The sequence below is a fragment of the Ictidomys tridecemlineatus genome, chromosome 12 (assembly GCF_052094955.1).
Source record: "Ictidomys tridecemlineatus isolate mIctTri1 chromosome 12, mIctTri1.hap1, whole genome shotgun sequence".
Taxonomy (NCBI): domain Eukaryota; kingdom Metazoa; phylum Chordata; class Mammalia; order Rodentia; family Sciuridae; genus Ictidomys; species Ictidomys tridecemlineatus.
In genome coordinates, this window is record NC_135488.1 from 66,738,668 (window position 1) to 67,027,025 (window position 288,358).

A 288,358-nucleotide genomic window follows, 5' to 3' on the forward strand; every position below is an offset into this window, starting at 1 on the left:
GTTCCTGTTATCCCTAGTTTTTCAAGTGTTTTGAACATAAAGGGATGCTGTACTTTTTCGAATGCTTTCTCTGCGTCTATTGAGATGATCATATGGTTCTTATCTTTAAGTCTATTGATGTGGTGAATAACATTTATTGATTTCCGTATATTGAACCAGCATTTTTAATATTATCAGCACATTAAAAGTTTCCTGTGAGCACGTATTACTTTTATAATCAAAACAACACTACATCAGAAGGAAAAACAAGACATTCAAAGTTAGTCCTTGACAAAGGGAGATAAGGAAAGAGCAAGGTCCTTGAGGAAGCTTGAAGGATGATTGCAAAGATGGTAGGAAGGGATTTTATAGTCCCTGACAGAAAAGACTAAGGAAAGACGACATGGAAAAAAAATTTGACAGGGATTTCTTTCCCTACAAGCGGACACCAGTTGCCAGTCCCTGGCCTTCCTTTTGCCTGACCCACTTTTCTGACATATCCTCTAAATGTCTTCTATCTCTCTCTCTTTGTTTCTGCTTGTGGATTCTAGAAGCTTCTATTGTGCGCATCATCAAGATTTTCAGACGTTTTCCCTCTACCGGATGAATGACATTTATCTTCCTTATTCTGACATTGAAGGCCTCTGGTCGTCTCCTTCCATGTTTGATCTTTTCCTGGCCTGCCTGTATTGGACACTGTACTCTTTCAGCAATCCGCAGCTGCCACTTGACTGTGTGATCACAGGGGAAACAACTGTCATTTTACAGGGTACTGTGGTGGCTAAGTGGGCATTTGCTAGGTTAGGTGTATGAAATGCATTTTTTTTTACTTACAATATTTTCATTTTATGACTCTGTCATAAGCTGAGGAGCATTTGTACATGAAAGCACACTTTTTCACTGCCAAATGGTGGACAATTAAGGGACAATTGCTCTCTTCAGCCTCGTGCCACCTGTTTCAGGTTGAAAAGCTAGAGGATGAGAAGGGCTGTCAGCAAGGTACACAGAGAGATGCAATGCTTGGTGTTAAGGTTCACACCGTGTCCACAGATGCAACACTTTTGAATTATCCAGAAGGAAGGTTTTCATCTAGAGTCTAGATTTAGGGACTCTGAATCATCCCTGGAAATGTGAAAGTTTCATATATTTGTTTTTGTAAATTTTTTTTTAAAGAAAATGAATCTGTTACTTAGACCCTCAAAACAATGTGTGATGCACACCCCCCACACACAAAAAAAGATTTAAAACTACTGATATAGGGTAATACATCAATTACATTAATAGTCTGGAATTTGAACTTGATTACTACTTTTACATTTTGATTTATTAAAGAAATCTCACAATTTTGATGGTTCTATAGATTGATTCTATTATTTTTTTGAGAGATCAACTTAGCAGAATTGATAAAAATTTAAGGGTGTGTGTGTGTGAGTGTGTGTGTGTGTGTGTGTGTGTTTTCCCTTTACATAAGGCTGATAATTGAACACAGGACTTGGTATATGCTAGGCAAGTCTTCTGCCATTGAGCTATATCTTCAGCCCCAAAGATAACAACTAACCAATTTAACCAACAATTATCTTTATAAGTACCTATCCCACAGAAATATTTAAACACATGTGTACAAAAACATATCTAGAACAATCCATTGTATCCTCATTTATAAATGTGAGAAATGGGAAATAAGCAAAAGATCCATGAATGGAATAATTAATGAAGTAAAGAAGAGTCAAATTTGGTATATTATGTGGCAGATAATAATGAATGAGATTGATCCAATTTGCTATATGTAAAGATATTTAAATAATTCAGTGAAAACAATTTAAAATATGTGTGTTAAAAAGCTTAAAATATATTCGTCCTCATAAATGTGTAGTATGATTCTATTTTTACCTCCAGAATGCATTCATTTATCTATTCTTCATGAAATTGAAAAACAGAACAAAACAAAAGTGCCAACAAAATTTTTACTGGACTTTAATAGATAGATCTTTAAAGAACCAAACAGATTGATGTTTTTTTTTCCTGTAACCTAAATTTGTCATATTTCTGGTGATAACTAAAAGTCATAGACATTTTGACATCAAATTACCAAAGTACATAAAAAGACTTTACCTTTGTAATTTGAGGGCAAGTAATTTTTATAGTCTAGATGGCACATCCTTAGATAACTGCTTCTTTTGTAGATCTTCCTTTGCTAATTAATATGGTATCAAAATACCCCTAAGGGTTGATGAGGATGATATCAAGCATGATGACAATAGCTAGCAATGACTGGACTCTGTATCCTAGCCCTGGTCTAAGGGCTTTACCAGTAGCAACTTATTTGATTCTTGCAACTACTGCCCCGATTTTTATTGCTGTGGTGTAAATGAAGAAACTGAGGGACAGAGAGGATAAATAATTTGTCAGTGCTGTATGGCTCAGAAAAGGCAGTGCTGGGCCTTTTGTGGTCTGGCTCTAGAGTGGGCATATCTCACATTGATAGTCTCCTGGGCCAGACCCAAGTTTCCTGCCTCATCTTTAATTCACCTCCCCGATCTTCCCACCTCCCAGGCACACTGTGACTAAGTCACATGGTGCTCCTCAGCATTTGCCAGTCCCCTCTCTTTCTGAGGAGCACAAGATTTTATGGCATCCTGGAACCTGTAACTTGGAGCTGCCTGAAACACAGAGGACCTGCAGCTGGAGTCTTGCCTACATCATTTCCACATCCTTTCAAGACTCAGATCAAATATTGCCTCCTTCTTACAGCCTCTCTTGCTTTCCTCAAGGGAAAGCATTCCTTCCTCCTGCTCTGTTCCCACATCCCCCTTTGTAACCAATATAGGTACTATGTCCTGTCTTTTATAAAATGTATGTTCATGTCTTTCATCCCCACTAGACTCCCCAGTCTCTGATGACAGGGGTTACTTCTTGCTCTCCCTCTATGGTATTTTGCCATTGTAACATATATTTAAAGTTTATTAGAATTTGCAAAATTTCCAAGAAACATACTTAATATTCAGTTCATTAGAATCATACAGTTAGAAGATTTCTGACCTGAGTTTTATCTCTGTATATGAGGACTTGGAATTCTCATTTTACCAAACAGGTGTATTTGAGAATTATGAGCAAAATGAAGGGTTTTATGCATTGCATGATTGTTTGAATAATAATAATAATAGTAGTAGTCATAATAGTAATAATAATGTTACTACTAATAATAGCAACAATAAATTACATTTATTTACTACTTGCTATGTGCCAGTATTTAAAAATAACTACTTCATTTAATCATTTAATATTTGAGGTTGGCACTATTAAAGTTCCTTTTTATAGGAAAAAAAAAATCTCAGGCTAAAATAGGTTAAACTGCCTAGGCTCATAGAGGTAGTTTGTGTCCAGGCGGGTTGAGACTTGCATACTAGTAGGCCTGATTTCAGAGCCCTCCCAGCTCCTCCTCACCAATCCTGAGTCCCAATTGTGTGCAACAAAGCATCGGAAGCAGCAATCTGTAATGGCACCATCATAGGCTGGTTCTGGAACTTCTGGATCTGGTCCTGGTTCTTCAAGTAATGGTGTGACCTTTGGATTGCCTTTAAACTTCTTTACATCACCTTTGCCCAAATTGCTGTGGCACTGTGAGTTGGTGGGCCAGTCCCTACCCAAAGTCCTCTCCAGTTCCAGTCTCTGATTCTCAGAAGAAGCTGAAGTCTCTTCTTTGACGTTTACCAAACATTACATATGGCACGTGTCAAGAGCTGTGAAAATTTTATTTAATCCACTGTGTTTATTTTCTCCAACATAAAGGTGAAATATTTTTACATTTTCCCAATGCATTTCTCAGTAATAACATAGCCAGTAAAAATATTTTTGTTCCTGTAGAGCAGTGCTATTATATCTTTGCCAAAGAAAAAGCACACTATTATATATTGGTGAAGGGGAAAAAAGCTTCATTTGTTATCAAGAAGGAACTGGTAATATAGCAATTATTATACTGCCCTTTTCCTAATTTGACTTAAATTAGTGACTTTAAGTTTTCAGAGGATATGAAATATACAGTATGTGCACACAAGAGACAAAAATATCTCTTGCTAGTACCTCCGTTTATGACATTAATCTATCTCTCAATGATCTAATATAAAATAAACCATTTGAAAGCAATTTCATTGAAATACTTTCAGAAATGTTAAAATGAAAATATTAATCTTTTTGAAGTGTCTTATTGGATGTGTGTGTGTGTGTGTGTGTGTGTGTGTGTGTGTGTGTGTGAGAGAGAGAGAGAGAGAGAGAGAGATCCCAGGATGATGGGTTGGGGAATTCTGAGCATAACTGTACAGCCAAGGAGATACAAACCAAGAAAAGATGTCAGAGAATCTTTTCCTTCTGACCTTTATTCTTTTCCTTTTTTCTCCCCTCCCAATTTTAATTTTCCCTCCTTATTTTTATTCTCCCTCTTTCTCCCCCTCACCTTCATTCCTTCTTTTCTTCACAAATTCTATGGAAACCCAATGCTAAACAAGGTACTGTTCCAGACAAGGATGTAGAAGACTTCCTCACTGAGTCTGTGAACTAGGTGTTTTCTTGAGAGGTGGTTAGGGTTCCTTGGGGTAGGTCCAAATGATGATAGGATTGAAGTGTCCTCCTTGGTCACTCAGGGGTAATTAGACTGGTGCCTGTTCAATAGGTTCTTCCCCCCATACTTGACTTTTTGTGCGATTATACACCCACATATTAGGCTGCTTTTTCACTCCATTGTACATTCTCCTTAACCACAAATCAAAAAGCCAATACATAATAAAAGAGTGGATTTTAGTCTTTTAAGAACATTGAATTGCATTCCATATATATAATTAACATCATTCCAGAGAATCATAATTGAGGCTGGAAGTTAGGGAAATTTTTCTATCTCTGATACATGGGTAGATTTCATACCCATGCAGTTTCTTTACAATAGGAACAATAGAGTTCTATCACAAATACAGTTAGACTCTTTAATAACTTATCACTTCAAATGAAATTCAGACCTCTAGGGTCCAGCATCATACAGTCTCTACCTACCTCTGTTTTATCTTGTCCTGTATCATATCTTTAAGGGTCCATTCAAATCTTTTAATCTTCTCACACTAAAGCATTGATTTCTTCTGTTGGCATTATACTACAGTCTGTTATGGTTGGATAAGGGGTGACCTCCAAAAGCTCCTGTGTTAATGCAAGAGATAAGATTATTAGATTACGAGAACCATAACCTTATCAGTATATAACCCATTTGGTGGATTAATAATTTGAATGGATTTATTAGGTGATAATTATAGGGAGGTGGGGCATGGGTAGAGGAAGTGAGTCACTGGGTGTGTGCCTTGTGCATTATATATTTTGTCCCTGGCTCTTTGTGCTCAAATACTCTGCTTTCTGGCTGCTGCGAGCAGTGCAAAGCTCCTCCACCATACACTTCCGCCATGATGATCTATCTCACCATGGGTCCAGAGTAAAGGAGTCAGCTGATGTGAACATGGATTGAACCTCTGATACCATGAGCCCCAAATAAACTTTTCCTCCTCTAACCTGCTCTTAGTTTGGTCACAGTGGCATCAAGTCAATGAACACACAGTCTCTACATTGTACATATTTGTTTACTTGTTTACTTTCTTGATTCTTGTACAAAATGTAAGCACCCAGAGAGACTTTGTGTGTTTTGTTTGCTACGATATCCACAGAGACTAGAATAAGTGCTTGATACATATTTGTTAAATACATAAATGAATGAACAAGTGAATGGGCACACTCATTTGAAACATAGAGGAAAACATAACAACCAGTCTTATACAGAATATATAATAAAGTGCAAAGATTATGAGTTTGAGGTGACACAGTTCATTTTAAATCCCAGTTTTGTCACTTATGGACAATGTAACTTTTAGGGACATTACTTCATTTCTCTGTGACTCCATTATTAGAAAATGAACCCAATAACATGTCTACCTAAAATATTTGTTCTGACTATTAAGTGATCTAACACATCTAAAGGACTTTGGTTTGTAAATGTAAAAGAACTAGTCAAGGAGTCCCACCCACATTCAAGAATTTGAAGAATGCCTCATTTCTGTTGAACCTATTTAAAGTGTTTGACATATTGTTTGGCTATAGATAATGAAATGTTTGAATGCCAATACAGGTTAGGACAATGCAGATTGTCCCATTGCTCTTTGCTTTGCTCAGTATGTGACCCTAAGAACTGAGAACCACATTGAGGGCTCAAACCACAGGTCTCCCTCCCATATGGCTTGACTGGGGTTTTCCAAATCCAAGTGGTTCTGTGTGCCTTTACTGAGAGTAACAATTGCAGGCCATTCTTATATGAGTGCTATGTGGAGCTGGCTCTCACCGACAGCATTTTACTAACAGGCAGAGGTAAAAAAAAATAAAGGTGCATAACTATAACTAATGCATGTCCAACTGCCAGCCTCCTCAGCATTGGGGGTTTGCTAGGCAGAAATGACAAGACTCTGACATTTTTTAGACTCCACACTGGAATTTGATTCAGAATCAAGGTTTGTAAGAGGCTGAAAGTGATTCGTCAGTTCATTTTTGCAGATAGATGAACAATCTCTTGTTTCCTTGGAAACTCAGAGCTGAGCATATGTAGCTCAGAATGTGCACCCTCATGTTTTCAATTGAGCAGATTCAGGATGAGTTTCTCCCAAGAGATTCAATATGTTGCCTTAAACAGAAGAACCAAGAAAAAGAGAGAACTGGCGTATTAAATTCAGATATTATGGACATGGTGGCTCTCTCAAGACACAATAATTCCACATAAGAGAGACACTTAAAATCTGGCCTTTGTTGGGTTAACAACAATTTCCTTTATTTTCATAATTTATTATTTTCTGAATTGAAAAGGTAAGTGTATGTCTTGAAATATTCTTTTGTATGCATTTAGAATGCATCCTGCTTACAGTTCTTACTATTTAGGAATCTTACTATCTTTAAAAAACAAAGCTCTAAACATCTTAGTTCTTTATAGTAGCAAGTAGAGAATTGAGATTAGTTCCTTCCCTGGAGTATTTATGACACAGATAAGGTAGGGTTAGCCTTTTTAAAGGACATCTTAAATATAGGATAAATGTTATTTCCTAGGTTGCTCCTATCCTACCTCTGGCTTATGTTTGGGGCTTGGAATTCTGTGGCACTTACACAGCCACCATATAAGGAGATGTGTATGAAAATTTGGGGATATCTAAGCCAGGGCAGGATTGGGAAATTAAGAATTCATGTCATCAAATGATTTTATAAATAGTTATATTGAACCATAGTCAAGCTCATACACTCACACATTGTCTATGACCACTTTCATTTTACAGACAAATAAATAATGATGACAGTGACCATAAGTGAAAAAAAACAAAGTTGAAAAACTTTGCTAAATATTTACTAATTGACCCTTTAAGAAAAGGTATGTAGGTCCCTGATCTGGAGGAAACTTCATTGGCAATAGCTTAAGAAATTAGAAATAGAACAGTTGGCCTTAGCTAGCCTTCTTTTAGCCAGGGATCCGGTATTTCCTGTCAACTGATGGTCATGATGACATCCAGGGACACTGAGAAGCCTTGAAGGACACATTTAAAATGACCACTACTTTCTGCTACTATTACCAACTACTCAGTGTCAGGCACTGCAGAGGGTCCTATACGTACCTTTTAGATTCTTGTGTCCCCCTCATTTAGCAACAGAGCAAATCAACACTAGGACGAGTTCAAGAAATTTTGGCCACACCATTGTTTAATAGGAAGATCAACAGTGAAACACAGGACTAGCCAACTCCCAAAGCTGCGTCTGTCACTTAAAACTAACTTAACTGTGATAAGGCAGAGTGGAAGGACAGAATGGTCTGTTCAATTAGTATTCTGGTTAGTTAAAAAAAAAATGCAGTATACAGATGTATCATTTATAACTTATTAACAGTGAAAATATTGCAAACTGTCAAGTGAGTAACAGGGAACTAAATATTAACATGGCATGGGGGAGAAAGCTAAGTGAGCCAGAGCAAAGGAGCCTGGGATGCCACCAAGCAGTAAGGAGAGTATATGCAGTGGCTAGCTTGTTCCCCTTGGTCTACAATTAGAGACTGAAAGATCACATGAAAGGCATATATCATAGAGGTTTCCGGTTTTTTGTGTGTAAGAAAAAAAATAGTTTTAAGAATATGAATCTGGACAACAGAGACACCTCATGAGTGAGATTTAATCTTTGCTGATTTGGAAGGTCCTTCAAGGCTTCTCAGTGTCCCTGGATGTCATCATGACCATCAGTTGACAGGAAATACTGGATCCCTGGCTAAAAGAAGGCTAGCTAAGGCAAACTGTTCTATTTCTGATTTCTTAAGCTATTGCCAATGAAGTTTCCTTCAGATCAGGGACCCCCCGCATCCCTTTTCTCAAAGGGTCAATTAGTAAATATTTAGCAAAGGTTTTCAACTTTGTTTTTTTGCACTTATGGTCACTGTCATCATTACTTATTTGTCTGCAAGATGAAAGTGGTCATAGACAATGTGTGAGTGTATGAGCTTGACTATGGTTCAATATAACTATTTATAAAATCATTTGATGACACAAATTCTTAATTTCCATACCCTGCCCTGGCTTAGATATCCCCAAATTTTCATACACATCTCCTTATATGGTGGCTATGTAAAGACCTCAAGCCTGTCGATGGTTTATGATTCTTTTTTTTCTTGATATATATCTTAGATAAACCATGAAAACAGAACAAATAGAATAAGTGTACTTGCAAGTGATTTCCAGTGTTAAACAAAATACTCAAAGAAAGTGAAAGAATTCTCATACTTGTCTCTGGGAAGTTAACTAAGACTATCAGTTCAGCTAAAATTATCTCCAAGGATTTATTTGACACATAGCCAATGTTCAGTATGATGACTACGGTCAAACATTATTTGTGAAAGTAACTACAATAAATGTAGATAAAATTGTAATTTTTCCTTTTAGTTATTTAAGTAGTAAGAAGTCCATCAAAACAATGACAAATTTTATGGCTGCCTATACTCCAAGGCATTGATGTTCAAATAATACAGTGCCTGAGCACCTCTGTCTAATTACCTAGGCACTATAGTGACAGATAGTTTAGAAATATGGAAGTAGCTATTGATAAAGCACAGGGAAAATGTGAATATTCTTCACATTTCTGACAGCAAAAATGGACACTGATTTGCAGATTTAAATGGAGAGAGCATGACTTCTTTCAATTGCTTGAAGTTTCCTATGGACGTAGCTCATTTCATGTCCACTGAGTGGGAGTTAGAAACCATACGTTGTTTCTGTGAGACATCTTTCTTACTGCTAATTAAGAATCCTGTAAGCCTTTTTTTTTTTTCCCTTTTAAAGAAAGAAAATCTGTCATCAACTCACAACATAAGGGCAAGTGTTTCATAAAATAGACAAAACTGTGATGGTTATTGATCTGAAATGATTTTAAAAGTGAGTATATTAAGAATATTTAAGAAAAATAAAATTAATTAATGAAATAAAAAATCAGTTAACTCTCATCCCCCATTAAGAAAAAAAATGCTTTAATTGAATGAAAAATAAAGTGGCCAGGTGTTAAGATAGTCACAATTTTGTACTAATAAAGATTCTACTTGATAGAATTTCTCTGGCTAAATGGTTCCACTTGGACACCAGGAAATTGGCAATGACTTTCTTAACCGAGTACATAGGGCCTTCCCTCCTGACATCTTGCCTAGAGAGAGGGTTTATTACTGTGGTTTTCAACTATTCTGTAGCTAACTTGAAAATGTTTGCCTCAAGTACTTAAGTTCATGATTCTGCTTGTATAAAACTCATAGTGTTTGTTTTTGATGAGAGAAAAGCCAAATTCACAGCCTCAGATGGATAAAGCTTTAAATAATACTTTTTATTTCTGTTAATCTCTGAAGTGCAGGAAATTTAAAAACAATGTTATTAAAACACAATTTTCTACTTGAAAAATTTCTATTTGGTTAACAAAGGCTAGTTAACAAAGTAGCAACATAATACATGTAAGAATCACGTATCATGATAAGAAAAAATTTTGAATAAAGTAGCTTATTTTTGGCTTTAAAGAAAAACTCCAACATATTATTGCTTAAATATGAATGCCTTTGCCAACTTTTCCCCTTTATGAACTGTCTCCAGATTACCCACAGATCTTTGGCTACTCTGTCTTCAGAGGTTCAACTTTTCAGTGACTAAAAAGAGTCATAAATATGGCAGTTTACTCTGTAACAAACTACGATTCTTCCTTTTGTTATTTTTACATCAAAAAAAAAAGCGCTAATGTTTGTTAAGCACTTGCTCTGTGTGAGGTACTGTGTTAAATACTTTCCTTGATTTTTTTCTTTCATCTTTATAACAGTATTCTGGAGATTAGACATTATTATTATTTTCATTTTAAAGATGAGTAACTAAAGACTAGTAAAATTGGAATAAAATAGGTTAAGGATACAGAGTTAGTTAATGGAGTAGCCAATATTCCAACCTAGGGTGATTAGATATGAAAATTTCCATTCTAATCTATCTCTTACAATGTATTCCATGAATTTGTGAATTTAGAAATTACCAACTAGAATGAGCTCTTGATATTAATAATATTATATATAACACATATAAGTATTACAAATATATACTATATCATATATATTTGGAATATATTATGTGGAAATTATACATAGGTATATATGTTATCTGTAATATATACCTATATGTGCATTGCATATATATGCCCATATTTATATATATTTCATGTATATATAAACAAAATTCTCCAGCTTATTGCAAATGCACCATAGAATTTACATGGTCACTTACATGTTTTCTGCATTTTTACAAAAGAATCTGCAATGAAAGCCATTAAATAGGATGCAATTTGTAAGCCTTTCATTAAATAATGATTCTCAGCTGGATTTCTGAAAAGGGAATATTAATGCAACCATATGTAACTAGCATTGCAAGAAATTAGCGTTGCTGATTTAGTCTTGAATCAATCATTTTAAGCTATGCATTAGAGTCTTTGCTGATATATTTCTGTCTCAAACAACTTAGCACAAATTGTGGGCTGAATACAGCCATGTTCAGAGTATAATTTGTAAGAAATGCCACTGGTATTTCAAGTTTCTTGGGTTTGTAGGGAATGATCAAATCCATATGCAGTAAGACAAGATGGTGCTATGCAAGATTCAAGGACTAATTACTTATCTCTATTATGTAGGCTTTCAGGCATGAGGTTAAGTGATAAGTCTAGTTTCAGATAACAACCCAGTGATGGATTTTGGGATGTGGGAGCTGGATCGAATTATGGTGTGGGTGTGAATGTAGTGTGTTAAAATCTCCAAAGCCCTAATTGGTTGCCAAGTTTTGAAAATATTATTCTCATTTTTAAGTTTTCTTTGGAACTCTGTTACTGGACCCTGGACCAGTTCTACATTTTTTTCAAGAGTCAAACATCTACAGAGGCTGTTGTCAATTCTCACTTTATTAGTCACAAGAAGCTGTTTTAGTAACCAAGATTAAGTCATCATGTAATGAAAGGGTTTTAGTTAAGAGAGACCATGACAGGAGAGGAAGCATGATTCTAAATAGAACTAGATTTGACCTATTTCCTGGGGAAGAAACCATTCTGTGCCTAGATGGACAGTTTTGTGGCTACTCCAGTGTCCAAAATTTCCACTTAGGACAGAACTCTATGGCACTTAGACCATGATTACTTTGGGGAATTATTTTTCTTAATTTCCTTTTATTCTGTAAGAGCTCTTCTCCTTCACTTTTAATTTGAGTAACCAGTTGTTTTTTTCTTTTTCTTTTTTTTTCCTTTAGAAATGGATTTGGTTAATTGCTGTTTCATAGTGTTTTCCTCTATTTTCTGTATACTAGTTAGAGCCTCAATTATTGTTTAAATTAATAGAACAAGACAGAAGTGGTACTTTGTCTTTCCCATTGACTCATATCAATGAGCACATATCAGATTGACTCATGATCATGTGGCCACATGAATTTGATCTTTTTATTATAAAATTGCCCATTGAACTATCACCTGATGATTTTGGCAATAATGCATGAAGAGTGGCTTTAGTATTAGGGAATACTAAAATTCTGAATGAATGACATCTATTCCAGTTAATGATGGAAGGTGAAGTAGGTCAGAAATCATGAACAAAAAGCCTAGGATACTGGGCAGGGTCAGAACAACAGTCCAGAGCAAATCACAAATGATTCAAAAGGGCAATCCTGTAAGACATTGTCAGCATTTTCATGTATATTTCATAAGTATATTTATTGGTGGTAGGCAATAAAAAAAAATGGTGAAGTGGCCAAAGCCTCAATGTGAAGTAACTAAATCAATATGTTGTTTTTGAGAATAGAATGTGCTTACCTTTCTGCTTCTAAGTATATGTTCTAGTGGTATCCAGACAATTTCAGTCTCATTTAAGCCTCAAGTAGATCTCTAAGGAAAGCAATGAGGTGATTGTTGTATCTTTTAAGGAGACAATTATACATACAATTCTTTCAATGCAAATGTTTAGTCAAAAACCAAACAAACTGGAGAGGCCAAATTATCTTACTGATTTTCAGTATATTTATATCCCATAACAACAGCCACCAATACAGGTGGTTTGAGTGTCTTCAAAAATAAACAACTACCACCAAAAATAAAACAAAGTAAATCAGGTTTAGGATCTGTTTTTCATTCATACTTCTCTGCTTTTCTCAGCTGTGATTACTCATCTCTGCCATAGAAAACAACATGACTTGAGTCATTGTCCCAAGTTTAGTTCATACTAATAACACCCTAGATGCATAGGAGAGAGGTAAAACCATGGCTTCAAATCAATGCCTCAGGGCTGTAGACGTTCATTCTCTTGTAGGATCCCAATAGAGAAAGACTGCTAGACTATAACCCACTTAAGAATTTTTGTTAGCCTGAAAGATCCTTCAAAACAATTCTTACTCATTTTTTTTTCTCCACCATGTTGCCTGACTCAGCACCTTGCCCACAATAATTAAATCAAATAACATTTGGTTTTCATTAAGTGTTTGATTAAAATGAGATACGAGCCTACCAAACTTGTTGCTTTTACTCAAGAAAGGTAGAAATAGTGGCCATGTTTCCTAATACTATCCCCTGCCCCCTTTTCTGTTCAACAGACTATAGGATTTAGAACTTTTTCTCTATTTTCTTCTGGTAGAATAAAAGCATTTTTTTTTCTGTTTTGTTCACTACCTCACCCCAAACCCCTCCACCCAATGCTTAGAATAGTACCCGACACATAATGAATATCTGGCAAATATTTAAGGAACATATGAATAATCAGAGGTTAGCAGTTTACATGACAAATTCAAACATTCTTTAACTTCATATATATATCAAGTATTCTTGAGTTTCCTGCTTTTTATGTACATATATTTTTGATATCTTTAAAGAAAACAACTAAAAGTATTTTATGGGTCCTTGGGAGGTCTATAGAGGTCCCACTCATTGTCTTTCACTTCTTATCCTGGGTCACCATTGTCCCCAAACCTGATTTCCAAGTGGCAATGTTGGTAGTGCTGTGGCCTTGCCACCTCTCACTCCTCTCCAGGTACAGACAGAGCCTTCTCCTCTATTCACCAAGAGTCACATGAAGTTCCCATGGTTTCGCAGCTTTGCTGAAGATTTGAGGTGATCCTGGGAGCAAAATACCAGCCGACTCTAGAGCCCTGCTGGCATGAGGTCCGCAGGCCGCGCCCCATCACAGGTTATCATCCTGCGGTCCTCTCTTTCCTGAGACCTATGTCTCCTGTTATGTTCCCAGGGGCGATATCATTGTCTCCTTTCCCTAATTTTTTATCTTTTCTTGTCTACACACTTACCTCCTTTCCAAAATCAGGCCACAGAATAAATAATTTCAGAGACTGTTAAACTTTGGAGATAATTTTATTTAATTAATATCAGAATAACATCTCTGCCTATCCAAAACATTATTTTTGGATTAAAAATTGTTGGATACTCGCCTTTACTGATACTTTCCTTTCACACTAGGCCCAAGTGTTGTCTTTGAAAGACCAAAGAGCCTGCTAAAGGATATTCTCAAATAAAAACTAGTCATTCCCTGAGTTAATAGATTCTATTACTTTTAGAATGTGCTTATTTTACCTTGGGGTCCGTCTGAGACACTTTTTTTGGAAAACAAGAGATGAGGCTGGGAGAGCAATAAATATAATTCAAGGATGCATTATTGAGTCGGCTACTGGTGTGCGTACTGAGCTCTATCCCACTGGCACTTTCTGAAGACCGGTCAGATATGTTCCAGAATTGTCCCAAAGAAAGGGGAGAGCCTTTATCTACCAGCTTCTTTCACTGAAAATTCTTACACGTATTGTAGGTGGAAGCATGTGTCACAATATCAGTGTCAGAGGACATATGGCTGCATGAGGTATTGCAGGTTATCCCTGTGAACGAATGGCTGCTACAACTATGGTTGAGGTAAAAAGTGGGCTGAGAGCACAGAAAATGTCATCCTGAATTGTTAATCCTAAAATCGAATGCTGGGCAAGGACTCAGAAATCCTGCATTTGCAATCTTATTCTGCACTGTTATTGTCCATCTGATCTTGGAAATCCTTTTATTTCTCTGAGCCCATATTTCTTTAAAAGAAAGTATGCTCCCACATAAATAAATTGGTACAATAATAATAAACTTAAAAATAAAATGAAAATAACAATTTATTTTATTTTTTATTTTTTGAAAATATTTATTTACTTATGTATCATTTAGCTTTAGTTGGACACATTATTTTGTTTTTATGTGGTTCTGAAGATTGAACCAGTGCCTCATGCATGCTAAGCAAGCGTTCTACCACTGAGCCACAATCCCAGCCCCACAATTTATTTTAAATAAAATAAAACAGTGGCAAAATAAATAAGTAAAAATTTTTAAAAAAGGAACCTCAGAGGTTTGTTAATGTTTGGAGATAAAAATTTAACGAAGACATAAGGTAGTAAAATTCAGCCCGATTAACAGGTACCTCAAATAAAGCAGCTATTATCTTAATATATAAATTTAACTTAGAATGTTTGGCTTTTGAGTAAATGCCTGATTTAACTCAAGAAATAATAAATAATTTCTCTGGTAGCAGATGAACAGCCTTCCTTGGAAAAGGATGCTCCTTCTCAGTGTAGGAGATAAATAGTTAAATCTGCATTTTCCTTTTATTTCCAGAGTTATATGAAGTGTAGGTGTTCTATTGCCTGAGGAAGGCCTTGAAAGCATGGGAGCAGATGTGCTATAAACATGGCGGCACGCTTGAGTGTCTAAGGAGTAGAGTAGCACAGTGGAATGTTGGCACCTCAACAAACAAGCAAGTTTGAGTTGTAAAGGAAGGAATATTGAGTAGTGTTGTGATAATGGTTCTTCCAAAAGGGGAAACATCTATCCAGTAAAGCCAACCAACATCTACGGCTGGAGACTTTACCATCTCAGAAAAACATGGTTGTCAACATTCTCTAATGAAGTACTTGTGAAAATTTTAGCAATGGAAGCAAGCGATTAGACTAAAATTTCAAATTGAATTTTAAAAGGTATTGATTCTCCTAGGAAGTAACAGATTCACTGAAATTTTAGAATGTGTCTAAACACATTTAGGTAATAAGCCCATTAAGATACACCCAGGCAAATCTATAGTTGTCTCTTAAAATATCATAAAAGTTCCTAGGCCAAGGTGAGGTGCATCTACCAATGTCAGCACTAAATTTTATCTGGTAAGAAATTTCAGGAAAATAGAAAAGTAGGAAAAAAGAACCACATATACTCTAAGAATTACTGTGTACTAAAATTACTAGGAATTGTTTTAGCTTTGTAATCTAAAATATCACCAATTCAAGACTCCTATAGCCTATGGATGTGAAACAAAAACAAAATAAAACAAGAATCAGCTTTTGTAAATATATTTAAGTTTGCCTGAAATCACATCCTTTGTAAAACAGGAGAGTTGGCACTATTCCTGATGACTGATCATAGCAGGACGCCTGTGGTTCTTTCTTTCAATAGGTAACAACACTGTGATAAAGGCTGGTTCTTTAGGTGATACTGAAAGCAATTGAATTGTTTGAGATTTTCCTGGGCTAGTGCATGTTATTTGTGTAATTCTTTATTGTTTATTTAAGGAGGTCTGTGTTGAGTGAGTGGGCACACATTAGCACTAAATATTTATAAAATATTTGTTAGTTTTCAAGATCCTTTTATATTTGTTAATCCTGTGCTGACATGTCTTGATATTTCAAATTGAAGTGTCTTGTGAGCCTGCATATATGCAACACATGTGCATGTGTGTACATCTCTGGTAGAACACATGCATAGGAAACTCCCAGGACACCATCATTCAGTCGATAGATATTAATTTGGTAGAATCTGGAAAACTTTTTTGTGTCCAATGCTCTTCTTCAACCATAAATGTTTAAAAATGACACTTTACATGATCCATTGCTTTGATTTAGATGTTAGTTCTTTGTTAATTACCCCAATAGAGATGACACAGTCAACTGGGACATTGAGCATCTAAAAGCCATTTGTCAGAAATGCTTATGAGGTGAGTAGGTGGTAAGGGCACTAGTCACCCAGAGGGCAAGGTTAGAGTCGGATGAAGAGTGGTAAATGACACAAAAGAGGGACTGGAAGCACCCAAGAATCACTGACCGTGCTGACCCTCCATATGACTCTAATGAGATATAAGTTCGATACTATGAAACTTTTATTTTTCCTCCTCCCCCAATAGATACTTAGCTCTCGTAGTCATAGAAAAAGAGAGTGCAAATATTATTCTGAGAGGATAATAATTGTATTGGTCAGTTTCAGGTGAACCAATATATTTCTCCTTAACAGGAGTTATAGCTTTATGAAATCAGATGAGAAGCTCCTGTTCATGATGAGTATACGGTAGCTTTGGTGGTCTTTCTATTGGCAGATCCAAATTATAAAACATTTTATTAAAATAATATATACCAAGAAAATTCTATCAGGAACTTGAGTAATTTTCAGCTCTTTGGGACTTCTAACTTTGATGACTAGGCTAGACCTGTAAATACAGGGTTTGGGAGTCTGTGCATGGGTTTTAGGTGAAAACAAGATGGCGGCAGTCTTCTGAATAAGCCCATTGATGGAGGATTCAGGCTCCCTATCTTTAATAGCTGTGGCTTGGGCATATGGTAGTGGGTGGCAATAAAAGTTATTTGAGATGTCACATTATACAAAACAATAACGACTTTTAAAAAGGTGTGAATTGAAATGAAAAGACTGAAACTCTGAAGTTTCAAGACAAGCTAGGCAATATAAATAATCAAAATATCATTTGGCTTCGGCTTGAGTCCTAATTCTAAACAGCTTACACATTTTCAAGTCAGAATTACAGGAAAAACATTGATAGCTAAATAAACAGGGTGAGTACATGATTAATGTTTTAAAATAGTAAACACTTCACATTTGTAGCATTCCTTTAACAGATTGGTCTGGGGAACTTGTTTTCATTCCTACTTTGCAATCTGTGTTTTGTTTATTTATTCTCTTTATGCTGAATTCCTCTCTTTTAATTTACCTTTCGTCTTAATTTACTCTAGGGGGCAAAGTGAAAATGTCTAAAATAAGTGAAAAATCTAAAACAATTAGAAAATTTAAGACTGAGCAATAAGCAACTCTAAGAGCATAACTGCTATTCTTGGTGCGATGAATTGTGGGCAATAAAAAGATACTATTAGTAGCTATTTTCTTTAGGCTTTTAAACACTTCCAAAGCTATATTTTATATCTTATAATGAATAAAATCATCCAGGATAATTGAGAGGCTAAGAAGAAGTGGGATCTTTTTTGCTTATTAGGAATGAAAGGAGAATGAGGTGTTCTGAGCAGAGATTTCCCTTCATAGACTCCCATACTCTTAGCCAAGATGAACACATGTTGTATGATACTATTGGGGAGAGAACAAAATTTGACCACAGTGCTTTGGGAAAAAAAACAAGAAAGACTATATGATTCCAGTGATTTTTACAAATAAAAAGTAAATGATCTTAAAATTATTCAGAGATAATGCTTCAACCAGGTTGGATTTCAGATGTGCTCCAACTTCACTGTGGATATGAATCACTTTTGCATGGAGAGACTAAAAAAGTATAGTGGGAAAAGCCTTGGTGGCCATAACTGGCCTAATAAACAAAAATGCTGAGCACATGAGCACATGTTTTCTAAGATGTTCACTGTTCCATTCTATAGGAGAAGGGATCCGTGATCTTAACAAGTTGTTGGAGATAAGACCCATGTCCTCTCTATTCAAAATAATTTCTTTGGGTGAAATTTTAGATTTCCTCTGTTGGTGGTGGTGGTACTAGATAATATATATATATAAATGTAGATACATCTCACTTAGTGGGAATTGTCTGATGGAAGGAAGGTTCAGGAACACTCATTCTGTGTGACACTCTGCTTCATCCTTTGTTTGGTCGTAAGCCTTTCTGCTACAATATCAGTATACTATTGTGTGTTCATCGTCATTATTTGGGGAGATAACTTAGAACACGTGAGTTCATAATCCAACATTTCATCATTTTCCAATTCAGTACCATGATTTCTGTCTAATTAAAAAAGTCAATTTTATTTTTTTCAGAAAAACAGGTCCACATTGGCCAAAAGACAGAATTAGCTCAAGCCTGTGGCTTTCCAGCAAGAGTGGAACCCAAGAAAGGACACTGGCCTGACAGGTGATTCCTCAGCGGAGAGTGGGATGCACACAGAGGGTGCTTTAGGAATAATTTGGATGAGAAATTGCCAAGAAGATAAATGGCCTGAGATCACTGTGAGTTTGGATTTAGCACCAGCAAAACAGCATTCAGTCTTCTAAGGGTGTGACTGTCCCTTCCTGCGGCCAGATTTGGGTAAACCTGGAGTTTGGCATGAAGCAGAACATATGAAGGAGATTAACACATTTTCTGTTCCTCATCTGAAGGACACTGTGCCCTATATGTGTTTAGAAAACTTGAGAAGCACTCATTATGCGTGAATTCTAAAACACCACATTTAGACAAAATGGGTATTTCATAGAATTGATCTGAAAAGCAGGCTCGCCCTCCCTCTCTTGTAGCATTGATCAAGGATCCATGTTACGTGCATGTTCTGAGGTGCACAAGCATAAGTGTTTCCTGGAGGTGTGTAAAGACCAAGCTTTCAAGAGCAATGCAGAATGGAATGAAATATAATGCTGAAGGAAACCATAAACTATGGACATGTTAAAGTAAAACTAATGTAGAAAAAAAATTTTTCTAGAAAGGTACATTTGGAATGTGAAAGATTTTCAATGTATAGATTTTAATGTGTGTGTGTGTATGTGTGTGTGTGTGTGTATGTGTGTGTGTGTGTGTGTGTGTGTGTGTGTTTAAAGAGGAAAAGATATTTATGTCAAGTTGGGGGAATAATGTGTGATTAAAATATAGAGAGGGCAGGGGATATAACTGAAATAAATTTGATATGTGATTTTGGATCAGATTCTTAAGGAATACAATATTTATTCAATAAGGACTAGGTACCATTCTAAGAGCTTGATTCAATCTCATAACAACTTTAGGAAATTATACAGATGAGGAACTCAAGACACAGAGAGGTTAACCAAAAATGTATGATCACACAGCCAGCAAATGCCCGAGCTGGGACTCATACTCAGGTATGAATCTCCAGTGCCTGTGCTTGATTTGACAAGAAAAGAGAGTTAGGGCTTTGTTCCATGTTCTTTATGTTATTAAGAGTCTTTGACAGGTTTTGAAGAGGCTCATGATCCAATATGGGTGGTAGAAAGATCATTCTGGCAACAGTGATAACTATATTAGAAGTTATCTGACAGAGATTTTAAGCCAAAAGGGGATTTTATTTATTGAAGCCTATTACTATCAAAGCAGTTTGCAGCGGTTTTGGTATATATACTAGATTTCCTGGGTTTCACCTTGGGTAAAAGAGGTCATGTTTAAGAGAATAACCCTCGTTTGACCAACTCTTATCCCAACAGATCTTTTAGTACCTCACATGTTGTCTTTCTGCACTGTCCCAGTCTTTGGTACTTCAGAGATCACTATGGGGGCCTTTAACATATGCTTTGGAGCCATCCAGACATCCACTAGTCTAGTGTGGTGCAATAGAACTGTGGATAACGATGGATCTGTTAGTGAGACTGGGGAACTGAATTTTTAATTTTAATTAAACTTGTTTTAAATAATCTCATATACTTAGTGTTGCAGTATTGACTGATCCAGTACATGTTGGTGTTTCCTGGGCCCTTCTGCTAGTTATCACTTTTCCTACTGGGCGTGTTATGGGAAACACTCTTTCTTTGAGCAAGGTAGCTACCCTACCAATACTGCTTCTGTGGGGGACTGTCACCAACTTTTTCCTGAATTTTCTGCATTTACCAGGAATTGTGTCTACTTCTGATATCTCCTAATAAGAACCAACAAGGAAATGAGGAGGACAGATCTCCAAGTGGCACATATTGTGGCCCTGTATGTTGTAGAAATTTTAGGAAGACAACTGTTTCCATTTTTACTTTTTGTCATACATCTCCCACATAGTGTCATAGAATGAAAAATGTTTCAACCAACTTGAGGGCATGTTTTGGACTCTAGGTATTCTTATCTGATACCAAATTCTCCTAAGGGACAAGACACCCAAATTTGGGCAAGTTACAGTCTTTGCCAAATCAGAATGCCAATTTAGGTACAAATCATGCACCCTGATAAACTCAAGTGACCTCCTTTAGTCCTCATAACAAAGATACTACTCCTAAGAGACTGATGAAGAAATGGAAATCCAGAGTTTAAGTGGAACAAATTAACCCATCTTACAGATGATTGAACCGTAATTCAAATCCATGTCCAAGATTCTCAGGTCCTCCCTCTTCCCATAATAGCAAGCTGTGCTTTTATCGAAAGCTTACTGCCAGAAGAGAAGAGAACATATAATTATGTGAAAGATTTATGTATACAATATATTGGTTTTAAAAATAAGTATGTTTGAAGTGAAGAAAAAAGCACCCATATTTTAGAATCACTAGCAATTTTCAAACAGTGAATTAGTGCACAATTATAAGTCATCTTATTTAAATTAACTACTGTTTGAATTTGGATTCCATGTTTCAAACCAATTTGTCATGCACATGTTATAAGCAAAGTCCTAAAACATACCAAAAACATGTAGTGGGCCACGTTTAGAATGACCACAATCAAGTCATCCCTTAGAAATAGCTAATAGCTAATGCCTAGATTGTACATTTCTTCTACAATGTACACATGACTGAAGACGCTAAATCTTTTGGAACGGCCATGGTATTATTGAAGAGATGTTTTTAGGGTTACTGTTGTGCCTACAACTAAATCACAAACCACTTTTATAAAGCAATGACTTGGAGATCACAGTCAGCAAAATTAAAATAACACTCCTTTTCCACATCAGGGGCCTAATGTCTCAAACACTTCAAAACAATGCCTAATATTTTACAGATATTTGCTTTACTTATAAATAAATTTTCTCCCTGAAGTTAAGAAAGACTGTAGGATCGAGTAGCAAGTTTTTTTTAAACTACTGGACAGAAGGTTGAAATTTCTTTACTGGAAAGAAAAAGAACCCCCTCCTCCTTTAAAACTCTTTTTGTTCTCCAACTAAGCATGCTTTAGTTATTTTATGTAATAATGACCATTCAAGGTTTGAATTTCCACTGCTAAGATGTGGTTAATAGGAGAGGACAATTTGCTGTCTCTTTTCCACCAGGGTATATTATTAATGATCAGCTGATTAGATTATCCATTATTTTGCTCTCTGTGTATTTTGCAGTATTTTGGGTAAGTAATGACTTTCAAATGCTTTGAAAAATAATGGAAAATCCCACAGATGCTTTCTCATCGTGACATCGGTACTCTAGGTAGATGCATTTTTAATTAAAATCCCTGTGGCATTGCATCATTATCTAACCTGGGCACTGCAGTGCTAAGTGGAAGCAAAATCTTTCTACCTAATGAAATCTTATTTAATAAATGATATTACCTTTGGCCAGCCCTTTGGTATAGAAGCCTTTTATTTGACACGAGGACAAAAGGACCCCCTAGTGTCACCTCTGGCGTATTTACTTCTCTCTTTCATGCCCAGCAGGTCTGGTCTTCTGCCCTGGAATATAAGGTCTAAGACAGAATTTACAGAAATCAAACTGCAGTTCCACCATTCCTTGATGTCCTCCCAGGTGAACTCCAGGGCTCCATGCTCATACTTCTAAAGCAAGCAAACTTTAAGCTAATTATGTACTAGCGTATTCTCCCTTGCTGAATTTTGGCAGGTTGCTTCTGTAAATTATGAAAAATAAATGTGAAATATGCAGATGTCTTTTGTTTGAAGCAGATGTTTGGTCTGTCTTGCCAGAATCCAATCAGCTGTTCCCCTGGGGGCCTTCCCCCCACAACATTATCCCAGAGCAGCTCAGAAACATGAAGGGGTGATCAGAATAGCACTCTATAGGACTTAGAGGAAGATTCTGTACTTAGAGGTCTTTGTTAAGGAGAATTAAAAATAGAAATACCCAAGCCACAGGAATCAGATGGTCTCTGGTAAAACACACTGGATGTAGAACGGTTTTTATTCAGGGTGTTTGGTGAAACTGAGAAAGGGTAGGCTTAATTGTGACCATTCTTGCAGGGCAGGGGGCTGCCTTCATCCTGCCATCTTGTTTAAGGCCATTACTGTTTCGAAGATGAAATCTCTCTGTTTATAGATTCACTAGTTCTATACAATGGGGCTCTAGTTTTATCATGAAATATAAGTAAAGATGATTTTATAAGAGTAAAATATTTGCAGAGGTTACATATATATGTATACATATACGTATATATACTGAATACATATATGTATGCGTATACATATACTGAGGAGTTATATCCATGGTTTCATGTGTATATATGTGACCTATGCAAATATGTACATGTACATATATTTATATATACATATGGATACATGTATTTGCATTCTATAACTATATATATGAAACCTACATATATATATCCCATGCAAATATATACAAATATATAAACATATATACATATGTATGTGTATATATACATAATACCACATATTTAAACAAATAACACTATAGGTATTATTAGTAAATATTTTGCATTATCACAGCTGCCAATCAGCTTCTGCTCTCATTCAGTCTCTTATGCAAAAATAGAAACCAGTTGTAGGATCCTGAAGGTTATATGGAGAAGAAAAACTATAGAGCTAGTCCATGTTGACACTGACTGTGATGAGTATCTTAAATGACCCAAAAGGCGGAAAGGACCACTACTTCCAAACTCTGCTGACCACTAGCATGTACCTTTGGGCAAGTATTTAACTGCTCCTAGCTTCCATTTTCTCGTCATAATAATACCTACTGCAGAGAATTTGTTTAGGGAGATAATGTAAGTCAAGTACTTAGACACAGTGTCTAGGCCTGACATATTAAAGAGCAAAAACTCAAACACTGAGAGCTCATTCTATAATTTCTTATTCACTTCCTACCTATTTCCTGATGAGGATTTATGTATGAATGTGTTTACATCTTTATTTATTTACTTTTAGCTAATGCACATCTCTTTATGGCAAGGTGAACACATTTCCCTGCTTCTATTTACAGCAGACACAGGAATCATTCTCCTGTTAACATTATCTGCTTCACTATAAATATCATATATGCTGCTATACAACATTAGCGATGTTCCTTTAGTTTACTCTTTTTGAATAACATTTAATTTCCTTAATTTTCTTTTTTTGTGTCCCCTATCCAACACTGGTTTGCTCTTCTCAATCTATTGCAAGACTCCAAGTTCTTCTTTAACTGTGAAATTTCATAGTTCTTTTTAGGGTCTGATTCATATAATGAATAACATTATACTTAGCTAATATTTATTAACAACCAACTGTGTGCTGGGGACCTGAAACATTGAGTATGAACAAGACAGGCAAGGACCCTTTTAGATTGAATCTTTCCTTTTAGTGGGGTAAGTAACTAGGATGTATCTTAACAATCTCTGTACCTGACACCACCATTTCTGTTTCCAGAATCATGTATTACGGCTTTTGTTTTAGCAACAATATTACAGAGAAGATATACATTTCATTTCCATGCTTTCAGAATTTCTGTTTTTCAGAAACATTATTACTTATGCATAAAACCAGTATAATTGGTTAAAAGTGGAAGCTTTGGTAAAACTGTGGATTTTAATTTTTTTCCTGATACCAAGTAAAATCAATCTGATATTTTGGCAATACATAGACACAAGTTTACTAAACATTATTTTTCAAAGTACTTTGTACCTACACTAAAAAAAAATCTATGTTCTAATTTTATTCATAAGCCACCTGAGAGAAAGAATGAGAGGAGAATGAGAAAAAAATAAAAGAAGTAAAAGGATAGGGCCTTTAGTCTCAGTGATTTTAACATGAAACTAATAATATAAAATCTGCATACTGAAAATAATAATGACTGACGATGTTAAAATAACCTTTTTACACAATTCATCTAACACCTATGTTCATTAAAAACAGATGGGTAATAGTGTTCATCTTGTGTAGACTATGGGATTAAACAAAAGAGTCATGCAAAAATTTTACAAACCCAGGGGAAATGTTCAATTATTGGGTGACATATTGCCAACTTTACGAATCACGTAGGTCGCTTTTCTTATTCCTTTTTGACATAAAAGAAACTGAGTCTCAGACAAATTGAACACTGTATCCAAACCCATACTAATTCAGAACTGTAGAGTTAAAATGTGAGCCTGGGTCTCCTGACTCCAACTTGAATGTTTTTCCCCAATGTGGTCCCTCTTGAACCCTCAAACGACTTATGAATAATTAAGAAGCTACATAAGAATAAGACCATAGTAATATAGACTTGATATGTAAGTATTTGAGAAATACAAAGGAGACGAGCACAGTGAATCAGGAAGCCTTCATAGGAGGGGCTGTAAAGTTTAAAGGAGATGGGAATTGATCAATAATCTATATATTATATTATATACATACTATCTGCACTGTCATCTTCCTAGTTCTCTTCAGTTTTAACTTACTCTCTAATTTAGGTTTGTTTATAATTCAAATTTATTTTTCCAACAATAAAGGGATTGGCCATGTCTTCCAGCATTTATTCTCTCAATAGGACCCATTCTCATGTCCTGAGGAGGTGTGTCCCTGGCTAAGGAGCAGCCTCACATGAATCAGCAGTCGGGGCACAGGTGATAGCAGTGGCTGACAATTTACCCACCTGCCATTTAGGGAATTTCCAAATAGTAATCCGGAACTGAAAGAAACGATGAGCCATGACCAACCCCTTGAGAAATTCAAATTTCAATTTCTTGACTATTCTTTTACTGCAATTTTTTTTTGCCCCAAAATAGAAAGTTCTCAAATAGACACATAAGATCAATAACAACAATCATATAATAATTCTTTGTAGATCTACATCTGGAGCTAAAGGGAATATATTTTAAAGGCATCACTAACACATTTATCTAGCTTTAACTGCCTCATCAGAGAATATTATTTTTAAAAAAGAAGCCTCATAAAGATGTATGAATATATAGACCTATGATTATTCCAAAAAAAATTGTACAAATCAAAATAAATTTGCCAGAGCAATTTAAAATAATTAACCTTTGACAAACCTCCCTCTCTGGTAATGGAATAGTAACTATATGAATAAAAGATAAGTCATGACATTCAATGAATTACAATATTCATCCCATAAATTACTTGATATAATAGCTCTATAGTCTTCATTTTTATAACACTAAAATGTCCCAAACACTAAAGAACCCATTCATTTCCAGGGTATGGTTTGCAGATAGGTTGGGTAATTTCTTTTGCTTTCTTCAGATATCCTTCAATTAACTCTTTAGTCTTATTTTCCTCCCAAAATATACCCCGTGTCAGTCTTTCAACCTATTCTGCATTGCCTGCACCTGGTAGAATTGCTTGCGCTCACTGCTTGAGCAGCTCATGCAAAATATTAACCTTATCTGCATGCTGGGCGGGGTGGCTTTGGGTAACATTACCTTCTGCCTGTTTATCACATTCAAGAATCCAGTGGCCATGTCACTTTTGTAGACTACGTGTCCATTGGACAGACTGCTGCTTTTTCTGCTTCTGTCTCCACTTCCCTGAGATAAAAGAACAGCAATAATCTGCTTTCCAGGGTAAACTGAAGCCATCTTTGATCACCTAAAGATGAGCAGAGACCACAGATTGAGGGTGAGGGGGACAGTACTTCGTAAGGATAATGAGGAGGTATTCTTGGGCATATTCAAACCTCAGGATGGCTGGACAGAGGCAACATGTCCAGAGATTTGGGGATCCAAAATGTGTTGCAATTTTAAACAATGGAAATCTACAGCAAGAGGATGTCTGCCGAGAAATGATGCCCTCCCAGCTGCCCATTTTACCCACCTAGGGATGACCAGTTGGCTTATTTTAACTCTTCCAAGTCATTTAGTGGAGTCAAGTGAACAGAATGAACCGTGAAAGTAGCACTAGTATTCAGTTCCATGTGGATACCTCCTCAATGTCTTTCTACATAATTTACATCACAGCTGAACCTGTCTGTACCAATATATCATTTAAAACTTCATCATCCTTGAACTCATAATCCTGGTCTGGATTCAGTTATACCATAATAAAAAAATATTTATTGAGCACTTGCTATGTATCAGGTATTTTGTCATGTCCTACAATTTTTTTTTTCTCCACAACTCATAAGTTAAGTTCTATAATATTTTGCATAAGGAAATCAAAGCAGGGACTGTCTGTGCTTTGCTTAATGGTGCACTTTTAACTAGTATGCTCTGCTTCTCCAGAAGATCATGCCCTCTGGCTACCCAAACTCAGAACTTCTTCACACAAAGGGTTACTTTGTTCCCTGAGGTCAGTGTTCCCAAGGAGAGTTGCAGCTGTAGTGGATGGCTGTCACTGCTCCAAACTGGGGCTCTTTTAGTGCTCCTTTAGTCCCAAAGCCACAGGAGCAGGTGGGTGCGGCTCCTGCTAATTCCAGACCTCTGACTTGGTCTTGAAGCTACAAAACTATTCATGAACAATCATACACAGAGCATGTTGAGGTGTCATCTTCAGACAAGGTACCCATTTGAACACCAAATTCCCTCTGTTTCTCTTTGTGTGTGTGTGTGTGTGTGTGTGTGTGTGTGTGTGTAAGTTTAGATATATGAAAAGATCTGTGTAAATAAAAAAGATACCTAATTTGCAGCCAAAATTATTTCTCCTTACTTTGAGGAGTTTAATAGTATCCAGTTAGTTGGATATGGAGGAAATCCAGAGTGATTTTTTTTTCCTTCTCTGCATCCTCCTTTCCTTCCTCTTCTTCCTGCTCCTTGAGTCATTTTTCTGAGACTGGAAATAGGACTTCTTGGATGCATGGTGCACATAGAGATGACAATGGAGGACATAGACATCCATAAAGGGACCCCCTCCATATCACTTATTAATGATTTCCAATCTTAGTATCCCTTGGAAAAAGTTCTTCGAGCATTCCTGAAAGAAATGCTATCCTTGCCTGGTTCTTTCTTTCCGATTGGAGACCAGAGAAATTAAGAACTTTGCCCAGTTTTGCGCAACAAGCAAGTAGCTGTCTATTTTTCCATCTCTTAGCTCGGTATTCATTCAACACATATTATCGTATATCCACATGCCATGAGCTGAGCATATTTTTTTTTTACCTCAAATTTAGATTTTAGGAAAGAAAAAAAATACATCTCAAAATACTAAAAGTGTATTTCCTTTCCATCCATTATGCATTTGTCCTTTCCCCTAGATTCTTAAGTTTATTTCCTTTTTAGTTATCTATAAGGTGTTGCACTAGCCCTGAAGTAGAAAGAATATTTCAGCCTGCAATGATAAGAAAGTGATTGCTTAATGCAAGATGCCCCCCAAACTTTCATAAGAAATTTCTACTTTACATTTCCTTTTTGTTCATGGTTGAATAAGGCCAAAATGAAATTCCTTCTCAGGTGGCTCTGGATCTATTTTATTGAGGCCCACAGTAAGAAATAAATTCTATATCACACACACACACACACGTGTATATGTGTATACACACACACTCAAATAACTGTGGATACAAATAACTGAAGCATGCAAAGTTTCATGAAATAATACTCATAGGATATAATAAAGAAACAAATCATATCAAATATGATTTTATCAACATTTAAATACTACATACAAGCTATGTTACCCTGTCTATTCTACTGTATCTCATGTTTCTTAAAAAAAAAAAAAAAAACTAAACAAAGCTCAAAGAAGCTTAACAAAGAAACTTGGGCGAATATTTTAATTTTCCACTTAATTTTGCTTGTAAAAGTACAGATGGGTCAGGTGGCCAGTGGGTTTTGTCTGGCTTAGCTCTTGATCTTGTATTGAGTGATTAGCCATTCAAATGCTAAAGGTCCAATAGGAAATCCACCCTAATTTCTTTTTCACCTTCAGATTTCCTGAAATCTAATGAGGGGGTAGATCTGCATGAATTTCATGATTCCTTCCGGCTTCAAAGGTTTGTGATTCTGTAATGTTTTTTATTGTATACCTGGGAACTTATGAAAACAAAATCTCCTCAAATGTGTTCTTTGCATAAGCTAAAAATTTCTAGAACCACAAATGTATTTGTATTCCTCTTAAAGTTTCTCTAAAATGTTGACAGATGTGAAAGTGAGCATTATCGAATGCTTAGTTTTACATTTGCATTCAGATCTGTTGTTTCAGTGGGGGCATTTTTATAAAATAAAAATGTGTTACTGCTGTTCTTGTAATTCTCCTGGTTCTGCAGCGGATTTAATTAGCTTAAGCACTGTATTCTTATGTGCACTTTGGTTTGGGGAAGCTTAGCCATTGTTGGGTTTAGGGCATCCCAGGGAGAGACAAGTCCAGTTTTCTATTGTGATAGTATTCTTGACTATAGTGTCTCTGTTTGTGTGAGGAAATTGCAGAGGCATCAATGCCAACACCAATGCATATTATGCACATTCTGCAAAGGCACAGGGGTGGCATTTCGGCTAAGTTTAGTAAAAGTAATCTGGGTAACCGCCTGAAATAAAACCACTTTTTTTTTTTATTGGTTATGGGGCTCCATTGCCAAAAAGGTGAATTGTTTTTATATTTTTCCCCACATAAAGCTGGGAGAACAGTTGAGCCCTTGCATTTGTAAAGCAAGTGAATCCACTGGGGGAGAACATTCAGAGACATGGAGCTCATATGGATTTGATATAGAGTTCAGCAATCAGCGAGGGCTTAGAAATCCTTTATCCTCTTAGTCCAAAAGCAACGGAACTCAAGTTATTGGGAAATTTATTTTATATAGGACAAAGCCAACATGTTTATTTACAGTGAGAAAATACAACTGCCATATGTTCTGTATTTTTTATATGAGCATGACCTGTATGTACCCTAGCATTGGCAGCCAACAGAGAAGTCAAATCATAACCAGCAGTCTGCTGGGTGCATTCTGAATTCCAGAAAAGGACACAGGTGAATAGGTCATGTCAATGGCCAAGGTGATCTATGTGCCCATCTCCAAAAAGGGAATTGGACTTCTTGTAGCCCACTGGTTAAGACCTCCTTTCCTTCTAGAGAGCAATTGGATGGGAGGAATATTATCTGCCTTTCAGTGCTGCTTAGAAGGACAGAGATGATAAACACCTTGCAGTTTCTGGCACCTTATGAAAAGATTTACAAAACAGTGGTCACCATAACCTTTATGACTGGACATTTTGTGTCTAAGTGACCATTTTACTTCTAACTGCCATAATAGTAACTATAGAAATTTGGAAAATTCAGAAAAGCACAGAAAAGAAAGATAAAACAATAGCTATAATTTTACTCTACTTACCATGTTCACCTTATGGTACATAGTCTCCACATTGTAACCCAGTTTGGAGTTCAATTCTCTAGGATGGAAGGACAGAATTTGTTTTATGCCAGCGAGAGCAACTCTGTAGTTGGCCTTTCCATGGGGCCTGACCTAGTTGATCTGCCTTACCTTCAGTTTTTTTTTTTTCATAATTCAATTCTACCTTTCCCCCCATCTAAAGCTTTGCTTTGCTAAGGAAAAGAAATAATAAGAAGTAAATCTCTAGAGTGTATCTTCAAGTCCCACTAAACCATGTAAGTAAGCAGTAGGCCAGTAATAACCTATGGGGGAAAACCTGGTATTGTGTGCAATATAATTCCTGGATTTCAGGCCTGTAGAATTAGGATAGAGGTGGGGAAGGAGTTGTGGGGAGGGTGGGTAGAGGTGGGGAATGGAAAAAAGAGGACAAGGGATGTGTTTAGCTTTCATTTGCAAGCGTGATACCCGCTGCTTTGTTTATGGATTTGATGCTATTCATACAGTCTTTGCAATATTAATTTTTAATTTATGATGCTCATTAGGAGACACTTAAAACAGAACAATTATCATTTATCTTGATATATTATTTACTAGGACTGACTGTCATGGTTAGGGGCCCATGATTAGTGAGAGGGGGATGGAGAAGAGTTTCTAAAAGGTGCTGGGGTAAAAGCATAAGGGCTTAGGAAGTGGTTGTCAGAACCTAAAGCCCAAAGTTCTGATGTGGAAGCGAAAGCCACACAATCCCTAATCAAGACTCAGGAGGCCCCTCCAAGACAAGCCTGGAATAGTACTTAATGAACCTGCAGGATCATATTAATGAGACTCTCTGTTAGGCCACCAGCTCATCAATTATTCATCCAGCTGCATTCCTGATACTTTGCTATCTTCCTCCTCTTTTTGCGTTGGTGTGATTACTTTTTTAACCCTCCATTTCCTTACCTGGAGTGTAAACAAAGCCTTCTGTTCTTTAGTTCCCTTTTCTTCTGCTCAAACACCATGCCTTCTCAATGCTCAACCAGGGTATCAGTTTTGCTTTTTGTTTTTTGTGGGTTTTTTTTTTTTTTTTGATACTGGGAATTGAACCTGGGTCCTTGCACAAGCAAAGCAGAGGCTCTACCCCTGAGTTATATCCCCAACCCCTCCCAACCAGGATATCAAACATGATAATGGAAGTCTGTTGCAAGGAAAGACTAACTTGTGAGAGTATCAGAGAATTAGGACAGCTTTGCTTCCTTAAGACTCTGAGCCTGTCTTTACATTGGGCTTACCACCTATGTTGTAATTATCTATTTATTAATGAATCTCTCCTATTAGACTCTGAATTCTTAGAGAATATCTTGTATGGTATAAGAGATATTCACAAACTGAGTGAGTAAATGAATGAATGAGTATCCAGTCCTGCCTAATATTCAGTCCTGTCTGTCTACAGTCAAGAAAATGATGAAGTGGAGGCCTGAAAGTTGCCTGCATGTTTCAAAGGAAATGAACAAAATAGAAAGTTGCATTTACAATGTGGATCACATAGGTGAACATGAATCTGTGGGTCTGATGTGAAATACCCGAGTCTGCGTGGTATGCAGTTCTACATGTGCTTAACATTTTTTAAGAATAAATTAAGATCAGGCATACCACATACCACAATCAATTTTAGTTGTAGGAACAAAAAATGTGTTTATTCAATTTAGACGCAGATTTCTTTTTTTTTATTAGTTGCTCAAGACAATACAATGATCTTGACATATCATATATTAGATTCAAATGGGATATGAATTCTTATTTTTCCACGTGTATAGATTGCAAGATCACATTGGTTATACAGCTACGTTTATAGATGCAGATTTCAATAAACTTTCAGAAGGAAGACTTGCAAGCTCAAGAGTGAGGAAGCCTTGGACCTATGCTGAGCCTTATTGCTTAGTTTAGTCAAAGTAAACAAGAAAACTCAAAGAAACCAGTTTCCCACCTTTAGGAAGGGAAGTGCCAGGGGCTGTGACACTGACCAAGGTCATGACCTTAGATAGACAGTAAAGATAATACCCCCCCCCCCCCCCCCCCCGCAAGGACCAGAAGTGGATTTTGTTTGTCCTGGGAAGACTGACTGATGGATCTAGAGGTGGACATACTTGAAAGGCAAAATGACAAGATGAGGGAAAAGTAGAGAAGGTTGTGAGGAAATATTTAGAAATTTGATCCCCTAGTGATATTTCCAACCTATTATGACCATTCAGATACTAGACAAAGAGAGCTTGAACCTTAATTCTCCAAGAAAATAGAAAGACATGAGAAAGACATGGGTATCATCTTTGGTAAGGTAAACTGCAAAGTCAACAGTGAGTAGAGACTTTTGCTTCACAGATTCTCATGTATGAAACCATAACCAGTCACAATTCTATGGAGTCGCCTATAGAGGACTACTGTCTGGAAGTTCTCTCTGTAGACCTTCTGGATAGCTCTTATGCTGAGTCATGTTACAGGTATGCAAAGCTATTGCTCTCCTGATTCCAGGGCCCGTGGCTGGCCTGAGATGCTTGGAGCCCTTAGACAAGTTGTTGTAGACCAAGAGAAGACTCATCCATTCATCCTATATCATGGATTCTTAAAGGCACATTAATTTTTCTCTTAATATCCATGAAATTAGAAAATGCTTTCTCACCAATATTTTACAATCACTTTTCGCCAGGTGGCAATGATAATAGTTGTTATTGCATGCACACGACTAAACTTGGTCACAGTTGTACTTACTTTCCTAATTTTAGTTGAGCAAGGCGTAATGTTATACTGCTTGAATTGGGGTTGAGTTGAAGTGTCTTCAAGAAAATACATTATGATTCAGCATTAAAACAAACCAATAGTGTGTACCCCAAAAGTCAGAGAAACAGAGAAGTAGATATAAATGTGATATTGATGAAGCAAAATATGTCACAGGAGGCGAGGAAGGAAGAAGCAGTGGGGTCTGAGTCCAGCTCTGCCTTTCTCACGGGAGCAACAGGAAGCCCTCAGAGGCTTAGGGTCAATAGCTTCCTTCTTTATTTCCTGTAATGTCTATGATATGCATTTTCTACTGATCACGTGTGATTCAACAGGATACAACATCTTATATTTTGGGGGGATATAACTGGAGGCTGGCTTTCAATTACCACTGACCTCTTTATCAAAGCAGTGTGAGTCACTCTGAAAAGACAACTTTAAGAGAAAAATCAGAAAATTTTAGAGAGAAAGGGTCTTGAGATGACTGAGTTCAATGCTTTCATTTTACAAATGAGTAAACTAAAACCCAAAGAAATGCAATGGCACCTGGGGTCTCACGGCTTTCTTGTGCCAATACATAGGCCTTCCGTCCCTTAGGGTCCTGCTGTTGTTGTACACATAGGCATACTTTCATATAAGAAATGTAAGACATTTTGTGTATTTTGGTTATGTATAAAAATTTGTCAGATTCAATTCTTCTCCTAGATCTCTGTGCTACCAGCAGTGATGGATATTGATTGAGATTTTGTCAATAGTTATGGTCTTAATTCTGGGTTTAAGAGCATATTCCTTCATCTCCGAAGTTTTGACCTTGGTGATTTTTTTTCCTCTTCCTGCTTTTGTCTTATTTTTAGTTTGCCAGTGAAAAATGCAAAACAGAAAAAACGTTGAAATCTCTCTTTGGTTTTAAAAATGCATCAGCAGGATTTTAACCAGAAGGATAGAGACAGGAAAGGGAGGTAGGAAAAGTTATTTTCTCTCCTCTCTGCTCTACTCCCTCCAATGGAATTGACAGAATGTTTTAGAAGCCTATTAAAGCAATAAATACATTCTGGATGGAATGGTCTACCTTATCAATTCTAGAGTATGACATTTAAGGGCTTATGAACAAAGATCTGAGAGGACTTGCCAGTATATCTTACTATACAACAAAATGAGGCTAACTCTAACTTTTGGTTTTTTTCAGCAGCAGCAGACAAGTTTTTAAAACCAAAACTGAAAAGACTATATTTACAGCATATGATGTAAGGTGTGTGTTTGTGTGTAAATGTATATTATACAATACATATGCATACACACATAGGATATATCTATCTATCCACTTAATGCATGATGTAGATTAAAATCTCAGAAGAACCTTTATTGTCCAGTATTATTATTATTTTTTTTTGCAAAAGCCTGAGTTAAGCATCTCCGTTTTCTACATAAATTCTTTAACATTTCCTTGAATAGCTGTTCACAAAATTAATTTTACCCTGGTTGTATAAATTTATCTAGAGTAAGTGTTGAATGTTTTTGATTTAAATAAAAAGGATAATGAAGGGCTGGGATGATAGCTCAGTGGAACAGTGCTTGCCTAACATGTATGAGGCCCTGGGTTTGACCCTCAGCACTACATAAAAATAAATAAATTAAATAAAGGTATTGGGTCCATCTACAACTAAAAATATATTTTAAAAATATAATGAAAATAAAAAAGAACTTAAGAAGGAAGGAGGAAAAACAAAGAAAGAAAAAAGAAGAAACTGTTCCTTTAAATCAAATAAACGGGTCAAGATGTAATCATCTAAGGGCCTTTCAAAACTGCATCTGAAAGCCAGTTACCTAGAAAGATGACACATGATGGATATTGAAAACCACAGACTGGGTCACTACAAAAAAATATGTGTAATACAAACCTGCCTATTGATAATCTATCAAGAGATGTTATCAGAGTCAACAATCAATTCTATAAAAGTGATAATGTGAACACTTTCATTCAAAGTAGAAATGCCTGATTTTACTTGGCTCTGTTTATAATCATTTTATAACATAAAAAAGATTTGGTATATATTTTTCTTGAAAATTTTTGGGAAAATAAATTCAAAGCACATGAGAAGCAGTGCTGGGCTGTGGAGTGAGACCAAAAGCAGAAGTGAGAAATTTTAGCAATTAATCCCTAATTTACAGGGTAAAATTTATAGAACCACCCTGAGGTCGGCAGTCCCGGGTCCCTAAATCTGAGAGGGCTGGGACTAAGATCATTGTGATCATTATTTCTGGCTTTAACTTTCTATGGTTCATTTACTTATATGGCATAAAACCAGTCCGGAACCTTTAACATGAATAAAGGTAAAAAGTAGCCATTAAGTTCAAAGAATATATTTTTATCAAAAAAAAAAATAAAGAAAATTTTTTTTCATTGAAAACCCTTTTTCTTGCTTCACTCACCAGCACATATACTTGCTAAGAAATCAAATTTGTCAACTCTTATTTTCAGTCACTAGCAGGGCATCATATTTTCCAAATGCCATTTGTGATCAAGGCCCTCAATACAGTGACACATCCAAGTTGAATGTCCACTTAGGTTTTCTCCTGTTAGCCCTGTGTCTTAGTCATTTAAGGAACAATGCTTTTGTGTAACAGTATTACTCCTTTCTCCTGATTTTTCTCTTTTGAAATTCAGTTTCCTGGGCAGCTTCTAAAGGGAATATTTAATCATGAGATATACCACAAAAGAAGGCACCATTGCTACTTTTAATATTAGCCTCTTTTAATCTGGGTAAGGTCATCTAACTTTTCTGATTTTTACCTAGGGAGAACTTTCTCCTTATTTTTAACATCTATCCTTTTGTCTGGTTGGTCAGTAATTCACTTTGTCCCTTTTTTCATTTATTTCCCTGTCTCCTGGTTGTAGCATCTTCTCCCCGGAGTCTCAGGTTAGAAGTTTTCCCTTTTGTGAAACCATGACAGGTGCCTAATTGAATGATGAATGTCCCTTTATTACTCTGTAATTGAACTGCCAGCTTTTTGATTGGTTTGTAGAGATGCTGCCCCCCCTCATCAGGCACAGCAGGGGGCTTGATAGTTGGCAGTCTGGTCCTACACTCCATCTGTCTAATCCCATCTAGCCCCCACTTGCTTTTTTGGGGGGTGGTACAGAGGTAGGGAATGAGGGGGAGGGAAGTCATAATAAATTATGCTAATTCGATGTGGCTCTGACAATGAGAAGATCGTATTGTTCCGTGTATCTTGGGGGTAAACGCTTCAAGACATTTTGTCGTCATGGGTGCCTAGTCTGACAGGCCCAGGATGAAGATTAATGGGCCTCACCTGAGTGACAGAACAGGGGATTGTGGGGAAGAGAGGGTCATTCATCATACTCTGACAGGTGTCATTCAATCCGACAGCAGCTCCACCGTCACCCAGCTAGCAGTTCCATTTTTCTGCCAGTTAAGCAAGGAGTTTAATAACATCCCCAGAATTAAAACTCATTCTTTGTAGCAGGTCTGACAGCTGAAAATAAGAAAATCAATTCTTCACATGTTATAGCACAGTTAACTGACTGGGGCTTTGACTCTAATTTAGTCTTTGGGCTGCATTTCAAGCAAAGAGCTTTTTGTAAGACATCATCTATTAAAATTTACCCATAGTGCTAACTTTGGTGGAGTTATTATTGTGGGTGCCTTAAAGTCTCAGGCTTCCAGACCCAGTGCTGAAACACATCCCTGCAGTAGCAGGGTGTCTCCGACTTTATCCCTATTAACAGTGTTTACTGCTTCTCTCTTCATTAATATTGATCCCCTCCCCAACTACCAGGAACAATAAGACAGGCACTAATTTGAAGCATTTGGTATCATTAAACTGTTTGGATTTCAGGTTTCAGAGATGCAGGAAGGTAGAGAAAATGATGCAGAGATTAAGAAGAGGAGTTAAACTTTAGTGCTTCAGGTTGACCTGATGAATGATGACACTCTAGGTGGGTAGATGTGGTAGATTGCAAAACTTGGCTCTGGATTCCTTTCATCCCTTTTCTCCTCTGATGGAGAGCCCGAGTGTGTGTGTGTGTGTGTGTGTGTGTGTGTGTGTGTGTGTGTGTGTATTTTTACCCTCAATGAATCTGTGCCATGCCATGGATGCCTATTGTTAGTTTTAACCAATACAAAATGGCAGAAGAGGTGCTATAACTTTAAAGACTGGGGCTTAAGAGATTTATACTTTTTGTTTGTACCTCTTATGGAACCTAAACATCATGTGAAAATGCATCCCACCATACTGTGAGGAAGCCCAAGCTAACTATATGAGGAGAGGCGTCAGACATGAGAGAGAAGCATTCTTGGATCTTCCAGTCCATTTCAGCTGTTAGCTGAATTTAGCCAACTGGAAGCTTTCTTGCACATTTTAATCCCAGCTGGTAGCATATGCAACAGAAGAACTGCCCTGCTGAGCATTGCCCAAATTACTGGAGCACAGATGTGTGAGCAAATAAATAGGTTGAAATTCAAAGTTGTATAGAAATGGATAATGGATAAGGGTGGCACACTACAGGAGAGCTAGATTCAGCTGTTGTCCTGTAACAAACACAGAGGTAGAATTATTTGTTTGGGGGGACAGCTTTGTTCCCCCTTGAAAATTTCCCTGGCTTTAGAAGCTCTTCTTTCTCTTGTGTCCTCCACCTAGAGCTTCTTTCTTGTGTATATGGTAAAATAGCTTTTCAGTACATTTTCTTGGTTGAGAGAAACTTTGTCGTTGGTTGTAGAATAATTGTCACGTTATTTCTGTACCCCTCGATTCTATCATTTCCATTTTATGTATCTAGGATCAAAGAAAACATTCTTGAAAAATGGAAATGCAAAAATTGGAGTAGTTAAGACATGATATAATATTGACCATGGTGAAAAGGTTGTTAAATTTATACGCTAATTAAAACAGGCAGATAGATTACTACTGATCAACTTCACAGGGTGCCATAATATACACAGTACATACAATTATTTTCTTGTGAATTGCTTCATTTGAATCTCAACGGTAATCAGATTAGCTAAAGACTTTGGTAAAATAATATAATGAGGCATCAAAAGCAAAAATTATCCCATCCCTGCTGCCTTTAAGGGAGGCAGATCATAACCACAGCCCTTTAGATTTCTGAGTAATACTCCTGAAAAGAATGTAGACAAATATGTGAATTGAGAAGCAGCTATTTTTTTTAAAGGGAAATCCTCTAAAGGCCCATGTTACAAGCACACAGAGGTCATATAATAACAAGTTAGGATTTTCCAAATCCACACGTCATGGGTTCTTATGACAGCTGAAGAACATCTGAAGCTGGAGAAAAAGAGACACGAGACAAGGACAAGAGTACTTTGAGGAAGGTCTTCAGCTCACAGTAAATTCCAGGGTATGAAACAAAAGGGAAGATAACCATGTGATTTTTCTTATAATTTATATAGCAGAATTCTTACTATCTAAAAGAACATCCTTCAAAAACAAACATCTAAAAATTCAGAGTCTGGGCTGAACACAGTGTCATTGAAACTAGTAAGTGCCATTTGCCTAAAGAGTCTTATAAAGTGGCCGGTCACTGTGGCTGGTTACTGTAGCTGTGATGTTGACTCAGCTGCCTCTTTTAGAATTCCTGCTGTTCTTAATTTCAAAGAGGCCCCAGGCCTACATACCCATTAGAGTCAATGTCTCCTGACCCCCAAACACTTGCACTATAACCTGGTGATCTGATCATATCTCCTTAGCATCTGCCATGACTCTTTTCCTGACTTAGGTTTTGCAACTTGGTTTCCACACAGTTATCATGAAGAAGACCTTCCTGATATCTTGCCCTTGGAATAGGTGGTGAAATTTCCGAGGAAAACATGTCTGTCTTTCCACAGAGCTTGAACACCAAGGATCAATTACTGAAATGAATAATCTACTTCCAGTCATCTTTCAGCAGCTGGATGATCAGTTTATTTTAAAGGATCTGGAGTGATGCTTCAGCAAAGAGCCCACTATATTAATTAATAGTTCATAAGCTAGGAGAGAGGCTGGTACAAAGCAGGTGCTCAAGAAATGGTTATCAATAAATATTAATGAGCCAACTCATAAGTATCAGCTGCTTGCTGACTACAGCATTTAGGACTTTACATAATATGGAAAAGGTACATTCACTGACTTCTAAAAACATCATTGAGACCAGGTGATTCTAATCCACTGCACTGAATTGATGGATTTCTTTGAATCTAACCAAGAACCAGATTTTACCATCCAAATTCTGTTTTTAATTTTTTTGAGGTATACTTTTTAAATTATTTTTATTGGTGCATTACAGTTTTATATAATAATGTGATACATTCACATATGCACACTGCCCAATTTAGTCTGTTTCATTCCTTCATACTCCTCCTTTCCCTCCCTTACACTCTCCACAAAACCCTTCCTTTAGTCTATGGGTAGAATTTTTGATTAAGAGTCAGAAAAGGCCAGAAATAACCCATGCTTATGTGGTCAATTGATCTTCAACAAGACTACCAAGAATATACACTGGAGAAAGGATAGTCTTTTTCAATAAATGTTAGAAAAATTGGATACTCATGTGATAGTAAAAGCAAGTGTGACTCCATTTTGTTTTGTGACTCCATTCTATAAAATAACCATGCTAAGGAGAAGGGTCATGACTGGGGCAAGATGTTCTTTTCCTTTTGCTATAGAAACTTAAGAACACGGAACTACCTAATGGGGCATTGCTTGTGAAACTAGGGTAACAGGGCTCTGTTTCTGAAACTGGGGTGATTGGACTAATTGTGATTGGTTAGGCTTCCCTCCTCTTGACTGCACTGTCCCGCTTCTGTAACCTGGCTTGCTTGCATTGGCTAGACCCCGAACATTCCTTTTGTGGTTTTCAGGCTTATAAGGAGCGCCCTGCAATTGTTCCCGGCTGATCAGGGGAACAGCTTGATGTTCTGGTCAGTGGTCACCGGTGTCTTCAATTTTAAGGCTTGATTCGATTATACATGAGTGGTCTGGAAGTCAGTTTATGAAACCCTGGGTCAAATCTTTAACTATAACACTCAGAAGCAAAAAAAAAAAAAAAAAAAAAAAAAAAAAGAAAGAAAGAAAGAAATTGAACTCTTGTCTCACATCATATACAAAATATCAATTCAAGATGGATTAAAGACTTAAACATAAGATCTAAAACCAGAAAATGTCAAGAGGATACAGGAAAAAAATTTTTTTCTTGACATAGGCCTTGGCAATGCTTTCTCGGATATGACACCAAAAGCACAGATAACAAAAGCAAAAGCAAAATTAGACATGAAACTGAAACATGTCTGGATAGCAAGGGAAGCAGAAAGATGAAAAGGCAACCTACAGAAGGGGAGAAAATTTCTACAAGCCACAGATCCCACAACGGGTTCCTCTCCACAGTATATAAGGATCCTATAACTCACTGGCCAAAAATAGTAATAACAACCCAATTGAAAATGGACAAAATAACTGAATAGATATTTCTCCACAGAAGACATAGGAATGGCCAACAGGGAAATAAAAAGGTACTCAACATCACTAATCATCAGAAAATACCAATCAAAACCACAGGGAGGTATCACCTATGCCAGTTAGGATGGTTATTCTCATAAAGACAAATAGATAACAAGTATTGGTGAGGATTTGGGAAAAAAGGGGAACTTTTGTGTGCTGTGGGTGGGAACATACATTGGTATGGCCATTATGGAAAATAGTACAGAAGTTCCTAGAAAGAAATTTAAAATTGGGCTAGCAGATGATCTAACAATCCCACTTCTGAATGTATATACCAAAGAATTCATATCAGGATCTTGCAAAGATATCTACATTACCAGGTTCATTTCAGTGTTATTCACAATACACAAGACACGAAAACAATCTAAAAGTTCATCAGCAGGTGAATGGGTAAAGAAAATGTGCTGTGTATGGAGTATTATTTAGCCTTAAGAAAGGAGATGTTGCAATTTATGACAAAATGATGAACCTGGAGTACATTAAGCTAAATGGAATAAGTCAGACATAAAAGGAAAAATACTCTATAATCTCATTTATACAGGAATCTAAAATTGTCAAATTTGTTGAAGCAGAGATGGTATTTACTTTAAGTGCTGGAGGAAGGGAAAAAAACAGCAAGGTATTGGTCAAAGAATACACATTTCAGGTATGCAAAATGAAGAAGGTCTAGAGAGTAACTATATAACACAGTACCTATCATAATAATAATACTATAGGATTCTTAAAAGTTTACTAATAGAATATATCTTGTATTGATGACAAAATAGTAATAATTATAATACTTAAAGAAGAAGGCAGGACAAAACTTTTCAGGTGATGGTTATGTACATGGCATTAATTATGGTTATGATTTCATGTATACAAGTTTATCTTTAAACTCATAAAATGTATGTTTTAAATATACACAGCTTTTGGTACACTCATCATATCTCAATAAAGTGGTTTACAAAATGCTTGTAACATATGAAAAGACTATTTAAAAGAACTGCAAGACTAAAAATATAGTATTTAATGATGTATTTATCAATGTAAAAATAAAAATACACTCAAATACATTCTGAAAAAATAAAAATAATCAGAAGATATAGATTTAGGCTCTGTGGCTTGGGAGGTAACTTTGTGCAAGTCACTTCTGCTCTCTACCCACCAATTTTCTTATTTACAAAATTGAACTCATAATCTCACCTTCCTTCCTACCCAGCACTGCTTTTATAAGGATCAACTTGCATGACGGATATTAAAACAACTAGCCTGAGTTTTGGTGATTCCTATACCCACCACTATCGCCATCTTGCTGCCTAACAGACCATTTGAAATATAAAATATTTTTGTGGATATGACCATAATTCCAAATAACACAGTTTTTAAAAAAATCTTTTAAGGCAATCCTTTAGGATCTTCTGAAATGTATAGGCAATTATATCAAACATTGTTTTCTCCCTGGTTCCAATAATCCTTCGGCATAAGCATTTATTCCATATCTCTCTATATGGACCCAGTTTTTCTCAATAGCAGAACTACAATGCATCCTTGGGTTTTGTAAATGATTCAGCACACTGTCTATAGAAAAAGGATCTGTAGCAAGGAAGTCATCATTTCTTAGGAGTAGAAGATGAAGAATAAGGGAATTGAAGATGAATGAAAAGGGGGGACGGGAGAAAAAGAGCAAACACTTATCAGAGATGAAAGTACTTGCAGGCAGGACTCATGAAGTCTGATCAATTGGGCAGAACTCAAACCTGGGAATGATAAATATGAATGCTGAAACCACAAGTGCTCTGGTGGCCTTCTTTCTTCTGGGTGGAGGAGGACAAATGAGCCACCCATCACAGAGATCCAATCGGGATGACAGCAGCGGCTTGACAGTGCCTACTCTGTAGTATGACATGTAGTTTCCACCTAGGGAGGTGTCAGGGGGGCAGCATGCCAGTGCGCGGGTCTGATGTCAAAGGGGTGGATTCCGTCCGACTTACAGCTGCACCAAAGGCTGACTTTGGCAGCAATTCCCGGGCTATAATTTTATAAACAGTCTTTTCTTTCCAGACTTCCAGTATGAATTTAGACCTCAGCACAGATTCTCTCTCACATCTTTATTTTGTGTCATCACATTCTAATCCGATGACAAACAGTTGGTCTGAGATTTCAGTATATTACTATATTAGTGCAATTTATGTCCTGCGTGGAAGCTGATGATGTGTAAAGACCATACTGTGGGTTCGTCTGGATTCTAATCCAGCACCTAAACGGAGAGTGTTGCTCTGCTGATCACGACGGCACTTTATTATGAAATCAAATGGCTAGTTTGTGACACTGGCTCACCAGAAGGCACTGGCAGCAGTATTAATCACATTTCCCCCAAACTGGGCCAAAGCTCTGCAATTCACCTTGGAATGATCATCATCACCATTTATCATCCACTTGTGTCATGGCTGCTGGATAAGGTGTACTAGAAACAGAATTTTAAAATTTATAATCAGTCTTAAAAATAGCAAGATGTTACCATGGAGTGGACCCAGTGGAGGAAGGTACATGACAACCACCTCGGTGTCTCAGAAGGCTGCCAGTGGCCAGCCAAGGAGGCAGGGGCTTGACTCCCCCTGCTCAGAGAGGGAGGTGGTGCTGGATGTGTGGTGAGGTATAGTGGATGTGGTGACTGGTTTGCCAACCAGTCAGTGAAGTGCATCCTCATTCCAAATCTCCCTCAGATATTTATTTTAAAAGAAATCTGCACAACTTGAAAACCGTGCACCCTCTTGCATACCCCAGAAGGAGACCTGAAATAGATGGGCTCAAGAAGAATAGAAAGTATATCAATTTCCATTTTCATCAGCCCACGCCTGCTCATTTTCAGAGAGGACAAATCACGCAGAAAGCAATGCCAAATTACTCATGAATTAATGATAATTTCACTGAAGAGACAACTGATGTCTCATGATGTTCTGCTCAAGAGTATGTGTGCAGAGAGTAGTTTAGACCTGAACTGGATCACGTAATGCACGGGGTCTACAGCCTCACTCTTGGCTTCCTGGTTGGGGCTGTGCATAATAAGAAAGACGTTCTCTTGCAGGCAGCCTTAACAATGGTGTGCCTCCGCAACGCTCCATGGGTATTCGTCCTGCCTCCTTGTGGCTGGTCCTTCAATCCTTGTTGAGATAAAAGAGATCCTGTGGTACTGCATGGTGTAAATTCTCAGCTAATTCAACTCTTTGCACAGTAGTCTCTGGTAATTATTTTTGCAAGGTCAACCGGTATTTTTCAGGCCATGTTCATTCATTGGAGGGCTGAGTATTATGGGGTTGGAGAGGGACTATTTATTTACTTTGTGGAACTATCTCAAAACTTAAAAAGAAGCGGAGTAAATGATTAGACCTTTGGTTATGAGACCCACCTCATTTTTTTTCCTGATGTGTAAAAGGCAGATATTGAGTTACTGGGGATTCTTTTCCTCCAATGCTCCTTATCATCTTTAGGGATATGATGTCAGTGGATTACTGTCAGCAGAGGTATGTGATAAAAGTACATTTTCTACAAGTGTATATCAACTTTCTTTGAGCTTAGCTTTATAAATTTTCCCCACTGGAAATACAGGAGCCATATAGAGAAATTTGAATTTCCTAGTAGCCACACCAAAAAAGTAAAAAGAAACAATGCAAAAAATTTTAATAAAACATTTTATTAGACCCAGTGTATCTAAAATATCATTTTCAGCCCATAATTTAAAAATAATAACTAACAGTATATATAACATTCTCTCATTTATAACATGTCTTAGAAATTCACGTGTACAACACATCTCAATTTGAAATAGCCACATATGCTCAATAATATGTGGCTAATGGCTACATTAAAGGGAACAGATCTAGACCAAATAGGATTACCCTGTTTTCAAAATGTGTTTGTTATAACAGTATACCTCTGTAAGATTTTATAACATACAATATTAGATGATTATTCTTCCTTTATAATAGCATGACAGAAACTGGTACTAAAGAAGAAAAAGATATTTACAACTGTGAGATACAGTTTTTTATTATTTCTCTCAAAATCATATTATTTTCAACTAAACAAAGTCACATGGTAAGTAAGCTCTGGATCAAAATTCAGAAATATTATCTCTAAAATGTGAACAAAGTTGACAATTGCTAAGTGTCTGGGTCATGGTTTGGTTCCACTTATTCTTCCTAGTAAAAAATTGTGTTCCAAATTTGTATTCACTCTGGTAAGAAATGGTTGTCATATCAAGTTGGCTAGTTAATCAGAGTTTAAAATCTAGGTTAAACTTCTGCACAGCAAAGGAAAAAATTAAGAGTATGAAGATAGGACCTATAGAATGAGAGATATTTGACACCTGCTTCTCACAATATCTAGAATATATAATTTAAAAAAATACCCCCAAAGCATTACATAATTAATAAATGGGCAAAAGTACTAAGGAGACACTTCTAAAAAGATGTGCAACATCCCTGGGAATCAGGAAAATACAAATCAAAACTACACTAAAATATCACCTCACTCCAGAAAGAATGGACATTATCAGGTGTACAAATAATAAGTGTTGGTGAAAAGGTACACTCATACATTGTTGGTGTATTTCTAGAGATTGTACTAATTTGGACTTCAAATTAGTACAATCTCTAGAAAGCATTAGACAGATTTCTTAAAAAAACTAGAAATGGAACCACCAAATGATCTGGCTGTCCCACTCCTTGGTATGTATCCAAAAAATCTAAAATCAGCATAATATAGGTATGCAGCCATATCAATGTTGATAGCAGCACAATTCACAATAGCCAAGCTATGGAACCAGACTAAATGTCCATCAACAGATGAATGGATAAAGAAAATGTGGTATATATACACAGTGTTGTACTACTTAGCCATAAAGAATAATGAATTATATTATTTGCTGATAAAAGGAAGAACTGAAGACTATCACGCTAAGTGAAATAAACCAGACCCAGAAGTCAAGAGTCACATGTTTTCTTGCATAGGTGCAAGCTAGATTAAAATGAGGGAAGGAATACATGAAAAAGAGAAAAAAGAAAACAAAAGTGTGTGTGTCAGGGGGAGAATCCCATAAAAATAAAAGAGAGATCAGAGGAGTAGAGAAAGAGGATTGAAGAGGGAGGAGCGGGGAGGAGGGACAAGAAAGAGGAAGAACAGTGAAATGAATCTCTCTAAAGTGTTGTATGCACATACATAAATACACTGCAGTGAATTTCATCTTTATGTATATCCATAGGGGACTAATTTCTCCAAGAATTTTAAGTAAATAGAAGAAAGATCAACATAATAGAGGAAAGGGAATGGTACATACTGGTACCTGAATTGGAGCAAATTATATTCATGCTTGTATAATTATATCAAAATGAACCCCAATGTTAATTATATCTATAATGAACTAATAAAAAATACCTAGGCCAAAAAAGAGAACAAGAAATTATATTTAATTCTTGTATTTATAAGATGAGAGGTTGGACTAGAATCAAGGATCAGTAAACATTTATTTAGGCAGAATAAATATTTTAGGTTTTGTGGGCCACACACTGTGCTCTGAGACTCAACGGTGCTGTATCAGGAAAGCAGCCATAGAAAATATACAAATGGGTGGGTGTGGCCAGATATGGCCAAATGGCAGTTTTTTGATGATCCTGGGACAAGGACAATAGGCCTGTGCCACTTGTACACCTCCTAACCCACATGAGCCCATTGCCCCCAGGACTCCCACTGAGCTTAAGCCCAGCCTCACTTTTCTCTGCAGGATAATGCTCCAGGCACCCACTACACATCATTTAGATTTGATATATTGTTATGGTTTGGATGTGAGGTGTCCCCGAAAAGCTCACTTGTGAGATAATGCGAGAGGATTCAGAGGGGAAATGAATGGGTTGTGAGAGCCTTAATCCCATCAGTGAATTAATCACCTGATGGGATTAATTGAGTGGTAATTAAAGGCAGGTGGGGAACTGGGGGCGTAGTTTTGGGGTATATATTTGTATATGGCAAGTGGTGTCTCTCTGTTGCCTGATCATCCATCATCATGTGAGCTGCTTCTCTCTGCCACACTCCTCCACCATGGTGTTCAGCCTCACCTCCAGCCCTGAGGAATGGGGCCGGCCTTCTATGAACTAAGACCTCTGAAACCGTGAGCCCTCAAATAAACTTTTCTTCCTCTACAGTTGTTCTGGTCAGATTCTTTTAGTCATGGCAGCATAAAAGCTAACTAAAACACATATGGTTGGAATTTTTTTTTTTTTGCCATTTCTAGATGATTTCTAGAATGTGAGAAATTCTCATTTGTATTACAGATAGGTACTTAAATATTTTGAAATGAAGGAGAGAGTACTATAAAAATATTTTTTGAGTTTTAATTTGAGGGGGAAGGAAGTTTAAAGAATTGTATAAACAGGTATAAAACCCGTTTGCTGAATGTAAAGCAGTTTTGTTCATTTCAAAAATCCAAGCTTTCTAGATATTGTAAAGCTGTTGAATATGAATATAATTATTCATATTTCAGAGTGTTTCTTTTTTAAATTTTTATTTATTTATTTATTTTTGTACAGGGATTAAACCCAGGGGTGCTTCACAACTGAGCCACATCTCCATTCCCCCCATTAATTTTTTTTTTTTTTCATTTTGAGACATGGTCTCGCTAAGTTGCTGAGTCTGGCCTTGAACTTGCAATCCTCCTGCTTTAGACTCCCAAACCAATAGGATTACAGGTGTGTTTTTATTTTGAGGTGAGAGTTTTGTTATAGTTTATAAAAGATATTTTCCTACTTAGATTTACAAATAAATTTGATTCCCCAGTAGTTTTGATTCTTGGTTTTCGAAAGTTCCTGATCTTTAAGTTAAATGTGATATTTTTCAGCAGGAAGAATGTCTTTTTCTTTTTAACTTTTGGCAAATTCTATCCAATGTTTAAAAATCCAGAAATAAAAGATGTGATAATGTAAAAACATGGGGAAGCTGTGGCAAAAGAATCAAAACTCTCTTGCAAAATAAACATATTTTCATAGTTAAAAAAATGTATTGTGTGCTGGGCACAGTGGTATACACCTATAATCCATCCCAGTGAGTTGGGAGGCCGAAGCAGGAGGATCACAGGTTCAAAGCCACCCTCACAACTTAGCAAGGCCCTGTCTTAAAATAAAATAAAACAAAATAAAAAGGACTAGGGTGTAGCTCAGTGGGTTCAATCCCCAGTATGTATGTATGTACATATGTGTGTATATGTATGTGTGTGTGTGTGTGTGTGTGTGTGTGTGTGTGTGTGTGTGTATATATATATATATATATATATATTCTGAGAAAAAAGGTCTGCTACCTGAATTTATCCTGGGATGGGCTACAGGCTATCTACTGACTTCACAATCAATCTGTTTTTAGCAGAAAGATGAAATCTCCTTACCACCATTGGACTTTTAATTTCAAGAATAGGAGTAGTGAATCCGTGGAATAGGAGGCGGTTCCATGGACAGGTCTAGTCTCCTTTCTAACAGAGGCAACAGTCATTGTAACCAAGGGAAGGAATTTTGGTGATTTTAAGGGGCACTTTGTTTTTGTTTTTTTTTAAATTTTAATATTTATTTTTTAGTTATCGGCAGACACAACATCTTTGTTTTGTATGTGGTGCTGGGAATCGAACCCAGGCCGCACACATGCCAGGCAAGCGCGCTACCGCTTGAGCCACATCCCCAGCCCCTTAAGGGGCACTTTGAATTATAGGAGGATGGTAATAGGTAGGATGGGATATTTGGGAGGTAAGAAAGAGTAAGAAAAACAGATGTGAATATTTTAGAAAACACTGGAGGTAACCACTCTGTTATTAGAAAAAGAAAAGTTTGTGTTGCTTCTGTTTTTTATGAAGACTTTTTGGGACCCTGGTTTTCCACTGGAAATTTGTAATTCCAAGACAGAGTTTATGAACAAATTATTAGCACAGTTTTTGTATTAATATCCTTGCTCTGCACATACTTTATACTCTGAATCATGCCTATGGCATAATTAATAAAGATAAGATTATTTTTCAGTTGCAATGAATAGGTAGGTTTTGCTGTCTTATTCCATTCTAAGAATGGCTTCTTGGGATTCAAATCACTGGGTAGAAAGCAATGTTAACAACTATAGTAATAATAAAACAAGATTATTGCAGGATCCTAGAAAGTTAAAGAAGAATGGGAGAGATCATCTTATGTAAGTGCAAGATTTTACAGATAAAGAAATGGTAATAAGAACTGTGGAATGACCTGATCAAGGTTGTTTAGCTAGTGGTAGTTGAGATTAAAACCTGAACCTTGCTGGGTGTGTTGATGCATGCCTGTAATCCCAGCAACTCGGGAGGCTGAGACAGGAGAATGACAAGTTTAAGGCCAGCCTCAGCAACTAAATGAGACTCTGCCTCAAAATAAAATAAAATGGCTGAGGATGTGGCTCAGTGGTTAACAGCCCCTGGATTTGATCCCCAGCACCAAACAAACAAAAACCTGAATCTCCACATCTAGTGCACTCTCTACAATCATCATTGGCATTTTTTTTCCTTCTCTTTGTCAGAAAACTGGATTCTCACTGTGATCATTCAATGGAACCTTCTGTGTGCTAAGTGCTATGCCAGGTTCTCTCACATAAATTATCTTGTTTAATCTTTCTGAATACATATAGGAACCTCTGCTTTACTATCCCCATTTTACACTTAGAGAAATGGAATTACAGAGAGAGAAAGCTCCAGGTGACATGGTCAGCAAGCAGCAGGGCCAGAATTACAATCCAGGTCTCTTTATTACAAATCCAGTGCTTATAATTACTACATTGGATTTGATATCAAAAGTTTCAAAAATTATTTTAAAAATATTTAGCTAATGCTTGAACTAATTCACTCACTAGTGAACTTACAGGTGGAAAATTAGAATAGCAGTTGCTTTAGTGACTTGAAACCAGCTGCTTGAATTGTTGTCATTTGTGTGCCCATTCCTTATAGTTGTTGAGTTGTTGTTGCAATGTTATCTTCCTAAGGAGGAGCAATGAGTGAGGAATAAACAAAGTCAAGATGTGGCAAGCATGTGTGGGAAGTGCAGTGGTGCATTCCTGTAATCCCAGTGGCTAGAGAGGCTGAGGCAGGAGGACTGCAAGTTCAAAGCCAGCCTCAGCAATTTAGTGAGGCACCAAGCAACTCAGAGAGACCAGTCTCTAAATAAAATATTAAAAGGGCTGGGGATGTAGCTTATTCTGAGTTTTCCTCACTTTCAGCCAAGTGGTTAGTTGGCTTAGCAGGGACCCCATATCATCCTCCTTGAGGTTGATACCCAGGGTTAAGCATCCCTGGCTTCAATCCCTAGTACCAAACAACAACAACAAAAAGATATGGCCAGCAGGGATGGCATTTCTCTTTAGGTTTATGGGGGATAGAAAAGACCTACAGGGCAAATAATAGGACAATAGGACTCCCTCTTCTTTATAAACTAGGAGATTATGCTTCAAATAAGCTTGGTTGGGGCTAAATTCAAAAATAGTAAAGTCATGTAAATACAGACAGCCTTAGGGATTGAACTCAGGGCCACTCGGTCATTGAGCCACATCCCTGGTCCTATTTTGTATTTCATTTAGAGACAAGGTCTCACTGAGTTACTTAGTGCCTCACGTTTGCTGAGGCTGGCTTTGAACTCATGATCCTTCTACCTCAGCCTCCCAAACAGCTAGGATTACAGACAGCCTTAGTTCTTGATCCTGATATGCTGTTTGGTTATAGACAGTTTGTTTTCATTGTATATATATGAATATAGGCTGATGATTTTCCTTAGTAATGTTAAGTCCTCTGTACTTCTGGTCTGCCCTCTAGCAGGCTGTCAGAGATCCTATGGTTTAGAGAAAAATTCTAGAGTCAGAAAAATAATCAGTATAAAGGTTCCTTAAAAGATGAGTCTTGGAACCACCATGTGACCCAGCTACACAACTCCTCAGTATTTATCCTAAAGAATTAAAGTCAGCATGCTACAGTGATCCATGCATACCCATGTTTATAACAGCACAATTCACAATAGCCAAACTATGGAACCAGTCTAGGTGTCCATCAATGAATGAACAAATGAAAAAATGTGGTATATATATATATATATATATATATACACTGGAAGTTTTTTCAGCCACAGGGAAAAAAATGAAATTATGTCATCTGCAGGAAAATGGATATAACTAGAGACCATTATGTAAAGTGAAGCCAAACTCAGAAGGTCAAGGGTCATATGTTTTCTCTTATTTGTAGAAGTTAGAGAGGAAAAAATAAAATAAAGGTGGGGGAATCTCTTGAAAATCAAAAGGACATCAGTAAAATAGAGGAAAGGGAATTGGATAGGGGCAAGGGAGGGAGAATATTGGCCACATTATATTGTTATATTGTATGCATGAATGAATGGGTAACGACAAACCCTACCATTATGTACAACTATAATGCAGCAATAGAACATGTGGGAAAATAATAAAATATATATATATATATATATATATATATATATATTTTTTTTTTTTTTTTTTTTTTAAGTAAGGACATGCTGTGGAGACTTGTAGTGGGCACAACCAATGTCCATGGAAGTGGTCCCCAGAGCTACAGCTGAAGTTTCAGATGAGTCAAGGGAATGTAGCATTTGCCACAGCCCATCTCCTACCAGTTGGCGGGGACACTTGTACCTTGTATTGTGACCCATCCATCCCTGACTCTTCAGAAGATCTTAAGACAGATTAACTATAGCTCCCTCCCTGCAGCTGGTTCCAGGCTTATTAATGATATTCATTATCTCCCTCCTCCTCTTCTTCATTCTGGGTCTTCCTCACTTTCAGCCAAGTGGGTAGTTGGCTTAGCAGGGGCCCCCTATCATCCTCCTTGAGTGATCTAGCCCTTGTTTGCCTTATCTTTATCAGTTGTGACCACTGTCTTTTCTCTGTTCCATGAGAGCACCAAAGTGCTCCACGTGTCTATCAAGCCCCACATAGACCCCTTGCCATCCACCTTGTGAAAAATCAACCTCAGCATCTTATGGTGAATCTGGTGAATTGCCCTTGCCCAGGTAACTCCTTTCACTCCCTGATGATTCACTGGCATGAGAAGCCCAACAGGACCAAGCAATGATCAATGTGCTTTAGGTTCAGAGGACCCTTAGGGTGCTTGTCCCCTGTATAAAACTTTGCCCATACTTTCTACTGCCCCCTCCACCCCTGTTCCGACCCAGAACCTCTAACATCAGAGACTCAAGTGGTGGTGGTGGTGGTGGAACACATATTCAGTAGTCAGGTAGGGAGATGGCAGGCCTGTGTACACTAGCTATTTGGAGGCAAAGGGGGTTTATTGTTTGCATACACTACGCTCTAAAGAGCGTAGCACCCTGACCCTGAAGATGGTAAACTTGGAGCTGACACCTTGAACACTTGTTGAAGAAGGTCTGGAAGTTAACTAGGTAAAGAGGAGTGGGAACAATGGCCCAGGTGAGTGAAAACATGCGCATGAGTGAACATCCTTGTCTCAGGAATGAAAGAAGGACTTCTGGTTTTGAGTGGACTTTAAGGGCATAGGACCTGAGAGATGGATGGAGAGAGAGAGAAAGCCAACTACTAAAGGGCCCTGTGGGTCAAATGAAGGAGTTTTTATTTTAAGTGCAATAGGAAGTGATGCGAGCCCGGTGTGTACGTGGGGGCTTGGGTGTGTGAAGTAGCAGGTAGCAAAAAAGATAATCAGCTTTGTACATCAACTTCCCAAAGACTTCTGGGCTGCCAGATGGAAAAGACATCAGAAGGCACCAGAGAAATTAAGGAAGTAGACCTGTCAGAAGACCACTGAGTGGTCCAGGTGGGAGATGATGGTAGCTTGGCTCAGACAAAGCCCTCCATAAATCATGGGCCCTACTATTATTGCTGATTCATAAGTAGAGAACAGGCTTGTGTTGATGGGGAATCACAAGCTTCTTTGGGATTTATGTGGTCTCTTTGATCTTTTGGGAGAGAAAGAAGTGAAGGCATAGAATGTGCACACCAATGGTGCATCATGGCAGGCTGAGCAAGCACTTCTGCTCATTCTTAAACCATAACTTTACTAAACTGGTGCTGTCCATAGATGAATGAGGTATAACTACAATAAATAATTGGGATCAAGATGTTGGAGTTATTTGAGTGGAAACAGGAGAGTTAGTATAAAGGCTTTCCTCTTCAATCTTTTCTTTGGGTTTCAGAGATTACAGTGCCAGTTCTCTTTGGACCTTTTATTTAGACTATGGATGATGACTCTCTAGATACCTCAAACAATAACACCAATTATTCTGCAAGTTTTTTATTGAAATTCAGTGGATAAATATAAAATATAGATCTTAGACTAGGATCTGCAATTAATTTTTTTCTTTCTGAATCAGGAGAAATGTACTACCATTCTTTATCCTTGGGAATGAGTCAAAACTGCACTTGTTCAATTTATTCAACTCCAAGTGGTTCTCAGTAGTGTTATCTCAACTTGGAGATAGAAAGTCACTGTAACTTCACCTCCTTCCACTTTATCTGATGTGCTTAAACTTGGCCACTTAAGTAATCATTTTCTTTCTACATGAGTATAATAGCCATTTTTTAGAGCTCATGGCAAATACAGACATCTTTTTCAGGAAGAATGGAAATTGGGGAGAATAAGTCACTTGCCCATAATGTAGTTTATGGATAATATTAGTTTTTTGAAATGTGATATATTTAGAGTTGAGACTCTAAGAAGCATACTATGCTCAATAGAGAGCGTAAGATTAGGGTCAGGAATACTGCCTCTTAACTCTCACTAGCTGTATCAACCTCTCCAGTCACAAGATCTCAGGCTTACAGCATGCTCAACTAAAGAAATGAAGGTAAAAGAATCCTTTGTTGTTGGGAGCCAGCGACCGCACCCTGAAAATGGCGCTGGCTTCCTGCTTCTGATGACTCAGCGGTTAGAGTTGTTAGAAGTAAACAACTCCTTGTAAGGCTGTGGGGCTGGGCTCTAGCCTGCTTCCGCTGCGCTGTACCAATTAGACTCTTCCACGTAGTGCTGGTTCATTGGCAAGGCTGGGTACTTAAGCTAGGGCAGACCGACCACGTGTGCGCGCACTTTCTTCTCTTGTTCCTGTTTTCTCAACATGATTCAAAGGCCCTGAGTAAACTGCTGAAAGAAGAATCCTGTGTCGTGTCTTCCTTGCCGGCGAGGGGTCGCGACACTTTGTTGTATTGATGAAGATGTTAATGAAGAAATTGTTATTATTGTGAAGTTATTATATTATTATATACATCACCTACTCCTTTCCCTGAAGGACAGATTTTCTCAGAAGGATTTTTTTTTTTTTTTTGCATTGGGGATTGAACCCAGACGTGCTCTACCATTGAGCCACATACCGCAACCCTTTGAATTTTTTATTTTGAGCTAAGTTGCTTTTGGCCTCACTAAAGCTGGCCTAGAACTTGTGATTTCCCGTGCCTCAGTATCCTGAGTTGCTGGGATTACAGTCATGCACCCCAATGCCTGGCTCTTAGAAATTTAAATATTCAAATAAATGTATATTTCAAAGGGCACAGTAACGATGAGACATATTTATCTCAGACCTGCCATAAGATCAACAGATATACATGTAGTTCTTTATTTGTACAATCTAATCAGGAAATCGTGAGAAATAAATATGTACCAGATTCCTCAACACTAAAAATTTATTAAAATGGAGCAAACTTTTTTTTTCTAATATAGACTATAAATAATTGCCCTTTGGAGTGAGTTTGTTGAGTGCTAAGATACTCACTTTTTATGTTAGGGGGGAAATTCTGTCATGATACAATAGCATTTCCACCTTCTTAGTTCTTCCAACATAGCTCATATTTTCATTTCAGTTTGTGATTCTGAGAAGCAATAATCCTATTACTCAGGGAAGCAGGTTTTTAGAACTGTTTCATATTCTCTCTCTCCTTAGAGACATCCTCCTTTAGTCTCAAGAAACTCTGTCTCTGAGCTTTCTTCTCTTGGCCAAGGGTATAAATCAAAAAGCCAGTTCAATTTGGAATTTAGGCCTTTGCCTTAGTTGTAAGAAACAGTCTGGATTATTTATAACCACAGGGTGTCCAGGTTTTCATCAGCACAGACGGATGGGTGTTTTAGAGCATTCACCTTTAAGATATCCAGAATACAAGCTGTTGATCCTCTGTGGATTGTAAATTTCTAGAGTTGGGCTTCGTGGTTCTTGTCTGCGAGGCGAATTTTATGATCACCATTACATTAGCTTCTCTGAAGTGTTAGGAAGCTGGGCGCCTCCTTCCTATTAGGAAGCCTTGCCTTGACTTTCATACCAATAAAGTTGTTCTTAGACTAGAGTTCATCCTAATAAGCATCTTGAGAATTGCACCTGAACTAAGAAATATTTCCCCCTCTGTCGGCTTTAAGCCTCAGAATCTCAAGCAGCCTACATGCTTTGAATCTAAGACAAGGCTTTCGGCCTAACAGCTCCCCCCTCCCCCTTCTTTATCACCTTCCATCAAGCAGCAAAGCCTCCAGGTGGATTAGGCTGAGTGTGTAAGAAGCTTACAAGGTAGCAGATGTCAAGCCTCAGTAAAGGTCATTCTATTAGGACTATTCTCTTTCTGGACACAGATTTCCTCCTGGACTAGTTAATCGAATGGAGAAGGAGGACTTGGTATTCTGCCACAGACCTTTGGAATGTGTAAGAGGGAGGATCCTGTGTGACAGATGTGCACATGGTCTAAGAATCTAGGCTTCAAAGGGGCAGCATGTGAAAGGACATTGGAATACAAATGAGAAAATGCAACTTGAGGAATCTTTCCAAGTAAGATACACCAAGGATTACTGGAATGTGAGCCTGTTATGGTTTCTGGAATAAAGACTCTTTCTTATGCAAAAAAATACACATTTCTTCATCAAAAAAAAAAAATAAAAAAAGTAAGTCAGAGGTTCACATTATGGTTGCCTTTGAGAAGAAGGATTTAGGGAAGTTCTCTATCCTTCCTAAAGCTCTTGCTTGGTTGAATACAGCACAGGAAGTTGCTGAAGGGATGCAGAGCAGATGTGCTAGAATGGAGGAAAAAAATCACCCTTAATAAACTATTCTTGAGAGCCAAGATCTACATTGTGGTGGCAAACTGCACAATGGTAGAATTGTTTCAGGGATTAAAAAAAAAAAAAAAAAAAAGCTCCATGTAGAATATTGCCTTGAGGTTCTGGCTGAGTCCAGTTGAATGACTTTGGCCAAGGTGTGGCTATTGATGCTTCTTCACTCACTTGGTGGGCTATGGGAGTAATGTGATGAATCCAGGCATTTACCTTATTCTCCATTAACAAGTTCCAAGGTCATATCAATGTGTGTTGGGGGTGGGGGTGAGGCAGGGTGTATTTCTCAAGGAGCTTCAGTTATTTATATTTTAGAATCTGGTTGCATAGCACTCTGTTCTCCTGGCTCCAACTTCTCCAAGAAGTCTGGTCTTCTAGAAGACAATCCAAATTAATGTCAACTACAAATGGATTCTCCATAAAAGCATTTGACTGATTCATTGCCTAGATCTGAATACTCAGGGCCAAATTTCCAGTCTTCTGCTAAATAACTTCTTTTGGAAAATGCCAGGAAGGAGGAAGATATCATAAGCCTTATGTTCAAGTATTTCCTTCCACACATCTGAGTCATGGGTCAAGGGTTTAACCAATTTCCTTTCTAAGATATATTTTTTTCCCTAGGCTCCAATCTAAAAACAATGTAATGCCAGATGGGTGGCGAAGCAGGGAAGTGATTAGGAATTTATTTGTATTATTAAAATGTTGAATATGATCTTCGTGCCAGGGATTGACCTTTATTTTTTTCTGAATAGAAATTTGGTTATTTCTGAGGGCAGGCACAAGAATGTCTTTCTGTGGCAACACAAAACTCATCACAATCTGGTGAGCTCTTGGAGTGTCTTGCTTAAAAGGGTTCTTGTCACTGGGAGTACTTGTTGGAGCCAAGCCAATTCCCTGGGGAAGGCTGGTGTCTGCTACTTGCCGAGCTGGCTGTCAGGTTGGTCCTGTGTGTTTGTAATTAACCATGATGTCTGGATGTTGATAGAGTGAGTCTGGCCAATGGTTCCCCTCCAAAGAGGGGTTTCCTGGCTAGCTCTCCTGTGGCAGAAATGCCAAGTTGGGAGTTGCCTGGAGACTTCAGAGATGCAGATTCATTTGGCTGAGCTCCGGTTGTGAAGCCAAGTGCCGAGAAAACAGATCAGAGACCAAACCTGAATTGTAATCAGTGGGCTTCTCCAACCATTTGGCTTCTCTGCTTTCCAATGTTATGTTTAATGTTTTAGAGCATATTTAGTAAACATGTCACTAGCAATTGCCCGTCTTTAGTCCCTCCCTACTTGTTCCTTAATGGTTTTCCCTGTTTCTTCAGGTCACGGTGGAAGGCTGGTTTTATGTATATGAATGTGTGTGCCTGTGTCTCAGGCTAGACAGATTGGAAATTTGTTTATACTAGATCTATGGCTTGTTTATAGCATCTACTCCTTAAAAACCAGGTAAGTAATATAAACTCACTTTATTCATGAGATTTGGCTGATCTTAAAGTCCACATTAATTGCCAAAACTGAGTTTGAATTTATAGACTGATGCAAAGTATACTGTTTTTTCCTGAATTTAGTTCAAAGAATGACATTCTCTTCTTTCTGTAGGATACAGCAACACTTTGCCAGTTGGAGAAGTGAATGTTTTCCTGCCATCCATTGAAGCTGCACAACGACTGCTCTCGCCAGAAGCCAAGAAGATGTTGGTACCATTCTCCTGGATCTAGAGAACTGTATACCTCAACATGAGCTTTAGATTTAAACTTCAGATTCTAGGTGCATCACAGTCATTAATTCCACAAGTGTTTATTAAGCATCTGCTTTATATCAAGTTCTATGCAAGGCTCAGATTCCTCCTTCCTTCCTTTAAGGAGCTTAAGATTGGAAGAACAAACAAATCATTAAGACGGAGGCAATAAGGAATGAATAAAGAATCCTAGCAATAAAGAATCAAATCCAAGGAAGGATAGATAGGGAGAACCATTAAACCCAAGTCAGAAAATATTCCTGGGAAAGGTGGCACTTGAACAAGTAGTTGTCTTTTGAATTGATACTACTCCAAGTTTAGTTTGTGGACTAGTGGCTTCTACAGATTGCTACTGGTTTGATAGAAGACAAAAGTTATGAGTTTGGAAACATTTATAGTAATTTGGAAAAGTTTGAGCATGTGATTTTGAAAATATATTAATCCATAACAAATTGAAATTAAAATCTGGAAAAAATGAACTTATGTAATAAATAGTCTAAGTTACCTAGCACTGACTAGGTAACAAGTGTAAACAAGGATCTCAGACTAAGAGAACAGCCTAGATATGGTGAGATTAATAATAGACCTCCCCCAAAGATGTTCAAATACTAGCTCTTAAAATAATAAATGTTATCTTATATGGAAAAAAGATGGGAAAGTTTTTTTTTTTTTATTCAGGTGTGGCTAACAAATCTTGAAATTCTGTCTCTTACTCAGTTCTCTGTATTCCTGGTAAAAATAGAAATTCTGATAATTTCTCATAAATACTTGGATGATAATTTATAAAGGAAAGAGTTTGGGATCCAAGGTGAATAGAAAAAGGACTTATTTGGGTAAAATGTAAGAAATGGATGGAACCAAAGAACCAGAAGAAATCTAGCATGGTGTAGTAGATTGAAAAAATGTCATGAATTCTTCACATTAATAAGGAAAGTCTGTTTCTTTGCCCTTTACATCCAAGTGGCCTAGGGATTTGCTTTGAACAACTAAATGTGTTAGAAATATAACTTAGTACTGAACTAGGTATTCAGAGGCTTTACAGCTTCTGCTACCATCCGCTACCACATGTAAAAAGGTGGGTTAGCCTCCTGGACCATGAGACTTGCAGAGATAGGCACCAGCCCTGGGTTGTTCCATCCATTCATCTGAACCTCTAGATATGTGAGTGAGCACAGTGAAGAACAGTCCAGCCCAGGTCAGTCCAGAAGAACCACCTGGCTGAACCCAACCCTGCTTGATTATGCACAGAAACATAAGGTAAGTAAGTGGTTATTGTATTAAGACTCTAAAGATGGTGGTTTGTTACAGAGCACATGCTGATTGATCCAGAGACAAATCAAAATGCAGAATGAAAGCTAGTGAAGTTAGTTTCACCCTAGGCTGAACAGAGATGGGTTTTAAGGTGACAGGGAGGATTAGAACTCAATATTAGAAAAGGCCTTCTTCTTGTAGATTGTGGCATGTCAGAAAACCAACAGAGACAGCAAGAGGAATTAACATGGAATATCATTTAGGTCTCTGGCTATAGAGCAGGGGCTGCTACCTGATTCACATGGAGCTGAAAACCAAGGTTTGTTGTCTTTAGAGGCAGAATCAACAGTCAACTTGCTGAATGTGCAGTTCAACCCCACTTAATAAAAAACTGACATTAACTTTTATTGAAATTTGCAAGCAGCCCTGAAAAGAGAAAAACAGTTGAGAAACTCATCTTTTGAGTTTGATAACTAATTGAACTTGTGCTTTTTGCCTCCTTATGCCTTGCTTGGTCATCTTTATGCATGCCTTGCACAAGTGTGGCCTTTATACCTCCCACATGTTGGGCACAAGGCTATAAAATGGACATTTAGTGATGAGTGGGGCAGACACACACCTCACAGACTTAACAGTTTATTAGGGAAGACAACCAGACAAGCAACAATCCAGCTCTGAAGCTTAGGCATATGTGCTGTCTTCAGTCCTATCCAGCATACCTTTCTGCCTCTGTGATGCCTGCCATCGTGTAAAACTAGCCTCTGTCAAGCCCTTGGCATCTTTACTTTTCAGCATGATACGTAGATTGCTTCATGATAGTCTGAAATCAGCTGTTGGAAATCCTGCGTCACTGAATTATTGATGTGGATCATGACTGAAGCAAGGAGTGTGGAGTCTGAAGGTTTGAAGAAAGAAGTAACACATATGCTGGAGGTTTTTATGGGCTTCCAGGTGAGCCCATTCATGCCAGCCTAGAGTGTACATTTTTAACTTCTGCTATAAAACATCTGATGCCTAGAGATCACAAATCAGATATATTGCATTCAACGTGAAGAACATCTCATAATTTACCACTGTAAATCAATCAGTGCATTCCTAGAAATATTGGGACTGAAACAAGAGTTGAGTGAGAATAGAAATATCTCTGGAGATTTAGTTGGCTTAAAGGTATTTTCTCAAAATGTTGAATCCCAGGGGCTAGAAACCTCTATCAGGGATATATCCTTGAAAGATGTTTTCCCAAGTGAAGGAAAAATGGCTACCAGAAAGTTGTTTATTACTTAGTAAAGAAACCAGTTAGGCCCCAGAGGATGGTCAGTTCTCAATCACTTGGGGGCCAATTATTCCAAATCTGTACCGCATACAGGCCTCTTTGATCCCCCATGTCCATTTCTCCACATATTAGCACTGCCATCCAAGGGAAAGTTGAGTAAGGCAGAGGGCATGTAACTTAGATCAGTTATAAACTAGCAACACGCTAGCTAAGGTGGTTCTTCCAATGACTTTGTAAAAGAGTGGCTTAGAGATCACCAATGACCCAATATGGTGACTTTTTCTGCATGTGAATTTGTATTTACTCCATCATCCTTGTTCATATTTACCACAGTAGGTAATCAAGAGTGGGCAACTAGAACAGTTTTCCTTTTCTTTCATTATTTTTGTTTCTTTTAATTTTTAGCATAATGTTCCTCCTTTTGTTACCCACAAATTCCCAGCAAGTTCCAGCAGAAAAACTATGGGACTGGTGGCTGGGAAACAGACTTCTGCTCTTGGCTCAGAGATCATCTAACCTCTTGATTTACTTCTCTAAGATAATGGACTCAAAAGAATACCTTGCAGTCCTTGTGTGGTGGAGGAGGAGGTTATACTGATTGACAGAGGGGGGAGGTAAAAAAGTTAAAAGCACTGTGTAAATGTGAGATGATGTGTTAAATCCGAACCTCCTGATATTATATTCTTTAGAAACCACATCCGCACTAGTTCTCCATTTGGACCCAGGGGTGAGGCATTGAGGTTGTGGAAGGGGGGCTGGGGGCGCATCCCTTTCATCACAGAAAATCTTCCTTTGTGTTTTAGTGTCAAGTCTCAGCAGCTTGCCCTTCTTTGGTTGGCAGCTGTCCAACCAAAAGCTGAGAAATCCTGATTGACTTCATTTCCTAATTCACAGGCCTAGTGTTAAACTTTGGAATTATAAGATTATTTCTTCTAAGTCAAAAGATTCAGTGAACACACAACAATTTCATGGTCTGAAATCTCAAAACAGTTTCATTAACTACCACCTCAATTCCAAAAATCACACCATCATTTTCCTTAGTTAAAGGACATTAGAATTTTTAGTTTTTACATTCCCTTAAAATCATTTACCTTGTTGAGGAAACCCTATAGATTCTAAACCTTGCTCTGTTCTTTAAACTACAAGGGAACACACACACACACAGACACACATACACACACACATACACACACACACATACACACACACACACACACAAATTCACACATGGAAGGCAGGAAATGCTCCGTTGTCAACAAAATAAAATAAAACAACAAAACAGAACTGATCATGTCAACCTACTACGTTCAGAAAATAAACAAAGAACACATTTCTTCATGACTCTAAATATAGTATACTGTGCTTTTTGAAAACATGTGGAGAATGTTGACAAAGAGGCCAGAGGTTTTCCCTGAAGAGGTCAGGCAGTGTAAGGGAAAACTCTTTGACCCAGGGCCAGGAGATATGGGCTACACACTTGTGTTCATAGGAAGCCACTGAAATCTCTGAACCTCAGTAAACAAGGGGCCAAGTTTAGTAACAGTTATGAAATTCCTTTCAACTTTAGTTTTGAATTTTTATACCAAGAGCAATTCCAGTGTACTGCCATCTTTGGGTTTCTCTATATTGCTCAGGGTCTAGGATGACTTCTTCCTTCCTCCCTCCCTCCTTCCCTCCTTTCCTCCTTCCCTCCCTCCCTCCTTCTTTCTCTCCCTCCCTCCTTCCCTCCTTCTCTCCCTTCATCCATCTATCCATCCCTTCCTTCCTTCCTTCCTTCCTTCCTTCCTTCCTTCCCTCCTTCCTTCCTTCCTTCCTTCCTTCCTTCCCTCTTTCCTTCCTTCCTTCCTATCATTTCCTACAATGTGTCTGCAGCACTGCTAGGAGGCTGGTTGAGCAACAATGAAGACAGATGAGGTCCCTGAACCTCATGCGGCTTGTAGTAGTGAACCCAGGCAATAAACAACGGCTCCACTAAATTCAGGAAAGTCTCTGCCACTATGGCTCCTGTTGTCTTTCAAATCTGAAGAAGATTGACTGTGTAAGGAAAGGCCAAGGCAGACCTGCCTTGCATTTTAACCTCTCATTTGTGTTGTCTGACAGAAGAGAGTTTAAGTTTAGAGGCAGGAGCCTGGAAGGCAAAGGGTAGGGCATGATCTAATGGGTACCTGTCATCCAATTCTTCCGTCTCATGGTCTCTTTTATAATCTCTATTAGAGGGGCAGATTGGGAGATCAGGTGTCCTGACCCGGTCACATGGAAATAGGAGCCACATTTCCTGCTTGTCAGAGGAGTGCACCAACCACTCCCTCGCCTCCCTACCACCACCCGGTTCTCTGTGGTTCCAGGTGATGAACCAGAGACACTGCATGTGTTTTCAACAGCTGCAGAGTATGACAGATTTCTCCTGAAAAGAGGCTTTGTCTCCTTTGTCAGTGCTTGAAAGAGGGTGAAGATAAGATGATTCTGAACATGCTTTGGAGAATTCTTCCGAAAAATGGATCTGAAACTTGTGATGATCTTGGGCCAAATAAAATGAACTCAGATTCTTCAAGTCAGACACTATCCAGCACCTCCAGGAGACATTACCTCTCTGCCTGTCCTGCTGAGAGGAGTCAGCATTATACAGCTTCCCTTGTTACACCTAGGAAGGGATAGTCCTAAATATCAAATGGCAGCTTATGTTCCTCATTTCATAATCCAGCCAGACATGTTCGTGAAGGAAGAGACTTCTGGAAGATTGCACACATTTGCAAACCTCAGTTTAGCACAGCTGAGCACAGTACTTGGCACATAATGCACATGAAGTAAACTGGAGGGATTGATAGATACAGAGGTTGCAGAGATTTTTCTGTTTTATTTTATGTCACAAAGAAAAGGACATAAGTGTGTTGGAAATAAATGCCATTAGACTTTATTTATTTATTGTTTTTAGTAGAAACTACATAGTTATTTCATTTTAGTTACTAGTCATGAACTCACACCTCCAAATACCATTGCTTTCTCTTCTCATGATAAACCAAATTTGTCATGGGTGTTTTGATTGTTAGACAATGGGAGTTTTCCCATTATCAAGATTCTTCTGGAGATTCTGTGAAATTTCTTTGAGAGAATCCTTGGAGATTCTCTGCCTCTTTGGTCCAACACCTAATGAGACAGTTGGGAAGAGTCAACCAAGTAATTCCTAAAAATAAACTTAGCACACAATTCTGGTCTAAGAGAAAAAAATGGGAACTGTTAGCAACTGGGAGACTGCCTCAGTTCTCAAGAGAACAGTATTACGCTTTCTCATCTGATTTTTTTCCCCCTTAAGTCATAAAGCACTCCCGTAGGCAAACATGGTCATATCCATTTTATAATTGAGGCCATTTTGGCTTAGAGGGCTTTAGTCCTAACCTTTAGTGCTCAATGGTTGGGTGCTAGATTTAGAATCAAGTATTTCTAATTTCAAAGCCCCAATTTTTTTTTTTTTGGACTACTGAAAATAGTAGAAAAAAACTGAGAATAAGAAAGTAGGTCACATTGGAAAGGGAAGGCTCATAAGATAAAACTGGCTTATTAGCATTTGCTTAGGGCAAACCTCATAATAAACAACAATATAGGCAAATATCTTTGTCTTAGTGTTCTCGGGTGGCTATCACAAAATACCAGAAATAGTGAATAAACAATGGACACTTATTTTCTCACAGTTCTGGAGTCTAGGAGTTACAGACTGGGTGCCAGCCTGGTTATTTTTTGGTGAGCCCTGCCTTCCTAGTTTGAAGGCACTGGATCCTGATATCTGTGCTTGTAAGAATGACCCTATCTTATTGGGATCCAACCCCATGACCTAATTTAAACTTAATTACATGGTATGGCCCCTGTTTCCCAGTATAGTACATTGTGGGGTTAGAGCTTCAATATCTAAATTTGGGGAAACACAATTTAGTCTATAACTTCGCTTTTCTCTGAATCCACACTTTTTTTTTTTTTTTTAAATCTCTACCTTATTTTGTATTCCCAGTTCTTAGTATGGGCCCCGTTATAAAACTCAAGGGCTGATTTTGGATGAAATGATAAATGAATGAATGCATAGAAGCAACTGGTCTTCCCAAGAAGCTATGAAAATTAATGCTAAATTATAACAGGATTGAAAAAAAATTCATCAATTTAATTTTTAAAAGAATTTCTAATGGATAACTTGCAAGATATTTACTTTCAATCTAAAACATAAGATATTTATTTTTAATCTAAAACAGAATTTCTCAACAGTGACATTATTGACTTAATTCTTTTTCTTGTGGAGGCTACAGAGTTCATTATAGGATGTATAGCAGTGTCCTTGACCTCTACTCACTAGATGCCAGAAATGCCTATACTCCCTTATTCCCAACCTTAACCTCAATCATGACAGTTAAAATGATCTCAACTCATTGCTTGATATCCCTGGGCAGATGGGGGTAGGTGACCAATTCATTTGAAAAAAACTGATGTAGATTCTGGATTCTAGACCTTAGAGTATTGTGGATTTTAGAAAGACTTCTGATTTTAAAATAGAATCTGCTTAAATCTCATTGACATGCATGACACCTTGATTCTTCTCTCATTTCCCAACCTGTGATCCCTTTCTTAACTGAAACTGATCTCTCATCTCAGTTGTGCCTCTTGTGTGCGCATACACCTCTGTACTCCCACCTCCTTTGACCAGTTTTCTTTCTGCTGTTCCTGTGTGGATCATTCATGGTCCTAGGAACTGTCCGCTCTGAACTCCTGCTCCCAGTTAGATAAAGGTCAACTGAGTAAGCAACAACTGTAGCATCTTAGATAAGCCTCTGCTGCCAAGGTATGCTCACTAATTTCAGCAGAGCAGTAGGGACCTGCCCTTTGCTTCTCATCTTTCTAGTGAATTCCACTCCCAGATCTGATCACATAAAATGAAGCTCATCTATAACTTTACCTAAAAAAAATGAAAACTTGCTGGTGTGATTGCTCGTTAATCTCCATCCCCTGTTTGCAGGCTTCCCTTTATGGGCCATTGAGAAAGCCCATTCCCCTATCCAAGGCACCCTTGGCCTTCTTTCTCTTTGCCCTTTGCACTGTAGCCCACTCCCTAATTTTTCTCACCTTTGTCTGCCTCTTCATTCTCTCCCATTCTACTTGGCTTATTCCTTCCTGAACACTTGCTTAAGTTTTCTCCACCTTAAAATCAGAAGCAAAAATCTTTTCCCCCTAACCCAGTGGTTCTCAATTAGGGAAGGTTTTTTACAAACTTCTGGACATGTGACAGCATCTGGAGACATTTTTGGAAGTCACAACTAAGGAAATGGATGCTATTGGCATCTTATGGGTAGAAGTCAAGAGTGATTCAAAGCATCCTAAATTCACAGGTCATCCTTCCCCAACTCCAACAAAGACTTTACATTCTCCAGATATCGACAATTCTTGAGGTTGAGAGTATACAAAATTATCATTTCCTGGTGATACTACATCACTTCTGCTCTTATACTTTTTAACTTCTTGGGAGAACTGTGCATGCCTGCAGCCCTGCTTGCTCACAACCCGCTCACACTCTTCTTGCTCCACTGGAGTCTAACTCTCTCATATGTCACCAAACCATAAATCAAGCAACCCTGGTCAGACTTCAGTTCCCCCCCGGCCCTTCTGAGGTCTCTGATATAGGTTTCTTCCCTGGACCCAGGAAAGCAGGGAAGGATCAAGGGATCACTGTGCCAATGAATTTGAAGTCGCTTCTCTTATGTTGAAATGGGAAGACTTCTAAAAGCCATAGTAGTCAATGGTCTAGAATCTAGATCCGTAGTTCATAAGTGAACCCCCACCACTTCTACCTGAGACTGTTTGGCAATGTATAGAGAAAAATTTTATTTTCATGATTGGAGCTGGGGGTACTGCTGGCATCTAGTGGGTAGGCCAGGGGTGCTACTGAACATCTTGCAATTTCCTTTCTTCTCTTGCTTCCTTCCTTGGCTTGCCCTGTCTTCATCTTCCTCCCATCTGACGAACCTGTTTCTATAAATTCTGCTGTCTCCTTTGCCGCCTCCTTTGTCTTACTTATCCTGCTGGTTTGCAAAGTCACCAAAGACATTTTTATCTTCCCAGACACCTGTCATATTTTGCAGGGTACCTTGCATAGGGAATAGCCCAATAAATATTTATTTGCTGAAATTATTATTGAACAATTATATATATAAAAATAAATAAAATAAAATAAAAATAAAAATAAAATAAAATAAACTGCCCTCAAATCTCATGAAAATCCTTGAGCAAAATTTGGAGCTTTACCTATCATAGGAGATATATACAGCTTCTGTGCATTCTTATGCAATGGTAAGACGGGCCTATGGAAAATAATGAGGGGACAGAGTCAGAATTTGAGTTTAGTTGCTGAAACATCAACTAAGGAGCTGAGTGACCTCAGTAAATCCTACATCTTTCTTAAACATGTAAAACAGAGGGGAATACAGCAGACATACTTCACAATTATTTCCAATTCTAGAATTCTATGATCCCAAGCAGGAAATTCATAAAATTGAATCCCTAGTACAATATTTTTAATTTAGCAAATTTTTTTTGTGTGAAATGACCTTCTAAAGTTGTCCTAATAAATGAAAGTGTATTTACTTGTTTACAAGTCAAATATATGGTGTGTAAACATGCCTTTGAAAAATAAAATACACTCAATAAGCATGTTTGTACATATATAAGAAATATGTGAGCATGTATGTATATGTGTGTATGCATGTATGTGCATTTTAAAATTTCTATCATATAAATCTGACAAAATTAGGCTTTTTAACTAGATCAAGTGTTTCAGTGGAGTTCTAAGTGAGTTAAAAGAAGTTAATCATAAAAACACAAATTCAGCCTCAACAATTGTGGCATAGATAATTACAATGTAATAAGAGGGAATTTAAAAAACAATCAGAAATTATGTGTTTCCCCCCCCCGCCATCAAGCACATGTTAAATGAACCAATAAGCCTTGAAGCCATGTATACCTGATGATTATTTTATGTTATCTTGTGTTTTAAAAATGGTTCCAAAAAAAACTAGATTTACAGCAGTGCAGAAGCCCACATTGTTGCAATGCTGTCTTCAATTCAGCCATTTCATATTGAAATTTCACACACAATAATTGGCTGACCTTCACAGCTATGGCAGAAACTAATTAAAGCTGTAAGACTGCGTTAGCAATGCTTTTGTGTAAAATGTGAAGTTTGGTGATAATGAAATATGGGGTGCAGATGTTATTGTCTTAGATAGACTGTGCCCTTGGTTCACACTAATGAAGAACAGCAATTATTAAACAAAAAGTATTTTTTACCCATTAATTATTTTGTGTTGTGATAGTAAGAATAAAAACACAGTGGCATCTCTTCTAGTAGCTTCTACCCAAAGTAATTTTATGGGAACTTTACCAGCTGATTTCTATATCATTAGACATCCAGTTTTCACTTTCTTTCCCTACCAATCTTAGACCTTTGGGAGCCTCAAGCAAGGACCTGGATGGGTTCAGAGAGCAAAGGGTAAAGGGCAAGCTCAAACTGGTCACCCATAAAGATTTTTAGACAGCTGGAGGATTAAATAAATGAAGCTTTTTGGAAATAACTTCACACACCAAACAAAGATGTCAGTGGAAATATGATGCCCTCCACACTGTTGGTGCATTATAGACAAAGGTCACTGCTGCTATTGAAGTGCAAGTAGAGAAATAAAGCAGACCTGAGCTCTGTTTCTAGGTCGTTAGGAGTCTGGGTTTCTATTAATAGGTCAGTGTGGCTTGGAGGATTTCCACTGGGTCAAATATAACAAATCACAGATTTGCAATAATAGAAGGAAAAGACTAAAATAAAGAAAAGGCACACTGTCTCATCAAGTCTTAACTTTTCATGGACTAGTGATCTAGTCTGCTTCTCTTTCTTCTTCTCCTTGCTGACTTTAGTTTTTTTACTTTACATTCCTTCCTTAAGTTGGGATCCCTTGGTTCTTATTAACAGGAAAGAGTAGGAGGGATGTGAGTTAAACTCAAAGTGGCCCATTGCCCTACCTGGAGAAGTGGCTAGAGATGATTAAATGTAATAACATGCTGGCATGATTTCCTCTAACATCCATGTCCTCTATTATGAGCACACACATGGGTACCACCTTGGGCATTCCATTAAGGCACTAAGAGGTGCCAGCTATGAAAACCCAGCAATGATGAGGCTGGGAAGTGGCTAGGTAGTGGGTAGAAGGACATCAGCCTCATCACGTCATCTTGGCCGAGGCAAGGAAACAACACGGTTAGTGCCGCAGGAGGAAGAGCTTAAATGATCATGAAAATAATACATACAGGAGGAAGAAAAACTGCAGCCATGAGAACAGAGACTTTCACCACAGGTTGGGCTCCATTTTCTTGATGGTTCTGCCATTGGTCAGCACATTTTGTTTAGAGGTAACAATATTCAGTGGAATAAACTTGAGAAGTAATGAATATAGCCAGTGAATGGGCACCATGACTGTTGGGGGCTATGTGACCCTTCATCTTGGATAAAGGATAAGAACTTCTTCACTCCTGTGGAGGAGGCCTACATATTGCTGATTGGAAACACAGATTTATTATATTGTTATAACAGTGTTCAATGGTATGCAGATGGCTGCATTTAGAAGCTGAGTAGACAGAGAGTGGACTTTGTCTGTTCTTGAATTATTGTTTCTCAACTCTACATCTACTGCTCATCACTCTGCCTTTGAAAATGGGACATCTCTCCCTAGCGAGCTACATAACGTTAAACCTTTTCAGTAGAGGGCACTGGAGAGACACAGGAAGAAAAAAAAGAGCTTTTCTTCCTGATTGTGCTGTGCTTTATGCTTGTTCCTATAGTGGTAGGTGTCAGGAGCTCCAGAGATACCGATGGCACTCAGCACCAGCAAATATCACCAATATCACCTTCATGTGTGGCTCCTCCAAGCAATCTACAGGGCAGCTTCAAAGAGAGTTCCACAGTTGTGGCAAACTTGTCCCACTTCTAGCAAGCCGTGATCACACAGGCACCAGAGGAGACTGAATGTCAGCCCTTGAAGGAGCAGGAGTTTCTTTGGGTCTTTTGCTTCAACCCTAGTGGCAGTGGCCACTCCCCATGTCTGCCATGTGCATAATCTCACCCCCTGGTAGGTAAGAGTTACCTATTCCTCCTAGGTGACTCTCTCTTGTCATTAATAATCCTTTCCATTAAGCTTTCCCAATTCAAATTGCTGTTGGGTTTCTTTCTTCAGATTGGAATCTGACTGACTCAATAACTCTCTCAACTTTTTTTTTTTTTTTGGTGGTTCAAAACATTACACAGCTCTTGACATATCATATTTCATACATTAGATTCAAGTGGGTTATGAACTCTCGTTTTTACCCCAAATGCAGATTGCAGAATCACCTCGGTTACACATCCACATTTTTACATAATGCCATATTAGTAACTGTTGTATTCTGCTACCTTTCCTATCCTCTACTATCCTCCCTCCCCTCCCCTCCCATCTTCTCTCTCTACCCCACCTACTGTAATTCATTTCTCTCCTTGTTTATTTTCCCATTCCCCTCACAATCTCTTATATGTAATTTTGTATAACAATGAGGGTCTCCCTCCATTTCCATGCAATTTCCCTTTTGTCTCCCTTTCCCTCCCACCTCATGTCTCTGTTTAATGTTAATCTTTTTCTCCTGCTCTTCCTCTCTGCTCTATTCTTAGTTGCTCTCATTATATCAAAGAAGACATTTGGCATTTGTTTTTTAGGGATTGGCTAGCTTCACTTAGCATAATCTGCACCATCTCTAGCAGTCAGAGAAATGCAAATCAAAACCACCCTAAGATACCATCTCACTCCAGTAAGATTGGCAGCCATTCTGAAGTCAAAAAACAACAAGTTCTGGCAAGGATGTGGAGAAAAGGGTACTCTTGTACCTTGCTGGTGGGACTGCAAATTGGTGCAGCCAATTTGGAAAGCAGTATGGAGATTCCTGGGAAAGCTGGGAATGGAACCACCATTTGACCCAGCTATTGCCCTTCTCGGACTATTCCCTGAAGACCTTAAAAGAGTGCACTACAGGGATACTGCCACATAGATGTTCATAGCAGCACAATTCACAATAGCTAGACTGTGGAACCAACCCAGATGTCCTTCAATAGATGAATGGATAAAAAAAAATGTGGCATTTATACACCATGGAGTATTATGCAGCACTAAAAAATGATAAAATCGTGGAATTTGCAGGGAAATGGATGACACTAGAACTCTCTCAACTTTAATACAACTTGTGAAAGAAGTTTTTATTTCATGGCTGATTGAGTTAAATATAAAAAGTGTGCTGGATGAGAAACTATTTGTAATAATAGAAGAGTAAATAACAATGGATGCAAATGTCAACTTTCAGAAAAAAGTAGCTATGAATTACAAAAGATGTCAATCCTGTGCATTCTTTGGTATAACAAAAGCCAAAATGTACCCAAACTCTTAATTTGACCATATGCCAAATAAAGAAGTAAATTAGAAAAAAAATCTGTAATGCAGATAATGCAAAAAGGTATTGAGGTGGACACATTGTCCTGAGTCAAAATTATGGACTATGCACTTAGAGATTAAAAAGGAGCCTCTAAGGTTAAATCTTTTGTGCCAACACATGAAATATCTGTGTTAGAATAGGCCTGGTTTACAGCATCGAGGAAATATTAGATTGTCTCCCTCTTAGGACTGATTCTGCCTCTATCACCCTTTATCCAGAATACATCTCCAATTCATTTATTTGATTCAGACTCCATAGCATCACTAAATTGTATAGACACAAGATCCCATACGATGCCCTATCTTTACAGCATAATCATCATTTTCCTCAGTCAATGTACCATTACAGACAATATGATCAATAATGGAGTGGATGCAGTTAAATAGAGCAGTAAAAAGACCTAGCTGGGCACATTAATGAGAGGAAAGGCAGAGCAATGGTAGCCTGCCCTTCCCCAAGGAGAGAAATTGCCCCCAAGGATATCAAACCATTTTTTCTCCTCTGGCTGCTTGGCATGGAGACCCACTGATGCCAGGAGTGGAGCATTTTGATGGTAGATCAGGCCCATGGGAATGGAATGTGGGAATAGCAATTTGGGCAGGACAGAAAGGGTAATAACTTGTTCAGTGAGAAATAAGTGAGTTATAATGTTCCTGACCAGGTGTCTTGTCTGATGCAGTGACGCTAGCAATGCCCCCTTGGCTTAGAAAAAAATAATGTCAAACTTCTTTTCAAGCCAGAGCCCTGGGGACAACTAAAACTGGGTTGCTGCAAAGAACTGCTTTTTATCCATAGGCTGAGCAAAGTGCTGCGAATAAAACATCAGATGATCTTTGGGGTGGTGTCTTTCACACTAGCCTGGCTTCTGAGGGATAGCTCTTTGATATCTGCATGTTTCTAGCAAAATTTTAATGTCCCGTCCTGTTTGTGGTGAAATTTTGTTTGCCCCCAGGAAGAAACAAGTGTCACTTTGTGTCTAAGAAAGAGAATGACAGTGATAGTCAAGTTGCTTCTTGTGACTATCTCTGGGCTACTCACGGAGGGCAGTTTGCAATCCTCTTACCTGCTACCTTTCAGAGCATGAGTAAATTGCTACCTGCTTGACGAATGCTGTCAAATGTCTTTCTGGGCATCTCACCAAATAAGTCGTTTCTAAACTAGGGATGACTTGGGGCTGGGTGCTGCCCATGATTAGGGTCTGGGATGGGAGATAGGTATCAGAATCTTGATCCCAGATGGTTTTGATATAAATACTCTTAGAGATTACCTGGTAGCCAGTACCTTTATTGACATAGATTTTTCAAGGACCAAGGTGGATCTATGTGATAAAAGCTGAAAAAAGAAAATGTGATACTCTTTGGAGATTACCACATGCTAGAAGGAGGCCTGGACATTTGGAGAGGTTTGTTAAGCTAACAGAAATATAGGTGAAAGTGTTTAAATTGGATGAGGTTTGGGCAGCAGAGTTTTGTTACCTGGAACAATATGTGCTGAGGGCCATTACCAAGTAGGAATGACTTGCCAAGCGTACCCCATGCTGCTTAGAGGACATTCGATGGGACATTGCATGCATGCTTTAATAAGGTGACCTTGCTCAAGGACCAAGGCGGATCCGGATTTAGAGCTGATCAGGTTTGAGGAAGTAACCGGCTCCTTGAGTTTAAGGTGTTGCCAGTTTAAGATAATGGGTTTTAGGGAAGTTGGCGGTTGAAGATTATTGCTGGGATTAGGGTGTTCCTGCTGCTTGTTAATACATGTATGTTTGGATATATCTCAAGCTAAATGGAATTTCTAAGCAAAATCAACCCCCCAAAAGTGGTCAAAACCTGAGATTTGTATTTCTTTTATTCAAAGTAGTCATCATTCGTATGATATACCTTCAAGAGTTTTCAAGGGGTAAAAAGGAGAAAATACCAAACATTAAATGGGCACATTATTCATGAAAATTGTTGTGATTTTAGGAATTTAAAAAAAATGTTAGAAAAAGAAATAAAACCCCTAACTCACGAAACTTATAGCTGAAGAAAATGCAAGCCATCATATGGTGGTTGTTTCTGTTCTTAAACAATGAATCATAGAAAAGACTCAGGTATTTTGGGTACAAAGTCATGTCTTTAATGAAGTTCAAGAAATCCTATAAAATAAATAAACACCAATAAATACATTCAATTTAAAAGAAAATTATCCAGAAAATTACTTGAAATATACATCAAAAGAAGGTCTTATTTTGACCTTATGTATCTTCATTGGAGATGGACCATTCTCCGGGCAAATTTGCAGGGCCTGTAGATGCACTTAAAGGAGCTTGTGAATAAAAGATGAAGAAATCTCTTAGGGGGAACAAAAAGAGAAGAATCATAAGAAGGAAGATCACTAAGGCACAAAAACTCTTTCCAATGGCACTAGGCTTGGGAAAGAAAGATGGCTTCCAGTCCAGCCCAAATGGAGAGGGGATCATGAGTAAATTGAAACAAGCAAAAATAAAGTCAGAGGATCTGCCTTTTTTTTCCTCCACAAATCTATAAAAATGTAGCCAATGTAAGACAGTGTAACACCACAGGACTAGAAAACATGACAAATTCAAAGCACATTTCAAGTTTAATTTTCTGGTTTCAAGCAACAGTAGACAAACCTGCAGCTCAAAGCAAGAAAAATTTGGGAAGGAACTTCTGTGCCATTGGTATCCCAGGCAGCAGCAACAATAAGGACACTCTTAGAGGGCACTAGTGACCTCGTGCTGGCACCACAGAGGCATTGGGACACTCCTGGCAGAGGCTCAGCAGACATCACACGCCATTCAAAGCAGCTAGCTGAGGAGACATTTTTGGAGAACTCAAACTGGAAAGATGATAGTTCATTTCTTGTGTTGATTAGGTGAAGGGATGCTAGAGAGATGGTAAAACAGTTCTGAGTGTGTCTGTGAAGCTGAATCTGGACAAGATTAGCATCTCAAGCAGTCGACTGAATAAAGAAGGTGCCCTCACCAATGTGATCAGGTACCATCCAAACCAGTGAGAGCCTAAGTATAACAAAAGGACAAGGGAAGGGCGCGTTGTGAGTTCTCTCTCTCTTTGGACTTGAGCTGGAACCTCCATCTCCTGAACCCAGACCTTGTTCTAGCTCTTGGGCTTTCAGACTTTGAAATTTACATCAGTGCGCAGGACCTCAATCCTTGGGACTCAGACTGGTCCTCAGTACTTTCTTTCCTGGATCTCCAGTTTTCAAATGGCAGATCATAGGATTTCTCAGCCTGCATAATTACTTGAGCAAATGCCCATAATAAATCTCCATATATAGGTAGGTGTATGTGTGAGTATGGCCAGGTCTCTATTTACATATAGATCTACATATCTCTATGTACATATCTATATCTATCTATAGAGAGACTGAGCGTGTGTGTACATGTGTGTGCGCACATTACTGGTTGTTTCTGTGGAGAATCCTGACTAATACACAGGAAATTGCTGGATGTCACTTTATAACCAAGAGTTTGTCCTACACCATCAGAAGACTTCCCCAAGTTGTATGTGTGTGTACGAATATGTGTGTGTAAGCTGGGAGTAGGAAACAGAGATGGAGCAGGAACATAACTTTAATAAGTTATGTTCATTACTACATTTTACTTTGGGATGTGGACAGAACTCGCATATCAGATTTTAGTTTTATTAGATTGATTTAGTAAGGAAAATCTAGGTTATACTTCAAAGAGTATAAGAACACATTGCATTTTCTAAGTAAACTTTCATTTAACAACTTACATGAAGTAATTTCATCTAATCAGTGCTCTATGTGTTAAAGAAATCATATAGAATATAATAAATTATTCAGCTATTAAATAAGATTATTTTATTCTGAGTATTGTAGAAATATATTATTTTCCTATTGTCTCTGTGTATTATTAATCAAGCAAATTAAGGTAGTCAAGTGATTGTGAATAGAATGTGGTAATTTATTATACACAGGAATATTAAAAATTATAGAATTAAACTATGTGATAACTGTGTTTCTGGAGTCAAACATACAGATGTTTATATCTTGAAGACTAAGTATTCAAATAGTTTTCTTCTTAGTGGGTTTTTTGATAGCTATTTTTGTTATGATTCAAAAGATGTTTCAATAAAGTGGTTAAACAATTTGAAAAAATCATGGACACACATATTCATACTTTTCTTTTTTTCCCTTTAAATGAGATGCAACATTAACAAGTTCACATCATGATAGATATGAACAAGCATCTTACATCTCAACCCGGGTCCCCTATTTCCCTTCTCTCTGGTATTTACAGTAATTTTAAAACACATTGTCAATCAAGTTCAAAGAAGTATTAACAAGTCAATGTGTTTATTTTATGGAGGCTACTTTTTATTTAGAATCCTAAATGATATTTAAAGGGAAACAAAAAAGCTTGCTAAAAATTTCAACATGGACAGCAGCTCATACTTTTCTAACACATTCATCAATGAACTCCAGGTTGACCTCACCTGGTCTTTTTATCCTTGAAATGACTGACAACTACATGTTGTGTAGAACATGGGCTCACCAGGAAAGATTTTTAAAAAGTTTAAAAAGACATATTTGTTCCTTGGATTTCCATTGTTGCAACAAACACCTGAGATGAATCAACTTACAAAGAGCAAGAGTTTGCTTTGGATTGCAGTTCTAGAGGTTTCAGTCCATGAATGACTGCTCCTGTTGTTTGGGCCTGAAGTGGTGGAGTACATCACAGTGAGAATGGATGGCGCTCTCGCTCTCTCTCTCTCTCTCTCTTTCTCCTGTAGGTAGAGAAGACTCATTCACCCTCATGGCAAGGAAACAAAATAGGAAGAGGACGAGATCATAGTCCCACAACCCCTTTTGAGGACATGTCCCCGGTGCCTTATACCACTAGGCCCCACCTCTTAAATGTTCTATCACCTCCCAAAAGCCACATGCTGGGGACCAAGTCTGAAACACATAGGTCTTTGTGGGACACTTATCCAAACCATAGGGACATGTCTATTTTTTCTTAACAGTTTTAATTTTTTTTTTTTTTTAGAGCTAACGTGTGTTTTCCCATGCCTTACAATATAACATTCTTTTGGCCCACAAATGAATCAGTAAAGATAGAATTGATATGTGTAGTAAAGTCACACTGAAAAACAATGCTTCTGTCCCCCACTGGCTAACATAGACATAAAAAGAAGTATCTTATGTGAATTGAAGAGGTATGAGAAATAGTGTTTATTAAGCAAAAAGGTTATACTTACAATGTTTCATAAAAATTGTACATAATACAAAAACTATAGAATTGCTATTCAAAGAATTGGACATTTTTTCATGAAAGGAAATATGTGAGGAGCTATTTCTATAAAAATTATTTGGAAGAAATTTTTTTCAACGTCTTTAGATTATGGTACCAAAGGATCAAAATAGGCTCTCTCTCTCTCCCTCTCTCTCTCTCTCTCTCTCCCCCTCTCTCTCTCTCTCTCTCTCTCTCTCTCTCTCTCTCTCCCTCCTATTAATTTTTTTTATTAGAATGCCAATGTGTTGGCCTTCAACATCCCAGAGTGCAATCCATACATTTTGGTCCTTGCTTGAGAAGCAACTGGAGAGAGGCAAAGTCTTGAACATTTAAGAAATGAGGCTTGGACAATTTCTTCTTTTCTTTGAATTAGAAAACAGAAGTTATGCCTCTCAACTATTCTTGCTTTAACCCTGTCTCGCTACGAAGACTAGGGTGTTCTGCCTCGGTCTGCCAGGGGTGCTTCAACCTTGTCAGTGGGGACTTTCACTGAGTTGACAACATTGAATCTGAAGGTCTCATTAGAACCATTAACTCCACTGAGAAATAGGCACAGTGCAATCCATTCTTAGAAATTTCCTCATTAAACAGAACTTTAAAAGTTTGAAAATGTTGCCGAATTTACCTTACTTCTGAATATTTTAGTTATGTTGCTAAAATTGGGAGTTGACAAAGTAACAGCTAAAAAATCTCAGGTCATAGTGGAAGATCTCAGGGCTGCTGGTGTGTGGAAATATTTTTTAGAATATTAGCTTCAATCTTTGTGAGTTTTTGTGAGTCTCTCTAAGCATACACATGAAGGTTAGTGCCTATGCGTTCATCCGTGTGGAGAAGGCTTTCAGTGATGTGACCATGTTTGTACATGGAACAGCTTATAATCTTGCATGAACCCTATTCTCAGAGCTCCTGACCGGCTGATGGCCTCCATTAGCTTAACTAGCTCAAACACTTAATAGCTGAAATTCACAGGCCTTCTTTCCTTAACCAAACTGACAGTGTGAGAATCAAGTAAGAGTATCTTCAGAAAGCTCCACTGTGAAGCTGAATTTTGGTAATTGACACCAATAACATTGAAGCCTTAAATCACTCATATTTTTATAGTGGATAAGCTAGTCTGCTTGTAAATATGTTCAAGAATAGCATGTAGGTGGCAGAAGAATTATGCTACAACTTTAACAGCTAATAAATCTTTATTTAACCAGGGGACCTCTGAAATTTAATTAGGCATATGAAAGCAGAGATCATTCTGAGGGTAAAAAATACGTCAATTCTCACAAGAGAAGAAGCCGGCTTTGTAGAGAAAATTCTAGTTAAAATTTACTCTTCTGTTACATTGTCAACAGAAAAGCTTTCTGGTAGAAGAGCAAATATCTAACTTAAAAAAATGAAATAACGGAGGCCATCAGGAGTCATTCCTGGCACACCTTAAAAGGGAGGGGGGGGGAAGGCCCATTTGTCAGCTTTGTGAGCATTATTTAGCTAATTCAGGTCAATGCCTCTCCTTTCTTTTCCTCTCTTCCTCCTTCCTGGGTCGTGCAGAGTTAGTCAAGGACCTAGGGCAGATGCTTGTGTATGTAAGAAGTAGATAGAGCAGTCAACTCCTAACTGAAGAATTTTCAATTCAGTGCTTCCCCACCACTCCCAAATTAAAAAAACAAAACAAAACAAAACAAAAAAAAACGGTTTCTTCTGCTCACATCACAAAGCATGACTACATTAAAGCAATACCACTCCTTCCATGATTTATAATTTATATTCTAAATTACAATTGGCTCTTGAGCTCTATAGGTTGCAGACGCCTCCATTGCTAAATGTGCTCCTTAAAATGCAAAGACCACTGGGATTGATTGCATTCTAATTCCAAATGCTCTGATGTAAGTTAATGTCTTCCTTTGCTTCCCTTCTTAAGAGAAGGGAACTGAGACCCTATACAACTATTACCTGACAATCAGCTTTAAACATCAGCTGCATTCTTTTACAATTGATTTTCTTCTTTCACAAGGATAGGATTTGGTGGGCACTGAACTAAGATATTAAGGCACAGCGTTAGTCTCCTGGAACTTGATCTTGTTCAGGAGATGAGACAAATACTTGAAGCATGAAGTAACATTGCAGTTGTATAAGGTGTAGCCCAAGGCAAAATATACACACAAACCGAACCAAAGTACTAGGACAAGTAACTCTGGTTTTTGTTCCCTGGGCCAGCCCTAGTGCTTGAACCAATAAAGCTGGAGTTTTACTTATTTGTGTTGTTTTTTGTTTTGCTTCTCTCAGGACTCCTTCAGCTCTTAACAGGATGGTATAGTTGAGCAAAATCAGTTTAGAAAAGTAAACTCTGTTTTTAATCAATGCTGCTGAGATGTGCAAAAGAATCAGAATGTACACCATAGAAGCAAAACTACATTATGATAGGACATCTTAATGTTTTTGCTAACACTTGATACATCCTGAAGATGTTCTGTCCTTTGCATAGTATTTCCTCCAAATAACTTACTTTTATGCTAAGAGGGTAACTTTGGCGTCTCACTTCAAAAGTCAACAAGCATCATAAATAATATATTGAGAATTAAGCTTATATTAACCCAGTTAAGTTGTCCTTTCATTTGATTAAATGCCGTTCAGGCCTTTGTGTGCACTTTGCTTCATGCTATTTCAAGTCATATGCAGTCATTTAAAAAAAAATAAGTACATACTCTCTTTTGTGAAAGATTTTAGATCTGGCTTTAAATGACTACATAATACAATTTAATGAAAATAGAGCTATGATGTAAGGAGAAATACAATTATTTATCTTTTCCTAGATTCTGGAAGCAGGTAATTCTGTACTATGTACTCTTGGCAAGGACTCAGGGACCTTGTGACTGTGTCTCCAAGATAGCATTGAATGGATTGGAATCAGGTACCTGGCTCAGGCTAGCTGCTATGAGCTCTACAGATGAACTTGGGAGAGTCTCTGGAATATAGACTCTTCAGTGTCTATACTGGATATCTGAACCAAATAGCTTCTAAGCTTCCTTTCAGCTTTGGAATTCTATGATCTAGACCAACTCCATCAAAAGGCTACCAATAATGTTTAATATGAATTTGAGTCTTATTTCCATTAATGTGAGAAATTGCAAATTTTGTACCAATAAAAATGGTTTTGACATTCATATACTGAAATGGAATAAATCATGCCACACCTAATTGGCTTAATGCAGCCACCATATCACATGCTTGCAATCATGTGAGTCAAGAATTTGGACAGAGCTCAAAGGAGTCTGGTTATTTCTGCTCTATGTGGAGTTAGCAAAACCTAGAGTGACTCAGGGCTGTCCACATGACCTCTCTCTCAACCTCCAGGGTCTTTCTCCCCATGTGGCCTCTTTGTCCAATGGGATCTGTTGGACTTCTTAGCATGGCAGTGGGCCTCCAAGAGCAAAAGCATGCCTGGGTATGGAAGTCCCAGAAAGTCATTTCTGCTATACTCTAATTGGTCAGAGCAAGTTAGGAGGCTAGCCCAAATTCAAGGGATGGGGAAATAGATTCCACCATCTCTTGATGGGAAGAACAGAAAAATCACATTGTAAGTGAAAAGGACCCAGGAAGGCTTGATTTACTGGGGGCCATTCTAAAGTATCAACCATATCTCAGATAAGGCCTGGAATCCAGGAGGCACTTGGTGAATATCTAGTGCCCTTCATGTTGTGGACATTCTTAGAGAAGCAGTTCATCTTGACTCTGAATTGCAGAAAATAAGAATATTGCGCTTTCCCAAATTTCATACATTCATTGACAGGGCGAAGAATTTGTACAATTTTTTTTTCCTGACTGAGAGTTCTCTATTCTTTCTAATATAAATAGCTGTTGGTATATTGGAAAGAAAATCAAATACGGAAGTTATTTTAGAAAACTGCACTTCTTGGTTTATGAACCAAATGTTGGTAGTAAACACTGAAAAAAATGTGATATTCTTGTTTTTTAATATTTTGGTTTTAGTTGTAGTTAGACGCAATACCTATATTTTATTTATTTATTTATTTATTTATTTATTTATTTATTTATATATTATGTGGTGCTGAGGATCGAACCCAGCACCTTGCACATGCCAGACAAGTGCCACCACCCCAGCCCCGGTGACATTTTTGACTGTTTCTCAGGTACCTCCTCCAAAACATAGCTATATCTGGGACAACTTTGCAACTGAGCTCTAGGTGTGTATTTATTAGTGAAGATATTTTAGAAACACATCCAAACTTTTAAGGAGCTTCAGTTTCCTGTAAGAAGTTTGCAGAGAAAAGCGAGGACTCTGGAGTTGAGCTGGGAGTGATCTAGAAGCTGTGTGCCTATCAACATCTCCTCAATTCAATCTCTTTTAATTTTTTTCCTCCTTCAAATTCAGTAGGAAAACAATGACCACTTTGAGGAAAAATGCAGAAGGAAGTAAAAGAAAAAAAATCAGCACTGTTTGAAATATAGAATACTCATTACACTTAAAGCCATTATAACATATTTATATAACACATAATGTAAGGAACTCTTTATGTAAAAATATCATAGAAATATTCTTTGCATTGTTATTATTGTCATTATTTTGATTGAGTCCCTTCTTGAACTCTGAATTCTATTTGAACCTGAAACAATAATAAAAACTGTGGGCTATTTGATAATCCCCATGAATATGACGGAAAAGTTTTCATGAAATCCCCGCAGACTGAACCCATTGAATTCAGAATAGTTCTCATACCAGTAGAAAGAAGCAGATGTCCCAAACCAAACACACTTGGTTTAATATACTTTTACGTTGGCTTTAATGGACAGATGTTTTGACTATGACATGGCAAGACAAGGATTTGAAATGGTGGATTGGAAAGATTTTGTTCATAAAAGTAATTGCTCTTACATTACAAAGTGCAGGATTTACATGTGGAAAAGGTCAGCCTGTTGCGGCATCTCATGATGGATCATGTTACCATGAGCCATGGAATTCCCTAGAAATGAGCAACTTACTTCTGAGGGGGGCCCTTTTAATAGGCATCACACAGAGAATGGCAGGGAATGGGATCCTCAAATCTAGAGTCATTCTAGTTATGTAGTTAATCCTTGATTATACAGTTTCAGGATTATCTTGACTTCTTTTTTTTCCCATCAGGATTTGGCTTCTGTCTATATTATTTTATGAGCTAATAGCAATTCCCACATACCAAACACTAGAGCTTTACAAATATAAATAACCTATTTTATCCCCCTAAGAACTCCTAAGAACAGGTGAGGAAATGATGCACAGAAAAGTTATATAATTTGTTCAAGTCATGCTGCGAATCAATGGCACAGGTGGAAAAGCCCAGTCTAGCTTCAGAATCCATGTCCTCAGCTGTTAGACTCCACTCTTTTATTATTCAATAGTGGAAGAAGTTACATCTAGCTACTTGTGTAGTCTAGAAATTTCTTCAATGGGGAGATGTAAGTGAACCTATTGTTGCAGGGCCTTAATTGCTACCTCCTAACCTATCTAGAAATCAGCTAGCCCGAATCTTATTCCCAAATTTGGAAGTCAAAAAGGCCTTCCAGTGTATGAAATACTCAGAAAGTCTTTAGATGAATTTCATGTACTTGCCCTTTGGGCTCTATTTCAGACCTTCCTAATATTTATTAGAACATCTAAAAGAGATGAGAAAGAAACAGGGCGAACATTTGGAAAATATAAGCATATTTATACTACTACATAGCACAACAGAAAGTGCATAAAATGCTCTGAATTATAAAAAAAGCTAATATTCACCATCCTTTATTTAGAAGGCAGAAAAAATACATGATATATGCTAAAAGGACTTTTTTTTAAAAGTGTTTAAATCATTAGACTTTTGTTGCTCTGTAGACACAGTTTTTATTATGAGAGATGTTATTTGTGGAATACCCTATTCTCAGCCAGGCTAGTAGAAGAGGCATCGCTGTGGAAAGAACATGGGGTGAGTTGGAGACACTCCCCCACTAACTCGCTGATAAGTGATCTGGCCAGAACATTTATCCTCTCTGTGCCTCAGACTGCTTATATGCCTCACTCCGGGAGTTATTGTGAGGATTAAATGAAATAATGTATGTGAAAGTGCCTAGTACATAGTGCATTCTCAATAAATATTTATTAAAGAAAAGTAGCCTTGCATTCCAATGTCAAAGATAAATTATTTTTGAATTATGACTTGGATATTTTTTGTGCAATTATACACATGTAAGACTATGGATACAGGAACGGAAGTGATCGTCTTGGGATTCTTTAATAATTATACTCCCCTTCCTTTTGACTTTTTTTGTCTTTCACCCACTTTGAAGAATATAACTATTTAAAGACAGAATCCTTGGCAGAAATAAACCTTCTTTTTGATAAAACCCAGATGCACAGGGAAAGATACGTTTCCTGTAGAGATTCCTGCAGGCATGAAATGTCCTGGGAATTCTTCACCACAGGACCAGGCTGGCTTGCTCTTAGTAAGCGGAGCAGGAGAGTGGATCTTTGTTAACCTGGGTACCCCTGACAAGGTGTGTACCTGAGAGTGACGGAGGAATGATCAAGCCAGTTCTTAGCCTCTTCCCAGCATAACCCCAGGACTCACACAGTGACGAACCATGTTTTGTTGTCCAAAGCAATTTTTAACACATCAAGTGCTGAGGCAGGAGGGCAGGGAGGATTTGGGGGTAACAAATCCTGAAAATGACCTGAAAATGTTTTTTAAAAAATTAAAATATGAGTATCTCCCTTCTTCAACCAAAATTTTAGGTCTTTACTCAGGGGTGGAGGCAGGGACATGGATATCTTTTAATATCTTTCCTGGAGATTCTGATACCCATCCTCCTTTCCTCTCCCCAACCCTGAGAACTGCTAATCTAGTATATTAATCCCACCTGTGTGTGATTTGCCCTTACCCCTTAGCCAGTATAACCTCTGGGGCACAATGAGCTATGGCTGAGTGCTGGCTGCCCCCTTCAGGCAGGGCTAACACCTTTGACAGCTCCTTCATGGACTGTAGCATCAATCTTTATACACTAGACCTCCCCACTCATTTATGTAATTGAGTCTGCATGGCCTTTCACCTTCACACCTAGGCAAAAAGGGATCCAGTCTTAGTGCTAGTCTTTGTGAATTATGTTAGTCAGCCATGACAAAGGAACCTGATAGGAACAACTTAGAAGAAGACAAGCTAATTTGGAGCTCATGGTTTCAGAGGTTCAGCCCACCATCAGCCCATTACGTTGCTCTGGGTCTAAGGAGAGGTGAAACATCATGGTGGCAGAGAGAGGCTAAGGAGTACTGCTCCACTCACCACCGTGGCCAGGAACCAGACAGTGAAAGGGGAAGGGCCTTAGGGAATATGAACCTTCCAGTGTAGGAGGACCCACTTCCTCCAGCTATGCCCCACCGGCCTATAGTTACCATTCCAATGGATGTATTAGGTTACAGTTCTCATCATCTAACCATCTTACCTCTGAACATTCCTGCATTATCACAGGAGTTTCTGAAGGACACCTCATATCCAGATCTTAACAGGGTTCCATCCTGGTTCTTATTTAGTCATGCCTCTCTTCACAGGGTGAGGAGTCCTTGGGGACAAGTAAAACTTCCTGTCAAGGAGTCACCTACTTTTTTTTAACTCATTGATTTCCAAACTTTAATGGGCTTAGGAAATACCTAGGGATCTTGCTAAAATGAAGATTCTAATTCACTAGATCCAGAATGAGTCTGCACATCTGTATTTTTTAAAATAATGTGCCTGGTGATGTGGACTGTGCTTTGAATAGCATGCATCCACATTAGGCTCCAGGTGTCTGGCTCCTGGATGTTCCTGAGCAAATGATCCCCAGTCTGCATGGCCTCTTTTCTGGGTCTTTCCTTCTGAAGATAGACTGTGATGCCAGCGCACACTCCTACCCTAGGAGCTGACCAAAAGGGTGCTCAGCTTAAATGGGTGAAGGCTTTGGGATGGGGAAGAGACCTGGAGCCAGAAAGGAAACAGGGATCATGTGGTTATGACACTGGATTGGGATCAGAGACCATGAAGAGTTACTTCTCCCCACCTTACCATATTGGGATTCAGCATTTCAAGTAGTCCAAAGCTTCTAAATTCAAAGCTGCCCTTTTCAGGTTGTTAATTTATGTATGGGAATAGAATGCATTTTCCTATAAAAGTTTGTTTAGCTCGATTATATGTGTATATTAAATATAAGGACATACAATGTATGGGCTTCCATTTCTGGCTGCAGGCCCCATAATTGTTAGGAGTGCTTCTGTTGGAAGGTGCCTGACTTTGATCCTTCCTCTATACCATTCTGAGTATAAATTTCACAGGAAAAAGGATGATGGGAAGTTATTACTCTTAACTTGGACAGTTCTTCTGTGACACATATACTTCTGTCTAATGTGATTTGAATTCACTTGCTTTTTCTGGACCTCTCTGGTGCAAGCCAGGATCTATTAGCACCATTAATATCTGTGTTGGACTCTCTAAGACTGAATTCTCTAGGATATGGAGTAGTCACCAATTCTTTTGGTTAACAATGTTTGCAAATGTGCCTACAGGGTTGCATGACAATGAACCCCACCCAGCTCAAAAGAGAAGGCTGTCTGGTGTTGCTTTTTGACCTGTTTTTGTTCTCTTTCATAAGCTATGATCTTATCCTGTTACAGTAGTATGATTTTACAAGTCCAGGGTTGGGAGTCAAATCTCAGTCCCACCAATTATAAGCTGTGAGATTCTAACTTTTCCAAACCTCTATTTTTTATACCTCTAAAATGGAAATAATAATTTCTACCTCATGGGTCCATAAAGAGGATTAAAGGATAATATACATATAAGAACATTTAGAATGGCATCTGATCCAGAGTGACCACTTAAATATGACCATTCAAATAATGCTATTATTAGTTCACTCAGATTTTATCTTCTTTTTGAGGTTGTCTAAATGTTCTACCATTGATTTCACTCTTCTCTGAAGTCCTTCATCTTTATAATAATTATTTTACTATTTTTTTATTTATATCCATTATTATTAGTCAAATACGGTTCCCCCCCCCCCCCCGATCATATTAAAATGCATTTTAGGTCAAGGTCAATATCTTACTTTGTATCCTCCAGAACTCAGTGTACAATAGTGGACACAAGGAAGACACTCAAATCTCTCTTGGGTGATCATCCACTGTAAAGGAATATTTAAGAACAAACTGAGCTGATCTCAGGAAGATTCAAGAAAAAATGGAAAGTGGAAAGGATTCAGAAAAGGAGTTGAAGTCATGAGACTGCACTGGTTGGAGAAGGGAAATGGCTCAATTCGCTGAGCAGGAATAGAGATTAAAGTATTGAGTCTCACCTGGCAGAATTTGGTGGAAAGGCCTATACACTTTTCCAGCCTAGTCAGGGGGGCCAGGGTTACTGGAGTTCACCTTCAGAAAGAGCCCTGTGCCCCAGGGATAGGCTTATCTCTTTGTTTTGTGTCTGCCCTCCCCTCCTGACCTTGGTGAACTATCTGAACAAGAATATTATAAAGTCACAACAGATGACAGGAATTGACACAGGGCTCATCAAAGGGAAAGGCAAAAAAAAAAAACAGTATGAGAGTTCAAGATTTTGAAAAGGTGTTAATTTGTATACTGCAGCCTCACTCCTCTGACCACTCTACTAGCTAATCAGAAAGTCAAATCTCAAATTAATCCTTTCCTTCACTGTCTACCTCCTCTCGTATTTGCTGAAAGCATCTAGGGGAGCCCACTTCAGTTGAAAACAGTGTGGGGCTAGGACTTGGGAAGGAACCAGCCACAGATTTTGCAAAATCCTAATTTGTTTACCCCCTGCCGACAGACAGCAATGTTTATGTTTATCTCTGAGGTTTTGGCCCCATGTGGAGTTCAAGTGCTCCAACAGTTCTGACACTTTCACACACCAAGGCAAGGTTAGAAGTCTGTTTGTCCTTTATTAATTTGTTGGGGGAATATATTTGGGTTTGCACTTCACGCCAGTAAATGCAAGAAGGGATGCCGTTGTGACATTGTTTCCTTACCCTCGCTCTCCATGTAAACAGAAGTTGTCTATCTGGCAGCCTGGCGGCTATATATAAAGACCCTGTTTACTCAATCTGAATGTCCATTTCATTTCTGCTTGGTCCGCAAAATAAATGAAATGAAAAAGTGTGTCCGACTTAGAATTGTGTGAGTCTGAAAAAGACATTTGGGTCACTGAGTAACTAAAAGCACCCTCTGTTTACATGTTTCCGCAGTTTCTGTCACCGCAGCTGTGTTACAGCTTATAACAACTAATCCCTTTTTATTTATATTTTACTTTATTTTATTTTGTATTAAAGGCACTTTTAAGCCATGTCTTCCAAATGTGTCTGAGGTTTCATAACTGTCTTAATAGTGTATACACATTACAGTTACGGCAGTGAATTTCCTCCAAATCTGGGTTTTGTTAAGAGTGACTTTGAGAATAGTTTGGAGGACAATTAAAATGTGCTAATCTGTATTTGAAAACTTGATCCGGTGAAAAATCAGTTTCCCATCCATTTATATTTGCCCAAGTTTCCTACAGCATATAACTGGGTTTCCCGGGGAGATGCACAAAGGAGGTTTGTGGAGGAGAAGGCTTGAGGAAGCCCTGGGCAGCTAAGGTGCCTTTTAGGCCCTGGGGTGGAAAGCTTCTTAAGGGAACCTGTGTTCTGCCTCGGGAGAAAGGGACGCACTGAAGAGTAGGAAATGGGGCTTGAGCAAGCTCACTTCATGCTCAACAAAGCCTAACATCATTTTAGTGTACAACTTGAGTTATGTGTGTGCTTTTAATAAACCGATCCTTACAAAAAAAAAATAAATAGATTTGTTCTGCTTAAACTGGCATACAAAGGGCTTGGAGGGGGGGAAAAAAAGAATCTCTAACACCTCTTGGGGGATTTGGAAGGTAACTTCACACTCCAGCTTCAAGTCAGGAAGCTGTGATAGCACTTTGACAGGAAGTAAGTGGATTCTGTCCCAGACCTTGGGAGGAGCCTGGAGCGCAGTGGTGCAGGTCTGAAGGCCAGGAGCTTCCCGCCCAGCAGGGGGTAGCCAAGCGCTGGTAACTGGAAAGGAATTCAACACTCAGATCCTCCCTCCCGCCAGCAGCACAGCTCTGAGATTCTAGAAGTAGAGTTTAGATTTCCCTCACCAACGCTTAGATTATTTGCTCCAGAAGGAGCCGCTCACCTGGGGCCTTCGCCTGAGAGCTGGAACCTACCTTCTTCGTGATGCGTCCTTTGGAAAGGGATCCAAGAAAGAGGGGAAGAAATGTGCATTTACCTGTCCAAGGCTGGGAAGGAAAATGGGTGGGTCGGAGGCCAGCCAGGTTTTACTTTCCCTTCTCTTTCTTTTTCCTCTCTCTCTCTCTCTCTCTCTCTGTGGGCAGAGGCCAGGTTCCCTGGGGAAGGATGCACAGAGAGTCAGCTCCAGCTTGCTGCCCTGGTGTGTGTGTGTGTGTGTGTGTGTGTGTGTGTGTGTGTGTGTGTGATGTTTGGCCATGAGGGAGCCTAGAGACAGAGCCCCCACAATCTCCCCTGCGAGAACCTAGGAGGCTGCAGGTGAGCCCCAGGACAGGTGACTAGAAGGTGAGGCCCTGGCAGAGGAGACTTAAGGGTGACTTCTGGGTTGCTGGGGGAGAAGGAAATGCCAAGCCAAGAATTCTCCTGGAGGAAGCAGAACGGAGGTGAGCCTGGGACAGGTCACTGTAGAAAAAAATGCTTTAAAGGAAGTCCCTGCTCCACACTGTCTGCTGCAACGGGAGCTTGAGCCTGTGTCACTGCCCTGTCCACCCAGAATGTTCAGGCCCCAGGTTTCACCACGGCTTCACCTTGTTGCTTTCTATTTAGGCCTTTCTCGGTGGATGCTGCTTTTCTTTGTTCTGCTTTCTTTCTCCCAGTGCAGTGAACCCTTACATTATGGGTTTCTGTTGTAGTTCTAACCTCTAATACACAACCATTACATCTTATCTCGTCTTCTAAATTACTCTAAAATCCAATTATAAAACCCTCTCTCCTTCAGGAGCACACAACTTGCCACATTACTGAAATGCTGGGCCGCTCTTTTGTTTTTCTAAATTAATAATAACTACCATTTTCCGTCTGCTCTTACCATGGGACTCTGTTCTATCACCACACAAGCTTTCCCAAATGCATATTATGATTCTTTTTTTGTATCTTTCTTTGGGCTGCGAAAAGAGCTAAGGATGATTTTCCAAATATTCATAAACGATCTGTCAGTTGGTATCAGAACGTTTGAAATTCTACCATCCTTAAAGAAGAAAAGCGTTTTCAAGTCAGTTGAAATGAAATTTAAATCTGTTAAAATTTCCCCATGGCTTTGCTTTGTCGATGTAGAAGGAAACCCACCAGTTTTAAGGTTTTTAAAATGTTCGAGTGGATTTTTTTTTGTCTGTTAGTTATAATTTCTGTGGATTAAAAACTCCCAGTCCTACGGAGATTTTAAAAACACAAATGAGTTTTAATCTGACACTCATTGTGAGTTTCTTTGAATCGAAAGGAGGGAAGAGTTCAACTTCTATAAACTATAGAAATATTTCAGTAAAAATGAACATGCCAAAAATCACTTTAGGGAAAACTTCAAAACTACTGAACACATCCACACACACTTTTTTTTCTAGCAGAGATATTAGAGATGTTAATAATAGAAAGTCGATTTTAGGAAAATATGGTAAATTCAAATCTGTTTTAGAAAAAGAAAGCTGACGTTTGTCAGTGTTTTAGAATCACAGGCATGAAGTTGAACTGCGATTGCTTTTTTTTTTTTTTAACTTCCAAATTCCTTTAGTCTTGTGGAAAAGTATATTTAACATCCTAAGGCATCTGATTATGTAGTTACCAAAATGTGCTTGAAAGGCAATTATTTAAAATCTGGATTCAGTTAATGATCCACTCTCCTTTTATATTCACGAACTTGTGTGTTCAGCGGAGTTCTTCATTGTAAAGTTCGTATTTCTGAGCTTATTCTCAAGCTTTGGCTGTTTAGGCTAAATATGTTACCAAATGTTGAGAAGATTGGAAAGGTTTGAAAGTACACATTAAGTTTCAAACAAGAACTTAAATAATAACATCTCTCTTTAGGTATTTTGTATATTTATTATGCCCGAAGTTAAATCTTTATCTCTGTAAATATTAAAACATCTAAAGCCAGGTTTTCTTTAATAAATCAGCTCTGCTGAAGAGTTTTCAGAGGCCAAAGAGGAGGCCAAAGGAGAAGATGGATAGCATGTACTTGGAATGTATAGGCTAAGTGAGATGAACCAGAGGACACACTGATCCCAACATAATGTAATCAGCCCATAATTTAAGATATAGAGGAATCTAATTGTTATCATGAGCAACAACTCAGGGAAATGGAGATCAGGAGAAAGGAAATCACAAATTATATAAAAAACAAAAATTGTAGTTTCTCATTCTTATAGAAATTATATATTACAGTAATTACATATTGCTATAATCATACCTGTGCAAATATAGACTGCATGCTGTATATTCTTTTTAGTTGTATTAAACAAATACACTCTATAATCTTAATTTAATTATGATGGAAGCATAATAACATTATTTAATAAATGTTCCTACATTTCCTTTCCTCCTTCTCTTTTTTCCTCTTTTTAACTCTTTCTTCCCATTTTGTTGGTTTGTTTTTCACTTTTCAATGAAAATTAGAATACATGGCCAGAGTTATTATTGTTCTCAGCTTGATGGTCACTGTTAGTTTTGTTGGATAGAATCTTTCTTAACTTATACATTACTTCAAAGTGGAAATGTTTTAAGAATTGACACAATCCGCTTTGCTTAGAAATATTTATGCCCAAGCATTCTATCAATGTGTTCTTTGAGGTTCTCTTATCTTTTCATGCCTAAATTTTAATTAGTTTCTAACAAATAAGGCAGCCTTTTACCATTTTGATAAAGCAGATTCAAATCCACGTAAGTCAAATATACGGGTGGTCTTTGCAGAATTGATTTTTCTTTTTTCTAGAGTACACAGTGCATTTTCTACCATGTGTGAGTATTGCATAGCAAACTTCAAAAGAAACATTTTAAATTGATATTGATTTTGCATATTATATGGGGCTCCATTTTTTTAAAGAAAGTATTAAGATTTTTTTCGACTCATTGGCAGATGAACAGATGGACTATGTGATCTCTAAATTCTTTAAAATAATCTGTTACTTAAACTATTAAACAAATCACAAGTGACTGTATAATACATGACATTTAAGAAAGAGTATCTTGAAGATAAACCACAATTTCCTAATTTATAGGTCACCCAAGCAGGTCTTTAAGGCTTTCTGTCGATTTGGAGATAGACCAGGTCTTGGGCCACAAGAGCACCATTTAGGGTGCTGTAGAAATATAATAAATTACTCTTTAGTGCCCTAGAGCCCTGGAAGAGTCCACATAGCTTCCAGGAACACTAAACACCTGGTGAGTAACTCAGACAGGAGGATGGCCTGATTGAATGTGTCACAAGCATGTCTCAATTGTGATTTTAAAGAGCAAAATGAGACAGTGTTATCAGGGCCTCTCTTCTCTTCTCCTCCACGTTTCCAGGGGACTGAGCCCCTCCCTGCAATGCTGAAGCACTGGAGATTATTATGGTCTTAAAAGCAAAAGCCTGTAATTTAAAGTCATAACACCACCTTTAAAATGGAGATTGAAATACAGTAATATAAAATACATAAGGCATCAAGATGTAGCAAATGTCTCCTCCCATTAGATTTCTATATTTACAAGGGGGCAGTAATATGAAGTTTATTTTCCATATTGATTGTGTAGCTTCTCCATTTAAAATCGAGCAAGTACCATGAGACCCAAATGCTTTTTAATGCCTACTAAAGAAAACTTCCTTGTCCTAAATGATAAGTTGAAATAAAATAAAAGTTAAAAGCTTAGAAAAGAAGGCTCCAACTTTTTAAGATATCAAATATTACTTAGAAAACAGTATCTTGATCAGCTGGATATAAATGAACATATGGATTGTATTTACCCTAATACACCAATAGTTTACCATGACATTAAAAGAAAAAAAAAAAAACATATTAAGTACAGAAAGACTCCCCATAGCCACATACTTGACTTTGAAAACAAAGGAGCTCAAGACATTCAGCAAACTCAAAGCGTCCTTTTCCTCACCTTTAAAAAATATGTATTTTTAAATATATATATTACATATATATATTTTTTAAATATAAATATATTTTTTAAATATATATATTTATACATATATAAATCATGTTTATATATGTATTTTGTTTGACATTTCAAAGCTTTTTCATGATCCTATCCTATGTATTGATTTGGAAACACCAGTTTTAAATATTGAACAATGGTGAAATAAAAATTTTTAATTAGTCAACTATGAGAGTAAAAAATACTATATGGAAAATGATTCTACTTTTACAATGAAGGAAATATCATAGGGCCTTTGAATTGGTAGGGGAGGAGGGGATATCCTTGCAACAGTGCCTATTGGAAATTACTAGAAATAAATCTTTTTTTTTTCTTGAAATAAAGTTCAAGGTAACATTTAAGTGAATAATTATTTACCATTTTGTTAAATGCTGGTGTGGATGGCCGGCATCATCTATTAGTACTAATGCTTTTTCTGCTTAGAATGGCTCATTAGTTTCTTTGTAGGCTGCACTGGTTTTAAGATTCAAATTCAAAATCTCCTCTGATTTTGCTGTTCCGTTTCTGGCAGCCGGCCAGCAGCAGATATGCATAATATTTCACTGTTAGACCTTGCAAACATTATATCCTGCTGTGCTAAAGAAAACATTGTGTTTCTTACCACATGAAAATAATCCATCACTTTTCAATCAGCACACAAAAAAAGCTCTACCTGTTTTTTCCATCAGACTCAAGAAAAATTAATGGCCCCAATGTGAAAGGTGGACCCTCCATCCATGATCCATTAAAGTACAAACTAATCAAAATATATCTAGCATCTGATTTGCTAAGCAAGATGGAACAAAAGAGGTGTGATGAAAAAAATAGATCCTTCTAAGACCCATACAACCTTATTCTATCAGTATTAACCTTATTTATTTTAAATGTGGGAGGACATAAATAAAAGATCATGAAATGAATCCATTGAATTCAATCAATTCAAGTAGATGCTATTTATCTAAAAGAGATGGCTAAAGAAACCTACTGTGGAGTGGAGGAAAATTTTTAAGTGGACATGTTTTTAAAAATAAAGATAGCGATCCCTGGTACCAAAAATAAATAAATAAATAAAGAGAGGTTATGAATTCCTCCAGTGGGTCACAAGATAATATATTAAAATCAAAGTTTTCTTTGAGAGTAAAAATACCAGTATTTTGTCAACTTGTTCAGGCCTTTAAAAATAATTTCAGCCTTTTGCAATGCTGATGTCATAACTGATTTTGAGTGAGACACAAAAGCTCTACGCTTTTTGCAGCAATATCTAATCAGAAAGATTAGTAGTCACTTTATAGGAAACCCCGTTAAAAAATCCATTTGACAACTTTTTAATATTTCCATTGGAGTTGCTTATATTTCTTTGTTATCCTTGGATTTGGGGAGCTTTTTCAATCTCTGTCTCTCTCCTCTCCCCACTTACTCTGTTTTGGCATGATTGGCTCTTTTCATTTATTGCACTTAATAAAAGTACAGTAATAAAAATGTAGAACATAGAATGTAGTGCTAATACTAAGAAGGTATACTGGTAGCTGATTTTTTCACAGGATGTAGGATTATGTTTTAGAACTTCATGTTTAGAACAAGACATTGTGTTTGTTTGTTTGTTTGTTTGTTTTTTAAGAGAGAGAGAGAACTTTTTAATATTTATTTTTCAGTTTTCGGTCGACACACCATCTTTATTTTTTTAAATTTTTATGTGGTGCTGAGGATCGGACCCAGCGCCCCACACATGCCAGGTGAGCACGTTACAGCTTGAGCCACACCCCAGCCCCATGACACTGTGTTTTGAACTGGTATTCCAGTTTCTTTTTTCTTTTTTCCATCTCCAATTCATGTTGCAGAATACCTAAAGCTGGGCTCCCTAAAGCATATTATATTGGCTTCTCAATCACAGAGTTTCCATTTTGTTGATGTGCATTGAAAGAGAGAATAGTTTTAGAGTTGGAAAGTTCAAAGAAATTCACTGTTTTGAATGAGAAAACTGAAGCTCAGAGATTTTAGGTGACTTATCCAAGGCCACTTAGCTTGGAATGATAGTTGAATCATCAGGAGCCCCTGTGCAGTTCTTTCTCCACTAGTCCAGTGGTTCTTTCCTACAGTAGTACTTCTAAAACTGTAATCTTCATGCAAATGACATGGAGATCTTGTGAAAATGTAGATGTTGATTCAGTAGGTCCTGACAAGTCCACATTTCTAACAAAGTTCTAGGGCATACTGATGTTGGCTTTTATAAAACATAATTGAAGAATTCTGTCAAATGGTCAGATTGTTTTTAAGGTCCTTTGAAGTCTGACCCTGTCTTCTGCTGGACTGTATGTACACTCGAATCTGATTCCTTAGATTATTCACTCACTCACTGAGTATGCTTTGAGTGTCCTGATTTTGTCTTCTTTATGTATTCATTTACTGGGCCTCTTTTCACTTCCTTGCAATTGAATATCTACTCTTTCATTTTCATTTTCTTTTTTCAGGAGCAAACTTAATTCCCAACTTCTTCACAAAGACTTTCTTGTGATCAAATATAAAATGAGCTTTTCTTCTTCTGATTTTGTCCATCACTCCTTAGGAGCTTAGTAGGTTGATAACTACTTACGAAACAGAGTAACAAAACAAATGCATAACTGAATAAAATGGCAACATTAAGTTATAGGAGAGAAAAACTAAAATTTCTTTTCTTTTGTTTTAATAAAAAATGTTTTTTTGAGTTGTAGATGTACATAATACCTTTATTTTATTTATTTATTTTTATGCAGTGCTGAGGATTGAACCCAGGGCCTCACACTTGCTAGGCAAGAGCTCTACCACTGAGCCACAACCCCAGCCCAGAAACTGAAATTTCTGAATTCTGTGGAAAACCTGTGGAATTAATAAAGAGATTTTTCTCTTTTTCTTTTTACTAAATATTATGCAGAAAATAATTCTGAGCCAATTACAGAAAAGGAAGCTTAGTAATTTGTAGACTGTTCTAAGTCAAGGGTCATAAAACTTATTCATAAAGTCCTAGGTAGTCAATGTTAGAGCCCAGGACCATACAGTGGGTCTCGTTGAAGTGGTGGTGAAATTCATGTTAGGACAAGCATTTAGAAAGTTTCTTCCATTCTGGGACCAAGTATTGGTTAAAGGGAATACAGCCAAAACTGTAACTGTCGGAGGATTATGCTTCTAGAAAAATCTCAAGGAAAAGTATTACAAGCAACACTAGTAGCTGTGAGATCAGTCTCTAAAAGAAATAGTGGAGAGATTCAACCAGTTTGTTTGAAAGATGGAGATAAAGTTCTCCCAGAGTATGTAGGCACCAAAGTAGTTCTAGAAGACAAGCATTATTTTTTATTTAGAGATAGTGACATTCTTGGAAAGTATGTAGACTGAAATAAATCACTGTTGAAACAGCATTGTATGAAGCTGCCCATTCCAGTGAAGTTCTGAAATCTTTCATTGTGTAAATAATTTCCATGTCTCTCCTTTATAATAAACTGATGATAATCTAAACTAATGACATTCGTTGTCTCTAAAGTTTAGCTTCTCTGTATTTGTATAAACATTTCCAAATAAAATATGAAAAAGATAAAAAATATTACAGCAATTGTAGACCATATGATTTGCATAGCAATTAACCATGTCTATCACTGTAGCAGGAAAGGAGCCATTGGCAGTATGTGAAAAAATGTATACGGCAGTGTTCAATATTACCTCATTTACAAAAAGAGGCAGCTGCCAGATTTGGCCTGCCTATAGTAATTTATCAGTTGGTATAATAGATCGTACCCTAATATATTCTGAACAAAGAGAGGAATTATCGAATCCACAGTTGTTAATTGTAGCTTAATGAACTCTGAGGAACTGGGCTAGGCCAGGCCAGGGAAGAGAAAAATTGGGCAAAGCAAGGAATCTAACTAACTTTTTCATAAAATTACCATTTATGGAAAACTTCCAAATCATATGTCACTCATATCCAATCTCAATTTTCAAAATGCTGCTACCTAGCTACAAAGGTGTGGCCTGTGGGTCATATCATCGGCAGTATCCTGATTGTTAGAAATGCATCAACTCTGTCCTCAGCTTTGCAGAGTTAACATTAGCAGAGTCCACACTTCAACAACATCTTCAATTGATGCATTTTATAGTGTGAGATTTCTGAAAGTGGTATGTCAATCATCTGCATCAAAATTATATCAGGGCTGGTAACAATGTGAATTTTGGGCCAATCTAAGATTGATTTCATCAGTGCCACTGGAGATGAGACCACAGATTTTAGAAATGTAGATCTATACTGGAACTTGAATACTATCTATCAGGACCCAGATTTCTCCATTCTGTGTCTTTTATCAGGATCTCCCAGCTTCACTTTTCTTCATCTTTTTCATTTCATTTATTTGTTAATCTCTTAACAGTTTTCTTTCCTCAGCTCTGAGTTTGCTTTTTTTAACATTAAGGTGGCATTCAATTTTTGTTCATTTTTGGTGAGCATTAACATATAAAATGACATGACAGCTATTTTATTATCTTCTCAGATGGTACAAAAGTACCTCTGTGGAGGATACTGAGTGTGGGAGAAAATTTGGATAAGTCATTTGAAGTACCGAGGATTGCAAAGGCAAGTTTAAATAATAGGGTGATTGCAATGCTTTCTGAGGATTGGGACATCTATTAACTATGTGGCTTTTTAAAATTTTATTTTATTGCTTAGAATAAACAAGTTAGAATAAGCAATTCACAGAGTGAATTGCTCTGTAAATTTGCATAATTTTTTTTTCTATTTTTTTCCCACATATTCCTGGCTCTGTAGAAAAAAAAGTAATCTGAGTTTTATTAAGGGGACAGAATTTTGGAGGGAAAAAAGTGTCACATGATTGTGAAATGTGTAATATAAAGTATCCTCTTTGATACCTCTACAACTCTTCAGCAAAACACCCAGTGCTTACTAGGATTCTTTCTTCTTTTTTTATGGCTTCAGTTTTTTAAAAAAATTGTTCTAAGTAGTTATACATGATAGTAGAATGCATTTTGACATATTGTATACAAATGAAGCATAACTTTTCATTCCTTTGGCGGCACTTGGTGCTGAGTCACATCAGTAGTATAATCATGCATGCATATAGGGTAATAATGTCTGTTTCGTTCTACCTATTTGTTTGAGGTAAGGAACAGAGTGGAAGAGAACCAAAGGGGTGCACAAAGGTGACCTGTGGTGGATGTGCTAGACAAAATGTTTAGAGAATGAGACAAGAGTTGACATCAAGGTGACATCAGTCTCTGGTGAGGTTTTACGGCTTCCCCAGCACTTCTGCTCTTAATTTGCACATTTTAAGACACATTTTGCTTCGAAATCATCTATTCCTGGTCTTGTTCTCAGAGATTGTCATTCATTTGGACTGGAGTGAGACTGGACGTGAACATTTTTTTTTTCAAGATCCAAATGAGCGTAAACATGTGCAGCCAAGATTGAGAACTAAAGTGGAAAATCTAACCTAATCCAGACAAGGTACACTGTGACTAGGAAAGTGAAAAAGTATAAACAGATGCAAATTCTTTCACTCTTTTTTCTTTCTACCTCCCTTCCTCCTCTTTCTTCTCTTTAGCCCTCTCTCTCCCTCCCTCTCTCTTTCTTTCATCACTAAGTTGATTTTAAACTATTGTCCTTATATAAGCACTCAGTAAATGTGTTGAGTTCCTAACAAGGAGAGAATAACATTAAACTAATCAATCAGTGCAGATTTGTCTGATTTATTATAATCTCCTTGCTTCTTGATTATTAAAGAATAGTCATGGATAATATAAATTTAGTAGTAATGTATTATAAATATATGTGCATCTGATTTGACAGTTATATGAATATATATCAGTCTGCATTGTGTTTAATTGGCTTTTCTTTTCCAAGGTAGTAAATTTCTCAGAAACCATTATTTTTTTTTTTAAGGAGCATTTTTACTATGGTCCAAATTTTAGGGCTTGGGATATTTTTCAAAAAAAAATAGTACATTAAAAATGTAGACGTATTGCTAGTGAATATTCTTAAACTTCTCTCTAATATTTCATATCTCTGCATCATAAAGTTGCAGAAAATTTTGAAGGTCAGGTAAGGTTGATGGGTCAGAGATAGCTTGTGTGAAGGAAGGACTCACTGTTAATAAAGGATTCAGTAATGACATAATTCTGGGGTATCAGCATCAAGTCAGAAAAAAACTGTATATAGGAATGACTAACTCTGCTAAGTCAAAATGTTAGGCTGAAAGTAATAGACAGGATATCACAGTTGTATTCTACAGACAGCGCTCTTCTCATAGTCCCTTCTAAAGTAGGAGAGGAAATTAGAAAGATAACCAAAGTTCTTAATTTATCACAATCTTACCAGTCTGGTTATTTGAAAGATTCTGAGCAACCAAGAGTTTACTACAAGCATATTTACACAGTTGCATTTTTATTCAGACAGTTATTCATTAGAGAAAAGTCTTTTACATATAGTTATTTACATCTCCATGAAGGCATTGGTTTTGTGAGTCTATCTTTATACATAACAATAGATAGCCTTAAGTTAAAAATGTGTATTTATATGTTTATATATACATGTATATGTATGTATATGCTCACCAGAGATTAATGTACTATGTTGTAACCATTTCAGACCAAAATCCATCCCAACCAGTCCCTTTAGCACAGATGAAATGCTCAAAAAATTTCAGGTAAGTGATTTATTTGTCTAACAACTTCATTGAAGTATAGTTGACATTCATAAAACATATATTTATATATATATATTATTAGTTTAGGCATATGTCCATGCTCATGAAAGCATCATTGCAATTAATATAAGAACCATATCTATCATTCCCAAATTTCCTCATGTTCCTTTTGATCTCTTTTGCACCTCACTTCTTGGCAGTAACCACTGCTTTGTTTTCTGTTAGTAGAGATCACAGTTGTTTTATCTGGTTTCTATCACTGAGCATAATTAGTTTGAGATTCATCTTTGTTATTTCATGTATCAAGAGTTTATTCTTTTTTCTTGCTGATTAGCATTCCATTGGTTCAACACACAATGGTTTAATTCAATCACTTCTTGAAAGATGTTTTGGTTCCAATTTTTGATGATCACAAATAATATTTGTATGCAAGTCTTTTTTAAAAAAAACTTTTAATTTGTTTTAATAAGTTATACATTGTTGAGGGCCACAGCTGAGTTGGGATGAGGCATGGCATTTTTGCCAGAAGTAGTGGTTGAGAGGTGACGCCAGCGAGCCTTTAAGATGATGACTTTTGAGTTCTTGCAGAGTTCCCGTTGAGTTCCGGTTGAGCTCTCGTGGAGATTCCTGAAGAGTTCGCATTGGTTGGGGAAGTGCCGGAGGAGGGATTTTCTGGTTGGTGGTTCCTGGAGGAGCCACGTGGCGTTCAGGAGAGTTCCCTGGGAGCATAAGTGGAGTGTGCTGGTGGAGTTCAGAAATAAAGTTTGTTCCTGCTTGAGTGGCTCATGATTTGTGCCCAGCCAGACTGCGGCAATACATGACAGTAGAATGCATTTATGCACTTTGATATATCATACATAGATGGGGTATAATTTCTCATTTTTCTGATTCTACATGTTGTAATATGCAAGTCTTTGCATGGACATTGCTTTCATTCCTGTTTAATACTGTGGAATGGAACATTGCATTGCATGGTAGTTGCATATTTGACGTTTTAGAACTTGCAACCCTGTTTTCCAAAGATGTTGGAATGTTTTACATTGGTAAAATGTAATGTGCTACTAGTACTGTTAGTAAATTGCCTTTCTTTCACATCCTCAGTAACACTTCACATGGGTCAGTTTCTTTGTTTTTGTTTTTCAGTTTCTTTTTGTTGTTGTTGTTTATGTGGTAGGCAAGTGTTCTACCATTGAATCACATCTCCAGCCCCTCGTCAGTATTTTTAATGTTAGCCATTCAAATAGGCATGTATTTACATTCCAGGGAAACTTCAGGAGAGCAATTTTAAAGAATTCCTAGCTAGGGATGTGGGAGAAAAGAAAATGCATTCCTTTTTGTGTTTTCCTTTTTATTTTTTTCTCTCTCTCCTGTCCTAGATATTTCAGGTCCTGAATCTACTCCAAAACTTTTCTCTGCTCAGCCATGGTGGAAAGAGTTCATTCACCTTTCCCCTTTGACTCTTGCAGACAATCGTGTGCCTTTAAAGGATCTAACAGCAAGAATTAGGAGTGCCCTGGAGGCAAGGTAAAATTTGGCCCATGTAATCAATCATATCTGCTTCACTGAACTGTAATGACCCTGAATACAGAAGACATCTTCAGTGGGACAGACTCACTGCCATGAAGTCCTTAACATTTTGTGGGTTAGAAAGCAGTTTTTACATTTAGATTCTGCCTTATTTAGTCATAGTCTACTCTTCTCCTCTTAGGCATAGGTGAGTTTATTGGTGTGTAGTTATGATAGTAGATCAAAATATAAATGTCAGTAGATCAGAAGATGAGCTGGCCTCTGATTCTTCAAGTTAAAGAACAGAATCAATTGCACAGTACCCAACATCACAATAGCCACTTACAAACAGTAGATAGTTTTAGTTGCCCTGGATTTCATCAAGATTGATTCCTCCCAAACCAAGTAACGTCAAAGACTTGGAGGTAGATATATGACCTCGAGGAACAATTTTCAGGAGACACAAAGTAAAACAATTTTCTAGTGTTAGCACTAGGGTAAAAAGCTATAATGTTGTCACGACTCACCAAATTATAATAGAAGCCAATAAAACTATTACAAATCCCAAGCACATGACAGCTTAGTAGGGGAAGTCATTTTATCATTGAGCTTTCTGGTTTCTGTTTTTATTGAAGTTCAGTTACATACCTTGTATTTTATGGAACCATGGAGAGGTGATATTAAGCCTGTAAAATCTAGGAACTTCTTTGCACACACTTCCCATACTTTCATATATCATAAAAGAGAAATTGAGGGAAAAAATCGGTAGTCAACGTCTACCTTTTAGAAAATGCTTCCTAAATTAGAATATCCATGTGATATAGTGAACATCATAACCTCTAAAAGGACACTTGAGTATCTACTCTTGACCAAGATGATGGTCTTCTCTTGATGATGGTGATGATGAAGTTGATGATGATGAAGTTGATGATAATACCACTAATGATAATGGCAGCTAACATTCTCAGGGTGCTTACTCTGGGCCAGCTCTCTGCTAAGTGCTTTGCATGCATTGTCTCATTTAATCTTTGCAAGGCCCTGTCAGGTTGGTCCTATTATTATCTCCCTTTTAAAAGGAAGTTTAGTGAAATAAATTACATAGACTGTATGCCACTTTGTAAGCTCTCTCCATTCTAGTCTTGTCTCTCTGTTGCTACAAAAAAAATTGAGACTTAGCTCTAATAATTATTATTAGCAGAGAAACTGGAGGACAGACAACGTGCAATTTGGTTGGAGGAAGAGCTTGATAGCTCTCAACCTGGATAACAATCAGTTAATGGATGTAGATATCAAGAATAGGGGAGAAAGCTCTTCAAGCAGCAGATCATTATGCAGCAGCTCAGCATGTTTATTAATCATTGTGCACAATTAAAATGCCATTTCATCCCTCTAATTAAAACAAGTAGTTCCCTGAGGCTAGCACCTGAACTAATGAAGCCTGGTTGCCTAAGGATCTCACTCAGGGAAGGGAATTAAACAATGGAGGAAGCAGTGTGTTTACCAAGTTGCCCAGACAACGTCAAACTGTATATGACATCATGAGCGAGTGCACCAGTTGACACTCTGATTTTAAAGAGCCAGGGATGCTTCTGGTTTTTAGCAACGGTTGGTCTTAAACACGAACATCATTCCACTTCTTTTTGGGTTTCATCTTTTGTGCTTACACGTTTTACAATTAATTGGGAAGTTTCTCCCTCCTTGGTATGTGAAATGGGTGTCTTGATGTTCGGAGGGAAGGCATACCAGGGATGGCATGTTGGCCTCTAGGAGGCTTCATGGGTTTCTGAAACTGGATGATTCTATAAGTAAAATGATACAGATAGGTTGAGAAGGTACAGTTTAAAACAGGGGAAAGAGAAATTTGCTGAATGAAAGAAAACGTAGGATACAGTCCCAGCATTACACCTGAACTGAATGACCCTGAATAAGACTCTTAGTTTCTTTATTGTAAATTAGGAGGACTGAACAAGTTAATTATCAAGTTTTTCTCTAATTTTAAAAATTCTATGGTTTGGGAGGAATTTGTGATGAACAAAAAAGTTCCAAGAGTTTTCATTTTATCCCAATTCCCCTATAATTTTGGCTGACTTAAGTCTTGCTTATTTTTCCTTTATAATTCCTGTTCAGTTTACTACCATATCTTTAGTGTCTAACATGATATGAGGTGATAGCAGCTACTCTGTTAAATATATGCCTAAAACAAAAAGCACGTTGAATCCACAGATTTCAGTAATTCACAAGTTTCAGTGCTCTGCTCCAAATATTTGATACAACAAAGGAAAAAAAAGCCCTACTGTTACATCCTGTATCATTCATCCGGGGAATGGCAAACCTGAGAGTTCTGGGAGTGACCTTCATTCAGTGGGTCCATCAATCCAGTTTTCTACAATGCTGGGCTTGAAAGCTGTGGTCCCACATCACCTCCACTAGTACCAGGCAAGAAGCCATGGCTCATCCTTCCTGTCTTCTACCTGTTACTTCCTTGTTTCTCATAATTTGCTGGCATCACAGATAAATAGCTAGGCCAAGAAATTTGACGGATTTAGGAAGATTGGATCTTAATCTATGTTTTATGGGTCACAGAGTCTCATGAGAATCTGATAGAGTTTAAAGAATCTTCATTGGAAATTCATTGACACCATGTTGCGAATAACTGTGAGATGTCACAGACCCTGAAAGCTCATCTATGGAGCTCAGATTAAAAGAACCCTTACTTTAAAAGATCATGTGAGAACTTCCAGTGTCCTTTAGATGGCCTATGTCTAGTGACCTTTTGCTTCCCTCTAGCAAGTGAAGAAAGATGGGCTTCTAACCTAAGAGCAGGTCTTTTTGGAAGAGGCAGAATCAGTACCAATGTGCATGCCAGTGGAAAAGTATTGTGTGTGTGTGATGTGGCTGGCAGGCTCCAGAATCTGATGTCATGATTTCAGTTATTACCTCTCCTCCCTGATTCATTCATAAGCAGGTTTTGTACTCCATGTCTTTATTTTAAACAAAGTGAAAATAGGACCATGGTGTTGGGGGGGGGTGGTGACAGTAGAAAATAGGCAAATTATAGGAAAACATTAGAGGGCTTTAATTATCCATCCTAATCTCAGGGCTCAAAGTCTGTTGGTAACTGGAGATTGCAAATACTGGTCATAGACTCTAAGAATCTAAGAATTTATTTATTTTTTCTGTTTTGGGGCAATTAGTCACATATCAGACCCACATTCTTCTTTCCAAACTCAAGCTCAGATTCTCTTGTACATCGTAGAAGGAAATATAACTTGGTCAATAAGACATCCAGAAACTAGCAGATATCAGCCAATAACTCAGATTAAGTGGCATGATAATTGGGTTTCCTAAGCATTTTTTTTGGTATTAAAACAAGTTAATCAACCATAAAACACAAACTCATCAGAATCCAAGGTCTTATTCAATTAACTTTTGGCCTCAAACACTTAAGTATTTTTTTTTTCTTTCTTTCAAATCATTCTGTCATATTTTGCCAAGAAAGAAAGGATTGTCTGGAGCGGGAAATTCCAAAGATAGAATGAGAGCCAATTCTTTTAAACTGCATTATTTTACCCATAATTATTATTTTTAGTAAAAAAATGAAAACAAAAGTTTTCTTTTTTGCTCAGAAGGGAGTTGAAATCTTGAACTTACAAATTAAAGGAGAGGGACTGGCATTTTAGAGCTTTTTGTTTGAAGTGACCCTTAGATTCTTACATCATATTTACTCTACAACAATGGATAAACTAGAAGTTTGGGAGGCAAAATAACCATTAATATAATACCATCAACACATGATTTTGTGTCTAGCTGCTTTATTTTAAATTGATTTACAGCTTCTTAATATATATTTTCTTGGTATTAAGGTCATAGATTTACAGTTAAACTAGGCATCTAGGCAAGTGTAAACCTTTACTAGTCCTCAAATTACAACTAAGTTTCCTGGCTCTGAGCCTTTGGAAACAAGGTATGTGCCTTGTTTGTGGAAGAGTTAAAATAAAAGAAGTGCCTTTTTCTTTCTTCTCTTTCTTTTTCTTTATATCAGATGAAACTGGGTTAAAATTCCATATGTCAAGGGCTTGGAATGTTGCTCAGTAGTAAAGTGCTTGCCTATCATATACCAGGCCATGGGTTCAATACTCACTACTGAAAAAAAAAAAATCCCATGTATTGCATATTTAACTATGTGACTCTGGGTAAGTTATTTAATCTATGAGTGACAGTTTCCAGCTGTAAAATGATGAGAAAAATTTTCCTCAATGAAATTTCTTGGTATGGAAAGCCTATAAAAAGTCAGTTATTCCTCTGTTCCCTGAATCCTCTCTGTATTTGTATTGTCACTGTAAATTAAGGGGTAGCAGCAAAGATGTAGAAACTCTCTGGAGGTAGAAGTTAAGAGATCAAGAAAGACCGTGGGTCTGAATTGTGATAGGCAAGGTAAGTTGTCAAGACATAAGTCATAGGCTTCAAGATGTGATATTGGACCACAAATCAAAAACACAGACAATTCAGGGCTTATAATCAGGGTTGGCAAAGAGAAATCCAGAGGGTTGAATATGATTATTTATGTATTAACATAATCTTGCCAGCCAGAGAGAAGATAACAGTCAAATCCATTCATTTATTTACTTAAAAGTGTATATAAAGAACCTGCACTGCTTCTAGCATTAGAGTAGCTCATGGTCTGACTAGGAGGTCGATAACACACACACACACACACACACACACACACACACACACACACACATGCATTAGTTATAATACACTATGGTAATTGCTAGTGATATTAACAAAGTCTTCTGAGAACAGAGAAGAAAGAGAAAAAATTAATATTGGAGAAACTGAGCTAGCTTTCTGGCTCATTACATGTTTATGGAATGAAAGTAACATTTAATCTAGGTGTTAAAGGATCAGTAGAATTTTGCCAAAGGTGCAGGATAAGAAATTTACAGTTTGAGGGAAATAGAATTGTATATGGTTTGAAATTATAAAGGTTTGATGAATAAAAGGAAAGATGCAAAATTCAACAGAGAAAAGAAGTTTGAACAGAGTGCAAGGAGGGCCCAGATGGGGAAATGGGAGCAGTCCAAGGTTTATTGAAGTGTTGAACCACGTGACAGCTTTGGTTTTTAAGGAAAATAACTCTAATATTATATTGAGAATTAATTAGACTAAGAACAGTCAAGTCAGAGAAATACAAGTTAGCTTATTGATATAAAAATGGCATTAATACTTTTTTGAGGTGTGAGGAAGAATAGTTATATGAAGCATATACATTTACAAATATCTCGAACTTTGCAGCAATTCTATTTTATAGAGTATTCTTACATTCTGTATTTCCCTAAGTCACTCTATAAAATAAATATTGTTAGTAGTATTTTTCACATTTTATAGATGAAGAGAGTGAAATTTAGAGAAAAATAAAAGGCTTATCTGTCTTCCAGTTACTAAATAAAATGCTGGGTTTAACTCAGTTGATCTCCAAAATCATTGTGTTTTTCTACCATACGGAGGCTCAGAAGTCAATTGAATTTCCAGCTGAGCATGGAAATTATATTGTACCAAAAGAAGCTGCAAAAATCCACCATTCTGAGTTATCACTCTTGGGTAGTTAGTTCCCTCCCACCCTGCCTCTGGACTTAGCCATATCATTTCCTTTGGTCATGGAGACAATAATAAGCATGACTCAATGAGAGACTTGAAAAGTATTTGTGTTGACCTTTTCTTGTTGCTCTTTAGAACCCAGAAACTGCCAAGTAAAAAATCCTTGGCTTGCCTGCTGTATCTCAAGATATATGTGTCCAAATATTCCCTATTGCTCCAGCTGATTTCACATCAGCCTTAAGACCTGTGAGTAAAGTTATCCTAGATCAGCCAGCCCTAGCCAAGGCAACTCAACCCAGAAGAATCACCAAAGTGACTCAGATCTTTTTCTTTTGCTGAATGCCTTTAAGTTTTGCAGTTAGTATATAGCAAATATCAATCCAGTACAAGGTCTTTCTGCAAATAACCTTTGTATGTACAGATATCTGGGCAAAGTAACAAAAACAAATGTGTTAGAAATATGCAAGCCCCCCTCACCCCCGTCCCCGGCCAGTTTGAGAAGTGACTTTCAAACTTGGTCATATGAATAACATGGGAATTTTTGAAAAAACTCAGATTCTTCAAATCATCTCATTCCAACTAATTTATATTTCTGGGGCAAAAGTCGAGAAAGTTGCAGTTTTAGGAAGCTCCCCATGATTCTTATATTCATTAAAATTTGAATTGAACTAGGATATTAGTTTCTTTTCTCAAATATTCTGACCCAGATATCTTCTATCACTTTTGACAAGTTACCTGGAAACTAACTTTTAAACCACTGTAAAAAAAAAAAAAAAAAAAAAAAAAAAAAACAATAATTGCTGAAAGTTTTTTTTTGTTGTTAACATAGGGTCATTCTGAGATGTCTATGGATTTATAGCAGAAGGAGACACCAAAACTTAAAAAAAAAGAAAAAGAAAAGGAAGTGATTAAACATTGGATATTACTGAAAATTGACGAAAGGATATATATTAAATGTTTGCTTTTGTGCTGAAATTATATTGCTAGTGACAAAAAGAAGTCAAATGGGAAATAAATCAAAAGGAAACAGTAGGTATGAATGCTGTGCAAGATGGGAGAGGTAAACTTAATCACTGGGGAATGTAGAAACTTCCAGAGCCCAGCGTAGACAGAGAAACAGAGGGGAGAAGGATCAACAAGAAAAATAGAATAGACTTGCTAAGGCATGACCCCAACCTAATTTAAGATTAATACTGCAGCAGTCTCGAGTTTCTTTGGTGGATTTATACAGTAACATAGAGACAGCATGATTCATGAGGCATAAAAGAACACTACAATGCCTAATGCCCTGATATCTCCCAACCAACGGAAAGGGGAGCTGAGAGCCAACTCTCAGTGAATGAGTGGGTCCGGTTACACTGGGAGCTCAATTAAGAGAAAATCAACCGACTCATTATTATACACAAGGACATTCATTCTTCTGAGTGAGGAGAATGATTACAACTTGAATAGGAAGGCCACAAACCACTAATCAGGGTATCTCAGGTTTGACCTATTCAAGTATATTCCAAATTACCCAATTAGCTGGATTGCCAATAAGTTCCTTGTAGCAGTTATATTGGCACTGATGATACCATAATCAGTTGTCTTAATCAAGCCTTTGAAAACAAAAATGATGTGCTGAATATACTCATAACAAGGACGGGGAGATTAGAGCCACCAGGTCACTGCTCTTGGGTTGCTCAACATTCTGCTCTGGTAACTGTTCTCAGAGGCCTGTGTGTTTTATTTGGTCTGGTTTTGTATTGCTCCCTCGGCCTCTCCTCTGGCTAAACTCCTATTTCCTAGTCCCCCAGCCTGTCTTGAGCGAGTACCATTGCAACCTGGGTGACCTGTAATGCAGTTATTTTCCTGGTTCTGAATCCACTGGCCCTTTACATCCACATCTTAGTACCCTGGATTCTTAGCCCTTTTGTTTGCTGCTCACTAGGTTGGGCCGGGTCTGTAATCCCTAAAATGCAGATGATAGACAATGGGGGTCCCCTTCCCCTACCTTTCTAGGTCTTCCCGATGACAGAGTATTTTGTCTTTGTAGGGCAGCAATAGTTTGAGAGCAGGGACGGTTCATTCTCGTAGTTTCAGAATACATGCCTGGCAAACAGTACACACAATTGGGCCTTTGTATCTATAGGTTTCACATCCATGGAATCAACCGACCCAACCTCAGAAAAAATAGGAAAGACAATTTGCATTTGTTCTGAACATGTACAGAGTTATTTTTGTCACTATTCCTAGCCAATAACATTTATTTACATAGCATTACATTGTATTAGGTATTATAAGTAATTTAGAGATGATCTGATATGTGCAGGGGTTATATGCAATTACTATGCCATCTTACCTAAGGAACTTGCACATCTGCAGATTTTGATATCCATGGAGGGTTCTGGACCTGATCTCTTATGGCTATGTTCGTTGTCCTCAGAGCCTAGAATGATGTCCGAAATGGTATTTAAAGTTAAGAAATATTTTTTGAACGCATGAATGACTATGAATAGTATATGTGTTTTTTTCCTTTTGGTAAAAATTATGTAAGGGACTGATTCCATATTTGAATCAAGAACAGGGTAAAAATAAAGAAAAAAGCTACAAACTGCAGAGCAGAGGACAAGAATTCAACATTCATTGGAACCTCAGAAACCTTAACATTATAAGCCTCCTAAAAGTCAAATTGACCTTGGGAGAAAGTCACTGGCCTTTCTAGTGCATACAGAGTGGACTTTTGAATCAATCTTGTCAAGAGGTTATGGCATAAGGACACTGAAATTAGACCACGGGTTAATTGAAGTAACAATGAGTAATTGTCATAACAAAGTACAATATTGTAGGAACAAAATTGCCAAATGATTGAGCAAGTGGAAGAAAGATTCAAAGAGAAGGCTGGCCTTTTAAAGCATTATTGGCAAATGTACATGGAAAAGTTCATGAAAGAGTCTCAGTCTTAGTTTGGGCTCCCCTAGAAACAGACATTTAGATAAGCATGCAAGTGGTATTGGTTTCTTTGGAAGGTAGTCCCAGGAAACACTGTCAGGAAAGAGAAGAGACTCAGGGAGATTGAAGCCATTGAGGTGAGATATCAAGTCAGATATCCACCAGCAACTTGAGGTCAGGCCCTCTGGAAAGTTCTAGGTGACAATGGGAGACACTCCCCAGACTTTTCAACTAAAGTATGGAGACACTAAGTCATTTATCCACCAAATCCCTGCTGTTGGCTAAGGATCTTCTTCTAGGGACATTAACTCCTCCCTTGCCTTACAGGTAGGTCAAGAATGCTTTCTGGACAGAAAAGATCCCTGGGCAAAGCATCACATGGCCTGCTACAGCTTTTAATTCAAATGCACTAAAACTAAAACCAATTTGGCACCAGGATTCCTTGATTTTGTTTTTGCCTTTTCAACCACTTCTCTTTCCTCAGCTCTCAACCTGGGTTCTATAATAACAAAGGATAGTCAAGGAGAACTTGTCCCTTTTGCTCTTGCTCAACTAAGACTGAAGTAGAGTTGTGTTACTTTCACAGAGCTTAGCAAGTGGATTTCATGTGTTTATCCAACAGGTAAAGTTTCCATGTAAATAACCTCACTGATGCCCCCTACCCCAGCCCTCCTTTCTCCCTGTACCTGCATAGAAGAATCAACACTTCCCTAGACCCTTGGGTGTCCTCTGACATTTCTGAAATTGCTTCCATATCCAGGACTTTAATTTCTCTGCTCAACTTTCTGGAAACAATGTCCTTACAGTGTGAAGTACTTAAGGACAAAATCTGATTTTTTTTTAAATACCAATTTTGTATCCTTCACTCTCTTTGGCATTGCACCTGTGACACAAAAGACGGTTAAAAAAATGTTGGGTGGATGGATAAGTAAGTAACGAATGAGTGAAAAAGTAAGTGAAAGATGGGTCTTTGTCCCCTATAGTATTCTGGTGACTAATTTGGGGGTCAGTTTACTTCACCATCATGAACCTGATTCATCGTTTCAGGTTATTCAGTTTCTCTCTCCAAAACCCTTCTAGTATGTTACTGCTCAGAATGCTGGCTTTTGCAGAACTATGTCGCAGATCCTAACTTTTACTCTTCATCTCACCTCTCAGGTGCACTCAGTTCTTTGTTTGCTTTTCCTTCCTAACCATATGCAGGTCCATGCAAGGAGAAAAGATATTCATTAATAATAGGCTCCAGTCAACTACAACTATTACCTTTTTGAGGGATATTTTTATTTAAGAAGATGATACCATAATTAATATAAAATATACTATTACTGAGTTCTTGAAGTGTTCAGGATGTTTGTTTTAGGGCTGGACCCCCTACTAATTTGACTATAGTATCACTTGCTCTTCTCTCTTGTGCACAGAAATTGGGCACAAGGATTTGGTTTTCCTGCCCCATCAACTGATACTACATCCTATTCCACTATAACCTAGCTTATCTTCTAACAAGAAACAGGACTTAAATTTTCAAATTCAGTGATGATGCCTATGGACTAAATCTTAAATACTTCTGCATATGTGGTAATCCTGCCACAGAACAGTGTATTACCATGAAAGTCAATGACCCATGGAATAATCCCTAAAGAAAGGAAGGTGGGTAAAGTACTGATGGAGTGAGATCCTAACCAAGAGTACCACCATATGATCGTCATAGAGTAGTCCCAGAATGAGTTCAGATGATAAAAAATGATATAAATATATGAAAAGAAAAGGGATGAGAAAAAAGTAAGACTGCTCACGGGGAGGCTGAGGCAGGATGATTGCAGGTTTGAAGCCAGTCTCAGCAACTTAGCGAGTTCCTAAGTAATTCAGTGAGGTCCTGTCTTGAAATGAAAAGTAAAAATTGCTGGGGATGTGGCTCAGTGTGACGCAGCTATGGACAATAACTATACAGATTAAGTCTCACAGGAAGGAGAACTTGAATTGTGGTTGAAGATAGAATAGAAGGGGTGCAGGGTTCTGGGAAGAGAAAAGTTACAAAGTTCATAAGGAAAAAGGTTTCCCTAAAAAGGTGCCAGTGATCTCTCTTGATTTTGGTGAAGCATGCAAGTTCTCTTACAAAACCTTCCTGCAAAATTAATTTATGGGTTTAGATATGAGTACTATCAGTCATATTAAAACCAAGCTTGTAATGATAAATGGAACAGGGCAGCAGTAAATGGCAGTAGATCATGGGGGGAAGTGAACTTTTTTTTTGTGGTGAACTTAGGGACCTCGTGCTCTGTCTGGTCACAACATCTTCATTAATAATTTGCAAGAGGGAATAAATAATGTGCTCATGAAATTTATACTTACAAATTAAAAAACAAAGCCCGTTGAAGTCTAAGAAATTAATGTAAAGAAACCTTTATCAGAAATTGAATTAGGAAATAAAAGAAAAGTTAAGTGGAAAGGGAAAAGATGTATGCATATATTTATATTATTTGTGGTTATATTTATGTATAAATCTCTCTCTCTCTCTCTCTCTCTCTCTCTATATATATATATATATATATATATATATATATATACATCTCTCTCTCTTTCTCTCGCTGTATATACTTACATATCACCGTATACAAAGATATTCCTTTAGAAGAAAATCTGGAAAGCAACATAGGTAGCAATATTGGAAGATCTTTTATAAGAGCATGTGACAAGAACTGGCTGGTGTGGCCACACAGAGCAACAACATAGCCATTAACAGGGATCTTGGGAAGTTTAATTTTTCCCTGTTCTAACCCTTCCAGACATTCATCTCTACTGAACATGCATGGAAACACGCAGACTCTCGTGTGTGTACACATACACACAGGTACACACATGCATACACTTCTTGCAAGAAAAGAACAATTAGATTTTTTAAAAGGTTGAGCATATTCTAATCAAATTCAATACAATTTACTGCTACTGTCAGAAAAAAATTATTTTTGCATGCACGCTAGATGTTGTCTTTGGAAGTATAATGTAGGGAATTTGATTCAAGAGAGAACAGGCCCAAATTAAATTTTCCAAATGAACTAAATGCTATAAACTATACTACATTTTCATGAATCTCCCCCTTTTATATGGGTCAATATTTTTCAAACATTTCGGTCTCAAGACTGATTTACACTCTTAAAATGATCAAGTACCCCAAAGAGCTTTGATTTATGTGGACTATAATTATCAATATTTACCACATTGGAAATTCAAACCAAGAATTTTAAACCAGTTACTATTTTACATTCAATGAACAGAAGATAATAGCGTAGTAAATTTTATGAAAAAATAACTATTTTTTTCAAACACAATAATTAGTGGAAAAATCTCCCTGTTTTACACTTTTGCAAATCCCTTTCATGTTTGGTGTAAGACAACTGTATTCTCATATTAGTTTCTGCATTCATTCTACTGGATATGACAAGCTGATTGAACTATATGAAGGAAATAAAGCTTCACACTGTAGTTGCATAGCAAAAGACAACGTTGATGATCATCTAAAGGATTCTTAGGGACCCTGGGACCGAGGGTCGTCATACCAAATTTAGACCACCCTATAATAGGGCAAGGTTTAATTGCATCACTCAAAACTATACATGCTGAGATTAATCCTTTTATTTAGTAAATAAATATACATTTTTATATAAATATATATTTTTATAACTCATTGCACAGGAATAATTTTTAATAATATGGAAAAGTCTGAGTGTTTGGGTTATGCAGTGAGGCACTAACAACAGTTTCAGCTCTAACATCTATATTTCATGAGGTCAGATTGAAGAGTATATTTAAAAATGAGATATAAGAAGAAAAAGCTCTTGGGTTTATCAGCTTACCAGCTTATATGAAGTTGACTATATTTTACAAATCCACTTTCATCATTACCAAAAGAAACTCAAACAAACCCTTTTCAATGCTTAAGGCCTGATTTTTGTTAACATGAATATGGAGACTGCAAAACTTGAAGGTCACTTGGGATTATCTCTGGAACATGAACCACCAATACTAGGAAATGGAGTTATATTACTGAAGGAAGTCCAAAGGCGGACAATAACTCTATTCTGTAGATTAATAAACCCAGAGAAATACTTTAAAATTGTTCCAAGTCAGATCATTGGGTTGCCTTTCAGACTGAATTGGCCAATCGGCTTGGCAAATATTTTTACTGCCCTGATCAGTAGTTTGAATGACTTGACAAATAGTTGTTTTGGCATTCTCTGCAATATCATCAAATGATCTCACATACTATTCTGCTTATGTAACTATTTTGCTTGCTCAGATTTCTTCAAAGGCCTCTCTTTGTGGTATGCTCCAAAGATCACATAGGGGGGATCAATCTTTCCAATCTTTCCTTTCTCTCTCTCTCTTTCTCCCTTGCTCTCTTCCTTTCCCTCCTCCCTCCCCCTGCTTCTCTAGGTCTCCCTCTCTCTTTCATATGGAAATACAGTGGCACCCAAGGCCACTGAGTTACAAGTTGGGGGAAAACAGGTTCTGAGAATATGCATCTTAAATTTTCTGCCAGTCTCCAAATGTGCTTCATTTTCTCATCTCTCTTTGCTTTTGACATTGCTGCTTTCTAGGAGTGTTTTTTGAGCTTTTGGCTAAATCCTATTCCATTTTCCATAGTGAGGTCAATATCACCTTTCTTGCAATGCTTTCCTGACTTACTCAAGAACTATGCCTTCCTATGTATTGTACATTGCTCCCATCAAATACATTATATGATTTATCTCATCACAGTGTTAAGTGTCCGTTTACCTGACTGCAGCTCTGCTGCACTATTAATTTCTTGGTAGCACAAGCTATATGTTTTACCCATATATCCAAACACGTACCACAGTGAATATGAAATATGACATATGCTAAATATTTTATTTTGAAAATGAACAAATAATTGATATTACTTCTGGGTATAAAACTTAACTTTGAAGACCCACATTTGGTGGCAATCCCATTTTGGGAAAAAAAAATGTCTTCCAATAAGGCTTTATGTTTTATTCTAATACAGGAGTAATAACATAAATGATAAAGAGCAGTGGTTTTCCTAGACAAGATGTGAAAGGGAAAATTTATCTTTTTCATTTTAAAAAGTGTTAACATCGGAATGGAAAGCTTATGTTTCAGCCAGCTTTTTTTTACCACGGTGACCAAAAGACCCAACAAGAACAATTTTAGAGGAGGAAAAGTTTATTTGATGCTCATAGTTTCAGTTCACAGATGGCTGACTCCATTGCTCTGTGCCTGAGGTGTGGTAGAACTTCCTGGTGAAAGAGTGTGTGGAAGGAAAGTGGCAGAGCACATGGCCACAGCAGAGATAGAGAGAAAGTATAGACCAGAACAAAATATATACTCCAAAGGCATGCCCCAAGGACCCATCTCCTCCAACCGCACCCATCTGTCTCTATCAGGTGATAAATGTGCTGATTAGGTTAAGTCTTTCATGACCCAATCATTTTACCTCTAAGCTTCCTTTGCATTGTCTCACACATGAGCTTTAGGGAGAAATGTCACATGACAGCTTAGCTGACCTAGAATCCTTCCTTATGCTCCAGGTAATACTGTGAAGGGCAAGTTGGTTAGGACCTTTGAAATTTCATAACAGAACTGGGTCACCTTTCGACTACTCTTTCTGTTTAGGTGGTAGCTTGTGATTCAGTAAAATTAAGGGAACAGTTGGAATTATACATGGAGAAATAAAGCACTGTTAGCAAGTCAGGAATTCTTAGACCTGTGGCCAAGCATTGTCCTTTTTATTCACATTTAGTTTCTATAACATTGTCAATAGATGGGCCAAACCCCCTTATCACAGGGGTCCAAACTGTCATATACTCTAACTCCAGGGCTACTTGTGGGAGTGGGCTCCACTCTCCTGAGGGATTTGCTATTATTGTTTTGTAAATTCAAGCACCCAGCCATCACAGAAAAATCATTCCTGGTTACTCCTAATGAGGAGAATAAAAACATTATACATAAACATTGTATATTAAGATTTTCCAAATCAATTAGACTGATTATGGCTTTTAAAATACATAGTTCTATAATTATTTGGATATTAAAAGAATCAGCATATATAATAAAATGTAAATTGTGGTTCAAATAAATATTGTGACATTATTTAAAGCCAAACCTTATTGGTAATGAATATCCTGATGCTTATTAAGCAAAATATATTTATAAAATATTCTATTTCCTAATACCCTCACACTGAAGCTAAATCAAACTTATCTTTTAAATTTTATCAGAAAAGTTAACAAACATAATAAGGGGGGAGACTCCTAAATAATGCTAACATTTTTGCAGTTCAGATTGTATTGGTGAAGGCTCTCTATTAATTCTTTCAATAAAAACAATACAGTAATAAAATGTTTAGAATATACAAAGGAGTAACAATGGATAATGTTTATTATGGACTTAACATGGTGCTCAGCACTAAAGAGTGATAGGGAAGGCATTGGAAAGATAGCGCATCATGTTTAAAGTCCAGGAGTTTCGATAAAATAAGGTATACCATGTGAGAAAATAAATGAAATCTACTCTCAAACCACATGGATATAATTATTTCTTTAGCTGCTGCTTCCATATGATAATCAGGATAGGACCCATGTCTAATTTCTATACCATCCTTTTTTTAAATTAGCTGCTTACCTGTCACCATTGATGACTTTTGTCTGTTCTGAGCAGATTATTTTCAAAATCAACTGAGACAGTTAAAAATTTTTTTCAACTCTTTGCTTTTCCTGTCTGGTGCTGTGAAGACAAACCTAATCTGATCTTGACTTCACCTCTTTGCTCCTAGCTGCCACTTCTTTGATCCTTCAGCCCTCCTAGCACCACCCGATCTGCTGCAACTACCACAGCAACACAACCAATTGGATCATAATGCATTATTTAGTTGCAGGCAATTTTTGAATAACGAAACATAAACAAATATGAAATGAACTGAGTCTCTTCTTGGTGGTGATTAAACTTAGCTGTCAGGGATTTCCTACACAGTAACCACAGTGCTAGAAAATAAAGTACAAGAGTAGAACATAAATATCAAAAAATTACTTAATGAACACTGTGAAGAAGCTGAGACATCAGCTGAATCAGGAGAAAGCACTGCTGATTGCAAATCATTAGACTGCTACTCAGCTGAGCAAATGATTATATAAGCCATAACTCACAACAGGGAGTACCTGCAACCTCCCAACTCCATGTGAAGTGAAGGTGCAGAGGTTTCAGAGGTGCATGTATCTCCTGATGAATGTCCCCCATGGTTAGACAAGGCACATCCACGTGGGCTCTGTGCGTGCACTTACGTGTATGTTTTGTATGTATTTATAAATGTTACACTTAGCCCTTCATTAAAAGAACCGTTTCATGGCTCATTTAAAGCAAAGTTGAATATTGTTACTTAAACATTTTTAAATCGTTGACAGCAGAGTTTGCTTTCATAGTTGATATTTAATTTTAATTTAAAAAGTGAGCCTGAACTTCACACTTAAGAATTCAGTAGCTAGACACTAAAAGAATCGCTAACCTGAACAAATCAGTATGAGAGGAAGGAGGTCTTCTTTTTATTTTAAATATGAAAATTCTGATTCTGTTGGTGCTTTGCCCCATGTTATGACTCTCCTATCAGAGGGAGTTTCTTTGTAGGGAAAGAGTACGTACATCCTATGCTGCTCACAAGTGCTGAGTAGAAGGGAAAGAAACCTAGGAATCCAAGAATGTGCATTTCTCATCTAAATCTGCAGTTTACAAGTAAGCATGATATAAGTGTGTATCCTGTATTGCCCTGGCACCTTAGTGGAACCCCATAACCCCAGATTCCAGGACACTTTTAATTCTTCAGGCATATATGATCCTAAAGTTAGTACCAACGGGTAATGTCTTCAATATGAGAAGAGTTATCAGTGGGTCAAATATATAATTGCATATATGATGGTAATTAAAATAAACACATTCTCAAAAGGCAATTTAAAACCCCTTCTTCTAAGAAAAAGAACTATTACTAAAAAAAGTAAATACCAGCTATGCTGGTGACTGTTGGGCAGGTGGGATATGTATTATCTGTGCCTTTTGGAATCGGACACACCTGGTGAAGTAGAAATGGGAACTTGGAAAAGGCCAAGTAGAAATTTTTGGAAGTGCCAAACAAAGCCATATCTTTACACAATTTTTTTTTTTTTTTTTTGGTCAGAGAGAGAAAACAAGAGCAGGTGCTTCAGTGTTGGCCACACACAGAACCTTTGCCTGGGAGAAAATCATGATAGGCAGATACTGACAGGATCTTTATTTTCCCTACAGTCTATGTTGAATGAGTGTTCATTATATGCTAGGCACCATGTTTAATACGTATGAGAAGTATCTCATTTAATCTAAACAAAAAACATGATGTAGGTACATACTATTATTTATTTTTCTTCTTAGGCAAAGAAATGAATCTAGCAACTTGGCAGATCTGGGTGCTTTGTATATAACAGTTTTGATCACAATATCCTCAAATAAGCAACACCATCTCCCAGAGTCACGTGGGTTGTAGTCTCTCAGAGGCAGATGTAGGAGACCAAGATTTTATCCCTTGGTGAATGTAAGGCATGGTCCTACACTCAGCCCCCACTTTTTCCTTCGTTAAGCCTATAGCCACTCTGTTATTATTTCCAACACATGCCACATTCCCCCATCCCATTTAGTTAATGTTATTAGTTTTATAATGAGTTCACAATACAGGTGGCATGAGCAAGGAATCTCTGCACACTTACTTGTCACTGGGCAAAGGACTGAGAGGATGGAATAAAGATGACAGAGAGTTCTGGGAAGATCCTTCAGAAGAAAAGAAACTAGAATAGTGTAAAAAGGAAGATTTGCTGCCTGCAAAACAGGAGCAAGAAGGATAGATCAAGAACCAAGAAGATGTTCCTAAATAAGTGGAGCAGATAGGCGGCCTGTCAAAAGGAGGAGCACTACGTTCTCACTAGAGTCAAAGAGTGTAGATCTGTCTGATAATCTACATGGCACATGTTAATTTAAGATACTTATTACTGAAGTTATTTTGGTGATATTGGTCTCTTCTCTTTCCTTGAGATAGGGTAATACACCTTTTAAACCAATTTAGAAATACAAAGTGATCACTTGTTCATGGATTAGAAGAATTAATATTGTTGCACTGGGTGTGGTGGTGCAAGCCTATAATCCCAGTGATTTGGGAGGCTGAGGCAGGAGGATCACAAGTTCAAGACCAGCCTCAGCAACTCCGTAAAACCCTGCTTCAAAATGAAAACATAAAAAGGGCTGGGATGTGACTCAGTGGCAATGTGTCCCTGGGTTCAATGCCAGTACCAAAGAAAAACAAAAACAAAACAAAACAAGAAAACAAAGAATTAATGTTGTTAAGATCCATAATACCAAAAGGAATATAGGGATTCAACATAATCCCCACCAAAACTCCAACAGCATTTACAAAAATAGAGAAAACAATCCTAAAATTCATGTGGAGCCACAGAAAATCATGCATAGCCCAAGTAATACTGAGAAAGATGAAAGCAGTTGGAAGCATCACACTTCCTGATTTATAATTTCATTGCTGAAGCTGTAGTAGTCTACACAGTATGGTACTAGCATAAAAGCAGACACATCTCTTCTGGAGCAGAATAAAGAGACCAGAAATAAATCCAAACACTTATGGTCAACTAAATTTTGACAAGGCATCAATAAAAATACTGGGGAAATGATAGTCTCCTCAATAAATGGAGCTGAGAATAGTGAATTTCAAATTTCACACTGCAAAAAAAAAATGGATTTGGACCCTTATATTTCATCATGCAAAAAAACAGTTAACTCAAAATGGGTAAAAGACTTAAATTTAAGACCTGAAACTATAAGACTCCTAGAGGAGAAAATAGTGGGAAAATTCTTTGATGTTGAGTTTGGCAATGAGGTTTTTTTTTGGGGGGTGGGGTGGGGTGGGGGAGGGCGTGTCACACCAAACCATTAAGCTTATAATAGCAAAATGAAATAGGAATACTTCAAATTAAACAGCTTCTGCACAATAAAGGAAACAATTAACAAAAATACAACCTATAGCATAGGAGAAAATATTTGCAAAACACATATCTGATAAAGGGGTAAATATCTAAAATGAATAAAGAACTCTTACAACTTAATAGCAGTCAGACAATTTGATTTTCAAAATGAGCAAAGGACCTTTTAGACATTTCTCCAAAGAAGACATAAAAAATGGCCACCAGTATAAATACTCAACATCATTGAGTATCAAGAAAAGGCAAGTTAAAATCACTTTAACATACCACTTCATACATCTTAAAATGACAATTATAAGAAAGATAAGAGGTAGCAAATGTTGGTGAGGGTATGGAGGAAAGGGAGCCCTAGTACATTCTTGGTGAGACTGTAGATTGGTGCAGTCATTATGGAAAACAGTGTGGAGGTTCCTAGAGAGATTAAATAAGGAACTAACATATAAGTGAGTGATCTCTTTTCTAGGCATATGCCCAAAGAAGATGAATTCACTACCTCATGAAGATGTATGCATTCCCACATTCCTATGACATTATTCACAATAGTTAAGTTATGGAAACAATCTCAGTGTCTGTTGGTGAACAAATGGATAAAGAAAATGTGGTGTATATACAATAGAATATAATGCAACCTTAGAAAAGAAAGTGATCTTACCATTTGCCACAACATGGATAAATCTGGAAGGTATTATGCTAAGTTAAATAGATCAGACATAGAATGAAATATACGCATGATATCACTTATATGTGGAATCTAAAAAAAAAAGACAGATCATTATACAGAAATAGAGAATAAAGCATTAGTTCCCAGAACAGAGAGGGGGAAAAGAAAGAGAGAAACACAGGTCAAAAGATACAAAATAGATGTATAGAATAAACGACTCTACAGATCCATTGTAAAACATGAGGACTGTAGTTAATAGAATTATATTGTATTAAGGAGTTTTGTTAAATAAATAGAATTTAACACAGGCGATAAGTAAATATATGAAACAACAGATATGTTAATTTGCTCCACTATAGAAAGCACTTCACTATTCATCTGCACCTTATACCATGTAGACTTCAAATATACACAGTAAAATTTATTTTAAAAAGACAAACCAATTTGAATTAATTATACACATATCATATTTCCACAGAACAGATAATAAATAACACAATGCTCTGAGATTGCATATGTCAATATAACCTATATTTTAAGCAGACAGAAAAATATGGACTTGTCATGTTCTTGAAGAGGGAGGTATTATACTGCTGAATCTACCTGTGGTTGAACCAGCCTGCACTGTGAACCCAAGTTCCTCAGTGGGATTGAGACCCACCAGCTCACAGTGGAGTTGGCTTGATAATGCACCTTTGATTGGCTTCCTTCCCCTTCTCACTTCCCCACTCCACCACTGGTGTTTCCTGTGATCACTCCAAAATAAACAACTTACCCTCAAATTCTCATTCCTGGATCTGCTTCTGCAGAAACCAAACCACAACAACCTTAGAAATATGTCCTTGAAATATGTCAGCGAGTAAGTGCATGGAAGAGCCCTGGGTGTGAAGGAGGGAGGAAATCTTCCTGGAGGGGAATCACCATGAAGGTTCAGTGGGAGGCCACAGCAGCAGGAGTATCTGGGGAAATTGCAGAGAAATGGATAGAAAATAAGGGGAGGGGTTTTAAGATTGTTTTAAAAAAAAGATTGAAAGAGACTTCAGTTTGCTTAAACATTGAAAGAAAAAATATGATAGGAGAGTTTGAAAATGCAGGTTAAGAGGATGAATGGCCAGTGGAATAATGTTCCCAAGAGAATGAGACATAATTGGATCCAGATCCCAAGTGCTGGGATGAACTTAGAAGGAGGTTGATAGGTTTGCTCATGGAAAATAGGAAGTTCCTATCTGATATTCTGGATAATTCTCTGTTTTGGCATAAGAGAATAAATTGACATCCCCCATCATTTTATTGTAACACTTGACAAAAGAAAGAATATTGGCTTGCCTGAAAAAAAAATTCAATTTTTTCTCTTGTTAAACTACTCTGTCATTTTAAATAAAAAATGAATAGACATGGAAATTGAGGAGTTTTTTTCTATTTAATATGAAGGTAAGCTCTTTTCCTCAAATGGAATTAAAATAGGGGTCCCCAATCAAAGGCTTCTAAAGGGAGAAATAATCTACTGATTGTCATAGATTTCATGTTCTACTTAGTGTAGATTTTAATGTGGATCATATTGAACAATATTAATTTCAACAATTTGCTAGAAGCCTTAAATATTATGTTTGAAGCTCATTTTTTTTCCATCTGAAAAGTGACATCTAGTGTACATAATCACAATGCTTTTACAATCATAATTGAATTCTACACCTATGGTCAATAGTGGAATTAAAATCACATTGAATATGCAATGACTTTTTATCTATTTATTCTACCATTTTTTTCTCAACCATCCAACTTACTGTGTCCACACCATATTCCTGTCTCTTAAGCCTACAACATAGGCTTGGTCTTCGTTGAGCAAAACAATGGCAGGGCTAATTAAACTCTGATCCATTAGGCATGGTCCATTAGCTTCCATGTCATGGTGCTAGGGTTAATATAATTAATATGATCCTGGATGAGAAAGTATATTGAAAATGAAATTTTGAATGTTATTTAAAACACAATTTAAAAGTTGTTATGAACATTAGAAATATGTTTCCATATATGGTTAGAGAAATCTGACCTTTGATCCAAAATCTTACTAGGCCATAGTGAAATAGAGATAAGAAGAAAAAAGTGTGATCCTGGTCTCTAGCTAGAAGATACTCATGATTAACTCCAAATATTCTTCCTACAATAAGAGCATGGACCTAAATTACTCTGTTACAACTACTATGACATTTTAAAGATTCAAAATCCGTAAATATATATATATATATATGGAAACTCTTCTTGAAATAGTTCGAAATTCCACATAGAAATTGATTTTTTTAAAAAATAAAATGACTGAACATTGAAATAACTGAAATACAAAAACAATTCTATTTTGGAAGAAATTTTTTTTTTCTCGTGTGTGTGTGTGTGTGTGTGTGTGTGTGTGTGTGTGTGTGTTAGAGAGAGAAGGGGGGAGGAGAGAAGGAGAGAGAGAGAGAGAGAGAGAAGAGAGAGAGAGAGAGAGAGAGAGAGAGAGAGAGAGAGAGAGAGAGAGAGAGAGAGAGAGAATAACCATTGCTGGCCTCTATCTTCTGTCAAATGGTATTGGGTACATTCTTTGCTCTGTTAACCACCCCTGTCCCACTCCACAAGATCATGAAAACAAAGGGGAGGGAGTAGGTGAGAGAGGATATGATTTCTTTGAACTGTATAAAAATGCTGGTACAAAATTAACATTTAAAACTCTTATGGCTGAATTTAATCTTTTATTCACCTCATTCACTAAAGAAATCTATCTCTAAATGGCTCATATTACAGAGCATGATGAGTCTGGTTACCTATCCTAGATTCTGGATTTGTTAGAAAGAGTACTTCACCATGATGATAGATGAAGAAATGTACTCCTATAGTCTGCAGGGAGTCAAGTGCCAACAATTTAAGACCTTTGGTGATACAGAACTCACTTCATATTTTAAACAATCACAACCTGTATTTATCTACCTATGTTTTCAGGACTTAGGCAGCTTATTATATTATAAATCAAGATTTTCAAATTACAAACTGAACTGAAATAAGGAATGAATTAGAGTATTTTCCTCCATCTCCCCTTGATCAATAAAAACAGTGCTTTCAAAGGATTGAGAGTTCTCAAGAAAACAGAGCCTTTGGTCACCTTTAGAGTTTTCAATCATGAGCACAATCTGTGGGGATGTATCTAAATTCTAGGCAAGGGCAGCACCTGGAATCAGGCTTTAATAAATAGAGAAAGGTGCAAACTATATATTTTGATGGACTTCCTCATTTGAAATATCTTGTCAGTATCTTTTTCAAAATTTTGTACAGTAGCAACTATTAAAATAATATTTCCCCTATTTTAGGCATTTAATGACTCTCTTTATAATTTCTGCCCATAATTATCTGTACTATACCTATATCATTATTTGCTTATTTTTTCTTCAAATAAATTCACTCTTTAACTTAAATTTGTGGGAGGGAAATTTTGTATCATAACCATAAATAAAAGCAATATTCAACAACCTTAAAAAGAAGGTACTCAAGAAAAAGAATATCAATGTTATTGAATATCAATGTTATTAATTCCACTAGGTTATGTTTGTATTTAAGGGTCAGTCATAAAAAATGGATATTCAGATGGGCAGAGATGCCTTTAGACACACTCCTATGAAACTGATGCTTTCTCCTTGAGAAGTCGAAGGGCTGACAGGCACTTCTACCATTAATGTTTTACATTATTTAGTGTAGAGAGCAATCCTACCAGTGATAGACTCTCCCACACTGTGGAAACACTGCAATAAAGCAACATTGTATTGCTGTATCCATTGACACTCTTCTCACACATGCACCACAATTTGATGAGACCCCAAAATGTTATTGTTTCTTTCATGCAATATATCAGTGATAGTTGGTTTCAAATGAATGCTATACTAAATTGTATTTGAGACAGGCATGGTGGTGCACAGTTACAATCCCAGTGACTTGGGAGCTGGAGGCAGGAGGATCATGAGTTTGAGGAAAGCCTCTGCCATTTAGTGAGAGTCTCAGCAATTAGTGAGACCCTGTTTCAAAATAAAAATAAATAAATAAATAAAAGGACCGGAGATGGTGCTAAGTGGTCAAGCACCCCTGAGTCCAATCCCCAGTAGTGAAAATAAAAGGGGGGGAGGGGTTGTATTTAAGTAATATTTAATATTTGAGTAATTCTAACAGCTTCATATGGATCTATTCATCATTAAGTTATGTTTTTACTAACTGATCTTCATCTTCTCTTAATTATTTCTTTGCATAATTTTCAGATTTAATAAGCTATATATGTGGACATAAAATTTTCTATTTAAATGATATTGGTTACATCAAAGATATAGAAGACTTTTCACATGCTGTAAAAAAAGATTCCCGCATAGGATATTCACTGTATTATTGTTTCACATTTTCTGTAGTTTTGAGAATTTTCATAATAAAATATTGGGGTGGGGGACTTATACTGCAGGACAACCAAGACCATGTCCCTTTTAATTTACACTCAAGTTAATGGTTAAAAGAAAATGTAATACACTGTGGCTAACTAAGACTATTACTAGATTTTCTTCGTATAGGTTGCGGGCTCTTAGAGCCTTATTTTAAGAGAGGTCACGATACCCCAAGTAAGGTCACAAATTCATTGAGGAACTGACAGGTACTGATAAATGACTGTGTTTTGTCCACTTCCTCCCTCAAGCTAGAAGCAACTTTCAGTATTGAACCTTCCTTTTTCATCTATGATCTGCTACATTTTTATTTTAACAAAAGGCTCCTGAACTGTCGAATTGGGAAGGTACAAGAGGTTTTATTCAGATTTGAGCTATGGTATTAGCAACTCTTTCCATTCATTCTGTCTCAATTTTTATTGTTATCACCTTGCAAAGAAATATATTAATCTTTCTGTAATTACTTGCTAAATATCTACCTAATTTCCAGGGGGTAAGGTGCTCCCAAGCATTTATATGTCTCTGTGTATGTGGGGATACTTAAAAAAAATTTAGTGATTTTTTCCACTTGCTTCCTGTGAGATATAGAATGTTATAATATGCAGCAAGCAGTTCTCTGAATACAGAGTAAGACATACGACAGTTCTACGGTATGAATAGTCCTCATTATATTTCAACGAATAATAGTGACTCTTCCAATAAAAATTAATGATTTTAATGAAGAATCACGGAAACTTGCTGTTACTACAGAAAGATGGATACATAGATTGATATCCATGGTAACATCCTCTGAAATATGACTGCATTAGGTCTTTCCTCTTCTGGATTGATATGCAAGCTATAATAAAGCTTTTACTGTTATCCAATATCAGCAATGACATTAGCAATATAATTTGAATTGTTTGGTGGAGAAGAAGCCAAAACAAAGATTATAGGATATTGTTTTTTTGATCTCAAGTTTTAAGGTCTTAACTCTAACTCAGTTACATTAAGATTTGTAGAGGAAGAAAAGAAACTGGATACAGGAAAAGAAGCAGAATATGTGAAACAGACCCATGCAATTTTCCTCTCACCAAAGCTTTTCAAAAAATGAAACCTCAATTAATTATTTCAATGGCATAAGCACAAATATTCTACGGTAAACATTTTAATTCTTGTTCTAAAATGTCCTGTTCATACAGGAAGGCCATGTAGCATCTCTTAAAATTCATTTCATATTTTCTTCATTGCAATGATTAATTACAGTTGCTATGGTTTTAAAATAAATCACGGTGCCTCTCTTTCTAATACCCAGTATCTTAAATCAGCATTGCACCGTGTATATAACTAGAGATTGCAGATGTTTTCTGGGGTAAGCATATCATTTCTTGGGTAGGCAATTACTGCTAGTTGACCTCTAGTGTAAAAGTATCCATTGTCCACCTGGCACATGGGTGGTGCCATGTCTTAATCTTTAAACTTCCATGGAATCAGTTTAACCCACAAGGGTACTGGGATGTTTGAACTTCAGCTGACATCCTTGAGGATGGATGATTTCAAGGAAGAGTGAGCATGGCCATCTCAGAACACATTGGATTTGTCCTTGCCAAAGCCATTTGCTTCCAGAAATGTTATCTTTAATTGAGGAAGCCCAGACCACGTGATCTATGGGTCATCTACCTGAACATGTTAAATTGGTTTGCCCCAGTTATTTTTTTACCCCCCAGATGGTCTAGACTAGTCTACGTAAATAACTTGATACCTATTAAGTCAGAGACTTTGAAGCAAATTGAAAACAATACAGCTTACCATGTACACTGCTAAATGCTCTTGGTAGCTTTTGACATTCTTAACACCTACTTGGGGACAATGTTGTCATATATTCTAGAATTGTTTACAGTCTTTTGTCATGCAACCTGGTGGTTATCAAATGATATAAAAATAAAAGGTATGGAGAAAATTCATAAAAGTGTAGAGAAAATGTGGGGGTGTTGGAAAGGTTAAAAAGTATTCCCACAAATTCTAGACTCAGAGAACTGAAAGGGATAGGATAGAAATAATAATGACTGACATTTTGTCTTTTTATCCAACCAACAAACATTTATTAAGCTTCTACTGTATGCCAGATGCTGATGGTAATGAGGTAGAGAAGGCACCGTCCATGTGTAAAGCACTACCAGGCCAAGAAGAAGCCTTATGCACACAAGGACACCATTAGAGCTATTGAAAGGGGCTTTGGAAGCAGAGAGGAGAGGAAGTCCAAATTTCCGAGAGGACTGGAAGATACTCCTTCTTTTCTGAAGGCTTTTTATTTCCTTCTTATAATCACCTGTAAATGGCACTTGTGTATACTTAGTTCTGTGTGACTCTAAGTGGTGGATGATGGCCTTGGCTAGGAGTTTGTCATTTCCTTGTAAAGGAAGGTAAAATTTATTCCTTATCATGAGAGGATTCACATTAAGCCATATGCATTCAACATTTTAAGTACCTCATTCTCAACCAAGAATGTGTCAAGGATAAAATCACTCATATTCCCTCTGTTTAACAAGCTGCTTATTTAGAGTTAGACCAGTTCTCTTTAATCTTGGTTGCACATTATCTCTGAGGTTGTATAACTTTGGGGTGGGGGAAATACTGCTTGGTTTCTATACCAGAGAGTCTGATTTAATTGTGTCTGTGATGGTCTTGGAGGGAATCAGGAATAAGATTTTTTTTTTTTTTTTTGGTACTGGGTATTGAACCTAGGGACCCTTAGCCACTGAGCCACATCCTCAGACCTTCCAATTATTTATTTTGAGACAGGGTCTGGCTAAGTTGCTTAGAGACTTGCTAAATTGCTGAGGCTGCCTTTGAACTTGCAATAATCTTGCCTCAGCCTCCTGAGTCACTGGGATTACAGGTGTGCTACACCACACATGGTACGGTTCAGTATTTTTAAATAGTTCCCCAGTTGATTTTGTTCTGATAAGAATTGAAAGTCTTTGTGTTGCGGTAGTGGCCCATTGGCAATCCGCTGGATTTTAGTTATATAAATCTTTACACTTTCAAGTACTACATTAACAGGATTCATTATGTACTTCCCAAGCTTCACACCAGCTTGAATTTACCTCCTCTGCTTTTTCTGGAGCCTGGAAGATGTGGCATTCTCCCTCAGTTTTTTCTCTATTCCCTTGAAGAAGTGCTCTAGCCTATCCAGCATCATAGTTGACGTCTCTTATTTGGGGGCAAGTTTCCTCTTCTGGTTTTAAGAGGCCCTTTTGCTGTGAACTATCTTCAATTTTCTCTTCTTGAGTTTTGAAAATAGTGTCATTTTCATCATAACATATCTTTTTAGGTGACATGTGTAAAACAGCAGAAAAACGGCACAAACTTTTGCCTTTCTACCACCACAGCAGGCAGTACTATTTTATGGTGCATGTTTTTCAATGCATGCAATGTTTCTCAATCTCTTTTCTATCTTAATAAAATGTATTAACATTGTATTGTAAGCTTAGAATCTTATAGTATCAAAATACTTGTTGTTATTGATATTTTGCCTAAACAATTTTGAGGAATCTCAACATTTACAGATAATCGTGAGAAATCATAATTTTAAATATTTGCTTTGTCTTCCAGCGAATATGTGAAATATGCAATGCTTTTTAAAAATATAGTCTCCTATTTGGGATATTAAGGTTGGTGTCATTTTTTAAAAATTTTCAACAAGTCCACAGTTGGATTTTGTCTTTTTATGCCAGCTTAGAATCTTGGGAGTCTAAATCACTCACAAAAGTTCAGTATTTTGTCAATTTAATTGTCTTCCATATCATTTCATGATTTTGTCCTCTTTAAAAAAAAACATCTCTTTTCCAGCTTTCTTTTCCTTCTTTCCTGTCCTTGGCCATCCATAATGGCAGTGAGAATGCTGATAAGCTCCTACTCAGGCTGGATTCACCCACTCCTGCAGCTCTCCTTTATTCCAGGAAATATTGGCAATGCTGTGCTTGGCTCTCTTAGTCTCTTTTTCTGGCCACTTGCTATTTTGGAACAGAATTTCATCCAGTACAGTCTTTATCTTGCAGATATTCTTGGAAGTTCCTACTATGTGTATATATCAAGGTCTCTAGTGTTTACTGCTAATATAGGTTTTGCTTTTTAAACCTGTCATGTCAGTCATGAGAAGTAGTCATGCACGGAAATTCCAGACTCACATATGAATGAGGTCTACTCAGCCTCCAGCATTTACTTGAATTATGTCTTCATGCAATAATTTTACTCCCTTTGTTTTCTCACCTATAATAAGAAATAGCATTATCATCAGGGTGAAGCTAGATTAGTAGTTGTAAGGTATGCATCACAATGTCTGACATGAGAAAGCTAAGAAATGTTAGCTTCTTTTGGATGAAGATGATGAGGATGAGAATTCCAGTGAAGATTCAAGTTACCTTTAAACCCTGGATCATGTCATGAGGGATGAATATAATGCAATCTGACTCTTTTATTGGAAGCATATTGTTTTTTAATCCAAGAAAACATAGGTAAATTACAAAAGCAAATAATAAATTATTGAAGCAGGCCTTTTTGTTGTTTAATTTGGGTCAGTCTCTACTTATAAAGTTTTTATTATTTACTACTTAAACATTTTACTTATTTATTAGTAAAATATGTTTCTATCATGTAACCCCAGAACTTATGGTCCTGCTATAGACTGACTGTATCTTCCCAAATTTATATGTTGAAGTTCTAACCTGACCTTCAACACCTGAGAATGAAACTGTATTTGGAGATAAGGATTTAAAAAAAGTAACCATGGGTAAATGAGAGTTTTGAGGCAGCCCCTAATCCAATAGGACTGGTATTTTTAGAAAAGGAGAACATTAGGACACAGACATACATAGAAGAAGGACCAGGAGAATTCACCAGAAGATGGTCATCTACAAGTCAAGGAGAGAAGGCCAATCCTATTGACACCTCTAAACTGCAGGCAAATTAATTTCTGTTGTTGAAGCTACACAGTCTGTGGGGTTTTGTAACACAGTCCTAGAGAACTAACAGAGATAATATAAAATATTTGCACTCTTTTGAGTTTAAAAATTTGTCAGCCTGGCTTTTAAAAATCTCACCATCTTCATCATCATCACATTTTATTTTACCAACACATCTTTAGTTCTTGTATTTTGCAGAAATTTTTTTGGGGGGAAAGAAGCTGCAAACTTGGAAAGAAAACTTATCTCACTCTGAATATTAGTTTTTTTTTGGAAAACAATAACAACAACAACAACCTTTTTCTAATTTTTGTTTTCTACCCTCATCTTCCTGTACTGTTTTTAAAATATGTGTATGCTTAAAAGTTTATCCCAACATTTTCATGGAGAGTTTACCTGTTAATGTAAGCTTAGAGAAGGTTCCCAGAAATATTTGTATGAACAGATTCCTTTTTCTTCCTAGTCTCTTCTAAGAGTTTTTTTTTTTCCCTCTCTGGAATCTATAGTTATCCTATATCTATTTGCTTGTCTGAGTGAATACTTCAAACCAGAGGGTAGGTTGAGCTTGTAGTTACACAAGGTCAAAATAGCCAATCAAGAATTATATCAGAGGTTGAGAGTTCTAACAATCACAAAGTTGAATTTTTGTATTTTGCTCAAACTTAATTAGCAGCCTCTGAAAGATAAATTAGACTTATTTGCTTATTTACCCATATTTTCTCCTTAACAAAGAAAAGGAAAAAGAAAATTAGTCTTTTCTTATTACAAGCAAGATCTTTGAGGAGATATTTTAAAATAACATACTACAGTAGCTATCCGGAATCCAGAACATATGGAGGGTCTGTTGTGCTTTTTGCTGGTTGAAAGATGTGCCAAATATGAGAGGTTATTGTCTTGGAAAGAAAAACGCGTGGCTATTACATGGTCATGCGTCTCCCCTTTTTGTCTGAATAATTGTCAGTGACTAGAAAGCAGGAAGAAGTATTCTTGAGACATTCATGCTTAACAATTTTCCCCTTGGAATCAGCAAATAGAGGAAAGCATTAAATTAACTTAAATATTTCATATTGTAAGATGTTTTCCAAGAAATGTGTTTGGAAGTATAGAATAATTAGACCAGATGTTATCTCAAGAGCCAATTTTGTCCATCATCCAAGGTTTTAGGAAACATACCCAGACCATTCTAGACAAATTCTTATCTACACGACATAAAAGAATATCACACTTATTTCATGACTGTTCCTACATAAATTTCCATTTCATGGTCTATATTTGAATTTGTGGGGGGCATTAAGAAACATTAAATTACTGGAGTCTTAATAATGTTAGGGAAAAAAATAACATTTAGGAACAGTTAGTCCTGTGATTTTTCTAGTTTAGAGGTTTCATTCTCTGAATATGGTATACGTATTTTATTTTCCTCCTCCTGTCTCCCAATCCCAAGATATTTATTCTTCATTTATTTTATGGAATGACCATACAATTTTTGAACACGCTAACATCCAAATTTCAACTACAGTTTCTTATCAATATCATACATCCTTCCCCACCAATTTTATTTTTGCTACCCTAGGCTCCTCGGTTGGTCTGAACTTTTATCTTATCAAGATTTAACATGCTGGACAACTTCTTTATCAGTGTGAAGCTTACTGGTTTCTGGGATGCTATCACTACTATGTTCACTAGATGTCTTTCCTATAATGTCAATTAAGTCAACAAATTCAGTCATAGTCATTTCCTGGAGGAGAAAGGCAATTAAACTGTGTAAGTCCAAAGCTGGTAATGACTTCACAATTATAGAGCAACCACAGACCACGGTGTTCCATATAAATGATCACAGCAGACCAACATGACCTTTCCAATGGGAGCCCGCACTTAAAAGCTGCATAATAAAAGTTTGCAACCAACGATGTCAGTTGAACACATGTTTCTTGACACTGGGATTTTCTTTGTTAAATATACCAGCAAGGCTCCTCTTCAGTCCAGCAGGATGAAGGATTTTAATTCCCACCACATATTGATTCGTTCAATTTCATACTTGAATAGTCCTAATTTATCAAATGTGTAGAGTTCTAGATGTTTAGTTTATGTGATTTCTGTCATAGTTGAATTCTTTTTTGGCTTTCTGATGGGGTATCCCACTAAAATCTGTTCCTATGTTCCAGCTCTGCCACAGGATGCTCTATATGCAATAGCTTTGGATGGTTTAGATTTAATCAAGAGGAAGATGAAAGTGGGTGTCCATTTCTTTCAACTGCTCACCATCCATCTTTGTCAACGTGTGGCTACTCAGGACACAGCATTAATGATAGCTGTCAAAATAATAGTCTGCAGGTTAGAGGTCAAGAAAAATATGTAAAAGACTTCAGGGTGAACCAGATGATAAAGTAGCTCATTTAGTCATTGAAATGCTACACTTGCATAGCCTTGGTGGGATCAGGGGTGAGTGGAAACAAGAAGAATAAATGGGGACATCTCCAAGTAGTTTACTCTTGTTAAAAGGGGTGGTGGGGGGTGGAGAAAAATAGATGATAATAGCATTGCCAAACAAGCGCAGTAGAGGCAATTTTCCTCATTATAGTGCTGACCCAGCAATGCATGTAGAGTGGTCCTGCTATTGGCATGAAAGCTTTTACTTTCAAATAATATTAACCCTTCTTAGTAATGTATGTCTTCATTAAGATAATTCCTGGAAGTGCTGCCTATGTCAGCGATTTCACATTTTCATTGGTGTTTATAAGTCATTTGTGAAAGAAGCTAGTGAGGGTCTTAGCACAGGGTCCAAAATGAGTTATTTCATCTGATGAATGCTTTTTCAAAGAATCTAAGAAAAAACACACAATGTATTGTTTTGTTAGGTTGGGATTCAGTACCACACTAGACATGAGAGGAAAGTAGGGGTAGATCATTTTGGTCCCCCCAAAATGCTCTGGGAGGATAAAAATCATGTCACATGATCTATATAAAAAAGTATCATTGGACTTTCCGTGAATGCACAAAACCCTGGGTTTGATCCCGAGCAACACCACCAAAAAAAAAAAAAAAAAAAAAGTATTATTGGGTTTTAAATATTAGTTCAGGCTGCAATAACAGAAATATAGTCTTGTGGCTTAAACAATAAGCATTCATTTATCACAGTTCTGGAGTACAGAAAGTTCAAGAACAAGGCACAGGGATTTGGTGTTAGGTGAGAGCCAGCTTCCTTCACTTCTAACTGTATCTTCATGTGGCCTAGAAGCATCATTTGTTTTCTGTTTCTTTTAGTAAGGACTAATCTCATTCATAAGGACTCTACTATTATGACTCAATTACCCCCAAAGGCTCGACCTCTAAATACTATTACATTGAAGATTAGAGTTCAACATATGATGGCTGGACATGGTAATGCACGCCTGTAATCCCACCTACTTGAGAGGCTGAGACAGGAGGATCACAAGTTCAAAGCCAGCCTCAGCAAAGGTGAGGCACTGAGCAACTCAGTGAGATCCTGTCTCTAAATAAAACCCCAAAATGGGTGGGGGATGTGGCTCAGTGGTCAAGTGCCTCTGATTTTACTCCCCAGTTTAAAAAACTACAACAACAAAAAGAATTTAGCCTATGAATTTTGAGTGATATATTTAATCTCTTTTTATTAGTTCTTTTTAGTTATGTATGACAATAGAATTCATTTTGATATAATTATAAAAGAAATAAGGGGAGGGGAAATAAAGATTTAGTAGATTACACATTCAATCTTTGGCAGTCATAAATTGTCATTTATAACCCTTGAACTCATTTTTGAGTATAATTAATTATAACACATTTTTATTTATAGTAGAATTGAACTTCCATATCACAGGTCTGCTTGAACAGCTTCAGTCAAATACATATTAGAAATATTTTTTAAAAATTGCTTCTGTATTGTCAACATTTAGACTTTTTGTATATTATTCCCTAAACAATACAATATAACAATTGTTTATTACATGTAATAAGTTTTGTAAGTAATCTACAGATAATTTCAAATATATTATAAATAAATATAAAAAAGATACACATAGGTTATATGCACATACTGTGTGTCCATTTTATAAAAGGGACTTGAACATCTATGGATTCTGGTATCTATCAGAGGTCCTAGAACCTATCTTCTTTGGATACTAAGAGACAACTATAAATTAAGGTAGTAGAGCAATTGCTTCTAGTCATTACACCATGTAAGATTAATTGAAATCTTATTTTAACATCTGAAAAATACTGAGCCGATGTCATTTTTAAATCAATTCACAATTCTATAGTATTGCAAGGGCTTAAGAAGGAAACTTTGAAGTTCTCCAAAGTAAAATCATAGTTCATTTATTGTCATTTGAAAATTTGCTTTTGAAAGAGATCTGTGCTATACAATGTGAGTCCTAAGCATGTTTTCCTGATTTCTTTAGGTGAAGATGTGAAATGTGGTCACTCTCTGAGAATTTATAGTTCACTGAAATAGCAGGCACATCATGAACCAAGCCAAAGAGAAAAATGAATATAACTTGATAAATATGAGTTTCCATGTCCTCTACAACAGGGATCTGTGCATCTGCAGCTCTGTGGACAACATCTAGGTCCTCATTTTACTTGGCTCTGGTTAGAAAGTCAGAGGCATAAAACTTTCCCAAGGGCAAATTTATAGAGAACAGATTCATGCTATTTATAATTTTTATTACAGTTTCTTTATATCTTTACTATCTTACCTAGATGATGTGTTATATGTTCAAGTGTATTTTAAGATACTTGTTTGTTATTTTCAAACTTCCATGCCAAATATATTAGCAAACCTTTCTTTACAATTCATATTATGAGATTATATGAAAATAAAAATATATCAATTGTTTAATTGTTTTACGTGAGTATGATGTCTACTGCAAACCAATGTATTTTTCAACTTCATGACAAAATTTCTTGACTTTTAGAAGTTGTCCTGATGATGTGGTTAGACTCTATTATTGTCCTATGAGTCTTCCTTTAACATTCCTTTGTCCAAGGGTTTATATGTTGCCACTAATCTCTAGGACTTATTGCCAAGGACATCAGAATCTTTGGGAACTTCATTGGCCCTTAATTTCATAATGCTCACTAAAAAATACACAAAAACTTTTTCTTTATTGTAAAAAAATAGTCAACAAAATCAAAGAAACAGATCACAACCAATAAAAAATAATTTTTAAGACTATACTATGTGTCTATTTCTAGGAAAATCTTAGTAGTACAGTTTATATTACATAGGTGGGAACAGTTTAGTAGTAGTTTTATTATTTTTGAAATCTAAATAAAGTGAACAATATAGTTATGAAACACATTCAACCATAGTTTTGAAAATCAATTAATAGTAACATTGAATTCTCCCTTTTCCTTTTCATTCTTTATTAAAATGTAGAGTATTATAGCATCTTACAGCACCAGAATTCCAAACTGTGTATGGGAGGGGAATCTACATTCTCTTAAGAGGGGGCAAGAAACAACTTAAGTGGGTATGATTATGCCATTTTAAAAATGAATAAGGCTGGGGATGTGGCTCAAGCAGTAGCGCGTTCGCCTGGCATGCATGCGGCCTGGGTTCGATCCTCAGCACCACATACAAATAAAGATGTTGTGTCTGCTGATAACTAAAAAATAAATATTAAAAAATTCTCTCTCTATCTCTCTCTCTCAAAAATAAATAAATAAAAATGAATACTATAATAATGTACTAAGTATAAAAACAATACCAGATATCACCAAAGAAAATAATAATATAAATTAATCTAGGGCCTAAGTGAAAAATTTGAACACTAATGAAAATAAAAACCCGTTTCCATTTTTTAAGACATAGAGCAATAATTTGGACAGACTATTCCCTTGAAATGTAATGATGGGGGATGAAATTTTAGTGGAATAGGATTGGATAAAAGAATGATAGAGTGGGGAATGATTTAGAAATGTTTGAAAAATCAGAGTTAGTAATGAATTGCAGTTAGTAGTAAAAGTCATCTGACTATTCCTCAATCATTTATTCTGTAAGAAGATACAAAACTCCTATTATATTTCTGACTTTTAAGGATTTGTAGAAAACTCCTCCATCTTTATAATTAATGGGATCCCAAATATTTCTGCAATCTTTATCAAGAGAAAAAAGAAGAAAGATAATAATAATAATAATAATAATAATAATAATAATAATAATAATAATAAAAAGCTTGAAGTTAATGAAGGTATTAAAGATACACTTTCAAACAAGTTATAGCCTCCCTGGATTCAAGTTTTTTCCCTTGTAAAATGAAACTGAGCCAGCTGACCTTTACTAGGAATTTGAGCCGTGTTTGTTAACTGTGCATGAGCTGGATTTGCTGGCAGACTGTTATCCTCGCTGAAACTAGCCGGTCCTCCACTTTGTCCACCAAATGTCATCTTCACATGACCACAGCTCCTTGAAGCTGTAAGGAGAGCCACAGTCTCAAACCTTAGGCCAACATGCAGAAACCAGAGAAATGAGAGGATGAACACAATGCATGTCTTTTTTTTTTTTTTCCCACCTACACTGTGGTTTTAAAGGATGTTACACCAATGAACATTTGTTGAATACAGACCATGTGCTTAGGAACATGGGTGATATGGAAAAGCAGATGTCATCCACAGGCCTCAAGAATGAGATAGAGACTAAATAAGCAGCCACATCAAACATCCTCTCTCCTACTTCAAATCTGCCTACTTGACTTGGAAATAGAAAGAACTTGACCTGATTTCCTCCTTTTCAAGCCTTCCCAAAATGTGATCTGCTTCAGCTCAGGACTCACAAACAATCAAACGATGGTACTGGAAGGAAAAATAGAAATATTTTACAGAAGCCAGGGAGAGGAACTCATTTGATTAGGGGCACGATACCTTGAACTAAGTTACCTTCCTCTTCTAAATGCTTTATCAAACAACAGAACTTGGACCTGTCCTAAATTGTCCAAGGGACTCGAGGTTTCCAGCAGTTTTCTCTTTCATCTAAAAAGCTCCTGGGAGACGCCGTGAATCTTTGTTGACACCTATCAGGATGAGAAGGAAGCAGACACTTCCTTTTCTGACTTCGTATTAGAGAAAGTCACAGAATCACAATCCACAAAATACAAAGATGACTATTTGTTATAAATGACCCTGCTAACGCTAGATTATGTTTGAGAAGTAACAGACTTACTGAAGGACTCTAGATCTTCTTAACCAAGATAAGAGTTCTTTTTTTTTTTTAATATTTATTTTTTTTAGTTCTTGGCCGACACAACATCTTTGTTGGTACGTGGTGCTGAGGATCGAACCTGGGCCGCACGCATGCCAGGTGAGCGCGCTACCGCTTGAGTCACATCCCCAGCCCAAGATAAGAGTTCTTATAAAATTTGACTATTTTTTTTTACTGTAGAAATGCTGTATCAAATAGACAAAATCATAGAGTCTTTTGGGGGGGTCCCAGGTAGACAAAAAATTTTTTAAAGAACTAAATTTTGTGCTATGAATGAAGATCCCGAAAATCTTCACCCTGTGACTATATGTCCAGATATCTGTAGTTCTTTCTTATAATTATGTTTTGTTTGTCTTTTAGTCCGTATTTCTTCAGTGGACCTCAGGGATAAGTCCTTTATATCTTTTAGTTGGGACTTTCTCCTTACTCTATGTAAAACAGATATATGATTTCAGGGACACAGAGAGAATTAGCACAGTGCAGTTTTAAAGGATGCTACACCAGTGAACATTTGTTGAATACAGACCAGGTGCCTAGGGACATGGGTGATGTGGAAAAGCAGATGTCATCCACAGGCCTCAAGAATGAGATAGAGTCTAAATAAGCAGCCACATCAAACATCCTCTCTCCAACTTCCAATCTGCCCACTTGACTTAGAAGGACAAAGAATTTGAATGGATTTCTTCCTTTCCAATCCCTCCCTAATGTGATCTATTTCAGCTCATGACTCACAAACCATTAAACAATAGTATTGGGAGAAAAAAATAGAAATATTTTACAGAAGCCTGGGACAGACACTCATTTGATTAGGATCACAGAGCTGGTTTCTGGCAAAATCACTATTAAAGCTCAGATCTCATTTTTAGTTCAATCTTCGTTACTTGTACTCAGCCTCTCCAATATTAGGCAAGTTCCAGAAAATTCAGTAATTCCTAATAATTTGAATCAAGCTCCATCTTAGAGCTCTTTAGGGTTGCTAAATAATTTGAATCAAGCTCCATCTTAGAGTTTTTTAGGGTTGCTGCAAATAAGTACTTAACTTAAAAGCAGAGTTGTCATACATTACAGTTTTGGAGACTGGCAGTCTAAAATCAAAATGGTAGCAGGGCCAGCTCCCTCCAAAAACTCCAAATGAAGGCTTCCATGAATGTTCCTGAGGGGTGGCTGGCAGTTCTTGGTGTTACTTTTCGTGTAGCTGCATCACTCCAGTTTCTGCCTCTGCTGCCATTTGCCCTTCTTCTAGGTATCTGTCTTAGCATCATCTACCATTTTATGAGGATGTTACCTCCATACTCTAGCATAACCTCATCTGAACTAATTATTTCTGCCTTCACCCTATTTCCAGTTAAGGTCACATTCAGAGTTATAAAGGACCAGGAATTCAACAGTTTATATTTTTGCATTGGGGTGGTTTATGCATTTCAGTTCATTACCTACCCCATGGTCTGTAGCTGAAGGTCATAGACACCTGAGAGAGACCAGTATAGTGAGCTGTTCCTGGTATCCCTCATCTGTTTCCCAGGGTTCTCTCTGACATTCACCTCCTGTTAACTCTAAAAGGGGGTACTTTGCAACCAAGAAAATAGGAGAGGTACTCATTGCATTTCCCCAGTCTCTCTTCCTAAAGCACCTTAGAGTTGCTAGGTAAGGAAACCATGTTTCCTGCCTCTCCTGTGGCCTTTGCCCATGTCTTCCTCTTTCTCTGTCATAAAAATGCAAACCTCGCTGGTCTGGCCTGGCCTGGTTCACAGCTGTTATTTGCTGACCAGGCACAGAGAGAGAGAGCATCATGATGGCTGATGGAAACTTTCTCCTCAGCATCCACGGTGCAGGTCTCTAATTTGTTTAGCTAAACTGCATTAGTCATACAGAAAGTTTTATTATCAGAGTCAAATACAGGAAGCTGGAGCGGACATGCTGTATTTTAAAAAATTAAAGCATTTTTAAAAATAAGCTTGGCATATTGATTAGCTAATTTTCTAAACAAGAGGCTCATTCCTTTTAATCCTTGGCATTACTGTAAATTCTATTTCCGCCTATGGGTCATAGTGTTCAAAATGAGATTTAAACAAACCGCACACACAGTACACATATATTTCACATTAGGTTTTGTTTCAAGATCACCTTTGTTAAGATACCACTGAATCAGACGAGAGAAGTCTGACCCTGGGTTTCTATAGAAACTTGCTACTGTAAATTGGGAAGAACAAACTGTAATTCTTTGCAGGAGCTGGGACTAAAATTCTGAATTCACATACACGATTTTTGTATTTGGTGTAAAGCAAGCAACTGTGGACAATTATACTGTCATTTTGTGGAGATCACTTCATTTGACCTGTTTTTTATTTCTTCTGGTGTTTCACAGAGGGGTGGGCTCTCGAACACTTTCTTTTTCCTCTTTTCTACTTGTTGATGTTGCATGTTTGTTTATAACAAATGGAGAAACACAGGACCCTTTTCAAGGATTCCATCAATGCTACTGATTATTATTGTGTGAGACATACTACTAGTGGGCTAGATTCTGTTAGGTGAGAGAGTTTGGTCATGACAACACATTATGTTTTATAAGAGACTATTACTCAGACCTGCAGGATATAGATTATAGAAAGCCCTTCTAGTGCATTACCATATGGTGAGCCCACTTGAAATCTTTCATTCCAAGCAAACTTGTTTGAATAGAGGCCTCATCATGAGAATCACTATTATTGTTTTCAGTGTCTAACATGGTGCTCATGTTGTGAGTCTCTATTATTAATAATCTATTGCCTTATAGGGAAGAGTAAGCAGACAACCTCTTCTTACCCTACACTTAAAAACAGAATTTCTTATTCTGGGTTCAGCATTAAGCCATCCCCAGGAGACTTCTTCATTGATTAGAGCTTCTAATATCATAACAACAGATGGAAAGTCTATGATTTGAAAATTTTCAGATAAACTCTCTTACAGATGAATGTTTTAGGTTCTGTGGATTCCATTTTTGCTAAACAGGAAGGAATTAACTTGAAAGAAAATGGTAGAAAGGTTTATGCATTTTTCTCCTAAAGTTTAACTAAAGTAATTAAATCAGGAAACTAATCACTTTATGTTTGCTCCTGGAGTTTATTTGGGATAAGCAATTTATTTAGCAGATTTTACATTGCCAAGTCAATTTTTTATGACATTTGCAAATGGATCAGACAGTGTAACATTACCTCCTTCTCCTTGGAAAAAGAAAAAAAAAAGAAGTAGCACCAAAAATAAATGTCCCAGGCACAGCTCTCACATCATTCAAATGACCAAATTCAATGTTTGAAGCCAATCTAAACGGCTTTACCCATCCCCACTACTACCCCCCCACACTGGAAATAACCCCCCTGTAAGATGTCTTCATGATGAATGAGCTAATGTTTATGAAGCACTTAGAGATCCTTGAGCAAGACACTATCTAATTACAAAGTATAGTTCTCATTATTAAATGGAAGCTATTTTCCCTATGTTTTTAGTTATCCCTGCCATTTCCATTCCATCCCCTCCTGATGGTTTCCATTGCAAAGTAAAATCAGCTTCTTAAAAATAAGGGCGGTGGGGGTGTGTGTGTGAGAGAGAGAGCTTAATAATTTTAAGTCACAGTGCATTGCACATGCCCAGAAAAGCCTAGATCACTTCCAAATTCAAGGACTAATAAAAATTGGAAGCACTCCAGTAATTTTAAATTGCTTTGCACATTGAAGAGTGATTTAAAATCATTGAAGTGATTCAATTTTTTTTATATATGCACTTCAATTTAGAAGTGAGTCAGACAGACAGCATCATAACGTAGAATAGAAGTTCAAGACATTGAATTAATGTTTAAAAAGTTAGGAATTAGACTAAAACATAACTGGAGGAACCAAGATCAAACAATCACCAGAGTGGATTGGGCCATTAAGTTGAAGGACCACAGTGAATTTCTGGACTCATTTTTCAAGGCCTGCCCTCACCTTGTCCATGCATATCTCCTTTACTTTCAACCCAACAGTATTTACAGTCTTTGTTGCTAATTAATAAATGCATTAGATGTTCATTTTAACACTACTCAGGATTATTTTTCAATATTGTTAATTATTTCTGCACGATCATTTTCATGTGGGTCAGTCTTTACATAGAAACAGAACACGAATCACAAATATAATCAACATATATAATGATATGTAATGTAAATTTATCTAGAGCTACAGAAAAAAGAAAAATAATGTGAAGTTAATTTTAGTAATATAATTTATCTAACCTCATAGATCCAAACTATTATTCTTCAATTACTATGCCGAGATATTTCACATTATTTTTCTTTGTACTGAAGCCTTTAAAATATGGTTTGTGTTTTACATATACAGAACATGTAAATTGGAATTGCTGTACTTCAAGTACTTAATATCCACATAAGGCTAGCAGCTACCATAATGGTCAGTGTGGCTGAAGAATTTAAACATTTTGAAGGTATGAACTGTGTTTTCTACTTCCCAATAACAGATTTACTTAGAGTTTGCATTTTTTTTATTGTTTTTACCTTCTCATTTAATTTTGTGATGATCATAGTCAATAATGTAGGTTTATTAGCATAAAAAACAAAACAAAGTGAAACCAAACAGCCCAGTGATCATTCTTCAGGCCACATGCAGTTTGACAACACATATTCTACCTGAGCTGCATATAGAATTGAAATGGAAAGCTGACATATGGAGTTTCCTGAAGGCCTAAGGCTGACTTTCAACGTCTCTGCATTTATGCATAAAATTCAAATATGGCCATGGGAAAAGTCCTCTCTATTAACCATGAAGGAAGGAAGAAAAAGAAAGCACAAGAATATTTTTTTTTTGGTGGTCAAATTGAGAAAGAGTTTATTCACAGTTACCAAAAAGAAGGAGCATCATTTTCCTAATAACAACCCTGATCAATGATTGGCTTCTAGCTCGAGTCAGCTGGAAAAGGCATTCTATGCTCTGGGGACAGATTTTTCAGAGCCTCCCAGGCCAGAACATGAGGATATGAGTAAATGTAAAAAAGATGGCACCACACAGTGGATGCATTGTCGGGAAAGCAAATTATTTTACATGACTCAGAGCAAAGAAAGGATGTATAAGGCCACCAATGACAGCTTGATGGATAGAGATGGATGGCCAAAGAGAAACCCTCACTTAAAATTCTTCCTTTGAACATTCCTCCACTGAAGGATTCCATGGAACGACACTGCGTTTTTCTTTCCTTTTTTCAATCTTTTAATTATTTGCTTGATTCTAAAAGCAATGTGTTTTTTATTTTGAAAGTAATGAAAGAGGGAATAATATAAGATGACCTTTTTTCTCTCCACCCACAGAAAATCATTATTAGTACTTTGACTTATTTCCTTCTCGTCTTTTCTTTCATGGATTTGTACCAATTTAGATTATATTGTGATTTCTTATTTTATATTTTGATGTGAATATTTTCCTACCTCACTGACAACCTCTTAGATCACAACTTAATTTGTCACTCCCGAAGCAAGTTTTTCCACCATAACTGATGGATGCTGTGATGAACGTTTTTTTTTTGTTGTTGTTGTTGTTGTTTTAGGTGAAGCCTTTCTGTGACATTTTTAATTGTTTTATTAAAATGGATTACAAAACAAATTACTGGGTCAGAAAATATGGACTTTTGTAAGGATTTTGAAGTTACCTTGCCAAGGTATCTTCAAAAAAGGCAATTTTTGTCCCTTCTGACAGGCATTTCCACCACATTTGACACATAATGCAAAACAAGATAATCTTGACTCTTGTATGTCTACTTTTGTTCCAGAACCATTGTTTGTACCGCTGTCATGTGGTTGGATTGATAGTAGTCTACAAGTCTATAAGCTGTTGTTATCAACCTGGTGCAACCCACTGAAGCCTCCCATTAGTACCCAATTAACCAATTTGAACCAATTTGTAATTAAATAGATCCCCCTCCCAAAGAAAAAAGAAAGAAAACAGAGAGTCTTTGAAAATATTTTTCTAACATTGAAATTAATTATTGCTTTAATTTCATCAGATAGATTATTAACAAAATAGTTTGGAAAAAGATTTCCTTCCCATACATTATAAGAAAGAACAGTTTGACATTCCTCAGTCCTTTTTTCCTGGCAAACGAATCCTCTTTTAAGATTTGCAATAACCTATATTTATTGAGAATTTCCAGATAATCTCCCAAATATTTGCATTTTGGATACTGCCTTATCATCCTCACAATAACTCTGTGGGGAAGTCATCATTGTCAACCCTGTTTTGCTCTTTTTACAGATCTGAGCTTTCAATAGGCGAGATACCTTGCATTGCTATCCAAAAGCAGACTCCAGATTCAAACTCAGAATCCAGAATGTCCTCTTTTGAAAATCACTTGTTCTTAACTACTACCACTCTGCAGCCTTAAATGCAAACCTCTTTTATGAAAAATTTCCAATCAACTTTACTCTTTTTCTTTATATCTTCTCTGTACAATATGATTCCTGGTTTTGTCTTTGCATCTCTAAACCTTCATTTCACTTACCTGTTTACTGTCAGCTACTTGAATGCAGATCGATGCCTGCCCATCCTCATATCTAACAGAGCCAACCATTGCATAGATGCTTAAGAAACAGTTACTGAATAAATAGAAGAGTCTTAAAATGACATTTTGCAATATTGTTCTTCTAAAGGTATAAAAATTTTCTAGAGTACCGTGATCTTGTTCTGATGCACATGACATAAAATAATGAACTGAAGAAGAGAAATTGAATTGTTAAGTATGGTGAGAACTTTTGGCTACTAAAATGATATTTAGGTTACTCTGATGAGAAATAACTTACTTAGAGGTCATGCAAAACTCCATAGTTTCAATTGTATTATTATGATTTTTTTCCCAAAAGTGTAGCTCATTAAGTGTCAACCCACACAAACTAAAACAAACAAACAAAGAAGCAAACAAGACCTGAGGTTTGCACAGTCTTTGCATGTTGAAGATGCCTAGGACTCACAGCTTTATGTAGCAATTCAAGGGGACAAATACATCGAAGTATTGCAATCTATCACATTAAGAAAAATGATGACTCCTCAGGCAGTTGGGATAAAATGTTTAAAAACTAAGCAGCAAGGAAACCATTTAATGACTCTTCTGTGTGTGTATGACTTCTGTGTGGTATTTTTAACAAAGATGGATGGTGTTCTTTGTAGAGAATAGAAGTTGTGTGAAACCCCAAATGCTGAGGTTAAGACCCAAGGATGATAAAATGTTTTCCTCATAGAACGTCTCTGCACTTAAAAAATGATTTTAGCCACAATGGCTGAGAAACAAGCTCCCAGGTATTTTATATATAGAGAAACTAGTCTGGAGACCTCTGCTTTCTATGATTATTTATATAGATGCACAGGTAATGCATATCGCTTTACTGATAATGAAGAACATCGTTGCATCATTGCTTTGAGGCTTTAACAGGTCTGTCATAAGAGAACTCAAGCAAGATCAGGACCTTCTGTTGTGATTGGGTAGAACTGACCTTATAGAAAAGGCCTCGGAGGACCCTAATACCTTTTTGGCAAGTAACTGTGGCACAATTAAGATTAAAATGAAGTGACAGTGCAGGTGATAGGAGGCAGCATCACTGAGAATCACAGATGCTAAGAAAAGCATAAGTACTAAAAAGCATGCACTGGGGCTGGGCCATCATCCAAGCACGCTGGGTGGTGCTGGGTACTCATTTTCAGGGGCTCTAACCATCTTATAGCACTGAACTAAACAGAGGGCATCTGGAATTACCCATGGTAGCATACTCTAGGAACTTGAATTAATGCAGACAGCAATTTCTCAAACTGTTTACACTTGGAAAGTGTAGCTCTGGCTTCCCTAAATAAATTGATAGTATAAAGCTATGTCATAACATAGATTAAGATATTATGTAGGTCCATGATATTTATTTCTCCATATATAAATAAAGAAACTCCTATTTTGGAACCTCTGAAGGAAGATAGGATTGTGCCTTTGCAAGATTCATGTATTACCTCTGATATATCAGCTTACCTGTGGGCATGGAGTCTGTGGGTCTTGAGTCATCCAGGGAATGTCTAGTCCTTGAGTGTTAGATCACCTAGTTGCTATGGAACTTTGTTTCCAAGAGGCTACATAGGATAACTGGGTTGGAGATTTTTTTGCTGTGCTCAGTGGCATGCATTGGACTTGAATAGGGTGATAAAGTGGTCAGTCAGAAAGAGCCCAAATCATTGCTGACCAAGTCTTGGTTTAGGTTTCAGGAGGTCGGTCATTTCACAAGATCGGTCATTTCACACTCTACTATTAAGTGTACAGTAAAAAGCAAGGAGATATTCTGTACTATTCATAGGTAATTTTTCTGTTCATATTTAATTGATTTCCCTAATGTCTTACAATGACTGTGGTTAGGTTTATGATCAGAAAAAAATCATGAAGTCATATGAGTTTTAAGTTTCCCTTTTAGCTTACATTTTCTAACTTTTGTTAGTGCATTATAGTTATACAAAATAGTGGGTTCATTTTAACATATTCATACATGCGTGGAATTTAATTTGCTCCATTTCTGGCCCCAGAGTTTCCTCTTGTCCTTCCCTCCTTTCTCTTCCTATTCCTCTACTTCTCTGCTCTCCCTTCTATTATTTATTATTTTTTAAAAATTTGTGCTTTATAAATATATATTAAGATGGAATTCACTGTAGTGTATTCATATACGCACATAACATAATTTTGTCAAATTCAGTCTGCTTTTCCTCCCCTTTTCCCAGCTCTTTTCTCTATCCACATGTTTCTTCCTCTATTTCACTTATCTTCCCTGAGTTTTCAGTGATCCATTCCCTTTTTTCCTCTTACTTTCCTGTAGCTTCCACATGCAAGAAAAAACATTCAACCCTTGACTTATGAGTCTGAATTATTTCACCCAACATGATTTTTTTTCCAGTTTCATCCATATATCAGTAAATGCCATAAATTTATTCTTCTTTATGTCTGAGTAAAACTCCATTTTATGTATCTACCACGTTTTGTTTGTTCATTCATCTGCTGATGGGCCCTTCCTTGGGCTGGTTCCACAACTTGGCTATTGTGAATTGTGTGTCTGTATCACTATAGTATGCTGATTTTATATCTTTTGGATAAATACCAAGGAATGGCATAGCTGGGTCATATGGTTGTTCTATTTCTAGTACTTTGTGAAATCTCCATACTGCTCTCTAGAGTGATTGTGCTATTTAGCTTAGATTTTTAAACAGAAATTGATTCTCATCTGGGTGACACAAGCATGAAGTATCCAAAATAGCAAAACTCATAGACACATAGATAAAATGGTGGTTTGTCAGTGTTCAGGAGAGTTGGAAATGAAGAGTTACTATTCGGTAGGTATAAAGTTTTCGTCATGAAAGATGAATAACTTCTAGAGATCTGATGTACAACAGTGAGTCTATAATTAATATACTATATTGCAAAATTATATTGAAAGGATAGACTTCATGTTAAATTGTAATATAAATATACAAACAAACTGAAGCAAGGGCCCTCCAGTGGCAATTAACTGAAGAAGAAGTTTTGGAAATTTGGGACAATTCCCATAAAACTTCTCAAGATACTCCAAGAAACCAAGGACAGACATGGATCAGTGTTCATGAAAAATTTATCTGCCTAAGTCAGGAGTTGTACCTCTTGCTATAATCCAGACTTTTTCCTAAAAGAATCAATACTTTGTAAACATATTAAAAATATTGTGAACTAGCTTGGAGTGGACAGAATTTGGTAGAATAATGTGATGTGCCATTTAATGCAGAAAGTTGAAAGAAAGAGGAAGGAAGGAGGGAAGGAAGGAGGGAAGGAAGAAAGGAAGGAAGGAAGGAAGGAAGGAAGGAAGGGAGGAAGGAAGGAAGGAAGGAAGGAAGGAAGACAGACAATGGTATGCTTAGTACCACATTGTTCAGTAATAATGTTAGGGTCATGATCCACAATCTCCTACTAGCAGTAAAGAGATACACTTTGTGAGCTGAAAAGCAGTTAGACAGCAAATGGAAAGTTAGTCCTTGAACCCTTTTGAAGAAAGTTCAGGCAGGTGTTGAGGTAAACCAAAGAGCCACACTCAGGGATAAAAACATGGAAATATGGGTTCTTTCCAGGTACACCTAAGCAAATTCTGTGTGCATAGGTTTATCACTGAGGTTCCTTCATGCATAACAACTTTTGTCCAGTGGCGTCTGCCCTGTCTCACAGTACTGCCTAGCTTTCAACACTTGCATTCACACATGTTCCAGGATCACCAAGTTAAAGAACTTTGCATGAGGTTACCATGAACACAGCCATGTTCCAAACATGTCCTCCTGTGTACGTTAAACATTGTTGCATATATTTTTTTTTCTGGGTAGTGCTTCCCAGCTTAAATTTGTTTTTTTTTGTTTTGTTTTTTTAAATTGTTGGTTGTTCAAAACATTACATAGTTCTTGATATATCATATTTCACACTTTGATTCAAGTGGGTTATGAACTCCCATTTTTACCCCGTATACAGATTGCAGAATCACATCAGTTACACTTCCATTGATTTATATATTGCCATACTAGTGTCTGTTGTATTCTGCTGCCTTTCCTATTCTCTACTATCCCCCTCCCCTCCCTTCCCCTCCCCTCTTCTCTCTCTACCCCCTCTACTGTAATTCATTTCTCCCCCTTGTATTATTTTTCCATTTCCCCTCACTTCCTCTTGTATGTAATTTTGTATAACCCTGAGGATCTCCTTCCATTTCCATGCAATTTCCCTTCTCTCTCCCTTTCCCTCCCACCTCTCATCCCTGTTTAATGTTAATCTTCTTCTCATGCTCTTCGTCCCTACTCTGTTCTTAGTTACTCTCCTTATATCAAAGAAGACATTTGGCATTTGTTTTTTAGGGATTGGCTAGCTTTAGTTAGCATAATCTGCTCTAATGCCATCCATTTCCCTCCAAATTCTATGATTTTGTCATTTTTTAATGCAGAGTAATACTCCATTGTGTATAAATGCCACATTTTTTTTTTATCCATTCGTCTATTGAAGGGCATCTAGGTTGGTTCCACAGTCTTGCTATTGTGAATTGTGCTGCTATGAACATCGATGTAGCAGTGTCCCTGTAGTATGCTCTTTTTAGGTCTTTAGGGAATAGACCAAGAAGGGGAATAGCTGGGTCAAATGGTAGTTCCATTCCGAGCTTTCCAAGAAATCTCCATACTGCTTTCCAAACTGGCTGCACCAATTTGCAGTCCCACCAACAATGAACAAGTGTACCTTTTTCCCCACATCCTCGCCAGCACTTGTTGTTGTTTGACTTCATAATGGCTGCCAATCTTACTGGAGTGAGATGGTATCTTAGGGTGGTTTTGATTTGCATTTTTTTGACTGCTAGAGATGGTGAGCAATTTTTCATGTACTTGTTGATTGATTGTATGTCCTCCTCTGAGAAGTGTCTGTTCAGGTCCTTGGCCCATTTGTTGATTGGGTTATTTGTTATCTTATTGTCTAATTTTTTGAGTTCTTTGTATACTCTGGATATTAGGGCTCTATCTGAAGTGTGAGGAGTAAAGATTTGTTCCCAGGATGTAGGCTCCCTATTTACCTCTCTTATTGTTTCTTTTGCTGAGAAAAAAACATTTTAGTTTGAGTAAGTCCCATTTGTTGATTCTAGTTATTAACTCTTGTGCTATGGGTGTCCTATTGAGGAATTTGGAGCCCGACCCCACAGTATGTAGATCATAGCCAACTTTTTCTTCTATCAGACACCGTGTATCTGATTTGATATCAAGCTCCTTGATCCATTTTGAGTTAACTTTTGTGCATGGTGAGAGAAAGGGATTCAGTTTCATTTTGTTGCATATGGATTTCCAGTTTTCCCAGCACCATTTGTTGAAGATGCTATCCTTCCTCCATTGCATGCTTTTAGCCCCTTTATCAAATATAAGATAGTTGTAGTTTTGTGGATTGGTTTCTGTGTCCTCTATTCTGTACCATTGGTCCACCCGCCTGTTTTGGTACTGTAAGGGTCTGGTGAAGCATTGAAGGAAGAGACCACACAAGAGACTGGCTTCATGCAATTGGCAAAAGGGATTTATTGATTCAGCATGCTGAGGTTCCAGGCTCACTCAGGAAGATAGAGCAGCCCAGAGCCCAGAGCAGAGGTCAAGCAGAGCTTAAGTACACTTTTTGGGGAGGGCAGAGGGCTTTGCATACATCAGAACAAATCATCATGAAGCACGGGAAAATTGAACAACAACTCTGAGACATGATTTGTACATTCATTGGTGGAAACAGGCTGGGCAGGGGTGATTGGTCACTTCTAAGCGGGGTACACATTCAAACTGATTGGTTTTAGGGCCTAAAGGACTACGTGACATACTACACAGAATCCCAGGTTATTAAACAACTAGTGGAAACAGTGAAAATATTTACTGGGCAGTTCCAGTATCGTCCTAACAGCTACAGGGATTACAGGTTCTGGGGGTAGCAGAGGAATTTTAACAATACCTTGTCTTTCACTTTTTAACCCAGGCCTTGCAGTTTGGAAACTTTACAATGCCTAGTCTTTTACACTTTAACTCAGACTTTGCAGCTTAGAATCAGCTTAGAAATTTTACCCTTACAGTACCAGTACCATGCTGTTTTTGTTACTATGTTGCATATTTCTTGTTGCTTTCAAAGTTCCTAAGGATTTGATGATAACTTTGCTTCATTTATATCACATTACAAAATAATTGTTTCTGAAATAGTACCATAATTATTGGCATCCATAGTAGTCACTTTAAGTGAAATTGTTTGGGATTTTCCAAAATGGCAGCCATTGGGATGCCATATAAGACTTCTTAGCAACTTTAGAATGCTATACATTATTAAAAATAGAATTCCATTTTATCCATCTTTGCATCATTTCAACAGGAACAAATCTGTTTCTCTTCAAGATTCCACCAACCAATACTTGGGCTTACCTGCTACACAACTTGCTAACATACCTCTCATTCCAGGCTTATTATTAATTCAGTCTGTGCATGAATTTGATTAGCATTCACAATAAGGTTAATTTTCCTTAGAATTAGAGATTGTTAATGAACCCTAAAATTCTCATCTAAATCCTTTATTTCACAGACATCCTATTGAATTGGCAGGTATTGTGATTCTAAGTGGGCTGTTACAAAAACATTACCTCTTTGGTAAGGAAAATTTAGAACCAATTACCTTAAAATACCTTTAACTGGAACTTTATTAATATGAATTATAATTAACTATATTTGCAACTCATCTATATGGATAAGCAATCGCTATTCATTTTCTCAACATATTTATTAAAGGTTTTATTGTGTGTTTTGTTCTAGACTATAAAATCAGGAATTTTTATGAAGAAATAATTTTGGTGTATGTCCTAGTATACTGAACAACTTTATATTTTCTCTCTCTTCTTTCTCTCTGAGTGAAGATATAAATTAATTTGTTTTCAAAAAATAATTCCAGCAGCAATGTTGCAATGAGATGTGAGTTCTTTGAATTAATAACAACAGCACAATTAACAAGTATTCTCAAGTATTCTTTCCCCCCTCTTTTATTGATGCAGTGGGTTCATTGTTATATATTAATGCACACACACACACACACACACACACACACAGACACACACACAGTATTCTTAATGGCAAAAGTTTTCATTTGGGGTTAATCACAATTTTACTTAGTTTGTTTTCAGAGAACCTAAAGAAATTTAAGAGCTAACTGCGGTGATTAAGGAAATAAAAGAGATGAACTGGAGCAAGTGGATGTTAAGGTAAGCTACTCATGCCTTACCTTCTTTCTTCCAGAGACACAGATTTTGTTACAGTTTTGAAAATATGCCACTTATTATCCAGTCCAAGAATCATTTATCATATTAGGTTTCTCAGAGCTGGGTTGCCTTTGTATGAAAAAATTCCCACTGCTCCCTATATTTGAGACAAACATTTCTTGAGATTGAAGTCTTAAAGTTCAAGACATAAATAAATGAACTATCTTTCAGACATTCACGGAGACTGTGCCATGTGTTAATTCCTATTTAACAGCTCAGTTATTTCTTTTTGAGTATTCAGTCTTGCTAATTGAGCATTTGATCATCTATGGCTTGCATATAATATATATTTATCACCACCACCCTCTATACAATAAATAACTGCCCAAGTCTAATCAATTTGACGAAGGTCAAGTTCACAAAGTGATTTGCTATTAAAGATCCTAAAGTTTTAGACATGTTTGCCAGGCAGAAGAGAATATAAAACTTTACAAGCACTACACATTTTATGGAATTTGACAGAATAAACTCATCTCATGACTGTATATCAAAGTGTGCTTGTTTTTTCCTGGGTTTAAATCACATCAACTTTCACTACTTGAGATTGGAACTGTATTCCTTGTTCAATCTGAGAGTCTATTTTAAAAAATATAAAGGGTGGAGGGAGATAAAAAGCTTTTTTCCCAAATAAGAAAAGGAAGTTTTAAATTTACCTTATTGGATTGTACTCTTCTTTTATGTTTAACTGTTACTAGCATTTCTCCTTCTTGTGGTTGCTGATTATTCTTATCAGATGCATAGATTTATGCTTAGGATTTTTGCAGAGTGAAAAATGAGTAAAGGATTTATTTACCTCCAAATAATAATTCTATTTGGGTTGAAAAATTCATTATATTCATGCTAATTTTACCTAAGCCCAAGCTTTTCACATTTCCTGTAGATCTAGTATTGATTTCTTTTCATTGGTGGAAGGCGGAGAATGATGGAATAAAATTTCTTCAAATAGGAAATACAAGTCTTATTAATACCATCTTCCTTGAGGAAATATGAAAACATTGCACAAAGCAATGGGTTTTAGACTATAAAATCAGAAATTTTGCAAATTGGGTCAAAAAAGTATATCTCATTCCAAAAAGAAGCACTTCAGTTTGGAAAGAAGGATGATTATGCAAAAATTGACATGAAGCTTCTTTCAAAGTGTTTGATTATTAGGACAAAGGAGAATAGTATTAGAAGGGTCAGTGGAAAAGCAAGGGAGTAAGAATGTTCACTCTTCATATCAAATGCCACATTTAAAATGACATCTTAGAGGATCCAGTGAAACCAATTCAAGTTGACAGTGTTGGGTTAAGAAAACAGGGGATTCCTGAAACTTTATGTCCTATACACATTCTCCTAAGTAACATATGAGATAAATAGGATTACAAATAGAATCACACACTTTCACCTTCAGCATTACTACTGGGAACTGAGAATATTATAAACTTTGCATTACTTATAATTAGAGAAATGCATACCAAATTCCAATGGTGCTTCTTTTGCCTTTGCAAGTCGTGGGAAGAAAGAGAAGGAAGAAAGGGGATCTTTGGTGACACGATTGGACAAAATAGAGGAGACCAATATTATAGATGAAGTTCAGACAAAGATCACTTGCATAAAGAGAAAGAGTAAAATAATGAGCACAGGTAGCCTGAATGGCCACCTGCATCATTTACAGAAAAGGTACTTGAAAAGGGGATGAGCGAAGGGACAAAGTCTTGAAGAAATTTTGCTTTGGGGAGGATACTGTCATAAAAGATCTGACTCTTGGAGATATGGCAGTCAAAGCAAGAAGTGAAGCAGGAGAAAAATTCAAGGATACTGATAAAGAGATGCAGGACTTTAAGCTACAATTCACAATACACATGTGAGAGTTATGAATGTCTTTGAATCAAACAAAAATAGAAACACTGAGAATAGGTTACTTGAATAATACCTCTAGGGCAAAACAGGTCAAGTGGATGAAAACATACTTACGGAAATGGCAGAACTAAACAATATAATCAATAAGATAGACTTTTGGAAATACATCAAGTGTCACTCCCTTGAAAACAGAGACTATGTTCTGGCCAAATGCATTTAGAATATTCACAGCAGTTAATCCTATCACACGTTGCTCAGATAATTTCATGAGCAACAAAATATAAATATTTAAGGCAAAATTCCCTGATTTAATGAGAGAAAATTTAAAATAAGAGAATCCCTTTTACTTGGAGGTTTTTTGAAAACCCATGTAATCTTAGGTGAATGGAAGGATGGATTCAGAAATAATTTAAATATAGAAGCAGAAATTAGAGTGTTTCCAAAAAATAGTGATATGAGTCCATGTGATCTACTTAAAGTGGCAATCAAAAAAAATTTGTAGTTTTAAACTCCTATAACAATATAAATTTTTAAAAAATTAATTTAATTTCCAAGAAAAACAAAGTAAACAAAAAGAAGCACAAACAATCAATAAAGGTAAAAACAGAAATTGATATAGTAGAACATAGTAAAAACGGTATAGCAATCCAATAACGTCCTCTTTAAAAAAAAATTAAACCACACATCTAAACCACTCTTTAATCAAGAAATGCAGGGAGAAAGCACAAAATACAAAGTAAGAAATGACAAAGAACATTGTAAAGATTTCTTAAAAGCATAAGAAATTACATTCCTCATGCAAGAAATTTGAAAATCTAGATGAAATATATAGGTTTCCAAGGAGAATTTATCAAAATTAACTCATAGGGAGTTTTTTGTAAGTGTGAAATTAACAGGAAACTACTCCACTAAAAAGGACTATAGCCAAATATCTTGTAGTTTTTCTAAGCCCTTACCACTTCAAATGCTATATAAAATGCCTCAAGTACAAAAAAAAGGTTAATTCTATTCATGAATCTAGTGTAATGTTGATTCATAGACCTAATGTCAATAGAAAACATTTGCAAACCATCATCGCTTATAAACATTGATACAAAGATACTAGATGAAATATTAGCAAACATAAAATTTACCAAAAAAAATTAGACCACACCAACTACGTATTATTTGTATCAGAAATACAAATAAGAAAAATAGGAAATCTCTTTCTTTTAGTAAGCCTTATAATTTTAGTAAGACTAAATAGAGAAATTATTTGATTGTCTTTTTGGATGCTGAAAATGGCTCACAAATTTCAATTCCAATTTTTATTCTAAAAAATCCCCTCAAAAGTAAAATAATAGATGGTTACCTTATAAAATTATATGCTTCAGTGGTAAATGTAGCATATCCTTGAATAGGAAGGCAGGAGAAGAAGTTCCATTAAGATAATCTCTAGAATACATAAATCCCTCAAAACATTTAACACCAAAAAAAAAAAAAAAAAAAAACCAACAACAAACAACCCAATTAATAAATGGGCTAAGGAGCTGAACAGATACTTCTCAGAGGAAGATATATGTTTGACCAACAAATATATAAAAATATGTTCAACATCTCTAATAATTAGAGAAATGTGTATCAAAACTACTCTAAGATTTCATCTCATGCCAGTCAGAATGGCAGTTATCAAGAATACAGACAACAATAAATATTGGCGAGGATGTGGGGGAAAAGGCACATTTATACATTGCTGGGGGACAGCAAATTGGTGCAACCACTCTGGAAAGCAGTATGGAGATTCCTTGGAAAACTGGGAATGGAACCACCATTTGACTCATCTATCCCACTTCTCGGTCTATACCCAAAGGACTAAAAATCAGTATACTATAGTAACACAGCCACATCAATGTTCATAGCAGCTCAATTCATAATAGCTAAACTGTGGAAGCAACATAGATGCCCTTCAATAGATGAATGGATAAAGTGACTATTGTATATATACACAGTGGAATATTACTCAGCAATAAAAGAGATTAAAATTGTGACATTTGCAGGTAAATAGATGGAGTTGGAGAATATCATGCTAAGTGAAGTAAGCCAATCCCCAAAACCAAAGGCCAAATGTTCTTTCTGATAAGTGGATGCTAGTCCATAATGGGGAAGGGGGAGGAATGGAAAAAATGGAGGAACTTTGATTGAGCAAAGGGGAGGGAAGGTAGGGAAGGTAAATGGGGGCAGGAAAGATGGTGGAATGAGATGGATATCATTACCCTAGGTACATGTATGACTGCACATATGGTGTGATGCTACATCCTGTACAAAAATAGGAATGTAAATTTGTGCTGCAATTGTGTACAATGAATCAAAATGCATTCTGCTGTCATATATACCTAATTAAAATAAATTAAGTAATTAAAATAAAGATCAGGATTGAGCCAATATGTCTACTGTCTCTACTATGTTTAATCTTGCCCTAAAGGTGTCAGCCATTGCAATTAGACAAGAGGGGAAAAAATGGCAAATTTAACTTGGTGAAGAAGAAATGAAACAGTCTTTATTTGCAGATGAAATGACCGTATACTTGCTGGAAACCCCCGAAAAATGATCTTAAATAATAAAATAATACATCGCTCTAGAATTGACATAAAAATCATTAATCTTTGCATAGACCACAATAATCAGTAGGAAATGTAACAGAAGAAGAACTTATTATATGACCAACAACAACAATAAAAATGCTGATGTATGAACTTCATGAAATGATGTGAAAGACATGAAAGTCATTATAAAACACACCTAAAAGACAAAAGATGTACACTTGAACAAAAGGAAATGAGGTCTTGACATCAATAAAACGTTATTTTCTTCCAATTTATAAATTTAATGTGTTCCCAATACAAAAACATTTTTATTGAAAGCTAAAAAAAGAATGATGCTAAATTTCCTCTGAAAAAGTGGTCATCATAAAGTAGCAAAGAAAACACTGAAAATGAAAAGCTTCTGAGAGGAGAGGGTTAATACTAGTCCTGCCAATTATCAAAATGTCCTGCAAAGCCCTTATATTTAAAGTAATGTGGCTCTGGAACATGAATAGATGGACAGATCAATGGAATAGAAGGGAATGTCCTGAGATAAATCCAGGCACACATGATAATTGATTATACAATAAAAATTATCAAACAAGGGACAAAATTGGACTTTTTGATAAATGATGTTGGGATAACTAGATAGCCATTGGATATAGAATTTAAAAATTAACCCAAATGTAAAATCATACAAAATATAAACATCCAAGTGGATCAGATACTTATGTATAAATACAAAATTGTACAAAAGTAGAATAAAGCATTGGAAAGTGCGTTTGTAACCTAAGTTTAGAAAAAAGTTTTAACTATCATTAAAATGATAGAAGCAATAAAAGATTAACATATTTTATTAATAAATATAATTAAGACTTTTTCATGCATTTGTTTACAGACAAATGGCAAATTCAGAAAAAGCATTCATAAGCTATATCTTAGCTAAAGGAGTATTATTTGAACATGCAAAGAACTTTTTAAAATGTAGGAAAAGAGACTAAATTCAAAATGAACAAAACACCTAAACAGATAATTTTTATGTTAAAATGACCCTCAAATCTGTTAAAAGATGCCCAACTTCATTCCTAAATAAAATACAAATTTAGGGGCTGGGGATGTGGCTCAAGCGGTAGCGCGCTCGCCTGACATGCGTGCGGCCCGGGTTCGATCCTCAGCACCACATACAAACAAAGATGTTGTGTCCGCCGAAAACTAGAAAATAAATATTAAAAATTCTCTCTCTCTCTCTCTCTCTCTCTGCCAGGGACCAAAAGGGAGTTCTCCTTCAAAGAATAGCCTGACAGTGCCAGGGACCAAAAGGGAGTTCTCCTTCAAAGAATAGCCTGACAGTTACAAGAAACAGCCCCCTAGGAGACATCTCGCCTGGGAGACACCCTGCAGCCATCCATCTCCCTGAGACATCCTGCGCTATCTCGCCTTGTGAAGACTTCTAGCAACTGCCGATAAGAGAGCTCCCCCCATCCCCAGCCCATAAATACCCCTGTGTGAACAATAAAAGTTTGCAGCTTGATCAGAACTTTTGTCTTGCTGTCACCCTTCGTGTCTCTTGTCCCTTCATTCCTCCCCATCTAGGTTCGCTGCCCACGTTGATGTGTCCTGCCGGTCGGGGCATTTGGCGCCCAGTGTGGGGCTCGAGCCTTTGACTGAGGGGGAACGCCGTCCTCCGGGAAGACTTGGCCAAGCGGGAGCGTGAGATCGCCTCGGAGACACGACCGAGAGACAGATCCGGGAGGAGAGCGAGGACGACACGAGGTGAGTGGCACACCATGGGACAAGCAGTTTCGTCACATGAGTTGTTTTTGTCAGGCCTCAAGGAGGCCCTCAAGACACGGGGGGCGCGTGTTAAGAAAAAGGACTTAAAATTATTCTTTTCATACGTAGGAGAATTGTGTCCGTGGTTTCCCCTTGAAGGGACCATTGATGGTAAAAGATGGCTCAGAGTAGGAGACTGTTTAAAAGATTATTATGAATCCTTTGGCCCAGAAAAGGTGCCTATTCCCACCTTTTCTTACTGGAACTTAATTAATGAACTTCTTAAAAGTTCACCCTTTGACAACGGTACCTTAAAACTTGTCAGGATTGGGGAAGAGGCTATGCAAAAGACCTCTCGTCCCCCCTCGGCATGCCCTTCAGTTAATATAGACATAGACCCTTCTCAGTCTCCCCAGGACTCGGGGAACCTTCCTGGTCCCGCTCAAAACCCCGCCCTAATAAATAAGGCTCCAACGGTTACCAACCGCCTTTATCCAGTTTTAAATCCTGGAGACACATTGACCCCTGGGGAGGAGGCTACCTTGGAGAAGGAAGCAGTTCGCTACCATTCAGAAGACCCGCCACCTCTCGGGACCCTGCCACAGCCTATGGGACTTACACATCCCCCTCCCTCATATATCCCTCCTGCCTTTTGTGCTCCGGCCCTTCAGGGGCCAACTGCCCCCTCAGACATTTTTTCTCCACTTCCCCTGCCTGATCTGGCTCCCTTGCGAGAGTCCCTCCAACATAGACGGGAACAGATCCAACTTTTAAAAGAATTAAGATCCCTTGTCTCTGAGCTCAGCTCATTAGCCTTAGGCACAAAGTCAACCCGAGCTGGCCCAAGGCGATCCGATACAAAGGCTAAGCCGCGCCCTCGGCCTGTTCTCACCTTCCCAGTCACCCGCAGTCAGACAGATAAGCCCGCCCAGGCTGAGGACAAAGAGGAGAAAGCGGAGGAAACAGATCTAGAGGAAGAAGCCGAGGAAACGGATCAAGGGGATGAAGCGGGGGGAGGGCAAGAGGAAGATCAGGACTCAGAGGATGAGGAGTTCACCCCTAGGCAGGAAGGAACCCAGAGTGCTTACAAAAAACTAAGCCTGCGCTTTCTTGAAAAACTTAAAAAGGCTTGTGCTCACTATGGACCCACTGCGCCCTACACATTGGCTTTACTAGAGAGTCACGGCGCACAATGGCTTACTCCTAATGACTGGAAATTTTTAGCCCGAGCTACCCTCAGTGCCGGAGACTTCCTGTTATGGAATGCAGATTTCAAAGAGCACTGTCGGGAAACTGCTCAAAAAAATTTAACAAAGGCCTCCTCTAAATCCTGGACTTATGTTAAGCTAGTGGGCAATGCGCCCTTTGACACTAACCCTAAACAGGCGCGTTTCCCTGCTGGACTTTTGGCGCAGATTCAGACGGCTGGCTTACAGGCTTGGAGACGCCTCCCTCAAAAGGGCTCGGCTACCACTTCCCTGGCAAAAATCCGACAAGGGCCTGACGAGCCTTATAGCGACTTTGTTGCCCGGCTTAACCTAGCCGCGGAGCGCCTGCTTGGACCAAGCGAAAGCGAAAGCCCCTTTGTAAAACATCTTGCCTTTGAAAACGCCAACCCGGCATGTCAGGATGTTCTTCGACCACATAAGGACAAAGGGGAACTTTCTGACTTTATTAGACTCTGTGCCGGGGTGGGTGCAGCCCATGCCATGGGTCTGGCCATAGGTGCTGCCTTTAACAAGGCCTTTCGCAATCCTGGCTCACGTACTTGCTTTACTTGTAAACAGCCTGGCCATTTTGCACGCGAGTGTCCGACAGGCAAGCAAAGCCTAGGGATGGTGTCTCCTCAAACCGGGGCTAAACCGCCCCCAGCCACCCCTTGCCCTAGATGTGGTAAAGGTCGTCACTGGGCCAGTGAGTGTAGATCTAAGACAAATGCCCTTGGACAGCCTACTTCTTCCCGCTTCCCGGGAAACTCCCTGCGGGGCCGGCCCCTGGCCCCGACCTCCCCCAGGACAAACCTAGGGGCAATAAGGTTTGTTCCCTCCCAAACTCCCAACCTACCTCAAAATCCTTCTCCACGATTGCCTCCCTCCAACGAGCCACCCCAGGCAGCGCAGGATTGGACCTCTGTGCCACCACCGATACAATATTAGACTCCATGCAAGGGCCCCAGATAATACCCACTGGAATTATGGGTCCCCCTCCATCTCATACGTGTGCCCTTATTCTTGGAAGGGCCTCTACTACCTTACAAGGTGTTCAGGTCTTCCCTGGCATTATTGATAATGATTTCACTGGAGAAATAAAAATACTGGCCACAGCTATTAATGGAGTTGCAGCCATCCCAACAGGAACAAGACTCGCACAATTAATACTCCTTCCCTTAGATTCAGGAGGCACTTCCACCGCCCAAACCCTACCTCGGGGCACTGCCTCCCTGGGCTCCTCTGATGCGTATTGGGTTCAGCCCATTTCTCACGATAGACCCACCCTTACCCTACTTATTGAAGGAAAGGACTTCCAAGGAATCCTAGATACTGGGGCTGATGCCACAATTATCTCTCAAAAATACTGGCCATCAGGCTGGCCCCTCACCCCATCCTTGACTGACCTTAAAGGGATAGGACAGTCAAAAAATCCTCTGGTCAGCTCTAGGGCTCTTAGCTGGACTGATAAAGAGGGTAATAAGGGAACTGTCACTCCTTTTGTCATTCCTGACCTCCCCGTTAACCTATGGGGCAGAGATATTTTGAGTCAAATGGAAGTTATTCTTGCCAGTCCCAATTCCATAGTGACTCATCAAATGCTTCGTATGAATTTTGTTCCTGGTACAGGCCTTGGGAGACTGAGACAAGGACTGGTTGAGCCCATGCAACCCATACAAAAAACAGATACAAATGGACTTGGGTATTCGGATTTTTAGTGTCGGTCCCTGACCCTCCTGTACCCCATGCAGATAAGATTATTTGGGAGACTCAGACTCCTGTGTGGGTGGATCAGTGGCCCCTTACCCAAGAAAAATTGGAGGCTGCCTCCATGTTAGTGCAGGAACAGCTGGCAGCCGGCCATGTAGAGCCCTCAACCTCACCATGGAATACTCCTATTTTTGTTATCAAGAAAAAATCAGGCAAGTGGCGCCTTTTACAAGATTTACGTGCCGTTAATAAAGTTATGCGCCCAATGGGAGCACTACAGCCAGGCATTCCCACACCAGTGGCTATTCCCAAAAACTATTGTAAAATGGTTATTGACTTAAAAGATTGCTTTTTTACCATTCCTTTACATCCTGAGGATAGACCCTATTTTGCCTTTAGTCTCCCTCGCATTAATTTTCAGGGCCCTATGCAGAGGTTTCAATGGAAGGTTCTCCCCCAAGGTATGGCTAACAGCCCTAGTCTTTGCCAAAAATATGTGGCTCAAGCAGTAGACCCTGTAAGAGAGCGATGGCCACAAACTTATATTTTACATTATATGGATGATTTGTTAATTGCTGCACCTAATAACCATGACCTTAATAATTGTTACTTGGACCTTTACAAAGCCCTCACTACCTTGGGACTACAGATAGCTCCTGATAAGGTTCAAACACAAGACCCTTATACCTATTTGGGCCTTAAACTTCAAGATAATCAGATCCAAATTCCTAAAATACAACTACGTGTGGACCAACTTCACACCCTTAATGATTTTCAAAAATTACTGGGGGATATTCAATGGCTAAGACCATATTTAAAATTACCCACTTGTGTACTTCTGCCCCTTAATGATATTTTGAGAGGTGATTCCCACCCCTCCTCCCCTCGAAAGCTTACTCCTGAGGCACGACAGGCATTAAACCAAGTCACAGAAGCCATTGCCCAACAGTTTGTTACACAAATTTCCTATAACCTGCCTCTGGTTCTGGTTATTTTACATACTCCTCATACACCCACAGGAATATTTTGGCAGCGGAATCCACATTTTAAAAATAAAGGCTGCCCCTTGCTTTGGGTCCATTTACCCACCACATCCTCCAAGGTTATTACTGTTTATCCTGCTCAGGTAGCTTCTATTATTATCAAAGGTCGTTTGCTTTCTCGACAACATTTTGGCAAAGACCCTGATAATATTTTAATTCCATATACTAAGGACCAAACCCAATTTTTACTACAGACAGGGGATGAATGGGGTATTGCCCTATCAGGCTTTTTGGGAACAATTGATAACCACCTCCCCAATGACCCCCTTTTACATTTTGCCCAATTACATCCATTTATTTTTCCCAAAATTACTCAAAAGGCTCCCATTCCCCAAGCCCTTACTGTCTTTACAGACGGCTCCAGTAACGGCCGTGCGGTCTTTGTTGTCAATAATCAGCCTACCATCTTTGATACTGTCTATCAGTCAGCACAGCTTGTGGAATTGTTTGCCATAACACAAGTTTTTATAACATTTTTCGATAAGCCTGTTAATATTTATACAGACAGTGCCTACATTGCTCATTCTGTGCCCCTGCTGGAAATTTCACCTGCCATTAAGGCTTCTTCCAATGCGGCCTTTCTGTTTCACCAGCTTCAGCAGCTAATTCAGGCCAGACAACACCCATTTTTCTTAGGACACATCAGGGCACACTCTGATCTTCCCGGCCCTCTAACACAAGGCAATGCCCAGGCTGATGCAGCAACTCGTTCCATCTTTCCAATTTTTGTTGGCTCCGTTCAAAAGGCCACGGAGTTACACAATCTTCACCATTTAAATTCCCAGAGCCTTCGATTACTTTGTAAAATTACCAGGCAGCAGGCACGAGAAATAGTAAAAGCATGTCCTGCTTGCGCTGTCTCCCTCCCCATTCAACACTTGGGAGTTAATCCCCGAGGATTGCTACCTAATCAGGTTTGGCAAATGGATGTCACTCATTTTCCTGAATTTGGAAAAACCAAATATATACACGTTTCTATAGATACCTTCAGTGGCTTTATTTTCGCATCACCACATTCCGGAGAAGCTACCAAAGATGTCCTTTCCCATCTTGTTTCAGCCTTTTCCATAATGGGTAAACCAATTCATATTAAAACAGATAATGGTCCTGCATATACCAGTGCCAAGTTTAAACAGTTTTGTGCCACCTTGCAAATTTGTCATACTACTGGAATTCCATACAACCCTCAGGGCCAAGGCATTGTGGAACGTGCCCATCTTACCTTAAAGACTTGGCTAACCCGCCTTAAGGCTTCCGCCCTTATATTTACCACTCCCAGGGATCGCCTTAACCATGCATTATTTGCCCTTAATTTTCTTACCCTAGACAGTGAAGGCCATTCGGCCGCAGACAGACACTGGCATCCCTCGTCCAGTTCTGTTCGTCCCCCTGTTATGTGGCGCGATCCCCTTACAAACAAATGGAAAGGCCCAGATCCTGTCCTCATCTGGGGACGAGGCTCAGCTTGTGTTTTGGACCAAGAGCAAGCAGCCCCAAGATGGTTACCAGAACGCCTGGTTAAACAGGTTCATGACTTACCTCCACCCAGGGATGGAGACCCTCCCCCTGAGGACAAATTTTCCTCTTTTTCAGATGCAGCCAATAATCTGTGTGAGGATCCTGCTTAAGGCACTTCTGTTGAACAGGTTTGTACACGGAGGCCTTGGCCCTCCACCTTCCAACATCAGGAAGTACCTTTTTGGCCCCCCCTGTGAATGCAGGGGAGGATTTTGGACTCAGGCTCCCACTAGTTGGACCCAGACTGCTGACTGCATGACTAAGGTGGCTTACCTCCGTGCTGAGGTTGACCATAAACTCGGAGGATTTCATAAGCCTGAATGGGTATGTGTTAACAAGCCAAAGATTATTCCCCCCAGTACAAGTAAAGCTCTCCAAAATTGTTCTGCAACTTGTACGCATACCCAGGCGATGCATGTCTCTTGTTATGTGTCAGCCTCAATTTGTGTTAACAAGCAGGGAGAACAATTTTTTGAAGCCACCCTAACCAAAACTCATGCAGCAAGGGGGACCACTATTCATTATACTCCCGTTCTCTTTGACCGGGGAGGAGAAGGCATATACACCAAGTTACAGTCAGCTGGATGCCAAGGCACTGTTGGTAAACCCTCCTGCTGGCCCATTAAGGCCCCTACAGGGGTCTCTGATGGTGGAGGACCCACTGATGCTGTCAAGCATCTTCAGATAATCAAACTTTTGAAACCACAAATCCCTGAGCTCACATATCATCCCTTAGTGCTGCCTAAATCCCAGCTCCCAGATTTAGATACCAATACATTAGATATTTTGGGAACTACCTTCTCCTTGCTTAATAATTCCAACCCCACCCTTGCTGGTGATTGCTGGCTCTGCATGACAACAGGGGCAGTCATGCCTATGGCGGTTCCTATAAATTCTATCATAGACAATTATAATACATGCCAACCCGGATTTCCTTTTAAAGTACAGCCTATAGGCACATTTACATTATGTCTTTTAGGTGCGATGCAAAATAATACCTATGATATTGATGTTGGAGTTACTTCCTTTGGAAATTGCTCAACAGTAAAAAATTATTCCTCACCCACCCCATCTCTTTGTCCCCCCAATGGCACAGTTTTTATGTGTGGAGGAAACTCAGCCTTCCCCAGGCTTCCAGCGAATTGGACCGGTGGCTGTGTTCTTGCCTTATTACTCCCTGATATAACTATTGTCCCAGGAGATGAACCTCTACCCATTCCTAGCCTAGACACCTTAGTTAAAAGACATAGAAGGGCAATACAGGCCTTACCACTCCTTGCCACCCTTGGAATTACAGCTGCTGTGGGCACAGGTACAGCTGGCTTAGGCACAGCTATACACTCTTACCGTCGTCTATCTCAGCAACTTATAGATGATGTACAAACTCTATCAGGAACCATTAAAGATATACAGGACCAAATAGACTCCCTGGCAGAAGTTGTCCTTCAAAACAGACGAGGCTTAGATTTGCTGACAGCTAACCAGGGAGGTGTTTGCTTGGCCTTAGGGGAACGATGCTGCTTTTATGCCAATAAATCAGGCATAGTACGGACTAAAATTAAGCAGCTTCAAGAAGATCTAGAAAAGAGACGAAGGGAACTATTTGAAAATCCCCTCTGGACTGGGCTTAATGGATTTTTACCCTACCTTCTTCCACTATTAGGCCCTTTGTTGGGTTTACTTTTAATAATGTCCATAGGACCCTGCATTATAAACAGGCTGGTTCAATTTATTAAAGAACAGATTAATATTTTAGCCTCTAAGCCCATACAGGTTCACTATCATCGTCTGGAGATGGAAGACCGCGCTGCCAACATTTAAAAGGATGCTATACCCTTCTCACAGGTTTATTTCTTAAGTTTACATCCCCACAGATCCTCCTTTCTTAAAAGTGTCCTTTTACCTGAACACAAACAAGACCAAACCAAAAAGTAAATTGTATGATATTTACTAATTACTGGCCAGTCATTTTGACTCTTGTTTTTTCCTTAGATTCTGTATTTTTTGAGCTCATGGACAAGTTAATGCTTTCTGATCAGTTCTATTTTTGATGAACTGTGGAGTTTTTAAACATTGCAATGAAAAAAAAAAAAAAAAAAAAAAAAAACTACAAGGCCTTGTGTATGTGTTACACTCATGTTATGTGTTGTATGTCCTATGTCTGTGTGTGTGTATGTCCATATATTATGCAGTTATATGACAATTGGCAGATATACAAAGAGCGCTCAGAAAAAAAAAAAAAAAAAAAAAAAAAGGGGATCCAAATATCTTTGATTCACGTGATTCAAATGGTTCAATTTAAACTGGGTAAACAGATAGAAGTAAAGATGTCTTTAAAATTAAGCTTATAAGTTTTTCTAGGTTTTCAATAATAAAATGTTGATGTCTATAAAATAATTGCTTAAATTCAGAAATTTACAAGTATTATTTCAAAATGTGGAAAAAAAAAAAAAGTCTATATGATTAAGTTAACAAAAGGGTTTAAGCAAGTGATGAAAAAGGTCTGTGTAAATTGGTTATATGTATAAGTTTTTAAAATTATACAACTATGGTTAAATAACAACTGTTATTTCTTCAATATTGTAATGTTATTTCTTTAAGAGCTAAACTTGGTCAATATAAAATCATCAATGTAATTATGGTGCTATTAATTCATATCTTCCAGGTATAGAAGTCTGTAAGGTAGAAGCTTCAAAAGAGCATTATATCAAGCTGGTGTTCTGAAGTTATATGGTAATTTTAGGCTTAACAAAAAAAAAAAAAAAAAAAAAAAAAAATCTTGGAGATTTATTTATATCATTTGTGTTCTCTAACTGGATTTGTTATCAATAAGATATGTAAAGTTCCATGTTACTTTACACTGAGATACAATTTAAATGTATTTTCTAGTTAATGGGAGCCTAATCTGTGTGAAGGTTTTATTGTACAACACAAAAGTACTTTGCTACTTAAAAAAAAAAAAAAAAAAAAAAAAAATAGGGGGGGGTAGAAAGTTTTCAGCCTTTAGTTCATGTTGTAGATGTGATGTGTTAGCTAATGTTCATGTAAACTTGAGCAACAATTTATGAAAGCTTTGTAAAATGATCAGCTTCAGAACTATAGTACTTAAGATTTATAAAGAGCCCTGCCTTGCCTGAGATAAGGCTGTATGTCCCGTCTCACTACATGTGAGAGTAACTATGAAAGAAGCAGACCAGATTTCAGTACATTTAAAAGTTGTGTCCAAAAGTTGGTTCTTGTCACGATTACCAGGATCTCAAACAGGGGATTATAATATATAACTCTGCCAGAATTCAAGGTAGCTATTACATAAACTAAATATGCTTTTACCCTAGTTAATTTTAGTTTGTAGTTTGCTTATAGGTGGTCTAAGGATTGCTTGTTGCTGTTCTACAGAGATACTGATTTAAGAACACACAACCTGGGCTAATTTAAGATAAGGAGTTATCACCTACAGGATAGAGAGACATTAAAGCCCAGTACTATTAATATAAGGCTGTTAAAACTTATTTGCTGGATGTTTAAGATTAAGTTCTAAAATTAAAGTTAAATTAAAAGGGCCAAGAAAACCAATATTTGGCTCTTGCCCTCAGAGTCAGTCTGAGTCAGGGAATAAGGGACTTCTCCAAAGGGCTCTGCAACCCTAGGCCACATAACCTCCTGAACAGGGAGATTAATGAGACCAGTGGAGGACAGAAAGCCAATCAGTGCATTTGCTGTGAAGAGGAGGGTTATCAGAAAAGGGAGACATCCCTGATGCTTCCAAGGGAAGCCACATGGTCAAGCAAGGCCTGGACCCATCCTAGCGCAAATGGCACTAGCAGAACTGAGAAGCTGCTGTGAAGTTCCCAAGGATTTCCAGAGTAACTCAGCTGACTTAACAATAGGTAGAAACAAAAATCAGTTTGACTTGCTTCATCTTAAACACTTAGCAAAGACAGTCAAAGCCTAAACACTGCTATTCCTGGGCATTTTAAATGATAATAATAGTTAAATGTAACTTCCAAAAATAAGTAAACTGGAAGCTGCAAAAGAGATTCTCAGACAAGAATACCTGATAACTATCAAAAGGGATTGCCAGAATAGTTTTTAGTTTAAGGCCTTTATTTCTAACCTACACAGGTAGGCTTAATGTTTGCTAGTATGGTTATCCAGCCTTAAGTAACAGAATTAAAGATTTCTCTATTAGACATAGGCCGGTAAGGTATGGTCATATATTTTATATAAGTAAGGGGGAGATGCCAGGGACCAAAAGGGAGTTCTCCTTCAAAGAATAGCCTGACAGTGCCAGGGACCAAAAGGGAGTTCTCCTTCAAAGAATAGCCTGACAGTTACAAGAAACAGCCCCCTAGGAGACATCTCGCCTGGGAGACACCCTGCAGCCATCCATCTCCCTGAGACATCCTGCGCTATCTCGCCTTGTGAAGACTTCTAGCAACTGCCGATAAGAGAGCTCCCCCCATCCCCAGCCCATAAATACCCCTGTGTGAACAATAAAAGTTTGCAGCTTGATCAGAACTTTTGTCTTGCTGTCACCCTTCGTGTCTCTTGTCCCTTCATTCCTCCCCATCTAGGTTCGCTGCCCACGTTGATGTGTCCTGCCGGTCGGGGCATCTCTCTCTCTCTCTCTCCTCTCTCACTCTCTCTTTAAAAAATAAAATAAAATAAAATACAAATTTAAGTACACTGAATACTATTACACTTAACTTTACATCCAAAGATACTTAATACTATTTCTGCCTGGTTAGATAAAATTTTAAAAGTCTGGTAATATACTCTTGGCAAAGTTGTTGGAAAACAGGCATTCTCATTCATTTGTGGTGGCAACTTAAAGTGTGACCACCTTAGGAAGGGGAACAATAGCAAATAAAGCTACCAAATGTATTAGGGTCAGAAATCCCACAGGTTGCAATTTAGCCTGAGGACACACCTCTAACAAGCATTATTTATAATAACAATTTACTGGCAATTACTAAGTTGTCCAAATAAAGAAGGAAGAACATATATTAAATATTAATATACTAATATTTAACATATATTTAATATATAAACATATATAAATATTGAAAGAACATATGGATTGAATAGACATCTAATGGAGTATGCTAACTAACTCCAAAAAAAGAATAAGGAAGATATCTATGACCTGTTAGAGATGATTTCTAATACATAGTGCTAAGGGGAGAAAAACCAAGTACAAAGGAGAATGTACCACACACTATCCTTTATTTAAGAAAGGAAAAATAAGAAAAAAATACCTATTTTGTAAGAAAAAACTAAAGAAAGAATAAATCAAACTTTGAAACTGATTTTTTTAAGTGTATTTGTTTTAAAGAGAGAGAGAATTTTTTTAATATTTATTTTTTAGTTTTCAGCAGACACAACATCTTTGTTTGTATGTGGTGCTGAGGATCGAACCCCAGCCGCACGCATGCCAGGCGAGCGTGCTATCGCTTGAGTCACATCCCCAGACCTGAAATTGATTTCTTATAGGAGAAAGTTCAGGGTGGAGTTGACAGAGGAGGCCATCATTTTTTCTAAGTGTAGCTTTTCGAATATTTTTGATATTTGGAATCACATAATTATTCTGAATACTCAAAAGTAAAATAAAAAAAAATTATGGGGAGAAAAAAACCTCCAAACTAAACTGAAAGAGAAGTGAAAGAATTCAATTTATTTCAAACAAAATAATTACATTTAAGGGAAAAAAACGGTGAGTGATGAATGTACTTATTTTACTACATACCCTTAGATCTTTAGTCTGTAAACAAAAAGAAAAGAGAAATTTTTTTAAAAAGGAAAACTTTAGATAAATATTGCATTCTTTGTATGGGAATGTTTGTTACAGTGGTACCCTAACTAAGGAATAAAAATTAGTATCATTAACAAAGGACATAACCCACCTTGTAAAATAACCTAAGATGGAAATGACTACTGACCCCTGTTAATTTCTCTAGATTAGACTATGATGCTTACATATTCCCATATCCTTGCCCTTGCTTCATCCCCTCTTGAGATATCAGATTAATGGAAAATAAGCCCCTGTTTATTCTGTTATCTAGAATGGGTACCCATGTTCACTTCCCCTCAGGGACTTTATGATCCAGCAACATCAGCATACCACATGCCAGATAATATAGAAAATTGTAGGAGAAGCTATTATTGAAAATGAAGATCCAAATGAAGCCACCTTTTACTAATCGTACCGTTAGGACACCAGTCATAAGACCTGAGGCTGAGTTTACTAAGATTTTATTTAGGGGGTTTATAAAGGATGGCATGGACATTAAGGCTTCTTCCTCTGGAAATGATATTTTTTTCTTTCACTTTCTCCTTGGGAACTATTAGCAAGTTGAGACAGCAGTCCACACCCAAAGACGGTTAGGTTCATTTCTTAACTGCTGTTATATCATGTAGCTAGTTTCCTTAGAAACTTTTTACATTTCTCCTCATATATTAACTTGAAAATTGTAAAATGAGTGTGATGTCACTGATCTTAAAGTTATAAAAATTGCTTCTAAGTATTCCTTCTTTGAATTTCTCTGTAAAATACATATTCTAACTTTTGGCCCTTTTTCCAGTAGACAATTACATCGCATTGTTTTATGAATCAATAGATAAGTGTACAGTTGAGTAACAAAAATGTACCATATCTTCAAGGGAAAACATCAGATATAAAATAAACTTTCAGTCACCTTATATCAGAGAAAATACTCAGCATTTACTTTTTTGGGATTGGCTAACTTCACTTAACATTATCTTTTCCAATGCCATCCATTTACCTGCAAATGCCATGATTTTATTATATTTTATTGCTGAGTAATATTCTATTATGTATATATGCCACTTTTTTATCCATTCATCTACTGAAGGGCATCTAGATTGGTCCTACAGTTTAGTTATTGTAAATTGTGCTTCTATAAACATTGATGTGGCTGTGTCCCTGTAGTATGCTGTTTTTAAGTCCTTTGGGTATAGACCAAGGAGAAGGATAGCTGGGCCAAATGGTGGTTCTATTCCTAGTTTTCCAAGGAATCTCCATACTGCTTTCCATATTGGCTGCACCAATTTGCAGTCCCACCAGCAATGTATGAGTGTGCCTTTTCCCCCCACATCCTCGCCAACACTTACTGTTGTTTGTCTTCATAATAGATCCCATTCTGACAGGAGTGAGGTGATATCTTAGGGTAGTTTTGATTTGAATTTCTCTATTTGCTAGAGATGGTGAACATTTTTTCACATATTTGTTGATTGATTGTATAACCTCTTCTGAGAAGTGTCTGTTCAGGTCCTTGGCCCATTTATTGACTGGAAATCCTTATTCTATAAAATACAGAGTGTTTTCTGTTATACTGTACACTATGACTTAGATGAGGCTTACCTTTAGATTGGATTATCCTGTGGGCCTTCCTTATGATAGGAAATCTAGCCCAGAGAGGATACGTTTTTGATAAAGGTTAGTTGCCATTACTATGAGTGAATATAATTAGAATTTTTAAATTGCCAGATAAAATTGTATTTGTCATGTACAATCTTATTTTTTAAGTAAATATGCATTGTAGAATGTTTAAATCTATATAAATAGCATATACACCTCTCATAATTTTGTAGTGAAAACTCTTTTAACATGTACTGTTAACTTTTTTCATGAATAAAATGTATAGTCTTTAAAAAAGAATAACCTGAGTTGGAAGCATTGCTTATGCATTATTGTGGCCAAAATGCTCAATCTGAACTTAATAAGGAAATAGCAGAAAAACCAAATCATGAGAATTTTATTACACAATCAGCCTGTATTTTTTCAATGATGTTGAAAGCATGAAAGAAAAAGAATGTCTGATGAACTGTTCCAGATTACAGGATACTAAGGAGGTCCTGAGGAAAAGTTGCTATAAAGATGTTATTGGACAATTGAAGAAACTGAAATGTACTGTAGGTGGTATCCCAGCATTATATCAATATTGTGCTCTGAATGTGAACATGACCCTGTATCTTTTCCTCCTTTTTGTACTCCTTCCCATCAAATGCAGTTGCACTCAATTCACCTATCAGTTATGGTGACGTTTTCCTTTGTGAATTTCCATGTGCATAACGTTGTAAAACAATTTGGAAGGCATTTTTGAAAAATTATATTCGTAGGGATTCCCCCACTTACAATTTTTGAAGTTAAGAGTTATTCTCTTAGAATATTTAGTAAAGTTATCAAAAGAAAAATCATTAATGATTTAAAGAAGGAAAAGAGTTTAAGTGCTTTGAGATTTGGGGAATAAAGGATCAAAGTCCTTCAGAAAAAAAATAAAAATAAAAATAAAAAAAGAAGAAGAAGAGAAAAAGACTAGCTACGGTTGATTTATTGATAAATCTGCTGCATTCCCAAAATAGAAAAATTTCATTTGAATTCCCTAAATTTTCCTTCCAACAAGTGATCACCCTTGTAGAGAATGAAAAACAATTTGCTGATTGATATTCAGTCTCATTCAGTAGATAAATCAATAAAGCCTGAGTAGCTTGTTGGCACAAACTTGCATGACCTTATTTTCACTGAAATGTATCAAGATTTTCCCTGGCATTTAAAAAGAAAGACTTTTAAGTTGTCAACCAAAAAATCTATACAAACAAGTGAATAATTGAATTATTCACCTTTTATAAATGTAATGGTAGAAATTGGGGGTGGGGAATAAAAGAGGGAAAGAAATAGATTAGGCTTTTTCAGGGAGTCATTCAAAGTGGCAGAAGATTATGATTGAGGAAAAAAATGAAAAAACAAAAAACACCACAGCACTATGTGAAGATTTAACAATGCCTCTTCCAGATCAGACCTCTGGCTAATTGTGGATATAAGTTTGGGATACATGGGGCACTTTCCTGTGAGCTCCGTTATCGTCAAATCAGGCCTTTTCCCTGGTGTTCCCTGCCCAGGGCCTCCAGAGCAGTACATCTGTCAGGAATCATGGTATATAGAACAGCAATGTTTTGTTTTGTTTTCTCTCCTATTCATTTCAACTGGCAGTCAGTTATTATTAGAATGAAAAATTAAGCCATTAAGCCTGTAGAAACCTCACTGGCTCTTTCAAATTTATGGAGTTAATACAGCAAAATTATCTTTTATAGCTGATAAAGACAGTTGCATGAATGTAGGCTGCCAGCCTGTTCTTAACGCAGGAAGAAACAAAATGGCAGCCTTGTTGGGATGGACCTTGCTGGCTTAGCCAACAAATGAACAGAAATGCCTTAAATGATGGTATTCTAGTCTGAGAGAGAATTTTATTTTTATTAGTCTTCCTGTAGGAAGGAAACAAAACCCATGCCTCCAAGTTTTCTAAAAATAACGCTCTGCACTCCTTAAGTAGCATTGTTATTTATAGTGCTGCCATTTTTCTGTTATTTAGTGAATGTTTCAATTAACATTTCTGCGATAAAAATATGCATGTAGCAATTACAGCTTTTCAGAAACCAATGAATTGCAACCAGAGCTACTTCCTATTTATAAACCACTCTTCTAATATCTTTAGGAGCTGCTCATCTCTTGAAAAAGATTTGAATCATAAAAAATGCAAAGCACAATAAGTACTGATGTGGTGCTTTTCATTCCAAGAGCTTTATAGTGATAACTCTTTCAAGCCACCTCTGTAAAGGTCACATTGATGACAGCACCCACTAGACCAGAACCGTAATGCATCCCTGGGGTGGGGTAGGGGCGGGGCAGGTCTCCAGGGCAGGCCTGACTGAACCAGCACATTTACGCCTGGGTGTTATTCAAACCAATTTTTTGAATCTTTTCTTACGGCATGGAATAATAACCCCAATGCCAACCAGAGTAATATTTTAATCCCATCATAACAAGTTAGGTTAAGAGTGTCACAGATTCTTCTCAAATCTATATGTGTCTATGTATACATTTATATTTAAACAATATCTATGTGCTGATTCTTACTATTTGCTGTGTTTGTGGGGGTTTCTGGATTTTTTGTTTCCTTCTGAGGTTCTGTAAGAATGTTTTTATTGCAACACAGCTTCCCTTGCTCGTCAGAAACTTGTTTAGCTTTTGGAGAGGGATCTATGTATGTTCTGACTTTATCAAGGTGGTATAGATTGACTACACTTTTTGACTTTACCACTGATGTTAGAATTAAAGGGTAAAATACATTGATGTGATTACTAAGACCCAGTCTGAACCTGGTCTAACTGGTCAATCCCTTCTTAAAGAAGAAATAGGTTTGGCTAAGTAAGAATAAGGTTCTTCAAGTGCAGGGCATGGGGAAGGAGAGAGAGTTATTTTTTGCTTTGTTTTGTTGCTTTTTTCTTCTTGAAATGTTATTTTACTAGGGAAAAAGAAGCAGATTCACCAGAGTTAGTGACTGTGAGAAGGCTTTTTATTAAAAATAAAAATAGGCACTGGTTATTAAGGCTCTTATCATGATCCATTGTTTATATTCCAGCACATTACTTCATCTTATTATTTCATAGCCATTTCATAGATGAGGACACTGAGACCCTCATTAAATGACTTACATGATGCCATACAGACAGTAAGTGAATCAGATTTGGATGTAAGAAGTATGGCTCCAAAGACCTCATCTGTAAACACTATGTGAAATTTCAATTCCACCACCAAAGAAGATGCCCAAAGGAGCTCACAGTTGGGTGACCAGTTGACAGTCTAAGGTCCACAGAGGACAATGGCCTGGGATCTGAGAAGAATGCTAACCTCATAGGCTCCACCTGGTTCTTCCCATTCCCCCTCAGTCTCCTCCATCCATTTCCTGCAGGGTCAGGCCCTGCAGGACTAAAGGAGCTGTTCTGTGGTGAGTCATGTTATGCCTCAGATTTGTAACACCTTTCTTTTCTGAGAGACTAATCTGATTCAACACTTTATTCAAATTAATTTCACCACTGCATAATTTCAACTCTTCATGAGCTTGTAAACTTTATAGTGAATGGTAAAATGCTAAGGCCAATAAACAAAAAGGTGATAATGTCAAAGACATTTTTCTCATCAGAAATCATATATATTTTTTATTTTTATCTTTTATTGGTTTTATTTTATTTTTTTAAAATTCACGACAGCGGTGGAATACATTACAATTCTTATTGCACATACAGAGTACAATTTTTCGTATCTCTGTATATGAAGTATGTTCACACCAATTTATGTTTTTATACATGTACTTTGGGTTTTTTTTGCATTACAATTCTTAATACACATATATACCACGATTTTTTATATCTCTGTTTGTATATAAGGTATATTGACACCCAATTCAAGTCTTCATACTTTGTATTGTAATGATGACCATCACATTCCACCATCCTTGCTAATTCCCTGCCCCCTCCTTTTCCCTCCCACCCTCTTCTCTATCTAGAATTAATCTAATAGAAATCATATATTTTATGATTAATTTTTTGAAATTGTAAAGACCTGTGGTAATCGCCTTATAAAATGTTTACAATCTAAGGTTGCAAAGATGATTGATTTTTTAAATTAATTACATATTTTCTTTTAATGGTTAAGTCACTTTCTAGATACTTGACTTTAGGTCAATTATTTAACTTTTTTAAGCCTCAGTTGCATCATCTGTAAAAAGGGGATGATGAAAAGTTGGATGTAACTTTCTGCAAACCTCTGAGACAAGTGAAGTGTTAAGTAAATATTAATTTTTTTCCCTTATGTAAACCTCAACTGAATACATTAGTATAGATAGAACATAGGCAAGAGAGAAGAAAAATATTAAATCTAATTATACATTCTCAGTGTTTGTGTATTATTTTTATATACAGGGTAAACACTAGCATTGCTGAAAAGAGTAATTCTTAAAATTTGGCCTGAACATTCCATTCCATGATGGATTGGCTTATGTTGAAAAGGAAGTCTCCAGTCTAGTCTGGGAAGACATTATTGAATAAATAGAAATTGGGGGATTATTTAAATGACCTTCTAGAATTTTTATTCAGGTAGAAAATTCCAAGTAAGAGTTGCAATTTTGGCTTTAAGATTTTGATATTTAGAAAAACTGGCATATCATTGCACTTAAACATGTCATTATTTTATTTTAAATGAAATGTGGTTTGATTCAAGGTAACAGTTTTTTTCAATGAGTATCGACTGGTATAAATGAGAATGAGATGTTTCAATGAAATATATACATAAAACGAAAGCAGCATCTTCACACTGTGCTTGCCATGAATAATGGAAACAAATAATAGTGATCTGTTTATGTTTTAATAAAACTAGAAACAGTTAAGGTGAAAAGAGATACAACTATATTTAATTAACATTCTCTGCACTCCTGAAAGATTCTTATCCTAAAAAAAAAAACATGAAAACAATATATAATATAAAGAAGACATGGTTTCTACTAAACAACACACACACACACACTCACACACACACACACACACACACAAAATACAACACTCCCCCATAAAATGAAAATTAGGTCAATCACCAAAAACAACAGCAACAAAAAATCAACAACTCAAATGCATAGAAAAATGGGTTGAAAGAAACAAACAATTTAAACAACAAGGGACATATTGTACAAGATGGAACCACCATATAACACAGCTAAGATGTAAAATCAGCATACTAGAGGAGATAGCCATATCACTGTTGTGGTTTACAGGGGCACAATTCAAAATAACCAACCATGGAATCAGACTAGATGGTAGACAACAGACAAATGGATAAAGAAAATGTGGTATGTTTGCACAGTGGAGTGTTACTCAACCATAAAGAAGAATGAAATCATTGACATTTGCTGGTAAATGAATGGAACAGGAGAACATTATGCTAAGTGAAACGAGCCAGACTTAGAAAGTCCAGGATCAAATGTTTTCCTCATATGTGAAGGCTAAATCAAAATAAGAAAAAAGATGGGGAAATTATTAATTGAAAATAGAAGAGAAATAGTGGAGTGGAGGAAGAGAATTCAGGGGGAAGAAGGAGGGATGGGAAAAGAGAGGAATGGTGGATGAATCTGACCTAATTTTCCTACATACATATATTGTATTAATATACCAAAGTGACTTTCACTTTTATGTATATCCATTATGCACTAATAAAAATACAATACAAATAAGTAGAGGAAAGATCAGTAAAGTAGATGAAAGGAAATAGGATAGGATAAGGTAAAGTAATGGGGACTAAAGTGGAACAAACTATATTCCATGCTTGTATAAGATGAACCCCATGCTATGATGAACATGTCAAGATGAACCCCAATATTATGTATATTTATTATGAGCTAATAAAAAATAAATTTAAAAATGGTTAGGTTTTCAGAAAATTGCAATTATCTGATTTGGGTTTGAAAGCCAAATAAATTTAATTTAATAAATTTGACAAATTTTGATTATTTAGGTGCTTCTAGGACCTGCTGTGATCAAATTTTCTACTTATCAACTTTGGTTTTTACTTATTATGTATATGTTCATAAGTATATATCTATATGTTTTTGCAATATATACATCTGCATGTGAGCCAGTGTAAGCAGGGCTATTGTTTCAGTCTGTATATTCATATTATCCAGGTGAACAATGATCTTTGCTAATACCAGCATCAACAGAAAGTGATTTTAAAAGGGGTTAACTTGAGAAAATACAGCATTTACAGGGAAATTTTAACATGGCCCTTTGCAGGGTGGAAATGTGTGGCTTTGTTTCCATGCAGACTGTACTGAGAGATTCCATATTGTCAGCTACACTCGCGAATGCTTTGGAAGTTTTGTCCAAGTTTCATAAATCTTGTCATATATCAAGTTATTCTAAATATGGCCAAAGTAAATAATCTGTAGCCAGAAACGTGAAAGATCGCTTGTGCCCTAATTGTAGCACAAAGTTCTCTCTCAGCCAATGCCATGACTCTCCTTTCATTAATCAGTCTTTTGGTGAGTAATATCTACTGAGGTTAGAAGTAGTTTTCTCTGAACGAATTTCAGAATATAAACTAGTCTAGAATTAGGGGATTTAATTGTTTTGGTGACAGTTAAAATAACCCTCATGTGGCTTTTTCTCTTTAATGATTGCAATATTGAGAAGCAAGAGAAATCTAAGAAACTTCTAAGTGGAATGTCAATCTCAGGAATTTGGGAATGCTCATAAATCCTCTTGGCTCCTGTTACCCCTGGCTAAACATGATTTCAGTTTCATGTTCTGGTTTGATGTTCTCCCCCACCCTCCATTTCCAGCTATTAATCTCATTGTGCTTCTCTGTCTTGACACTAAACTACTCAAAATTTAACAAAACACCACCCAGACTCTAGAAACATGCATTCTTTGTATTTTTGTGTGAAAGCAACTTTTATCTAGACATTTCCTTTACAAGCATATAAACTTGAGCTAGAATTATGACCTTCTGTTGGATTGCTTTAGGGGCTCTGATGCTCTGTCATGCTATAGAACTTCCACCCACACACTGGTTTGGCATTTCAATAGCACCTCCTTCTCATGCCTGCAGTATAATAGTGTTACTACATTCCAGGTAGGACACTTGCACACTTGCATTTTCTTTTATTTTGGTACCAGGGATTGAACCTCAGAGGCACTCTACTACTGAGCCATATCTCTAGCCCTATTTTGTATTTTATTTAGAGACAGGGTCTCACTGAATTGCTCAGTACCTCACTTTTGCTGAGGCTGGCTTTGAACTTGCAATCCTTCTGCCTCAGCCTCCCAGGCCACTGGGATTATAGGTGTGTGCCACCTTGCCCGGCTTTGCAGTTGTTCTGATGGTAGTCTCCTCCTCTTAACCCTATTCAGGAAATTAGTCTGGGTCTAGTGCCTGTGTCCCCTTCTTGCTACTTCCTATTTCTTGAATTCCCATGAAAAGCTTGTTTGTTCCACATGGCCTATCTTACTTTGTTTAAAAAAGAAACTCAGAGGGGATGTGGGTGTAGGAATGCTAGTAGAATGAATTGGACATTATTACCCTTGGTGTATATATGATTACATGACAGTGTAACTCTACATCGTGTACAACCAGAAGAATGAGAAGTTATACTCCTTCTATGTCTGATGTGTCAAAATGCATTCTACTGTCATGCATGACTAATTAGAACAAATTAAAAAAAAATTTAAAAAGAAACTCAGTTAAGTGATAATATACAGAATAAATAAGACTAAGTGTGTTCTGTCCTGCTGTGGGCAAAAAATGAAACAAAACAAGAAACAGACCTGAGATTCTGTCTACATTCATTCATTCCACAAATATATGCTGAGTCTCTGCAATGATGGCCAAGACAGAGTCCACCTTCTTTCTCCTAAATCTTATGTTTTAGTGGAGAATGACATGTACTAAACACTTGTGCAAATAGCATAATACTGTGGAGACAGTAAAACCTAGTGTGGCCATAAAGAGGAAGAGTTTGGAGAGCAGAAGTTGGACAGAATGTGAGAATGCAACTTTTGAGTTGAATGATAAGAAGAGTTGTCTGAGGGTATGGGGACGCTTCAGCCAGAAGAAGGAGCCAGTGCAGAGATTGGGTCTCCAGAAAACCTTTAAAAATCCATGTGGCTGATGCACCATGAACATAAACTGTCTGGAGTAGTCAGTGTGGTGTTTTTCTTTTGTGTCTTTGGTACAAGGAATTGAACCCAGGGGCACTTATCCACTGAACCGCATTACAGCTCATTTTATATTTTATTTAGAAGCAGGGTCTCTCTAAGTTGCTGAAGCTTCTTTTGAACTTGTCATCCTCCTGCCTCAGCCTCTGAGCTGATGGGATCATAGGCATTTGTCACTGCATCTAGTTGGGGTTCTTATTAGTCAGGATCTTTGACAGGAAACTGCAGATACATCGGTTGTTTTTTTTTTTTTAAAATATAAAGCTAGCTTTATTAACTATGTCAAGTACAAATATAATGAAACCAGTCGTAAATGACACATACAAATTTACCTAGAAATCAATGTAGAACAAATAAAATCATTGGTCAGTAATTTGAAATATAATTTGCATCCCACCATCAATTGGGATCTTAACTAGAATAAGATATATCCCATGCTTATATAGCAAAACGGATTCTGCATTTTAAGGAGCCACCTGGACCCCTGGATCTCTAACTTTAATTTTAGAGTGGCGGAGGCCCAGCTGAGCCGGCACATATATTGGATTTCTCTGATTGCTTCCCCTGCCTCTTACATGTGAACTGATCATCAAGAAAGCTAAAATAAAAACTGATCTTCTCCAAGACAGAGTCCGTGAGTTGTAAATGAGTGGCTCGTTGAACTCTTATAGAAAATGACCAATAAACAGCTAGAAGAAAGAGAGCTGGTTTCCTTTGTCCGTTTTTCCTCCCACCATTTCGATCCCATCCCCAGCTCTGCCCTCTGATAATTTGTCTTTTGGTCACCATTTTCCTTCCCACACAATGCCACTCTTCATTTTCAAGTAGTTTTACGGATACAAAATGGTTGAGTCAATAAAATTAATTTTACTTGTTTCTTTTAGCGTTCTTGACAATCATAGGTTTGTAGATTACCCCTAATGATTCAACTTTAGATAAAATATTGTGATTTTTCATTTAAAACTATTATCATCATTGCTTTTATGGGGGGGGGCCTCCAAAGTGTCTGACCCTGGGCTACATGGAGAGAGGTGAGTGCACTGTGATCCAGTCCTCATGGCTCCCACAGAGTAGGAGATAGCAAAAGGAAGCTTCTGTGGAATCCTAGGGCAGTCAAAAGTGAAGGGCAAGGTGAGTTGGCAAGAAGACGTTAGAGGGTAGCAGGTGTGTGGGCTCGAGCTATGTTTCCAATGCTGGCTCACGGCCATGGTGCACTTTCATGTTCAATCTCACAGTGTAAGATTCTGGGAGGAAGACACTGGGTTCCTATGTATTTACCTTAAATCCTAGTCACTCACATAATTGGTGCTCCAGCCTTCTTGAATGAACCCTTGGCTGTGATTACTCAATCATGATTTTCAACACAACCAATAACAGTACTTTACAATGTCGTAGTCCTTCAACCAGGAGATTGGCTCCGGGTGATGACGCAAATACATGTTGCAAGTTTTATTATCTTTGCTTTCTGACTCAACAGTCAAGGACAGGTGAGGAAAGATCCCTCAAGATTTAGTTGATGTTTATGATGGGCAACGGAAACACAGATGCTGGAAAAACGAAAAGGCAATTATAGACAAGGTTTCTACAGGCCCAAAGTGGAAAAAAAAGCCAGGAACTTATTCAAATCCTTCTCACTTGATACTTGTCTTTACCTGAGGGGTTCACTTCAAGATGGGAAGGTTTCATCTGATTAGTGCAGACTGTATTCATAGTCTCTAAATAGCAAGTATTAATACTTTTGAAGGAGTGGAATAGAGACAATGATATCAGTGCTTTCGGGTCTCATACTTCACTAATTCTCTGTGTCTCTGCCTGCCTGCCTGCCTGTCTGTCTCTCTCTCTCTCTCTCTTTGTCTGTCTCTCACAAACACATTTTTAAAGTTTTTCCCAAAATATAGTATCTCATTCAGTAACAGCTAATCTAAGTAGTGAATGATACGACTTGTTATTGTGTGTAAATACAACCTTGGAAAATAAATAACATGACATGACATTTGTAGAAAAATGTATTAGTAAAATGTGCTTTTACCCCTGAAATCTAGTTATAAGAATGTGCTTCAAAGTGGAAGAATTGGGAGTGTAAGGCGTAAATTTAATTATAAGAATATTTATAGAAACACTATTAGCATTAAGAGAAAAAATGGAAATCAAATATCCAGTTAAGGGGGATTGGTTGATAAATTCACTTAACTTCACATAGTGCAAAACTGCACAATTGTAGTAATTTACCATGGAATGATATTCATGATATCTTTTTTAAAGATAAATAAGTGACCTGGAAGAAATATGTATAGGTTGAACCATATGAAATTATTTTTGTAGGTCAAAAATGGTTTCATATCAGTAATTGATTATCAAACTAAATGTATCATCCCACTTTTATAAGTAATAAAAAATAAAACAACTTTGTGATTATATGTGGAAGATAGTTTCTAAAGTTTGCAATGGTTGTCTTCAAGATAAGAGGTTTAGTAGATTTAGTAATTAATGGTTATTAGTACTACCATTGCATTCTTATTTTATTCTTCCACATTTTTAGACTCTTTTTAAGAAGAGGGATGTATTTTTATAATAAAACAAGATAAAATACACTTTATTTAAAAAAAAAGAATTCAATGCCAATAATTCATGTGTTCTTTTCTTCAGTGATGAAAGCTCCTTCTGCTATTGTCCTTCATTCAGTTTTGACTCGTTTTTGTTGTTGTTGTTTGTTTTGTTTGTTTTCACTATAGTGAAAGAGCATCTCCCTTCTTGTAGACACTCATAGCCAGCAAAATGTCAGTAAAGAAGAGCACCTGGTCTGATACACAGCGAACTGACCAGAACCTTCAACGAACCAGAATATTCTCTGCCCCCAACCAAAGATGTCTATCAATTTGACGCACACACACACACACACACACACACACACACACACACACACACACACTTACATATACACACATTCACAGACATCAATCAAGTTCATATTTTTAAATAGCTGCTTGTTGGTATAGTACACAAAAGTGTTAGACGTGTTAAGAATAATAGTCTGAGGACAGAGACAACTAATTCATTTTCCAAATTGGTGCAGACCAGGGCTCAGTGCCATGTGTCATGGCACTCCTTGCTCTCATCTTTTCTTCAGGCTAGTTCCATGACTTGAACACTGTGAGGCTTGGAAATCTTGGCAGAATCTCATTCCAGCCCCATTCATACGCTGTGGGGTTGTGGAAACCCAGACTCCAATTCACTCAACACCTCCGGCACCTATTATTACCTTCCTGAGACCATTTGCTCTCTGCAAGCACTGTAGACACCAAAACAAATTTAGCCCAATATCCTCTTTAATGTCACATACTATTACAACTGATAAATATAAAATGATGATCACAACTATGATCTAAAGAAAGTGCAAGACTTTCTATCAACAAAGAATAATTAGATTATTTTACTTGACTCTTCTTCCTATCAAAATAATAAATTCATATTAGAGAAAACTTTTTAAAACAAAACATGAACCAAGAAGTTGTTGTTGTTTTTTGCTATATTTTAAATGACAATTATCATTCAATCTCATAAGCCCATTGTTTGGGTCTTGTATAAATATACCAGCAGAAACCAATTATTTCACACACAAAAAATCTTTTCCCATCTAGCATTTCATAATCAAGTTGTCTTTAAGATATATTCCCATTGAACTTTGTTTTCCTCAAATCCCATGTGACATCTCTCTTTCTATTCCAGTTCCTCTCAAGCTTATATATAGATATATAATCCCATGTGACATTTCTATCTTTCTATTCCAGTTCCTCTCAAGCTTATATATATGTATAAAATCACCTGTGAAGTCTGTTGCACATGAGGTTAAGTGGCTTCATGTCTTGTGACTGTGATCCAGTAGATCTTGGAAGGAATTAAAGAACCAGAATTCTTATCACATGTCTCAGAGATTCAGATGCATCATCAAATTCAGAAAACAATGCTTACAGTCTTTTCTCTACCAAATTGTTATTTCTTCCATCTTTCATTCTTCCTTCACCAAACACCCAACTTTTCTGCATCCTTTAAAACTCCAGATAGCTCTCTATTCCTCAAGATTAAATGCTTCACCATTTTATTTTGAAGGACAATTGCAAGATCATTTTCAGTTATCTGTGAGTTTGAGGACAAGGGGCTTAGGTTACTATTCCAAAAATCTTAAAACACATGTCCTTTCCCAAGAGAATAACTCACCTTCACCTGTGAAGTTAAAACTTCTTTTAACAAAAATACTATATTTTTTATCATCCAGAAATAGATCAAGAGATGAAAAGGTACTATCAGATATCTAAACTCTTGCTTTAAGACTTTTTTAATGCATTTCAGATTATAATGGCTGTGGCAGTTTCTACCATTAAAGCAACCACTTGATGAAGAATGTTGTCCTATGGGTAAAAAAGGTTGGAAATGGAATCTACCTGCTTCCACCTCCAAGCCAAAGAATCGTCTCTATGTTCAAGCTGAGCTACAGACTTCCCTGTTTCCCAGGATTCAGAGATCCCTGGCCCAGCTGTTGTATGCGTCTCAAACACAAAACATCTGGAGAGACGATATGAATAGTTCATCTTTCCGTATTTATGTTTGAAGCCTGAAGCAATGTTTATGGAATGAGGAATTTGTTTAAGTGAATGTCCGAACATTATGAATTTCTTGTCACACTTTATCTGGCTTCAAAATTGATGTAGTGAACCATAATCTCTATACACATGCTCACATGCATAGATATACACGTGATACACAGCCACATTGCCATGTAGTCCATATATACATGTGTAGGCATTAAGAGAGATTGCTACATTTCTGTATGTACTTAGGGGAATCTTTGAACAATTAGGGTGACTACATTTATCTTTTAAAGTCAAAGCAGGCTGGAAGGATAGATTATAACATGAAAGTAATATTTATCACAAAATCATAGTTATTAAGAATCATGTATTCTATGAGTAGAATATAAAATTTTAAATTAAAGTCCATCTCTGAATAATTTTCCTTTATAAAAGATCAATGCCCTCATAATTATATTACTCAAAATGATTTTGAAAGACAGCCCACCATTTTTTTTCAACTTTAAAAACATAGTAAAAGAAGCTCTGTGCAAAAGAGTTTGGGATAAATATAAATGAAAATCTAAAGATGTATTTTCATGTTACTAGAGAATGGAGGGCCAATCGCTTTGATCTCATTATCATTTGACCTTTCTCAATCTAACTTACTAAAGACAACTAAAAGTTTTCTGCCAACCTTATTCTTAGCCTCTGAATAATTCATAATCATTTGTTCACAGAAATAAAATGATATTTGGACTGTATCCCGACTAAAGTTTGGAACATCGGGGTTCCAAAGCTCCAGTGTGTTTGATTCTCTGTGATCTTTGATGCATACACCCTGTTTAAACTTAGGGAGGACCCAGAAGTTCAGAATTGACTAACAGTGGGAAACCCTGAGCCAGTAAAGAGCCTACTCACGTGGCACAAGAGTTGTCTATGAAGGGCAAAGTCTTTAGCTCTCAAAAGTATCTAGCCCTGTTGATTTCAAGTGTATTCACATTTCTTTTCATCAGATTTTAAAGTATAATTGAAGTAGTGTTAAGATAAAAGCTTCTTGAAGCTTTGATTTATTAAAAAATTAAATTATTAAGCTCACTACGCCTAAGTCTTCATAAAAATTTACTTCAATATTTCACATGAAATTGCAAGCTCCAATAACCAACTCTTTTCATGACTTCTATTTATGTGTTTTTATTGACCTGTTTAAATTAACATACGTTTCTATTTGTGTATGCATGTGTGCACACATTTTGTGAGTTCAAAAATTCATTACTTTCATGAATGTTAGTTATATTAATCTAATTGAAATAAAGTGAGAAAAACTCCATTTTGGTTTTCCATTAAATTTTAAAACAATTTTTAGTACTAATTACTGAATGTTTATGGATTAATTTATTCCAGGTTTGTGTGTTTTGTTTCAGTGATCCTTGCTACCTACAATGTGCATATGTTGTATAAATAATAGGTAGAAAAAATTAACTATATTTTATAAAAATGATTACATCTTACAAGTCTGATTTTGTTCCAAAAAAATCCACATTCAGGTAATAATGATGTGTTTTAATGGCTTTCTTAATTCCCTCAAGTAACAAAAGTTTGCCTGGATAACTAAAGTGAAAATACTTTAACAAATATTTTACCTATATGCACTTAGCTGACTTTTGCCATTTTTAGATACACTGTATTATTACATATGTATTTCTATCCCCAAATTAATGACACTTTTTTAAACTAGCCCTTAAACATTTTGTGCAAATAGGAAACAAAGTTTTCATCATTTTGTAGTTTTTCACATTGCTTTGTATACTACCTTACACAGGGTTCACTAAAGGAATATCTGTTAAACTCTCCCAACTAAAGCTGGAAATATCAATCAAGGCTTTTATAGACTACAACAAGTGTTCAGTAGATGGTATAATACATCAAAAAGATGAAATATTCACTGCAGAATATCTGCTTCCAATAATGGTGAGCTAATCACAAATTTCATGAAGAATAATCAAAATGCTGAAAAAATGTACTAAAAACATCTAATTGAAAACATTAGAAAAAATACAAAGGCAGGGTGGACTTGCTAATATCCAAAAGGATATTGATTCCTAAATTTTTGTGTGTATGCCTGAAAAGGAAAACTGATGGAAATATTCTCTTTTGGGATCTGATACAGTAACAAAGGTTGGATTTACCTATCCATCTGGACCAATTAAAAAAAAAAAAGGCAAAATGCATTGCCCATTGATTTCAAGACACTGGATTTCAGGCAAAAAGGCGAGAAAGAATTATCTCTACAAAGAGTACCATCCTGTTTCTACCTAATAAATCCTAGATTTAAATTCTAAAGTACCAAATCATTTATAAGTATCTTAACAGTGCCTCAGAACAAAACTCAAGAATATTCATAAATGTTCAAAAATATCTAACAAGGTAATATTTACAATGACTGGTATCCAATCAAAAATTACGAGGCATGAAAATAAACAGAAATATATAACCCTAAATACATGCTTACATTAGAACAGAAGAAAGATTTAAAATCAACAGCTTCAGCTTCCACATTAGGAAAAAAAATAGAAAAAGAAGATCAAACTAAGCAGAAAATAGGAACAGGAAATAATAGAGGTCAGAGAAGAAGTCAATGAAGAAGAAAAAAGTAAAAACAGTTGGGAAAAAAAATCAATGAAGCCCAAAGATTGCTTGTTGAGAACATCAATAAAATTGATAAACTTGTAGCCAGACTGATAGGAAAAAGGAAAGAAGTTATAAATTAACAATGTCTTGGAGAGGGAGACATCACTACAGATTTTACAGGTGTTGAAAGGGTAATAAGAACTGCTTTGAACAGTTTTATGCCCCAGATTTGAAATTGAAAAATTAATGCAACAAGTAAAACTTCTCTAAGAAGAAATAAATTGCTTTAGTAGCTTATATCATTAAAGAAATTAAATTTTTAATTAAAAACCCAAAGAACTTTCCAATTCCAGATGGTTTCATTTGTAAATTCTAAAAATGAAAATTTAAATTTAAATTTTAAAATTAAAATTAAATTAAAATTTAAGGAGTATAGGATATCAATATTTAAGGAAAATGATGCCAAATGTTTTTCATTTTTTCTAGGAAATTGAAAAGAAGGAGATGTCTTTCAACTACTTTTATGAGGTATGCATTACCCTGATATCACAAGTGTAAAGTATACTACAAGAAAAAAATATATTATTTATGAAAAGAGATGCAAATATTCTAAACAAAATTGTAGCAAATCAAACCCACTAATTATATGTGTGTAATACATATGACCAAATGTGGTTTATTCTAGGAGTAAAGTTCTACTGCACATTAAAAAAATCTGTTGATATGATTCACCATATTCACCAACTGGTTACTGGGTGGGACATAAGATAGTATTTTTGAAAAGCAGCTACTTTTAAATTGGATGGAGTTCAATTTATAAATTTGCTTTTTATAAATTCCAATGTTTTTGTTGTAGCATATCTTAAAAATTTTGCCTAAGATCAATATACTTTAGTTATTTTTCAAAACTTTATAGTTTTAACTTTTATATTTATAAATATAAATCTACACTCCATATTGAGTTCAAATTTTACAGTATTAGGAAAGAGTTGTGATTAATTTTTCTTGCAATTGTCTATTCAATTGCTCTATCACAACTTGTTGATGAGACTTTTATTGATCTGCTCCAGAGATTTTTCAATATATCTGTGACTCTCTTCCTGAATTCTGTTGTGTCTCACTCTTCTGTCTACCTGGAGCCCTACCTCAGTTACTAGAAGCTAATTCTATAAATCTGTAAAATAAGACTCTTTTATTCTTTTCAACATTTCTTTGGCTATCTTGTCTTTCATATGAATTTCAGAGTTTACTTTTTAATTTTGTCTTTCAAAAACAAGTTAATATTTTGATTTTGATTATTGTAGATAAATTTGAGTTAGCTGACATCATCACAATATTGAATCTTTCTAATTATGAAGTAGGTGTATCTTTACATTTATTTAGGTCTTATTTCATTTCCTCAGCAATATTTTTTTTTGTTTTCAATGTTCAAGTGTATCACATCGTTTTTTCTGATTAATGCTTAAGTATTTCATCTTTTTTGCTTTTATAAGTGGTATTGTTTTAAATTTCGGTTTCTTATTGTTTGTTGCCAGTGCATAGAAATACAAGTGATTTTTGTTTATTGATCTTAGATTATGCAACATGGTTAAATTATTTTTTTTCTGTTAATCTTTTCTTTAAAAAAATTTATCAAATTTTCTATTTAAATGTTGCTTGCAAAAAGTTAAACTTCTTCCTTTGAAATAATGATGTATTTAATTTTTTTTCTTGTCTTTTCACACTACCTACAACCTCCAGTACAACATCTAACATAAGAGGTGAGAGCAGATACCCTTGACTTGTTCCTAATTAGAGGAAAAGTATTCAGTCTTTTACCACTACATATGATGCTACCCACAGAGTTGTTTTTTTTTATAGTGCCTTTATCAGTTTGAGGAAATTCTCATCTATTGCTTTTCTTGAGAGTTTTTATTATAAAATGTTGGATTTTGTCAAATGCCTCTTCTGCGTCTATTGAGATAATGTGGTTTTTATCTTTTTTGTTTTATTTGTTTGTTCTAATCTGGTGAATTATAGTAACTATATTTTGAATAATTAACCAAACTCTCATTCCTACAATAAACTCTATTTAGTCATGTTTTCCAGTTCTTAAAAAGCTAACCAAGCACCATATAATCTAGCCACTCCACTTAGGTATTTAGCTGAGTGAAACAAATTATACAAATTATATTTCCAACAATAGACTTGAACCTAGGATATATTAAAAAGTGACAAGATTTAACAATAAGAAAACAAACACCACTAAAAAAAAAGAAAGAAAGAAAATACTTAAATAGATCACTTCATTGAAGAAAATAGAGACAGTAATATGAAATTATCCTTAATCATTAGGACAACTCAAATTAAAATCACAGTAAGATAATGCTACACACCATTCGAATAATGAAAAGGAAAGACCCGTACTCCAACTGCTGATGAGCATGTGAGGCCATGGAAAATTCCACACATCCCTGATGGGAATATAAAATGTATAGGAACTATGGAAAAAGTCTGGAAACTTTTTTAGAAAGTTAAACATACATTTATCACATTACCCAGAATTTCTGCTTTTAGTTGTTGACTCAGAATAAAAAATAACTTATGTCCCCCCACTCCTCCTTTAAACACACACACACACACAGACACACACACACACAGACACACACACACACACACAGAGACACACACATACACATCCCTAAACTGTTAGCTGTAATTCACAATAACTGGAAACAACTCAGATGTCTTTCAACTGGTAAATAGATAAAAGCAATGTGGTATATCTAGACAATGGAATAATAACTATTTAATAAAAAAGGAACAAATGTTGATTGACATAATACTATTGTTGAATCTCAAATTCATGTTGCTCAGTGAAAGGAGAACCCAAACTTTATATTTATAATTTCATATATATGCTATTCTGAAAAGAGCAAGTCTATTAGAAAAGCACAGAGCAGTGATTGTTAGTAGTTGGATATTATAGGAGATATTGATTACAGTAGAGAAGCTGGAAGAAATTTTGGAGGTGATAGAACTATGTTATATCATTGTGGAGGTGGATAAACCTTATGCATTTATCAAACTTATAGAACTGTCAAAACATTTTCCAAAGAGCTGTGCCATTTTACATTATCACCAGTAGTGTAGGAGGATTCCAATTTCTTCACATCCTCCTCAATATTTGTTATCTGATTTCTTGACTGTAGCCATCCTAATAGGTGTGATGTGATATTACAGGTGGTTTTGATGTTACATTTTCCTAATGACTAACATTGCTGAGAATCTTTTTCATGTGCCTTTTGTCCAATTGTACATCTGAGCTATGTGCTTTTGAGTGACTAATAAAGCTTTCTCCTTCCCTATCAATGTACTGTATCAACTCCTTTTCTGACATTAAAGATATAGTGAGAAAGAATAAAGTATTCATTCTGATGATCACACTCTTCTAGAGAGTTATTGGAAAACATTTCAAGATAAAAGGATTTATGGGGTGGGGCAGTGGGAGGGCTATACATAAAAACAAAAGTCACACCAAGCATGGAGAAAGGCATTAAGTGAGAGCACAGAGGATAGAGGAATCAATAGCCTCAGCATTCAAATTTTGTTATATTAAGATACAAATTGGAGTGGTTCAATAAATTAGGAAGGACTTATGTTATTACAAATACTTTATTTAAATGCTGACCATTCCTCTTTGGGATAGTATTTACTTACTTTATCAGTATATGTAGAACACTTGGGGACCTCAATTTTCATTGAAGTCTGAATAGAATTATTATGCAGACAGAAGTTCACAGAAGTGTGCCTAATTTTGGCTAAAAGCTTATTTGCACATCATGCATTTTCTAATAACATCTTCTTTGGAAAGTAGAGTTTTCCTCAAGGCAGTATTTGAAAACTGTATCTTCAGCTTTTATTAGAGAGGAAAAAATCAATAAGCCATTTGAATCTTTTAGTATTTTCAGTCTTCCCAAAGCAGCTGAAAAGATGAAAGAAAAATCAAACAACACTCGAAAGGGTTATATTCAAATTATTTTTTCTCTTCAATGTAACTATAATATCCAAGTCATGCAGGGAGAAGTTCTAGTAAGAAATGATTCTATGTGTGCAGGCAATTCACCTTCCATAAGAAACAAATAATTCTTCTGGAATATGAATTTCAACTTTTTCAAAGAAACTGTAACTAAAAAAGGCTTAAAGTTTACATTTTGTATTTGTATTTATGTCTCATGAATTAATATTCTTACATAAAAGAGAAAATGAATGTAGAAGATTGCTAAAGTCTATTGTAAATCAGTAGCTATATTCCCAGGACCATATCACCAATGCCTACTCACATTTAGATTAGGATGAATATGCCTTAAAGAGCTTCACAAGGGCTTATAGGTATTTTTCTGGTTGAAAATGTTAATGTTTCTTGGTGTGAATTTCAGGCAGGCATTAGAATCAGGGTCCCTCTTGATTCCTCCATATTTCAAATAAGTTTACCTTGTGTTGTTACATTAGTCTTTCATTATCACAGGTATCTCATGGAAATCAATCAACATCTAAAAACTTGAGGATGTTGATAAAATTATATATTGCATTAATAACATTACACTTATTCCAGTCTGATGTTAATTAAAAAGTTTACCTTTTTTCCCCCAGCAGACAATGATCTTAGAGTAATTTAGTTTCAAACCTCTGGTACTGTGATTATGCATTTTTATATATTTCTGTTGCTAGCTTCGTATTTGTATTTATGTCTAAGCATATCAGAAGATATTAATACTATTTGTGAGATCAAAATTTATTTAGATGTTCACACACATTGACTATTTTACCTTGTCTTCATTTGTTCCTATATAATCTGTTTATCTCTAGAACAATTTTTCTTTTACTGAAGAACACCTTTTGGAATTTTCTTTATTACATTTCACCAATAATCAACTCATTCAATCATTTTTATATGTATTTCATCTTCATTATTGAAGACAATTGCAAATGTACTTATTTTTTTCTCTTAACACATTTAATATTTTGCTATTGTCATCTGACTTCAATTGCTATTGTTAAACTGTCAGCTGTCTATCAGCTGATATATGTTTGTGGGTATATTTCCACCCTTGATTGCTTTTAATATTTTCTCTTTGCTGGTTTTCTGCTCTTTTACTATAATGCCTTTTTTTTCTCTGCAAATTTCTATGTCTTCCTTGAGGTACACTAAGATTCTTGAACTTATGAATTGATATTTTAAAATTGGCTCTGGATTTGGAAATTTTCCAATGATAATCATTTCAATAGTCTTCTCTTTTATTATGGAATGCCAATCATATGAATATGTGACCTCCACATGTACTTTCTATATTTATATCTGAACTTCTGTATTTTCCTTTTGTTCTTGTGTCTCTTTTTAATATTTTCTTTTTATCTATTTGGTATGTGGCAGTTTCTAATCTATTTGGATTTTTTAGATTAAAATTTTGTATTAGCTTTTTTTCAAATATACTATATCATTAAAAAACATATATTCTAGTTTCTGCCTAAACACTATTCAATACTGGCTTTCATTTTAACCCAATAGGCATATTAATTTCTTAGTTTGTATCTAATAATTCCAAGTTTGGTAGTTGCTTTTAGAATCTTTCTCCTTCCTTTTTTGTATTTGTTTTTCTATATTATCTTTTTATATACTTGTAATCTTTGAATTGTTCTGGTACTTGTGATTTAACTATATGCAGACTAATCTGAAGACTGATATGATGCTATTTTCTTGTCATAATGACTTTCTATAGTTCTTCCAAGATCCTTAAGAGTTCTAAATAGCCAGAATATATTTAACCCAAGTTCACTACTAAGTGAAAACCAGAAGAAGAGCTAAAGAAATATAAAACTTAACTTATTCTTGTCTAGGTATTGGTCCAAATTTGAGAAAGATTTATCAGGTCCTCATTCAAGACAGGACTTATTCTGTGATTAAAAAAATAGGTTTGATGATATTAAAATAACAGACCAACCTCTAGCTGCCTTTTGGAACTGGAAAAATTACTGCTTCAGACTTATATTTCCATATTCTCATCCTTTCCATTCCATATCTCTGGTAATTACCTCATATCTTATTAGAGCTCTCAAACATTTAAAATAATGTTTTATTTTCACTTTTGCCCTTAAATAATTTCATTCAGAATTTTTAGATTTTTTTCTATAAGAGAACTGGCATGAATGTCCTAGTTCATCTTATTTTTTTTTTTAGTATTGGAAGTCCAGGAATGGATGTTTATGTCCTAAAGTTTTAATTGTAATCACAACAATTATTTAATTAGAGCTTGATGTATATGCCAGATCCTGAGCTACAATGTACTTATGCAATTGATTTTATCTAAACCTCATAACAGTCTCCTGGGAAAGATTTTGTTATATTAATTTTATGATGAAAAAACTTATGTTTAGATAGTTAAGGTGATGTGGCCAAGGTTACATGGCTTATAAGAGGCAGAACCAGATTAAGGTTTAAATATACCTGCACAAAAATATATAAGCTTCTCTATTTATTCTGATCCTTACCCTTAAAGGGGAGGTCTATATTGATGCCATTTAAAAATTGTTTTATATATGTTTCTTTGATTCAATAACTACTTTAGAAGTGGTCAATTTTTATTTAATTTGAGGTAAAATCAAAATATATTAATATGTTATATTGACTGTATAATTTCATCTGATATTTTGTAACATAATAGAGGTTCTTATAGGTTTTAAGTGAATCTATCTTATGACACTTTAGCATATTTTAGTGGCACATAGGTTACTGGTATACAACAATTGGTGAAATCTGTGATTCATAACACCACTTATGTAACTTTAACATTAGGCAAACTGGATGAATAGATCATCTCACATTTCAGAGCATATCTGAATATCAAGAATTCAGTTAGTTGTTAATTAAAATTATAAGAATTACAAGTAAAACCCAAGATTTATTTTTGGCAGAGGAACACTTAATTTCCAGCTAGAGATAGGTAAAAAAAATAAATAGATAAAAATTGTTAAAGTGACTTGAAAAGAGTATGATAGTTTTGGGCTAGGATTGTGGCTCAGTGGCAGAGTGCTTGCCTTGCCCATATGAGGCATTGGGCTCAATCCTCAGCACCACATAAAAATAAATAAATAGAATAAAGTTATTGTGTACATCTATAACTAAAAAAAACCCCAAAATCAATAAAAATAGAGTGTGATAGTTTCTTAATGTAAATGTGTTCTTTTCCAGAAATCCCAACTCAACCATTCTCCATTGGCTCTACAATGGGGAGATTCTATTCTAGTCTTTTTTTAGTTATTTATGTTTTCAACACATGCCTCTATTATGGTCAAAGCTAAAGTATTAGACATCAATAACTTCTATTTCACCTCATCTCTCTTTCCTTGCTGTGGTGTGTCCTCTTGTTTTATAGTCACTTATTTTACAGTCATTATCTTTTTTCCTTTCTTTATTTGATTAAAAGATAAAGAGTTGGGCATTCATATTAATAAGAGCTAAACCATTAGTACTCAACCATTCTCTCAGTTCAAATAATTGTGGAGTCATACTAAAATCGACTTAAAAACATCCATATCCTTATTTCCTTCTACTTTTTCCTTTCCCTCTTTTCTTCCTTCCATCCTCTCTTTCTCATTTCTCCCTCCCTTGCTTGAAATTCTACTAGGAAGGATCCAGAGAGATGGGAAGGCCGTGTGGTGATGGCCAGGGTGCACACGTAGAAGCCATATGAGCAAGTGAATATTCAGTGTAATCAGAACTTTGCTACAGGCAGGGACTTGCATACATAAGTAACCATATCAAGAATACTAGGAATCATTATTTTATTCTCAAAGGGGAGAATTACAAATATGAAAATATGATATATTTAACCATTAAGAAAGATTAAGAGCATACACACACCAGTAGCAATAAGCATGCTTATCATCAGCTATTAGTTTCTATTTACCATTATTCACTAAAGAAATCAGGGCTCCTTGGAAAAATGGCTGATTCCAAGGCTTAGATGGGGAAAAACAAAAATAGACTGAAAAAAACCACTTTTATGCCAGAAAGTAAAGAAGTATTTAAAATAATTGAATCATATCAAGAGAACACAGATTTTAGTTTGAAGGTGTTCTCATTGGACACACCTGGGAAGATGTTAGTGTGAACATACACATTTTAAGTAATAAATAATAATTTCTAAAATAAAGCTTGAATCTACATATTTATAACCACAAACGTGATTAAACAGCTCTGCTTTACAATTAAAAGGTCAACTGTTAAGCATCCATAGTATTATCTCAATTTAACAGCTAAGAATACTGAAGCTAAGTGAGACTTGGGGAAGTTAAATAACTTCCCATTGTCACAGACCTTGTAAGTGGTACATATTCAGGCCATCAACACAAATCTGACTAAGTCTACAGTCCAAGTTCTTGACCAGGACATTTAGTTTCCTGTTTCTGATCTTAGGATTCTGAAACCAATTCTAGACCTTCTGACTTGATTACTGGCTTTCTATGAAGCTTTGGGTATCAGTTACAATAACATAACAGAATGATCAGGTCAGAAGCTCTCACTATGAACTAAATCCCTTTTACTTTACCCAAAGCCTTCCTTAGGCTTCCATTCTTTGTACCGCCTTCCCCATTCTGACAGAAAGGTTGTGAATGAACATTATACTTGCAAAATTTTCCTAGTTTCAATTTTGTTTGGGGGGTATTGGAATTGCTGTTGATGTGATTTTGTTTTAAAGAGCTCAGCTAAACAAAACTTTCTTTTAGGAGGACCTAGTTAACAGAAAGCAAGTCCACGTGCTCCCCTCCCTTGGCTCTGAAAGAGCCGAACCAGCCAGCAACTCCGAGGACAGAACATATTTTGCAACAGACCCTAAGCCAGCTGCCAACCAAATTCAACCTCTCCCTATGTCTCCCATGTTAGAACTTTCCTTTCTAATTACAGTAAAAGGTTTGCAGGCACAGAAAAATCCAAAATAAAATCAGACTTGTTCAAAACAGGTTCACTCTTGAAATAAGGCCAATTAGATGTAGTCTGGTTTATAATACCATTTGACTGACTGGCTAGCTAAGACTTGGCTCCCAGACAGCACAACAGCACTAAGATTTAAGTCTTTTAGTTTGACCACACAACCCTTACAACCAAGAGGTGACATACAGCCACATGTCCCTCTTCATGCCACAACTCAGCCATACCCTGCATTTTGGGTCCTGAGTTGCTGAAATTCTAAGCCAAATATGTGAGAGAATTAGTCATGGTCTTTGTTTTTCTTTGACTTCATATGTCTAAAGTAAATCTATAAATGTTTGTAATCGTAATTATGGGTTTTGCTGCTTAACACTAATGATGCAGTATTTTGTGCCTACTTCCATAACATTACAAGGTAGATTTATCCAAAAAACATCAGCGTTGGATTAAGAATATGTGAAATGTTGGGGCATTTAGGAATCTACTGACTTCTTCTTGAAAAGAAGCAAATGTTATTATTTACAATAAGGACCAAAATAACTATAATTCAAATGTCAACCAAATGTAATGCTTCTGCAGTGAGTGCGTCCTATTTAAATATAAGCATAAATTAGAGTGTAGAAATTTTATGGGGTAATTAGAAATCTTTGGCCTTCAATCTGGACCTGAATACTAGAACATAGCTACCTGAAATAAGTATAACTTGTAAATAAAATTAATATACTATTTTCAATCCTGGTGGTTGGGTTGGAGCGCTCTTGACTGAGATGACAATTCTTATTTGATTTTACCCTTGAATTTTGCTTCTAGAAATGTATCATGAAGGTATATTATTTTATATATAAGACTGATTTGTACTACATCATTATAAACAAAAAGTAAAAACAACTGAAAACTCTATTAATAAGGGATTACCAGTTAAATTAATTAAGGCAGATTCAAATGATATAAAACAATTCAAATTGAATTAGTTAATTTGTGTGCCCTGAAACAGAAAGATTTTCTAGGTATAAAATTGAATTTATTTGTCATTTGTGTGAAAAATACATAAAACACAAAATAACATTATATAGTTATATGTTGGCAGAATGCCATAAAAAAAAAAACCTGGTACATATGATACCCCTGGGAAGGGGAAATGGGAAATGGACATCACTATTTAGAATTTTTGGAATTATATGTCATTTGCCTGTTTTACCTATTTATAAATATAGTTTTTTAAATTACTGATCTTGAGATGAAACAGTAAGTCAGTTGTGGCCTACATGTCATAGAAGCCATCATTCATGCTATTAATTACCTCAGTTGTTTTGTACTGAGAATATTTTATCATTGCTTTAAATTTATTTTAAAAATTCTACATTATAATCCACTCACCTCAATGCACATATAGAGGCTGGTGATGAAAGTGATATTGAAGACTAACAGGGAAGCTTGAACACTAATTTAAATATTGCTAGTGAAGAATCATATAATTCTTTTTAAATATTTGCTATCATGAGAAAAATATATGTCAGTGTAATTTTTATGTGTTTATTTCTTCTAAATTTAGCTTGAATAATTTTGTACATCTCTTGGAAGCCTACAGAAATAGGCAATGCTTCCTATGGGTCACTCCACATCTACTTTGAGACATTTTGGCCAAGTGGATGCAAATCCCTGGACTCTTACACACTCTCTGATTTTCTGTACATTCTCTAGTTCTCTCTTTAAGTAGACATTGTTTTGTCCAATTAATTGCTGTGAATCCATTCCCCTTCTTGCATTTTCCTAGCAGTTCCTGGACTCATCCTATTCTTTGACTTATACCCATTGTTTCCTTGCCATCTCAGAAGTAGAGAATAGGCCTTAATATCATCATTATGTTAAGTCTTCAGAAAGCTAGAGTACACTAACACAATGAATAAAATGAAAGGTGTCATTGAGAGCTATGTTACAGAAACAGACCAAGATGGTGCTGACCAGGAGAAAAAATGAACGTGTAGAGAAAAGAAATTGTGAAGTACACACACACTCACAGGACACACTAAAAAGGACTTTCACTGAATTGTGTCTGTTTAGCTGATAACTGTTTATCTTCAAAGATGATACTTTATTTGTATCATCTTCTGTTTTAACTCCTCTAGAAGTCCCCAAACTCACTCTCGTTTCCTAATAGAAAACCCCAGGAGAATGTGAATTCAAATCAGCTTCCTTTTATTCAATCTTTTCCTAAATTTCTACATTAAATTGAACTATATCAAATACGTACAAGAATTGCTGCTCTGTAAATGGCTCAGATTTCCTATAAAGATATCCTCTTTTTCAATGATACTGTAGTGCCCAAGATAAAAAATCTTTATTAAGTAAATGATTTAATGTAAATGTGTAAATAATAATTCTTCTAAATATTATGTAATATTTGTCTTCACTGAGATTCAGTATTTGTATCCTATTTCCAATGCCAAAAAATTGTAGGAAAAATTTAGGAACTATTTTTTTAAGCCTAGAGTTTCCTAATATCTCAATATTTGATACCTTCTTTAAAAAAGCATAAACATTTGTCTGATGGTCTTCATATTTTAATTTTTGACCTCATCTTTTTATTTATTTTTTCATAAAAGTGGAATTGATTGAGATATATTCATACACATAGATGACAAAGTTTGGTTAAATTTGCTCTGCTCTTCCTTCCCTCTCATCTCCCCTTTTTCATGAATTGACTTCATTATTTTATGGAGAAACTTGAAGTGGTCCTGTGAAGGTAACAAGTAATATTAGCATTTTTCACAATGGGATGGTTAAAGTCAGTGTAAATAAGGACTAGAACCTGCCGCTGATTCCTAGACCCAGTTGTCCACTGTCACATCTATATCCACCTGTTTGTTTCCCAGAAATTCTGACTCCACAGTGTTTACTCTGAACCAGCTCCTCTTCCTGTCCCCTCCTTCACTAGAACTGCATTCATCTTGTTATTTAGGCCAGAAACTCTTGTCTCACTTCTTATTCTTTCCTTTCTTCCATGCTAAATCCAATAAATTATCTGTCTTATTAGAAAACCTGTAACATATACATCTGTAACACAGACACACACACACCTGTGTGTTTTCTGTATGAGATACTTCTGATCAAACCATCAGTTCTCTGCCTAATTAACCATTAATTGCTCCCTTAGATTCTGGTCTTTTTCCCCTCTAAATAACTCTCTACACTGGAAACAATGATCTCTCTGTGTCTATCTCTGTTTCTATCTTTAAATTCATGCTTGTACAAAAACAAAACAGTGGCTTTTCTACATTGGAAATCTAACCGTTTAATTCCACCACTTAAAATCTCCAATACCACACATTAACTTCAAGAGCTAAGCAAAATTCTTGTGGGTCTAACTAAGGACGTCTGCATACAGACGCCTACTTATATCTCCAGCCTCATGTTTACCCCCTCTGAGTTCCAAACACATGTATTTAATGATTTCAAATTTCTCTAAACACTTCAAACACCCTCTCTGCCTCCTGCCCCTGCATGTAGAATTATCCTGCTGAACTGTCTACTACCTAATGTTGAGGTCTAAGCTCAGATTTTACATCTCCCAGAAGGCTCTGTCAGATCTTCTCTAGCCCCTCATCTCTGCCAAGACTGGGTCAATGGGTCAATGTCCCATCTGTAGGCTTATATAACCACTTACTTGCACCTGTGTCATATGAAGTATATCTGTATTATAACTTTCCTTTTCATATTATTAGTCCCTCAGTGAATAATCAAAAACTTGAACATTGACACTATCCCAGAACCCACTGAATTCTTAGCACATAGCAGCTACTTGATAAGTACTTATTGAATGATAGAGTGAGTGAATGAATGAACCTCCAATGACTCACAATGTCAAGTTGAAATCAATATCCCAACATAAGCCCGCATCGCACTCAAGGACCTGAATGCCCTTGGAAATAGGAAACCCATAAGAACAACAAACTTCTCATTGATTGCTATTATGATAGACACCTGAAAGAGGAAAATTCGTGTTCACTACTGCAAAAGAGTTTGCAGAGAGCAAAATCCAGAGACCCTTAAGCCTCATGTTGGGATCTTTCCCAATATTTCTGGAAGTGCAAGGCCACAGGTCCACGTGCAGTGAAGAGAAGGCAGTTAGTGGGTCTCCCTGTCAGAAGGACTGTTTTCAACAAAGTCAAGAAAGGATAAATGGGCATTTCTCTCCCTCCCCCCCTTTCGTTCCTTCATTCATTCCTTCCCTCCTTCTGTCCGTCCATCCATCACCATTCAAACAAGCACGTAAACATTGACACACACTTACAAATTACTACCTGCAACCTCTAGGTACAGAAGACTAAGACAACCACAAAACAGGCAGTCTTTCCTAGATATCTAAGGTATGCTTTCAGTTGTATGAAATATGAATCACCCGGTGTCTGTCCATTGAGTACTCAGGTAAGTTTAATTTTTGCAGTGTTATTTTTGGGCCTCAAGTTAAAATGATGAACTTAGCCAAAGACAAAAAGGATTTATAATGCAGATCCTCAACTCCTTCTCTTGATGTAAAATTAGAAAGATGCTCCTAGGCTCAGAAAGCTTTTGAGCATCTATCCATTTCATTTGGCAACAAGAAAAAGAAAAAGATGGAAAAGGAAGAATGGCAACGATGGTATAAATTATTTGGTCTTCAGGGCTGATTCACCCCTAAAGAGAAAAGGAATTAGCCTCAGGCAAGGCTGACTGGGTAAACATCAAGTTTATTGACACTGCTCATTGGAGGAAGGACTGGGAAGGACAGGGGCAGTGCGTCTGGCTCCTCGTTTTCCTGGGGCAGCTACATCCCCTAAATGTGGCACTGATAATAAGATGATATACTGTCAGACAATGATGTGTGTGGCTTTCCTCTCCTCCCCCCCAGCTATTAAAGCTGTATTCAGTGGGAGACACATAGTAATTTGTTGAAAATCACGATTTGCTAAGAAACTCTCACAAAACCCCAAGCGCCCATTATATTAACAGAAGTGACAAGAAAATAAATGTTTTTGACAAGGGAGTGTTCCTATCTGGGCAAGATGGTTGCAAAGTCGATGATTATTCGGGGAATCAAACTTATTTAAACACACTGTCTCTGATACTTAATAAATGTTATAGTGTGGCTTTTTGTGGCTAATAAAACTTGGTTTACATTCCACCTCGTGCCTACTCTGCTTCGCCTCCCTGGGCTCACTTAAAGTGCATTAAGAAGCAGCAAGCAAGATCAGGACGATTGGCTGCAAAACTTAAATAATTCATTTATGCACCACTGCTTTCAGACTGTGTTTTTACAAATGCTGTAATGAGACAAGCTGCGAAATGTTTTACATGGGGGAAAAAGCAACAAAGTCACTGTAAGAAAACCCCCTTTCCATGCCTTATTTCCTCAAGGTTCAGGACAAGAACAACAAGGACAGCACTTCAGGACGTCAATATCTTCTGTAGAAACATCTGTGCTATTTATTCCTGCACCTAAGCCATCAACTAGCTACCATTTATGTGTTTCCGTTAACTAAAATTAAAGCCACTTTATTTCCCGAGTTAATTTAGAAATTTGATACAAATATAATCCAATTCCCTAAAGCATATGTCGGGGAAAAAAGAGTTCATAAAATTATTTTAAAGTTTATCTGAATAAATAACTGGGCAAAAATACCCAATAAATACTGTAAAATTTTACAATGGCATACCCTGGAAACTGTGAGATTAAAAAGCATATTATAAATCAAGAATATTTAAGAGGGCTTTACTCACAATAGTGAAGAAATCAGTATGTCGAGAAACAGGTGAAGAACATTTATATATTCAAATATGCAATAAATGCAGCACTCGCAATCCAGTGAGAAAAGAAGGTTTTATTAAAAAAAAAAAAAGTTCAGCCTAATACATGGTTACTTATTTGAAAAACAAATTGCATTCACCAATTTAGCAAATAAAATTCCAAACAGGTAATGACATATATGTTACAAGTAAAATCGTGAAAGATCAACAAAAGATAAAAGTGAACATTTATGTGATTCTTTGAGGGGAGAGGATCATTCTAAGCATAACAACCAAGAGATAAACCACAAATAAAGGGATTACTAGATTTTAGTACCAGGAAATATAAAAATGGACATCTATCTGTACATAAAAACAATAAAATTGAAAAGGTAGATTAATAATTCAGAAAAGATAATCCTAAATTATAGGGCAAAGGGTTAATATTCTGTGAAAGCTTTCAGAATCAAAATGGGAGTCACTTTGTCAAGTTCTAACCAAAATCATAAATAAATAAAGCCCAAAGTTTGCAAAAGTAGGTATATGCCTGATAAGAAGAACCATTCATACAAGACTCTATCAGAATCACAAACTCGACACAAAAAAGTAACTTCTGCAAGACATCTTCCCAACAGCTGCTTGTGAAATTTTGGACTATCAATATCTTTGTTGCTGATCTTTGTAGCCACAGATTGTTGTTTCAAAATATCCTGAGTAATTCACTTCATTTCACCTTTAAAGTTTTCCCCTTGCCTCAGCTTCTTGAATATCCTCACAATTTATGATGGCACATATATTTCTACTGCAATGTTCTGCTGTTCCCAAGAAAATATCATTATTTTTTGGAGATTTGCTCTCTGATGCCACTGACAATACCTATTACATAGATTTCTTATATCCCTAAAACAAATCCATTTTTTAAAAAAATAGGTAAAAGGATATGATGAGATGAGACAAAAACTGTGAGATACATAAAATAGCAAAACATGCTTTGTTTTTGTTCATTTGTGTGGTTTTGCTTACCATGATAACAAGGATTTTTTTTAAAAAAGTAGTAGTTGATAACACTGTTGAAAATATGGGGAAAAGCCAGCCTTGAAAGTGTTAGTTCGTTCTGGTTTTTTTTTTTCCTTAAGGGAATATTCTCACATGGTGATGTGCTTCAGAATATTTTAAAAAGTATCTTTCAAACCAGAAATTGCTCTTCTAGGAATTTGTGTAAGGAAGCAATCAGAGAAATTTACAAGGATGTATGTAATAAAAAAGTTTATCACAAAGTTATTCAGAAGACTGAAACCTTAAGGAAAATAAACTTTTCTCAAAGCAGTTTATTTACATAATATGAAACTGTGTAGCTAGTAATAATTTCTAGAAGAAATACTTGTTAACACAAGGAAATGTGCATATGTGTGACTGAGTCACATCTAATTCATACAGACATAAAAAGGATGAAAGTAAAATGAAGTGAAAGTCATGCTAGGGAATAACTAACCAAAACAAATCTGATACAGTCATGTTAAGGTTGGACAAATTAGTTTATTATGGGAAAGTATCACTAGAGGTTTAACAACAACAACAACAACAAAGTCACTACCTCTTGATAACATCCAAGTTACCCAGGAAGCTAAAACAATAAAACAGTTCTCAATTAGTATGTCCTTACCAACAGAACTTCAAAACAGACAAAAGAAAGATCAATAAAAGAAGGAGAATTTAAAACTCAATTACCTAGTAAGAAGTTGATAGCACATTTCTGACAGAATGAGGTTTATCAAGGAGAGAAAAAATATATGAAATATACAGAATATTTCAAAAATATCATTATCAAGCTTAATCTAATAATAGACATAAGTAGAGAATTATATGAGTTCCAAGCACACTGGGACATTTAAGAAAATGAACCACTTTATTGACTTTAAAGCAAGTCTGATTACTTTTAAAGGACAAGATCTAACAGAAAGCATATCCTCTACAGATAGTGTACTTCAGTTATTATTAATTTTTTAAAAATCACTTTGAGATAACTATCCATTTGTAACCTAAGAAAAATACCTTTATATAGTTCACAAGTAAAAGGAAAATTACCGTGGGAATTCATAGTACTTGTAACAGAATGAGAAAATGCAATATATCAAAGCCAATAGAATGCAGTTAAACAACATATAAAGAGGTTTACAGGGAAAGGTATGACCTTAAATGCTTGATTGAATTAAGAAGGAAGAGAACTTGTGGAAAATGGGAGTTAATCATCCAACTTTAAAAGTTAGAAACCCCAATGAATAGACTGAAAGGAGGTAAAGAAGTGACAAAAATACAATGAATTAAGCTAAAAAAGTAGAAATGAAAAAACTAAAAAAAAAGTTATGACAAGAGTGAAAGAAATTAATAGTTTTCTTAAATATGATCAACCTCAGGACAAACTTAACAAAGATGTAATAGAAATCTCACAAGAGAAAGAATGTTAGAAAAAAACGTCATGTCAGTAAGTTTTTAAATTTAGTGAATGTGAAAAAAGTTGAGGAAAAATACCAACTGTCAAGAAAAAAGTCAACTTAAATGCTGTAATTATTAAAAGATTTTATTCAATAGCTAAAAGTAATCCAATGAGGAAAACAATGGATCTATCTTTTTTTTGAACAATGGGGAATATTTGCATAAATTATTTCAGAAAACAGAAAATGAGGAAATGTTCTCAATTGTTTTTACAATTACAGACTAACTTCACTCATGAGGATAGATGTAAAAATTCTAAAAAACATCAGCAATTGTAATTTAGGAACGTGTAAGAGTAACCAAATTGGCTTAGCTCAGTTATGATGAAAGGTAGATTTAAAATAAAATATGTCAACAGTCTAACTTAGTATATTACAGATTAAAGGAGAAAAGCTATATAATCAACTTAATATGAAGAAAGAATAGAGTTTGATAAAATTGAACATTTTTTTTCAAAAAATTGTCTTGATGAACTAAAAACAGAAGGATTTTTCTTTATCTTTATGAAGGGCAATATATGGAAAAGAAAATTCACAGCAAACTTTTTATGCTGAAAAATGTAAAACAATGTTTTAAGAAAATAAGAAACATAACAAAGATGTTTGCTAATACCACCCTTGTTTAGCTTAAGTTATAATTTTCACCAGTAAAATGAGACAAGAAAAAGAAAAATTACAATAACAAAGAAAGAAATAAAACTATTATCATTTGTAGATAACAAGGCAACATATTAAATCCCCAAAGAATTTATAGTAAAACTACTAAAGTTAATAGAATATATCAAGATTGCCAAGTCTAAAATAAATATATAAGATTCATTTGTATTTTTGTATGTTAACCATATACTTTAACAAAAAAAAATGTATGACATATACGACTATAACAGACAAAAATCTAGGAATAAATTATTTAAAGATGTGCTAGACTTTTGTGAAAAATTCATGAAATTTTATTGAAAGACAAGAAAACTTGAATAAAGATGGAGAAATACCACATTCATTGACAGAGTCAATTTCATAAATGTATCAGTTCTTCCCAAATTCACAGAGAGTTGGTATAATATTTATCAAAATTGGAGTGGCTGTGTGTACATCTGTTTGTGTATGATTTGATAAGATAATGCTAGAGCAAAGTGTTCAGAACAGCCAAGTAATAATCACTGAGTAAAATAAGTCAGGGTGTTGCAGTGAGGAAGAACTTAAATTACCAAGTGTCAAGACTTATGTAAAAGAGTATAGTGACAGTGACAGTTTAATTTCTTTTTTTAATTTTTTTTAAATTCTAATTTGTTATGTATGACAGCAGAATGTATTACAATTCATATTACACATATAGAGTCCAATTTTTTTTATATCTCTGGCTGTATACAGAGTATCTTCACACCATTTGTGTCTTCCTATATATACTGTGGATAATGATGTCCATCTTATTCCACCATCATACTGACAGTTTAATTTCTATAACAACTTGACATATGATAGAAGATGAGTGAAGAATGAAAGGGTTGGTCAGGAATGGTGAGGCAACAATTCCTTCCAAATACGTAACAAAAAACTGGACTCTTAATTCATACAAGATATAAGAACAATACAAATGTATTGAGGACATAAAAGTAAAGGGTGAAATTTAAAACTAAGAGGAAACATACAGGAAAATATCCATATCATCTTAGAGTGAGGAAAGACAAGACAAAAAAAGGCTATTTTATGTGTTTATTTATTTATTTGGTATTGGGGATTGAACCCAGTGGTGTTTAACCACTGAGCTACATCCCCAGACCTTTTTTTTTTTTTTATATTTCTTCGTAGAGACAGGTTCTCACTAATTTACAGAGGCTGACTTTGAACTTGTGATCCTTCTCCAGTCTTGTGAGCTGCTGGGATTACAGGCACGTGCCACTGTGCCAAGCCAAGCCTAATTTGAGAAAAAGAGTTTTGAGACTCTGTCCCCAAAAAGTAAGACTTCTGCTCCCTGCAACTGCTCAAATCTGTAAGAAGAAATGAGCCCCAAGAAGAAGAAGATATTTACTATTATGTAATTGTCAAAGAGTTATTGGTTAGGATGTATGACGAGTTTTTTTTTTTTTTAAGGAGAAAGGACAGAGGAGGGAGAAGAGAAGGAAAAGGAGTAAGGAAAGGGAAAGGGGAGGGAGAATAAGAGGAAGAAATAAAAGGAGAGGAGGAGGAGCCGAAGGAGAAGGAAAGGGAGAGAGGAAGGAGAGAAACATGCTCAAAAGTCACAAATAGGCTTTCCCTGAAAAAATGAACCCAATAAATAAAGATTACTTGATCTCCTTTTTAATCAGAAAAAAAATAATATACTAGATTAATATTTTGCACCTATTGGATCAGCCAACAAGTAAAAATTCAATTGAACTGTTGGTGAGAATATGAAACTGCAGGAGGACCTCCCCAACACTATTGGGAGGAATGAAATTGGAACAGCCATTTGGGAAAACTGCATCGTAAAGTTAATGATACACATACCCTACGTTCAAACAATTCCCCATCTACGCTCATAAATTACTGGAGGTGCACAGTGCCTATCAGGAGGCACATAACATAACAAACGTAGTATCATCCTTCCTCATGACAAGTTGAAAATGACTCATATGTCCAACAGTAGGAAAATAGATTCTGTGGTACTCATAGTGAGCACCACGCTGGGTCACTTGTCCTCTGGCCTCTGTCCCCCATCCACTGAAGGTCTGCCCTGGAAATGTAAGCCTTCTATTCACTATACTGGGCTGTGCTCCTGCCTTGGCCAAGCATGTGGCATCTTACGGCTGAGGTAGAGTATTACCTTTTCTGTGGAAAAGAAAAGAAGTGGAAGCTAGAGGGAAAAAACAGGAAGTTAAAAAGGGATACCAGTAGAAGAAGTAGAAGGAGACCCTTAGAATAGAGAAAGGGGGTGGGGCAAGGAGGAAAGGAGGGTGGGAGAAGAACTGGGAAAGGAGATTGATCAAATAATATTTTTATGTCTATGTGAATATGCCACAATGAAGCCCACGAGTCTCTATTATTAATATGCAACAAAAAAAAGGGGGAAAGAAAATGACTGAGGTAGAAAGACAAGTGGTACATTCTGGAAGGGGCTATTGTCCAGGGAGTTGGTGTATATGTAACAATCTACAGCAGCTTCAGCTGAAGTCAGAATTGGACCTAGGGAATGTGATGCTGGATCTCGAAATGTGCATGGTACACTCTTTCTAAAGAATTTGAACTTTTCTTTAGGTGTCAGTAGGTTTTATTGATAAGTTTAATGATTAAAGGTCTGTTTTAACTAGCTGGGTAGATACCCACAACATTTGGTAAGAAATAATCAAAGGAAATAAGGGAAATAGATATGGAGTCTAATTTGTTGCACTGTGATTTCCGATTTCTTTGAGACATCATGAAGCTTCAGATGTTCATTTAGAAGCTGAAATAAATTTTCCTGTTTACAACTTAGAGGAACGCCCAGACCAAGAGAACAAACAGGGGCAGCTGAAACTGTGGGAGAAGAGGAGATTATTCAGGAAAATGTGGAAGAGAAACCAACAAAGGAGATGGGAAGAAATGATAAGGTAGAAAAATAATGGGTTTGAACCCAAAACTGGGAGCAAAGACATTCATATAAAGACGAGTTGACAGCATGAAATGCCAAGGAGATGCTATGATATTGGGGATGGAAAATAATGAATTATTTTATATTTGAGGAGTAATGGGTGACTTTGTTAACAATAATTTCAGAAGAAGCCATGGGATAAAAGCCAGCAGGGCCAGAATGAAGTGTAAGTGAATTAGGAGAGCGGTTGCCATAGTTGCATTGAGGCTAGGAGGTGAATTAGGAGGGTCTCAATGGATTAAGAAGATGTGAATCAAGGCTGCAGCCAGGATCATGGGAGAGTACAGCTTGTCAAGTTCTCAGATAGGAACTAAAGGATTTGGTGAGTGACTAGTTGGAGAGCATGAGCCTACAGGGGCCAAGAAGAGAAACAGGTTGAAGACATCTTGAAGGGTTCTGTTTAACTGGAGCAATTGCAGGATAGATGAGACATTAAGCAAAGTCTTAAAATACATGAAGTAGAACAATTTGGGAAAAACATGGATTTCATTTTGGACATAGGGTATATGAAATGGATGATATGTGATGTTCTCGTAGAAATAACTAGAAGGCTCAAGGATTTATGATCTTAAACTTATCTGTATGAGAAAGAGAGAAAGAGAAATGAAAATACAGATTGGCAATTTATATGGAAAGATAAAGTTACATGACTAAAATAGTATATTAGGCTTTACACACAGGGAAATTCTTAGAGCTCACCCAGAAGGAACTAGGGGACAGAGACTGAAGAGTCCAGGTGTGAACATGATGGTAAAAGAGACAAGGAAGGAGTTTGAATGCAAAAACAAAGAACCCAATTCTTTACCAGAGAGATGCTTCTGTTCTTGAATGTGAAGGGCTCTGTCTTCTTTCAAACCAGGATGGAAAGATATGCAAGGAAAGTAGAAAAACTCTGCCTTAAACTTCCTCCCAAAGCCATAGCTATAAATGAACTGTGAGATAGGGCAGACTTCACTTTGTAAACAAGAAACAGTTCTCAGACAAAAACCACTTGCATTTGGCTCTGAAATCAAAATTTGTGGAGTTAGATAAATTGCATTCTCTGTTGTTTTTCTAATGCAGGGTATCTGGCTTTCTCTGCTTTTCTATGTTGCTTCTGATGAGGACATTACAGTACACGTCTTTCGTGCTCCCCCCATTTATGCTGTCTTTCTTGAGCTCTTGGGTGACTTTGATAACAATAATTTCAGGAGAGGATGTGGGATAAAAGCCAGCAGGGCCAGAATGAAGTGTAAGTGAATTAGGAGAGCAGTTGTCGTAGTTGCATTGAGGCTAGGAGGTGAACTAGGAGGGTATCAATGAATTAAGAAGATGTGAATCAAAGCTGTTTTTCAGTTTTCCTCTGTTCTTGAAAACAGATGCAAATATGAGTTCTTGAATAGAGGATATGTACATCGGAAGCAGGCGTTGGATACATTTTGATGGAGATTGTATTAGTCAGCTCAAGTTGCTATAACAAAACACCATAGACTGGGTATCTTAACAAAACTCAATTTTCTCAGAGGAGGCTGGGAAGTGCAAGATCAAGGTCAGTTTCTGGTGAGGATTTTCTTCCTGGTTTGCAGATGATTGTCTTCTTGCTGAACCTTCGCATGTCCTTTATTCTGTGGCACTGGGGAAGAGATCCAGAGAAAGAGATAGAGACACAGAGACAAACTTTCTGAAGTCTCTTCTTACAAGGAAACTAATTGAATCTATCTGATCAAGGAATCGACTTCTGTCCTCCTTTCATTTAAATTACTTTAAAGCCCAGTCTTCAACTGAGTCACATTGAATATAGGACTTTATCATATGAATTTAGCAGGATGGAAAGATATGCAAGAAAAGTAGAAAAAATTCTACCTTAAAATTTTTCATATAGATCCCAAAGTTATAGCTATGATATTGCTATAAATGAACTTTGAGATAAGCAGATTTCACTTTAAAACAAGAGTTCTTGCTTTTATCTCATTTGCTGAGATAACTTGAGGCAGGATAACCCAGCACCTCATGGTTGTGAATCTTGAGTACCTATATTAACTTTTAAAAGGACTCCAGAGAGTCTCACAGGGAACTTTGGCTGCTAGTGACTTCTTTCTTTCTTTGAGAAAAATGGTTCTTTGTAAACTCTTCAAAATTACAATAATTTCTCATTTTTTTCCAGTTACTGTGAATAAACATTCATTATTTATCAATGTAAATAATTAATTCATGCTCTAAGCTTGTGTAGGGATGAATATCTCTCAATCACAGAGAATCCTAAATAACAACATGCAACATTTGTAAACAATATTTACACAGAAAGGGTGTAAAAACATCAAATTAAAATCAGTTGAAAATTGTTCATGTCAGCGTATGAAGTATTTTCTGAATTGGCTTTGGAGCTTATGTCTTAGCCCCAGAGAAGATTCTAGAAAATCATATAACTCCCTGGACCATATGTTGTGAGGGAAAATGGAGGTCATTGGGCTGTGATGGGAAGTTCAAATAGGAAGGTTGATGTTGGCCATGGCAATGACCCTGGCCTTGGCTCCTCAATTTTTCCCCAAGGCTGTTTTTCAGCATTTGTGGCTTACTGCAAGAAGGGGGAAGACTCCAAAAGCTGAAAGACTGAAAGATGCAAGTGATTATAAAACAGTACTGGAAGAGAATTCTCTTCACCTCCTGAAACAGCTGTAGGAGCAGACCCAAGGAGATTACTAGTGTTCTTGAGGTCATAGTAGAAAAATAGGAATGTAGCCATAGATACTGGCATCAGCCCGTGGTGAAGGTCAAAAGCCAAGAGAGGGAAACCAAGGAAGCAGCTAAGGGAGGAATGCAGAGGTCCTTGGTAGTACCTGGGGGAAGTGCCAGGATCCCTTGGAAAGGAAGAGAAGAACTAATATGGCTGGAGACCTCACCCTTTCACCAGGGGACCGTAAACCTTAGACTGGGGCTCACAGTTCCAACTTCCTTTCTTAGGATGGTGAGGGCATTCAGCTGGTTGGGTCTCTCCTGCATCCAGTTGCAACATTGTGCTAGTTCTAGAGCATAGGCTTCAAGGAAGCAGGCTACATTAGTGGAATAGTCTGCTGAGTCCCAAGAGTGCATCCTACAGACACAGCACCAAGATTTCAGAAAATAACCTTGAGATGGCCTGAGTTAGTTGGTGGTGGGTAGACTGCAGCTGTGGAGAGCCAAGGTTATGCTTTACCAGCTGGAGCATGAGAAGGTGGTACTATTCATACAAGTGCAGTGGTCTTACACAAGTCACTCATGCACACATGTGTGCACATGTATTCACGAGAATAAAGGTTTGTTCTTTCTTTAACTGAATCACCCACCTGCCCACTCCTTTCTCCTAGCACACATGTAAGCTGTGGATTTGGACTTTTTATTCTTTCAAGCTTGAATTTTACTTTCCTGTTAACCTTACTTCACTTGAATATAAATGTTGGGATAAGGAGAAATACGTATATACAATGGAGAAGGATCAAGGAAAGAAGAGGTGGAGTCACAGTATAATGCACCCCAGACCCAATTCTTCCCACCACCCTTTTCACCTCCATGGAAGAATATGCAGATGCAGATAAAACATTGGATAAACCTTGCAAGTTAGAATTCCATTTGGTTCTCAGTGTGGGAAAATATTCAAGGTTAACCCCAATGGGTTTTTCCTGAGCAAGAGAAAGAAAATACAATAGAAAATAAACATATAGACATGTCTCAGTTCGCTAGTCTAAAAATGGTTATGACGGGAGCCCAGCCTGAAAGCTCCATCAGCTGCTTCACCTCAACTTTTTGCCCTTTTCCCAACATGCACATATTTATAACCTGGGTTTCCCAAACAGATTACTCTGTATTTCCGCCATCTGGTTTATGGATTTTTTTTTTTTTAATGTGCTACAGGCTGCCAAACGGTAAAGCTAGTAGGGTTCTTGTTTAAGGGAAAGCAACTCTGGCAGAGTGTTGTAAAATAACAGCACATTAGCTACTTGGAAGCGGTAGCGCTGCTCCACAGACTTCAAGAATGCTGGAAGACTTTGAGAAAGGCTAAATGTGAAGGATGCAACCAGACTGCTCCGTTAAGTTCAGGCAGAAAATTGAAATGTTGCCATTCATAAGTATGGGAGAATTCCACCCTTGCTCAAAAAAAAAAAAAAAAAAAAAAAGAGGAAAAGTTGAAGCATTGTATTAATTTTGACTTCTTTTTTTATAAGTCTCCTCCATAGAAAAATGGCATGATTTCATCCGTGCAGAGAGGTGACTATTGTGCCTTAGCTCCTTCCATTTCTATAAGCAAAGGAAATCAAGGCAGTGCTACAGCAGGCATTGCTCATTCAGTGGAAGAAAGGGCCATTAATGTTTGTGTCCCAGCAACATTGCTAAGTGAATCCTGCTCCACTGTTCAGCTCCATTATAAATGTCAGAGAAACGTTCGACAGGAGCTGCCAGTCAGAATGTTGAGAATGTCCTCAAGACACGTCTTAAAAGAAACACGTCTGTCTGTTAAAAAAAAAATCATAATTCAAGATATGATTAAAAGCATTCTACAGTCAAATCATAAAACAAGGAACAGAAAGACAGGAGGTAGAAAATTTGGGCAGTGTTCCTATCTACCTCACCCTGATTCACACATTTCAACTAATGCAACTTGTAATGGTCAGAATTCTTGACTAGGATGTTTTAGTTTGTTCTAATCAGCTTCTGGTTATTTCATGTGATTTTCATTTGATATTCTAGGTAATTTGAGGGATGAGGATGAGGTAGAATATTCTTTTTCTAGCTTTTTACATTAATCTCTCCAGGTGTCTTTATCTATATCCTTATGCTGATGGATTAAAGAGAACAGTGTATAAAGCAATCATCAAGGTGTGCATTTCCTACTTTGCTGGAGAGTTCTGCTCTGTTGTTGGCAGAAACAGGGTTCATTTAGCAATTAGCTTTGAATCATTCACTGAGACATATATTGTACATTTTGTGACTGCTCTGTTCAAAGATTTAGCTGTATCTGTTTTATTTAGGGCTGTTACATATTAATATGTGTTGGGTTTAGACATTTTTTGAATACTCAGATGGATTCATTCATTCACTCATCTCTTCATTCATCTGTTTCTTAACACAAATATCAGATATAAAATCTCTGCCCTAAAGATATTCATAGTGCTAGGGAAATTTCTGAGTGTTTCTAAAATGTTGAACACAGTACACATAGTCTCTCATTTACTCCCCACTTCTTAGACTATAGGAATTATTTTTGAAGGGATACTGGGGATTGAACTCAGGGGCACTCACCCGCTGAGTCACATCCCCAGCTCTATTTTGTATTTTATTTAGAGACAGGGTTTCAGTGAGTTGTTGATTACCTCACTTTTGCTGAGGCTGGCTTTGAACTTTCAATCCTCCTACCTCAGCCTCCTGAGTCACTGGGATTACGGGCATGTGCTACCGTGCCTGGCCTAACTATAGGAATTTTTATCTTCACTTTACAAATGCAGAAATTGAGATTCAGAGATGTGATTTTCCCCATTGTGATACTGGTGTTAAGTGACAGCCTGATTTGAACTCAGTTTTCTCTGATGTAAAAATCCATGCCATTTCCACTGCTACATCAAGCTTACTCCTAGAAATATTGAGAATATGGTAATAAAATGATGATGATAGAACAGGGTTCCTAAATTTCACAACCTTAAGAGTGTGCTCTTCTCAGCATACTCTTAATTTGTTAACTCCATAAGATAGAAATCTGGGAAGCCTCTGTTCCATAAAGGAGAGGACTTGTACTATTTAAAAGAAATTTCCAACAGTTAGCAACCCTTTGACAACATCTTTACTGACAGTTGGAGATTGTGCTGACATTAGTTTTATGGTATGAAATCTACCGTCATGGGATCCATCATGTCACTGCCATCTGCACAAATTTGGAGAGCAAAGTGAAGATGAGAGGGAGATGGCCAAATTAAACTCTCTGCTAGTGGCCAGTCATGGTGCAGGTGAGGTGTGCAGAGAATGAAACATTTTAAAGGATTCTCCTTATCCTCCTTTCCTCAGGCTAGATCAGTGGAAGCCCCCCATTCACTAGAAAGAAATTTAGCAGGCAAAAAAACAAAAGGAAGAGAGGAGATAGAGTTGTAAGTGGACAAATATGATAGGAAAACTGATGGAAAATGTTTTCTATTCACTCAGAAAAGGTGGTATAGAAGGAAGCTCTCAACCATTATTGTCTAGAATATTATTGCATATTTATTCAATGAACCTAAAATCTTGCATGGGAGTAATTTTCTCCCTAACATGAATGACATAGGCAAAAAAATTACATAAAATACAGAGGAATTCCAGTGAGTTAATGTGGTAAACCAGCATGGCTTCCAGGGTGATTGGAAGCAGTATTCAAATACAGTTCCATGATGTCCTGACATCAACACTTTGGGCCTATAATTTATTCTGGTTTAGTCCTCAATGGAGTCCCTTGGTGAGTAGTTCAAATTCCTGGTTGGGCCTGTAATAACAGGGTAAAATCTTTTCTTTAAAAGATTTATTAATTATTAATAAATAAATTATTAATCTTTTCTGAAAAACTTTTTCACTCACTTTCAGACATGGAACCTAAATTGGACCTCCATCATATTGAGGAAGCGTAAAGTGATTTAAGCAGAGAATTTGTGAGAATTTTTTAAAACAGAAAATTAGTAAACATTCCACATATGCTTGCAGAGAGAAAGTGATAGAAATTATTTTTTAGGCATAGTCCATAAAAAGCTCCCTCAAATGCTACTTCAAACACTTCTGGGTGATTAGGAGAGAAAAGGCCACAAAGACTTTGGGTAACTTGTGTTGAAGATGCCGTCTCCATCTGCCCAGCATCTCAGGTGGAGAAACACCACCCCCATCAACAAGGGACATTACCTCTGTTATGTGAACAAGAAATAATATCCTGCTGTGTTTCAGAAGTTCAATGTTTCAAGTGATATTTATTTCAACAACCGTACTTCTAAGCTGCTAAAGACAATTTTATGTTAAATTTTGGGAAAAAGAGCTTATATAGGAAAATACCCATGTAATATACAAATACATCTGATATATAAAATAAACAATTAAAAGCTAAAACTCCTAGTCTAATAGCCTTTAACATTTTTTTTTTAAATTGTGTCTGGACTTGTTTAAAGGAAGCCTAGCAAGAGAGGAGAGGGATGGGTGCATATACTTCCCTAGATTCCCATAGCACCACAATTCCATGTTCCCATGACAGTTGGGGCCATTGCATGAATTGTTTTGATTTCTGAAAGAGAACTGGAAGATTTATGCCTTTCCTGTTGGGGGAAATTCTCCTGATTTATGACTGCCATATTTGTAGGTATAAATCATACTGAAGTATATTAAATATTTTGTTTTTTAATTTTGGTTGAGCGTGGTGCTGGTCATCCAAATTAATGACTGTTCGCTGGTGGCATAAATTCTGACAGGCATTTGTAGTCGGTGTGCACTATTTGAATGGTAGGAGCAGATTGATGGTTTCTGTGTCCCATGCGAGAGGCAGGCAGTCCAGCAACTGCTTGGTGCACTCACTCTACGACCATAAACTTGAGTTGTTATGATTGTTGGTAACAGTTGTACTTTAAGTCATGAAGAAGAGTTATTTTAAAATGATGATCCATGTTGTTCCCTAATCACTATTTTTAAAGGCCTTAAAGCTTCTACAGTGTCATTGTTAGACCAACGCATGCCCACGTAACTGATGGAAGTGCTTCATGCCACATTAATAACTATCTGCATAACCACTCTAGTAAATTCATTTATTATTTGAATATCTTTGTTGTCATATAGATAAAAATAATTGTTTACTTTCCTTTCTGAAAAATATTACTCCAAGGTTGCCATTATATATATATATATAAATAATTTTATTTCAAATGCGCAAGAAACCTTTTGTAGTCAATCATTTTAAATTAAAATACTTTTCATTGATCAGCAGATTATACTTTGCTCACTAGAAAATGTTAAGTACCAGAAGTGTGGGAAAGAGAGAAGAGGTATGTGATATGGTTTCTGCAGTCTTATGAGAAACATGATAAAATATGTTTTAACATTTCATCATTTTAACATGATGAAGAAACATTTAAAAACAGAAGCAACATTTTATATTAGATTTACTCAAGAGGACCTCAGGTTGAATTATGTTCTTAACACTTTCTACCTGTTTAATATGGAGTATGTCACTTAGCCCATGGAAGTTCACTTTTCTCTTATTAAAAATAATTCTGACACGACTCCCCTGCCAAGACTGTGTGTCAGGTGAAGGAAGTGATCATCTGGCATGATATCAACAGCTGTTCTGGGAGAACTAGAAAATGGCTCCCAGTTACCACTCAACTGAATCAGCAGTGGGCAAGAGTACTTCCTGGAAAGGAAAGACCTAAGAGGCAGCAGGTTATCAAGGAAAAAAATCGCAAGCAACCAGAGATCAAGATTCTTAACTCTCAAGAGTGAGGACCACACAGGCCTCAGTAGAATTATGAAATCTCCAAGAGGATTCTCTAGTACATTCTGTGACTGCTGGAAGTTGCCATGGTTTGGATCTAGAATGTTCCCCCAAGGCACCAAAGGCTTGACCCTCAGTCACTGTCACTATTAGGAGGTAGTGGAACCTTTAGGAGGTAGGGCCTAGTGTAAGGAGATCAATACAAAGTCACATCCTTGAAGGCTATATTGGGACCCCAGGCCTCCTCTTCTCTCTTTGCTTCCTGACCATCATGAGGTGAGCAACTTTCTCTGCCTTATGTTCCCTGACATGTTGTGCTGCCTTACCACAAGCCAGAAGCAATGAAGCCAATCAACCATGGACTGAAACTTCCAAAACCATGAGCCAAAATAAATTTTGTTAATTTGTTTATAAGTGAATTTATCTCAAGTATTTTCTAGAGTAATAAAAAGCTAACACAGAAGCGATGGCCCAAGAACAAGAGAAATATTCAGCTCAAATTTATTAAGAGAACACTATGGCCCCTCTGCCCTTTGTGGCTAGTTCTGACGAATTGAGTTATAGGATTGCGAGGCTTTAATAATGTATTTATTATTAACTGATTTACTTGTTTATTGTCTCTCTCCCTTACTAAAATGTAAACTTTGTGAGAACAGGAACTTTTGTTTTTTCATTAATAAATTTCTAGTGCTGAGATTTAGAACAGTAGAGTCACTTGATATAAATTAGAATAAATTACATAAATTATTGCATACCCACCATGGGCAAATCATAGTGTTTGGTCCTGAGACACCATCAAAGATGATGGTGTCAAGGGCCCCTGTCAAGAGATGGGCTGTTTTGATTCTATTAGATGCTTTTTCTCCTGATTTAGGGATGGGCTGAATTAAGGGAATTTGGGCCAATAAAATATGAGTCATTCTTCTAGCAGTTTTGAGAAAGAAAATTCTGGGCCCTTAAGAGAAACCCAGAGTGGGAGAGAGAAGGTGGCAGAGTGACGTTAGGCAGTGACTCCCAATACCTTCAAAGCCCAGAAAGGAGGCAGAGAAGGAACAGCTGACCACAGAGCTGGGTGACAGAATCTATGTTCTAAGACTCAATATTGGACAGTCTGAGACTTGGACAGAATTGAAGTTTGGTTACTGGAGCAAGAAAAAAAAAAAAAGAAAAGAGTTTCTTAATACTGAATATGGATGAGGGTGGGGTGAGGGGGAAAGGGCAACAGAGAGAGAAAGAGGTAAAGCACAAAAGCTCACTACCTGAGCAACCGCTGGAAAGAAAGGCAGATCAAATTAAAATGTGGCAGGAGCAGCAGGGTCAGCAGAGAAGATCAAGCAGTTTAGCCAAAATTTTGGACTGAAAGCCATGCTGGCTATGGCAGCAATCTTGTGGAGTCCTGAGACCTCATAAATGATTCCCGTGAGGCGCAGTGACAGAGTTGTCTCTGTTCTGAGCATGGGCAGGGAATGATGCCCAATGTTCACAACCTCAGAGAGTGAAGTTCAAACCCAGGTAGACTGGCTGAATCTCTTTCCTTGTTGCAGGGACGGTGCCCCAGTGATTGGTCAAGGGGGACACTTGGGCACCACAGATCACCCATGAGAGCCTACAACCATAGGTCCTTGGCTTGTACACAGCCACCAAGTTCTGTGCCATTTTGAAGAGGGCCCTGTGGAGGGACGTTGGTATATGGTGATACACTGTAGTCACAGCAATGGCTCTAGGCCCTGCATCCTGGGCTCCTGCAAATGGAAACAAAAAGAAAGCATAGGTATCTACCTTCACAGCAGGAAAAGTAGACTTTAAGCCAAAATTAATTAAGAGATGAAGAAGGTCCCTTCATACTGGTCAAGAGAAGCATCCAACAATAAGATATAATGATTGTAAATATTTATGCCCCACCTAATGGCTTCTGTGAACATAAAACAAATGCTTATTAATATAAAAAGTCAAGTAGATCACAATATGATAATACTGGGTGATTTCAACCCACCTTTCTCACCATTAGATAGGTTATTCAGAAATGAACTAAATAGTCTTTAGAACTAAAAAAAAATATTATTAGTAAAATGAAACTAAAAGACAGCCATAGAATATTTCATTCACCAACAACAGAAGTCATTTTCTTCTCAGTGGCTCAAGGAATCATCTCTAAAATAGACCATATTTTAAGACACATACCAAGTTTTAACAAATACAAAAGAGTTAATTCTTTGCATTCTCTAAGATCCTAATGAAATAAAAGTAGAAATCAATAACAAGATAAAAAGAAATATTTTTTAATACCTGGAGATTAAATAGTATATTTTTGAATGGGAAATGGAACATAGAAAAAAATGAGGAAAAAAAATATATATATATATTTGGTACCAGGTATTGAACCCAGGGATGCTTGGCCCTATCTCTAGCCTTTTTTAAAAAAATATTTTATTTAGAGATAGGGTCTCACTGAGTTACTTAGGGCCTTGCTAAGTTGCTAAGCCTGGCTTTGAACTCATGATCCTTCTGCCTCAGCTTTCCAAACTACTGAGATTATAGGTATGTGACACTCCACTTCCTGGGAATATAAAATTCTTAGAAATCAGAATAGGGATATGACATATTAAAACTTCTGAGACAGTATGAACACAATTCTAAGAGGAAAGTTCATAGCATTGAATGACAATATTAGAAAAAATAGAAAGAACAACTCCCGCCCCAAAATTTAATGTTATACCTCAAGGCTCTAGAAAGAGAAGAAAAAACTCATTCCCAAACCAGTAGAAGACAGGAAATAATTTAGATAAGAGCCAAAACTAATAAAATTGGAAATTTAAAAAAATTCAAAAGATAAAACAGGGACAAAATTGGTAAACTCTTAGCCAAACTAACCAAAAGAAAAATAATATATTATATATTCTGGATATTAATTCCCTTTCTGGGGTGCAAGTGGCAAAACTTCTTTCACTCTTTAAGCTTCTCTTTACTTTCTTGTTCCCTTTGCTGTGCAAAGCTTTTTAATTTGATGCTGTTCTACTCAATGATTATTGATTTTATTTCTTGTTTTTCAGGAGTCTTGTTAAGGAAGTCTGCACCTGTGCTATTGCACTGGGTAGTTGGACCTACATTTCTTCTAGCAGTTGCAGAGTTTCTGGTCTAATTCTTAAGTCTTTGGTTTACTTTGAGTTAACTTGTGCAGAGCGAAAGACAGGGATCAAGTTTCATTCGTTTATATATGGATATTCAATTTTTCTGGCACCATTTGTGAAATGTCTATCTTTTCTTCAGTGTATATTTTTGGCACCTTTGTTGAATATCTGATGACTTTATTTGTGCGGCTTTGTCTCTGTGTTTTCTATTCTATTCCATTGCTCTGCATGTGTGTCTTGCTGCCTTTGTTCTAGCAGCACTGTAGGACACTTTGAGGTCCAGTATTGTGATATCTCCAGCATTGCTCTTCTTGCTTGGTAAGCTTTGGCTAGTCTGGGTCTTTTCTTCTTCCAAATGAAGTGTAGAGCTATTTTTTTCTAATTCTGTGAAGAATGTAATTGGAATTTTGATGGGGATCACACTGAAACTGTATAATGCTTTTGCTAGTATGACCAGTTTGATAATATTAACTCTGCTTATCCAAGAGCCTGGGTAGTCTTTGCATCTTCTAAGGGCTTCTCCAATTTCTTTCTTCAACATTCTGTAGTTTCATTGTAGAGGTTTTTCACAATCTTGCTTAGATTTATTCCTAATTCTTTTGTGTTGTTGTTGTTATTGTGAATGGGAAAGTTTTTCTAATTTCATTTTCAGCAGATTCATTCTTGAATATAGTAAAGTGAATGATTTTTGTATGTTTATCTTGTATCTTGCTACTTTGCTAAATTTGTTATCAATTCCACAACTCTTCTGGTGGATATTTTGTAATGGTCTTCTAAATATAGGATCATGTCATTGGCAAAAAGAGATAATTTAACTTCTTACTTTTCTATTTGTATCCATTTAATTTCTTCTTCTTGCCTGATTGCCCTGGGTATACTTTCAAGGACTATGTTGAATAGGAGTGGTAAGAGTGGGCACTCTTGTCTGGTTACTGTTTCAGTTTTTCTCCATTTATATGATGGTTTGTCATACATATCTTTCCAATGTTAACATAAATACATTCTTTCTCTAGAATCTCAAGTTTTAAACATGAATGGGTGTTGGACTTTATCAAATGCCTTTTTTGCATTTGAGATAACTATGTGATTCTTGCACTTACTTTATTTGTGTAGCGAATTGCATTTATTTATTTAGCATTGCTGAATCAATGACCTTGTATCCCTGGCATGAAACCCACTTGATTATCATGTACCAATGTGTTTTTATTTAGAATTTTTGCACTTATGTTCTTCAGGGATATTGATTTGAAGTTTCCTTGAGGTCTCACTATCTGGTTTTGATATCAGGGTGTTACTGTCTTCATATTATGGAGTGTCCCATTCTTTTCTATTTCTTGGAATTTAATTTGAGGAGATCTGACATTAGCTTTCCTTTAAAGGTCTGATAGAATTTGGCTGAGAACTCATCTGGTCTGGGCTTTTCTTTGTTGGAAGGCTTTTAATAGTTGCTTCTATTCCATTGCTTGATATTGATTTGTTTAAGTATTGTTTTAGTTAGCTATGTCACTGCTATGACTCAAAGACCCAACCAGCACAACTCTATGGGAGGAAAAGTTTATTTGAGGGCTCACGGTTTCAGTGGTCTTAGTCCATGGAAGGCTGCCTCCATTCCTCAGGGCTCCAGGAGGGGTCGAACATCATGGCAGGAGAGGGTAGCAGAGGGAAGCAGCTCACATCATGGTGATCAGAAAGCAGAGAGACTCCACTTGCCAGATACAAATATATACCCAAAGCCATGCCCTAATTCCCATCTCCTTCATCCACACCTTACCATTTCAGTTACCACTCAGCTAATCCCTATCATATGATTAAATCACTGATTGGGTTAAGACTCTTATAACCCAGTCATTTCTTGGGAATAAATTGGTAAAAATTATATTCCATGCTTATTATATGAAAATGAAACCCAATATGATGTATAACTATAATGCACTAATTTAAAAAAAAAGAAAAATGTAGAAAAGTGTCTCAGTCTGTCTGTTTGTCTGTCTCTCTCCTTTACCCCATCTTAACCTTCAGTGGCAGTGTTCATCTTGAGATCACCAGTCAAAATCAGAACAAGTAGCGAACACAGTTGAGGGAATAGAAGAGAAAAGGAGGCAGAAGTCATGTCCTTCAATGGGTTTCCAGTTATGTGGGCCCTTGGAAGACCCTACTGTTTACACTACTAGCGGCTGGTTTGTGTTCTGCCGTCAAAGCATCACACCTCCTAAAATTCCTCCCAGAGAGTTGAATAAAAAGTGTATATGGTCACAAGTTTCTACTGAAGCAGGCATTATCTTTAGTGATTCCTATTGGTGCACACCTGCAATTCTAGCTACTCAGAGGCTGAGGCAGGAGGATTACAAGATCAAGGTCAGTTACTCAAACTCAGTGAGACCTTATATCAAAGAAAAAAATAAAAAAGGGCTTTGGGTGTCACACAGTTGTAGAATGCCCCTCGGTCTAATTCCCAGTAACGAGGAACAAAATAAGGAGGCACTATACAGTGCTTCCCCGCACAGAGGAAGACAGAACAAAACCCGGGTTGATCGGATGAAGAAAAAAACCCAAAACTACATCTTTCTGTTTCTGTTATGAAAGCTAAGTAAAAACCAATATATAGAAAAGAAACTTGAAATGTCATATCAACTCAAAGTGAATCAAAGACCTGGAATCACAAAACCTAGGGTAAACACTACAACATACAGATTCAGATGACTTCCTTTAATAAGACTCCTAAAGCTCAAGAAATGACACCAAGAATAAATAAGTGGGATGTCATCAAACTAAAAACCTTCTGTATAGCAAAGGAAACAAGAGAGAGCCTACAGAATGGGAGAAAATCTTTGCCAACTACTTTCCCAACAGGAGATTAATGTTCAGAATTCATAAGGAACACCAAAAAATAAATAAGCAACCCAATAAATAATAGGCAGATGAACTAAACAGACGTTTTTCAAAGAAGAAATACAAATGCCAGCAAATGTATGAAAAAAAATGTTCAACATCCATAGGAATCAGGAAAATGCAAATCAAAACTACACTGAGATTTCATCTCACTTTAGGTAAAATGTCAGTCATCAAGAATACAAATAACAATAAATGCTGGCAAGGAAGTGAGGGAAAGGTACTTTTGCTTTGTTGGAGGGACTGCAAAAGAGTACAACAAATATGCAAATCAGTATGGAGATTACTCAAAAGACTAGGAATGGAACCACCATATGACCTAGCCATCCCACTCTTTGTTACTTATCCAAAAGAATTAAAATCAACACACTCTGGTAATACACGCATACAGATATTTATAGCAGTACAACTAATAATAGCTGAGTTATGGAACCATTCTAGATGCTCAGTGATAGATTAATAGATATAGCTCTGTATCTATCTTCACATGCACTCACATATATAATATATATGTAAACACACACACCACATAATGGAATTTTATACAACCATACAAAATGAAATTATGTCATTTGCTAGTTAAAAAAAAATAGATGGAACTAGGGAATATCATCTAAGTGAAATAAGCCAGATTCTGAAAGTCAAATGTCAAATGTTTTTTCTAACATATGAATCTAGAGAGAAAAAAAGAAATAAGAAAAAAAAAGAATCTCATGAAAATAGAAGAGAGACCAGTAGAGCAGAGAAAGGGGATAGAGAAGAAGAGAGAGTGGAGGACAATGGGAAGTACTGGGGAATGAAAGCTACCAAATTCTGCCATGCCCATGTATGAATATACCACAACGAATCCCAATCTTATGGGTAATTATAATGCACTATTATAAAACGTAAATGGAGAAAGAGGTCCAGGAGGAGGGAGGAGAGGTAGGAAAAGAGAGGTTTTGGAGAATAAGATTGATCATATTAGTAATTTGCATGTATGAATATGGCACAATGAATCCCATATTATGTAAAAGTATAATGCACCAATAAAAGTCATAAAAACCAAATCTTTTGTATAGAAAAGGAAATTTCAATGTCTTATACCCTGTGAGATTCTAAGTAAACTTGTGCACATGAGAGCATGGATATTTTTACAGACGCCCATGTATTAATTTTATACTTAAGAGGTATTGTGATGGTTAGTGAAATAAGCTGTCTTGAGCATCTAGCCACATGCCCTTGGTTTTCTTGATTTATGGTCTATGTCATGGCTCTTCCACGCACAGGTAGAAAGGGGCTCAAGAAGATGACATTAAAATGAATCACATCTGGTTCTATTTATAAGCATAGCTCAAACATTTATGAGGAGGGAATTTAAACTATTGGCTGTTGGAAAGTATGTAATATTTAAATAATATACATGCCACTCCCACCTCCTACCCTCACCCAGCACTCTCTAGATGAATTTCCTGTTTATCATCTTGGTAGCATTTCTTTTCATAAGATACTATTTATTTTAGTTATTATTATTAGGTCTCCCTACTAACTTGCAAGCTCCATAAAGGCAAGAACTTTGATTGTCTGGTTCCCTGCTAAACTTCAGAACGCAGGAAAGTGTTTGATATACAGTCGCTACACAAAAATGGATGGATTTTTTATTTGTACAAGTGTAAAACGATCAAGAACTTTTATAAGCCCAGTTTGAAAATTCAAAGCTTAAAAAAGGCATCTTCTCTAGTGTCTTCTTTTAGCAGTTCAACAATTTTTGTATGTGTTTGTGCTGTTGAGGATTGAACCCAGGATCTTGAGCACGCTAAGCGAATGCTGTACCACTGAGCCGCATCCTTTAACAATTAATTTTTAAGCATAAGACTTCTTTTAAAACTTGGACTCACTCTGAAAACATATCTCAGTCAGGGAAGAGTATATTTTAAAATATGTAGATTCATCCAACAGTAAGCCAAAAGAGAATGCAGAGACGTTTGGGGGAGTATTGACTTATACATCTTAAAATTATAAAGACATATTGTTTTTATATGCACTTGTAACTATAAATGAGCCATCCTACATTGAAGGTAGGTCACATATAATTAGTTTTGAAAGCAATGCGATAAAAAAGTAGTCAATGTTTTCACACTTTTTCCTGAGAGAAATACAAAACAGAAATGTTCGATTTTCAGTCTGAAGAGCCAGTACCGGAGAGTTTGCACTAGTTTTTTTTGGTTTTGTTTTGTTTTGTTTTGTTTTCCCGGCTTCTCTGGATGAACCCCTCTTTATTTGGGAAGGTTTTTTTTCCCTTGTTGGGCTACAGCCACTTCTTTGGTTTCCTACTTCTCTGATTTCCCCTACCAGATCCTTTTCCTCTTAAGTGAGAAGAGGCTGTGGTCCAGTGGTCTGCAGAAAATCAGCAGGTGTTGAACAAGGGCAGCATCCACAGATTCCTCCAGCCCATTAGTTTCCTGAGAAAGCCAAGTATCCAGTTTCCTTCAATAAATCCTATCGCTCCTTGCTCCAGGAGATGCTCCTATGTAAAACTCACTGCCTCAGGTCTCACAATCAAAGGGGACCTGTTAAAGAGCCATGGAAGGGCTTTCCCAAGAGGTGGCTGGAGTGCCATCTTGCCTCCCAGAAGCAGGTAGTCAACCCAGAGGGTTATTCCCTGAAGGTCAGGATTTTATATTATGAATCTTCTAGCAGATGTGATAAGCAGTAAATTGCAGATCTATCACATTTTTCCTTCTGGAATGTGTGTGTGTGTGTGTGTGTGTGTGTGTGTGTGTGTGTGTGTGTAATCAGTAGAATGCTGCTTCTCTGTGATTTATGGCCCACTTTTGACCATCTCTTATCAGGTTCCCACAAGCCCTTTTCTGATGCAACTCATGTCTGAATGACAATAGACAAACCAGTGCCATTATACACCAAAATCTCCCTCTGCATTCTAGACACCAAGATTACATCTGGGGTATTGATTTATTGCTGCCTCCCCCCCCCACCACCCCACCACCACAGGGACCAGTTTGTTCTGCCTGAACAAGACCGACTCTTAGTAAACAGAGCCAACAACTCTATATGAACTTGTTAAAGAAATCATCATCGGCTTCCACCTTTCTAACAATCTGGGCATACATAAAGAACTATGTGTGCTTAAATAGGTAGACTGTTTATTTGTCTCTGCTTGTCTCTTCTTTCAGTATGTAAAATAAGATAAAACAGGCCTTGGGAGGAGGAAGGGAATCTGCAGTTTCTCAGATGTTGAAACACAATGTGGTGCTTTTTATGAACCACACTGAAATGATTACAAATCTCTGCTTTGGTGTGTATTTCTGAAACACCTACTGTATCTGTAGCAATGAGGTTTTATGACAGCTTTAACAGTTTCTGCAAAATTTATATGTTCTACCAGTAGATCATTTTGGGGAGCGATATAAATTTTACAGCACATCAGAGTTTTATATCACCTACAAACGCCTGATGTAGGATTCGCATTAAGTAGGCCCCACATCCACTCACAGTTTCCTATTCTTCAGGGTATTTATGTTTGCCAGGCAAAAGGGCCCTTCACCACTTTTCTCTTTACAAATGATCATTCCTCCTCCCTCGTTACCTTTCAGTTTAACATCATTCGGTCTGACTATTTGTCTACCGGAGATCAGCCACGCACGCGTCAATTTACATAGCACACAATCTGCACAGTCCCACTCTCTAACTCCCACATGTGGGGAGGGTGGTCTTTCTGGAGTCACCAAGAACCTGAGTGAGCTAAATGAAAATCAAAAAAAGGGATTTTTTTTTTAATGGATGGATCTTGTTTTCTGAACTCTCAATTGGTTTCTGTGGTCTGAAAAAATGTCCCTGAAACAAAATGCTCAAAAATAAAACTAACTGCCTTAAGACATGGGGGCAAGGCTTTGCTAAGTTTGTGGGAAAATTCTGGGAACCTGATTACAAAGAGTTAAATACACTGAAATTAGGAACAGAATAGGCTAATTCAGAGTCAAGGGTGTAGCGGACTCTTCCTTCCTTGAGGATCTGATCAGAAAGCTATTTTTTTGAGGCAAAAGATAACGAATGCTGGCAAAGATTTGAAGAAAGGAAAGCTCATACTCCATTGGTGATAATGTAGACAGAAAATAGTAGGAGGGTCAACAGAAAGCAAAAAGAAAGAAAGAAAAAGCCCACCATATTACAGATATAAACTCAGCTATAGATACAAACTCAAAAGAATCCAGATATGGAATCGAACTAAGTGTTCATCGGTAGATGAATGGAAAATGAAAATATATGATGTTTACATACCATGGAATATTTCTCAGCCATAAAAACAAATGAAATCCTGTCATTTGTGATAATATGGCAGAACCTGGTAGACATAATATTCACTAAAAATAAGAGAAAATTAAGTATTGAAAGACAGACATGGCATTATTTCATTCACATGTGAAGTCTAAAAAAGCAGATCTTAGAAGTGAAAAACAGAATAGTGGTTATTAGAGATTGGGAAGCAGGATGGGGTGGTGGTGGTTCATGGGTATAAAATCATAGCTGCAAAGCAGAAATAAGTTCCTGCATACTACTACATAGAATGATGATTATAGTTATATACACACATTTATTATGTATATATACATGTGTCTTATGTATATATAGATATATGATATCTATATATACTGATATATATTTCAAAATAGCTAAAAAAGTATATTTTGGATGCTTTTATCACAAAGAGGTAATAAATGTTTGAAATATATCTTCAATTGATCATTATACAGTACATGCATCAAAACATCACACTGTACCCCATAAATTTCTACAGTTATCATATGTAAATAAAATATTTCAAAGTCACATTTTGAAAACTGTGTGTCACCTCTGTTCACTGTTAGGAACCTGTGGCTTTAAAATTCTGATAAGCTCTATTATTGGTGCCTGAATATAGGAAGTTTGCATGGAGATATTTAGTCATAATGGATAGAAAAAAAAGTGGGCAGAGAAACATAATGATTATCTGTATTTTATTGGTTTCACTGGGACCATAGTTACTTTCACTCCCATCTCAAAAAAATATCCTGTTGAATCCATTTGGTTTGAGTAGGACTTGGTCTAGAATCTCAACCCAAGGCAGAAAACATCTGACTGATATCTAACCAAGCAGACCCCTGTGTCTATGGAACCGTGATCTATGGGAATATGATAGCCTCAGGGCTGCCCCTGGCCATCCTAGTACCATAAAGGGAAAGCCAATCTAAGACTAAAACCAAACAGAACCCAGAAATTGAGACAATGTCTAAGATAGCCACTGAACTTCTTAATGCAGCTGCACCTAATGTCTATTCCACCTTTTAGTCCATTCACACAAGCATCCAATACATTCTGTCTTCTGACTTGGGCCAGTGCAGAAGAAAGGGAGATAACCACACATAAGGAGTCAATTCAGATAAAGCACATTATACTTTGGGTACCTCATGGCCCATTGATATGGAATGAGTGTGTACGTGTGTGTATGTGTACATGTGTGTTGTTTTGGCATATTATATAGAAAATTCTAAAAGGTCATAAACCATTTGATGGTAGTTTCAAGCTCTTATATGTCAAGATTTTCTTTGAATTCAGTAATAATAGCTAATGTTTATCAAACACTCTCTAGGTTTCCAGTCTTGTGCTACGGACATGTATTCCATTTATTCCAGTCAATCCCAATGATGTGGATAGCATTATTATGATTTCTTGTTCATATATGGGGAATTTGAAGCTCAGAGGTTAAGTAACTTGCTCAAGGTAATACAATTAGTAGGCAGTTCAGCTGGGATTTAAACACACATCAGCAATAACCTCTATACTATCTTCTCTCACATGCAGTTTCTTGTATGCAGTAGGCTGGATAAGTAGAGCATCCATTGATTGGCTGTAATCATGCATGAAACTGCAGGACTGGAAACTCCCTCTGCTAATGCAGAACTCATCCAGATTGCCATCCATGTTCTGTTTCTCTTCTATTTTCCATCTGATAGGAAACCTCTGAGTAGGCCTACTACCAACTATTAGATTCAAAACTACAGTGGAAACTCAATTATCCAAACAAATCAGGGCTCAAAGGTGTTCAGGCATGCAGTGGGTTTGACTAATACAGTTTGAAGATTTAAAAAAATGAAATGGAACAATGAGAGAAATTTCAGCATGTCAGGGCATAAAAGGTAAAGGAAATTGGCTTTAGGGAGTCATTTGAATAATGGGACTGTTCAAATAAAGGATGTTCAGATTACTAAATTTGCACTGCACTTAATCTACCATAGACAGAGCTGGACTCTAGAGCATTGAGAGAGTAGGTACCCTCTCTCAAAATTCAGCTCAGTTATGCGCCCCTCTCCAGTTCTGTCCATCATTAGAAAGGCTTGATTTTTTTTTTGGTCACTTTCCAGATGAATAAAGCTCCTGAGTTATTCTTTCTGCCATATACTAAGTTAAATAAAATTCCTCATACCTGGTCTCTTCCAGGTTGGGATCACATTGCTACTTTCCTTCAACCAAACTCCTAGGAATTGGAAGAATACATTGATTTGCGTTCTAAGTTCCCTTTCTATATTTTAGCATCTTATCAGGTGATACACCTGAAAAAATCTTGGTCTAACCCAGATCTATCTCAGGATAGTGAAGGAGAATAGAGAGAGGGTGACTCTGGCTTTTTCAATGTCAAAATCTGGGATTTATTTATCCCTGCCAAGCCCTGTCCCACTTCTGAGGCATGGTGTCTGACATACTTGAGGGTAACAGAGGAGGGAATTTGATCAGTCCTCAGCTGAGGACCATATGGAGTCTTCTAACAAAATCATTTGTCAGGGTGGGATGTCTGGTTGTATTGCAAATATTCCACTGCGAAATATGAACACAGTCATGCACCTCATCGTAGTCAATGACAGACTCCATATACAATGACAGTCATATAAGATTATAATGGACCTGAAAAATTCAGTTACACTGTAGCTGCAGTAACATTTCAGCATGTCATTGAAATGTTTGCGATGATGCTGGTGTCAACAAACCTACTGTGTTGCCAGTTGTATTAAAATAGAACACATACAATTATGTATACTACGTAATACCTGATAATGATAACAAATGTCTGTTACTAATTTATTTACTATAGTATCCTTTCTACCATTAGGATGCCCTTCTATTTGTTAAAAAAATGTTTATTGTAAAACAATATGTCTTGTCACAATACTGACAGTCTTGTATCTCTCTCATGTTTACAGTGTGAGTGCTTCATTTTCTCCTGTGATGGATTTAATCTTGTGTCATTTTGTTCATCATGACCCTAAAAGCTATATGCTACCGTATACAAACACACACACACACATGGCTAGGTGTGTAGTAGGTTATACCATCTATGATTGTGTAACATTTGTCCACAGTATTCACACAAGCATGAAATCACCTAGCAATGTATTTCTCAGTACACAACCAGACTTTAAGTGATGCATAACTGTCATTCCCACTACCATCCAAATAAAGTGGAATGACTTAAAACCTAGGAAATGAACAACAAGATTCTAAAAAAGGGAAAAAAAGGAAAAAGCTCTACAAAAGGTTAAAGTACCAGGAAATGTCTGGCAGGTGGGGGATTGTTCTCTGTTGACCTCAATATTAGTAGTAGCTTCCTATAAGACTTAGGCCATTGGATCTATTCACACACACTGAAGGAAGGAAGCCATTTTTAGTCCTTTACTTCTTCCAGCTTCCTGCATATTCTATGGTTTAGAAGACATAACAAGAGTCTGAAATAAAAGTCCACTTTATACCATGCTGCAGACTCCGTAGTCGTGCCACAATGGTGAAGTCAGGAATGCTTAGTAATATAGCAAGCTTAATACAACTGCAAGCTTCACCCCAGATTTTCTCAATGGAGATTTTATCCTTAATCAAATGTTCACACTTACTCCGATGAGTGGCATTCCATATCTACTTCTTATTCACACACTTAATCTCCTGCTTCTATGCCCGCTTCTCTGGCTCCATACACAATGACACAGATTTCTGGAATTAGTTCTCACACTGCTAAAAATTAATAATAATAATAATAATAATAATTTTGGAGGGAAGTAATAAACAGTGATTTTGCACAAGGCTACTTCCATATTCTGCATGGTGATTCCTGATTCTGCTCTGTGTTTTTTCCCCTTTCCTCTTCTCTTTACTTTTTATCCCACTTAATACTCCTTTAGAAAAAGAAAAAGAAGAGAAGAGAGGAGAGGAGAGGAGAAGACAATCATAGAATAGAAAAGAAAGAAGAAAAAAAAGTCAACATGGAGTTTAGTTCTCCAAATTAAAAAATATATATATTTTCTACTTTATTTTCCATTCAGAGTGATTGTTCAAATTTTGTTCTAAACTATTCAAAGTACTTAAAAGAAAAAAGTGTTGCTCCAAAGTTTCTCCTGATGCTTTGTGTTACTAAAGGTAAGATTTTGAACAGAGTCTTCTCTTTATTCAGAAAGCATGTTGATGGTTCTTTTGGTTTTATTCATCTGTGAACAGGAATGGGAGATTTTTTTTTTCTGGAGAGTACAAGAGAAGGGAGGGGGTGACTCTTTCGTCCTGAAGAAGTGTGAAGAGATGGGAAGCAGGGGAGCAGCCTCAGCTACATTGCAGTGTATCAGGCAGTGGGTTCCTAGGAGAAATGGTCAGTCTTGGGGAAACATGAGATTCACTTTAGGAATACTGATAACCTGTTCTTGTCCCACATGCCATCCCATGGGCTTCCTTTCTTATTTACCACTCCTTATTGAAGCTTCATTTCCTAAAATGGACCATGTTCATGGTATTGTAGACAATTCAAGATGAGAAGTGCTCACCTTTGGGACTGGGCAAGGAAGGGAAATGAGGTTTCCATACATCATACCTGCTTTGAGACCAGCAAGGTACCAGCAGGATCACTTTGAGGTCAAGCCTTGGGTCTGCATTTCCAGGGGGTTCCCAGCAGTCAAATCCACTTGCCATTGGGGGGCAGTGAGACTAGCGCAGTGGGTTCTGAGTGAAACTACTCTGGGAAGAGATGAGAGATAAACTTCCCTTTCCCTAGATATAAAAGCAGATGGGATGAAGGAATGATGGAGCAGTAGGCTAGATCCTGTTAATATATGTGGCTTCGGACAAACCAGATGGCAGATAATTGAGTTATAATTCATCCAATAAGTGTTTATTGAGCACCTGTTATGTGGTAGGCACTGTGCCAGGTGCTAGAGATGTAAATCCAATTACCCAGACAGTATCCTCAAGAAATGTGCATCTAGAGAAGAAGACAAGCACATGGGTCAGCAATTACCCAACAGTGAGATGAATCAGATGATGATTATGACATTGATGACAACGATCACTTATCCAGTGTTTACTCTATGTTTGGCATTGAGCTAAATGCCTTTTTCGTGTTCGACAACATTTACCCTTCACCACAACTCAATGTGGAAAATCTTTTAAGTTGCTCCATTCCATACATGAGGAAATTGAGACTTAGAGAATCTAATGTTTTCCTTTTTCTCTTTGGACCAAATTCATATTGCTTATATATTTCCCAATATGGATATGAAAACTTGTGGTCTGATCCCAGAGACTGTCCTCTCCACAGGGAGATACAGGAATCTGGGGGAGGAGCAGATGAATCAGTGGGTTGTAAAGGCCTTGAAGAAAGACAAGAGATAATGTTTGATTTGACATTAAAATATGAGTCATAACTTTATGAAAGATGTCAAGGGATGGGAGTGGGAGAAAGATGTACATGCAAGTTGCAGGCAGAGGTGGGGACCTGTCCTGCTTCCTGGAGATGTCCACATCATGCCAGGCTGAGAATGTTTTAATTTGGATGGAGTACAGAGGTTAAGGTGGGGTGTGGGGTGGGGAGGGAAGAGGGGCCCAGTGGGAGATGAGCCTGGAGAGGTAATCATAATGGGCCTGGTGTGCCAAGCCCAGGACTTCGAAATATATGATAAAGCCTTGAAATCCATGGAGGCATCTTCTAGGGTGGTAAGACCTCGTCAGAGTCTATCTGAGAGGTATGAAGGATGGGATTGAGTGGGAAGGAAAACATGAGGGAGTTGGTGTTCAGATTGGTTTGATCCAATTGATCACATCCAGGAAATGAGTCAAAAGACTGCTAAAGAGAAAGTAAGAAAGCAAACCACAAGGATGGTTGTTGTAGAAAATGACTCACAGAGAGTCCCACAGTTCATGCCCTCCCTTACATCCCCAGAATAAGATCACCAAGCTCCTAGGAAATTTTAAAGTTGAGTATCATCTTTGAAACACACCTTGAGATCTTAGATTCTCTCCAAACATGTTTTTTTTTCTTTATTTCAAACAGACTCAATTTTGAGGCTACAGAACAAAAACAAGCTTGGGCAGTTGCAGTGCACCCTTCAAAATTTTATTCTTTATAGAATCAATTTTGGAATCCCATCCTGAATTACCATCTGTCTACTTCTGGGCAGGATTTTTTTTTTCATTTTTTTGAAATCTTAACTTCCCTGCCCTTCACTTTTCTTATCTATAAAATGGAATTGGTAAAATAGTGCCCACATCATAATATTGGTGAGGATTTTTCATGAAATCATAAACACAAAGCTTTGAGAATACTGCCTGGTGAATAGGAAAATTTAGCAATTATTTTCCAGATAACCATGGGTCTGATTTCTGAGGGTTCTCCTTTTCTTGCCAAGCCAGAGAGCCGACTGTCTGAGTCTGAAGCCAAGACCCTTTGGCATGAGAAAGCATTTTCCAAGAGTTCTTCAGACTCTGCAGCCCTCTTGCTAAGACCTTTGCTCTCTTCCTGTAGAAGAAGAGGAAGCTCTCCCTTTGCCACAGTGTACTCACTATTCAGGATGACTTCTCACCACTGATGAATCCCAGGCTCCTGGAACAAGCTTACAGAGCCTTTTTTTTTTTCCATGAAGCCGAACAGTAAAGCTAAATATAAGTTCATTCTGATTAAAAAAAAAAAAAGGAAGACAGATGAAAGTTTATCTTCTAAGATATGTTGTGAGCAATGGAAAATTGTGACTTGGGTTAGAAAATTCCTTGCTGCATCAAGCAGGACCTCTATCCTTTTGAAGGATCCATCCTATTTTGTGACTTCCTAATTTACTTCATAATGTATGACTGCTCTTATCCACAGTCCATGGAGTCCTGGATTGAATGAGTCAAAGAGAATGAGTTTGAAACTGTGAAGAGGTGGTGTTGAGGACCTAAATGGCTACAGAGACTTTGGGTGCAGGCAAGGAATCCAGGGACCAAAATTTAATCCCTTTATGATTAAAACTATTAGGGATCCTAGGAGTCCACAGGCCTGCTGACTCTCTATGCCAATCACCAATCTTCTTAGGAATATGGGCAATGGCAGCTATGGCTGTAAATATCCTCTAACTCAATCTTGTGTCCTTGATATCAGCAACACTAGCATGGGCTATTATTTATCTAAAGAATTTGACATCTATAACTTGACTCTGTACCTATTACCCCAAGAATTAGGTTCTATGCAAAATTAATGATATAATTTGTTATGGAAGAACAGTCCATGAAGTTTGAATTGATAAAAAAAATAAGGCTTGCAGAAACCAACTCACCAGAGAAGATAAGCCTCATTTTACATCAAGAATTGGCAGAGTCAGAATTAGAAGTTAGGCCCATACCAGGTGAGGCAAGAATGCACATGAAATGCTATCAGTTCCTTTATCTTTACTTCTACATTATCTATACCTTAAGCAAGAGAAGTGCAGGGAAGAAGCCCTAACACGGATTGGCAAAGACTGTCCCACGTGAGAAGTCTCCAATGCCAAAACTTTTTATACCAACACATGATAGCTGAATGCAGCTAAGACAACTTGCATGAGCAACAGACTGTTACCTATGAAGTCTGACAAAAGTTCCAGAATCTCCAGGGTGAATTCATTATACCCAAATGACTCTTATGTCCCAGCGGGAGTGGATTGTGCCCCATTGGATGTATTGCATGAGACAGAAGAGGCTGTCCCAGTAACCCACTGCAGTCTTTCCAAGTCCCAATGTATTTTTTAGGAATTTTGTTTGCCTTAAATTTCACTAGTTACTTTTAGTATCTGCTTCCAGAACATGAATTAGCCCAGGAGACATACACTACTCATCATTACCTTCATTTTTGTCACAGCATCAGTGCTTTAAAGGTATGTTCCCTTACATAGTCACAATCCATGAATGAAGGAAAGGATATTCCATTAGTAATTCATCTTGTGCCTGCCATTAGCTGTTCCAACTCTTTCTCTGCCATCATTCATTAACAGATTCTTTCACCTATAAGACTCCCTAGCACCTAACCTCTAACGACAGTCCATGTCAAATTCAAGCTCTGAAAAACTCCTTCACATTGCTGCATCCACCAGCTTTCACCAAGAACCAGAGTATGGACCCAAAATGACCAAAAAACAAAAACAAAAACTTACCTGTTGCTACCAGGCAATTACCTCAACCATCCCAATGTACACATTACCATAAAAAGTTATGGAATATTCCTAAAGTATTCTGGATGATAATTAGCACATTGATTTTTGGAGTTTTTTTTTAACAGCCAGTTATGAAATCTATGGAGGCATATAATCTGGAAATGGTTATTTATTATTTATTTTTACATCTGTTATTCTCTCAACAATTATTTATTGATGGCTGGATTTCTGGTGGAGATCTCCCTTCCTCTTGAGAAACTCAGAAGTTAACTGGAAAGTGGTAACATACTGGGCAAGATGCCACGATTCCCTGTGATGGGCACTTAAAATGGAATGCAGGAGAATCTGTAAAAATTCTGCACACCCACAAAGGAAGAGTCTAAAGGGGAATCAAAAGCACATCGAATAATCTGTGCCTACAAATGGAAGTGGATATTCACTAGTTAAGGACATTCCAGGAAAAATGTGGCAGTAAAAAAAAAATGATATGGAGATCAAAAAAAAGGCATATATGGAGATCAAAAAAAAGGCATATATCAGAGCATAAAGCTAATCTGTTGTAATGAAGAGTTGAAAAATAGAGTGACTTAAACAAGACAACCGTGTATTTATTTCTTTGCCCAGAAATAGGAAGGCAGACTGGAGCCAGTAGATATCTCTACTATGTGAAATCACCACGGTTTCAGATTCCTTCTTTCTTTATTTGCCAATTTCCAGCCATCACAGGCATTGGGCTATGTTCTAACCCATAGTAAAGAAGGAAAAGAGGTAGAGTACAGGCAATTTTTTCTTTAAATGGCATGTCCTATAAATTGTTCACATCACTTCAACTTACATCCCATTAGTTGAACTTAATTCCACCAAAGCATGAGAAATGTGATTGCTAACTGGGCTATCACAGTCAGGTAAAATCAAGGGATTTTGTTATAAAAAGAAGGAATGGGGCTGGGTGTGATGGTGCATGCCTACAGTCCTAGAAACTTGGAGGCTGAGACAGGAGGATCGCAAGTCCAAAGCCACCACAGCAACCTAGAGAGGACCTAAGCACCTTAAGGAGACCCTGTCTCATAATAAAACATAAAATGGGCTGTGGATGTGGCTCAGTGGTTGAATGCCTCTGGGTTTAATCCTTGGTACCAAAAAACTAAAAAAAAAAAAAAAACTAAAAAAAAAAAAAAAGAAGGACAGGGTCAATGTCATTAGTATGAGAGACAATTACTCTCTGCTGCAGTGTTTAAGAAATCCTGTGCAACTCTTAATATATGATAAGGAATAAAGTTTTCCAGTTTTTCTGGTCTTGGGTAAAGAAAACACATGCTATAATCCAGGAATAGAGAGCAGAGTATGCCAATAGAAAAGTACAACTTAGTGGGCTGGGGTTGTGGCTCAGAAGTAGAGTGCTTGCCTACCATGTGTGAGGCACCGGGTTCTGATTCTTAGGACCACATAAAAATAAAATAAAGATATTGCGTCCACCTATAACTGAAAAATAAATATTTTTTAAAAAGAAATGTACAACTTAGAATGCATATAGCAACCCATTAGTATTAATGTGGTGCCAGTATTAGGTAAACTTCAAGTATAATGTCTTTATAGCATCTAAGAAATATGCACACTGAGACAAAGGAAACTAGGGTCCTAGTTTAAATACAACTGGTATCGAGAGATTGCCAGTTTTCTGTTATTATATTCTATCAAAGCAACTGATTATAAAAGAGGTCAGAATAAAATAGTTAATGTGAATTGCTGTGAAGTAAAGAGAAGCTCAAAGGAGGAAGGCATTAGATGACATGCTTCATAATGTATGTTTCATATTAATAGAGAGCAAGTATCTTATCAATTACAGTTCAAAAATCTATGTTTGACTTCAATCAACAATTGGATCAAATTGGGCTAAGATAACTGTATTATGGGGTTATGGAAGACAAAGCCAAAAGGAAGAAGAGATGGGTAGGTGGATGAAATGTGAATTGTATAATTGGACGTTCCATAATCATGTAATTTCTGTTTTCCTTCAGCAAACATAGCTCTCATGTCGCATTACATTGAGGTGTAAACTAATTATTTGAATCTATACAATTCAACTCAAAAAGCCACCATTATGATATTCAAAAGCAAAATCATCACTTGGAGGTCTTTAGATTTCTCTTCTTGAGAAGAACATCATCCCCTCTCCAGAGTTTCCCTGGTAGCTAGCTGGGAACCTCCTTAACAAAAGAAGCTCTAGTTAGGAAAACCACCTAGATATTGATGCTAATCACGGTCAAGTGTTCGGTCACAGAGTAACAGCTCTCTTGTTGGCCAAAAACATTTTCTAGACATGGTGATGTGTGGGAATGATGCATGAGCTTTCCTACCTACCTTTCCCTTGTTAAATAAGGACCTACTGAAATATTAGCTAGTAGATAATAATTGGGAAGTACTAGTGACAGAATTTTAGTCTCAAACCCAGAAGACCAGCTGTAGCATGGTGACCCTGCTTTGGCAAGCTCTGCTGGCAGCTGGCTAAATGTGTTGCTCTTGGCAAGTACCCACCAGCTGTTGCCACCTGTGGTCATATGCAGGATCTGTCAATTAGATCTGCAAATCTGTGGGATAATCCGATCTGTTACAAAGAGCCTTATACATGGTATATGGGTACCAAATTTAGTGAAATCTCCTTATAGTGTGTGATTTGTTTTACACATAGATTTTCATTCTCTCTCTCTCTCTCTCTCTCTCTCTCTCTCTCTCTCACACACACACACACACACACACACACACACACACAACCATGCAGTGCTTGAACAAGAAACTAATTAATTGGCAAAGTTATTCTGTTGAAGAATAACAAATGCAACAAACCCTCTAACTCAAGAGCCCATTACTTTCACTCCTTCGCCTTTTACCTTCGCTGCATGGCAGTTTCAACCATATAATTTGCCATGTGAAAGAGTTACGTAAGTCAAAGAGCATGAAATACTCAAAGAAGTCACCTTATTAATTAGACTCTCACATAATGGGATCATAAAAATTAGAAGTGTAGAAGATCTACAGCATGAGGTCATTTTTGCCCACTGTGATCCTCTCTGCCTTCTGCCCAAATGGGATTATTTCCTATTGTATTTACTAGTTCTTTGCCCACTTAATCAGGAAATAGATTAAATATGGTGCCTTCTCAGTGGTCCACCTAGTATTATCACAAAAGGTCCCAAAGTAATTGACACCACCTCTCTTGAATCTGTGTGATGAATCCTCACTCAGTGGCCTTTCTGCTATAAATACAGGACCTGTCCCAACTGACATGCTTGTATTATTGGACAGACTTTAATCTTAGCATTATACAGGCCCACAAATTTCCTCCGCCAAACACTATTTGCAGTTCTGTCCCAGATGTAACAACCTAATCAAAATAGAATTTCATAGAGGGCTGCACTGAGGATTGGTTTCAAAAGGACTTAGCAACAGGTATCTGTATGTTTACCGCCTTCTTTTATGAAACTGGATACAATGCAATTGGCAGAGTGCAGGTTGAATACTGGGACTGGACTCATAAGTAATGAATTGTAAATAATGGGGGTTAGCTACAGCCAGAAACATTTTCACATACTCAAATGCCAGCATCCTCAACTATAACATCATTGATGTTGAGTGAGCATAGCACAGCATATTTCTACATTGTTCTTCTCAGAGATACTTACTAACAGCTGAATTGCATCCCTGACCATGAATTCTTCTATGTTCAGAATGAAAAAAAAAAAAAGAAACCTTTCAATGAACAACAGAAAAAGGAAAGCTTTCAGAGCTCTGAGCCACAGAAATTGTTTGGGGAAGAGGGCAGGGGGGAGGGAATCTAGTAAAAATAATAAAATATCAAAAGTTTTGAGCTGATAGCTTTGGAAACCCACTTATCTAGGAAATAAGCATTTAGAACATGTTTTATCAATACAAAAACAATGTTGCCTAAAAGGTAAAAAAAAAAAAAATAGGAACAAATGTGTAGATTTCAATGCTTGCCTTGTCACTAGCTAGTGGTATGAATGCATGTTAGTATCTGGAGTCTTCTGAGGATATTATCTTCATTTGTCAAACTGAGGTTTACAACACGTACCTTCAATCTCTCTTTCAGATGGCATTTTAAGGATCCAGTTGAATGTTGTAACCAAAGACCTTTTAAAAAGGAAAGAACTGAATAATTGTAAGGTATTATTTACCTTTTATCAGCATCCACATCTAATCCAACTTCTTCATTTTATACATGTGGAAACTGAGGTGCAAAGCTGCTAGAAAATTCATTTAAGGTACCAGATGGTACACATTAAAACAAAGCCAATAACCAAAGTCTGTCATTGCCCACTGGTGCACTTCCCTTTGTCTAACACAGATAAGTGGTTATATACAAATTTGCTTGAAGATACATGCAAGGTAAAATTGTGATATGCTCTTCCAAGAAATCTAGCCTGGCTCTTACATTCTGCTACTCTTACCATTTTAGCACTTCTTTTTTTTTTTAACATTTTTTTCAGTTGTAGTTGGAAACAATACCTTTATTTTATTTATTTTTATGTGGTGCTGAGGATCGAACCCAGCGCCTTGCACGTGCTATGTGAGCACTCTATCACTGAACCACAATCCCAGCGTCCCATTGTAGCATTTCTATAAAATATTATACTTGCAAACAGGGATATAGCAATTAGTTAATTGAGTTTTTGTAGCAGATGGTGGAAGTTTATGAATCGAATCAATTAATGAATAAATAAAAACAAACTGTTGCTCTCATTAGTGTCCCCAAAATATGTAAATAGCATACATTCATTTTCATAGTTCACAGATGGAGATATTGAGGCCCATAGAGGTTCTGTTTGCTCCTGGGCAGGTAAGTATAATAGACAAACATTCAATCTAAAAAGATATTTCAACATGCTATCATGAGTTTCTTTTCTTTTCTTTCTTTTTTTTTTTCTTCTTTTCCAGAACAGAACTTAAAAGAGACTGTTTACAGTTTTCTCTTCCTGTCTCCTTATCTACATTTCGTAATCCAATTTGACCTTGGCATAGAACATATTGCACAAGCTGTGAGCAGCCTGGATAGCAGGCAGATCTCTGTCCTTCTCTTTCTGAAAGATCTGACAACCAGAGAGCTAGAGACAGAGAGACCAGGACCTTGGAACAAGTGCCTGGGTGGGTAAGATGGAATCTTCCATCATGTGAAGCTTTAGAAATAGTCTAGATATTCCCATTTCTAGTAGATTTTCTGTGAAGGAAGAAGAGGGTAATTGTTGAGTTGCTCATGGGTTGGTATTTCTAATAATCATAACATCTGCAAAGTTTTGCTTCTGTCCAAGAGCAGGTTTGGAAAGACCTCACAGCTATGCCTCTCCCTTCGGCCACCATGGCAGTACTGATGCAGAGCCAGAACCTCCAAAACATTTTGTGAGACAGCCTCATGCTATGCAGAATTTTATTGATGGTTAGCACCACATTAAAGTGTCATTTCAGGCAATTAATATTTTATTTATAAAAGCTTATAAATATTTATTATAAATGACTATTTAAATAGCAGCTCATGAGAAAACAAATCTATTACGTTTGTATTAAAAATTCTTCAGATGCTTAATTATAGGAATATTTAGACAAACCATTAAAAATTTATGCCAACTTTCTTGAGAAGTCTGGAACATACACAGTAAGACTTCCCCACTTAGCTGAGGGGGTCAATTTGATAGGATGTCACCCCCCAATTTCCCCCCCCCAAAAAAAAAGAGGGGAAAACCCAACTCTAGTTTCCTGTCTGGTACTTTGTTAGATCCTGCCTTTGTGCCAGAGAAGAATAAAGGTATTTGGAAATCTTTTCTTAAAAAAATTGTCAGGAAAGATGGACTCACTCTAGATAAATGTCCCAGCCTTACCTGAAATCAAAATATGTCATGTCTTTAAATGTGTCTGATTAAGCATCTTCAACTTTTTCAGCTATTTTAATCAGTTCCCAAACATGCAATTGGCAATCCTATTTTTCAACCAAGAAGAAAAATGGTTATTGCCTGCATTGATCTGTTGTAGAGCACATCACCTTACCCAACTCCATTCTGAAAATATAATTAAAACATTTCATTTTGAGACTGATGGCTCACCAAAGTATAAGCATCTAGGTGCACATTTTCCCCTTTTATGGGGCTTAAGTTTAGGGTGAAAAGAAGGTAAATAGAACCGAGTTATATTAATTGGCTATCACTAATTTCTTTGTGTTGAGAAGCATTTCAATCTCCATATATCATATATTTTCATTTCCCATTAGTGTACTGTTTGATTGGACTTCATTTAACCTTCTAGTATTTGCATCAAAGCTATTGCACAAACCCACTATCAGACTTGCATACATTGGAAGGTTTAAGAGTACAATGACCAATTTGAAAAGAAAGTCTCAATCCCTTCATACTTTTCCAAGAATTGCTCTTTGGAACATTCTGTGGTTGTCGCAACATGTCTCTCAGTTATGCTTAGTTTAATTGCTCTTGGCTTTTGGTATGAGACAAGTTCACTGCACTATATTATGGAGCGGTTTGAAACAGCATCATAATCCGTAAGGGTCATCTTATGAATTTTAAGGCCAGCCAACCCTATTAGCTGCTTTTAATGATCTGAAATATATTTTTGAAAACTGGCATTATTATTTGTTGTAGAGAATGCATATAATGTGAAAAAGATAGACTGGATATTTTGCATAATCATATGAAGACAGAGATGGGCAAGCAAGGTAGAATAGAAATGAGAAATCTCAAAAGACCTGCTTGATAGTGATCTCTGATGGGCACAGCTTTGAAATAAAATCCTAATAACCTGAGGAAATCATTTTAAAGACTTTCAGAAAAAAAAAAAAAAAAAACAACATACTAGAACTGCTAGTTCTTCGCCTGGTGTTTTTTCCCCAAAGCCACAGTAAACAATCTCGAGTGCACTTAAAATGTTAACAACATTGTTTTGAAATATTTGACATAAGATCAAATGCCACAGTCAATTGTCCATTGGAAGTGAGCAATATAATATTATTAAAAGGCACAGCCTCTACATATCGAATGTAACTTAACTATTGGTAACCTGGTTACAAATGCAAATTTTTGTGTCACTTGTCCAATTTTCTTTCTTTCTAATATCAGGAAAGCCACATCCAGTATTGTTATGCTTTACTTCAATAACACAAAATGATATCATCCTCAAAGCAGTGAGACCTATCAACCTATTCCAAAAATATCTAGCTATCATTCCCAGAAAATGGTGATGTTGGGTTTGTTGCTTTGATTGGAAGGTCTGCTTTTTTATTCTGGAAGCAGTGGCTATTTTTGGAATTCAACTCTTTTTTTTCCCCCTTTAATCACACCCAGAATGCAATGCTTGTAACTGTACCAACGTGTCACCTATTCTCTATTTATTACATCTTATGCTTTAAATATCACCTCTGACAAACAAAAGAAAAGCAAATGTCCCTAAATTTCCTGAAGGGCTGAAACATCAAGCCCGGATTATTATTGTTTATGTCTCAGCTTTAGCAGCTCCAGTGTCTCCATGGTCTGCTGTGTGCTGGGCTGGCAATGATGGATGGCCATTACGGCAGCTTATTGGAAATGGCTTGATTTATAACCTGTTCTCCTGCCTCAGTCTAATGGCTTCATTTCTTTCCTCCAGTGCGTGATGCCATAGCCAAGGTCATTGTGCCAATGGCCTTTTGTTGTTAGTCTGCTGATGACCAGTGTGGCCAGGAGTCAGCATGGGGAGGGGTGAAGGGGGACAGGAAAGAGGAAGGGGGGTAAGAAGCATCGGGGCGGGGAGGCTCCAACCTTTACATTTTAATTTTTTTTTTTTCATCTCGGTCCCTGATAACTGCAGTAGAACACTAGATTAAATGCTGTCTTCTATTTGCTTCCCGTGCTTGCGAGACAAGGAGCTGCTTTATGGTCCTCAGTGGGGAAGTCTATTACTCACCTCTACTTTAAATGACCAACATCAAATATATACAGCTCCCATTAAAGCTGAGATCAATAAAAATGCCATTAAGATAGTAAAAGTTGCTGATATTAGTGAAGCCCCCAAACAAAATATTTGATTTTCTTTCAGGTTGTTAGTGAGATGGAATACGAACATATACGTGAAAGGAGAACCGGCCATGCCTATGGTCAATAATTTATCTCAGAGATTCATTCAGCCTCTCACCCAATATTTCCCTCCTGTCTATTGATTCCCCATCATTATTTGTCATAAGCTGTCCTAACTCAAGGAGAAAATATGCCCTGCTGGTCCAAGGGGAGTCATACCTGGAGAAATAGAAAGGAATTTCATTAAAAGCGAGAAAGAACTGCTGTGGCTTTGAGAAACTCCAACCAGCAAGTTGCCAAGACTTTTGTTAAGAGTCCTGAAGCAAGGAGTAAGAAGCTCAGCCACATCTCCCATGGACATGGTGAAAACCTGAAGGAGACAGCTCGATGGTGGTCCAAGGGACACCAAAGGCCTTTCCTCCATAAGAGTCAAGTTCCCCAAAACTGAGTGTGTGTATGTGTGTGTACCCAAACACACAAACACGTATGGACACGTAGGTCTTTTTTAAAATTTTCCCTTTTACTAGAAAGTCCTACTTGATTTTCCCAACTGGGCTTTAGTACTAGAGGGGAGAAAATAGCTTTAGAGATAGATTAGTAAAGAGAAAACACACGTTTTTGCCAATGTCGTTATGTCAAACTAAATCCCCAATAATGTAAGTATGACTTTGAAAAATAAGATTAATTTTTTCAAAGTATGCCTATTTGCTTAAGAGTAATTTTTAATAAGAGCACTATGTTTTATTTTAATGGGACACATATGTATATGAGGTGGTATTTGATGGTAATCTTTGAAATTGGTTTGAACAACGGTTTGATAGCCTGCTAATGCACCTCCAAAGGTGAATGATCAAGAAGTTTTCTAAGTTAAATCTACTTGAAGTTGACTAATTTCTCCCAACAGATTATCTTATTTAAATTTTCTCAAACATTAGCTCAATTGAATCTTTGGCATAAATTCATAGGATGTTAAAACTAAAAGGGACATGGAGGAATACCACTCCCATTTCTTAATAATGAGAATGCTACTGTTAGTACCAATAATTATTATTTAATCCAATACTTGCTCTGTACATGGTATCGTACTAAGCATATTATATCCTGTTAACACCTTTATAAGTGGATGAAATTCCCACTTTATAGAAGCATAAAGAGGTTTGGTAACCTGTCCAAGGTCATAGAGTATATAATGGCGACATCAAGATTCACACCCAGTTCTGTAAGATTTCACAGTAAATCCTAAGTGGAATATTTAAAATCAAACAGGTGAGCATGGTCTGCTGTGTGCTGAGCTGGCTCCATATGAGCTAATAATATGATATCTTAAACTGGAGAACACTAAGATGACTATTTGAAATTAATTTTGAGAATACTATTGTGAGATTTAATAAAGAAGAATTTGCTTTGGATTTTCTTTAAAAGTGATAAACAGAGTCACATATTGGGAATTACAGAAATGTTTCCCTTTTATTTCCTTGCAAACAAATGAAAAATATCAGTACTCCTAATTCCAAATGTTAGATGCACGAAGTGCTATTATACAGATGAAAATTTTGATTTACTTGGGTATTTGCTAACATCAATATTTCATTTTGTTACATTAGTTAATGAATAAGAAATTATATACAATGTCTATTTCTTTCAATATTTAACTTGCAGCCCATCATGCTATCTTTTTTTTTTTATGGCTTCAAATCTAACATTTGAACAGACCTTTCAAATGGTCATTTAAATTTTTGAACAAAACTTATTTCTGAAATAAAAGTAAACCTTGGGCTTGCTTCATATTGTCCAAATATGGGGTCGTGTTAGGGGAAAGACAAGGCTCAGATAAGGCCTACAGAGCCGGTTTGGCCAAATTAAGTAAACTGATGAGTTTTCCGGATCTTAATGAATTAGTTACAGGGTCTTTAACCAAAAATTTATCTGATAATAAGTGTTAATGATTTCTCAATTAAGTCCTATTGTCAACCTGACTCAAATTGAAGAACTCACAATTGTCAAGCAACCACTCTCATGAAGACATCCACATGTCCCGGCCTCATCCTATGTGACAGTTCATTCCTATCACAGGTCCTTGTCCATCATGACACTGGGCAGGCAGGAAGACCAATCAGGAGATGGATGATGCTTAGTTTCAAAATAAGAAAGAAAAGGTAAAAGGAGAGCTATATATCGGGAAAAAAGAATATAGGAAAGAAGGAAAAACGGAGTGAGAAGAAGGCAGGAGAGGAGGGAGGGAAGAAAAGAGGGAGGAAATGGAGGAATGATAAGAAAAATTATCCTGGTATAATTTTAATAAATTCCAGTCTTCAGCCTTTTTTTTTTTTTTTTTTTTTTTGGTACTGGGGATTGAACTCAGGGGCACATGACCACTGAGCCACAGAGTCATATCACCAGCCCCTATTTTGTATTTTATTTAGACACAGGGTCTCCCTGAGTTGGTTAGTGCCTTGCTTTTGCTGAGGCTGGCTTTGAACTCAAGGTGCTCCTGCCTCAGCCTCCCAAGGTGCTGGGATTATAGGCATGTGCCACTGCACCCAGCAAGTGAATACTCTTTTCTCCCCTCATGGAGACCAAACACCCAGCATTTGTTCCAGTAACAGAGGACAGAGATGTCTCAGACTGTAGCAGAATGCCAGGGCTGTGCCTCTCTTACAGATGAAGAAACTGAGGCTCATTGATATTGATTGTCCAGGGCCACTCAACTAGGGGCAGAACTTATTCTGGGATGCCCTTCTCCTAAAGCCCACTCTGGTGTTCTTGAATGAACAAAGCTGCCAGTAGATGGGATTAAATTGATACCTTGATCTTGGTATCTTCTTTTTGTTTCTCTCTTCTCATGGAAGATAACTTCACCTGGTAACGTACAGAAGCTCAGAATTGCCAGTCTTCTGATTTTAAGAACCATTTGAAAAGTTTGATATGCATACCCCCCTCAAATTAAGTCTATGCACTTTAGAACATTTTATAGAACATTTTCATATCTATGACACCTGTTAGGTCCGTTTGAGGTGGCTAAGGGAACAAAGCACCAAGCAACCCCCGTGGGTGAAAGAACAAGCAATGAGGCCCTGACAGACAAGCACTGGTGCCTCCTAATCACCTGTCAATAGGCAGGGTCTCCTGATAAATCCTGGAAGGAAATGGATCTCAGCAAGATCCCCCAACCAACCCCAGGAGGACAAGGGACTCTAAAAACCTCCTTTTCCTGTCCTGAGCCCTTGCTTCCTGCCCTAAGCCCAATAAAATTCCAATCCAGCTGAGCCTGGGTGCAATTTTCCCGGACCCACTCTGTTGGTCTGGAGGCTCTCACCTGGGAACGAACCTCAATAAAGCCTTGTTCAGCTGCTTCTGATTCGCCTCCTTTCGATCACCAGTGCCTGACCTTACAACACCGCTTTTTCTATTTACAGAAAAGTAGGCAAGGCTGGTATGATCATTCTTATCTGATAGGTGAGGAAACTTTGCCCAGAAGTAGTGAGGGTTGCTTGGTCAGCACGAAGCCAGGATCTCCTTTCTCTTGTAGAAGTTTTTAACTTGTGCCTTTCAGAGGATATTGTCCATCCTTGGAACTGTCAGCTGGTCTTCATATGAGTCCTGCACAGCCTTTTCTTCTTTGTTGTAAAAGCCACCCTTGTACCTCTGAGCTTCCTTGCTTTGTATTTTTTTTTTTTTTTTTTTTATCATCAGTAAACACTTGGCCTGGACTGCTTGGAATGAAAGCAAGGAAAAATACAGGATTCTTACATAGCCCCATGATTCATACATAGCTCCATGCATTTGCTTATTATTAATCCTTCCCACCAAGGCCTTTTGCTCTTATCCTGTGAGATTTGGGACTGGTCTCTTAGGTTCACTTATTCATAAAAGACAACATATAATTTTTCTCTGCCAGAGACATCTCCTTGGAGCATTACAGGCATCACGAGAGTTTTCCCATGGTTTTTAAATTGCTAATGGAGGAGAAGTCTTCCTGGGTTAGGTTAGTTTGAAGAGTCCACTCAGGCAGTAAGGGATCGGATGTTTTGTGCATCATCAGGACACTGGCTGTAGGAGAGAAGTGCTTCACCTGCCACACGCTTTTTGCTGGTTCTTATGAAATGTGGGCACTTGTACATTAAAGGTAAGCAGTAGGCCCCAAGTGACATCATAGAGTAAAGAGATGAATATAGAGAGGGTTGAGAAACAGGGCTACCAGGGCCAAAACAAGCTTAGTCTTTGTTTTCCTGTTTTCTCTTCCCACAACTTTCTTCATTAATCAAACTGGTTAAAAATACCTCCAGAAAATTTCAACTAAATTCTTAACCCAATGAGTTAACGTAACATTTTTTTTTTAAAGAGTCCTAAGTAGGTTTCAAATAAAAGTCATTGGTCAAGGTTTAGTGAACTGGGAAGAGTTCAACGAAATTGTTTAGCCTTGCAATTGATATTATATGTGAGATATGTTGAATTTTAAAAGCAAAAGCGAGGCAGGGAATCTGCCATTTGGAAGGCTTTCATAATTCTCTACTTGCCTGCTTATCAATAACAAGGATATAGCTTGCCAGTTTACGGTAAAGACAAACTTGATGAGGTGATGCACACATTTAATTAATGGGCCTGTAACAAATAAAGCACTGGCAATGATAGGCTAGAAGAAAATGGATTTGAACTAACAAGTACAAACCATTTACTAATTTAGGAGTCTGAGAACTAAATATAGCATTTGGGGGGCACAGAAATGCAATACCACCAATGCAATTACTCAGAAAATGAGGGTAAACAAACGTTTCTGTTTTAAGCACAGAATCTCAGAGTCAGCAATCCATCCAGTAAGGTTCAAGAATTCCTGAACAAAGAATCTGACACTGCTGTCATTTTGTATTCACTGCCTTGGATATACTCCCCCCATTACCTAGAGCTCAATGCAGTTGAAAAGACAGGTAGTATTTGATAGCACCTTGAAAAGCCGAAACTCTCAGTCTTTTTACACACCCTGGTTCTGATTAGTGGGTTTCAGGTTCTAGTTTCATATTCTTTCTGGTTAGCAAATGAATGAAAAGCCCTGTAGAGGCAAAGTTTATTCAAAATCTCCAGGCACTTTGCAAATAGAAACTTCTGATCAAGCATATCAGGGCTTAGAAAGTGAGTCAGCAGCAGCAAATAATAAGAATAACAACTTAATTGTTATAAGAAAGACAACTTAATTCAGTGACCCTATGAAACACAGTGACAAGCAAAGCCATCCCACTCTTGCTCCAATTGTTGAAAATGCTCTCTGTTTTTACCATACTGCAGGTAAAAAACAAACAAACAAAAAACAAAACAAAAAAACAATCTTAAAGAGGGTTTTCTCTCTGGAGGCTGTATAGCCATGTATGTCCTGATGTTAAGTCTTCCAGAGATCTTGGTAGCTAGAAATTCAAAATCTTCTACCTTCTCATCAGCAGCCAAAGACTGGAAGGACTATGACTTGGTAGATCTGTGGATATTAGAAAACATTACCACTCTGTGACATCCAAAATGGTAGTTGAGAGCTCAGGCTCTATAGGCAGGATTAAAATCCTTGACAGCTGCTTGAACTTCAGCAAGTGTTGAGGTTTAGATACAAGGTATTCCCCAAAAGCTCACCTAAGTCTTCCATTAGTATTATAGGCTTACTTACATAAGAAATTATATAGTCTACCTATTGTTAAGTCAATTTACTACTATGTATCTACATACTTTACATATATATATATATATGTCCATAATTTGTGAACAACATAAATAATTTGCTCACTAAATTGTCTCTGCGTTGTGCACATTGTCACCTTGGATGGATGTGTTCTGAGGAACAATCTGTGAGTCTAACGGTGGGCAGTGCTAGGCAGATTCCACAGAAACTAAGGCTATCTTCCACCCCAGAGCTGATTTCAGAAGCGAGTGCTTGAATGAAGCAGCGGCAGCAGTCATTCTGTAGTCTATCAGTTCTGTCCTCTGGGTGCTTTGCAAGGAAGAGAGAGTGCCTCTCTCTCTAGGCCTCAGCTTAACTGGCCTATTTCATGGCTGGACAAACATAGGCTCCTCAGCCTCTTTTATATCCTTGAATGAACTGTAAGTATCCAACAGTGTGACATAAAGCAAAGTTGGAGTGCTGCTGCCAGGGCCGTGTTTTAAAAGAGGATTGCTTCTCAGAAAGGGTGGCCTCAGCCGCTGGCGAGACTGATAATCCAGCAACAAATCTCCCCAGGCCCAGGGAGCACTGCTGCTGAGGGGCCATTTCCTTGGGTTGTCATCTCCCAGACTTCATCCCCAGTCCTTGGTGAGGCCTAATGTTGAGGACTGACAGATTCAGGGGCATTCCTACTGACAGAGGCATTTCTGTGAAGACACAGTTCCCCAGACGACCTTTCTCATTCTTGATAAGGCTGAAACTCCACAAATCTCCTCAAGTTCAGAGACTGCTTCTGTTGACAGAGGCATTTGTGTGGAGCTTCCCAGATACCTTTAAGCCATTTGGGTACAGCCTACTGTTAAGGTCTCTGCTGGGAGCATTGCTATTGTGGGGTGCATTCCTAATGGGCTGCTATCTGCCAGGTGTCCTGTCTTATTCTTAGAAGGAAAGTCCAGCCAGTCTCCTCAGTTCCAGGAAGTGCTGCTTTCAAGAGATATACCACCTTCCAGGAGTTGTGCTCTCAGTCTCTTATGGAATTTTCAATCCAGCAAATCTCAGGTTCAGAGATTCTTCTCTTTGAGGCTTCTTCTCTTTCAGAGGTTCTTTTTTTGTGTAGGTTTAGCCTCCATATCATCTTTCCAAATCTTCCTTGAGGCCTAACGTCCAACTCCAAGCCTTCCAAGACATAGAGACCACTGATGTTGAACAGAATATTTCTTAGAAACTATTGCCTATGATGCGCTTCTTCCAGCCCTTTGGGGGGAGGCCTGAAGACAAGCAAAAAGTTGCCTCAGGTTCAGTGAGTGCTCATAAGAAATGGAGCAGTTTCAAGGAGCACCAGCCCCCAGGCACATTTTTCAAGCCTTAGGAAAACCTGAACACTAGCAAGAAATCTCCTCCGTGTCAGAGAGCAATCCTTCAGGGTGGAAGAGTTCTGAAGAAAAGCTGCCTTCCAGACCCCCTTCCCAGGCCTCAAATAACCCTGAAGATCAGCAACAAGCCTCTTCAAATTGCACAAGAGAGGATCAGGCTTGAAGGCAATCCTGGCTGCAGGTGCCTTCCAAGAAGCTCAACTTCTCTAAAAGCCAGTCATGGCCAAGGCTAAGACTCTGAATTTCTTCTTAAGAGCATTGGTATTCTCGCCACAAAACCTGTGAAATCTACCGTGTCTCCTCCCTGATAAAAGATCCAGTTCATAATTCTCTCCCTCTGAGAAGGAGCCCAACGGGAGAAATTGCCCAATGCTCAGAAAGTCAGAATTGTTTGATAGAATGACCAAGGAGAAGACTAGGTGTGATGTTAGTTCAAATTAACTCAACCTAAGTCAATCTGAAATTCTCAAGAGTGAGAATCAAAAATAACAGCAGCTGTTCAAGTTCACCCACCAATGGGGTTGCTGCTGAGAGTCCTTTCAGAGTCTGAAAATAATCCATTCCTTGCAGAAGTTCAGAAGGGAGAACAAGATGATTTTATTGAGCTTTCTTTACTTCCCTTGTGCTCCATTTCATCATCCATAGCTACAGAAGGGTGCATCAGAAGAAGTGCTGTGCAGGGACCTCCTAGGCACTACCAAGAAGCTCACCATGATATTTGATTTGGCAGCAAAGCTACTGGTCTGTGCCCAATCTGAAATGTTAACCAAGAAGTGACCCACTTTCAAGATCCCAGAAAACCTTCCTAACCTTTAGGCAAATCCATATCATCCTAGAGTCAGTGGATGACCATAGTCAGGCAACCCTTGGTTTTAAATTTTCATATTCCAAGTCCAACTCCTCCTAATATCTTACAACATTCATGACCCTCTCCCTGCTTGGCTTAGGTTACTGATAATAGGAAGCAATAATTTCATTTTTTTTATCATTGAAATTTATCAAGTGTATCTCCATTCTTCTTTCTCCAAGGGTACTTTTCAAACTTTAAGTCAGTGGTTCTTAATCTTTTTAGCATGCACCAGAATCACTCAGAGCACTTACTAAAAGACAGATTGCTGGATCTCACTCCCTGAGTTCCTGATTTATCAGATCTGGGTGAGGGCCCATGAATTTGAATATTTCCAATAAGTTCCCAATGGATGTTTATACTTCTAGTTCGGGGACTACACTTTGACAATGACTGCCTGAAGCCAACACTGGATCAACATTTCCTGTCTTATAATTTTTATTATTATGGGTTAAATGTTCCTCAATCACCTGCAACAGAATTATGCCCATTTTATTAAAAAATAGCACATTTTCTGCTCCCCCCTCAAGACTTACTAAACTTCTAAAGTGGAGTGGACTCCAAGAATTTGAATTTTTAACAGGTTTTCTTAATTGATTTTGATGTACTATGAAATCAAATAACTACTGATAAATTTGTCTTAAATATTGGCACAAAATATATTGTTTTTATATTGTTATTCTAGTTATCATATCTGTCAGATTTAGAACTTTATAAAGTATTGCATAATATGAGATAACATATTTGGAAATATTTCAACTCAAATTGATAAACTTGTGATGTTATAAACAATAGCAATATATTTTCCCAAAGTGAAGATAAGTCCATTGAGGTCAGTTTCTCTGTATATTTTTGTTTTCTCCAAGACTTAATAAAAGCTGAACACAAGTTGAAACAACACTGGTGTTTGGGAAATAAATAAAAACGTGTACAATTGGCCTTCTGTGTCTATGAATTCCACATGCATTAATTCAACTAATGGTGGATTGAAAATATTCAGGAAAAAAAGGTTGCACCTATACTGAACGTGTACAGACTTTCTTGTCACTGTTTCCTGAATGATGCAGAATAAGAATCATTTACATAACATTTACATTGTCTTAGGTATTATAAATAACTTGAGATTATCTATAGTATATGGGAGAATGTGGATGTGTTATATGCAAATATCATAGCATTTTGTGTAAGGGACTTGAGCATTCACAGAGTTAGGTATCTGTAAGAAGTCCTGGAACAGATTCCCCATGTGTACTGAAGGATGACTGTGACATACGTACGTGTGCCATAGAAGAAATACATCAAAAAGAAGCTACACTTGTAAGCAGCATCACAAGTTCATGGAGACATCCAACAAACCCAGATTCCTCTTTGACTATGAAAAGCAGCCTAAATGAGCCAGAAGACATTTTCATTGCCATTTCCTAGGGTAAAATTTTTTTCCTGTAAGTCTTTGGGGAGAACTACCTTTGGAGCTGAAAGCACATGCTCGAAACCCTTTCACATGGTGCACATGGCTTATGAAAGAAATCAAGCGTTTGAGGTGAAAGGAGGCCTCTCACCTGAAATTCCATCCTAATACATGTTGAGTAAGTGTAGAGTTTTGCAAAGATCCAAAGGAAACTGACTCATCTCTTTCCTATGTAATTTGGAGTTGTGTATCACCTAGGGTACTTTAGGTCACAAATAACAGACCAAGAACATGTAAATAAAAAAAAGAAATAGCAATGTTAGAAAATAAAAATTCTAGAACCAGGACAGCTACAGGGAAATTCAGTAGCTCAATAGTCACCAAGGACACAGCCGTTTTCCTTCTGTTCATTCAATCATTTCAGAGCTTTGGAGAGTTCTCCCTCCCTGGTCACAAGTTGGCTGCAGTAATTTTAAAAATTATGTTTTGACATGGTCACCTTCAGGGCAGATAAGCATGTTTCCTTGAGTATATATTTTGATACATTTAAAAAATATATTCCAGAAGTCCCTCAGCATACCACAGGTCCCATTGTCCAGGAAGAGTTCACATATCCACGGGTAAACCCATTACATGGTAACAATTCAGTGCTTGGGCTAGGAAGGAGTGACCTACCCTCTGCAAAGTCACATGTGTGTGCTGAGCAAAGATCTCTTTCCCAGCCCAAGCAACAGATAAGGCAGTGGGAATGGCAATCGGGCAAATGATCAGCTGAGTCTGCAAGTATACTAGAGGTCTAGAATGTTGGGTTTAAACATTGAATTCAACATTTGAAGCAGAGTATCAGAAACTCTCTTGAGAACTTAGCAGCACTGTCAATGAGTAAACACAAGCAACCCATTTCATCTCTTCGGGACTTTGTGTTCTTATCTATAAAAGGACCATATACACAAGAGCAGTAACCCCAATTCCATTTCTTGCTACTTAATGCCACTTAATGAAGGCATACTACATTCTAGGGAGTGTATTTTCATTCTTTTCTCACAACAGTGATGAGATAGGGAATTTAATTTTTAAATAAAGGCAAGGAAACTAACCTTTAGAGGGACTGGAAATGTTAAGTTGAATGGCTAGCATGCAGTGGAATCAAACTAGAAACCACAAATAAGTGCTCCCAAGGGGGTCTTTAGAGTCCTCTCTGTCTTGGACAGGTTTGGAAACACTGGGGAAATAAGTTGCCATATGATTAGCTAAAATCCGAAATGATAGGCATTAAAGTCTAATAGTAGATGGAAGAATCATGGAATTAGGAGATAAGTGGAAAAGATGTAGACAGATTCCGATTCTATTTGCCAGATAAAAATATTGGACACCAGGCTGGGATTGTGGCTCAGTGGTAGAGCGTTTGCCTAGCATGTGTGAGGCACTGGGTTCGATCCTCAGCACCACAATAAATAAATAAATAAATAAAGTGTCCATCAACAACTAAAAAAAAAAAATATTGGACACCCAGTGAAATTTGGATACCAAATAAACAATGAATACTGCCAGCGAAAAGCAATGACCTAATATTGCATGGGACTTTTACTAAAATATTACTTCTTGTTTATCTGAAATTCAAATCTCAATGGTGTCCTGTATTTGTACCTGCTGAACCTGGCAAATGAAATGGATAATGGTTAGCAGGTGGAAGGTGGAGGAAGAGGTGGATGTGTTGGCTTGGTAGGGGGTCAGAATTCCTGCAGATGGTTTTCAACGGTAAGGGACATGTGTGAGATGTGTGTATTTTCTTTGGAGACAGATTGGTATAGGAAGGCAGGTGCACATGATGAGAGTATACAGGAGATAGTGAGAGTCTAGCCTGGAGAGCAAAACATTTGCTGCCAAGGAGATGAGAACCTGAACATTTGCCTTTGATTGCAGCAGTGACTCACTGCGTGACCTTTGATAAATCACAGCTTCTCGGTTATGCAGGGTTCCATATTAATACTGGTGAGATAGCAGTATCTGCCTCGTTTCTGCCACACAGGGAAACAAGGTCACTAGAGAATTGCTTATAAATCCCAGGATTGAAGGAAGGGCATGGGACTGTATTTTTGTTCTATTATGTAAATGAGAAGGCAGAATTCAGAGAGTTCTGTTAAGGTTCGAATTCTTTTCCAATTGCTTTTGGGAAATGTCCACTGAATAATGATTCCAACCTAATACTGGATGCACTGATTACAACCTACACTTTGTTTCCAAGCCTTAATTCACATGCCTGAATGTTTTCCTCCTAGCTGAGCACATTACCCTCTAACTGATTCAGCAGAAATTAGCAAATTCAGACATCAGCTGTTTCTTCCCTGTGTTTAACAGGAAGCCTAATGCAACCCAATGATTCCTCAGGATTTATTTTTTCACAAATGCCAAAGCAGCACAACACCAGCAGGGTCCGAGCTGTGAGCATGTGCCAATGAAAGCTGGGTTTTTTGGTGTACTCTCCTTTGTATTGAGTCGGCAAATGAATGTGGCTCTAATTATCTTTGGAGGTAGAAGTTCATTACATTTCACTGGGCCTATATATTTTGCTAATAAAATGAGTACAGCATGAGAAATAAGAACTTGGGAAGGCAACAGGGTTTAGTACTTTCAATGACATTCCCAGAGGCCACAAAAAAAAAAAAAAATTCTACAAGTGATCAAATGATACCAGTTGAATGAACACAGGGGAGATCCCCCACAGAGGGCACAAGTTGAGAAGATTCTGTCCAAATGGCAAAAGAATGTGTTAATTTAATGACCTCGGATTGAAAACCAGGCACCCCAGGGCTCTCTGTAATCCAAGGCGGCCTTATAATCAATGTGAAAAAAATCATGAAATAATCATGTCTTCTTTATGGTTTGCAAAGGACTTCCCCCATTCAGTAGCTCATTTTGTCCTTAATGCTTCGATGAGAAAATTGAATCTCATAAAGGTAAAATGTATGTAAGATGCAATATTCAAAACCTGGTCTACTGAAGGAAGAACCAGGCTTCTCTCCCACCATGCCCAGCAGTATTTTCTGAGTGGTGTAAATTAATACTTGCCCAAATGGGACCCCATCCTCTTACCTACAGGTGCTGAAATTCCCACCATTAGCATCCCATGTGCTATCAGAAATGGAATTGAATAAATCAAGTTATATAGTGACAGGGAAAGAAAACAGGGACCAATTCTTTCTGACATTTCCTCCTGATTATCATCTTGGAAAGACAAGTTGGGAAGCATGATTAACTGGCATCCATTCATTCAACAAAAGTATGAATTAGACTTCTATATGCCAGACACTGTGCTAGATATGTGGTATGTAAAAGCCAGACCGTGGGGAACTTACCTCCATGGGGCAAACATGATCAAAGAAACAAACAGGGAAAAGACAAAAGCCCCAACATCTAATTTCCAACTATGGAAAATCCTGTGGGGAATAATGTTTTAAGACTAAAATGCAAGGATCATGTCTCCAATTTAGAGCAGACCGTTCGTTCTAAGGTGGTGACCTGAAAAATGAGAAGGGAGCCTACAGATGAAGAGTAGCAGAAAGAATTTGAGTGGAGCTATGATGGGGAGAGCACAGTCCTTCCCAGGAACTGAAACAAGGCCCCTTCATGTCTAGAATGAGAGGGAAATGAGAATGGAGATGCACAAGAGCAAGAAGGACCAGCCTGAGCCATCCTGTCAACAGCAACAGGTAGGCCAAACTTCTGAGTAAGGAGAGGGATGACCAGAGACCCCAAGAGGATGGAGGTGGACTTCAGCTTTGCCCTGTTTGGGGGTGTGCAATTCCAGGTGAATGTGGTGGGCCTGACACTGATCAGCATTTTACTACACATGTTGAAATCTGGGTCTGCCACTAATCCTACACAAGTTCCCTAATCCTACCTCCACATGCACATTCTGGTGAATGAACTTCAGTGACACATGGGAACAGTGGAGAAATACACCCCAAGTTGCCAAATTAGGTTTGCCAAAAATATTTTCCCAAGTCCGAGTGGGGACTGTGCCATAAACGGAAAGGTTTCTGGACACGTCATGGCTACCTCCAAGGGCTCTTTTCTAGTGAAAATCCCACTTTCATCCAGTGTCTTGTTTGCTGTTTGTGGCTGAGTAAGCACCTAATCTGGGCAGTGGATCGTTAGGGGTAACTGATTAACAGCCACGGCTGCAGAAGTTTTGAAGTTTCACTTTCTACAACCTGAAAGGTTGCTTGCTTTATGATTTTTTAATTGGAGTGTAAATATTGCAGCCCCATAAACCTCTTGATTTATAGCTGACAGGTGTGGAAGTGTGCACTTGCTGTTACAGGCCCCACGTCTTCTGTTATCTCTAGCCTCTCTTTTCCACCCATTTCTCAGGCTGTCCTGGCAACTGGCTGTTTGGTGCTGCGTAGTCTCAAAGTGCCACAAAGAGAGCAGTCACGAAGCAGAAAGATTATCTTCTGTCTTCCTCACAATGTCTCCTTGGGTACTTGTTCTTTTCTGTCACTCCGCTCCTGTCTTCCTGTGTGATCTCAGCCTGGCCACTAAACTCCCCACTGTGAGTAGCCTGTTCCGAGTCGTACCCCATGCCCTGATTTTTCCTTCTGACTGCATCCATGTTCTATACCCCTACTGCCTTCAACTGCTAAGAAACCCTGGGATTAGTTTAAATATTGATTCATGAATTAATTCATTCAACAAATATGATTGAATGTGGCTCTATGACCCTGGTTTGTTCCCAGGTTCCATGTTGACAGAAGTGAATGCACCGAAGTCTTTTCTGTCTTCTAGAAGAGGGGGATCAAAAATACAAACATTACCAAATCAGCAAGAATAGTTCATTTCAAATCCTAATATGTGCTATGAAGATGATTAAATGGAGACATATGGAAGAGTGATTGGAAGCTGTTTTGACCAAAAAGCAGAAGTTAGATTATTTTCTCCATCTTCCCTGTATGTGGCCCCTCACTTCTGTCTCTTTTGGAAAACTGGCTTTATTCTTACTTTCATTCCATATGGACTTCTCTATTCAGTAACCAAAAAATGACCACTCCATTTCTGTTTTTATATCAATTCAGTGCAAACAGTTGATGCAGGATGAATTGCTATCCCGGGTCCCTTTACCTGGATATTAGAACCTGATGAGTCCCAGCTTAGATCAAGTTCCAACATGGGGGAAATCAACCTTGAGCAATCAGCAGTGCCACCTGTGAGTATGGCCTGCATACCTGTCACCATGGGAAGAAGGGAAAGGTATCGACTCTAAAGAAAAGAGTATAAGGGCTAAGTGTACAGTCAATAGATCTCTACCTTAAATATATTCTATATTTGTATGGGAGAGAAGACAAATAAAAATAAATTGAAAAATAAATCCAAGATCAGGTCTTTATCTTCAAGGAATTTATAGTCTAATTGAGGTAATAGAGTATACATCCATGAAACTATTGCTTGATATAATGTCATCTAAATGGCTCTTCTAATGAAGGTCAAAGAATAAGTGTTACAAGAACCCAGAAAAGGAGATAACTAGGGTTGCAATAGAGTAGGGAGGTGATAAGAAAAAATGTTTCACTTGGAAGGTAGAGTTTTAAAACCTAAAAATGAAAGAAAGGAAAAGAGTCCTTTGGGGTTTGTGGGCATTATGAAGAACAGGAAGGAATCTGGACAACTCATTAGAAGGGCAACTGACTACTAACCTTGCTCACCGAGAGTTGGTCTTTGTAGACCTCTCCATTCATACAGACTGGCAGTAATCCCAGAAAGAAAGGAGAAAGTCTTGAACTGAGAACCAGACCTGTGATAGAGAAGCAATGGGATTTTGAGATTCGACACATGCTGAATAAATATTTAAGCTGGACTAAATAGTGCAGCTATCCTTGTAGACTCGGAATTTAAACCCTGATTATCTAAAGAAAACATCCTAAATGAAATCCCATGATGATTTGAAGCCATCTCATGGTACTCTTCCTTCCCTCAACAGAAAGAAGAAATAGTGCTTTCCAAAATATTTTAAATCTAACAATTTTTAAATTCCTATAATCGTACTGTCTAGGGCAATTTTTCCTGAGTTGGATGATAACACTTACTCAAAACAGACTCATTTTACACCTGTGGTGACTATTGATAGCGCCCTCTTTCATTCAGTCTGGTGTCCCAGATTGGATGACACATTGAATGTCATCTTCCTTCTGGGGCAAGTTGGATAAAAGAAATGATGGCTATTGTTATTTCAAATATCAAGAGACAAGTTTAAAAACTATCCAAGGTGAAAAGTTTCTAGGTGACTTGGAAGTTATGACATTAAGTCACTTGGAAGTTTCTAAGTAACTATGGCAACTCATTACAGACTTGGAAGACATTGCCAAACTTTCCTGTATCATTATGTTTTCTCTGATTCTAGCTCTCAGGCAAATAACCTAATCTGACTTCTTAAGTTTTTATTCCCATAGATGAAAAGTGGACCAGAATTTATTATGGCCTTTTGGTAAAATGAATACTTATTATTATCTTTGGCCAGAAGAAACATATTTTTGACAGCAAACCAAAGATTGAACAAGGTATTATCAGCTTACCAACACTAAAATGAAAAATATAAATGAATAAAGGATTTATGTGTCATTCAACTGAGTTTTAGTGTCAGCCGAAATAGTTCTTAGTGGAAAAATGTTTAATACCTTCTACTTAATCAAAACTAAAGTCCTCATAAATGACTGTTTGATAAAAAGAAAGAAATGTATATTAGTAACTTATCCTACAATGTAAAATTGCCTCCCAAATCTCAAAGAATGAAGCAAAGCTGATGGAATATATTCTAAGTGCAGTATTAGGGTTTTGATAAACATAATAAAATCTCAAATACCAATTTTCTCAGCCAGTAAGACAATTGGACAACCTTGGACAAGTTGATCCTCACTGATTATTTTTCCTGAGAAGCTTAAGTGTGAATAGAATGTTCTGGCATTTCATTTTCTCATCAGTTTTTACATGCCGTGGTTTTCAAGTTTCTCACATTCTTCTATTCTATTATCCTCCTTTATCTTTCTTGGAGTCTATGCCGGGAATTACTCATGCATAAAGATTAAGTGAGAGGCCTTCATCTCTAGTGCATTTTTCTAATTGTCAAATTTACAGTAAAAGGGATAATAACTATTGAGTACTGATTGATCTAGGTTTTCATAAATGCTACAGCAATTTCTAGGTATGGGGGGGGGCAATCTTAACATAGTTTGCAGTAGACTGCTTTAATCATCAACCAGACATTTCTCAAATTCCTCCCCCAAAAGAAATCTTAATAGATACAATTCCCTTAATTTAGATAATGGAAGGCAAGAATAAATGTGCCTCATTGAAAATGCAAAGCTAGTCTTCAGTTGAGACAATTTTTTTTTTCATTCCTTCATTGATTCAGGCTTCATCTTCTTTTCTATGTCCCAAGCTGATTCTCCGGTTAGAGGTGATACATCGCTTGATAGTTAGAAAAACCTGAGTTAGAGGCACACTCCGCTGGTCCTAAATCCTATCTCTGCTCCTGCTTACTTAGCATATTTGAACAGTCTTTTTCTTTCCTTTTTTTAAACATCTCTTGGTCCCAATTTTCTCATTTATAAAACAGAATATCAATAGTTCCTATCCCACTGAGTTAAACACACATGAAGCACCAACACAAAACCTGTTATGGAATAGAACCTTAATAAAATGCTACCCAATTACATGAAAAAAAATAACAAGAAGATAAACAAAGAACTTATCAGCCCTTGAATAATCATAGACTGTGTATTTTTTCTTCCAGCAGATCTTGAGATCTGCTCATATCCTCTTTAATTCTTGAGTCATTCTCCAGTTACAAGGGTAAAGTTCTCCATCTTTTTGGCACAGACTGAACACTGTTCCCTGAGGAGGAAGTTAATTCATTCAGGCCAATGGAAGGCAATCATTAAAAGCAATTCAAAGTTCCCTTTGGACTTCCACTGGGATGAGGATACAGCCACTTCTTTATTATTTCCTAGAGAAAGGGTGACATCAACTCTGGTAATGTACTAGGGTTGGCCTCAAATTGGGAGGAAAACATTTTCACTCAGATACAATTCTGACCACTGTAGTCATGCCAGAAAGATTTCAGATACAGTCTAGTTTACCTTACCATTTACGAACCAGAGAAGACAGGTGCGTGGTACAATGGTTCTTCAAGTTCCATATTCCTAGATTACATCTGGGAATATGTTTTTTTTTTTTGATGGACTGAAGTTTGTTTGCTAACTCAGTTGTACCCAGGTGACCATTTTTATCTACCAGTCAGATAGAAAAGACACATCAATCTTGATCTGTTAACACTGAAACTCCATCTGGCATGTTCTTTACCAATGTAATACTGGTCAAATTCTGTTTTTTATCAAGCATCCCAAGGTTCAAGGCAGGTTTCGACTGAGAATTTTTAACATTTTCCCCAATTAACTAAGAACATCATGGCAGATATTCTTGTGTTGAGAAAACAGCTACTTAAAAGTAAGAGAAATCTGTGCTTGTTTTAACTTACAGCATAATAGTAGTCAGTTTTGACAAATAGAGTTACCTCCCTAGCTTCTAAGAATACTTCCTTATAATAACTGCTCATTTCTACAATCTCAGTTGAATGACTGTCTGCACCATCAAATCGTCATGTTCTTCTTGGGTATACCAGTTTTATAGAAAATTCAGGTCAGGCATTAGTGATGAATGCCCTCCACAAATCTATGTTGTGGTTAAGGGTCCATTTGGTGTTCTTTTTCACAAAACCTATCAAAACAGTTTTTCAAAAATTTGGCTTTGTCTATTCAATTTTGTAATTAGGTTCATTTCCTTAAGGGTGAAAATATAAGATAGGATTTTCTCATGAGTGTCAGTAACACATTTGGGATCATTGAGGTAGTGTATAGAGGAAATTGTTTTCAACATGTCTTTATTGCATAAAAAAAGAAGGATGTAAAACAATTAAGTATTTCTCTTCCATTTTCATGAAATCCTTGGTAAAAGGGGACAAAACACATTAGGTTGAATCTCTCAGAAATTCCCAATTCTAGGTGAAAAGATACTTTTTTTTCATTATTTTCTTAAGTTTTGCTGCTGGCTGCCAAAAAAAAAAGTCACTTGATATGATACCCTTGCTACCAGTAATAAGATTGTGCATCAAAAACTTCATGTTTAGCACTATATTACAGATGTAAGTAGAGCAAGGGAAAAAAGTCACCTTTGTCAAACAGAAGGTTAGAAGTATTAAAATAAAATATTAATGAAACAAAAGTGAAGACCTGTACCGTGTCCAACATTTCTGGTGGGAAAGTTTCAGCAGTGATAAATTATTTCCCCAATGGGGTAATTAATGAGCAAGGCAGTATTGCACAATAGAAACAATGAGTTTTGATTAAGCCAGAGAGACAGGGCACTTTTCTTCATGCTAACTCCAAGTGGTCAAAGTTTGTAAATTTTTTTGCTTTAAACACTTAATCTATTCCATCAAGCTGAGAATATACTATGAAGAAAATGATACAGGGTCTACACAGTTAATAGAATGGGGGTTGGTTGTATTTGTTGCCTCAAACTCCTATATCAAATTTATTAAATTAAGCAAACTTTCTTTTTGTTACTTAAGTATCTACACAAAAATCAGCCTAACTTCAGTAGATTATTTATATTCATTTTATTGAAATACTCTAAAACTACTTGCTATTTCTACTTTTTTTTTTTTTTTTTTTTTTTTTTTTTTTACTTTCCATTCATTGAACAAACCCTTTAGTTTCAATCCCAGGCACTGGTATGAATTTTGTCCTGTTGCAGGTATCAACTTCCTCCAAATGGTTAAAGATAGTGGCCACCCTTCAGTTCAGAAGCATTTGACACACTTGATCATTTCTTTCTTCTGGAAGTATGTGTTCCTTCATCTTGTTTTGATCAACTTTCTCTACTTTCTACCATATTTATCAAGTTTTTATTTAACTCAAATTCCCTTTCTGACTTCTCTTCTTCCTCTTCCCTCTTTTAAGTGCTCACGTCTCCAGGGTCAATCCTGAACTCCATCTCTTGTTTACCTACACTACTTCTCTACGTAAATTTGTCATCCAGTTCCATGACTTCACCTACACACTGCTGAATTGCCACTTGTTCTCTGGCCTTGACCACTTTCTGAAGTTCCAATCTCATATCCAACTCTCCAGTTGTCTGTCAATAGAGATTTTATCTTGGTTTTTCTCCTACTAGTCACCCCTTAACATATGCACTCATAAACTACTTCTCCAATAGGCTTAGTATTCTCCACTTCAGTAAAGAGTGCACCAACAGTTCAGAGGCTCACACCAAAACCTTTGAAGTCATACTTCATCTCCATCACCTCTTCTTCATTGCTTTGGCCCACCATGATTCTAATGCAAACTACCATCATGTCTTTTCTAACCCACTATTAAATGGTGCCCCATTTTAATCTTACCCTCCACATAGCATCCAAATTTTCTATTTAAATATGAGTCCAAATACTGTTACACTTCTGCTTAAAAGTCTTCTGAGCTCGTTATTTTTAATGTACTCATCCCTGCTCAACTTCCACTGTCCTCACTCTGTCTGAACAGCACTTAACACTGAACACAGGACTTATCATTTAAACACAGTTGCTGTGTTTACTTTTGACCTATTTTCTTAGACAATACTATTTGACCTTGAGGCGGGGAAGTACAACTCTGTCTTATTGACCACTGTATCTCAAGTATCTTACATATGGTAGGTGCTCAATAAATTTAAAAACTTTATCAGAATGATATAGCAAATCAAGTTATTATACTATGAAAGACATAGTTTTGAAATGTTCATAAAACAACAATCAAAAAAACACATGTAGAAGTTAACAGATTTATAACTATAGTAAGAGACAATCATTTTCAACAAGTAGTAAATCAAGACAACAAAATTAAGTAGATACATATCAATAAAAATAAAATTAGACTCTTTATTTTTCAAATACTCATAAAATACTCATAATAAATTACAAAAATAATTACATTGTACAATGGAATCTCTCTTGCTCTCTCTCTCTCTGTCTCCTTTTTTTTTTTTAATTCCTGTACTAGGTATTAAACTTAGGGCTTCATGAATGTTAGGCAACAATGAAAATATCTATAGATTCTACTGAGCAGCAACAATATAGGGTATATTTTAACAAAAGTGAATAGTTAATACAAAAAGAGGAAACTGCTGAAAATTTTAGATTCTCCTTCATGTAATATTGAGGTTAAAAAAATCAAATTGGACATAATGTAAGTTATTTAGATGTAAATGGCAAAAAGAATATCACATAGCAAAGTTGATGAGATATATTCCAAGTAGTAATCAGAAGAAAATTAGTAGCCATAAATTCATTTATTAGAAAGTTCTTGAAACCAGAAAAAAATAGGGAGTATAATACAGAAAAAAATGAATCTGAAATCAAAACCCAAAAGCAATAGATGTAATATATCTGTCAAACTAAGATCATTAAAAGAAAGCAACGGAATAGCTATCCTCCATCAAACTCATAAAAATATAGAAATAAATGTAAACAAACACTGTTAGGAATAAAAAGAGACTACAAATAAAAATATAAAGGACAGTTTAAAATTGAGGTAATATTACATAAAATTCTATGAATAATAAATTTTACATAGAGTATATAATTTTATAGAAAATTATATACTCCTTTTTTAAAATTAAAATTTAAAAATTTGTAATAGATATACATGCATAAATCAATCACTTTATGAAACATTTACCCACAAAATATAAAGTTGGACCCAAATGATTTTATGAATAGCTGGATCAAAACACCAAGCAACAATAATAACTATAATATTTATAACTTTTTCAGGATTTCAAAAGAAAGAACCTAACTACATAATGCAAGGCTAATATACTCCTGATCATCCGAATTTTTTTAGAGTATAAACAATAACTATACAGGCAAAGAATCTAAATAATATAAATGGAATGCAACCTTTTATCTATTAAAAATGTATTGTGATCAAGTATGATTATCTATTAAGAATAGTTTAACACTGGAAATTTATGCATTATAATAATCCATATGAATAGATTTTAGGAAAATATTATGCTATTTTTTACATACATGACAATAGTGAAATGCATTACACTCATTATTGCTCATTTACAGCACAATTTTTTGTAACTCTGTATATAAAGTATGTTCACGCCAGTGATTTTTTAAAATAAATATAGAAAAGTCATTGTTCAACTGCCATCCTTGACTTTATAATACTCATAGTAAATTATGAAAAGAAAAACTTTCTTAGTTTAATAAAATAAAACATACAGAAACCAACAATAAACTTTTTATTTAATTTCATGATACTCTGGGCAGGTTACAAAATCAAACTTAGTTTCTCCAATTATACTCTCCCTACACAATTCTGACAGCATGTATGTGGAGTTTTTCTCCACCCACCAAACAATCAATGCCATAGCAATGAATGCCATTCTGATACTACCTGCCTGAAGGTAGTTTTACATGTGCTTCTGACTATAAATTGATATTCCCACACCTGATCCTTGAATTCAATTCATGGGCTACAGTAACTCACAAAACTCGAGAAAACAAATAACTCAAGGAACTTGCATGTACCAGTGTATTATGAAGGACATTACAAAGAATACAGATGAAGAGATGCATAGGACAAGGCACATGGGAGCGGTGCAGAGTTTCCATGCCCTTTATGTGTCAATCTCCAAGAACCCCAATGTGTTCAGAAATCCAGAAACTCTCCAAATCCTGCCTTTTAAATTTTATTTTTCAAGGCTTCATTCCATAGACAAGAATGGTTAATTATTATCCATTGGTGACTAACCTAAATTTAAGTCTCTTCCTCTCCCAGGAGTTTGAGCAAGGGGTTGGCTGAAAATCCCAACTCTAATCATGTTTTGGTCTTTTTGGCAAATAATTTCCATCATGAAGCTATCTATGGCTACCTGCCTTCAGTCAACTCATTAGGACATAAAAACACACTATCATTTCAGAGATTCCAAGGATTTAGCAGTTTCATGCCAAGAAATGAAGATGGGTAAAAAACAAACATACATTTCACATTATTGGTATAAATCAAATGGAATACTCCCATTAAAATCAGTTGCTATTGGGTTTTTAAAACGCAGTATCATTGTAACTCTTTTCTTCACCAATGATCTATTTGGCAAATAAATATTATTTTAACTACTAAAATGTTATCATTTATTTTAACATCTCTAGGTGTTTCCCTCTGACTTTTCTTATTCCAAATTTGCTTGACTGTTCCTACCCAATTGCTCTTCCTAATGTACTATAGATTCAGCTTTTCATATTTTGTTAAATTTCTTTTCATTGAAATTTCATTAACATATTATTTGGGGTAAAGTTCATATCTTACAAAATTTATGGTATGAAATCATTGACATGGAAGTGTATGGAATATTTCTCTACAGTCAGGTCAAGAATTATACAGTACAGGGGCTGGGATTGTAGCTCAATGGTAGAGTGCTCGCTCACATGAGGCACTGGATTCGATCCTCAGCATCACATAAAAATTAAAGAAAGATATTGTGTCCACCTACAACTTACATATAAATATTTTTTAAAAATAATTATATAGTTCAGAAAAGCATTATAAATTTCTTCATATTATTCTCACACCTTTCTTGTCAAATGTAACTCTGTATATGTTAGCTGTAGTTAATATCATGAATTGAATCTTCTAGATTTTGTTGTTACTATAACTTGAATTTTTGAGTTTTGTTGCTATTATGAATGAGTCTTAGTTTTATATCCCATTTTAAAGAGCTTTTTTATACATTTATTTTTATCTAGCCACCTTCTGAATTACCCTAGGAGATATAATCATTTTTCAGTTGATATTCTTTAGGTTTTTAAAATACAATTTTCAAGGTTTTTATTGTATAACAATTAAGGTGAATTTTACAATTTACCTCTGTATACCTACCAGATAGATTCTACCATTAACACAGTCCTATACATACTTTATCCCATATTTACTTATCTTCCAATTCCTTACTTTTAAAAATCTATCTATATATCTTAGTTTGGGGGGCATTTATAAATTAATCATAGACATCAGTACCTTTCTTCCTATCTGCTTTATCATTCACAGCATTGACTAGAGTCCTACATTTATGTACATTTTTCTTTTGAAGTTAAATTTATATACAATAAAATGCATAAATCTGAAATAAAACTTGGATTTTGGTGAATGCACAAACTTAGTGACTCAAGTCCATAACCCAGACATTTCCCTCATTCCACTTTCGAGTCATGCTAGAGGCAATTACTATTCTTAACTTTTTTTCATTCGCTTTTTATTTTAAAGTTTTATATAAATTAAAATATAGTCTACATGTATATACTATATACATGTTTGTTTACTTGTTGTAACCAGTCATGTGCTTGTTGACTATTCCTATACTTTCTTTTATTTTTATGAGCATCTGCTCATAAATTTCCTCTAAATAATAAATTGAAGTTTACTTTTTATTCCCAAGCTATAATATTTCCTTGTGTGTTTTAGATTACATTCCTTTTTCAGATATATTTTGCAAATATGCTCTCAGTATGTGGTTTGCATAGTATATTTATTAATATAGTGTCTTTTAGTAAGCAAAAGTTTCTAATTTTAAGTCTCTCATATCACTTTTTATTATTAAACTGTTAAATATTAACAATTGATAACTTTCTATTATCTGTTTAAGAAACTTGAGAATCACCAACTCATGAAGATAGTCTCCTATTTTTCTCCAAAAGCTTCATGAGGTTAGTGTTTATGTTTCGGTATGTAATCTATCTTGAATCAATTTTTGTGGAATATGTGAAGTAGGTATCAATTTTTTTTTTCAGGTGAATATCTACTTCTTCCAACACCATTTGTTAGAATGACTTTTCTTTTCTTGTCAGACTGAATACCTGTACCATGAATCAAATGATAAGACAGGTATGAGCATATCTCTGGGTTCCCAATTTCATTCAAACAATTTATGTATTAATCCTTATGCCAGTACTGTATTATCTTGATTACTGCAAACTTATAGTAAGTCTCAACATCAAGTCATCATTCTTTCAACATGATTATTTGTCAAAAATTTTGGTAGTCTAAGTCCTTTGTAATTCCTTGTAAATTACATGTGTCAATACATGTGTCAATTTCTGCAAAAAAAAAAAAAAGTTTACCAAAATTAAAGGAAACCTGTGTTTACAGATTTTGTGAGTGATACATTCAAGGTATGAATTACTATGTACAAATTAAGAACATATTATGACATGAAAAGAGACACATTATTCATTCCAAGTGGAGACTAAATAAACTAAAACAATATGTATCTGATTATTTGTTTGTTTAAAATTATATAGTTTTTACAAGGAGGGAAATGAATTACAGTAGATGGGGTAGAGAGAGAAGATGGGAAGGGAGGGGAGGGGGGATAGTAGAGGATAGGAAAGGTAGCAGAATACAACAGTTACTAATATGGCATTATGTAAAAATGTGGATGTGTAACCGAAGTGATTCTGCAATCTGTATTTGGGGTAAAAATGGGAGTTCAGAACCCACTTGAATCTAATGTATGAAATATGATATGTCAAGAGCTTTGTAATGTTTTGAACAACCAATAAAAAAATTAAAAAATAAAATAAAATTATATAGTTTTTAAACATGTAGAAAAAACTAGACCAGAAATATAAACTAAGGACTCCATAATGATCTCCTATAGGGAGATTACTGGAGGGATACAAGGAAAGTAATACTTACACATTTTTATATCGCCTCCTGTATTTTTATATATTCTTACCCCCATACACATTCCACATGCTAAATAGTGTGCTATGTACTTCTTAATAATATTTATTTTAAGAAGAGAAATTGCAATAAAAGAAAAAAAAATAAATGAAATGGGCAGAGAGAAGCAAAGGAGAAAGGAGGGAAAAAATGGTGGATAGAGAAGACAGTGTATTTTAGAGAACAAAAGAACTACGGAAAATGAGAAAGATTTGGAATATGAAAGCTAAAGCCATGGAGATAGCTGAGTAATTATGGGTAAGGAGGTCCAAACCTTCCTAGTCAGTATGCTTGGATCCTGGAGAGTGGGCCTTATCCTGAGCTCCACACTACAGAAAGCCTAACATATCATGTATGCACACCGTGCATGGTACTCAAGAGCTCATGGGTAACACTAATGGTTGTGATGTCCCATACTGGTCTAGCCAGAATGACAGTAAGTATCCATTACTGCAAGAAACACTATTCAAGTCTGAGGAGGAAATGCTTTTCTACCTCTATTTCTCTATGTTTTTGAAACAAAAGGCAGCTGCATATGAATGCTGAGAAGTTTTGTGTGGGATAACTGGGTCAAATGGTGGCTAGCTGACTATCTAACACTGCAACAAGTGCAGGAAGGATGCAAACAACTAAAGCATTTAGCCGAAAGACAAATTCACTGGTCAAATCCTTCCTCTAACAAGCATGAATGCAATAGATTCTTGCATAACAAAATATTGTTTTCAACTATCTATTTTCTTGCTTCTCTTCATTTTCCATTTCCTCCAATTTAGGGTTTGGGGAAGATGGTGCGATATTTGCAATATTTACACTTGATGACTGAGGCAACATTTTTGGAACTGAACAATTTACAATTGTCTTAAATTTTTGTGTTTGTGTATATGTCTACATGTAATAATCAAAATATTGTACTAATCCCTTCTCTTACTATATAAATCTAAATACGAGTTGGTAAAAATTGAATATAAATCTTAACAATTTGTATGAAGAATATAATTTGTAGTAATTTTGATTGTGAACAACTTAAGAAATCATTTACATATTTTAATATGATATACAAAATTCCTATTTCTTTTTTTCTTTTTATTTATTCTTTTAAGATTTACATAATAGTAGAGTGTATTTGGACATATTTTATGTAGATGGAGTATAACTTATTCTAATTAGGATCCCCTTCTTGTGGTTGTACATGATGTGGAATTTCACTGGTGGTATATTCATACATGAACATAGGAAAGTTACATCTAATCCATTCTACCATCTTTCCTATTCTCATTTCCCCTTCCTTCCCTTCATCTCCCCTTGTCTAATTCACTGAACTTCTATTCTCTACCCTCCCTTATTGAAAGTTAGCATTCACATATCAGAGAGAACATTTGGCTTTTAGTTTGGGGGGATTGGCTTATTTCACTTAACATGATAGTCTCCAGTTTCATCAATTTACTGTCAAATGCCATAATTTCATTCTTCATTAAGGCAATAGAGTAATATTCCATTGTGTATATTTACCACATTTTCTTTATCCATTTATCTGTTGAAGGGCACCTAGGTTGGTTCCATAGCTAAGCTATTATGAATTGAGCTACATTGATGTGGCTGTGTCCTTGTCCCGGTACTATGCTGATTTTAAGTCCTTTGGGTATATACTGAGGAGTGGGATAACTGGGTCAAATGATGGTTCCATTCCAAGTTTTCTAAGAAATTTCCATAATGCTTTCCAGAGTGGTTGCACCAATCTGTAGTCCCACCAGCAATTTAGGAGTGAAACTTTCCTCCACATCCTCACTAACATTTATTGTTACTTGCATTCTTGAAAATGACCATTTTGACCAGAGTGAGATAGAATCTCAGTGTAGTTTTAATTTGCATTTCTCTAATCGCTAGAGATGTTGAACATTTTTTCATATGTTTGTTGGTCTATTATATTTCTTCTTCTGTGAAGTGTGTATTCAATTCCTTAGCCCATTTATTGTTTATTGTTTTTGTTTTTATTTTGATGTTAAGTTTTTTGAGTTCGTTGTATATCCTAGAGATTAATGCTTTATCTGAGGTGAAGGTAGCAAAGATTTTCTCCCATTCTTTAGGCTCTCTACAGATTCTTGATTACTTTGCTATAAATAATCTTTTCAGTTTGATACCATCCCATTTATTGATTCTTGACTTCTTGTGATATAGGAGTCCTATTGAGGAAGTGATTCCTAAGTTGACATGATGGAAAGTTGGGCCTACTTTTTCTTCTAGTAGGTGCAGCGTCTCTGGTCTGATGCCTAGATCCTTTATCAATTTTGAGTTGAGTTTTGTATAGAGTCAGAGATAGGGACTCAGTTTTATTCTACTACATATGGATTTCCAGTTTTCCCATCACCATTTGTGGAAGAGGTTTATGGCACCTTTGTCTAGTCCGAGATAACTGTGTTTATGTTGGTTTCTATCTCTATCTTCTATTTTGTTCCATTGGTTTTCATGTCTGTTTTGGTGCAAATACCATGCTATTCTTGTTACTATAGCTCTGTAGTATAATTTAAGGTCTGGTATTGTAGTGCCTCCAGCTTCACTCTTCTCACCAAGGATTGCTTTGGCTATTCTGGGTCTCTTATTTTTCCAAATGAATTTAATGACTGATTTTTTTAAAAATTCTATGAATAACACCATTGGAATTTGAATAGGAATTGCATTAAAGTCATGTAGCTCTTTGGGTAGCATGACTATTTTGACAATATTAATTCTGCCTCCAAGAACATGGGCGATCTTCCCATCTTCTAAGGTCTTCTTCAATTTCTTTCATTAGTGCTCTGTAGTTTTCATTGTAGAGGTCTTTCACCTCTTTTTCTTAGATTGATTCCCAAGTATTATTTTGTGGGGGCTATTGTGAATGGGATAGTTTTCCTAATTTCTCTTTTAGTTGATTCACCATTGGTATATAGGAATGCAATTGATTTATGGGTGTTTATTTTATATTCCTCTACTTTGCTGAGTTTATTTATTAGTTCAAGAAACTTTCTGGTTGTTTTTTGGGGGGGTCTTCTAAGTATAGACTCATTTCCTCAGCAAATAGAGATAGTTTGAGCTCTTCTTTTTCTATTTGTGCCCCTTTAATTTCTTTTGCCTAATTACTCTGAGTTTCCAGGACTATGTTGAATAGAAGTGGTGAAAGAAGGCATCCCTGTCTTGTTCCAGTTTTTAAAGGAATTGCTTTCAGTTTTTATCCATTTAGAATGATGTTGGCCTTTGGTTTAACACATATATCTTTTATAATGTTGAGGCATGTTCCTACAATCCCTAGTTTTTCTAGTGTTTTGAACATGATTCTATAATTTATCAAATGCTTTTTCTGCATTGATTGAGTTAATCATGTGATCCTTGTCTTTAACTAATTACTAAACTTGAGATGACAAAAGGGAAATATCACCATCACACTACTGAAATACAAAGAATAATCGAAACTATTTTGAAAATTTGTACTCCAGTAAAATAGAAAATCTTGAAGATATTGACAAATTTCAATAATTTGGGATTCTATAATTTATCAAATGCTTTTTCTGCATTGATTGAGTTAATCATGTGATCCTTGTCTTTAACTCTGTTGATGTGGTGAATTATGTTTATTGATTTCCATATGTTGAACAAACCTTGCATCCCTGGTATGAACCCTACTTGATCATGGTGCACTATCTTTTTAGTATGTATTTTGTATGTAATTTACCAGTATTTTATTAAGAATTTTTTCATCTATGTTCATCAGGGATATTAGTCTAAAATTTTCTTCCCTTGAAGTACTTTTGTCTGATTTTGGCATCCAGATGATACTAGCTTCTTAGAATGAGTTCAAAAGGGTTTTCTCCTTTTCTATTTCATTGTATAATTTGAGGAGGATCGGCATTAGTTCTCCTTTGAAGGTCTGGTAGAACTAGGCTGAGAACCTATCGGGACCTGGGTTTTTCTTTTGGTTAGTTTTTGATGGTGTCTTCTGTTTAAATAATCTATGTCCTCCTGAGTTGATATGGGTTGGTCTTATTTCTCTAGAAATTTGTCAATATCTTCAAGATTTTCTATTTTACTGGAGTACAAATTTTCAAAATAGTTTCGATTATTCTTTGTATTTCAGTAGTGTGATGGTGATATTTCCCTTTTGTCATCTCAAGTTTTAGTAATTTGAGGTTTTACCTCTTTCTCTTGGTTAGTTCAGCTAAGGGTATACATTTTACTCATTTTTTTCAAAGAACCAACTTTTGATTTTGTTGGTTTTGTAATTGTTTTGTAGTTGATGTTGTTTTAATTTCATTGATTTCAACTCTAATTTTAAATATTTTCTGTCTTCTACTGCTTTTGGTGTTGGTTTGCTCTTCTTTTTTAGGGTTTTGAGATGTAATGTTAGATTATTTATTTGATGACTTTCTATTTTTTTAATACCTTGAATTCTGTCCTTTCATAATGGAATGAAATTAGCAATCAATGATAAAATAAAAAATAGAAGATACTCTAACATCTGGAGACAAAATAATATACTATTGAATGACCAATGGGTAGCAGAATAAATCAGGTATGAAATTTAAAAAACAGTACTTAGAAGTAAATGAGAATAACAACAATCTTTCTACTTAGTTCTAAATTTAAATGTTGATTTAAGCAGTTATGGTCAATTTAAATTGCTACTCCACAGCAGACCAAAGTTTCTAACGCTGAAATAAATAAAACACTTTCCAATTACTACAATGAGTAAAGAAAGATTGTCAAACTTGATATTATTGTCTGTAGTATATGAAGTATGCAAAAAAATGTATTAGAGTAACTTAACCAGGGACTTTGCTGAAATGAAGATTAAAAAAATATTTTTTTGTGGAGAATGTATAACAATTTATAAATTATTTATGTCTTAATATCATTACTCATCCAACATCATTGGTCCATCAATGGAATATCTAAGCATAAACAATCATAATTGAGCCTACAAGCCCTACATATTTTGCCAAATTTTTTATTTTTCTAATTTATTGTTATAAACTAACATAAGGTTTGATCTTGAAAAACACGTGGCATAATATATGATTAATTTGATTTAGATTCATTGAATATTTAGCCATCAAGTACATGGTCTTCTATTTGGGGGTTATATTTGTATTTTCTGTTGCTAGTTTTTCCAGAGTTCATGCCCCTATCCAGCCTTCTCTCTTCTGCCATTCCCCTCATGGGAAACATTGCACATAGGCAATGCACCCACTATTCTACATGGATAGAGATTCTCTTTCCTTTTTCCAAGTTTGCACCCTGAATAAATGTCTCTGGATTCTCTGTGGTTATAGCCCCCTACTCTCATTTAGATAAGAGTTTCGCATGGATAACTTTGTCCTCTCCATCATCTGTGAGACACCTCACTCCCTACTCAGGGCAATTGAAATGCTTTGGTTTTCCAAGCACACTACCTCCTGCCATGATGGTGATATAGACAGGGCCATGCACAGGGAGAAAATGGTGAGAGTGTGGGTTTCTTCTTTATTTTCCATATCTGTCAATACATTTAACTTTTCAGTGGGTTCAAGCACTAGTTTTATTCTGTTCACTATCACCTTTAGCAATCATGTTGTTTGAGGTTTTTCATTTGTAACAGGAAGGGGGTATTTGTGTGGTTTCTTCCTAACCCAAATCTCATTGTGGAACCATATGTGAATTTTCTACCTCTTCAGGCAGGCAATTAGAAGAGAGAGAAGTTGATCCACAATGCCAGCTCCTCAATTCACTTATTAACTCCCATAATGTATAAGGGTGGCAAGATCATGACATCCCAGCAGATTAAATTATTTGCTAAAATAACTGGGCTTTGTTTGTGGGCTACAAATCTGCTCCACAATAATTTTCCTTCTTAGTTTTCTAAGGAGATAAATTGAAATTTTTGGATATCTAGGATTTTCCCCAAAGAAAAATTAATAGGCCATTGTTTTAAGTTTGCAAAGGTGGCCACATCTTACATGCTTTTCTTCAGTACAACTGATTTAACTATAGAATCTGCTGGCAGTGACTCTGTTCCAGTTCTGATATTGTAGTCAGGGATTTTTTTGGTTTGCCTTCCCATTTCCAGCCTGCCTCATGATTTTGTAAAAGACACAGTTTACTAGGAGGAAGAAGAAGAAGAGAAAGAATGAGAAGTCATCACACAGGAATGTTGGTAAGGATAATTAGACCTTGATGAGAGAAATGAAAGACAGAACCTTTACTACACACTTGTGTGTGTGTGTGCATGTGTGTGTGTGTGTGTGTGTGTGTGTGTGTGTGTGTTCACTAGAATTCGGTTTAGAGGAGGAATATGAGCTCTTACAACTAATACCAACCATGCCAGTTTTTAAACTCTTACAAATATACAGATTCCAAGACCCAGGTTAGAAAAATACATGCCATGTTATAGAAAATTATTACCTTTTTATTTATAAGGAGTCAGACATGACCAATAACTGCTCCTATACAAAAGGAACATTATTAACTAAAAGAAGAACTCTCCTGACTCTCCTGTTCTTACCTGAGCAACACAACTCTGGTTGACACTGATACCTCTCAAATGATATTTCTCTGGAATATGAACCATTTTTTGCTCATAGCTAAAAGGTGTATGGAATATGGCATAAGTGGAAAGCAGAATATCCTTTAAGACAATGACAAAGAGAGTTTATGTTAGGGTCTCACACTCTTGCCTCAGGGGAAGAAAGGGAAGAGAAAGATGATATAGGAAATTTATCTGATTGTCCTAAGGCCCTAACTAAAAATTCAATCCTTCAATATTTTTTAATATGTGCTCACTTTTATTCTCTGGTTGTTGGAAGGTACTCAACATTGTATGAACATTCTTTGGAGGTTCGAGAAATCACAGTGACCTAGGTCTGGGCCCAATCTCAATTCATTTGCAAGGTAAGCATCAATGTTGCTAGCATTGCAATTTATTGTGAAAATGTTTTCTTACTTTAGTTATTATTAGGCCTATATATTTTATATGACTGGAGAATTTTATTATATCATTCCTCTGCCTATCCACACACATTCACACATACAGAGTTGACTGATAGGGTTTGTGAGATCTACAAAGAATAGCATGTGAAAGCAAGAATCTTTGGGAAGAAATAGCTCATAGTGTATGAATGTGAACAGCAATTGATATGGTAATGGAAATAGCTTCAAAAACAAATGCTCACTCTCTTTGTCCTTATTACATTCATGTGTCATATCGGTCTTGGGTGGTGATTAATACTGGTCTTGTCTAATTGACTCTTGACATCTACTACCACAACTAGGTTGCAACAGCTTAAAACTGATCAATTGAGCTAATTGCTCAATATGAAGAAGCCATACCTTTGGTGCTGGGGGTACTTGTAAAGACATAATGTGCTTACTTTTTTAAAAAAGGGATTAGGCTATCTATAGAGATGTTCTATTTATCTAAAAATACTCTATATCACACTGTATAGAATAAGGACTCTGAAAACAGGTTCTGTTTAAATACCACATTTTACTAGTCATATAATCTTGAGTCAGCTATTTAGTCCCTCTGTATTTCAGTTTTCTTAACTGAAAACTGGGGATGATGTGTAGCTTAAAGTAATATGTTAAGCATTTAGAATTACATCTGGCATAGTCAGTGCTATGTGAGTATTTTTCTTAAATAAAAATCATCAACACCTATTAGAAACAGAGAAGCAAACAATTTTTTGTTGTTTTTATGAGATAGGATCTATAGTGAGACAAGATCTATGTTGCTCAAGATAGCCTTGAACTCCTGGGCACAATTGACCTTCCTGCCTTAGCCTCCTGGGTAGCTGGTACCACATCACCTGGACCCACCATATCTGGCTAGAAGAGTAAACTTTTATAAAATACTAAAAAAAGTATCTGGCATATAGTAGGTGCTTCTTGCATTCATCAGCATAACACAAATTAGAAATCATTTATGTCTTCAATTAGTCACTCATTCCATTGGTGCAGGGAAAGAAAGGAATACGAAAACTGGATAAAGACAGAAAATTAGCCTTTATTTGGCACCTACAATGTTCCAGTTGCTAAATAGGCACCAACATTAAATCATCTTTGTTGGTGTTCATTAACTCCAAATAAATTGTAACTACAGCAATTTTACATAGGCAGTAATACAATCCAGAAAGCTGAACTTTGACATGCACCCTAAGAGCATGAAGCAAATGAGTCCTAGAGAACTCAGATCTGTCCAACATCAAAATTCAAGCTCATTCTTCTAGATTTCATATTTGGAGGCATTGCACTGGTTTTCATACTTTGGGTGCCCAAGGAACTAAACACTTGGTACCTACATACACATAAATAACTGTGGACGTGATGGTGGCAAACACATGAACAAAATATAAGATGCAAACATGGGATGGAAGGGGGGCTTTAAAAAATATATGTCATTTGTTCTCTATACCAGGGAATATTTTTCCTCCAAAAGTAATGATAACTGGTTGTATGATAACTTAGCTTCAAGCATTGCATTCCACAAAGAACAGGGTGTTGTGGTCAATGTGAGTGAATGAGTGAACACGGATCAAGGGTGATGAGGAACAGTGTAAAGGGAAATGACAGAGAAAAGCTGGAGGTCATTATAGAAAAAAATACCATTAACAAAAGTCGTTGCCTTGGGACCTGAAGATATAAATATATTTGCAATGTTGGAGAACTGTGCTGATCACAAATCTTGTTTACTTTCTCAGACTCAACGGCCCATTTCTCTACAAACATTCGTCTTGCCTCTTGGCCAGCAGTCTCTTGGTGACTTTGTCTGGTTCTCCCGGCTAACTGTTGTCTGAGTTGAAGTCCCAGGGCAGCATGGCCTTTCATTCCTCCTGCCAAGCCTTCTCAGTGCTGAGATGTCTCTCCATTTCTAAATATGAATGGAACACCATAAGAGAAGCTGGGACTCTTGCTGCCTGAGCAGGTGCCAAAGGGCTGAAGGGCACACCCCAGAGTTGTGGGGAGTTAACTTGACATAAGGTAAACTTGAACCAATGGAAAAAAGGATTCAGGAGAGAAGGAAGCAGGTAAGCTCCATGCCCTTTCTCCCTTCCCTGGCAATTTCTGCTGAGTGCCTCACAGACACCCTTTGCTGAGCAGCCTGCTGTGTTCCCTTGTAGCTCACAAAACAGCAAAAGCCAACTGGATCCTCCTAGCATCACATGGCTTTGCATCTGTCCTTGCTTTGTTGCTTTCTCCCCCTCTCCCTAAACAATGGCTTCTGCTTCTCAAATAAAGTGTTAGTATTTTAATCCATGTCTCAGGCTCTGCATCCTTGAGGACTAGTACTAAGGGAAGAGCAATTTGTCTTTCTACAGGTCTGTTCCCTTGTGCAAACACTAATTTCCTAGGACTTCTTATGACATGCTATGAAAACCATGAAAAGTTTTATAAAGAAAGTTTATAAAAATTCAGAACTTTGTTGATTGGCACCTACACTGTCCATAACTTAGCTATATTGTAAATAGCACTGCTGTAATTATTAGTATGCATGTATCACTATAGTTATGTTAATTTTAGCTCTTTTGAAAAAAATACCTAGTGTAAGATAGCTGGGTCATATGGTGGTTCCATTCCTAGTCTTTTCATCATCTCCATACTGTTTTTTAAAGTAGTTGTACTAATTTGAAATCCCAACAGTGATGAAAAAGTGTATTTTTCCCTCACATTCTTACAAGCATTTATTGTTATTTGTATTCTTAATTATTGTCATTCTTTGATAAAATTTCAATGTAGTTTTGATTTGCATTTCCTTGATTATCAGTAAGGATTTTGAACATTTTTTTCACATCTATGTTAGTCATTTGCATTTCTTCTTTTGAGAAATGTCTTTTTAGTTCATTCGCCATTTAATTTTTTTAATTTGTTTTAGTTTTAGGTGGACACAATAACCTTTATTTTATTTTTTTATATGGTGCCAAGGATGGAACCCAGTGCCTCATGTGTGATAGGAGAGCACACTACCACTGAGCCACAACCCCAGCCCTAATAATTTTTTTTTGATGTTAAGTTTTTCAGTTCTTTATATATTCTGGATATTAATCCCTATTGAAAGAAAAGCCAGCAAAAATTTTCAGATTCTGTAGGCTCTCTGATAGTGATCCTAATTTTTTCCTTTGCTGTGCAAAAGCTTGAATGGATAAGAAAATGTGTTATATATACACAATGGGATTTTAACCAACCATAAAGAAGAATGAAATTCTGTAATTTCCTGACAAATGGGTGGAACTGGAGAATATCAGGCTAAGTGAAATAAACCTGACTCAGAAAGTCAAGGGTCAAATGTGTTTTTTCATACGTGGAAACTAGAGAGAAGTAAAGAATCAAAGAAAAGGAGATCTTATTGTAGTAGAAGGGAGGATAGTGGAATAGAGGAATAACTGTAATGCTTCAATATAAAAACAACAAATAGAAGGAAACCAATATAGTAGAGGAAGGAAATCAACGGGAGGAAGGAGGAGAAGAAAAGGGAAATACTGATGACTGAAATGGAAAGAAAATATGTTGTATACATTATGAATATGTCAAAATGAACCTCACTATTACATAGAACTATAATGCACTGATAAAAAATAAATAAAAATTCAATACCCTGGGCCAAGCCATAGAATTCTGTGGAGCTTTCATATGTCATTTTATTAAATGTTATCATTAAAGAAGTAGAATTCATATCTGAAGCTGCTAGTACCATTCTTGAGAAGCAACATAGTTAACTCTTAGGTTTGTTAGAACTTCTAGTAGCTCCCTTTTAGGTATTGCAAATGGGTTCACACATTCATTTCCTTGTTTATTTATTACCAATAATTTATGAAATTTTAGCTACACTAGTAACTAGCCTAAGGACTGGAGTAGGTATTTGTATCTATGCATGTGTAGTTGGTCGGACAACACCCCTAGGGATTTTATAATCAGATAACAATTACAAATAAGACATCATATTCAGAAGCCACACATATACCATGGAATATCAATTTGCTTACCACAAACTTAGCTTTCATAATTGATCTGAGGGTGGCAAAAGGAGACACCAGGGGTATTGCAGTTGTAGTTCTACCTTTATAACCAATGACATCAACTAAGAAAAGGACAAATAATCTATGAGCACAGAACAGTTGGTCATCTGTTTAATTTCTACCCTATGCTTGGCTAGTTCATTTAGAATTATACATAATCATGTGTAAGTATTTCACAGGATTTTTTTTCCTATGTTTTCCTTTCCCTTTTTAGAAAAGTGGAATTCAATTTTATTGCCTTGTCTCTCTGGATTGTCATCAAATCTTTTCTGGAATGGATAAAATCAGATTCTCTTTCTGTCTTTTTTTCTTTGTATTAGTAGTGTCCTGACTTTGAGTAACCTGGAATACCTTGATAATGCCACTGCTCAGATTATTATTATATTTGCAGTGATTTTGCTTGAGGAGGAAATTACTGATGTTCCCATAAAAGGGCTTGAAATGGAAAAGACCTGCTCTGTTTTGTTTAGTTTGTTTTTTTGTTGTGTGTGAGTATGTGAGTGTGTGAGTATGTGCGCGTGTGCGTGTGTGTGTTTGGCAGGAGGGTTTGGAGTGTAGCTTTCAAATCACCAGAAAGCAAAATCAGAAAGGTTATTACCTGAACAATAAAGAAAAATATTTTGTCCATTTCATAGAGTACTTTTTCTTTTTGTAAGTCTCCCCGTCCTACATAGAAAGGGTTGGGCTTACCTAGAAGTAAAAGATATGTGAGTCATTCATGCAAAACAACAAAATATGAACCTAGACCTGCTTAGAAAATAGACTCTTGTCCACTACATAGTCACAGTATGTTTGTGAACTGCTCCTTATAGATGTGGTTAGTTAAGGAGCTTGGATTAGAAAATAAATCAACTATGCCACCGAGCACACTGTTCAGATCAGCGACCTCATTTTCATGGTAAGTCTTTCTCAAAGTGAGCATTGTGCAGATTTACATTTGAAATGAGCACCTTTTCCGTCACAGTGATGTGATTTGAGTAGCACTGACCTATGCATTAGTCAAGATAGTCTTGGTTACGCTGCAGTAATAAGCAAAGCCCAAATCTCAATGACTTAACCAAACTTATCAATAATTTCTCAACCATGCTATAAAGGTAGATGGGGCTCAGCTTCAGTCATAGAGATGGGCTGTTGGGCATTTTCCTAGCTTATAGCTAAATCCCTATGAAGTATGGCCTCTTCGTTTACAATGACAGAACAAAAGAGATTAACAGAGAAACTGTATGCCTCCTCCGCTATAAAAATGACACATGCAACTTCCATTCACATTTCATTGATAAGGACTGGCCATCAGGCCCCAACCAACCACAGGAAGAATAGCAAATGGTGGGAGCAAGAAGTATATGTGGTAAGCACTAAGTTCTCTGCCACACCTACATGCCACATTATATGGCACTAAATTAATAAACTAGTAACTTTAACTTCATATGTTTGAATGTAACCCTTACAGAGTTGTCTATGTTCTAGCAATTTCTAAAGCTTCTCCTTTCTTCTTTTCAACTTCAAACTGGTAGAGTTAGTTGCGTCCTACAAGACAGGATGCAATAACCTTGCTGTAAGTAGAAAATATCATTAGTATGTTAAAATTTGAATCAGCCCTAACACAGTCATGGTTTCTGATGTAACTCAATTCCTGATGAAGAAAAACCCTTCTCGATCTTTCCTCTTGCTCTGGACTCAGCTACATCGAGGAAACACTTTGAGTCTCAGTGCGGCAGCCCCATTGTCCGATGGACTCATTTCCTCTAATACAGTTCTCATAGGCTGAGCATCACTGGGCAATACACCAGCCACCTCTTCCTTGTGCAGAATTTGCATTACCTAAAGATCACTCTGTAAGCTATGGTCCATTCGCCTTGGCAAATACTGTTTAAATATAGCATCCATAAATAAATGTTAAATAATTCATGAACATAATTTTGTAAATTCTGCTAGGCCACACCTCTCTGGGGGCATATTTATGAACATGCGTCAGCCTGGAATCAATGTGTCTGCCAAGCTCCTTGCCTCTGAGGCAGAATTCCCACATCTAGCCCAAAATGCTGCAAACGGCTCCGATTCCCCTTCAGTAGTCATCCATCATGCTGTCACTTTAATTCAGATGCTGCTACTTGTTTTAATAACATACATCTTACACAAAGAATATTGCTAACACAAGAATCTTGGGGTAGATTTTTACAACCTCATAAAATGGTATTAACCCTCTGATCTCTGATGTTCATTCCATGCAGCAAGAGCCTCTGAATGCTTTCCCTGCCCCCTCCACATCTTCCAATCTTCCTGATGCTTATCAATAACCTCTGTTCTTGGGGGCTATATAGTACCAGGCCCTGACATCAATCACTGCAGTAAAAATATTATTCCTCCAGCATTGCCCTGAAGAATTATGGAAAGAATAAAAGTGTTATTGCAGGAATTATTTAGCAAACAATAGATGGATAAAAATGTATTACGGTAAGTGTTAAATTATATCACCTCATTACCAAGAGTCGACTTCAGATACCATGAAGGTGCCTTGCTTCCTTTTTGAAGTAGTTCAGAAGAACAATGGGAAAGACCCACAAAAGATTTCAGAAGGAAACACCAGACTACCACTACTAAGATGAATGCTACTGAGGGGAAACTCCTTTAGGGGAAGGATTGGGAAAATATTCCTTTTGGCCTGTTTTGAGTATGAAGTTGGAATTCACTGATGAGCAAAGGGGTTTATATTTAATTGCTGAATATAGGATGCACTTCTAGGAAAGAGATTCTTAAATGAAAATAGATGGGTGGTCTCCCAAGCCCCTGGCATGTACACTCCTCACACCCAGTGCACACTACTCTTAGCAGGGGTGGGAGAGTGGTTTTCACTGGAGAGGGGAAATCATAGTCCGTTCTAAAAATCAGGACCATGCCAATATTGTTGCCCCAGCCAGTATTGAAAAATAATGTTTCTGAAGCGTCAGATTAAGCCAATGACTAAAATCAGACCCCCATTTAAAATACTGTACCTAAACAAGGTTGGAAATCACTTTATTTTTCTTAACCAAGTTGTCTTTTATCAGTTAATGCAGATTATATTTCTTTTCTTTCTCTTTTTCTTTTTCTTTCTTTCTCTCTTTTTTTTTTTGGCATAATGTTACACTGGGCTCCTGGGATTCATTTGATCAACATGATTAAATTATTTCCTTACTCAGCTAGAAGGAAATTACTAGTTACCAGACATTATGTGTCTGTTAATTATGTGCAATAAGGCTCTCTCCTATCACACCAGCTCCTGTATTCATGTTCTGTGCATTTTAAAGGCATTATCATTAAAAAAATTTAAATATTGAAAAGGGACAGCTATAATTTTGTTTCATCTATTTAATAAATAAGTAATCTGTGAAATCAGTGGTACAAAGTGTCTCTTTGCTCTTTGTGTCAGTAGAAACCTTCTTAGGAAGAACAAACTGAAAGGTTCTTTTGATTTCTATTTTTTACAAAAGAATATCTCCCTGTCAGCTTTCTGGGGCAACATCCAGGTCTTCTGTTACTGAAAAGAGCAAATACAAGCCCTGCCAAAAACAAAGCCAAATGAAAAACTCTGATTTTTTTTTTTTTTTTTTTTGTGCGTGTGTGTGTGTGTGTGTGATTCCTTAAAGCGGAGTCTGCTCACCTGGGGCGGCTGAGGGTACCACGCTTACATTCCTTCTCGTGGCACCATCTACGATCTAAGGTTTTCATAGATTTTCTTCTTTTCTTTTCTTTCTTTCTTTTTGCCTCCCCCCCAAAGGAAGAGACGACATATGGTAGTGGAGAGGCCTTATTTTGTCTCCTAATGAAATGATGTGCTTCTGTTTCATATTAAAGTGTTAATCGGTCTGAAATTAGGTCTTACGAAAAGAATAGTGCTTTAAAAAATGCTTAATATGATTCATTTTCCGCAGTCCCAGCCAGATGACTTTTATTTTTATATCAAAAAGAGAAAGTGGAAAGCGAGCGCTTCCTCGCTGCGCTCTTACGCTTCCCCCATCGCCCCGTCTTGGGACCCAGATCCAATAACCGGTTTATAGAACAGAAAGCTCTTTAGAGTCAGAGCTTGTGCCAAAGCCTAGAAGGTTTTGTTTGAGTTTGAGAATCTTCATAGGTTTATGAAATCTCAACAAATATTTCAAAGAAGGAAGGTTCACATTTGAAGTAGGTGATCCTATTAGGCGCTGAGCGCCGGCGCCTTTGTTGTGGTCCCAGGCATCGTTTTATGTAAGATAGAGCCGTGTCCCACTAATATGCCAAGACATCACTTTCATGCCAGAAACAGATAGGGCTGAACTTGTTTCATGCACTTTGGCTTTCACTGTTAATAATGAATGACGAAAGTTCAGAGGAGAGGAGCTAAGTGGATACTCGGCTTTAAAAGAATGAATTTTAACTAGCAACATGCCAAACTAGTCAGAAACCACTTAGATGGTCAGCAACGTGTGCACAAAAAAGAGAACTCATCCTAGAAGTCTGTCCACAGCCACCAATTTGCATTGGGGAGATTGGTTATCTTCCAGATGGCAGGTGAGACTCCTTGGAGATGGATTCTGGGGTTCCCGGGGCCACCTGACAGGTGCACCCTATAAGGTCCCAGGCTTGCGGAAAGAACTGGAAGGCCTTGAATGTCAATCTCTTGTCCCGATTTCAAAGAATGGGAAGGAATCAGATTCAAAAACAGAGACAAGAAAGTTTTAAGTCTTAATGGATAAGAAAAAAATTGAATTAACTTCTAAGTAAAACCAACTCTTGAAAATTTCATATTTCTTTATTCTTCCTTTCTTCCTTTCTCTTTTTTCTTTCATTTTACTTATAGTTGACTTCCTAGAGAAAGAACTCAATAAAAAGAAAGCACATTTTGAAGATCACATATGTAAAATTCATTCACTTATTCATCCAGCATTTATTGGGTGCTTACTTCATGCTAGACACCTGGTAGGCACCAGGGAGAGAAGAGGATGAAACAATACCCCTACTGTTTATGTGGTGCAGCTTAGAATATAACTTACAGTCTCCGTGCATTTTCAGCCTCCTTTCCATCAACATCTACAACCACAGCTTGGAGAGATGTGAATTAATCATCTGTTCCATCAGTTTGATCATCAAAGATCCCAGTCCCTCAAGAGACTTGATACCAAAAGCAAGAAAACAAGCATTTTAGAATCTGAGAATCTAAAAATGATTTTCACCCACCAGGAATAAAATTGTATGATTTGTGAAATTAAGTGGAAATTTTATTTTATTTTTAATTTTTTAATTAGTTTTTTTTTTATATATGACAGTGGAATGCATTACAATTCAAATGACATATATGGAGCACAATTGTTCATGTCTCTGGTTGTATACAAAGTATATTCACTCCAATTCATGTCTTCATACATGTACTTTGGATAATGATGTCCATCACATTCCACCATCATTTCTAACTCCCTGCCCCCTTCCTTGCTCTCTCAACCCTCTGCCCTATCTAGAGTCTGACTATTCCTCCCATGCTCCCCTACCCTACTCCACTATGAATCAGCCTCCTTATATCAGAGAAAACATTCAGCATTTGTTTTTTTCTTTTGGGATTGGCTAACTTCATTTAGCATTATTATTATTAAGTGGAAATTTTAATTATCTAGAATGTCAACCTTTCTGAGTAACATCTCTCAGATTGTCTTATCTGTGCATGGAAAGAAAACTCCTTGCACTGGTATTCAGGTTGTGGCAATTCTAAAGATTTCCATCATGTATTCAAGTATGACTTTGAGTGCTTCCTATGATTGTCAATGGTCTGATCCATTTGCCTATCTTCCATATCTCATTGAGTTGAAATAAAGATCAATAAAAATGTATGCAAATAGAATTAACTAGCTTGGGATTTTGTAATAGGTAAGAGTTTTGCAAATTTAAATTCTGGGCCTTCAAAGCCAAATTTTAGAGAGAATTCCTTGATCTTTGTATCATACAAATGAGAGTATTCCCTGTTTAGAAGAGTGCCTTAATTTTAAATACTTCCTTGAGATAGCAAGGCTCTTGTCCTAGTGTTCAAACCAAAATAATGTCTTCTGGTTTCAGAGAGGGAAAATTTTACTACATTTAAAAGAATTTGCTGTTGTTGGATATTCTCCCAGCCACATCCAGATCACCATGGCACAGCCTTACAATTAGTCACACACTCCCAAAGATCTGGAAACTGGTATAGTACTAGTTCACTCCTGTACCTCCACAGAATGCCAGGCGGATACCGATGGATCATGAACTGATTATTAACTTGCCGTTTTGTAAGGCTATAAAATGTGGAAATAACCCCATTTGGCTTGTATTTCCTATTAATTGAAGCAACCAGTTGTTCCAGCGCCATTTGCCTCCAAGTCTTGTCTATGATGCCTTTTATCTGTGAATCCTCCACTCCCATTTGCACAGTGTGATGACTGGATGTCTTTCCACACCTGAAGTGGCAGGGCTGAGAGGACAGTGTCATGCTGCTTTGGACAGAATTGTTCCTCTCAGCTTTCCCTTCTTGTGGGTCTTACCTAAATCAATCATAGAAATTCTTTCTCTCTGATTCATGCATTCTTCTTTTCTGTTTGAATTTTGGATCCTATGGTCATTGCTTCTCTGGAGATTGGTCTTGGCTATCTAACTGGAAAGCCCTATAGTTCCCTGGTTTGGCACATAATCCAATCCCTGTTCCTTTTAGATTGTTTCTTCTAATTTGGAATCTAGTTATAGTCCTTGGGTTTTAGCTTTATGATTTCTTTTAAAATATTTTTTTAAAAAAATAAATTAGATCTTCTATAGAATGCTACTAATAATCCTTTTACTTTCCTTCTGCTTTTGGATACCTCCAGTGTTTTTAAGTATAACACAAAAACCAACACTGTTTATAATACAAAAGTGTGAGATTTTGTTTGCCAACAAATTGGTGAAATGAAATTTGTTAGATTAGTATGACAGAATATTAGACAGCATTAATAATATGTGTAGAAATGGATACTTACTAACATTGAATATATCTAGTATACCTAGTATATCAATCAAAAGATTGCAAAGCACTCCTTGTGATGGATCAATCAGTCTACATACTATCTATCTCTCTACTTATCTACATGATCTCTACTTATCTTTTTCATTAAAACAAATAATGGTTACCTATGCATGATGGAACTAAGCTTTTATTTTATTTTCTTCTTTATGCATAGATACACTTCTACTTTTATAAGATGAATATGAATCAATTATATTACTAATAAAAAAGCAACAAAGTTTACAGGAAAATAAGAAGACCCCTGGCCAGTGCAGGTCTCATGGGAATATTGGGCAATAAGTCCTAACTCATTCAGCCTTGGGAGTGGTTCCCACTCAACTCCCACCATTAACTTCCCAGGCTCCAATTATTTTACATACAATATATACCTTTACCATTTGCTCACTGCATGGTATGGAGTGAGTATTGAATTTGATTAAGCCAATCTCTTTAAGAGTTTGTCAAACTTTTGAGATAGAGTACATTACAAAAGACACTCTTTTAAAAATGGTGGCAAGACCCAGGGTGAAATGTATTTTCTTATTGTTTTAGGTGACCCTATTTAAGATGACTTCGTTTGCTCTCATGGCATTGTGAGCCGTGAGGAAATTTAAGTTGTCTGAGTTATTTCAAGTCAACAAGTGGAGATGAAGCCTCATTGGGTAACTGCCAAAACGGGAGGTTGCTCTTGAGTTCAAAGTATCCAAGCATGCATTTAGGAGGTTTGTTCAACTAAATTCTCTTTCAGTCTTTTTTCAGTTTTGCAATGAAAACTGCTGCTCAGACAGCCCCAGTGACTGGAGAGAAGGAGTAAGAAGCATAGGGTAGCCAGGGAGAAATCAAAGCATCACTAAAGGTGTTCCACATGTGAGAAACATCAAGTTAAAAATGGACGGAAATAGCTGTTGCTTTATTCCATAAATTAAAAACACTCAGAGCTGCTCTTCTCTTTATTTTAAAACACTTTTGGTAAAACAGTGGCACTATACTGATTTAGCATGCTCTCGTGGTTTCTATTGAACTTCTTCTTCTACAAAAAAAAAAAAAAAATTCTGTTTGCTTTTGTTAAGACTGGAACAGGACAGAAGTATGTGGATACCCAGAATTAAAATGCTAGCTAAAGTCTGACCAATTATTTTAATACACATCAAACAATGTGCATTAATTCTTTATAGTTGTTTTGACCTACCATGTCTGCATCTTAATCATTTTCTTGTTGTGCCAATATTGTTTGCATAAGAGTAGGTTTATAATTTATGTTTTTTATTAAAAGGTGTCTGTGGAAAAGAGATTTACCATGACTCTTCAGAAAATTATATTTTTAATCAGCTGTAGAAATTCATAGTATTTTCTGCATATGGGGCAGCTTATTACAATGATCCAAGCAGACCAAAGCCAACAAATAATCTTGTCTGCCTATTGTTAATTCTTAGCAGAACAAACATATGTTTAGAACATCGTTACTGCTAAATTAGCAGGAGCAATCAGCCATCCTAGAAGAATAAAATAAAAAAGCAGAACACTATAGTATAATTACTATTTGCATTTAAATTGTGTGCTATAGTTTTCTAACTTCATGTAGTAATAGTAAAGTCTAACATTTGCTGATTTCTTTCTGTGTGTCAGTAAATAAGAGGATTATCTCAGTTAATCTTCATAACAACCCCATGATATAGATACTATTATTATACCCATTTTGCATATGAAGAATCTAAAGTTCTAGACAGAATCTCTTGTCTAAAATTGCAGAACTACTCAGCAGGAGTAGAGATTCATGGTTGGCAGGTTTGACACTTATTGTCTCTACTCTCTTGTCTGTTTTTATTATCAATCAGCAAACATTTGGTTTAGACACAGTTTTGACATTACAGTGTTCAATTTTGATCACTACCAGAGAAATTTCTGTAATTTTGGAAGAAATAACTCTTCCTTCCAAACTTCCTGAGTAGATTATGGGGAGAGGAAACAGGATTTATCCAAAACAAAGTATATCTTTTTTTTCCACCAAATTAGTGATGATGGATATGCATAGTGGCACCCCAAAGATTGCTCTTTCTTTCGTAATTAATTTTAAAAACTCTAAAGAGCAAGTATAAGTACTTATTATTGTGTAAATTTACAGAATATGAGGTGCTTGATTGACATGGAAAATTCATGGAATGAGGTAGGAGGTGCAAGCTGAAGGTTAATACTATGGTCACGAATCCTGAAACGTATTCTTTCATTCATTCACTCCAGGAATATTTATTGAACACCTACAATGTTCATTTTTCCAATATGAAGAGTCTGTAATAAAGTCAGACATGACTGTGTCCTCGAGAAGTTTACACTCTAATCAGGAGACAGAGAAACAAATACAGAAGTGATCAAGTTCTTAGGATAACAATGACTATGATGAAAAATGATGGGTGGGAAGAGATGGTGATGGAGACAACAAGGTTGCAGGTTTGCCATGTGGGAAAGTCTGTGGTGTCACCTCGGCTTCTAATTAGGGCACCATTAATAACAAGAGCAGAGCCATGTATGTGGCTGTCTTGGTATTGCCCTCAGGTGCCTTGATTGAGTAAAGAGTCACATCATTGATTTCTCACTGTGAGTGATTGTGACTACTAATAGAATCCACAAGACTTCCAGAATTCGCTAAGGAAGGGGAAGACATAAGACACAGTAAACAAGAGTAAAAGGAGCCATGCTCTACGCACACACTAACATAAAGGGGAGGAGGGAAGTACAGAGGAATAAGAACTATGATGACACAGAGTCTTAGACTGAGAGGTAATATGTGGGGGTACAGATCCAGCCAGCCATTGGATTCTTGTGATCTAGGACATGGCCACTAGCCTCTCTGAGCCTTTGTTTTTCTCATTTGAAAAACAGGCATAATTATTGTTCCACTTTTTTTTCTCAGGACTACCATGGGGTTGAAATGAATCATAATAATGGTATGAGACCCTTCTTGGTGAACTGTGAAGTATTAGAAGGAGCAGTCATTTTTCCCTAAAAGTAGGCAATGCTCAAGAGTGGTATCTTATGGATTTTGAAAATCACCTCATCCAATTCTTAAATTTCACAAATTAGAGAAATTGAAGCTCATGATGGTTAATGAGTTTCCCTGAGAACACACCACTAGTTAGTATGTTGTTAGTTTCAAATCTATAGACTCTCAGTGCTCTTCATACCACACACAATTGGATGGACAGTGGTAATTCACTAGCATTAACAGAAATGCCCCCTACTTTAACTTCAGATGGACAATGAGTTTCTTATTGGTCCCAACTAGAGTCCTATATTTTGTTTACTCTGGAGATAGTGTTTTAGCCAGAGCCCATGAGGTGTCACTACCTCCCACCCCAAGCACTTTCCGTGTGGCAAGACAGTAAAGACTTATAGCAGGCTAAACTGAGAGAGTGTTACCTACTTAAACTGTTTTTCTGACTTAATAAGAATTTTTCATCTACAGCAAGCCATTTTAAAATATTGTCTATACACAAACAGTCACTCTGAATAATAGGTCTGCACACAGTAAATGTCACCTCTCTAAATCACAGGAGACCTCGGCGGCACAGCACAGGAGGCTCCATAACAGTTTAAACTTCAGCCTCCCATTTATTACGGATGTGTTTATAAATCTCAGAGGGCACTCTTCCGCCGCCTAGGAAATCCAAAAACAGCGCCATTGTTTGTCAGGGTGACTTGTCCAGGATGTTGAAATCCTGGCCATCTTTCTTATACCCGGATCCCATTTGGCTCCCAAAGTGGGTCAGCCAAGGTTGTTGTCAAAAATGCCATTTTCTCATCTCTAATGACAAAATAACTCTGCTCCATAAAGAGTATATGGGACTTAGAAGACTGGAAAAGGGAGTGAGAATGGATGTAGGAGCCTTTTTTTTCTTTTCTTTTTTCCCCCTTTACCTTGAATAAATGATCTTCTCTACAAAACTGCTTTGAGTCTCTCACATGAGGGAAGCAAAAGACAGCTTACACAGCAATGGCATTGAGAAACTCCTTAGCCGCTCCCATCTGTCTTGGTTAGTAGGAATACTTTAGCATTAAGTGGAGAAAAGGAGAATCCATCAATAGTTAATAACTGACCTTAAGATGGGAATTCAAAGTTCACCACAATTACACCCAAGTGTCAGAGAACACACATGGGACACTATCAATATATTTGAGTACAAGAGCCTGGGATGGCAAATTTAAATACCATCAGAGAGAAGAACTGGGCATTATTTTTAATGAGAAAATATTGTTACCATGTCCATCAGCCCCTACTGGAGACTGAGAGCCCAAGTTCTCATTCAAGAATGATTGTGGAGAGCAAGCATAATCTAAAGGAGTTTAGAATCAAGATGAAATCCTGTCATGTGGTAGGTTGTAAACAAAATGTTTCTCAGATTCAAAGGCAGACTGTATTTTAAAGTTGGAAATGAGATTAGGTAAAACATTAAAACAAAATATGTATGTGCAGCGATGCTCAAATTGATTGTCATCAAAGAAAAGCAAATTAAAACCACAGTGAGTTATCACTACACTAGAATGGCTGAAACAGAAAAGACCATCAATACCAAATGCAGACTGACTGGAATCTCTGGAACACCGCAAGTGAGAATGTAAAATGGCTCAACCATTGTGGAGAACTAGTTGTCAGTCATTCAAAGAGTTAAACCTACATGACCTATGACCCAACTATTTCATTTCTGGGTACTTATTCTCAAGAAATGAAATGTGATATGTATGTATGTGTATATATATATATATATATATATATATAAAATATGTATATTACCTATCAATATTTTTAGATATATTACAACTCAAGTATAGCTCATAAAAAAAGACTTGTCCAAGCATATACACAGCATTTTTATTCATAGTGGCAAAAAACTGGATGCAACCTAAATGTCCATCAAAGGGGAAGTAAAATACATTGTGGTGCATTCCTACAACAGAATCCTACTCAGCAATACGAATAAATGAATCCCAGTTACAAGTCCAAGAATGAACATAATAAACATTATGCTTAACAAAATAACTAGACACAAAAGTACACACTACATGGTTCCATTTATATGCAGCTCAAGAACAGCCAAAACTTGCCAATGGAGATAGAAATCAGATTAGAAATCAGAATAGCAGAGAGAAACAAAGGAAAGAGATGGGAGAAAACTTTATAGGTAGGAAGTGATGCTTGGTATTGATTGCCTGGGTATATTTATGCAAGTAAGTTACACTTTTAGACTTAGGTTCTCCCTCTCTCTATATGTATATTATATAAACATATGTAATATGTATATATATAATATATATATTATATATCAATATATTTAGATATATTACAACTCAAACAAATACAAAATGATATGGGAATTGTTCCACTTATTTAATTGAAGTATTAATATACACATATTTATGAATGTAAGGAAATGTGAATCTAATTGCCTCTCTAGTATTCACTTCCATTAGTTTTTTAACTCATATGGTGGTCTACAGGTAGACAGCAGAATCACCTATTTACCAATAATCTAGAATCTCAGGTCCTGGGTCAGAATCAGAATGTAAAATTTAATAAGAAGCCCAGAAAATTCACAAGCACATTAAAGTCAAAAAATTATGGTGATAGTAGTTTTATTTGCTTTTTAAAGAGTCCCCAACATCTATTCATCCCATTTCAGACAAAAGCAGTACCCTTTGGGGGTAATTACCTCACTTACCTTTGTGAACTACTAAGGTTCCTGTTAATCAAAGAACACTGCCCAGTTGTACTTTGACTAAGAAATGGGCATGTCCTTTAGGCCATCAAGATTCTGGGTCTCTAACCATTATCTTTGAGTGGAGGGCAGCAAACTTTGACAAATAGCTGGAGAGCATTTATTCAGTGATGGTGGTAAAGGAGATTGCTGCATGGTTGCTGGTGCTGTTACCACCTTACCTGACTTAAATCAGTCTGGGTTCAAAGCCTGGTTTTCCACTCCCACTTTGCATTTTGTGAACTACCTGAATAGTTCCAATAAGTTCACCTTTGGTTAGGTTAGCTAGGAGTAGACACAGTTGTTTGCAACCAAAACACTTAACTAATGTGAACTATTGGTTCATCTAGAATATTTAAGTATGCTAAATGTAGTTTTGTTTTGTTTTTGGTACCAAGCATTAAACTCGGGGGCATTCAACCACTAAGTCACATCCCCAGCCCTATTTTGTATTTTTATTTTAGAGACAGGGTTTTACCGAATGACTTAGTGCCTCACTTTTGCTGAGGCTGGATTTGAACTCACAATTCTCCTGTCTCAGCCTCCAGAGCTGCTGGGATTATAGGCATGCACCAAAGCACCTGGCAAATCCTCTGTTTTTAAAATTGAGTAAAATTAGTAATGCTTAAATTCTAGTTAATTTTCTTTTTTTTTTTTTTTGTAAGTACTGGTGATTTTAGGAAGGTAGACTTTTAGAACTTAATTTTCAATTAAATATAATTCCATTGTTAATTTTATGTTAAAAAATATCACACAGAAAAAGAAAGTTTTCCTTTTACTTTTAATGCCACTTTACAAAAGGGGATTATCTTCTAAATGTAAATAAACTTTTAAGTTTACCCTAAGAGGGAGTAGGTGCTAGGGTTTGGTTTTCAAG

General features: G+C 36.8%; 3 long non-coding RNA genes and 1 pseudogene across 25 annotated transcripts; 2 read left to right on the forward strand and 2 right to left on the reverse strand.

Annotated features, from left to right (window-relative positions):
* Window positions 1–4,903: 4,903 nt before the first annotated feature.
* LOC144369593 (uncharacterized) lies at window positions 4,904–26,637 on the reverse strand. Its single transcript, XR_013429376.1, has 4 exons — window positions 26,090–26,637; window positions 22,050–22,169; window positions 12,379–12,450; window positions 4,904–5,160 (listed from the first exon to the last, which is right to left on the reverse strand). It is a non-coding gene; the product is annotated as an uncharacterized LOC144369593 (long non-coding RNA).
* Window positions 26,638–72,153: 45,516 nt separating this feature from the next.
* On the reverse strand, window positions 72,154–91,020 carry LOC144369356 (uncharacterized). 3 transcript variants are annotated; one of them, XR_013428921.1, is made up of 4 exons: window positions 90,928–91,020; window positions 86,636–86,753; window positions 74,690–74,833; window positions 72,154–72,946 (listed from the first exon to the last, which is right to left on the reverse strand). It is a non-coding gene; the product is annotated as an uncharacterized LOC144369356 (long non-coding RNA). The 3 variants fall into 3 exon arrangements; XR_013428922.1 differs by lacking the exon at window positions 90,928–91,020 and adding an exon at window positions 87,183–87,630; XR_013428920.1 differs by lacking the exon at window positions 90,928–91,020 and having other exon boundaries at window positions 86,636–86,812.
* Window positions 86,901–226,518, forward strand: LOC120885027 (uncharacterized). Of its 21 annotated transcripts, none has more exons than XR_013428906.1 (9): window positions 86,901–87,038; window positions 95,684–95,802; window positions 95,900–96,028; window positions 97,169–97,226; window positions 98,693–98,750; window positions 107,749–107,886; window positions 148,270–148,358; window positions 183,314–183,355; window positions 191,594–192,528. It is a non-coding gene; the product is annotated as an uncharacterized LOC120885027 (long non-coding RNA). The 21 variants fall into 21 exon arrangements; XR_013428907.1 differs by lacking the exon at window positions 107,749–107,886 and adding an exon at window positions 184,568–184,587; XR_013428909.1 differs by lacking the exons at window positions 107,749–107,886; window positions 191,594–192,528 and adding an exon at window positions 226,313–226,518.
* Window positions 92,291–94,481, forward strand: LOC144369355 (10 kDa heat shock protein, mitochondrial pseudogene; annotated as a pseudogene).
* Window positions 226,519–288,358: the final 61,840 nt, after the last annotated feature.